Consider the following 247,866-nt stretch of genomic DNA (forward strand, 5'->3'; position numbering starts at 1 on the left):
CTCATTCCTGTGTTGGCTATTCATTTAGAAATTAATCTGCTGTGCAACTTTGGTCAAGTGCCTGGGCCTCTCTGTGCCCTTGTTTATTCCCTCGTCTGAGTGATAAACGATTCAGACTATAATTTCTTATTTTTATTAAACATTTTTTTAAAATTTATTCATTTTTGAGAGAGGGAGACAGGGCGTGAGCAGGGGAGGGGCAGAGAGAGAAGGGAGACACAGAATCCGAAGCAGGCTCCAGGCTCTGAGCTGTCAGCACAGAGCCTGCTGTGGGGCTCAAACTCAGAAACTGTGAGATCATGACCTGAGCTGAAGTCAGATGCTTAACCGACTGAGCCACCCAGGCACCCTGTGACTAGAATTTCTAAGGATTCTTTAGCTTTAACCTTCTGTGAATTTTTAAATGTGTTAACCAATTTACTGCCCTGTTGTGAAGGAGAAGGATTTGGTGCCCTGAGAGTGGATTGCTTTCATGAACTGCACAGAAGACCTAGGAGAATCTAGGTTTTTGATCTGAAAGTCATAAGAGGTGTGAAATGAAAATGAGGTTATTTCTGGAAATTCACAGTTTCCTCCTCTCACAGTTGCTAGTGTTTTCATCAAGGCAGAACGTCTTGACAAAGTACAAGAGCCCTAACTCACCGATTTATTCCGTGTTGTAGTTTAGGCTTTTCACCGGAATGACTAGTGGGCCAGCCTTCCACCAGCTGGATGTTAGGTTTTTACGGAGTAACATTTGTACGGTGGGATTGTCCAAAAAGAGGCCTTTCAGCTGGCAATAAATGTTTTTAGTCAGATACAGGTGCACGGGGTATACATTTATTTGTCTAGGAGTCCTTTGATTAAACAAAACTGTCTGTGTGGCTGGGCTTCCAGAGTAATGCAAGGATCTGAAGTCACTGTCCAGCCTGTCGGTTCTTCTGACAATTCTGACTTTGCTTCCCATTTTCCTGTTAGCATTTAAAGACTTGTGTTACTGGGGCACCTGAGTGGCTCAGTCGATGGAGCGTCTGACTTCGGCTCTGGTCACGATCTCACAGCTCGCGAGTTCGAGCCCAGTGTCGGGCTCTGTACAGACAGCTCAGAGCCTGGAGCCTGCTTCGGATTCTGGGTCTCCCTCTCTCTGTCCCTCCCCCACTCGTACTCTCATCTCTCTCTCTCTCTCTTTCAAAAATAAGCAAAGATTAAAAAAAAAACAAAACAAAAGAAACAACTTGTGTGACTTATTTGACCTGCATTCATTTGAAGCATCTTCCGCGGCCGAAGGTTCCAGCTGCTCGTCTCCTCTGTTTGCCTGCGTGAGTCCCTTGGCCATTTGCCAGCCATTTACAATGGTTTTGCAGGAGTGTTGAAGGTAGCCTGGCTCTCTGCTTGTTTTGAAATACAGTGGCTGGCATTGTAGTCGTTTGTAGAGGATGATCTCCGTGGGAAAGAGAGCCAGGAAATCAAATCAGAGGAGAAGAGTAGGGCCTAGCACGTCTTCACACGGTGATTACAAATCCGCACGTGAGTACTGTGCACAGTGTGTGAATGGCCTCACAACACCCCTACGGGGAAGGTATTATTATTACTGTCGTCGTCATCACCACCACCCCCCCTCCTAATTATAGATGAGGAGACTGAGGGTTAGAGAAGTTGAATAATATTCACAAGCCAGTGTTGATTGCTTTGCGGACTTCCTTAAGCTCACTTCCCCTTGGTGGCTGTACGTGGAAATGATATAAAGACACATGGCCGTGTAGTCCTTCACGCATATGCTCTCGTAGTCTAATATCCCAGATTTTTGTACTAATTTAAATGGCTGTGGGACTGCATGGCCTTTATTAAGTTAATTCACACTCGGGTCTGATGAAATGTCACGGACTCCAGGTGAAGTCTGCCTGGTAGTTAGTAAGAGCCTTGGGTTGGGGGCTGGCGTTTTCCTGGCGTCTCGCCGAAGCGTCCGTCCTCGTGGTGTGTCCAGGCGGGGCGCAGCCTGGCCCACGGGCCCCTAGCCACCGAGCACGTGGCCACGGGTGTCTCTCAGTTACATTTTGTAATTCTGCAGTTGAGAACACTCCATCCCGTTCCTTCCCTTGTCGTGCCCGAAAGCAGCTGGGAAGCCTGAAGTCTTTGTTTCCTTCGGCGCATGCTTAGCAGACCAATAGCGAGAGAAAAGGATTCGCTAGACATTGTTTCTCAGCCTTTCTCGCAAGAAAGGAAGATGGATAGGTGGGTTCAAGTGATGTCAGGTCTCAGTGCCAGTTTGTTTTGATCGTCCAGCACAACGACTCCTTTCCGAACGCTCTGAGTATTTAACAGTGCCGTGACCCAGAACTCTCTGTGCTGCGGCTGACGCAAGCCAAGTTCACCCGCACTCTCCAATGAGCTTTTTTTGCAAGTTTTCCCAATGTTGACCTCACCACATCTTATGAACAGCCTGAGATTCTTATCGGAAGTAGGTAAGGATGTAAGTCATAAATGGATAATTTCCACTGTGCTCTCTGGCCAGCACCTCCTCTGTGCAGGTCTATGCTTCAACTTACGCTAATTTCTTGCCCCCGTCCCCTTTTTTTTTTTTTTTTTGCATGTTGTTTGGTCATTATTTCAGTTTCATGGATGTGCAAATTATCTCTTGAAGCTTTTGAGAGCACCAAATTATATTCATTTTTCAACATAAAAGGCTGCCCCCCACCCCCAGGGTAGAAATACTACAATCTCATTGTGTAAAGAAAAAAGGAAACTGTAAAGGTGGAAAACAGAAAAACCAAAACTGTCCCGTGAGACGATCATCCATAATACTTTGTGTTGCGACATCTCTTTGTTCAAAGTATTTTTTTTAATGTGTCTATGTTTACAATGTGTATAAAATTGGTGTCTTTTAAATGTCATGTAAGTGAATCTATGGTATTAGCATTAAGAAATTCGACCATAGAGGCGCCTGGGTAGCTCAGTCTGTTAAGCATCTGACTCTTGATTTCTGCTCAGGTCATGATCTCATGGTTGGTGAGATCAGTTCGTGAGATCAAGCCCCACGTTGGGCTCTGTGCTGACAGCATGGAGCCTACTTGGAATTCTCCCGCCCCCCGCCCCGCCCCGCCCCTGCAAAATAAATAAAACTTAAAAAAAGGAAATTCCACCATAATTTTATGCTATTAAACTAAGGAAGAGAAGGATTCTTAATATTTTTAAGGCTACAGATCTATATACCCACCAGCCTGGTTCATAATGATGATATGGGAGAAAGTACAGACACTGGGGAGCATAGCACATGGACCGCTGGACAGGGTGGCCGGGAACCTTTGAGCTGGACCGGCATTCTCTGGAGGCCTCTGCTGTGTGAGACATGAACTCTTCTGGGAAGAGAACTGGGCTTTTTCTGTGAGTGTCCAGACAGCAGCTCTTTCCCTATCGAGAACTTGAATTATACAATTTTTTTCTTGCAGTAAATCTGTTTTATAAAAATTACTTTTATTTGAGAGCATTACCATTATTTGCCATGATATTTTTGGGTTTGAGAATAATTTCATAAGGTCAGGACAATCTCATCCTTACAGAGAATAGTAATTATTTTGTGGTTACAGAGTGAGTTTTCATGCTTTGTGGGCAGCTTTTAGGATCTTATAAGGAGAATGCAGAAGGTCTTTTTTTGGGCACACATCGAAGTACCCAGTGTGACTTATATCTGACTTATTTTGTTTCCTAAATCTGACTTTATATGTGGTACAAAGTTCCCCTTCATGATTCATTTTAATATGGAGAGGATCCTACTTGTTTCGATTTCTGTGACTCCCCAAATCAGGACTTTGATTTCTGTAACTCATATTATTTTGTCATCAAATAACAATTGGAAATGCATGCAGCATTTTAATTGTTGAAGGTGGAGGGATTATACCAAGATCATCCCAGAACTCCGTGGCTGAAGAATGGCCCCGTCCAGAATGCTCTCTTCACTTTGGACCGTGTAACTTGCCGTGATAGAGTAGTGCTGTCCTGAACCTCACCATTTGTTGATCTGTACCAATTCCCATGTTTGGTTTGTGATACGTGAGTATATTCAGTGATTGTGCAGTTTTAGAAAATTCCAGAAAGAATTCTCAAGGTAAACGTAATTGCAACTTATTATAGATACAAATGTCAGGTGGCTTCCTGGAGAATGATAAAGGACATTGATGCAATTAGCATTAAAAATAATGAAGGAGTCATCAGATAATAAACAGATAACGAAGTCAAGACACTGAAATTTCAAGTTTTTCCAATGGTGTGGACACTTTTATTTTGTGTTCCCCCCTTTTTGGGCAATAACACTTGTCCTAAAGTTATAGCTTGCTTCCCCTTTTCCTTGCAGTTGCTAAGACAGTTCAGTTGCTAATGAAAATGCCTTCATCTGGGGCACCTGGGTGGCTCAGTCAGTTAACCGTCTGACTTCTGCTCAGGTCATGATCTCACGGTTCATGGGTTCAAGCCCCGTGTTGGACTCTGTGCTGACAGCTCAGAGCCTGGAGCCTGCTTCGAATTCTGTGTCTCCCTCTCTCTGTGCCCCTCTCCCGTTCACTGTCTGTCTCTCTCTATCAAAAATGAATACACGTTAAAAAAAATTAAAGAAAAAAGAAAATGCCTCCGTCTGTTTTTAAGCTGTGTGAGAATGTGCTTTGGAGGCAGGAGTATTTTCTCCCTTCTTCACACACTCTTCTAATAATCTGTATTGATGTGCTAATCTGTCTGTATTTCCAACATCTTATAAGAATGGTCATATTACAGAAATGTTCAGCATTATACCATGGGCGAGGAAAGCTATACCAACCTTCAAGGTTTTTCTTATTAACTGTTGAGAAAAATTGGTGATTGTGTTTGACTTAATGGATTTGGTGCATTTATTTGAACAATACTAGGTTTTGAATGAAGTTTCTTTTTTAAGAAAATAAAATGCATCATAGCCTTGTGTCACCAACGTGCACAGCTGACAGTTTTTTTTAAGATAGTAATTTCAATCTATTTGTTACCAAAGGTCTGATTACAGAGTTCCATAATGGTAGAGATTTATTTAGCTTGGAAAACCTATAGCAGCCTATTCATATATCCTAAGATGGAAACTAGGTCAAGGAAATTTTTTATAATGTAATGTCTAACAAAGAAGAATTAATTAAGGTGGCTATTGGTTTGTTAATCTGCAAGAATGTGTGAGTTTCCGTGTTTCATAGTTCCAATTCCGAGGTGGGATGGATGGGAGCAGAATAATTTTAGTGAACATTCTCTTGAAATGAGAAGGAATTTTTCAGTGTGGCTCCCTAATTACAGCCAGCATGTCAATATCTGAGATGCCTCATAAATTTATATTTGAAAGACTGCCACTGGTCAAACTTTCCTGAAGCCTTTGATTCTCATGAAACAATATTATTTGAACATCTGGGTGGTTTCCCCCAGATTCGTGCAAATCCCACAGGGGAGGAAACAAGCTGTATCCTTGTTCTACAGAGAGAAAACCAGTTTTATAGAGAATTGCCACAAACAGAGTTACGTAGCCCAGTGGCACAGCTAAGAGGTAGAATCTGTTTACACAAGTCATGCTAGGTTTTTTTTCTCTGTCACTAATTTCTACCCCAAAGAGTTAGCTCTTGTATTAGCGATCAGTCTTACGTGGTTGACATGACTAAAAATCCAGGACTCACCGTTTGGGTATTCTGAGCTCTTTTGGCCTATACGTAAGATCTTATAAATAGCATATGGTACAAGTGTCCCATATTGTGTCAAATATTGCCATCCCCATGCCAGTTGTAGCTGGTGATTCATCCCTGATATAGAGCCACCAATCACACTCCAAATATAACCTCAGAAAATTTTGAATCACAGATTTTTTATGAAATCAAAGCAAAGTGAGGCAGGGAATGGGACACAGAGCATTGTGCGTTTGAAACTGAGCCCAGTTGGGTAGAGAACCTGGGATTCCGAGAGCAAGTCCAGTAGCTATGCTGGGCTCCTACATGGAACCCTTTCCAGAAAACCACCTTCTCCCTCTCTTTCAGTGTCTTTATTAATTGTTTATGTTTCCGTTATGGGCTGATCTCCCCCCAGCCCTTATCTTGAGACACATAGTCAACGTAACTAGTCATGTAAAATGATTAACTGGAAATGGTACATGCCTGAGTCCCCTGTTCCCTGTGATGGTTAATTCTGTGTGCCAACTTGGTTCGATCATAGGCACCAGTTGTTTGGTCGAATGCTAGTCCAGATGTTGCTGTAAAGGCATTTTTTAGATGTGAATTTAAAATTAGTTGACTTTAAGTAAAAGAGATTACCCTTTATGGCACAGGTGGGCCCCATCCAATCAGTTGAAGCCCTTAAGAGCAAAGACTGAAGTCTCCCAATGGAAGAAGGAATTCGGCCTCCACACAGTGTCTGGACTTGAGACTGCCACCTCAGATTTTTCCTGGGTTTCCAGCTCAACAGCCGGTCCTACCGATTTAGGACTTGCTAGCCCCCCAGAATAGTGTGAACCAATTCCTTAACATCTCGCCCTCTATTGGTTCTGTTTCTCTGGGGGAACACTGACCGTTACAGCACCCAAGAATTTTCCTCGTGATAGCAAAATACATTTCAGTGGAGTATGTGTTACATACTGGACATTATGCTAGATCTTACTCAAGCTACACAAAAACCCTATGAAGTGAAATTCTTATCCTGTCTTTAGAAATGGAGAAACCAACGCTCAGAGACTCTAAGCAACATGCTAAAGTTTCATACTCAGTTGGTTGGCATCTTGGAAGCCATTTTGAAATTTTAAATCAAGCCTTTTTTTTTTTTTTTTTTTTTTTTTTTTTTTTTTTTAATTCTATCCTCTTTGCACAGAGGAATGGCTGCTGCTTGGCTATGTGTTTGTCAGATAATTTCTTAGATGACTGGGAAAGCAACCTTGCCTTTTCTCCTCCAGGTTAATTGTGGGTAGCAGCCTAGCCACTAGGGCAGTGAGTTTGATGGAATTCAGCACAGCCACCTCACGGGCATTCCATTTAGATCTCACTCCAAACTTGTTGTCGTCCAAGTGGAACTGTCCGTGTAATGTTGGTTCATTTTCCCTTGGGATAGAGCTCAGGTGTGAGAGTTCTGGGTGCCCGTATTCCACCTGACCCAAGAGACACACTTCGATCAGCTTTATAAACCAAGGGTCACTGGCCAGCTCGAGTTCCCGAGGAGGCTCCTTTCAGTTGGGCACAGCTGGTGTCTTCTCTGTAGATAGCTGAATCAGCCAGTGAAGATGTCCCACCTCTGAAACTCTTCACATTCTACTCTGATCCCTTGTAATTCATGTGTTTAATTCTACAGGTAAACCAGTTCCTGGATGTGATAAAAAACCATTGTAGATTCTGTTCATTTAAAAAAAAATTTTTTTTCCCTGTGTTAAAATAGAAATAAGATGAAATTTACCATTTAAAACATTTTTAAGTACACAGTTTGGTAGTACGAAGTACAGTCACAGTGTGTGCAGTCATCGCTGTTATCTATCTCCCGAAGTTTTTCATCATCCCAAACAGAAACTGGGGGCCCATTAAATAATAACTCTCCTTTCTTCCCTCCCTCTACCCCTGGCAACCTCTATTCTACTTTCTGACTACTTTTTGTCTCAATGAATTTGCCTCTTCTAAAATCCTTTATAAGTAAAGTTATATAATATCTGTCTGCGTGTGTCTGGCTTATTTCACTTGGCTTAGTGTTTTCAGGTTTCATTCATGTTGCAGCATGTGTCAGATTTTTTTTTTTTTTACCTGCCCTGGTCCTGCCTCTCTGCCTGGATCAGAATTTTCTTTCTTTTAATTCCCTGCTTTGGATTCTTTGTGGTATATATCTAGAAGGGAACTGCTGGGTCGTATTGTAATTCAATGTTTAACTTTCAGAGGAAGCATGCAACTTTTCCACTGTCATTGTACCATGTTACATTCCCATCAGTAATGCACAGGGTCCCTTCCATTTTCTCCCCACTCTCACCAACACTTGTTTTGTTTGTTTGTTTTTATAGTAGACGTCCTGATGGGTCCGAGATGGTATCTCATTGTGGTTTTGATTTGCATTTCTTTAATGGCTAGTGATGTTGAGTATCTTTTCATATGCTTCTTGACAGTTTGTATATCTTCTTTGGAGAAATGTCTGTTCAAGTCCTTTGCCCATTTTTGAATTGAGCTGTTTCGCTGTTGTTGATGAGTTATAGACGTTCTTTATATATTCTGGATATTAACCCTTAAATCACATATATGCTTTGAAACTATTTTCTTCCATTCTTTGGATTGTCGTTTCACTCTCTTGATGTTGTCCTTTGATGCCCCCAAAGTTTCACATCTTGATGAAGTCAAATGTATCTGTTTTGTTGTTGCTGTTGCCTTTGCATTTGCTGTCATTTGTTCTTTTTTATTCAAAGGATGATCTTACATAACCATCCTCTCCCCAGATTGTAGCTCCATTAGCTTTTTGGACATCTCATCCAAAATGTATCCTAAGCCTCCCTGAAAAACCATGTGCCTTATGAGCCAAAGAGTACAGCATACAGAGCATCATGAGTAGAACATTATTCTGAAGTAAGATTGTCTGGGTTCGAAATCTGTTCAGCCACCCTCTAGATGTGTGATTTGGGACAAATTCATTCATATTTATGTGCCTCGCTTAAATCATCTGTAAATTTGAGTTCTAACAGTACCTAATTTATAGGATTGCTATGAGGATTCAATGAGACAACAACATTAAAATCTAGATAGAATATTGCCTCTCAAATTGCCAGAATCAATGTGTGTTGGCTGTTATTATTATACCTTAGAAAGCAAGTGGATTTAGGTAGAGCTGGTATAAAATAGAACACTACTATATTATTTATAACCTCATTGAGAAACCTGTCAAGAACTATATATTTATTTCCAGATTTTTTTATTGCTCTCTCTTCTATCTTTGACCCTCTGTACAAGATCTAGCTAACTTGCTTAACTTCAATAAAAACTTTGTCTACAGATGTTTGTGTAGAGCTTAAAACTCAATACCCCCAAAAAAATCAGAATGAGCAGGCACAGATCTCCTGACACAGGGGATAATAATTCCTCATGCTGTAAAACTGGGAAAGTTTGGACAGATTTTCCTCTTATGCTTAACTTGATCTTATAGATGTCAGACAATTTTTGGATCACATTTCTTTATCTAGAGAAGGAAAATATAAGATATTTTATTACCACAAGCTAGGATCGAACTCAATTGACACCTGGTTCAGCGAGATAACTAATTATGGTCAGAACACACGATGGCCCGCAATCAACTGCTTCTCAACCAAAATAATTATTTTTACCAGATGTTTTAATGATATTTAATTGGCTTATATCTAGTTACTATGCAAAAGGTCAGCTCAAGGTGTTGCCTAGGGGTTAATTTTGCAACTGATTCATCTTAGAGGGTTCATCAGGAGGTTACATTGCTTAAAATTGATAATGCCGATTTTGAAAAATTTCCAGAAAGAAACTATCATAGCCATGCTCTTTTTGGAAAAAGCGTGAGCAGTCGTTCTTTTCCCCCATTTCCCCATTTTGGATGAGAACAGCCCCAGAGCTGTTTTCTCCACATTTGTTAGCTCATCGTCCATCACAGCTCCTTGGGCTCATCTCTTGTGAAGGTGGGGTGTCTTATTCTTTGGACAAGGATCTTGGTTAGACTCCTCAATTTTTTTTTTTTTATATCAAGACACATAGCTTTTTTTGTTTGTTTTTTCGGAAACAGAGAACATGGGCATTCTAGTCTCGCTCTCAAAAGACTAGTCTCTTAAGAGAGAGACCATCTGCCAGGAGTTTGTGAAAATCACCAATGTAAATTAATATTCATGGAGGTAGATGTCCAAAACAATTAAGTTAATCCCTTACTCTAGATGGACTAAGATTTACTGTGGATAAAACTAGGCTATTTATGGCTGAAGAGCATTATTTTGATCTCTAGTAGAATGGCTTTTGATTTAATTACAACTTCTGTATGAAACTTAACCTGGTATATTTTATGGGCATGTTGAGAGCGCTGTCTACCACATCACTGTATGTGTTTATGAAAATTCAGAGGCGGCATTTATTTAGGTATCTCTGATTTCCGTGAGTAATTCATACATGTTTATATTCTGGATACAGTGGGCCACTGTCTGAATGTGGTCATCTCTCTGTGTAACAGCTTATTAACCAGATAGAAAGGTCTCAGACAAATGGCTAGCCATTTCTAGAGAATGTATAAGACTGTGGGTTGTATGTCTATGTAGTCATTCTTCCTTTATGTGGAGCAGTGGAGGAGCCTATCGATGAAGAGGGTAGCCTCTGAAACTGAACAGCTTTGGTTCAATTCCCAGTGCGTGTATTTCCTGACTTTGTGACCTTGGGTAAGTTAATTTCTCAGTCTTTGTGTGTTTCAATTTCCTTATCTGTAGAAGGGAGATAATAGTAATATCTTTCGCATTGTTTTGTCGTGAGAATTAAATGAGTGTTATACGTAAAGCAATTAGAGCAGTCTGTGATACCTGTAATTTTCCATACATAAGTTTCATATCATTTTTGCTCTCCCACCATTGTTCTCAATTCTTTTTTTGTTTTTATTTTATTTTATGACATTATAAACGCACACACACACATAATTATTATTAGAATAGCACTCCTTCTGGGGACTCTTTGTTGGAGGTATGAGAATCACATCTTAAACTGCAGTAAGTTAAAAAGACTAACAAAATTTCAAGAATGAATCTGCTTCAGGCATAGTAAGATCCAGGAGCTCAAGTGATATCATTGTTTCTCACATTCGATTAATCCTGGTTTATTTTAAATGGAGTCAGAGATCACTGCTTGCCCTTTTAGCCCAGTTATTCCGTCCGATGGATTTATATGAAGGCAAATTGAATTGAAATAGCTTTAATCCACCATCTGTAACCAGAAGTTCCTCATTAAAAACCACCCAAAAGAAAATGAACAAACTAATAAAATCCATTTCTACTAAAGATTTCTTCAGGACATTCAGAACCTTTTGGAATGAGATAGTTTAAAAGTTACTAAATAAAAGATGATACCAGGATCTTCAAATTTGTACTCTTTTAATGAACACTACTTTTCATAGCAAACAAATTTGTTTTGCTAAAATGGGAAGCGTTATTTTGCCTCTGCCATCACAGAGTTTTTCAGCCTCGTGGTTTGAAAATTCCTTAACAACCCAGCCTGTGTTGCCAAAGAGAATACTCCACAGTCAACAGAGTTCAATTATGTAACTGTCAAGTCATGTTTGTAGTTAACAGAAATCTGACTTCTACATCCATGACTTAAAGACATGTAGGCAAGGGCCGAGATTACTACCTTTATCCCGTGTCAGGTCTGATCAGTTAGTAAGGCCTGTCTGTCCCTGTGTTGAGAAGGATTCTGTGGCTCTATTGGGCCAGGTAGGAAAGAGTGCCCTGGGGGATTAGTATGATCTACACTGAATCAGTGAACTATCATGTATCTGTCATCCTTGTTTTATGCTGTCAGTTCTAAAGAGCTACAGATTATATCCTAAGGAGCCACATGGGGTTCTCATATCCCTACATAAGGTAATTCCAAGATGTTCATAGTCTGTCACACGTAAAAATTTAAAGAGTTAGAAATGCTGCAATCTTCTTGATAGAATTATTAGGAATTAGAATTGCCACTGAGAAATTCTACTTTAACCCATCTGTTACTATTAAAATGTGTTTTCTTTACTTCCCTATGTAGCAAACAGTTGAAGAAAAAAAGTGATTGCTTTATCCTAAACAACTCAAAATGAAAAGTCATTAAGTTTCCCAGCTGGTTAGAACTTGACACGTATAGATATTAAAAAGAAGCTTCGGTAGAGGTAAATAATTATCTCTTTTGAAGACAATTATTAAAAACCAATTCATCACTGACTTTCAAAATACTGCTTTCAAAGTTACACTCTAGCCACAGAATACAGATTGAGTGTTCTGATGTAGTTTTTTATTGAACTTTTAAGCTTTATTTTTGAGAGAGAGAGAGACAGGGCGTGAGTGGAGGAGGACAGAGAGAAAGGGAGACACAGAATCTAAAGCAGGCTCCAGGCTCTGAACTGTCAGCACAGAGCCCGATGCGTGGCTCAAACCCACGAGCCGTGAGTTCACGACGTGAGCTGACGTCGGACTCTTAACCGACTGGGCCACCTGGGCGCCCCTCTGATGTAGTTTTAATAAAAATACCAGATAACATAAATGTGGCTATTTCAAAATTTATATTTTAGGTTATATTGCAGATGAATACACTTTGACTTTATAAAAATAGGACCACAAATCCTCAATTTTCAAAGATAATACCACTTAGAAATATTTTCACCTAAATATCCATAAGTAGAATCAAACTTCCTTTTTCCCCAAATATTTGAATATGAAAATTTTATGTTGTGAGTGAACATCCATATACCTAAAATCTAGATTCTGTTATTAATGTTTTCTTATTCTTGCTCTATCTTGCCTATTTATTAATCCTTTCCTCTCTCCATTAATAAATCCACCTGTTGGGTTTTTTTTTTAATGCTTATTTCTTTATTTTGACAGAGAGCATGAGAGTGCACGTGTGTTGGCATGAGTCGTGGAGGGGCAGAAAGGGAGAGAAAGAATCCCATGCAGTCTGCATGCTGTCAGCATGAGCCCGAGTCAGGGCTCGATCTCACCAACCCTGAGATCGTGACCTGAGCCGATATCAGGAGTCAGATGTTTAATCGACCTAACCACCCAGGCGCCCTCACCATTTTGTTTTTGACACATTTTAAGATCAGCTGTAGACATCAGTACATTTCACCCTAAGTTCTTCAGCATGCATATCATAAAGTTTGATATTTGTTTACTGTATTTTCTTTTTTTGTAAAATTTACGTGAAATGAAATGTGTAAATCTTATGTATACCGTTTGATGAATTGTGATAAATGCTTCCATCCATGCAACTTAAACCCTATCAAGATAGAGAACATACCATTACCCCTGGAAGTTTCTCAGTCTTGCACCTCTCCACCCCCGCAGGCACAACCACTGTTTTCACATTTTCCCCCTTGAGTTTCAGTCTTGCCTGTCTTCTATGTAGAATCGCACAGTGTGTATGCTTCTGTGTCAAGTGTCTATCGCTCAACATAATGGTTTTGAGATTCACCCATGCTGTTTTGAGTATTAGTACTTTGTCCTTTCTTAGCTGGGTTCTAGTCCATTATATTAATATACCTCAGTTTGTTGATACATTTTTATTGACGGACATATGGGCTCTTTCCAGTTTCTGGCTATTATAAATAAAGCTGCCGTAAATATTCTTGTACATAAAATGTTTTTTGATGGATGTATGTTTTCAGTTCTCCTGCAGAAATACCTGGGATTGGAAGTTCTGGGTCACAGGGTGGGTATATGGGTTTTAAAAATTTTTTTTCTGTTTATCTCCATGATTCTGAAAAATTGGACAATATTCTTGGGTTTGATAAATCAACTAACTCAAATAAAACAAATATTTCTTGCTCTGTATTTCACAACAGACATCTAATCAGTCTCCTGTCATTAATTTCAAGATATGCCCATGCATTTTGCTGATATCATAAATTAACACATTAATTCCAGTGGCTCTTAATGAAGGCCCAAATAAGACTCTACTCTTCTCTGAGCTTAATGAAGTTATGTCATTCTGAAATGGAGTCATTGTGCCTTTTTTTCAATCAGCAGAAAATAAATGAATATAATTTTCTTAAAATTTCTATGTTTGCAACTATTTCTCTATGGTGTTAAGAGGTGACAAAAGAAATTTCCAGAGATGCACATTAGCAAGAAAATCTTGAAGCATCCAGTCATGCCTTATCCAAGAATGCTGGTGCTTTCATGGGCATGGTTTTATGGTATGATGTTTTTAACCTGTTGTTAAAATGTTTGAAGTATATGTAAAGGTATATGAAGTGTATGTATCAACATGCAGTGTTATATTACTTTCAGGTGTACAATCTAATGCCTTAACAATTCTCTACATTACTCAGTACAATAAGTGTGTTCTTCATGTCCTATTTTACCCACCCTCCCTCCCACCTTACCTCCAGCACGCTGCTAGTTTGTTCTCCGTGTTTAAGAGTCTGGGGTTTTGTTTTTTGTTTTGTTTTTTTCTTTTTTAAAAAATTTCATACGTGAGTGAAATTATATGATATTTGTCTTTATCGGATTTGTTTCACTTAGCATTATATCTCTAGGTCCATTCACGTTGTGGCAAACGTCAAGATCGCATTCTTTTTCTGGCTGAGCAATTTCCACATCTTTTTTATTCATCTACCCATGGACAATCAAGGCTGCTTCCATATTCGGGCTATTGTAACTAATGCTGCCATAAGTATGGGGGTGCATGTATCTTTTTGTATTCGTGTTTTTGTATTCGTTGGGTAAATGCTCAGTAGTGGAATTACTGAATCGTTTGGTAATTCTGTTTTTAATTGTTTTTTTAAGAACCTCTACACTGCTTTCCACAGCGGCTGCACCAGTTTGCATTCCTACCAACAGTGCACGAGGATTCCTTTTTCTCATCATCCCCGCCAATACCTGTACTTTCTTGTCTTTTTGTTTCTTGGCGTGCTGACAGGTGTGAGGTGGTATCTCAGTGTGGTTTTGATTTGCATGTCCCCAACGATGAGTGATGTTGAGCATCTTTTCGTGTGTCTGTTGGCTGTCTGTACGTATTCTTTGGAAAAAATGTCTATTCAGGCCTTCTGCACATTTTTTTATTGGATTACTTGTGAGTTTTTTGGTGTTGAGTCGTGTAAGTTCTTGATATATTTTGGATATTAACCCCTTTTCAGATAATATCGTTTGAAAATATCTCCTACCATTCAGTAGTTTGCCTTTTTGTTTTGTTGATGGTTTCCTTCGGTGCAAAAGCATTTTATTTCTGTGCAGTCCCAATAGTTCATTTTTGCTTTTGTTTCACGTTGCCAAAGGACACGTATCTAGAAAAATGTTGCTCAGGTCAGTGTCAAAGAGATTACTGCTTGTGTTTTCTTTTAGGAGTTTCTATTAGGTTTCAGGTTTCACATTTAGGTCTTGAATACATTTTAAACTTATTTTTGTGTATGCTGTAAGAACGGGGTCAGGTTTCATTCTCTTGCTTGTAGCTGTCCAGTTTTTCCAGCACCATCTGTTGAAGAGACGGTCTTTTCCCCCATTGGATATTCTTGTCTCCTTTGTCATAGATTAATTGACCGCAGGTTTATTTCCGGATTCTCTGCTCTGTTCCATTGATCTGTGTATCCATTTTTGTGCCAGGATGCATGTTGAGTTTTATAAGAAACTGACAGACCTTTTCTATAGTGATTGTACCATTTTGCATTCCAAGCAGTGACACGTGAGAGTTCCAGGGTTTGACAGACCCACCACTAGGGTTATCAGCCTTCTTGCCTTTAGCTATTCTGCCTGGTTTTAGTAGTATTTCCTGGGAGTTTTGATTTAATTCTTCGGATGACTACTGATGTTGAGCACTTTTTCAGGGGCTTATGTTCTGTGCCTATTTTCTCTTCTGAAGTATTTTAAGTCTTTTGCCTACTTGGGGGGTCATTTGAATTGTAGTCAGCGATTATTAAATTATGTCAAACGTGTTTTCTTTGTTACTTAAAACTTTACAGTGTTAATGTGTGAATTATAGTGATCGAGTTTTGAATGTTACACCAGCCTTGCATTCGGGAGAAACCCTACTTGATCATGATATATTGTCTTTTGTGTATACTACTGATGCAGTTTCCTTTTATTTGGGAAAGAAATTTTGTATCTGTTTCACGAAGAAAAATGGCATATAATTTTCTACTTTTGTTGCTTCTTTGTCACAAGTTATCCTGAATAAGTATTGCAGTTTTATTGGCCTCAAAAATGACTTAGGAAGTGTTCTCTTTTCTATATTCTTGAGCATTTTTATGGGATTAGTATTCTTTTTCTTTAAGTGTTTAGCATCAAATTCACCAAGAAAACTATTTGAGCGTGTAAAAAGTTCTTTTTGGTCAAGTTTTTGATAAGAAATAAAAGTTTGTTATTTATATAGGACTTTCAGACGTTTTATTTCCTTTTGTGTCATTTTGTTAAGTTGTACTTTTCAAGATATTTATCCACTTTATCTAAATGGCAAATTTGGGGATTAAAAAATAGATTTATTATTATTGATTTCTACTTAATTCTATGTGGGCGGAGGACACACTCAATATGATTTCATACTTTTTAGAATATTCAAAACTTCATTTATGGTCTATGATATGATGTATTTTGGAGAGTATACTTTGTATTTTTTTTTAATGCTTATTTATTTCTGAGACAGACAGAACACAGTCAGGGGAGGGTCAGAGAGAGAGAGGGAGACACAGAATCCAAAGCAGGCTCCAGGCTCTGAGCTGTCAGCACAGAGCCTGATGTGGGGCTCGAACTCATGAACCATGAGATCATGACCTGAGCTGAAGTCAGATGCTTAACCAACTGAGTCACCCAGGCTCACTTGTATTCTTGAAAAGAATATGTATTCAGCAGTTTGGGGGAGAGTGTTCTATAAATATCAGTTATATCAGGGTGGTCTATGGTGTGTTCAAATCATGCATGCTTTTACTTTTTTTTGTCTATTTCTGTCAAATTTTTCTTTGTATATTTTGAAATTCTGTTACTAGGTACATCTACTTCTATGATTGTCTTCCTGATGAAAGGACCCCACTACATTATCAAACGACTCTTGATCTCTGGTAATACCTTTTTTCTTGAAATATACTTTATCTGATATCAGTACACCTACTCCAGCTTTAAGCTTACTGATTGCATGTATATATAAATACATTTATGTACATGTATATAAATTTATCCCAACATATCTGTATCTTTATGTTTAAACTGTTGTAAACATCATGTAGTTGGTTTTGATTTTTCGATCAATTCTGATCATCTCTATGTTTTAATTAGCATTTGGTCTACTAACTTTCATTTTTTTAAAAATGTTTATTTATTTATTTTGAGAGAGACAGAGCACAAGCAGGGGAGGGGCAGAGAGAGAGGGAAGAGAGAGAATCTCAAGCAGGGTCCACACAGTCAGTGCTCAGAGCCTGATGTGGGGCTTAAACTCTTGAAACTGTGAGATCATGACCTGAGCTGAAATCCACAGTTGGACGCTTAACTCACTGAGCCACACAGGTGCCCGAGTCCATGAACATTTAATGTAATTGTTGATATGGTTGGATTTAGGTCTGTCATTTTATTTGTTTGTCTCCTGTGGGTGGCTTCCCTGTTCCTTCTTTCTCGACTTCTTGTGGATTATTTGAGTATTTCTGAGAAATCCATTTAAATTTATTTTTTGACTTTTCAGCGCTTTTAAAAACACTTTGCTGTGTTAAGGGTTGCTTCAGGAATTATAACGTATACTTTACCTTTTCACAGTCTACTTAGAGTTATTCTTGTACCGCTTATGTAAAATGTAGGAAATTTCAATCCATTCGGTTCCCTTTACTTTCTTACTGTTTATATTTATCATATGTGTTACATATCCATGTGCTATAAACCTCAGAACAAAATGGTTAAAATTTTACTTTAAACTGTCATTAATATTTTAAAGCAATTGGGAGAAATATTGTTTTCATTAAAACCTGTACTTAACCATTTGTGATGTCTTTCATTCCTTCCTGAAGATCTAAGTTTCCATCTGGTATAGTTTCCCTCAGTCTTTGTAATTTCCTCTGGCATTTTGTATGTTGCAGGCCTCCTAGCAACAAATTCTTTTCAGTTTCCATTATCTGACAATATCTTAATTTTGCTTTCATTTTTGAAGGGTGTTTTCTTTGAATATAAGATTTGGGGTTATTGGCTACTTTTTTTTTTCGTTCTAGTACTTTGACAATGTTCTCCTCTCTTTGAACTCTGTGGTTACAGGTGGAAGTCACTGACAGCTCAGATTACTGTTCCCCGTATGTTATGTGTCATTTTTCTCTATTTTAAGGTTTCTATATTTGCTTTTTAGAAGGTTAGCGGGGCACGATTTTCGTTGTATTTATCTTGCTTAGGATCTGCTGAGCTTCTGGTATTTCCAAGTTTGGGAATTGCGCAGCCCTTATATCTTTAAATATATTCTCTGCTGTGTTCTCTCTCTTCTCCTTCTGAGATTCGGATGACCTGTATGCTCGAACTTTTCATGTTTTCCCATAGTTCATTTGAGTCTTTTGTTGTAATTTATAAAATATTTTTTTTCCTCTTGGATAGTTTTTATGTATGTACAGATTCACTGGCTGTTTTTTCCTCTCATCTCATTCAATTTTTCCCATTCTGTACATTTGTAATTTCAGATCTTTTTTTTTTCGTATTTTTAGAATCTCTTTTGATTCGCTTGCTAGTTTCTCTTTCTTTGAATTTCTCCTATCTTTTAATCCATTGCAATTATTTTTGCTTTATGTCCTTGAGCATATGTAAGTAGCTGCTTTACAATTCTTGTCTGGGGGCTCCTGGGTGGCTCAGTCAGTCGAGCATCTGATTCTTGATTTCAACTGAGGTCATGATCCCAGGGTCATGGGAACTGAGCCCTGCATCATGCTCAGCATGGAACCTGCTCAAGATTCTCTCTCTCTCTCTGCCCTTCTCCCCTGCTCCTACTCTCTTTCTCTCCCCCTCTCCCTCTCTCTCAAATAAAAAAATAAAATAAAATTCTCGTCTGCTAATTCTTTATCTGGATCATCTTGGGGGCATTTCCTGCCAATTGTCTTTTGAGAAACTGGTTACTTTTTTCCTGTTTATATATAAGTCACCTAATTTTTGGATTGTATCCTGAACATGGTGAATGTTATATTGTGGAGCCTCTGGTTTTTGTAATATTCCTCCAGAGTTGATTTTCTCTTTTATAAGAGCCTACATCTCAGTTGAGTTCATTTACTTCAGCTGAACTGTTCAGCGCTCGTCCACGTGTGCGTGTTTTAGTTGTCAGCAGGTGTTTGTGGAGCACATCTGCAGAGTCACCTCCCCCTCTCTGGCTGTCTTCTTTCTAGGATTATCCCCTTGCTGTCTGGCAGCTGTGGGCACCCATAATGATGTCTTCTTCTTCAGGCCAGAAAGACTACTTTTTGTTTTTTGCATTCAAAGTGTTGCCCAACCTTCGTGGGACACCGGGGTCTTATTCTCAGGCTAGATGCTTTGGAAAATAGAGAATCAACACAGTGCTATTCCTGTCTTCCCTGGGTCAGCTCCTCTCTGGTTTTGGCCTGCTCTTGATGGATGCCAATGCAATGCCAACGCAAGGCACAATCAATAAATATATATTCAACGAAAGATTGTGGAGCAGGTTATTATAGCATACAATAAGGCAAGAGTACGTCCTGATATGATGTTAAATTGTGCTTGCTGCTCTGCATGAAAAAGCCATTTATTTGTCTATTTATGTTAGATTTTAAACCTTGTCCACTGGTGTAAGTGTTTCTACCTTTTCAGAAAGATTTTATTAGAAGTGATTAAATCCCCCCCCAAAGATTCTTAGAAGGATCCTGTTCACTTTCATAAGACATTGATTTACATGGGACATGTTTTTGGGTATCAGACAATTAACACATTTAGCAGGTTGCACTGTTCATTTGCTCATTAAGTCATTCACTCATATGGGACACCTGGGTGGCTCAGTCGGTTAAGCTTCTGACTCTTGACTTTGGCTCAGGTCCTGATCCCACGGTTCATGGGTTCCAACCCCATATTGGTCTCTGCGCTGGCCGTGCACAGCCTGCTTGGGATTCTCTCTTTCTGCCTCTCTCCAACTGGTGCTCTCTCCCTCTCTCTCAAAATAAATAAACTTAAAAAAATTTATTCACTCATTCAAAAATGTTTTTGAGTCCAGGTCTGTGCCAGACTCTATGGACACAAATATGAACAAGCAAATTCCCAAACTAATAACGATGCCTCCTGACTCCCAACATTCCCTATGGACCATGTCTGTGATTTTGTCTTTCCTCTTGAAGCCAGTTATCTTTTTTTGCCTTAAGCTATTATCCTGTAAAAATCAAATCAAAAAAACCCCCCGTTATTCTATTCTTTGAAGTCATTTATAAAAGTCGTTACCAAACCACAGTGCTCCGTCTTCGAGCACTGTCCTGAATGAATTCGGGTGAATCCACTCACAGTGCCCATCAGCACCTATACTGAGCATCAGGAAACACACACCAGCGCTTTTGATGTAATGTTCAGACATCAGGACTGCTCACTCAGCCACGATGAGTCTTTAGACGACAGCCAGTTGCTATTAATAGAATGAACTCTGGCGGGAAACAACACTCTGGCCAGCCGGTTTTTATGTGCACATGCACATCGAGGGACTAATACTCTCTGCTTGTAGCCTGTGATGGAGTTTTACAGAAGGGAGAATGAAAGACCCTGCTAGTGAGCAGGCTGCAGTCTCTAGCTGTGTTTGCTTGGCACACACATTTAAGACCCATGTATTCCAAGTAGGCCAACCTACATTTCTTTTTTTTTAATTTTTTTTAACATTTATTCATATTTTGAGAGAATGTGAGTGGGGGAGGGGCAGAGAGAGAGGGAGACACAGAATCCGAAGCAGGCTTCAGGCTCTGAAGCACAGAGCCCGATGCGGGGCTCGAACTCACAGACCGTGAGATCCTGACCTGAGCTGAAGTCGGAAGCTTAACCGACTGAGCCACCCAGGTGCCCCCCAACTACATTTCTGTTTGCAAGGGTTGGGTTTTTGCTCTGAAGTGTTGATGGGTCTCCAGTTTTGTAGAGAATGCTCCTAAGAGCATGAACTCTGTGGCACTCCTAGCCTCCTCTGAACACGGGCTAACTCTGTTTCTGAACCAGAAGCTTTCAGGTAAAGAGAGAAGTTCATGGTGAAAAGCCATTGGCATGAATGGAAAGCATCCACCAAGCAGCAGGTGATCACGGGAAACTGACAACATGTAGTGTGCAAAGTGTTTGATATATATATATATCCAGTAAAGGCATCCTTTGTAAAGAACTTCTGCAAACCAATATGGAAAAGGCAGACATATCGCAGGATGAATGTATAAAAGCTTAAGTAGGGTTTTCAAAAAGGAGGCTATCCAAATGGTTAATAAACACGAGGAAAAGCCCTGAATCTCACTGGTTTTTAGGGGAATAGAAAATAAAACCACAATAATATATCATTACGCACACACCAGAAGGGGTAAGATTTTAAAGCCTGACCCTACCAAGTGTCGGTAAGAGTTTGAAACGACGGAACCTCTCATACACGGAATTGTTACGACCACCTTGGAAACCTGCTTCTCAGTAGCTCCTAAACTTGAACATACACCCAGCAGTTCCAGCAGGTAGATTACAGAAATGCAGATAGGTGTGTACCCCAGACAGGTACACGTGTTTGTAGCATCACTGTGCGGAATAGCCCACACTGGAAACAACCCATGCCCGTCAACAGCAGAAGGGGTAACTTAATGGTGGACTTCTCCTAAAATGGAATATTCTACAGCAGTAAGACGGAACTAAATCTTTTCCTCTTCCTCAGCAAACGTACATGCCTTCATCCAGAAACACCAAATCAATAAATAAGTGTCTAGTGAAACTCAGATTAAAATTATCTCACATTGTGATAATCAGTAATCTCTTAAATGATCTGGACTTTCTTGTGCTAACTAATTTCTTTAAAATCTAATAACTTGGACAGGCGTTTGACTTGGTCTGATCCAGCCAAGAAAGTGAATATGGCCTTCTGATTCAATTTCTGTCTCTGTATGTCTGTCTGGTTTTTCTTTCCTTTCCTTCCTTTCTTCCTTTCTTCCTTTCTTTCTTTCTTTCTTTCTTTCTTTCTTTCTTTCTTTCTTTCTTTCCTTTTGTTCTTTCTTTTCCTTCCTTCCTTCCTTCCTTCCTTCCTTCCTTCCTTCCTTCCTTCCTTGTCTGTCTGTCTTATATGTGCTTTTGAGGGACTTCTTGTTTTTTTAATTGAATAGGTAAAGCTTTGTTTTATTGACATGTTGCACTAGACCTGTTGAAGGTGAAACTTTAGGAAAATACATGGGTTAGATTGTGGGTCTAAAGAGCTCATGATCATATATTCCTGGATGGAACAATGATCTTGATGGGTCTTAGGCCATAGGTAATATTCGTAGCTTCCAGTAACCCCTTTGAAGAGGCCTTGACACAGACCAGGGGAAAGGATATATATGTGCCTCAGGATAAATCCAAGGTGGCCATATCACACTGAAGGCTGCAATAGTGTAAGTCTTCTGTGAAGAAGACTTCTTTTTATATAATTAACCATAATATTTTCCCATGGGAACATGTACTCATCTTTTTTTAAAATTTTTAAATTTTTTTTTTATTTTTTGAGAGAGAGAGAGAGAGAGAGAGAGAGAGAGCAAGCAGGGGAGAAGGGAAGACAGAATCCCAAGCAGGCTCTGTGCTGTCAGTGCAGAGCCCAACACAAGGCTCCATCCCATGACTGTGATATCACGACCTGAGCCGAAATCAAGAGTTGGACACTGAACCAACTGAGTCACCAGTCGCCCCAGTTTCCTCATCTTTTTGAACATGCAGTTTAAAATTTTTTTTCATGTTTATTTTTGAGAGAGAGAATGGAGAGAGAGAGAGAGAGAAATAGTGTGAGTGGGGGAGGGACAGAGAGAGAGGAAGACACAGAATCCAAAGCAGGCTCCAGGCCCTGAGCTGTCAGCACAGGGCCGGATGTGGGGCTTGAACTCATGAACTGTGAGATTATGACCCAAACAAAAGTTGGACGCTTAACCAACGGAGCCACCCAGACGTCCCTTGAACATGCAGTTTTGAGTAGAGTAGCTTTCAAGGGACTAACATTATTAATGTATGCAGAACTCTTATAATAATGTGTACAATCCATAGAGATACAAATTTAATTTGCTTAGGAGCAGACAGTTATCCAGTAAGGGGCACATCTCCATCTAGAGCTGCATTGTCTTTAAAATGAAATGTGCAAATTTCATATATTGAAAAAAAAAAAAAAGAAATGTGCATGGCTATCTATTTGACCTTCATAAATACAGCATACTTTTGTAGTGCTTGCTAAAACACAGTCTTCTTTGTGTCCTCCCTCCCTGCCCATTAATCATTAATTGCCTTTATTCTTTCCTTGAATTATTTCTTTTGCTTATATTATTTGTACCTATCAGGGTACCATCATTCATTCATTCAGCTGCTCATTCATTTATTCATAATTTATCAAATATTTATTGAGAGCTTACTCTGTGCCAGTCACAGTGCAAGTTCCTGGAGATGGAATTGTAATTAGGTCACAGTTTCGGGCCTCCATGACCTCCCCATCCTATAAGAGAGGCTAGTAGATAAATACATCTTTGAAATGCAGCGAGCTCAGTGCTCTACAAGGTATCGTGGTAAGAGAAAGGGTTGCTTAGTTCAGCTTCCGAGTCCAGGGAGGTTGGGTTGGATGGAAGAATTAGAAAGAATGGTCTATCTATCTACCATTTGCAGAGGTTAGATACTTGGGTTGAGTCTGGCAAAAGAATGTTGTAGGACGTACTTCACGTAGAGGGAACAATACGTAACTCCAAGTAATTTGTTATGAGCAGATCACAGTTAATGCCAAAAGGGCTAAAGACACATAACAATGGCTAATATGCTTTAACATCAAGTCTCAGAAACTGTTCATAGTATTTTATTTATTTTATTTTTATTTTAAAATAGTCTTTTTTAAATATGAAATTTATTGTCAAATTGGTTTTTAATTCCCTTGCCTTTGGAGATGTGTCAAGTAAGGAATTGCTGCGGCTGAGGTCAGAGAGGTTTTTTCCTGCTTCCTCCTCTAGGGTTTTGATGGTTTCCTGTCTCACATTCAGGTCCTTTATCCATTTCGAGTTTATTTTTGTGAATGGTGTGAGAAAGTGGTCTATTTCAACCTTCTGCATGTTGCTGTCCAGTTCTCCCAGCACCATTTGTTAAAGGGACTGTCTTTTTTCCGGTGGATATTCTTTCCTGCTTTGTCAAAGATGAGTTGGCCATACTTTTGTGGGTCTAATTCTGGGGTTTCTATTCTATTCCATTGGCTATGTGTCTGTTTTTGTGCCAATACCATGCTGTCTTGATGATCACAGCTTTGTAGTAGAGGCTAAAGTCTGGGATTGTGATACCTCCCGCTTTGGTCTTCTTCTTCAATATTACTTTGGCTGTTCGGGGTCTTTTGTGGTTCCATACGTTCTTAGTATTTTATATATAGCAACTGTTTTCACCTTCTCAACAACCTGTATGGTAGTTACTCTTCTCATTTTTTCATAGATGAGGAAATTGAGTCCAAAAGGCTTAAATAATTTGTCCAGTTAACAGTATATGGTAATTGGTGACGCCAGGATTTGAACTCTCAAGTTCTCTGCCACATTGCTTCCTAAATAGGAAATATGAGTTTGGAGAAAGATCTTGGAGGGCCTATCTTAGTCCATTTGGAATCAGTTCTTTATATTATGGAAACCCCTTGGAGAGTTTTAAGGATGGCAGTGGCATGATAAAATGTGCATCAGAAAATTCACTCAGCATCCCTGGGGAGGATAAAAATTAGGGAGAGCAATTTTAGAGGCAGGGAGATCAACTATTTATCTGATCCCTGTTTTATTGCAAAATTAAATGAAGGAGACTTATAAAGGTTATACGAGACACAGTAAGAAAACTAGATTACAAGTAGGGAGATAAAGAGAAAAAAGGATACGGATAGGAAATGGTACCAGCGTTAAGACAGAGGCCGCAAACGTGTGGTACTGTGCTGTATGTTGGTTAGGGATCGACTGCAAGCTTAGTTCTAAGCCACCAGGATGAAGAATTTATTTATTTAGAAGGAGGGAGGGTGAGAGGGAGGAAGAGTAGGGGGAGGGGAAGAGAGAAAGGGAGAGAGAGAATCCCAAGCAGGCTCTACGCTCAGCATGGAGCCCGGTGCAGGGCTGGATCTCCTGACTGTGAGATCCTGACTCGAGCCAAAATCAAGAGTCAGACGCTCAACTGGCTGAACCACCCAGGCGCCCACATGCTACACCTCTTTCTGCTGACTTGGCTTAATATAGTGGTCAAGCCTGGAAGACAGTATTTTATAAACATTATTACCGTTAGCCCGTGTTTGGGTAGATCCCGGGTAGCAGAGAGTTCACAATTCTGTGTCTGAATAAGCTCTGAATGAGCACTTTCTGTGCCCTACCCCATTCCACTGCTTACGCCTGCACTCCTCAACACATATTCTGCTGGGCCGTGAACCGCGGGACAGGGCTGAGAGTAGAGACCCAAAGGCAGGATCAATATTATCATAAGAAAAACATGTCCATCTGTGCTAACACAGAGCCAGCATGTGCAGGCAAGACCAAAAGTTCTACGCCATATAGCACGACCACGTAAATTTCAGTCGGGAAAAACCACTGAAGCAGGTGCAAGCGAATGCCCACCAGAGTCGTAACTCCGTAAAACATCCAGAAGGCTGGGTTTGAGCAGGACGGCCCCCTGGCGTGTCTTCCAAGATTAATCGTTTGTGAAATGCAAGCCAAAGTGACTGTTGCAATGTGCTATGAGGAATTATTTGCTGCAAAAATAGTGGTTCCTCTGAAATTCTTCCTGCTGGCAACTATTGAGACAACAGGGTCAATTTCTTCTTCAGGCCCACCTTGCTCATCATTAGAAACCATAAAGCAATAAGTCTATCTCCTTCAAAAGTGGTATCTGATTATCAGGGAACAAGCGTAAAAGGTCATGGTATACATTTGTCTTGAAAGAAATAGGTCAAAAGAAACATTTTGACTTATGGGAAAGTATTAGCGGAGTTCATGCTGCAGAATGCTGACTCTTCCACTCGCTGAATAATGGGAACTTGAGCAGCAGAAACCAGGGCGTCTACACTGAGAGTGAGTGGCTTTTAAGCCATAATCAGTTCCTGCCTTTGGACTTACCGGACGAGGACAAGGAGATAGGAGATAGCAAAAGTCACAGATGATCTGGCATCCGTCCTTTTGGATGTCTCTGGAGCTGTTACACACACTAGGATAGCCTGAAGTGGGTTGACCCAAGCACACACTTTCTCACCTTGCTTCCATCGTCTCCCTTGTTTTTTGGGTAGATTGACCTGAGAAACCCTGGTCAGCAGTTTTGTAAAGCAAGAAACCTGCATTTTTTTTTTTTTTTTTTTTGGAATCAGCATATGGTTTTGAAAGCATTTCCAAAAGACAAGAAAGAGGAGAATTCTGGAGAAGTTTTTTTTTTTTTAAATGCCGTATTTTACAGCACTCAGGATAGTTAATTGGGAGACTTTTATCAGTCTTTTAAGAAACAGATCATTCCAATGCTGTTAAAACGGATCCAGAGTTAGAGTATTTGGGTCGAACTTCTAAGGCACTGTGTTCATTTCCATGAGGTTGGCATGGCACTGATGGCCAAATATGGCGAAAAACAAAACAACCATAGATTAGTCTCCCATAGGAGTGAAGAAGTGAAAATACACAAAACTCTCACCAATTTAAATACACTCGCTTATAAGAACTACACTTACCAGTATCCAAGTCAGTTTAACAAAGAAACGAAGGAATCGTTTAACAGAATACCCATGAGTAAAATTTTGCACTTAGCACATTAATAGACTAAAAAAGAAAACATAAATAGATGCTGAAAATTAATATATTCAAGCTTCATTTGTGGTAAAAATATTAGTAAACAATGTTAAAAAGTGCTCTTAATATGGTAAGGAATTTCTATCGTAAATCTGTAGCAAACATCATACTAACTGGTCACACAATAGAGACATTAACCTAATATTTTTCTTCTCATTTTTTTAAAGTAAACTCTATACCAAACGCGGGGCTTGAACTCATGTTGCTGAGATCAAGAATCATGTGCTTCACCGACTGAGCCAGCCAGGTGCCCCAATATTAATTTAATATTAAAAAATATGACATAGATGCTTTCTCCCACTGCTGTTTATTCCATGGTGTCATGGAATTTTTAGACGAGAAAATAAGCTTTTAAAAAGGGTACCAGAGAGGAAATTACAAAATCGTCATTGTTTTCAAATGTTAGGTTATCTACCTAGAACCAACTGCAAATACTGTTAGGTGTAATAGTGGAGTATGGTAAAATTACCAGATAAAGGGGAGAAAAAGTTCCAAGTAAATATTTTAATGGAGAACTTATAATATACTAAGACATAAGTAATAAATAAAAACAATAGGCAACGAAAAAACTATGTGGAGAATTAAAATAGGGTTATATGAGAGGAAGTCACTGAGAGGCTAAAGATGGAAGGTTGGGGACAGCTTTATTTAGGAAGTGATGTTTAAACTGATATTTGAATGCCCCCAAAGGATCCAGTCACGAAGAAAAGTACTTCTCACTGACGGAACCGTGAGCCAGTAGATTTGTGTTGATTAAACTGCTAAGGTGGTGGTAATTTGTTGTCAGAAAAAAAAATAGCATTGAGTTGAGAGGCCTGCAGGAGAAATGGGCTCATTAGGTATAGCCAGATTTCTCTATGTTTTAAAAAAAAATTAATATTTACTTATTTTTGAGAAAGAGAGAGAGATGAGCACAAGCAGGAGAGGGCAGAGAGCGAGGGAGACACAGAATCTGAAGCAGCTCTAGCCTCTGAGCTATCAGAGCCCAATGCAGGGCTCGAGCTCATGAACCAAGAGATCATGACCTGAGCCAAAGTTGGACGCATAACTGACCAAGCCACCCAGGCGCCCCCAGGTTTCTGATATAAAAGAGGATGAGGGACACTTGATACAAGATCAAGGTGATGGAGGGAAAGAACAGGTGTATAGTACAGGGGTGTTGGAGGTCAAGGAATTATGGGATGCTGGGTCAGATAAACGAATGGCTTGGGGGGCTTGCCATTCTAGTAGTGCGTGAGGTTAACAGGAGCGTGAGGCATGATGGGGGAAATCCTGAATGTTAGGGAAGTGGGCAGCTAGACGGGAAGTATGGGGCCACTGGGTCATTATTCTCTTCTGTGGTCCCTGGTGGTGTGATAGCAAAGAGGCGAGTAAAGTTCTCTTGGAAACTGTTCTCTTGGTGATGGAACTACTGCTTTTGTCTTTCCGCAGAGGTGGTGTAGGGGGCTGGGAGATAAGTGATCTCACTGGAAGCAGGAGCCTAGGAACTGCCTCTTCCTTGTAGAGAGTGTTAGGTGTGGAGAGACACAACATACTGAAAGACGTAACAGACACTAAATATAATGATGATATAATTGACCTCGGTTTATAACGCAGAGAGAGTGGATCTCTCGGTTATTGACCTTCATTTCCATATCTTCCCATCTTGTAATGCTTCAGTCTACTGCTTAAAATCCTTAACATCATACTTACCGGGGAAACACTGAAAACTTTCCCCCTGAGGTCAAGAGTGACGCAGAGGTGTTTGCTCTCACCAGTTCTATTCAACGTAGTATTGGAGGTTCTTGCCAAAGGATTTATGAAGAAAATATGAAATAAACGACATCTAGATTGAAAAGGAAGAAGTAAAAACATTTATGTTTGTATATAAAGAATCCTAAGGAACACCCCCCCCCCACACACACAAATAATAAACTGTTAGAGCTAATAAAGAAGTTCAGGGGCACCTGGGTGGCACAGTCAGTTAAGCATCCAACTTTGGCTCAGGTCATGGTCTCACAGTTCATGAGTTCGAGCCCTGTGTCGGGCTGTCCACTGTCAGCACAGAGCCTGCTTTGGATCTTCTGCCCGCCCCCTTTCTCTGCCCAGCCCCCATTGGTTCTCTCTCTCTCTCTCTCTCTCTCTCTCTCTCTCTCTCAAAATAAATAAATGAATGAATAAATAAATAAATAAATAAATAAAGTTCAGCAAGTTTGCAATATACAGGATCAACACACAAAACTAAGTTGCATTTCTAAACACTGAACAATGTGATGATAATATTTTAAAATTCCAAATTGTTTGAACATAACTATAAAATACTAAGAGTTGATTTAACAGAAGAAGTGCAAGAAACAATGAAAGCTCTAAAACATTTTTGAAAGAAATTAGATAAGACCTAAATAAATGGAGAGACATCTTGTGTTAATGGGGGGGGAAGACTTAATGTTGTCAAGATGACATACTTATCAAACTGACCTGCGGATTCAGTGCAATCTCTGTCGAAAGTCCAACTGCCCCTTTTGCAGAAATGGACAAGTTGATCCTGAAATTTATATGGAAATGCAAGGAACCCAGAATAGACAAAATAATCTTGCAGAAGAAGAAGAAAATTGGAAGACTCACACTCCTCAATTACAAAACTTACTACAAAGCTATAGTAATCAAGACCGTGTGGAACTGGCATAAGACTAGACATGTAGGTCAATGGACTAGAATTGGAAGTTCAGAAATAAACCCATACATCTATGATCAGTTGATTTTTCGACAAGGGTGTCAAGTTAGTTAAGCGGGGAAAGAATAGTCTTTTCAGCAAATAGTACTGGGACAACCGGATGTCTACATTAAAAAATGAATTTGGATCACCTCACTGTATACAAAAATTAACTCAAAGTGGATAAAAGTCTAAGATTTAAAACTATAAAACTCTTAGAAGAAAACTTTGGTTTAAATCTTGTGACCATGGATTAGGCAATGGTTTCTTAAATATAATACCTAAGGCAAAGCCTCTAAAGGAAAAAAAAACATGTATTAGACTTTATCAAAATTAAAAACTTTTATGAATCAACAGAGAGAACCAAGACAATGAAAAGCCAACTCACAGAGAGAGACAAAATATTTTTGAAAATCACTATCGGATAAGAGTCTAGGATTTGGAATATACAAAGAACTCTTACAACTCAATAATGAAAAGACAAATAATAATTAAAATATGAGCTAAGGATATGAGTGGACATTTCTCCAAAGAAGATATCAAATGGCCAATAATGATAGTAATACTAACAGCAAAAAGACCAAATAAGACTAGTGTTGGAGAGGATGTGGAGAAACTGGAAACCTCATATGTTGCTGGTGGGAATGTAACATGGTGTAGCTGTGGTTGAAAACAGTTTTACAGTTCCTCAAAAATTTAAGCATAGAGTTACCATATAATCTCACAATTCTACTCCTCGGTACGTACCCAAGAGAACTGAAAACACGTTCAAACAAAACCTTGTGTAGGAATGTTCATAGCAGCATTATTCATGATAGTAAAAAAAATGGAAGCAACCCAACTGGTCAGTGGATAATCTCATGAATAGATAAACAAATTGTGGCATATCCATACATTTGAATATTATTCAGCCATACAAAGGAGGGAGGTATTAGAACATGGCATGGATGAACCTTGAGCATATCATGCTAAGTAGAAACAGCCAGACACAAAGATCACACTTCATGTGACTCCATATGTTTGAAAAGTCCAGAACAGGCAAATACATAGAGACAAAGGAAATTAGTGGTTAACAGGGGCTGGAGGGAGGGAGGAATGGGGAGTGACTGTTGATGGGGATGGGGTTTCTTTTCAGGATGATGACAATGTTCTGGAATTAGATAGTGATGATGGTTGTACAGCCTTGTGAATTAAAAATATCACTGAATTGCACATTCTAAAATGGTGAATTTTATGGTGTGTGAATTACATCTCAAAAAAAAATCCTTGGTGAAAACCAGGCTCATTGTCATGGTGGGCCGGAGATCATACTTTCTATGACTTGAATGCATTTCAGCTGTCTTGTAGCAATCCTTAATGCGTGCTAGATGCTGGAGAGTTTCCATCGAGATGGTGGACCAGGAATGCTTTTTGAAAGCCAGAAAGGATCCAGAGGTATCACTTCTGATCATTCCGTCACAAATGCTTTGGGATTTTTATCTATTTTTATTTTTAGAAAATGTTTATTTATTTTGAGATAGAGGGGGAGAGAAAATGAGCAGGGGAGGGGCAGAGAGAGAGGGTGAGAGCACAGAGCCCGACGCGGGGCTCGAGCCCATGAACCGCAAGATCATGACCTGAACTGAAATCAAGAGTTGGACACTTAACCCGACTCAGCCACCCAGATGCCCCTGGATTTTTAAATTCATTATTATTTCTTTTTGGTGCCAGAGACAGCAGAGTTCCCAGGGACTGGTCCATAGTTACATGGGTGTTGAGAGCGAGGACTGAAATATCCATTTTGCTGACATCATCTGTAGCTGAACATGTGTGGCCCTGGAACCAGCAGCCACAGCACCAGCTCCGATTCCCCAATTCCTGATCATGACTGAGACGGTGGCTTCAGTGGAGGGTCATTTTGGAGTGGGTGCCGCTCCTTAAAGATCAGCCTCGCAGCTGCTCACAAAGCCCTTCCAGTTTTTTCTAAGCTCTTGTTTCTCCAAAGGAAATGTCTTTTTTTCCTTAGATGGAATGATTTCTGCTCCTTCAGCTCTAGACTGATGGATGAACATGGTATATGAAGCTCCCACTCACATCCTCCTCCTGTCCTTCCTGGCCGCACACTTTATGTCCCAGCTCCATCAGACTAGGGTCATTTCCCTCACATACCCTGCTTGTGCGTGCCTCTGTGTCTTTGCGCCTGTCGTTACTCCATCCTGGGTCATCTCGATCTTACTTCTCTGCCTACCTATGTTTTGAGCCTCTGGAAGTCTGGAATCATCTCCGGGAAGTCTCTTGAAGTACCCTTCTTCCCCTCCAAGTCTGGCAGGTGCTCTTTCTTCCTACACATTGTCTCCATGACACCCTGTTATATTTGCAACACTCCGCTTGTAAGTGGAGACTATGAGCACCTCGAGGGGCAGAACCTCTTCCTGCTTTTCTTTGTTACCCTCTAACTCGGCAGCCTAGAACGATTCTAGTGTTCATCCATGCTTTCTTTTCTGAATTGAACTTGTGCCTTTTAGCATTCCTACTGATTTTTTGTGTGTGTAACTCTATAGAAGAAGTGAACACCAGCCGGAGAAAGTAAATTAAAATACCTGAATATATACTATATACTATATAGCTTTATATATGTAGTATATAAATTATACTATATATTTAGTGTATATATATATATACATACACTATATATATATATACTATATATAGTATAGTATTCCCTAGAGGACAATTTCAGTGCGCTGAAATGTACATGCACACGATTCATTTTCCGTGCCTTTCAATTCAGTATAATACTAAGTGGTTGTTACCACTTCAAGGCATAGAAGACATATACTATGTGTCTCTCTCTTTTTTTTTGTAAAAATAACTTTTATTTTCTTATTAAAATTTATACATATGAATCACTGAAACCTTTAAAAAATGAGGACAAGGGAGGAGATAAACCATGATTCTACCTACCACTTAAAAAAAACACAAACTATTAAAGTTTATGTGCTGATGCTTCCAGACACTTGTTTCCTTATAAAATTAGAGTTATACAAAATATTTTATTTAAACATGTCATTTAAAACACGTAAGGACCAACTACCCACGTTAACATCAGTTTTGGCAATTCCATGGCATTCCCATGTGGATTACCACCATCTACTTAATTAATCCCCCATTGCTTGACGTTTAATGTTTTCCAATTTTTCCAAAGTACAAGCAGCACCACAGTGGAGAGAATTGTAATTAAATCCTTCCACACAGACATTATTATATTCTAAGGGTAAACTCCTCAAACTGAAATTACTGGGTCAGAGGGCATGATTATTTTAACAACTTGTGCTATCCATTACCAAATTGTCCTTCCAAAATGTCCTATCGTCTACACTCTCATCGTATAAGAGTATTATCTCTCTGGATGTTAGCATTCACTAAAAACATAGAAAAGTATCCGCACAGATTTAAATGACAGAAAGGTTAGTTATCTCTTTGTGAGTCTTTGGCGATATTATCCTTCTGTTAAATATGGTAGCATGTTTCCAGTTTGTAATGTCGTACGTTTGTGTCCTTTCAAAGAATAGATTGCAGATGTATTTGGTTTTTTTCTTCAGTGGTTCCTGTCATTGGTATCCTGCCTGGAAAACGTATCCAAATGTTCTGCGGCCCAAGTTAACCTAACAATTTACCTTTATGTTATCCCTCTTATGCTTTCATTTTTCTTTTACAAATGAAATTTTAACCTACTAATAATTTTTAGAGGGAGAAGTGAGAGGTAAATATGTAACGATTTTAAATGTTTATCCAATTGTCTCAACACAATTATTGAGCAAACCATTTTGTCCCCTCTTATTTGTGTTTTCCTAGTTACAGAGTAACTCAAATTATTTGAAAAATCGCATGGTGCTCTTTAAAAACATGCTCATCTAAACATTAAAGAGTCTTTTTGTGACTGCGGTAAAAATGCAAGTGCTTTATCAGATCGAGTCTCTTTTTTTAAAAAAAATATTTTTATTTTTTTAAAGTATATTTACTAGAGAGAGAGAGAGGGAGTGTGCATGAGCGGGGGAGGGGCAGAGAGAGAGGGAGAGAGAGAGAATCCCAAGCAGGCTTCATGCTGTCAGTGCAGAACCTGACTTGGCACTCCCAAATGCCATGACCTGAGCGGAAAGCAAGAGTCAGTGGCTCAACCAACTGAGCCACCCAGGTGCCCCTAGATCAAGTCTCTTAAAGGACTTTTGGATTCCTTCATAAAATGAGAGGGGTGGTGGCAAAATTATCATTTGCCTGTGAAGCTCCTATCATCTTGTCCTTTCTTCAAACCTAGAATTTCTTGGAAAATTCCAAGACGAAGTCACCTGCATTAAATGGCACTAGAAAAAACGTTTCCTAGTTGTTCCCTAATGGCAAAAGAATATTGAAAGTATTCTACATTTAAAAATTCTCAGGGCACTTGGGTGGCTCAGCTGGTTAAGCCTCAGACTTTGGCTCATGATCGCGTGGTTCTTGGGTTCAAGCCCCATGTTGGGCTCTGTGCTGACAGTTCAGAGCCCGGAGCCTGCTTCAGGTTCTGTGTCTCCCCCTCTCTCTACTCCTTCCCTGCTTCTGCTCTGTCTCTCTCTATCTCTCAAAAATAAATAAATGTTAAAAAATTTAAAAAAGATTCTAGATGGTGTATCTATCGAGTTACCACTTTGGAAAATAAAACATTAACTGATCCTTCCTAAATCATTGATTTTTGTGAAAACTGGTGGAACATGGAGCTGGGTTCACTCAATAACTGATTAGAGTGTTTCTTGTTGTACCTTTATGTACACAAAGGAGCAGAAACATTAAATTATATCTTTCTCAAGGGGAATTGAAGCATTCATTGAATTAATAAGCATATTTAAGTGGTGTTGGAAATTACTTTTGAATAAGAGATGTAGTCAAATGCCTAATGGTTTTAATGGTATTTTGAGGTCTACTACTCACATCTAGGAATTGTCTTTTTTTTTTTTTTAACTTTTAAGCGTTTATTCATTTTTGAGAGAGACAGACAGAGTGCGACAGACACAGGGAGGGGCAGAGAGAGAGAGGAAGACACAGGACCCGAAGCAGGCCCCAGGCTCTGAGCTGTCAGCCCAGAGCCAGAGGTGGGGCTTGAACCCATGAACCGTGAGATCATGACCTGAGCCAAAGTTGGATGCTTAACTGACTGAGCTGCCCAGGCGCTCTATGGAATTTTCTTTTTCAAATAGTGGCAGTGCTGTGAATAAAGGTACATGTGCTATAAAGGAATGTATGAACGAACAGAAAGGAATGAGAAAACGGAATATGTGGTGTGACATAAAAATAGGATAGGGAACCCTCATGCTAGGATGGTTAGACCAGTCCTCAAACTTTCTTGTTCATGAGTCGTCCTGGAATCTCGCAAAGATACATACTCGGATCCAGATTCTGGGCGTAGGCCTGAGAGTCTATGTTTCCGACAAGCTTCAGGTGATGCTAAGGCGCTGGTCCATGGAGCACCCTTTGGGCCGCAATGATATGCAGAAACTTGGGTTCTTTTTAGTTCTGCAATTCTCGGCTTAACTAACAGGAAGAGATTCTTTGTTTACTTGGTAAAGAGATAACTTTGGGTGTAATTTTTCCAAGTCTATTTCTATTTCAACGTGTGAATCATCCACACATCCAGAATCTTGACCCGCAAATAAATTACTTACCACCTGAAGGTAATAAGGAAGGTGATCGCATGTGCTCAGATTTCTCCAGCTGGAAATAGCCAACAGAACTTGGGTAGTGCTGAGCAAGGAAAACGCTGTTACAGCTTACGCGCAGGAGAGTCTCATGCAATCTCGTACACCGGGTGGTAAACGATCGGTATCTGCAGGGAGCCGTCCAGACTCCATAAGAGCTGCTTCTGATTTGCCCAGAGTTTCAGAAACCGTGACCATTTTTTGGTATGTTTTCTAATCAGTGGTAATATTATCAGCATGTGTGAGAGGCGTGTCGGTATGAATGCGCGTGTGTATGAATTGGCAGATAATTTAAGGTTTTTGGAATAAGCGTTATAAGGCAAATGTAGTAAACTAAAGATAATCCCAATTTTGCAGATTTCCACTTGTGGGGAGATTGATGGAAGACACTAAAGGTCTAGGGCCAGACCTGCTCTTTTAACTAACTCTCAGGTCTTAGAGAAATCACTTAAAACCCAGGCTTTAGGTCCTCCTTGAGTAAGTAGTTAGGTGATAGGACCTCAAGGGTCTTTCAAGTCCATAATTTCATAAAAGAGTTTGGTTTAAAACCTCAGATTAGTTTTGAGCCAGAGTGTCAGCTTAAAAAAAACAGCAAACAAAAAAACACTTCTTGATTTCTGAGTCTGACAATTGTTTGTGATAAGAACACAAAAGGAAGCTCCGTTCTTTTGGAAATTGTCAGTGTACTTTTCATTCCCATGTAGTCGACTTGGTTTTTTTCTTCTGGCTTTTTTCATGTTTTTTGTCTTTGTTTTGGCATATTTGTCTTTGTTTTGGCTTGTTTTGGCATTGCAATTTTACCAGAGTGTATCTAAATACAGAATTTTATTTTCCTTTATCCTGACGGTAACTCTTGCTTCTTGTATATGAAGATGCATATTTTCCGTAATTTCAGTTCCGATGTTGTCATCCATTATATTTCTCTCCTTGTTGCTCTATTCCCTTCTCATACAATTCTTATGAAGGCTAAATTAGATCTTATTATGGCCTCGGTCTCTTAACTGATTTCACATTTTCTGTGTCTTCGTCTTTCTCAGAGGCAATCTATAAGGTTGCCCAGCATGTGTTTTCTGTTTCATTCTTTCTTCAGCTGCATCTAATCTGTTTTTTTATTTTTATTAAAATTTTTTTTTTATTTTTGAGAGAGCATCAGTGGGGGAGGGGCAGAGAGAGAGGGGGGGACAGGAAGCAGGCTCTGTGCTGATAGCAACAAGCCCAATGCAGGGTTCGAACTCCTGAACTGGGAGATCGTGACCTGAGCCGCAATCTGATGCTCAACCGACTGAGCCACCCAGGTATCTCTGTAATCTGTTTTTTTTTTTTTTCAATTGAAAATTTTCTCACAAATCTGTTTTAAACTCATCTATGGTTGTAGTTTTTAATTTAATTTCTAAAATTTCTATTTGGTTCTATTCCAGTACCTCTTTCATTTTAAAGACATGTATTATACTAACAATAAATTATCTGAAAAAGAGACAAAGAAAATGATCCTGTTTGCAATAACATTAAAAACAATAAAATACTTAGGAATAAATTTAACCAAGAAAGGGAAGGATCTCGACACTGAAATCCACAAAACACTGATGAAAGAAATTGAACAAGACACGCAAAAAATAGAAAGGTATTCTGGGTTCATGGCTTGGAAGAATTAATATTGTTCAAATGTCCCTGCTGCCCCAAACCATCTATAGACTCAGTGTAATCCCTATCAAGATTCCAGTGGTATTTTTACAGAAGTAGAAAAAACATTTCTGAAACTTCTATGGAATCACAAAAGACCCCAAACAGCCGACGTAGTCCTGACAAAGAAGAACAAAGCTGGATGCCTCACACTTCCTAACCTTTCAGCTGTGTTATAAAGCTGCAGTAATCAAAACAGTATGGTTCTGGCATAAAAGCAGGTACCTGGACCACTGGAACAGAATAGAAAGCCCAGAAATAAACGCTTGCATGCATGGTCAATTCATTCATGACAGCTGGAGTTTGAAGTAGGCTTTTTTTTTAAGTTTATTTTTATTTATTTTGAAAGACAGAGAGCAGAGGATGGGCAGAGAGAGGAGAGAAAATCCTAAGCAGGCTCCGTGCTGTCAGCACAGAGCCCAACGCGGGGTTCGAACCCACGAACAGTGAGTTCACGACCTGAGCCGAAGTCAGGAGTCACGCTTAACCCACCGAGCCACCCAGGTGCCCCGAAATAGGCTTGTAAGAGTAACTAAGGTTAAGCTGCAAAAGTCGGGAATATTTACACCTTACTGCTTTGAAAACAGGATCTCAGAGCTCGCGTATGGAGAAATTTTGAAATGCCTCTGTCTGTCTTCTTCCTCTTTGCTTTTACTTGTCGTAGGGAGCTGTGCGATGCGGCGTGATGAAAATAGAGGGTAGCGATCGGGACAGAGGTGAGGTGACGCAAACATCCAGGTAACTCTGAGCGTCAGGATCGCTGTGGAGAGAAGAGGCATCAGGAGCCCTTCCTCATGACAAGCGGTGAGGAACAGACGAGGTGAAGGTCGTGAAAGTGTGCCACAAGGATGGCTAGCTGCTCCCTGGAGCAATTCTCCCCAGTTGAATCCCCAGTTGTCCACATTGGAGCAATTATCCCCAATTGAATAACTACAAGAAGACAGTTTATAGTCTTTCGAAGCCACCAGGAGAGAGCTGGTGATCGGAGAAAATGCCGCCCAGACAGCACGTAGACTCTACAGTTTTTAGTCACTCTAAAGATACATTCGCAGTGAAATGAAATTGAAATCTAAGAGAAGCAGCTTCCTGAGGAAGAGTAGGAGGATTTTGCCTGTTTCTGTGGAGAAATGAGGAAGACAGGTTTTTCTTTTGACCTCCTACCATAACTGGGAAAACCTTTTATAAACCCAAAGATCCCAACCGTTTGCCAGAGCAGAAAAAAAAAAGTCAATTAAAAATACCAAGTGTTCAGTGGACACTTTGATATCTGTAATGCTCCGAGGTTTCACAGTCTTTCTTTTTTATGTGGTTTAGGGAGCTACCTCTGTGACTGTATTGATTCACTTGTTTAATTCAGTAAGTGTGTATCAATCCCATCCTATGTGCTGAGTGCCGTGCTAGAAGCAGTAGACGAGTGTATGATCAGAAAGAGTTGGGATTAAAAACAGAACAAGATCCGCTCCTATTTTCCTAGAATTCCTAGGGCTCTCTGAGCACCTGGTCACTTTCCCACCTTGAGAAATGGCGGGGGGCGGGGGGAGCTGAAGGATTACTCAGACAAGCATCTCAAATAAATTTGAGGGAGCATTGGGTGTCTAGGGGAGCTATTCGGGAGGTGGAGTGCTAATTTGCTAAAGACAGGATGAAAAGTTACTTCCTTCTGATTTGAAAATATTGGTCACAGAGGTGTTTAAAGTTTCATTACGGAGTTAGTTTCAGTGTTTATTCTTTCTGCCGTGGTCATGTGTGGAGAGAAGGATATGGAAGAAAAGAGGCAATGGTTAAAAACATTTTAAAGCTGATTCAGAGGCTAGAGACATGAGCGAAGTTTGTCCGTTTACTTTGTTTTGTTTTTGACGGTGGGTATGGCAAATAGGCCATGTACTTGAGTTTGAACTTGAGTCTGAACTTGAGTGATGTGTGTCTGAACGCGAGTGATGCCGTTGGTGGTTGCGGTCATGTCGCCAGCATTGGTCCCTGCTGTGTACCAGGTCTCCTGCGGGAATCAAAGACAAAGAGGTCACAGTTCCTGCGCCTCATGGGTGTGATATCTTGCACAATGAGTAAGATGGGGGTGCAAATCAGAGAAGAAGCAAAAGGCTGTAAGAGAGGCACAACGTGCTCTTGGGGTGGTGGGGGTGATAACATCTACCAGTTGGGGGCCATCAGGAAAAGTACCATGGAGGTGGTGGCGTTTGAAATGGACATTATAAGTTACGTCGTATTTTGAGTGGCAGAAGGGGAGCTGTGTCACTTCAGAAGTCCCGCTCTTGAATTTCACATCGCTACTTCCCCATAATTATAAACCCTTTTTGGAGATCAGCTGGTCCTTAGTTTGGCTATCTGGTATATGTTTGGGGGGTGGTTTGGGAAGGTGCCTGGGTGGGGGTAGACATCCTTGAAGGTTTGAGCAGAGCTGTGCAATGACTGTGCATGTGCTTCATTAATTGTAACCTGGAAGCAGTGTGAACTCACTTCAGTTATGAGAGCAGATTGCAGTGGAGAGATGGTCACAGTTGTCAAGATGTAATGAAACCATAGAATGAGCAAAGTCAAGGAGTCAAAGAGTTCTTAGGCTTGGCACCAAAAGATGGTCAGGTTCCTCTTGACACCAAAAGGAAAAAACGATCAGTTGGATCTCATCAAAATTGGAAGCTTTTACTTTGTGGAATATCCTGTTAAAAGGATGAAAAGTCAAACTACAGAATGGGAGAAAAATATTTGCACACCACATGTATGTATATAACAAAGGACCAGGATCTAGAATATAAGGACTCTCAAAACCCAACAGTTAAAAAATAGTTTAAAAAAAATAGTTTAAAAACACATGAACAGAAGAGGATATACAGATGGTAAATAAACACATAAAAAATATTCAGCATCATTAGTCATCAGGGAAGTGCACATTGAACCCACGATGTGATAACACCACACGACTATAAACATGTCTACAGCAAAAAATAGTGACAACACCAGATGCTTTGAGGATGTGGAGAAATTGGATTATTTGTCCATTGCTGATGGGAATGTGAAATGGCACCATCACTCTGGAAAGCAATTTGGTGTGTCTTATAAAACTATATGTGCAATTATCATCCTTCTAAAAGTTTAGTAAAATGGTATTCACAAGAAATGAACAACAGAAAAGTGTTGAGGTCAAATGCCATGCAGAGTTACTATGAGAAAAAAGGCAAGTAAGGGGCAAAACAACATCATCACCAACCATGAAAGCATGCTAGAAAGATAACACGCTCCAAAATATGTCTGTAAGTTTAGATTTTTTTAAAAAATTCAGAGAAATTATCCCAAATAGCCAAAGCAATCTTGAAAAAGAAAACCAAAGCAGGAGGCATCACAACCCCAGACTTCAAGCTATACTACAAAGCTGTAATCATCAAGACAGTATGGTACTGGCACAAGAACAGAAACTCAGATCAATGGAACAGAATAGAGAACCCACAAATGGACCCACAAACATATGGCCAACTAACCTTTGACAAAGCAGGAAATAATATCCAATGGAATAAAGACAGTCTCTTCAGCAAGTGGTGCTGGGAAAACTGGACAGCGACATGCAGAAAAATGAACCTGGACCACTTTCTTACACCATACACAAAAATAAACTCAAAATGGATGAAAGACCTCAATGTAAGACAGGAAGCCATCAAAATCCTCGAGGAGAAAGCGGGCAGAAACCTCTTTGACCTTGGCCACAGCAACTTTTACTCACCGCGTCTCGGGAGGCAAGGGAAACAAAAACAAAGATGAATAGCTGGGACCTCATCAAAATAAAAAGCTTCTGCACAGCGAAGGAAACAATCAGCAAAACTAAAAGGCAACCGACAGAATGGGAGAAGATATTTGCAAATGACATGTCAGATAAAGAGTTAGTATCCAAAATCTATAAAGAACTTCTCAAACTCAACACCCAAAAAACAATCCAGTGAAGAAAAGACATGGGCAAAAGACATGAATAGACACTTCTTCAAAGAAGACATCCAGATGGCCAACCAACACGTGAAAAAATGCTCAACATCACTCATCATCAGGGAAATACAAATCAAAACCACAATGAGATACCACCTTACACCTGTCAGAATTGCTAACGTTAACAACTCAGGCAACAACAGATGTTGGTGAGGATGCAGAGAAAGAGGATCTCTTTTGCGTGGTTGGTGGGAATGCAAGCTGGTGCAGCCACTCTGGAAAACAGTATGGAGGTTCCTCAAAAAACTAAAAATAGAACTACCCTACAACCCAGCAATTGCACTACTAGTCATTTATCCACGGGATACAGGTGTGCTGTTTCGAAGGGACACATGCACCCCCATGTTTATACCCAAAGTGTGGAAAGAGCCCAAATGTCCATCGATGGATGAACGGATAAAAAAGATGTGGTATATATATACACCATGGAGTATTACTCAGCAATCAAAAAGAATGACATCTTGCCATTTGCAACTACATGGGTGGAACTGGAGGGTATTATGCTAAGTGAAATTAGAGAAAGACAAAAATTGTATGACTTCACTCACAGGAGGACTTTAAGATACAAAACAGATGAACATAAGGGAAGGGAAACAAAAATAATATAAAAACAGGGAGGGGGACAAAACAGAAGAGACTCATAAATATGGAGAACAAACTGAGGGTTACTGGAGGGGTTGTGGGAGGGGGGATGGGCTAAATGGGTAAGGGGCACTAAGGAATCTACTCCTGAAATCGTTGCACTATATGTGAACTAACTTGGATGTAAATTTTAAAAAAATTAAAAAATTAAAAAATTTTTTTTTAAAAATCAGAGAAATTAAGAAAATCGTACAAGACATTCAAGAATAACATACGGAAGAATTAGCCAACACAGAAATGAAATGATAGAATTCAAGATTATACTTATAAATAAAAGAAAATAATTTTAGAAATGAAGATTAAACTATAAGGAACAGGAAATACATCAAATAAAGGAGAAAAGATGGAAAAATATTTAAATGTGAAAAGAGATCAAAAGGGGTCAAAAGAAAATTTCAAATATCAATGATCTGCCAAGAAGATCCAATGCATAGATGAGAGGAAGGTAGCAAAGAAATAACACAAATACTAAAATTATAATTGAGAAATTTTGTCAACATAAAAAAAATGGAAAATATCTATTGAAAGAAAGCCTTTGTACCTGAAAATATTGACCTAGAATGGCTAGTATAAACCACATTCCAGTAAAAATTACTGATGTTTAAAGAAAGAGAGGAAACCCTTTGGATATCTGGGTAACATTCGTATATTACCTATACATGAAAGAAAAGGGGATTATCATCAGTCTTTTTGACAGTAATGCTGTGTGCTAGAAGAAACTGGAAGACTGTATCGGAGATGTCCGCAGAGAAAGAAAATGTGAGCCAATGGTTCCATATCTGGAAAAACCGACCTTCAAAAACGTAAAGGACAGTGACGACTGTTGGCCTGCAAGAGTTCAGGGAATATTGCTCCCGTGACCCTTCTTAAGGAATCTGCCGAAGACTGTGTTTCCCTGAGCCCTTCTTCAGACTCTGCTAGACAATGACTTTGGACAAGCACAGCGACTGGAGAGGCATCTACAGAGGACTAGCTGTGAGCACTAAGTAGTTGCTAAATGGTGGCTGGGAGGAAACCACTGTGCTACGTGATGGATGGCTAATCTGACAGTGCAGGTTTAGTGTAACTATAAAAAAATGTAGAGGAAGGGGATGATACATTTGCCAAAACCCCCCCAAAACAAAAACAAACCCAAACGAAACCAACAGCAAAACAACCAGACAACTGAGTAATCATAATCGGTGACGACATTGTTGGTCTTCTGAGACTAATGGCTTAAGAGCCTCACTTCCGTGTTTTTCTCTCTCTTTCTCTCTTCCACCTACAGATACTATCCCAGTTCTCAATTCCAAAAGCTCCTCCAAAGCCCTGTCTTGCATTTCCCACATACCTTCCCGTTCTCTTTTCTGCTGTTAACGCTCGCTTGGCCCCTTTTGACCTGAATCCATCAGTCCATTTTCCGTTTTCACTCCAGCAAGCGAAAGCCTAGGATCTAATTTTTCAAATACAAAATTCTCCAGAGGAGAAGGGAGAGGCCGTCATGTATCATTTATTAGTATTGGGTCATATCTCATAGGAAATGGTGGTGTTAATATGATCAGTATGGCTAATTCTAATAGTAGATTTCCTGGAGTGACATAATCCTGTCCTCTTTTTTTTTTTTAATATATACCTTTTTTCTGGTTAAATTCGTCAAAAATAATAACTGCACAGTTGTCTATATACTTTATTCTATCTATAGAGGCGCTGCTTATACAATCATTATTTAGATCTCTTTCTAGAAAACACATTCTTTAGGTAGACTAACTTGTATTTCTAGACAGAAAAATAGTAAAAGGGTCGCTGGGCAAAGAATTGGCATAAATGCCATATTATTAGGTCATGAGTGCTCTTCTTTCCCGGACTTTATATATAAAAATCTATTTTAGAACCTCTGTTCTAGACCATGCCTGATACCTAATGTTCTTGGTCAGCTAGTATTGTAGCTTTTTTGTGGAGATTTGACTTTGGCATTTGCAACGGCTGAAAGAGGAGGTACATAGGTGGAGAAGTAGAAAATTTTAGTTAATAGGGACGCCAGGGTGGCTTAGCTGGTTAAGCGTCCGACTCTTAATTTTGGCTCAAGTCATGATACCATGGTTTGTGAGTTCGAGCCTCACATCAGGCTCAGCGCTGACAGCTGGATGTACTCGTAACACAGGTAGATCCTGGATTTCTTGGTATGCCTCTGGGAGTCTTGTCAGATGAGGCTAGGTGGAAGATAGAACAGGCATCTAGGTTTACCACTGTCAAGGTTTTCTTTAAGAATCTTCTGGGAGAACAAATGGCTTTTCCTCAAGGAGGAAGCAACAAAGCTCTGGGCTTTTCTAAAGCTGCCCAAGTTTTGTGCACATGAACTTCTGGTGCTTGTCACTCGGCTGGCAGATCCAGGACTTGCCCTTTGAAGAAGTAAGCAAAGGTGTCCCAGATGAAGGCAAAGTTCAAAAGCAGAATGACAGCAAGGACACAGAAGCACCCAGCCTTCTGTGCCACTGAAAAGATGAAGGAAATGTTTGTAGAGTCAGAATGTTCTGGAAATGTGCTTTTTATTATTATTACTAGTAATAACTTGGTAGGAAGATAGATGTACAACGTATGGTGGAAATGATCTCCCCGTCACCCCCACTTTTCGTCAGTGTTGTAATGGTGTTTCATGGTCTTGGATTTTGATGTGCCCCCAACAGTTGTTTATTGTATTCCTTATTTTTCTGATACAGATTCTTTAAACTTAAAAAGACACATTTCTTGGTGGATAATAGACTTGATTGTACACTTGATAGCTGCACTATTATACTGCTCACATTAGTTAACAGAAAGCAACTAGAATGTTTGGTTTATGTGCGAACATCGTCTAAGGATAGGAAAGGAAATTAGTCGAAGTTATAAGATTAGCAAACAGAAAGCATGAGAAAACATTTATTTCTATGAGTTAATTTATTTTTTTAAATTTTATTTTCTTAGAGCATGAGCAGGGGAGAAGGGCAGAGGAAGAGAGAGAGAGAGAGAGAGAGAGAGAAGATCCCAAGTAGGCTCTGCACAGTCAGTGCAGAGCCTGACATGGGGCTTGATATCACAACCCTGGGATCATGACCTGATCCGAAATCAAGAGTTGGACACTCAACCGACTGGGTGTTCCTCACTTCTGTGAATGATTTTAAAAATGAGAATTAAAATAATGCTTATATTAGATACACTAATCCCGAAGTCAGTATTTTTGAACGAATATATTTTTGAATATATCTAAAACTACCAATTAATATCTAATAAATGAGAAAATGAAAAGAATGGTAATATCCACCAAGATGAGAATGTGGTAAAATACACCAGTAAGGGTAGTGTGTTTTCTATTTGATTGCTTGTATTCTCTGATTGTTAAAAATAAGTAGTCACATGGAAAATTCAAATAAGGCAGAACCCTATAAAGGGAAAAATAAAAATGACCCCACATCTCTCCATGCAGAGGAAACCCCTGATGACGTTTTGGTGTGTACCTTTTTGAACAGCTTTCTGTGAAGATAAACACTTTAAATTGCTGTAATAACATCATATGTACTGTTTTGCAACCTGCCACGAAGGCATCATGTTCGATTTAACCAACTATGTACAGGGTGGACTCCTCTTCTCTGCATTTTCTTATGAGTAAACATAAGAAAGACGTTCAAGATGAACGTCCTTGAATATACATTCATCCGCACTTGACCAGGTACATCCTGGAAGAAATGATTATGAGCAGAATGTTTAGCAAAGAATACACTGACTTTAAACTTTGAGCCCCGTGGGCAGAATACACCCCAGAAATAGGAAGTTTACGTGCAAACTTATACAGTAACTGCTGTTCACCGTATTCGCATACGCTTTCCAGTATTTGGTGTTGTTAATATGTATTTTAAAAATTTTGACATTGAGGCATAAAAAAATTTTTTTTAACGTTTTATTTATTTTTGAGACAGGGGAGAGACAGAGCATGAACAGGGGAGGGTCAGAGAGAGGGAGACACAGAATCCGAAACAGCCTCCAGGCTCTGAGCTGTCAGCACAGAGTCCGACCCAGGGCTTGAACTCACAGACCGCGAGATCATGACCTGAGCCGAAGTCGGACGCTTAACTGACTGAGCCACCCAGGTGCCCCTAAAGTGTTCTTTTTTTTTTTTTTTTGAGGCATAAAAATTTAGATCTCATTCTTTTATTACACATTTCTTTGAGTCTCCCTGAAATTCATTACTCATATTCGTTTTGCTTTTGGCATTTTTCTAGTTGTCAGTTGCCTACTGATCCCTCTTACTAATCAATAAGGATGTTCCTTCTTATTTTTTTGAGTTAATGGTATCATGAGGATATTAAATCTTTGCTGGGTATGCTGAAAATATTTTCCGAGCTGATAATTACTTTTCAATTTTGTTTAAAGCATTGATTTTGGTTTTTTTTGTTTGTTTGATTTTTGTTTTTTTTTTTGCGGGGCACCTGGGTGGCTCAGTCGGTTAAGCTTCTGACTTCAGCTCAGGTCATGATCTCGTGGCTCATGAGTTCGAGCCTTGTGTCGGGATCTCTCCTGACAGCTCAGAGCTTGGAGTCTGCTTCACATTCTGTCTCTCTGTCTCTCTGTCTCTCTCTGCCCCTCCCCCACTCACACTCTGTCCCTCTCTCTCAAAAAGAGACATTAAAAAAAACCTTTATAAATCTTTTTTTGCAAAGGTAGATTACAAAAATTAAGCAGTTACGAGTACTTCCTGGATTTTTTGGCATACTTAAAAAAGATCTGCTCCGCCCATATCTAAACAGAGGATAGGAGAGGATGAAGAAAAGGGGATATATGGTCAGGCATTTTGCAACGTCTGAAAGTAGGAAAAAACAGCAATATCAAATCGTAACTGAACACACAAACAACAGCAAAACAAACAAAAATTCTGACCATATCTATTTCAGGAGAATTGAACCAGATAAATTTTGATGCTTTTATTCTATTCTGAGAGGCATGTAATCAATATGTGGAGAGATGCTTTCACTGCTTCAAAAGGTATTAAGTACGAGGTACTGTGCCGGGTTTTGATTCAGAGGAAGAAAAGATCGTGATTCTAAAAAATAAAGTCACTCCTGCCTGCAAAGAGCTCCCAGCTCCCAGGCTGTAGTAGTTGTGTGTGTGCAAGGTCCTGGAGAAGGCCAACATCTTTATTTTCTCTCATCCTACTTCAAAACCATAAGAAAACAATTGGTAAATGCAGAAAATCTTAACTTCTTGGGAAAAAGCCACATTTCTTGTGATTTAAAGAAAACGTATTATATATACAAGAGCCCCAGACTCCCTCTTCTGCATCTACTAGTGGCTGCGTTCTTGTGAGGAGACATCGACGCCTTTGAGACACTGACTGGGCTGTAACAGTTAAACCTGCAATCATGCTTTATGCCAGGAAAATGTTTTCAAAATATCTGCGCTATTTAACCAGCCGGGATGTTTTGTGCGAAATATATGTGAATGCTTCCGTCAGGAGGTAATCGTTCAGTTGAAGTAATGGCTGAAAATATTTGAAAATATTGGGTCATCTTAACTCTGTGTGTGTGTGTGTGTGTGTGTGTGTGTGTGTGTGTGTGTGTTGAATGGGTGTGCATGAATGTGCCACATACTCATGTAACAGTAGAATTTTATATGTAATTATGTTTTTAAGTCAAAGCACTTACTGCATTTGATCTTGTAAGGGAAAATGTAAGACATTAAGGATGGGAACGAAGATCTTTATAATGAGAGCAATGACATTAAATCACATCACGTAAAATTCCTTTTCATGGGATTTGGGAAATTATTTTACCTTTATTATTCAGTCTTCACACAAAGCTCGTGGAATAAGCTCAGTGTTTTCATTTTACATAGTGAAAAAAAAATGTGACTCAGTGCAATTAGGTGCTTGGAGTCCCTAGGTGAGTAAATCGCAGAGATAAGAACAGAACCCAAGTTGATTACTATTGTCCCCACCCTACAGCTGCCCCAACGCCAAGACCTGTTTAACTTGTAAAAGAAGGAATAGCAGGTCACTTCCCAGTTACCTATGTATGAAGCTAACGAGAGCCTGGCTGCTCACCATGGCCCCGCTTGCACAAACTAAGCTCCCTGTTGACTGAGCCTGCCTTGCACAATGTGGGAGGAGCAACAGTGGGCTTTGGAGTCAAATTTAATCTTGGGTCTTAATTCTGGTTCTGCCACTTTCTAGCTATGCATATTTGGACCTAAAGTCTCTGCCTTGTCTTTGTGCCAAGACGCTGGCGGTGACAATGCTTACAGTGAAGATTATGTGAGATCTCTGGCACATACGAGGTGAATTACCCACCTCAAGAGTCACCAACAGGGGGCGCCGGGGTGGCTCCGTCCATTAAGCAGGAACCCTTGATTTCCGTTGGGCTCATGATCTCATGGTTCGTGAGTTCGAGGCCCACATCAGGCTCTGTGCTGGCGGCGTGGAGCCTGCTTGAGATTCTTTCTCTCTCTCTCTCTCTCTCCCTCCCTCCCTCCCTCCCTCCCTCCCTCCCTCTCTGTCTCCCTCCCCCTCTCCCTCTCTCCCTCTCTCTCTCTGCCTTTTCCCCCCATCTCTCAAATAAATAAACTTAAAAAAAAAAAAAAAAGAATCACCCACAGGGACATTCCCCGACTTTCCTGGAATGCCATCAAGGGATACAAAATGATTTGGGGAGTACAAGGTTTATAGGGAATGGGGCCTTGGACATAAGTCAAGAGTTTTGAGCTCTGTGCTAACCCACCTGCAAAAAATTGGTATGGGGCCATAGTTAAATTCGTCTTTTATCTCCGACCCTCATATCCTCTTACGTCTCAAGAGGCGTTCTATTAAGTAGAAAGAAATGGAGAGCCTTGAGAACATGAGAGAAATAGAGGAATTGCGTTGTGGAACCTTTTTACGATGCTCAAAATGGGTTTTCCTAATCCTTTCTTTTTTTTTTTTTTCACCCTTTGTAGCTGATGGCGTCTGTGTCTTTAAATGCTTACTCAACAGAGACACGGAATGTTGCCGCGTGGGGAAGGAATCCGTCTTGATCACTCTGGGATACAGCAGTGCTCTCTTGAAGTTTGAATCTCACGCGGGTAAGTTTTGCGCCTGTCCTGGCTCCCTGGCTTTTCTGAGGCCGAGTCTCCTGACTGGGTGACTTTGCTGTTGCTGATTGGCTGGCTCTGGCGGTGTGTTTCCTGATGTGAGCTGTCATCAACCGAGACCCGGCTTTGAAACCGGTGCTTACCTGACACCGTGGCTAGAGAACAACCAGCCTTTTCGTAGACCATGAGAATGCTGTTATTCTTGGCCCCCCCTTTTGGTCCTCCTCCATCCAGAGCCGCGGGAGAGGCCAGGAAGGATTGTCCCGGTCGTTGTCACTTACTGTTGCTTCTTCTTGAAGAGGAGGTTGTTTGCAGAAATGTGGCGTTTCAAGGGGAGTGCCGTTCAGAATGATTTGACCTTGTTTTTGTCTTTGAATCATCAGCTGAACATTTTTAGACTCCGGACGACAAATGAACAGCGGCAGGGAGGTAGAGTATAACCGGAAGCGTTTTAAGAAGGGACGGAAAGGCCCTCTGGAAGATTGTGAATCTGATCAAGGAAATGAAGGCTATCAGTGCCTCAGGTCTACCTTAGGTGGTCGATGGTCATTTTTTTAACTTGGATATAAATTGATCCTTGGTGTTAATCCAGACAGTGTAAACCATTAGGTTTGGTAAATAGTCTCCTCTGGTTAGCTAAAATATCCTAAGCTCTTTCATAACTACTTGGGATAAAGAAGTTAACCTGGGTTCTTGCTTTGAAATTCCACTCATGCAGGAGTCAGCCAGAGTGAGGAACATATCACGTGTCTGTCCGTCTCCATTCTCTGTTCATCCATCTGTCCATCTTATTTTTATGATGCATTTCAGAGGACATGATAATAACCACCACATCTAAGCCCCTCTGGTTTTCAAGGCCACATGTTACGGGGATTCATCTTCCCAGTGTAGGTCCCTGTGTCTGGGGTGCCTGGTGTAATAATCTGTTTCTTTCCCCTCTCTGTGCCCACATTATCCCTCCCTCCTACAGACAGTCCCGTGGGTCAGTTTGGTTCCCGACCGCGTCTCCACCTTTCCTATCCTCTTCAGTGTGGCCTCTTCTCTACATTTAGCTGTGGAGACTCTGTTCTGCCAGTCTTCGGGTCATTTTCTGGGTTAGTCACTCTGATGTGGGTGTTAACGAGTTGTATCCATGGGACAAGTTAAGCCCAGGATTCTCCTACTCCGCCAGCCTCCCTGGAAGTCTCTAATTAATTTTCAATATTAATCTTGGATACCACAACCTTTTATAATCACTTACTAGTTCTAGTAGTTCTCTTTTAGATTCCTTAGAATTTCCTATGTTAAAAAAAACAACTGTCGTGCTCGCTTCGGCAGCGCTTATACTAAAATTGGAACGATACAGAGAAGATTCGCGTGGCCCCTGTGCAAAGATGACACGCAAATTTGCGAAGCGTTCCATATTTTTAAGGGGCACTAAGGAATCTACCCCTGAAATCCTTGTTGCACTATACACTAACTAAGTTGGATGTAAATTTAAAAAAATTAAAAATAAAATAAAATTAAAAAAACGAAAACAAAAACGAAACTGTCATCTGCAAATAGAGATGACTTTCCCTGTTTTCTGATCTTTATGACTTTTATGTTTTTTTCTTGACTTTTTGAAATTCTTGTGACTTCCAGTACAATGTTGAATAGATCTGGGAAAGCAGTTGTCCTTGACAGTCTCCTGATTGTAAGGAAAGTCCACTTGTCACCATTAAGTATAATGTGTGTGGTCTATCTTTTGTGGGTGCCAGTGATCACATCGGGGAAGTTTACTTCTTTCCCTAGCTTGTTGGAAATTTTTATTATAATTAGGCATTAGATTTTAAGTATTTTTCTGGATCTGTTGAGACTATCATATTGTATAAATGTAGTGAATTACCTGGAATGAAATAGTCTGCATAGAACTGGTATTAATTCTTCATTAAATTTTTGATAGGATTCACCTGCGAAGTGACTGGGGCTTAAGGTTTTAGCAATAGATTGATTTAGTAGATATAGGACACTTCAGATTTTTTCCTTGTGTCGATTTGATGTTTTATATTCTTCCATGGAATTACTGCATTTCATCTGAGATGTCAGATTAAAATTTCTTCATAGTTTACGTGTTATCCTCGTTTTTTATCATTGTTTTTAAAGTTTATTTATGTATTTTGAGAGAGACAGAGACAGCATGAGTGGGACAGGGGCAGAGAGAAAGGGAGAAAGAGAGAATCCCAAGCAGGTTCTGTGTTGCCATTATAGAGCCGGCTGTGGGGCTCGAACCCACGAAGACATGAGGTCAAGACCTGAGCTGAAACCAAGAGTCAGACACTTAACCGAGAAGCCACCTAGGCGCCCCTCCACGTTATCCTCTTCATAATATTTATTATAATTTCTTTTTTCCTGATAATTGGTTATTAATGTCTGATCTTTCTTTTTTTGATCAGCATTGCTAGAGGTTTATCAATTTTATAAGTCTTTTCAACAAATCAGCTATGGGTTGCATTTTTTTTCTCTTTTGCTCACCTCTTTTCTATTTCATCGATTTCTCTTTATAATTTTCTTTGTTTTTTTTAATTCCATGATTTTGCTCTGCCCTTGTGTTTTAACTTCTTACAGTGAAGCTTTAAGTCAGTATTTTGTCCTTTTATTCTTTCCTAATATAATTTCCTGAAGTCGTTAACCTTCCACTAATTCTGGCTTTCCTGATATATAACCAGACTTCCCTATGTTGCATCTTCGTTGTCATCCTGTTCAAATACATTCTGATTTCTCTTCTGATTACTTCTTTGGTCTCTGAGATATTGAGAATTATTTTAATTTTCAGGTACTTGGAAGTTGTGCAGATCTCTTTCCGTCATGGAAGCTGGACATTCTGAGTGTTGTGCTATTGGGTGTCTGGATTCTGCTGACTTCCTTTACGGAGTATTAAGGTTTGTTCGCTCAGATGGATTAGCTAATTTTAGGTCAGCTTGATTCTTCTGAGACTTGCTTTTTAGCTTTGCCTTGGCCGGCTTAGGGAAGTCTTTATTCTAGGTCTAGTTTCGACATGCTCCTAAGGTGTGTCTGATCCTTGGTTTCTGCTGTTACGTCTTAATTGTTCAGCAAGGTCTCTCCACTCTGGCTGGAACTAGAAGCTCTCCCCACCCTGTGTTATCTCTGGGAATTGTTCAGCTTAGAGCTCTCTCATAGTTATTCTTGGCCCACTGTGGTTTTGACCATCTTCTGGGCATCAACCCTACACATATTTTATTTAAGATTTATTCAGCTAGAAACTCAAGAGGAGCCCTATGCAAATATTTTTAGTTTTTTCTTCATATAGAAAGAGCTTGCTTTCGAGTAATCGGCCTTAGAAATTCCAGCAGCTTCAGCCTTTCTGAATACCAATCTCTGTATCTTCAACTCAGCAAGATCTCTCTGTCCTGGTTTGCTTTCCAGACCATGTGCTGCAGTATGGATAATGTCTCTAGACAGAAAACCAGGCTAATTGTAGCAGTGTCCTCATTGGTTTCCCTTCTGGATCACAATTTTGCATTGCCTGTCTGTTCTCTGCTGTCTGACGGCACTGTTTCATATATTTTCCTTGTTTCATGTAGTTTTCTTGTTTCAGTGGAAGGAAAAGTATGGTACCAGTTAATCTGTCATGATTATGAGAGGAGTGTTCCCTGTTTCTTTCAAAAGAAAGAAATTCACACACTCAGAACACTTCACATTTCCTGGGCAGTAGTAATGGGTATTCATGAAAAGCCAGAAGCAATCAACATTTTCATTACTTTAGCATACATTCTAGCTCATTTGTACAATTACCGTACAACCCACAAATCAGAGCCTTCTGTCCTGCAAGCCAAGAGAAATGAGTTTCAACTCACAAAATATTTGCAAACGTTTCCTTCCCTTCAGTGGTAGATCTGCCTTTTTGACTTTGATATATCTGTGACGTATGCCAATGACATATTTCTATGATCTTCCCGAATCTTCCTATGATCTTCAAGGGTACTTTCAAAAGATTGGCCATAGACACAAAGAGGTACAATTACAGACCCTATTACAAAGCCATTTGTTTCTGCCACGAATGGTGAAGGGTAAAATTTTATCTGACTTGCAAGCTAATAAGTTAGTTTGCCACTGTTTCATGAATGCTAACAGAAGGCACAAGACTTCTGGTTCAGAGGTAAGGAGTTAATGACTCCGAGAAAGAGCAGTAGACAGAATGTCAGCATACTGTTAGTTTTCTGAGCCCCGATACCCAGAGGCAGGTGCAGAGGATCCAATGGGTGTCTGAACATGCAATGGTAGCCATTACAGGAGAGGAACAGCAAGCTTGGAGAACCCGCTGTTTTATAGCAAGCAGTAAGCAAGCTAAGCTCTTTGCTCCAGAGGAAGATATTATTTCATACCTGAAGGTTGATTGTTGCGTACACAACCCTGAGAAACAGCCCAGGCAAAGAGTAGTCAAGGCCTTGAACTCTTGGCATACTAAGTAAGACAGGAGTCCCAGAAAGAGGCCTGCAGAGGAAGTACTCCCAACACTTTTTCTCTGTGAGGAGGAGGGAGATTTTCTCATTTATAAACACTCAGAGAATGACAGTCTTGGAAATTTCATTCATAGGTCACATTGAGTTGAACAAATGCATATGTGAACAACCTTTGCAGCAAAGACAGGCACAGACAAGGCAGTTTAGAATGTCTCTTGTAGCTAAAAGAAAATATCAATAGTGAAGGACATCCCACAGGGCACCTCTCTTCACAATTCTACTGAGACAGGCCCCTGGTCTTGGTAAACTAAACACCTGATGTAGAGAAGCAGATGCTTCTGTCATTCAAGGTAGCCCCCAAAGTGTAGACCAACAGCACCAAATGAAAATGAACATGAACCTCTCGGCACTTCTCATTTGTTAGAGGGGACCAGACATCCATTAGGTAGAAATAATTCAAATAGGCTTTGGGCAGAAATAAAAGCAGATATCCAGACAGCAAGAGATGAAAAATAATTTAGAAACAGACCAAGTCAGTACGAAATCACTACGTTAGTACAGTTAGACTCACCCTAGAAGCCAGAGAACATGGGGTTGGACCTGCTCGGCTTATAAAGTGCACGGTTCAAGTAATGCAGCTTGGAAGGTCTGGTGGATAAGTCTGTGTGAGCATCTCAGTGAGACCTCCGTGTTAAAAGTCAAACAAAGAAGCCAAACTTGATAAACATTTTTCGAGGACCGAGCGGAGTTATATCTGCAATAATAAAACATATGTGAGGGCGTCTGGCTTTCCCAACAGCTGGCTCCCAGATGAAGAGAGAAGGCTATGTTTGTGGGTCAGATAGAACATTCTGCGGTTCTAGCTGGATTACACTTGAGTTGGGTGTTTTTTTGTTTTTGTTTTAAGGTATTTTTTGTGTTTTGTTTGTCTTTTTGTTTTTGTTTTTGTTGGGTTTTTTTGATCACAGCTTTTAGAAACTCTTTATTTTCTGTCAAGCTTATTTCCATTTTCTGGCCGAGCAGCTTAAGACCACTCAGTGGTCCTTGCAGCCGCTCAGCAGCCTGAGCAGTGGGCTCTGTGGTCCGGTCCTCCGTGGCAGGCCAAGCGCCCACGTCTTGAGCAGACATCCAGATGGGCGTTGCACTCAGTTGGTTTTTTTTGTTTGTTTTTTTACTTTTAAAAAAATGTTTATTTTTGATAGAGAGAGAGAGGGAGGGAGAAAGAGTCGGGGGAGGGCAGAGAAAGAGGGAGACAGAGGATCTGAAGCAGGCTCTGTGCTGACAGCAGCAAGGAGCCCGATGTGGGGCTCGAACCCATGAAGCATGAGATCATGAGCTAAGCTGCTCAGATGCTGAACTGACTGAGCCACCCAGGCCCCGTGAAAAGCTGTCAGTTTTCATAAAGACAAGTAATTCCTACGTTCGATAATGAGAATCAGGATGTGGCTTATCTCAGGATGCAAATGTTTTAGAATGTTTGCCGTAGTTCACGACTTTCAGGAAGGCAAGGCTTTAAGCAATGGAAAATTGTTCTGTCCTATATAATGGGACATAATGAGGCTAAGGGCACAATGTCATTTTTACTTTTTACACCATACACGTTTGACCTGTCACATAAGACACCGTCTACTTGAGGGAAGATTAAACAGATCATCTTACTGATGAGGAAACTGAGATTCAGAGAAGATCAGTCACTTTCTCAAGGTAATATGACTAATAATTAACCTACCACGGATTGGAATCCCTAGCTTCCTGACTCCAAAGCCCACACTCTCTTCCCACGTTCTTGCACAGCCTCGCCGATGACACCTGGTTAGTTTTAAGAAAGAAGCCAGGGAAACAATGAAAAGAGCTTGTGCCAAAAGAAAAACACAAGGAAAGCCTTTCGTCCAATGTCTTCACACTTGGAACACTTAATCCTCGAGGAAACATACTCGTAAAGCCCACATGGAGTGCGCGTTTCTATGGTATCCGTGTTTCGTGAGGGTACTGTTCAGAGTCGGTACAAAAGTCTGAGCAGTCCTGGGGATTTGATGTTTCAGGGACTCTCAAAATTGAGGCTGCCTTTCATTTTCTGGACAAAAAGTTTTCTTTAAGTCTTTATGTTGTGGCGGGGTAGAAATTTTGAGACGCCAATAGAAAAGGTCTCAGGGTTCCTGGGTGGCTCAGTGGGTTAAGCGTCCCTCCTGGGCTCAGGTCATGATCTCGCGGTTCATGGGTTTGAGTCCAGCGATGGGCTCTGTGTTGACAGCTTGGAGCCTGGAGCCTGCTTCAGATTCTGTGTCTCCCTCTCTCTCTCTTGCCCCTCCCTCACTTGCACTGTCTCCCTTTCTCTCTCTCTCCAAAGTAATTAAAAATATTTTTAAAAATTAAAGAAGAAACAGTCCTAAGAAATTGGGATGAATTTTACTCCCTAGGATATCCAATGACCAAATGTCTTCTATCCACCACCTGTACTGCTTCCCGGCTTCTTCGTGAAAGAAAGTATCTTAAAGAGCCTAGATAGTGATGAGGCCAATAATGGGAGTCGGCTGCCCTGATCCTACACGAAGCCCTCTGTACATGATTTCTAGTCACTTACCAGACAAAGTGGGGGGTGGGGGGGGAGAATCACCTGACCTTTTTCATTACATTCTCTGAGACAGGGATTTGGGGCTCAGTAATGAAATCCAGGTTCAATTTGCTTTTGCCTGATATAGAATACAAACGATCAAGGTTCTCCTTAATCTGTTTACATCCATCACAAAAGCAAGAGGAACATTTCTAAGTAAGGAGCGCATAAGCGGGACCAATTCTGATACAAATTTTTCATCAGTTCAGTGCGTCACTTACATTTCAGGAATGAGCATAATGGCCTTGACCGCCCCCCGCCCCCGCCTTGCTTTAGAACACTGGCTCTAATCTCTCAGTCTCCCTGGTTCTCCAAGAAGGAAAAAATAATTGCTACCAGGAGTTTCAGACTGGACTTGAGAATTTTCCCACGGATGCCTCCTAACCCCTTTGCATTCTGTGGTTTATGTGTCTCTTGACTGCTCTCCTTGAATCCCTGAACCAAACCGATTGCAAATGCAGGTGTTTACGGATTGATGGGCTTCCTCGGTTTAATCTAATAATAGTTTTCAAAATCAGTGAAAGCCCCCGGAGGAGTTACTTGCCTGTCTGATTTTCCTGGCCTGGGAGACTCACAGTTAGAACGGCCGTCTCCTCACTCTGGGTCTGTCGGTGCACGTTATGAAGCGAAAGACCGGAGTCCCCAGCTGTAGGAAGTGGTGGCAAGGGAGGGCCAAGCTGGCTGTCACCCAGAGGGTCCCAGATGGCCCGGGTCCCTGCTGGCAGGGGGGTCTTGATTGTCATTTGTCAGCCTAGGTGTTGACAGTGAGCTGTCGGCTGGTGTCACTGCCCATCAGACACAATTGCTGAATTTTTGAGATGCGCTCGGCTTCTCCGGAGTGAGAGAATGTGGCATTTGAAATGTGAGGCTGCTATTTTAGATTTAGAAGTGAGTCAACAGCTGCCAATTATCTGTAACTTGAGTAAGAGAGAAAAATCCAACTTTATTGGGGAGTTGACCTGTATTGATAATTAGGTGGCATCTCTGGGAAAGAAAGGATCAAATATTCAAATATGTCTGCGTGAGGAATGTTTTTGCCCTTTTTCTCCTTCTTCAGAACTGTGACTCCGTGATCTCCAAGCCTGATTTTGTCACATGTCCCATGACCTCCGGGAATCTCAGAGACCACTGTGAAATCCAGTACATTTAAATTCACCGCGTTTTAGAAGCAGTGGAGATAGTTAGTGACAGATGCCAACGGAGAAAAAATGTTTAATTAAATGGACTTGGGGTAAATTCTGTGAAGCAGTAGTCACTGCTAGTGGAATTGCACTAGGCGTGTGCAAGGTTGACATCCTGTTCAGTCATTTATGCATCTGGCAAATATTTATTGAGAGTCTCTTCCGTGCCAAGCACACATTTATGTGCTGAAGACAGAGTGCCGAATAAATAGAAGTCCTTACAATGATATAGCTGACATTTATCTCAATGTTTATTTGTTTTTGAGAGAGAGACAGAGCACGAGTTGGGGGAGGGACAGAGAGAGAGGGAGACACGGAATCTGTCAGCGGAGAGCCCGACGCAGGGCTCGAACTCACCAACTGCGAGATCATGACCCGAGCCGAAGTCAGACGCTCACCCAGGCGCCCCGTGGCTGACACTTGAAGAGAAGGGCACAGACAATAAATAAATGAAGAATTATAGTGAAGTTGTGTGTGATAAAGGCTGAAAAGAAAAGTAAACCAGGGAAAGAGGCAGAGGAAGGCTGGGGACTAAGCATGTGTACCGTTTGTAGGTAATTTGGGGGGGAAGCCTCATGGATAAGTGACATTTGAGTAGAGGCCTGCCATGCAGGACGGGGAGCCTTGTGCGGATCTGGACAAGGCGGTGGGGGGGGGGTGTCCAGACTGGGGAGCAGAATTACATTGACCGTGAGGCAGGGTGTGTCTGAAGAAAGGCACTAAGAACGGGGGGCCTAGATGAAACGAGGGAGAAGCAGAGGGGCGAGGTCAGAGAACAGAGGCCAGATCAGGTGAGATGTTGGAGGCATGGTGGGGAGCCTGGTTTCATCCCAAGGGAGAATGAGAGCGTCCGGAGGCCTTGAAGGAGGCCCAGCTTTGTTGTGAGCATTATGCCATTTTTATGTCCACTTGCCAAGCGTGTATTCATACTTCCGTTCATTGTGATTCTCACAGCAGCCCTCCTGTGAGGCCGGCATGTTATCACTCTTGGTTTCCACATTTAAGCAAAGACACCGAGGCTCACAGACAGGAAGGAAGGCGCCCAAGTGACGAAAAGAAAATGCAAGGCCTGTGGACCCAGCTTCTAAGCTGCCCTTTTCATTTTTCACTGGTTGACGCTGAACCTAGAAAACTCGTACCTTGAGTTGGGATGCTAACGACAGACACAGCAAAGCCAGCTTGTGTCAACATTTCACTCACGGAGAAAAGGAAATGAAGAAAGACAATGGTGGACCTTCTTCTAGGAGTTTGTGAATCATGGGAAAGCTTTCCCATTTTTTTTTTATTTGAAAAAAATTCCAGTTTACAGAGAAGGTACGTGAACGTGACAGAGAACTTCTGAGTACCCTTTAAGTAGATTCATTAATTTACATATTTTCTCACATTTGATCTCTTAAACCCACACACGCTATCGCTTTATTTCTGATCTATTTGAGTACTTTGGGCTTTACCAGGTATAGCCTGATGCTGTGTCCTTCTGTAGATACCCCATTAGGGAGCACTGAGGTCCCTGCCTCTTGTTGGTAATAGGAATTTCGGGCACCCGCTCAAGTTGTTTTCCCGTTTCTTTACTGTTAACGTTACCGTGCTTTCCCTGTTCGTTGTGACAAATAAGCATTTGGGGCAAAGGTACTTTGAAATTACATAAATAGTCTGCTCCTCCTCAAGTAGCCTGAATTTAGTGTGCATTGATTATCCATTGCTTTGGGAACATGGTTGATTTTTGGATACATTAGTCTCATATCCTGCAGTCCCACCGAGTCACTTAGTTCTTGTAGACTTCTTTTGTAGATTCCTAGGGTTTTCTATATAAGTGATCATGTCATCTGTGATTAGAAACAGTTGTACTTCTTCCTCTCCAATCTGTACGCTTTTTATTTCTTTTTCTTGCTTACTGCACCAGCTAGGACCTCGAGGCCAGTGTTGCATAGAAGTGAGCCTAGACATCCTGACCTTGTTCGTGACCTCAAGGAAGGCATTCAGTTTTCACCATTAGCTGTAGGTATCTTTATAGACATCCTTCGTTGGGTTGAGGAAAGTCCATTCTGTTCCTAATTTGCTAGTCATGTCCATCTTGAATTGTGTTTTGCAAAATGTCTTTCTCGATAGATGAAGAAGAGAGTATCGTTTTTATTTTTAGCCTGTGAATAGGGTGAATTTGATTTTTCGAATGTTAAAACAACCCTGAATTTTTGAGTGAAAGCTCATTGTCATGATGTGTGTTTCTTTTTATAAATTAGATGTGCTGGAATTTCATAAATAGTTTTTGCGTCTGTGTTCTTCAGGTGTTTCTTTGTAGTTTTTAAAAATGTCTTTGGGGGTTTTGGGGGTGGCTCAGGAAGTTGAGCGTCTGACTCTTGATTTCAGCTCAGGTCATGATCTCATGGGTCGTGAGTTCAGGCCCCGCGTTGGGCCCTGTGCTGACAGCGTGGAGCCTGCTTGGGATTCTCTCCCTCCCCACTCTCCCTGCCCCTCCCCTGTTCGTGCTCGATCTCTCTCAAAATAAGTAAATAAACATTTTGGAAAAAATAAATAACATGCCTTTGTCTCGTGTAGGTATCAGGTTAATGCTGGTCTTGTAAAATGGGGGCATGTTCCCCAAACTAGTTTTGTGAGCTCTTTGTGTGGAATTTGACATCGCTTTTTTCTCAGATGTTTGTCAGAAGTAACAACGGAAGCCAAATGCACCTTGAGTTTTCTCTGTAAGAAGATATTTAACTACAAAGGCAATTTATTTAATATATAGAGATCTAGTAAATATATGTACTGTTAACTGAATGAATTTTACTTATTTATGTCTTCCGTGCAATTTTTCCGTTTCATTCAAGTTGTTAAATTACCTGCCATTATGTTCCGCGTAATCATTCTTTGTATTGGTATGATCTCCCTCCTTATATCAATAACAGCTATTTCCCCACCTTGATCAGTCTAGCTAGAGACTTACCAACTTTATTCAGCCTTCCCGTGAAAGAGTTTTTGGTGTCGCTCATTTTTCTCTATTTTGTTCGTTTTCCATCTTCTTGACTCTTTCTCTTGTCTTTATGATTTCCTTCCTTCTGATTACTTTGATTCTCTGATTACTCTTCTCCCTCTACCTTCTTAAGGTAGATGCTTAAAGCATTAACCTAAGTGCTTTCTGTTTTTCTAATAGACACATTGAATGCTACAAATTTTTTTCTACACACTCTTCTCTGTACCTCCCATGCATTTTGGTATGTTGTGTTTTCCTTGCCATGCAGTTCGAAATAATGTGTGTTGTTCTTTGGTCTGTAGTTTTTCCTTTTTGATCCATGGATTATCTGGAAGTAAATTGTTTAATTTCCAAACATTGGGAGACTTACCACATATCTTTCACTGTGCTGGTTGAATTCTTTTATGGTCTGAGAACATGTTTTGTTTCAAGTTTGTTGGAGTTTGTTTTAGGGCCCACAGTATGGTCCATCTTGGGGAATGTTCCATGTGTTTCTGGAAAGAGTATGTGTTATGTTACTGTCAGCTTGGATTTTTCTCTAAATGTCAGGTAGTTCAAGATCTTTAGTGATTCTTGGTCTATCGATTATTGAGAAAGGAGAGTCGTAATTAGCAACGATGGCTGGATTTTCCCTATAGTTGTGTCTGCACCTTTGCTGTAGGAAAGTTGATATTCCACTGAGCATTTGTGCACTGATGCTTCACATAATGACACAAGAAAGCAAAAAGTCAAGACTCCAAGCTTTTAGCAGCTGATTTTCAATTTTGTTCTCTTTTGGGGAAAACTCATATTTGCTTGAACCCAGCTGGCGCCTGGCCCCCTTCCGTGCCTCTCTGCTCTCAGGATTTATTATAGGAACGTACTCTCTGGTCCCCATTTCCTGTGGAACATGCACACAAAATATCTGAAGAGTACTAAAATATTTGTGGATGAAATGACATTAAGTCTTGGATTTGCTTTAAAATGTCCAGCCAAGAAAACACAAGATACATGGCAGTAGAAATGAATGGAGATTGATGAAATCTCAGTCAGCTTTGGATCTTGATGATAGAAAGCTTTATACTACTCTCTGAGAATTTAAAAATCATGATTAAAAAATTTAAAAAATGATACATGGGAAAGTCCGTTAAAATATGATTTGGAAGGGGCGTCTGGGTGGCTCAGTCGGTTAAGCATCCGACTTTGGCTCAGGTCATGATCTCACAGCTCGTGGGTTCGAGCCTCTTGTCAGGCTCTGTGCTGACAGCTCAGAGCCTGGAGCCTGTTTTGGATTCTGTCTCTCCCTCTCTCTCTGCCCCTCCCCCACTCATGCTCTTTCTCTCTCTCTCTCTCAAAAATAGATAAACATTCAAAACAAAAAAAAAAAAGAACGTATTGAGACAGCATGTGTCAGTTTGCCTGTTTTCAGGAACATCAGATCTACTGGGATGTGTAGTCAGAGGCAATCTCTTACATCAGAATGGAGTTAAAAATCCGCTTCTGATAGTTTGAAATTCAGCAGTCATTTCTCTCCTGAAGTTATCTGCAGGCAGTGTTCAGGCCCCGAGACCTGAATCACGGTACTCAACGTCTTTACCAACAAGTAGTGTTGCAGAGTCTAATGTCCCTCTCCAGCAGGAGGAACACAAAGCGTGAGTCAAGGTTTCTCTGTGGAGAGAGCTGAAGATGCCGAAATCTGTTCTGCGATGGTTCGGGGGTAAGGAAACAGTTGCCCACAAGTCGCACATACGGTAATGGTTCCTGTCGTGTGAACAAGAAGCACACGGGTGCTTCCCGGGGTTCCCAGAAGGAGGAGCTGGAACAGCCCTTGGCCTAGAAACACCGACAGCTCTTTGGCCACATCTCAGTCACCCCTTTCCGCTGTGCCCGGTCGAGAAATGGGCTAACCCTTTCTTCTATTGTCCACACCTGTAGATTCCGCCCAGGGTTTAAGGATTCTCTTCACATCAGGCTAAAAATTGTTTCTTTTTTTCTCTCCACCGTGACACCATTGACGTTGGAGGCTGGCTGATGATGTCTCTGTTGGGCTGGGGGGGGCTGTGCTGCACCCTGTTGGGTTAGTCGAGCAGCACCCCCGGCCTCTCCCCACTAGATAATCAACAGCACCGCCGTCCCCAGTTGTGACATTGTCCCCTCTCCAGACATTGCCCAGTGTTCCTTGGGGGAGAAAAATCACCCCTTGTTGAGAACCACCAACCCAGAAGCCTTTTGAGGTTTCTGTGGGTTTGACTGCGGGAAATAAGGAAGATTAAGTTTCAACAAATAAGCTGCTCTCTGTCCTTCTTCTCGTCACTTACCTGACCAAGAGCCAGAGTTTGTGAACTGTGGACCAGGCAGATGCGTTTACCAGATGAGTTACGTTTACCCTCCAGGGTGACTTTGTGTTTTAATTAAACTTGAAGGCACTTACACTAGGTCTCTACTCTCCAGCCCTGTTTCTTTATAGCCGCAGCTACTTTCTAGAGATGCACACATGTGGGCCCCTTCACCTACTTACGGAACCTGTCTGGCTCATGAAGCATTTGAATGTGCCACCTTGTAAGGTGAGGCCATGGTGGAAAAGGCAGGGACTAATATATGTGCTCATCGAGCAGACTTGAGAGCCACTGCGGTGCACATAACACTTTGTCTAAACTAGGGAAGAAAACAAAACCCAAAAACCTCCTTCCTTAAGACAGTCTTTCATCTGCTAGAAAGTAATCATGATTTTGCTAGGGAAAAAAAATACTATTGACTGTCATTGGCTAAAGAATTGTAATAAATTAATCAATCTAAGTATTTCTGATAAATAATCTAGTTCCTGGGTTGTGCAGTGCACATCCTGTGCAACCATACGTGGCAGTCTTGCATAATTAGGTTAAGGAAGGTCTGGATTCCATAGGGAAACCTAGAATTAGGCTTTCCTGGGAATTTCATTAAATAATCGGGGTTTACAGAGGATCTTTGAGACAACAGGGCAGATCATGGAGTGAAGGTAAGATCACTATTATATATATATTTTTTTTTGTGGCTAAAGGAAAATAGCTTCTCTTTATACCAGTCAGATGTTCCGACTGACACCCTATCCTGGACCAATCTTGGGGGTGTGAGGATATCACTCAAGGAGGGCGTGACTGAGAAGGAAGTAACAGCAAAGGTGCCATCAGGAAGAAATAAAGACTTTCCATGGCTGCTAGAACTTTGTGCTCACGCAGAACTGATCCTAAGAGACTGTTCTTTCTGGGCCTGCACACCATTTCTCTGATTAATGATGAACGGTTGTCTAGCCAGGGTTCTCAAGAGAGACGATCCCTACATCTTCATGTTCTTAATTTGACATCAATTTATTGCTATTTTTCTTTCTTTGCTTCATTCACTCTCTGTGTTTATTTATACAATAAATGTTTTTGAGCACCTTCTGTGAGCTTGCACTATCATAGATCCCTGCTCTCGTGGAAAGACCATTTTCCAAAAGTGACTTCAGCCCCAGCAGCCACTTCACAGAACCCCTCTCAATCGAAGATAATTGTAGTTTGTTCAGATTCCACTTCAAAGTTTATTTTTCAGTATTATTGTATCTGGGGCGAGGATGTTATCAATACAGCTGCTGTTAGCATTTTGGCTTCATTATTTTCAGCATTTTCGTTTTGTATCCGTCTCTAAATGGTTGTGATTGTTGTTTATGTGTTATTTCGTACCCTGCTATTTTCATGTCACATTCTGTCGTCAGTATATTTCCATGTTTGTTAGTCGTTATAAGCATCATTGAAAATGCTTAAGTGATATTCCACAAACGAGTTCCTATAAAATACTTATGTGATCCTTTACAGTAGGACATTGAAATTATTTCTATTTTTCAGTATAAATAATAATCTTGCAATTCTAATTAGTAATAGCGACATTTTTCATATTACAAATAAATAAATGTTTTTGGGTCCATAGCTTTGGGATGGTTTCATTCTTCCCAATCCCCAGGCGTTGAACAAATGTGCCAGAGGATATGAAGTTTTCTTTCTTGCTCCTATACATACTGCTGGGTTGCTTTCCAGAACACATGTTCTGGTTTATGATGACTCTAGTGGGGTTTCTGTGTATTGTTTCATTGAAACCTTAACATAATTGGATGTTGTGGGTTTTATTAATTCAGCTGTCCTTTTTTTTTTTAATGTTTATTTTTGAGAGACAGAGCATGAGTGGGGGAGGGGCAGAGAGAGAGGGAGACAGAGGATCCAAAGCGGGCTCTGTGCTGACAGCAGAGAGTCTGACGCGGGGCTCAAACTCACAAACCATGAGATCGTGACCTGAGCCAAAGTCAGATGCTTAACGAACTGAGCCACCCAGGCGCCACTAATTGAACTGTCCTAAAAAATAATACATCCGGGGTGCCCCGGTGGTTCAGTCAGTAGAGCACACAACTCTTGAGCTCAGGGTTGTGAGTTCAAGCCCAGCATTGGGCATAGAGATTATTTAAAAAAAAACCAAACAATTAAAAAATAGTGCGTCAGTAGAATTTGCATTTCACTGCTTTCTGTTGATGCGAAATTGGGGGAGATTTTGTTAGAATCCCAGAATTTGAACTCGGGACACTGGGTGTGATCAGATCTCTGCCTCTGGAAGACCCTCTACTCAGGCAGTGAGACGAGCCGTGCACGGATATTTGCTCTGTTGTCGCTCTCGCGGCCACGAGCTAGGGTTCCCCTGCCATGCTTCCTTCAAGTTAGGCGTGGAGGTGAGACTTGCCTTGGCCAATAGCTGTGTCCTTTCTGTCTGAAGGTTTTACAAGCCCGTGTGGCCACTGTCATTTTCTGGTGTTTTGCACCCACCATCCTGAGGCACTTTCTTGCCTGGGTCCTTGAGTGAGAATAACGTGAAACAGAGACCCCGTGCTGACCGGACGTGGACACAGAGCCTAAATTAGCAGCAGATGCTGTCCCACACCTCTGCGATTTGGAGTGTGAAGAGGCAAACAAGCCTCTTCTGTGTGATTCAGCCACCACAGCCGGTCCACCTGCCTGTGCTGCCGCGACATCGTGCGGCTGCCGCGGGACCAAAGAACACGTAGCAGCTCCAGGAGTCAGATGCTTTCCCAAATAGGGAAAGAGTTTGGTATTTATGTATAATCTACTCAATTCCGAGCAACAAAGTGGGTGACAACATTATGCCATCTGCCAGCTCAAATTATTTTTGTCCTCTCAGATTAAAAATTGTTTTAATATTCAGCAGGGAAATGACTTAATGCAGGTTGGCTTCGGGCAACTTTGTAAAAATTGCTTTTCCTTCATGACAGGCCCGTAAAAGTGAATAATAATAATAATAATAATAATAATAATAATGATAATAATAATAAGTAACATTTATTGATTGTTTCATTATGCTTCAGGGACCGTGGCAACAGAACCCCTTTATTTCCCTTTGCAACACGATGAGGTCAGTGCTGTCATCATCCCTGGTTTACAGATGAAGAAACTGAGGCTCAGGATGATTGTCACTTGTCAGGGTCATTCACGGGTTAGTCACGGGTGTACTAGGATTTGAACCCAGGTCCGTGGGGCTGTGTGCCAGCCCCTACGTGACAGGGGCCACATTGTTGCTTCCCATACTTTTCTCAAAGCCCAACATGGGACACATTTTGGTTCTTCCAGACCCTTGTCCTCCCACCTTTTCCTGTCACCCGCCTTTGCCATATATGTGATCAAAGATTTTATCCCATATGAGAAGTCTGTCCAGCCCATGCTGGGCGGACGGGCACTGCGCAGGCTCGAGACACGAAAGTCAATGAGCTGCTGTTGCTTCCCTCCAGAGGCTTTATACGTTGGAGCAGCTCCCACCAAGAGCAGTAAGGCATGAGCCAGAAAAGTGAGCCACACATGTAGTTTTTAAAAAATATTTTTCCGGGGCGCCTGGGTGGCTCAGTCGGTTAAGCGGCCAACTTCGGCTCAGGTCATGATCTCACGGTCTGTGAGTTCGAGCCCCGCATCGGACTCTGTGCTGACAGCTCAGAGCCCGGAGCCCGTTTCAGATTCTGTGTCTCCCTCTCTCTGACCCTCCCCCGTTCATGCTCTGTCTCTCTCTGTCTCAAAAATAAATAAACATTAAAAAAAATTAAAAAAAATATTTTTCCATATTTTGTTAGAAATAATGATAATGTAAAATTTACAATCTTAACCATTTTTAAGTGCAATTCCGTGGTATTAAGTACACTCATACTATGCCACCATCACCAACATCGGTCTCCAGAACTCTTTCCACTTTTGGAATTGTAAGTGTCCTTCCTAGTAAGCATGTCTTTGAAGCCAAAAGAAACAGGTAAAATTACTTTTAATAATCTGGTTTAACCCAGGAAACCCACACATCGTAACTTAAACACGAAACCAGTGCAGAAAAATTGTTAATGCGATGTTTCATGTTCTTTTTCTCTTGTGCCATGCTTTTTGGAATCTCCTGGATTGCGTTTTACCCTTAGCAGCACATCTGAATTTGGACTGGCCACATGGGAAGGGCTCTGTTGCTGCATGGGGCTAGACCTGTTGTGTCGCTCAGTGGGAAGCACAAAGGCAGAGATTGATCATTTCAAGGTAATAAGGGGAAAGATGGGATAGAACATCCCTGGGGCACTGTGGGAGCACAGCAAAGAGACACCTAGCTCACTCTGGAGCTCTAAGGAGGCTTCTCATATGGGCAAAGAACAGTAAAAGACACGAGATCCACGGCACAGAGACAAGCCATGCAAGGAACTGCCCACACTGGTGAGAAGCCAGTGCGAGGCCGGCGGGAATGAGGCCGACTGGCTTCTAGGGCAGAATGGGGCACAGTCAGGAAGGGCTTTGTATGGAAGCAAAAGAGTGGATTTTGTTTGCATGACCCTGTGCAGCCTTACAGTGTCCTTTCCTACACATGAGGTCATTTGGGAATGGCATCAGCCCTCGAACGAAGTAAGCATTTGTGGCTGATTGCCACAGACTGCTAATTGTCTCCTTCTTCTCTTCTCACCTTCTTCCGTGTTGTCAGAAGTCATATACTGTTAGGGGTGATAATGAGCATAGCTAACGTGCACCTCCCAGCCAGCCTTGCAGATAAAGAGGGGAGCTGGAGTTATTTGATTGGGTTTCTGGGAAATCTCCTTAACAGGGGCTGTTTGCCCCTTATCCATTGCCCCTTTCAGTTTCTTGCTACCTGGGATGTATACATGATTGCTGTGGGGCACCCTGAGGATAGAAAGTATGTTTTTTAAGTTTATTTATTTTAAAGTTTATTTATTTATTTTGAGCGAGTGAGAGAGAGAGTGTGTGCCAGCAGGGAGGGGCAGAGAGAGAGGGAGAGAGAGAATCCCAAACAGGCTCCAAACCATCAGCACAGAGCCTGCTGCGGGCCTCAAACCCATGAACCGTGAGATCGTGACCTGGGCCGAAACCAAGAGTCAGATGCTTAACCGACTGAGCCTCCCAGGCCCCCTGGAAAGTATGTTTGAAACACATCACAGGAGAAGGGTCATGATACTTGCCTATGTATGACTGTGGAATGACTCCACCAGCCCTGAGCTGCCTCGTTCTGGACTTCTTTTATGCGACAGAAAAATAAATCAAAATCACAGTCTCGTTGAAGTCATTATTATTTGGGTTTTTCGCTGTATGCCGATAAACCCAACTCTGAGTCCCACAGGACACACAGCCCATCAATTAACTCTCTAAGTTCATTTTGCAAAGGAGCTTGCCAAGGATCTGAAAACTTCCGTGACCTGGTAAGGATCAGGCAGGAAGCTATAGGGTCAGAGGTAAAACTGAAGCCTGGGGGTTCTGGCTCCAAAGCCTCTTCTTTATCTGTTGTAAGACTTTGTTGTCCAAGGATGTGCTGTCTGTTCCCTCCGGCTCCTGTCGCGGCATGTTTTCGGGGTAGCCGTCCTGCAGAGGATTGGCTAGAGAGTAGCAGGTCACAGCTGGTGACAGCCTGTATTGGTAGCTCATAGGAACCGGTGACTCGTGCGGTGACCACTGTGTTCCAGCTCCTACTTGGGCAGGGGTGTCGTCTGTCTTGACCATCTGGCAGGAGACCCATAAAACGTACGGCTCTCCCTCCTCTTGAGCCTCCTGCCAGAGTTGATTTCTTGCCTTTAATGCTTCCCAGCCGCTTCTGCTGGGTCCTCCTGGCTGTGCAGAGAGGAGGCTCAACCAGGCCCCTCTTGCCCTGCCGGTACAAGATTGTGCAGGCATCTGGCTTGCCCCTCTCCCTTCCCGCTGTTTGCCTCCTGGCTATGTCACTAGTCAATTAGCATCCCCAGCAGAGGGTGGGGATGCTCAAATCTGTCAGTTCTGCAACTTGTTGGCATGTCTGCAGAGAGCTCAGCGGGAGAGGGGGTTGCTGACTCAAGGCTAAAAGTGATTTTCGTATCATCCGCAGAGCTCAGTCATCCGTAAGATCCTTATGACTTGCAAGGTGGCCAAATCAATCAGTGGTTTATTGAGCATCCTCACTGACCTTCAGAACTCCCGTTAGCAAAACCTCCGGTCCCCAGAACTCCCGTTAGCAATCCCTCCGGTCCCAGTGCCCATTGCTGAGCACCTTGTGCCCGCCTCACTGGTTCCAGTGTGGCCAGGTTGTCAGCCTGGCCTTGGGCGGTGACGCCTCCCGGCTGACCCGACACGCCTCACTCTGATTTCTCGGACCTTTTCTGCCAATCTGCCTGCACAGCTGGGCACAGAAGCATGTGTGCTTCTTACCTGTGTATCTAGAGATGGGATGACGAGGGGCTGGCCGGTAAATATTTTAGGTTTCACGGGCCATGTGGTCTTTGTCACAGGTACCCAACTCTGGCGTTGCAGGCACAGAAGCAGCCATAGACAATACGTGAAAGAATGCATGTGGCTATACTCCGATAAAATTTAACTTAGGGACGCTGACGTTTGAATTTCATATCATTTTCATTGGTCACGAAGTATTCTTGTTCTGCTTTTTTAAAAAGATAGGTGAAAATTGGTGCCTGGGTGGCTCGGTTGGCTAAGCATCCGACTCTCGGTTTCAGCTCAGATCGTGGTCTCGCGGTTGGTGAGTTCGAGCCCCGTGTCGAGCTCCACGTCGACAGCTCAGAGTCTGCTCTCTCTCTCTTTGTGCCCCTCTTCTGCTCATGCGCGCTGTCTCTCAAAATAAATAAGGAAACTTTAAAAAGTGAAAAAATATGTGAAAATATAAAAACTATTCTTGGCCTTTGGTCTATACAAAAACATGCCAGAGGCTGGATTTGACCCATGGGTCATAGTTTGCCTACCGGTGATCTAACGGCAGGGTAACATGGTAACTAAAAGGAGGATTTGTAGGGCGCCTGGGTGGCTCCTTTGGTTAAGCATTCGACTTCAGCTCAGGTCATGATCTCGTACTATGTGGGTTCGAGCCCCACGTCGGGCTCTGTGCTGGCAGCTCGGAGACTGGAGCCTGCTTCGGATTCTGTGTCTCCCTCTCTCTCTGCCCCTCCCCTGCTCACTCTCTGTCTCTCAAAAATAAATATATATTAAAAGATTTTTTTTAAGAGCGTGATTTGTTTTGGTGCAAAGCCTGGTGCTGTCGCCAGTCAGCTGTGTAATTTAATTGTGGTTACTTTATCCCCTAAGGCTTGGTTTCCTCATTGCGAAGAGGGGATAATCCCAGTACACGAGATGGTGGGCTGGGCTAGTCTCTGTGGGAGATCCGAGAGTGAAACAGACAGGGCTGCCCTCTCCAGGAGCTGGGAGTCCGGCAAAGAAGGGTCTGCGCGCCCCAGTCCCTGTCACACAACGTGACATTGTGATCATGGCTGTGACAGAGGCACAGCGGGGACCGTCTGTCATCTCCACAGGGGCAGTACAGCTGCTGGAGATTTTGGAATGCTCTGGGTGTTGGCTCCAAGCAAGAACAGACCCACCCACCTGGCACTGCTGCGACAAGGCCCATGCGTGCACCTCTATGAACCCCTGCAGCCCGCCGCACCCCCGTGGCAGTAGGGCCCAGCTCCCCCGTCCCCTCGGCCACCGCCTAGAATCCTAATGGGCTTGGGGACCACCTGTCTGTCCCTAGGTATCGACTCCTTTGACTCAGCCTGTAAAGACAAAAGATAACAAAGTGACTCGTGAATGATTAAAACCTCCATATGGTTGGGATCGCATAGTTTTCTAAATCGTTTTCTTTTAGACAACATCCGTGTCACAGGCATCCTTCTGAGACCATAATGGTAAGTAGTGGTAACGCACTAATTGTCGATCTTCCCTCCAGAAAGGAGTAAACCCCTTACTTAGCAACAGTCCTGCCCCTTTCCATTTGTTTCCTAAAGTTTTCCTGAGTCTACATCACTCATGAGTCCTTTTGTGTCCTGAATCCTGTGCTGTTCTGTTCCATGCACGTATTTTATACCAATCGCAGAACTTTCTCACGCTCTGAGTGCAGTTACCTAAGTTCAAGCTTTTAAAGCAGTGATCTTCTCATTCTTTCCTTTTTGCAAACTCTTTTCTTCTGATATACTTTAAAAAATGCCAGCCGCAGCTCCAGTTACCTTGGGGATTTCTTGTCTCATTTCTGCAGTGCTACGCTTCCTTTCTGCTCTGTCCACTCTTTGATCTGCCTTCTGCTCTGACAGTGGGAAGGATTTTTGAGGTTACTCTGGAATTTTGAAGTGTGAGAGGAACTTCCAAGTTGAGTATGACATGGAAAGCTTGCCTGTGCAGGGCTGCTGTGTAAAACAATTCCACACAGCGCTCTTCATAGCCTCTGTGGATGTTTTGTGCAGTGCACAACCTGTGTGGTGATACTTGGCTACCCTGGCCCAGTAGACCGGACTCCTTGAGGCTGTGATGCACACTTTGGATGGTACTGCCGTACTCGTGAAGAAGGAGGGGGACGAAGAGAAAGAGGGGGAGGGGAGAATAGCAGTACTTTTGTAGGGCGTCTTTTGTGCTGGACACCCTTGTAAGCACTTGACATATATTCACTCATTTAATTCGTAAACAGGTGAATTTTATTCCGGAAGTCGTGCCTGGCTCCCACAGTGTGCCAGCCCCTGTCCTGGACAGAGTGGTTCTTTCTTTCACGCAAGCTGGGTCGCAGTCCAATGCATTTTGATGGAACCGATCAAGAAGTCACCTGTGATACCCATTGGTAGCCCCAAACTCAATGCAAAGATCATTAAAATTGGCATCTGACCCTCCCCCTGTTAACGAGTCCAGCCTCACGTTGAGCATTGCATCACCAGGGGGCCCTTCTGTTCAGCTGTCGTTTTCTCCATAACTCTCTGTCTTGGCCTCTGCACCCTGGAAAACCAGGCCATCTTCCCCACCTGCACTCCCGCTCGGAGACCTCCCTGCCGTGAGCTTTGCTTCCGGCCATTTCCTTCTTCCTCTTCACCTGCTCGCATTCCTCCTCCTACCTTGGCTCGCCTGTCACCTCCTCTAAGCAGCCTTTCCTCCTGGAAGGAATACAGTCTGCCTTCTGGAATCTGTGAAGACAGATCGTCCTGCAACACTTTGTGTGTAAAAGTGCATTGCTTTGTAGTCGTTCTTGTGCGTGTGTGTGTGTGTGTGTGTGTGTGTGTGTGTGTGTAGCCATGTATTCCTCAGGGTGAGAACCTCAGTTCTAACTTTGTTTATAGCCCCTCTACAGCCCCTCATCCTGTGCCTAGCATACCACAGGTGATCAGCGAATGCGTTTGGATAAGGAGGTGCCTCACCACCAGCCCTCTGGCCACCGCGGCTCAGGTTGTTCAGAGGCTTGCAGCCTACCGAGCAAAGCTGGCTTTCTTGGCTCCCTTCCCTTGTGCCGGTGTGATTTCCACGCTGGACCTTCGGTGAAAACACTCAGAAAGGGCCCTCCTCCCCTTGAGTCATTGTGAAACGAAGAGCTCCCCAGCGAAGACAGCCCTTGGGGCCACTTGGATAAAATTCACACCTATGTCCACCCATTTTCCTTCTGTAGAATAAAATAATTTCCAACCCGAGCTAACACTGAGTGCTTCCTGATAATGCGTGTATGTAAATATACACATTTACAAGTGTAAATTGCTTACATACGTAAGCAAGTAGGAACATACTTTTGTATTGTATAAAATATAAATCGGCATATGCACACGTGTGAGTAAATATAAACATACTCAGCCACAACCCCGGGGGATGGGTATTCTTTGCATTCTCATTGTACAAAGGGTGGGATGGAGACACATCTTGAAGGAATCTGTCCACAATCACACGACTAGTGAGCAGAAGAGGCAGGATTGAGAGGAACCACAACTGGATGCCAGACAGGTTAGAGTGAGCCTACACCCTTGGTATCTACAGTGTAGACTTGTAGACTGTACTTCCTGGGATTTGAGTCCTCTGTGGGTGCGTGTACGTGTGTGTGTACCTGTGTGCGGGCGTGTGTACGTGTGTGCCTGCGTGTGTGTACCTGAGTGTGCAAGAGGCTGGAAACAAATTTCAAGCGCAGTATTTCGTAAACTTGATATTCTTTTTTGTTTGCTTCCTTTGCTTTGTATTATTTCGGGATATCCCCCTTCAGCTTTATCAAGGTGTAATGGACATAGAACACTGTGTAAGTTTAAGGAGTACAGTGTGGTGATTTGATACCCTTATCTGTTGCAAAATGATTACCTCAGTAGGGTTCATTCACACCTCCATCACCTCGAAGACCATTTGTTTGTGGTGGTGAGAACATTTAAGGTCTCAGTGTCTTAGCAGCTTTAAGGATGCAATACTATATTGTTTTTATTTTAAGTTTATTTATTTTTGAGACAGAGAGAGACAGAGCATGAACAGGGGAGGGGCACAGAGAGAGGGAGACACAGAATCTGAAACAGGCTCCAGGCTCTGAGCCATCAGCCCAGAGCCCGACGCAGGGCTCAAACTCACGGACCGCGAGATCGCGACCTGAGCCGAATTTGGACGCTTAACCGACTGAGCCACCCAGGCGCCCCTACTGTGTTGTTAATGTAATCACCACACTGTGCATCAGACCGCCAGCCCTGGATCATCTTTATAGCCAGGACTTTGTATCTTTTTTCCACATCTCCCCATTTCCTGCACCCCCAGCCCTGGACAACCGTCATTCTACTCTCTGTTTCTGTGGGTTCAGTCTTTTTAGATTCCACGTGTAAATGATACTATCTCTTACTTGCCTTTCTCTGTCTGGCTTATCTCACTTGGTTTCATGCCCTCAAGTTCTATCCATGTTGTTGCAAATGGCAGAATTTCCTTCTTTCTCGTGGCTGAATAATATCCCATTGAATATATGAACCCTATTTTCTTTATTCATTTATCCATAGACAGACACTTAGGTCGGTTTGGCTACTGTGAATAATACTGCAGTGACCTGGGGGGGTGCAGATATCTCTTCAAGATAGTGATTTGACTTTATTTGGATATATACCCAGAAATGGGTTTGCTGCGTGCTACTTTTTTAATGGTAGTTATTTTTGAGAGAGAGACAGAGGCAGAGCACAAGCAAGGGAGGGCAGAGAGAGAGGGAGACCCAGAATCTGAAGCAGGCTCCAGGCTCGGAGCTGTCAGCACAGAGCCTGACGTGGGGCTCAAATCCATGAGCCGTGAGATCATGACCTGAGCCGAAGTCGGACGCTTAACTGACTGAGCCACCCAGGCATTCCTGCTGGATCCTGTTTTTCATTTTAACCTATTTATAACTCTTTGAGGAACTGCCATACTGTTTCCCATTGTGGCTGCCCCAGTTCACATCCCGACTAAGAATACACAAGTGTTCCTTCTTCACATCCTTACCAACACTTGTTATCTCTGATCTTTTTGATAATAGCCATCCTAACAGGTGTGAGGTGACATCTCATGATGGTTTTCTCCCCCTCATCTTTATTTATTATTTAAGTTCTAGTTAGTTAACATACGGTGCGATACTGGTTTCGGGAGTAGGATTCAGTGATTTATCACACACAGCACCCAGTCCTCATCACAAGTAGCACCCTCCTTAATCCCCATCACCTCTCTAGCCCATCCCCCAAACCCCCTCCCCTCTAGCAACCCCCAGTTTGTTGTCTGTTGTTAAGAGTGTCCTGTGGTTTGTTTCCTTCTCTCCTTTCTCCTATGTTCATCTGTTTATTTCTTAAATTCCACATGCATGCATTTCTATGGTATTTGTCTTTCTCTGACTTATCTCACTTAGCATGATACTTTCTGGCTCCATCCATGTCATTGCAAATGGCAAGATTTCATTCTTTTTGAGGCCTAATTAATATTTCATTGTATGTATATGTTGGTTATTGTTGATAATGCTGCTATAAACATTGGGGTGCATGTACCCATTCAAATCTGTATTTTTATATCCTTTGAGCAACTACCTAATAGTGCAATTGCTGGATTGTGGGGTAGTTCTGTTTTTAGTTTTTTTGAGAAACCTCTATACAGTTCTCCAGAGTGGCTGCACCAGTTTGCATTCCCACCGGCCATGCAAGAGAGTTTCCTTTTCTCCACATTGTCACCAACATTATGGTTTTGATTTATGCTTTTCTGATTAGTGATATTGAGCATCCTTTCATGTACCTGTTGACCATTTGTATGCCTCCTTTGGAAAAATGTCTATTTAGGTCCCTCTGCTCATTTTTTTATTGGCTTTTTTTTTTTTTTTTTTTTTTTGCTATTGAGTTGTGAGATGTGTGTGTGTGTGTGTGTGTGTGTGTGTGTGTCTATCAACCCCTTATCCGATATGTGTTTTGCAAATTTTTTCTTCCATCTTCCTTCATTTTGTTGGTTGTTTCTTTTTCTGTGCAGATTTTTGGTATCATCCCACTCATTTATTTTTACTTTCGTTGCCTTTGCTTTTGGTGTCACATCCAAAAAGTCATTGCAAAGACCATCGTCAAGGAGATTCTCCTTGTTTTCTTTCAGGAGTTTTATGGTTTCATTTCTTACATTGAAGTCTGTAGTCTATTTCACATTACTTCTCAGGAGGCCCAATTGCAAATTTCTACATGTGGTTCGTCGTTTGTCCTATCACCATTTGTTGACAAGATTAGCCCTTACCCGTTGAGTATTCGTGGCTCCCCTGTCAAATGTTAGTTCTCCATATATGTGAGGATTTGTTTGTGGCTCTAAGTTCCATTCCATTGGTGTATGTGTCTGTTTTTATGACAGTACCATACTGTTTTGCTTACTATAGCTTTGTAGTGTTTTTTGAAATCAGGAAGTGTGATGCCTTCAGCTTTTGTTGTTCTTTCTCAAGATTGCTTTGGCTATTCTGGGGTCTTTCATGGTCCTGTACAAATTTTAGGATTGTTTATTCTATTTTGCTGAAAAATGCCAGTGGAATTTTTAGTTATTATTATTATTATTATTATTATTATTATTATTATTATTTTTTGCCATTGGAATTTTGATGGAGATTGCATGAAATCTATAGATGACTTTGGGTGCTATGGACATTTTAACAATATTAGTTCCAAACCATGAACATGGTATATATATATAGATATATAGATATAGATATATAGATATAGATATAGGTATATAGATATATATAGATATAGATATGTTTCCATTTGTTGGTGTTTTTGAGTTTCTTTTATCAAAGTCTTCTTCAATTTTCAGTGGGCAGATCTTTCGCCTCCTCGGTTAAATTTATTCCAAAGTATTTTATTGTTCCTGATGTTATTGTAATGATTTTTCCCCTTTCTTTTTTAGATTCATTGTTAGTATATAAAAATGCAACTTATTTCTGTAGATTAATTTTGTATCCTGCACCTTTCCTGAATTTGTTCATTAGTTCTAATAATGCTTCAGTGAAGTCTTGAGGATTTTCTCTCTATGAGATCATATCATCTGCAGACAAGGAGTTTTACTTTTTCCTTTCTGATTTGAATGTCTTCCCCCCCCCCCCACCCTGTGATTGTTCTGGCTAGGACTTCTCACCCTTAAATAGGAGGGGTGAGAGTAGACACCCTTGTCTTGTTATAGAACTTAGAGGAAAACTTTCAACCTGACCATTGCATGATGACCATTCAGCATGATGTAATCTCTGGTTTTGTTATATACAGTCTTTATTAAGTTGAGATACGTTCCTTCTGTGCTTACTTTGTTGAGAGCTTTTATCAGGAAAGGATGTCGTATTTTATGAAGTGCTTTTTCTCCATCTACGGAGATGATTGAATGACTGTTATCTTTCATTCTGTTCACATGGTGTATCACATTTAGTGATTTGCATATGTTGAGCTATCTTTGTGTCCCAGGGATAAATTATCATGGTGTGTTGTTAAATTTGGCCTGGTAATATTGTGTTGAGACTTTTTGCATTTATGTTTATCGAAGATAATGGCCTGTAGTTTTCTTTTCTTGTAGTGTTCTTATATGGCTTGGTGTCAGGGCAATGCTCGCCTTGTAGAATGAGTTTGGGGGTGTTTCCTCTTTTTTAACTTTTAGAAGAGTTTGAAAGGGATGGCGTTAATTCTTCTTTAAATATTTGGTAGAATTCACTAGAAAAACCATCTGGCCCCGGGCTTTTTTTAGTTGGGAGGGTTTTTTTTTTAGTACTGATTCAATCTCCTTACTCATTATTGGTCTTTTCAGATTTTGAATTCCTCATAATTCACTTTTGGTACTTGGGTTGTTTCTAGGAATTTCTTCTAGGCTGTCCACCTTGTTCGTGTATAAAATCGCCCATAGTAGCCTCTTAATGACCTTTTATATTTTTGTGATATCAGTTTCAATGTCTCCTCTTTCATTTTTGATTGTACTTATTTGAGTCATCTTTTTTCAGCTAATCTAGGTAAAGTTTTGCCAATTTTGTTTGTCTGTTTAAAAACCCAGCTCTTAGACTCTAAAAAACGGAGAACAAACTGAGGGTTGATGGGGGGTGGGTGATGGGTATTGAAGAGGGCATTTTTTGGGATGAGCACTGGGTGTTGTATGGAAACCAATTTGGCAATAAATTTCATAAAAACAATAGAATAAAATAAAATAAATTACAATTCAAATAAATAAATAAATAAATAAGTAAAATAAACACCCAGCTCTTAGTTTCATTGATGTAATTTTTTTTTTCTGTTCTCTATTTCATTCATACTCTGATATTTGCTTTTTTTGTTCTGACATTGGACTTATTTTGTTCTTCCTTGAGGTGTAAAGTCAGGTTGTTTATTTGAGATCTTGTTTTCATTATGTAGCTATCATTAAAGCTTCCTTCTTAGAATTGCTTCTGCTGTATTCAATAGGTTTTAGTATGTTTTATTTCCATTTTTGTATGTATCAATATATTTTATTTCTTCTTTGACTTATTGGTTGTTTAGGAGAGTGTTGTTTCATTTCCATGTATTTGTGACTTTTCCAGCTTTCCGCTTATTTTTTATTAGTTTCCTACTTTTGTGGTCAGAAAAGATACTGGTATGATTTCAGTCTTCTTAAATTTGCCAAGACTTGTTTTGTAACATATCGTATGATCTATCCTGGAGAATGTTCTGTGGGTATTTGGGGAGCATGTATATTCTGCCATTGGATAGGATGTTCTATAGATGTCTATTATGTTCATTTGATCTGAAGTATAGTTTAAATCCAGTGTTTCCCTATTGATTATCTGGGTGGGTATTGAAGTGAGAATTGGAAATTGAAGTCCCCTATTATTAGTTTTTTTTTTTTATCTATTTCTTTATCTATTTCTCCCCTCAGATCTGCTAATATTTGCTTAATATATTTAGGCGCTCCAATGTTGGGTGCATATACATTTATGATTGTTATATCATCTTGATGAATTGATTCCTTTATCATTTTATAATGACTTCCTTTGTTTTTATGGTTTGGGGCTTAAAGTCTACTTTTTCTGCTCTAACTATAGATACCGTGCTCTTCCCCTTCATGGGAGGTCCTTTTATACCCCTTCACTCCGAGCCTGTGTGTTTCCTTAAAGCTGAAATAAGTCTCTTGTAGGCAGCATATAGTTGGGTCGTGTGTGTGTGTGTGCGTGTGTGTGTGTGTGTGTGTGTACATGCATATGCTTATCCAACCAGCCACTCTCTGCCTTTTGATTGAAAATTAACTAGAAATTAATCCATTTATGAAACTAATATTATGCTATATGTTAACTAACTAGAATTTAAATAAAAACTAGAAACAAAAAAAAGAAATCAATCCATTTACATTTAGAGTAATTATTGGCGGGGTAATTGTTGATAGGTAAGGACTTACTAATGTCATCTTATTGATGGTTTTCTGGCTGTTTTGTATTTCCTTGTTCCTTCTCTTAATGTCTTCCTTCGTAAATTGATGATTTTTTTTTTGTAGTGGTATACTTCGATTCCCTTCTCTTTATCTTTTGTGAATCTACTATAGATTTTGGCTTTATAATTACCATGAAGCTTACATAAAACATCTTATGGGGCACCTGGGTGGCTCGGTTGATTAAGCGTCCAACTCTTGAATTCTGCTCAGGTCATGATCTCATGGTTTATGGGATTGAGTCCCACATTGGGCTCTGTACTGACATCTTAGAGCCTGTTTGGCATCCTCTCACTCGCTCTCTCTGCCCCCCATGATCATGTGCATGTGCACATTCTCTCTCTCTCTCTCTCTCTCTCTCTCTCAAAATAAATAAATAAACTTAAAAAAAATCTTATAACAGGCAATTTTACACCAACAATTCAATTGCGCAAAAACTGTGTTCTATAGCCTCCTTTCCCCATGTTTTGGTTTTGATGTCTCAATTTACCTATTTTTATATTGTGTATTCATTAACAAATTGTTATCGCTATAGTTATTTTTTAAATGGTTTGGATGTCATTATATCCTAGCCAAGTTTTTTTATAGTTTTTTAAAATTGTATTTATTTTGAGAGAGAGAGGGAGACAGAGACAATGCGAGTAGGGTAGGGGCAGAGATAGGGTGAGAGAGAGAATCCCAAGCAGTTTCTGCTCTGTCAGCACAGAACCCGAGTCAGGGCTCAATCTCACCAACCATGAGATCATGATCTGAGCTGAAATCAGGGTCGGATGATTAACCGACCGAGCCACCCAAGTGCCCCTGCTATAGGTATTTTTGATATTCTTGTCCTTTAACACTTAAACTAGTAGTAAGTGGTTAACACACTGCCATATTATAGAATGATGGTATTTCTGAATTAGTGTATTGTATATTTTCATATGTTTCCATGTTACTAATTAGTGTTCTTTCAGTTCATCATAAAGAAATCCTTCCAGCATTTCTTATAAGGTAGGTCTAGTGGCAGTGAACTTCCTCAGTTTTTCTCTGTCTGGAAAAGTTTTCCTGTCCTTTATTTCTGAAGCATAACTTTGCTGGATAGGGTATTCTTGGTAGTTTTTTCTTTCAGCACTTTAAATATATCCTCCTACTCTATTCTGGCCCATAAGGTTTCTGCTGAGAAATCTGCTGATATTCTAATTGGGGTTCCCTTGCAAGTTACAAGCTTTTTATTCTTTTCCTGCTTTTAAAATAATCTGTCTTTGGGGTGCCTGGGGGGCTAAGTCAGTTAAGCACCAGACTCTTAGTTTCAGCTCAGGTCTCATGGTTTCATGAATTTGAGCCCCACATCGGGCTCTGTGCTACCAGTGCACAACCTTCTTGGGATTCTCTCTCTCACTCTCTCTCTCTACCCCTACCCTATTCATGCTGTCTCTGCCTTTCTAAAAATAAATAAAATTAAAAAATAAAATTCTCGTTGATTGGTTTGCAGTTTTATTATAATATATTTGGGGAGGATTCTTTCACCTTGAGTTTATTTGGTACTATGGATGTCATCAACTTGGATACCAAGTCTCTCTTCAGAGGAAAGGAGATTTACTCCTTTAAAGAAGGTTTCTGCCATCTTTTCCCTCTCTTTCCTTCTGGACCTCCAGTAATTTGCACGTTTTTTCTTTTTATGGTATCCTATAGGTCACATATGCTGTGTTCACTCTTTGTTTTTTAAATAATAAAACATATAAATTTATGTAGGTACCCTCCATTTATGTATATTATTTTGTTCACTCTTTTTCATTCTTTTTTCTTTGTTCTCCTCTGACTAGACAGTTTCAAAGTTCTGTCTTGTAACTTACAGATTCTTTCCTCTGTTTTGTCCAGTCTGCTGTTGATATTCTCCATTGCATTTTTTTCAACTCATTGTATTCTTTAGCCCCAGAATTTCTATTGGATTCTTTTTTATGATTTCTGCCTCTTTGTTAAACTTCTCATTTTGTTCATGTATTATTTTCCTGATTTCATTGAATTATCTTTCTGTGTTTTCCAATAGCTCATTAAGTTTCTTTAAAACAGCTATTTTGAATTATTTCCTGGGTAAATCATAGTCTAGTCTTTGTCATTGGTTACCAGAAGATTATTGTGACCCTTCAGTGATATCACATGGCCTTGATTTTTCATGTTCCTTGAAATTTGCAGCATAGCTGTCTTCACATTTGAAGAAGTATCACCTACTCCAGTCTTTACTAACTGGGAGAGAAATACCTTCCATCAGTCCTGCTAGGGATTCTGAGGCTGTCTCAGACCTTCTGTGGATATACCTGCTCTACATTTCTTGCTCCCTTATGTGGCAGAATTCTTTTTTTTTTAATTTTTTTTAATGTTTATTTATTTTTGAGACAGAGAGAGACAGAGCATGAATGGGTGAGGGGCAGAGAGAGAGGGAGACACAGAATCAGAAGCAGGCTCCAGGCTCTGAGCCATCAGCCCAGAGCCTGACGCGGGGCTGGAACTCACGAACCGTGAGATCGTGACCTGAGCTGAAGTCGGACGCTCAACCGACTGAGCCACCCAGGCGCCCCGAGAATTCTTAACCCTTAATCTGTTCTTTCAATCTTGCGATGCTCGAGGTCAACTACTGATGGTTTTCCTTTGTTTCCCAAAAGATGATGCTCAAGCTTAAGCGTGTGGTCTCTTCTTGGCCCACGATTGGGGGCTGGCTTTCTACATGCTCACCAGCCACCTGCCGGAGCTTGCTCTCACTGCCACCATCAGGAGCTCACACAGAGAGCTGGCCATAGTGGGGAGGTGTGTGTGAGTGAGGCATGCAGAGCATTGAACATGCCTGTGGGCCATCTGCAGAGATCCATGAGCAAGATGTCTCCAGCAGCTTGTTAGTGAGCTTCTTGATGGAGTCCATAACCCAACTTCGTAGGATTCTTGTCCCTTTAATGCCCTCTGTGAGTCCTGTCTGCCACTCTCCTAGTCTCTTCCCATTCCCAGTCATGCTTCTCATGATTCGGTAGTCTGGATGGGGTGAAAAAGAAGTGAACATCTTTGGCAGCATTCCGCACAGCTGGAGAAGCTGGGAACTTACACACTCTCACTTTCCCCCGTGGTAGAAATCATGGGCAAGAAGATCTCTCCTAGCCTTAAGATCTGCTTTCTTGGAAGAGGAGTGATGTGGGTAAAGTCAAACTGTTCCTCTTACCCCCTCCAGTGTGTCCAAATTCGTATTTTTTTTTTTTTTGCTTTGACAGTGTGTTGACACTTACCCATTGAAAACCTGGATTTCCACAAAAGTGCTCTCGTCCATAGGTGATTATCCAAGATAGTGTTTTCTTGGGGACTCTCAGACCACAGTTGAGAAGGGCTGGAGCTAGTTCATAGGTCCCTGCAGGGTCCATTGCTGGAACCAAGATCTTTGTACCTGGCACCTGACACATGGTGGGGTGAGACTCTGCCTCTGTCTTTTTGTGTACAGGGCTGGATCCCACAGCTCCCATGAAGGTGCTTTAGGCCATGCGTGGATGCCAACTTTTTGCTGGGGTATGGGTTGGGCGGTAGACACAAGGGATGTCTTACTCAGGTCTGATGCTGACATCACTGTAAACTTGGTGTTCTTGTTGCTTTATTGTGATAAGTCATACATTGTGTGATTGATAGTTACCTGGTTTATACAGACAGTTATTGATCAGCTGGAGTATTTTTTAAAAGTTTTGGGCATAATTTTCCCAACCTAGAATAATGGAAAACTAGTCTCCAAAGAAGGGAATTCTGCATTTACACACATAAAAGCCATGACTGTCATGATTTTGTAGTGCTGGGCATAAAAAAAAAAACATTTCTCTGTGTAATCAGTCTCTCTGGCTGCAGCTAAGCCATTTCTCTGTTAGTTATGTCACCTCAGTCTAGTACCTCTGAATTCTGTCTTTGTTCCTTTTGCCCTCCAGTGTAGAACATGCTCTTCAAGAATGTCCTACTCTCCCTCTCTCTCTGCCCCTCCTTCACTCTGGTGTTTTCTCTCTCCCTCTCTCTCTCAAAACAAAAAGAAAAGAAAAAGGAAAAAGAAAAACAAAGTCCTATGTTTTAGAATTCCCCACTTTCTGGAATGCAGATGCTGGTAGGGGCAATAAACATTGGCCTCGCTAATTTGACTCGGAGGAAACTGTGTCTGTATCTCACCTTCATCTGTACAGCAGAGATCATAACACCTCCCGGCAGTGGGGACTGAATTAAACAACACCATGAATGTGAAAATATCAAATGGAGCGTTCATAAATATGTGCTTGCTTTTTAACCGTGGCTGAGACTGGTAGCAGGAAGTATCTCTCTTCTCCACTCCTGATTGCTCTTTTGTGTTTATCTCCCCTCCTGCTCTTTCCCCCAGCCTCCTCCTCTTCACTTTGGTTCCTGGGCAGATGCTACTATGAAGACAGTGCAGCTCCCATCTGCTTTCAGCATATGGGACCAACACTGTTGCTTCCAAAGTCCTTGTATTTGCTGTTCAGAGCCGGGGGAGGGGGAGGGTGGTTATTGTGTGGAAAGTGAGGCAGAAAGTTGCAGACCGATTTAACCGGTCTGTTAAATCTTCATATAGTAACGGTGGAATCAACAGATCGATCTTTTTGTCCGTCCTCCATCCGTGAATCCAGCTCCCAATTTCTTCCACCATGAAAGTGGAGTTTCCACACATATTTATGTAAGAAAATTAAAATCCATACATTTCAAGATCAGGGAGAATATAGAAAGCACAGAGAACTGAGGCCAAGAGGACATTAAAACACCAATCTGCATAGCATAGGACCCACAAATACTACTGCAGACCCATGATTTTGGCTCTCAGCATCCTGGCACCCAAGCAGAAGGGCAAACGTGATCAATTTACAAGATTCTCAATGCCCACAGGGGCAGAGCAGTGGCCAGCAGGCAGACTATATCAAGCAAAGCTCCTTTTGGCATTAGATCTGAAGAAAGTTTCTCAGCGTGGGCCCCTAATCATATGTGGAACATCCTTCAAATGAGAATATCAAGAGTTCTAAGCTCAGTGCTCATTCGAGAGCTGGCGTGTAGTTAAAGCTTCAGCTAAGTCACCCCCTACACACACACACCAAACAAAAACAAAGCAAAAAAACACAACACCTGCTGGCTTTGGCCATGAAAACACTGCCTGTAACCAATATCATTGAGTGTAATCCTCCTGACTTTGGGTCCATGGTATACACCATTCCATGTGAGGAGAGTACAGATGGATGTCGACCAAGGAGCGTTCATTCAACTCGACTATACCCATTGGCTGCTTATCACAGAGGTAGATGCTTGGGCCCGTTTCTCATGGAAGTAGATGGTTGGGCCAGTTTGTGAGGAGAGGGTGATAATGCAGGCCATGCTATGGGCATCCTTGCTGGGCAGGATTGCTCTTCATCTATGGATGTCACACTCCTGAGGTCCCTAGATCATCTCTAGCTGTAGGGGAGGGTTAGGGGAGGTAGATGCCCTGATAGAAACTCATCTTCACCGCTGAAATGACACTCAGGACAGTCAGCAGCCCCACAGTGCTGGGAAGGTGAGTTGTTCAGGAATGATCCGGACCCATCCCTAGAGCTTATCTAAGCGCTGTAGACTTAGAGTTTGAATGTGCTCTCTTGAGCATCTGCACAAAATAGCCAAGTAGAGTCACTGCCAAGAAGATCAACAGCTTCTTCTATAAGCTCGAAATGAAACTAACATGTGATTGAAAAGGCAGCATGGTAAAATTTCGTCTATCATTTTCTGTAGCTTTTCTGACTTCATGATGCTTGGAAATAGAAGGGGGGTTGTTGATATTTTCAGTTGCAGACTTGCTGTCCACTTAATTTTGTAGTGGATCCTGGGGGATATGGGAGCACAGACTCAAATGCCAGCAGGGCCCAGGCCGGGGACAGAAGTGCCCAGAAGAGGGCCGGTTGCAAATATGAGAAGTCCTCCCCCTTGGCCAGCTGGAGATCCGTTTGCATTCAAAACACGACAGCAGCTCCTTCCCTTGTGGTGGTTGTTGCCACGGAGAAATTCAGACCCAGGGATATCCTGATGCACACTTTTAGCCAGAAACTCACATTTCCTGTGAAATTTTTCTGGTTTTTAAGACACAGGATGGCCAAATTTAAAAATGCCTGAGGGCTGGATTTAGCCTGTGCTCAGTCATTTTGTACCCAATGAACCAGCTATATAAATGTGAAAGAGAAAACAACAGAATAGCAAAGAGATTGAGCTACAAAGGCACGTGCATATCCCTGCTTCCAGCCAATTACAGATTCGTGTCATTGAGAAAACCACCGTAGGTGAGTTTTTCTATCTCTCTCTCAAAAAAAAAAAAAAAAGGAAGACAAGAATAATTCATTGTAAGGTAGCACAGCTGTGTAGTATTATTGTTAAATCCATGTTTGAGTGGAAAAGAGCTAGATCTTAAAAAGAGCTGGCTTTGAGATCTTAAAAGCTCGATCTAAAAGTCCCCTATTGGGGCACCTGGGTGGCTCAGTCGGTTGAGCGTCCGACTTCGGCTCAGGTCATGATCTCATGGTCTGTGAGTTCAAGCCCCACATCAGGCTCTGTGCTGACAGCTCGGAGCCTGGAGCCTGCTTCCAATTCTGTGTCTCCCTCTCTCTCTGCCCCTTCCCCACTCATGCTCTGTCTCTCTCTGTCTCTCAAAAATGAATAAACGTTAAAAATTAAAAAATAAATAAATAAAAGTCCCCTATTGTGGGACGCCTGGGGGGCTCAGTTGGTTAAGTGTCTGACTCTCGATTTCAACTTAGGTCACGAGCCCATCATTCATGAGATCAAGCCCCAAGTCGGGCTGTGTGCTGACATGTGGAGCCTGTTTGGGATTCTCTGTCTTCCTCTCTCTCTCTGCCCCACACCTCTCTCTCAAAATAAATAAATAAACTTTTAAAAAAAGTTGTATTGGGGTGCCTGCGTGGCTCAGTCGCTTGAGCGTTGGACTTCGGCTCAGGTCATGATCTCGCGGTTCGTGGGTTCAAGCCCCGCGTCGGGCTCTGTGCTGACAGCTCGGAGCCTGGAGCCTGCTTTGGATTCTGGGTCTGCCTCTCTGTCTATCCCTCCCCCGCTTGTGCTGTCTCTCTCTTTCTCTCTCAAAAATAAATAAACATTAAAAAATTTTTTTAAGTTGTTTTGAAAAAGCAAAAGATGCTCCTTGTCATCTGAAGTGGTCTTTTTATGTGACTTGAAATCTCAAGTCTGTCAGGTACAAAGTACCTTCTTTCCTGTGCCTTGGAACAGGTACAGATGTGCTCAGCTGAGTTTAGGGTCCTTCTGTCTCATCCATTTACAGATAACACATAAAGAGAATCCCAGAGAGATTTTTTTTGTCTACCTATTATGCTAAGTTTTCACTTGGCTAAATGAAGTACCCTGAACATTATGCTCTGACAGTACAGGTTGCTGTTCCAGTTTTTAACATTTTATGTTGGATTTTATTAATGCTTACCCAGAGTTAGTTGTTTGGAGAATGTAGGGAATATGGCATAAGCAACCATAAAAATGTTGATTTTAAGGGGCTCCTGGGTGGCTCAGTCGGTTGAGCATCCAACTTTCGCTCAGGTCATGATCCTGCGTTTGTGGGTTCGAGCCCCGCGTCGGGCTCTGTGCTGACAGCTCAGAGCCTGGAGCCTGTTTCCGATTCTGTGCCTCCCTCTCTCTCGGCCCCTCCCCTGCTCGTGCTCTATCTCTCTCTCAAAAATAAATAAAACATTAAAAATTTTTTAAACGTTGATTAAAGTTGTTAAATGTCATTAAATTTTTTTTAATGTTTTATTTATTTATGAGAGAGAGACAGAGACAGAGAGAGCATGAGCAGGGGAGTGGCCGAGAGAGAGGGCGTTACAGAATCCAAAGCAGTCTCCAGGCTCCGAGCTGTCAGCACAGAGCCCAACGTGTGGCTCGAACCCACAAACGCAAGATCATGACCTGAGCCGAAGTTGGATGCTCAACCGACTGAGCCACCCAGGCGCCCCCTTTTCTTTTTCTTCTTGTCATGATAAGCATACTCTTTAGTCCCCATCACCTGTTTCACCCACCCACCCCACCCACCTCCTGTCTGGTAACCATCTATTTCCAGAACTTTTTTGGGTGTGAAAAGGAATGCAATCAGTAGTTTCTGCAGGATAACCTCCCTTCAGAGCCCCAGAGCCCATCCACTGTATAACGGCGTCTGAGTCTCTTCCTTCAGCCTGCGTGACCCTGCTGTCCAGCCACTCATTCTTTTCCTTTTTAATTTTTTTAACGTTTATTTATTTTTGAGACAGAGAGAGACAGAGCATGAACAGGGGAGGGTCAGAGAGAGAGGGAGACACAGAATCCGAGGCAGGCTCCAGGCTCTGAGCTGTCAGCACAGAGCCCGACGCGGGGCTCGAACTCACGGACCGTGAGATCGTGACCTGAGCCGAAGTCGGACGCTTAACCGACTGAGCCACCCAGGTGCCCCACCAGCAACTCATTCTTAATTAAGGTGGGACACAGAATCCGATGCTCTGCTGGGTGGGATATGGGAATCCAGTGGTAGAAACAGAATGCCAGGAGATGTGAGCAGGGCCAGATACTCTCAGCGAGTGTGGACAGGAATATGGAGCTGGTAAAAACGTGCCACATCAGGGCTGCAACATGATCCAGGACCGGAAGTGTTGACTCAGTCTGCTGCTGGGAGCAAAACCTGGGTTTGGGCTAGCCACAGCTCAAACACTGCAGAAGCCACACAGCTGAATGTGTGTTTTCCATGGCTCACCTTTCCCCAGTTGGCCCCTTGAGGCACACTGATCTTCTCACTTGTACTTCCCATTCCCACTTATTCTGTCATGTTTCCACTTCTCTCTCAGCACTGGTCAGCTGTGCTTTGGTCAGTCCTTACTCTTCTTTCTTCTGCTGACAGACGCCCAGTTTTCCTTTGGGTTCAGACAGGGCTGACTCGAGTCTGGTCAATGGGCACAGACCCCTGGCCAGAACAACGGACTCAGGAATGGGTCTTTAATTGAACAGGGTTCAATGAGGTTCGGTCTGGGGCTTTTGTTGGAATGTTTTAGAAAGATTGGCTCTGCTGGGGTGGTTGCGGTGTCGTTCCGGAGACGCTGGTGGTAATCTTGTTCTGTGATGGGTCATCTCGTCCTCCTGAGCGTGAAGCCTGAAGCGAGAAATAGGGATTAAGAAAGAAAGAGACAGTGATAGAAAGATGGGGAGGCAGAGCTAGGAAACAGAGGGAGAAGTAGAGAGAGGGTGTCTCAGCACTATCCTTTGAGATCCTGGACACAGCCATTCCTGAAAATGGAATTTTAATCCTTGATTTGTCAGTTTTGTGAGCCGGAGCATTTCTCTTTCAGTTCAACTTAGCTGAATTTCCACCACTTGCCAACCAACGAGTTTTCACTGATGTCCTTTGCTTAGAATCTTGGTCCTGCGCGGTGTCAGTCAATTATCCCTCTGTCCAAGGCTGACCCCTGTTCCTTCTGCTTACTGGAGACCACACAGTGCTTAGATTCTGGGCTTTTCCTGTCGGCGGTGGAACACCAGGGCGGGAGGATGAGGATCCCACGGGGATGAGGGACTTGGCTCAACCTTCAAACAAATGAATGAACCTCCCTCCAAACCTACCTTCACAAATGGTGAGGCCATTTTACATGTTTAGGTCAATGCCGATCAGCTCAGTAAGTGTTTAATTGGTTTTTAAGATATGCATGAAAATCGCCTCAGAAACTTGATAGAATGTGTGACCCATTTTTTTTTTTTTTTGCAGAAGTCTCTAAAGATTTATAGATGTAACAAGTATAGAAAATACTCCCGAATGGCTCTCCCCAGTGCCTTGTACTAATGTTTTGGTTGGACAAAAATAGTGTTAGGTAAGTGGTATTTGGATCATGAATTACAGGTTTGGATTGCAAATTGCAAGGCTCGGAGAGAAAAGCAAAGCGAGTCGAACATTCAGTTTCTGAGAGTGCCTCAGTACTTTTGTTTTGAGAGAGGCTGATTTGGCAGTTGCTTTCAAGGAATGCTGACAAGTTCTGTTTTGTTTTTGTTTTTTGGTTTTTTTTTCCCCCAAAAGGAGACAAAAACGGTATGAGAGAGAAATTAGCTGGACGTTTGGTGAAGCCGTCTGTTTGTCTAGTTTTCCCATGCGTACAATAGAAATATCCAGTGTCTTTTTTTAAAATGTTTATTTATTTGGTTTGAGAGAGAGAGAGAGAGAGGGCGAGCGGGGGAGGACTAGAGAGAGAGGCAGAGAATCCCAACAGGCTCCACGCTGTCAACACACAGCCTGACGCAGGGTTCGAACTCACAAGCCGTGAGATCATGACCTGAGTCGAAATCAAGAGTCGGGCGCTTAACCGACTGAGTCACCCAAGCGCCCCAGAAATAGCCAGTATCCTGTAATAGTGCTCTGTCGACCACTCAAGGAATCTACTTTATGTCTAAATCCTTCTGCTACTTTACTAAGAAAACCTGCTTGTATGAGAAGTAAGAAGGGCCGTCCTTCAGTTGAATTTCACTCAGCAGCAGAGTCCCCTGCAAGTATACATGTGGGGGGTATGTTCAGAGAGAAGACCAGCTTGCAGCTGTTGGCCTCCTACCCATACTGCTTGAATGATGCCCCCATGGGTACACCTGTTTGTCCAGCTCTGCCCAGATAGGAGGAACAGTGCAGTCTTCCCTAGCCCATTTCCATCCCGAGAGGGGGGGCACCCAGACCGTGAAGCTAGGGGAAGGAGAATTGAATGGGGTGAGTCGTTGCTTCGTTGTCTCCTTTGTGTACTGACTGCAGGAAAATAGATCGCTTCCTTAGGTGCCCAGCGCGCTGAGCTTGATTTGGCAAACTTGAGCTGATGAGCTAGAGAAAAAAATAAAAGAGGCTGTCGGTAAATGAGTCACGATAGCCCCAAAGCATGTCTGCTACAGTGTTTAGAGTTTGACATATTATTTAAAAAAAAAAAAGAGAAGAAGAAGAAGAAATCCACACCGCGATTATCATATTGTCAGTTGTGTATTTTCTGGTACAATTTTGGGACATGTGGCCAGAACAGGTGATGCAGTCAGACAGGTATTACCCTTTCCTGCAAAGAAAGATGCTTGGTAAATAAACTCTGCATGGAAAGCACTACAGACAGTATCTCTTGTAAATAGCAGCTATTTAAGAGAAGCGAGCAAACAAAAACAGATCCCTTCAATCTGGTCTTTTGGAAGGAACAACAATAAGGAAACGGTGAATCTCCGCAGTCTATTGATCCGCGAGTATGACTGCATGCTGAAATTGAAAAGTAACGGCTTGGTACGAAGAAGCCGAAATCGAGCTCGAGAATCAAAGGAAAATGATGAGAGCCATGGCTGTAGCACGGTTAATATCTACGTGGTAGAGAAAATTGCATCTTTTTGTTTGTGGTGAAAATGACAGAACATGGCGGTTTAAGCCAGAGCGGCTGCCCTCTTCACAAACAGTGTGGATAAGTGTGTCCTTTGAAAGAAGTCCCCTTTTGACTCACGATTCATGCCTTGCCTTGCCGGAGGGACTTGGCTTTTGTTAGGAATAGAGGGCATTTCCTCCTTCCTATATGCCCCGCCCTGTGCTTCGCTTCTGGAATCTACCCAACTGGGACCTCTTTATTCCAGAGCCCTGGCTCTGACCCCTCCCCTCCCACCTTTTCTACCCTGAGCAGCCGGAAGGAGCCAATATGCAAACGTGAACATCCATTTAGACTTAATTATGTTCTAAACAGCGGGCCTTTCTTTTCTCTCCTCTGGGAGCCTTCCTGGCCCTACAGAATGAATGGCATCTTGTAAACAAATGATGCCTGCAGATCAAAAAGCTTTTTCATTAAAAAAAAAAAGAAAAAAAAAAAGGCTCTTCTTGCCAAAATATTCTCCAAAGGCAAAAGTACCTGCTGGATTTAAAGATTCCTTCGCTCCTCTTGGCGAAAGTCCCTCCCCCTAGTTTGGAGAATCAAGGAAGAGAAGTTGCGTCTGGCTGCGTCTCATTTTGGGTCCTCCACTGAGAATTGCCACAGACGGGAGGTTTATGTCTCCCCAAAGTTCATATTTTGAAACTTCATCCTCAAATGTGGTGGTATTTGAAGGTGGGGTCTTTGGGAAGTGGTTATAAAAGAGACCCCAGAGAGGTCCCTTACCACTTTCACCATGTGAGGACACCGCCAGAAGCGAGCAGTCTGCAACACTAGGGCCTGACCATGCGTGGCACCCTGATCTCAGAATTCCAGCCTCCAGACCTGTGAGAGATGGATTTCTGTTGTTCATAAATCACGCACTCTACGGCACTTTGTTAGAGGGGCCTGGATCGTTTAACACAGTGTCCTCCAGAGTCCTTTCTTCCGGACACTGAGGGGAGGGAGAAGTCAACAATTAAATTTCTTGTCCTTTTAAAAGTGTGTTTAAAAAAAATCCTTCAGGTCATGATCTCGCGGTTCATGGGTTCGAGCCCGCGTTGGGAAGCTCGGTGTCTGTGTCTCTGTCTCAGTCTCTGTGTCTCCTTCCCTCTTTGCCCCTCCCCTGCTTGTGCTCTGTCTCTCTATGTCTCTCAAAACTGAACAAATGTTAAAAAAAAATAATTACAACAAATTTTTAAAAAATACTCATACCTCGCATGGAAACACAGACATTTTCTTTATTTGTACATTTCATTTAACCACTTAAAGTAAAGGTAAGGGTGGCTTATAAGGAAAACATTTTCCTGGCAGCCATTGGGACAGAAATCATCATAGGCAGGAGTTAATTGATGCTGCTTCCTGCACTTTCCTGGATGCTTCTTACTTTCTGAATCCCATAAATACATCGTAAACTTGTTACACAAGAGACTCTGAAAGAGTTGTGACTGTAGTGTCTGTAGTGTAATAATATTGGATTTTTCAAATAGCAAACATAATAGAGCTGATAGATACAATTACTGTTTATTTTGGAAGGCCGGTTATGTGTCGCTTGGATACTGCTGTAACCTAAAACTTTGTTGGAACTTCTCTTTTGCCGTCGTCTCCTTTGGAGACGGTTGTCTCCTTTGGAGTCAGTTGGTGAGTGACACAAGACTAGCCGTGTTACTTGATAGTCATAATCTTGTTTGTTAACCAAAAATGATACTTTCCCACGTGTCACGCATCCTGTTTGCTAAATTAGGCACCCTTTATTTTTGGCTGTATTAAGAGCTCGGATTTCCCCCAAAGTATGGAGACGGTTGAGAATATTCAAAAGACTGTGCGTTGAACAAATGAATTTACTGTAGGCTTTGAAAGCCCAAACAGCTTAGATGCCCAGGATTCAAAGAACTCACACATGGGTGACACAAACCACTGCTGGCTGTCTCTGTGAGATCAGAGGCAATTGGACAGGGGCCAAGAGACCAGAGCTGGGTAAATATTATCTAATATCTTCTGGTATTTTTTTTAGTATGTCTGAGAAATTTCATTTCATTTCATTTCATTTCATTTCATTTCATTTCATTTTTTGGTACATTTGAACATTTCAGTAGTCTCAGCAGATTTCAATTATACAATCCACTGTTAGCGACTGTAGTCACCATGTTATACATTAGATCCTCAGACCCTGTGCATCTTGTAGCTAAACATTTATATCCCTTTACCAGCCTCTCCCTTTCCTATTCTGCCCCACAGCTCCTGGCAACCACTTTTCTACTCTCTCTTTCTTTCTAGGAGCTTGACTTTTTACAAGAAGATTCCACGTGTAAGCGATAACATGCTACATTTGTCTTCCTCTGTCTTACTTCATTTAGCATAATGCTGTCAAGTTCTATCCATGTGGTCGCGAATGGCAGGATTTCCTTCTGTCTCATGGCTGAATAATATTTCATTGTGGGGAACAGATATTATATAATATATAATATACATATATATATTAACATAAAGTATTTCTCGCATCTTTATCCATTCATCTGTTGACAGACACTTAAGCCAGTTCCGGGTCTTAGCTACTGTGAATGTCGTTGTAATGAACATGGGAGTACAGACATTGCTGAGATAATGATTTCACTTCCTTTTGGATTATATACCCAGGAGCGGGATTGCTGGATCAGATGGTAGTTCTATTTTAACTTCTTGAGGAATTTCCTTACTGTTTTCCGTGGCGGCTGCACCAGTTTACATTCCCGCCAACAGTGCACGAGGGCTCCCTTCTCTCCACATCCTCACCAACACTTGGTATCTTTTGCTTTTTGATGATTGCCATTCTGACAGGTGGGAGGTGATGTCTCGCTGTGGTTTCGATTTGCGTTACCTGATGATGGGCGATATGAAGCGTCTTTTCATGTGTCTGATGGCCATCTGCATGCCTTTGGAAGAGTGCCTGTTCAATTCCGTTGCCTAGTTTTTAATCAGATTGATTAGGTTTTTTTCCTACTGTGGGGCTCTGTGAGTTCTTTATATATTTTTTAGATATTAACTCCTTATCAGATGTGTGATTTGCCAATATTTTCTCCCATCCTGTAGGTTGCCTTTTCATTTTGTTGGTATTGTCTTTGCGGCACAGAAGCATTTTAGTTTGATGTCATCCCGCTTCTTTATTTTTCCTGTTGTTGCCTTTGCTTTTGGTGTCAAATTCAAAACATCATTGCCAAGACCAATGTTGAAGTGTTTACCCCATTTTCTTCTAGAAGCGTTATGGTTTCAGATCTTACGTTCCACAATTTAATCCATCTTGAGTTGACTATTGGGCATGGTGTAAGGGGTCCAGTGGATATCCAGAGGTGCGTGTGGATGTCCACTCTGCCCAGCATCATTTATTGCAGAGACTGTCCTTTCTCCATTATACCTTCTTCGTTTCTTTGTTGTAATTTGGTTGAGTATATAAACAAGAGTTTATCTCTGGGCTCTTTCTTCTGTTCCATTCATCTGTGTGTTTTTATGACAATGCCATAATGTTTTAATTACTACACCTTTGTAATATAGTTTGAAATCGGAAAGTGTGATGCCTCCAGCCTTGTTCTTCTTTCTCAAGAGTGCTTTGGCTGTTGGGGGTTTTGTGGTTCCATACAAATTTTAGGATTGGTTTTCTGTGAAAAATGCCCTCAGAATTTTGATAGGATGGCACTGAATCAGTAGATTGCTTTGGGTAGTGTGGGACATTTTCATCATATTAATTCTTCCAAACTATGAGCACAGGATATATTTCCCCTTATTTGTGTCATCTGCAACTTTTTTCATCAACGTCTTACAGATTTTAGTATGTAGATGCTGGTGTCACTTCCTTGATCCCGTTTATTCCTAAATATTTTATTCTTTTTGATGCAGGTTTAAATGGGATTGCTTTCTAGTAGTTCGTTGTTGGTGTTTAGAAACACAGCTGATTTTTGTATATTGATATTGTATCCTGCAACTCTACGGAATTCATTGGTTATAACAGTTTTTTTGGTGGAGTCTTTAGAGTTTTCTATTTGTCTGCAGATAGAGACAATTTTGCTTCTCCTTTTCCAATTTGGATGCCTTTTATTTCCTTGTATTGCCTAATTGCTCTGGCTAGGACTTCGAACACTTTGTTAAAAGGGAATGGCGACAGTGGGCATCCTTGTCTCGTTCCCAGTCTTAGAGGAAAAGCTTTCAATGTTTTACTGTTGAGTACGCTGTCAGCTGAAGGACTGTCACGTATGGCTTTTGCTGTGTTGAGGCGTGTTCCCTTTTTATACCCAGTTTGTTGCAAGCTTTTATCTAACAAAGTTTTAAAACATTTTTGAAGTTTCAAAATAGTACCCAATATCTTTTGAAGGGAATAAAATGCAAATATAGAAAATTGTAGTTGAATAGAGTTGGTACTTTTGACCCCCTGTAGAAGTTGACAAGGAAATAATTAGGTCCAAAATTTGAAGGAACATGGTTAGAAATCTTGTTGAAATTAAGATCTCCTGAGTCTGTGAAACTGTTGCCTCTGGGAACAAATCGGAAAAACAAGACCAAAAGGAAACCGTAATTAATGGGCTCTATAGCTTTATGTGTAGTCAAGAGATTCTATATGAAAAGTACTGACCAGAAAAAGCTAACTATTGTTCATGAAAAAGCAGGCTATAGGGAGGCCTGGGTGGCTCAGTTGGTTAAGCATCCGACTCTTGATTTTGGCTCAAGTCATGATCTCAGGGCCATGGGATCGAGCCCTGTGTCCGGCTTCACACTGGGCACGGAGCCTGCTTGAAATTCTCCGTCTCCCTTACCCCGTATCTTCCCCACTCACAGGCGTGTGCGCGCGCACTCTCAAAAAAAAGGAAAAAAGAAAAAAACAGGTTGTAAAGCAGGAGAGTTCAGTACTATTGTAAATAATACTGAGAGAGATAAAAATATATGGAAAAAATTACTGGGAGATTTTATCCCAAAATATTATTAGTGGTTATACCTCAGAATTCTTTTTTCTTCTGGGCTTTCTTTTCTGAATTGTTAAATTTCATATGATCACGTTATTTACAGAGGTTTTTTTTTTTAATTGTAAAAGAAAACAGTCAAAAGGTAAATGTCACGGGGGAACAGAAATACCGATTCATCTGTTGATTGCCCACGTAGGAGGAAATTGTAAAGAATTAGAGTCTCTTTTACTGTAATATAGAGTTAGGATACTTATTTTGTACGGAGGTTCTGTTAACTGGAGTTCTCAAGAATGTCTTATCATCAGAGTCACCAGGGACAGAGTTACAGATACAGGTGCTGGGCTCTGTCATCCCAAAATAGTACGCCAGGGTAGGGACTTGGGGTCCAACTGTAGGGAAATGGCATGTCCATCTGAAACATACATCCATTAACAGTCATGTCAAGAGACTACTTAAAAATGCAGGAAGTTATTCATGTACTTTTTTCTTCTTCTTTTTTTTTTAAATGTTTATTTATTCATTTTCAGAGAGAGAGGGAGAAAGAGAAAATCCCAGGCAGGCTCCACTGTCAGCACAGAGCCTGACATGGGTCTTGATCCCACGAACCGTGAGATCCTGACCTGAGACAATATCAGGTCAGACACTTAACCAATTGAGCCACCCAGGTGCCCTGATAGTATCTTAAATTAAAAGATGTATTTATAAAATAATGGGATGAAATTGTGCAAAGAGGAATTTACACACACACACACACACACACACACACACACACACACCCCAACAGAATATACACCAAAATGTGAATAGTAATTAATAGCTTGCATAATGAGATGATTATTTTTATTTTCTTCATTTGGGTTTGTTGCATTTTGTGAATTTTCTACACTTTTCAAATACTGATTTTGTAATTATGCAAATTTTTTTTGCATTTTTAAACATTATTTTTGAAAAATTTTTAAATTTTAAGTTATTTTAAAAATTTTGTGTTTATTTTTGAGAGAGACTGAGAGTGGGGGAGGGGAAGAGAGAGGGGGGACAGAGGATCCAAAATGGGCCGCCTGCTGACAGCAGAGAGCCTGAGGCAGGACTCGAACTCACAAACCGTGAGATCCTGACCTGAGCTGAAGTCAGACGCTTTACCACCTTAGCCACCCAGGCGCCCCTCAAAGACATTTCTAAGGCAAAAGTCACAAAACTTGACAACCTTGTGGGCTGTGTTAGCTATTAGTGATACCACTTTGGGGATTTTTTTTGAGCCTTCATTTATGTATTCTTTTCCTCAAATAATATTGTATTCACATATCTTCAGTTATTTTCCTTTTTCTCTGTACACCTAGAGAAGTGTGAAAAAGAACCCTGTTGTTACAATAGAATGAGATTATATAGATATACATATGTATATATATCTATTATATGCATATTCTGTATTCACATATATATTTTTTCCTTATCATCAACAATCACCTTCCCCAGAGGACTTACTTAGAATAAACTTGTTTAGCTTTGTAAATGCGGGACCAGGAGGATCCCATGAGCCCAGTCTCTATGTGTTCCATTAAGCTCTCTCATGTGATATTGGTGAATGCAAATATGTGTGACAAGTGTACGTAAGGGTGTCACATCTCAGAGTGGCACCAATAGCCACCTTGCCGTTCCTTATCATGTGTGTGTTTGGGGATGAACATGCCCTTTGAATCTTCTTTTTTTTTTTTAATTTTTTAATGTTTATTTATTTTTCTGATAGGGAGAGACAGAGCGTGAGCAGGGGAGGGGCAGAGAGAGAGAGAGGGAAACAGAGAATCCAAAGCAGGCTCCAGGCTCTGAGCTGTCACCACAGAGCCCGACATGGGGCTCGAACCCATGAACCGTGAGATCATGACCTGAGCTGAAGTTGGGTGCTCAACTGACTGAGCCACCCAGGCGCCCTTTCTTTCTTTCTTTCTTTCTTTCTTTTTTTTTAAGTTTATTTATTTTGAGAGAGAGAGAGAAAGAGAGAGGGCATGAGCCAGGGAGGGCGGAGAGGGAAAGAGAGAGAATCCCAAGCAGGCTCTGTACTGCCAGCGTGGAGCCCGATGCAGGGCTCAAACCCAGGATCTGCGAGATCACGACCTGAGCCGAAATCAAGACTTGGATGAATGCTTGACTGACTGAGCCACCCAGGTGCCGTCTGCCCTTTGAATCCTCTGCTATTTTCCCAGAATTTTGTAAAGAGCGTAGTGGTGAATTCTGTGCCTCCCTCCGTGTAGAAACGGGTCTGCTTTTTGTCCCTGCAGATCTCAGCTCATTTTCAAATACCTTGAAAAGCTGCCGGAATGAGAAAAAGGAGTCCTCGGTGTTCAGCCAGCGGACAGAAGAGGCATCAGCCGTGCAGTATTTCCAGGTCAGGAAAGTTGTTCCGGGTGGAACTGAGTTTCCATGTGATGCGCACCTGCGGATACACCTGAGCGGGCTAGAGGGCTGGCTTGCCTGATCACGATTATCATCGTCACTACCTCCTGCTCTCCTCCCGCTCTCACTCAAGACCTCTGTCCAAGTCCTATTTTTCTCTCCTGGCTCATGAGACTCATTAGGGACATCCCTTTTGGCTCTGGCCTTTCTCTCTCTTATTGCTGTTACTCTTGACCCTCATAGCCTCTGCTCTGAGGAGGGACCCTGGGCACTTACTTGTCTGACCAACATCAAGGCCTGAATCTATCTCGTGAAGCACCTGCTGAAAGTCTGGGGTCCACTTACAGTTCTAGACCTTACAAACAGAGCTAAGAAGGACAGGTCACTGTGTCTTTCAGAGCCTCAGCTTGCCTGTGTATTAGGTTAAGCCTACCTTGACCAGGGTGGCTCTCAGAACCATATGTGCATGAAGGGGACGACTTATGGGTTGTTGACTGTCCCTGTCCTTGTCTTTTCCCCCACAGTTTTATGGCTGCATTTCCCAGCAGCAGAACATGATGCAAGATTTTGTAAGGACAGCCACTTACCACAGAGCCATCCTCCAGAACCACATTGACTTTAGAGACAAGGTAATGCCAGCAGCATGTTATTATCTCAAACCATTTTAAGAAGGCTTGTCAAAAACGAGAATCAAAATTAAGCTTTGGTAGAACCACCGTATGACCCAGCAGTTCCACCCCCTAATTATACATGCCAAAGAATTGAAAGCAGGCATTCAAACAACTGTTTGAACATGAATGTTTATAACAACACGATTCACAATAGCCAGAGTGGAAAGAACCCAAATGCCTATCAGCTGATGAATGGAAAAACAAAATGTGGTATGTCCATACAATGGAATATTGCGGGCATCGTTCATATTTACCTTATCCACAAAAATAATGCAGTGCTGATACGTGCATCAACATGGGTGAACCACAAAACCTGCCGAGTGCAATGAGTGACAGAAGCTCATAAATATGATTCCGTTTACATGAAACATCCAGAATAGGCAAATCAGAAAGGAGGCAGACAGGTGGGAGCCAGGGGCAGAGGAAGGGAGGAGTGGGGAGTGGTGCTTAATGGGTACAACGTTTGTTTTACGGTGATAGAAATGGCTGGAAACTTGAGACAGGTAACAGTTACGTAACATAGGGAATGTGCCGGATGGCACTGAATTTTACAATTTAAAATGAGTAATGGTTCGTTTGACGTTATGTGAGTTTTACCTCAATAAAGAAATTAAGTTTCGAGTGCCAGGAACTCAAGAGACTGAATGACCATCTCTTGGTGCATGGAATGGGTTAGGACCTCTATTCCTACCTAATGAATAGCTCTTACTAAGTCACTGTCCTTCGATTTTTTTTCATAGACTCCACAAGTGCCTGCACGTATTTCCTTCACAAAATGCATCTGAATGATGAATGACTGCTAACACGTTATGAAAGTATTGTCCATTATTATTCTCCTACCTGTTAAATACAAAGCCAGCGTTCAAAATACTATATGGCCCATCTCGGAGGCATGAAGACCGGTCAGTGGAATCAGCAGTCCCAGGATTTAGTTTTACGTTTTCTCCCTAACTAGCTGCGTGATCTCAGACAAAACAGTAAACTTCTCTGAGCGTCGCAATCTATTCTACTGCCACAGTAAATTGTAGACCACAGCCTTTGATATCTGCAGTATTAGCTCCTCCGGAAGGGTATGGTAGAACATTGAAATAATGATCCTAATGACTCATGGCTCCTCGTGTCCATGCCTATTTGCAAAGTCCTATAGCTTTCCCTTTCATCAAGAGATAGTCTAATGTTTTACTTTTATCTCTGTGCTGTTCGTATGATCTGCTTTCACCAAAGATGATGACAGAGGTCACATCATGTGGATTTCAGAGCCTAGGGCTTAAGGAGCCTTGTGGCTCCTGGCCTTACCCCCTTGGAACACTGAGATTACCGTACTCAGTGAAGAAGCCCGGTCTAGCCTACTGGGGGTTGAAAGGTCACATAAGAGGACTGAGGCCCTCCAGTCAACAGCCAGCACCGACTGCCAGTCCTGTGAGTGGGGCCACCTTGGCCTGCTGTCTAGCCACCCCTGCAGCTGAATGCAGAAACGTGAATGCATCCAGGCAAGATCAGCAGAGAAGCTGCCTGGCCCTCCCATGGATTTGAGAGAAATGATAAATTGTGTCCAGTTTAATCCACTAAATTTTGATGTGGCTTCTTCCACAGTACCAGTTGATTAAAACAGAGAGAAAATTCGTGAGGAAGTAGCGATAAATGGGCACCCAGCTCAAAGCTGATCTGCCACTGGCCTTCATTCTTCTGTCGTATTCTGCTACTGAGCCCATCAGAGTTTTTGGTACTTTTTATGTTACATTGGTTATTCCAGAATTTCCATTTGGCTCTTGTTTCATGGTATCTGTTTCTTGCCTGAGGCTTTCTGTCTTACCCATTGGTTTCAGCACTGTTCACGATCGCTGGTTGGCACATCTTTACCATCGTTTCTGTCAGATCATTCTAACATCCGTGTTATTGCTGGGTTGGCTTCAGTTGGTTGCATTTTCCAAGGGAATTGGAACTTCCCTGATTCTTCATATGCCGCAGAATTGTGGATAGTATTCTATGCATTCTGAATATTATGTTAAGAGACTCTAGGTTCTTGCTTAATGCCTAGGGAAAATGTTGTTTGTGTTTTCGTGTTCATTCAGCTTGGTTAGTTTCAGGCTGCGAGTTCCACACCACTAGTTGGCCTTCCGAGGGCTCTGGTTCTCACATCAGTTCGGTTTTTAAAGCCTTTGGCAATGCTGTTTGGGTCTGCGTGTGTGTGTGTCACCCGATGGTCAGTCTGACACCTGGGGAGAGTTCTCAAAGTATTGGTATGCTAATTAAGATCAGATTCCTGCATGTACAGATTGAGGGTGAGCCCAGGAATTTTTTTAAAAATTTTTTTATAAATTAATTTTATTTATTTATTTTGAGAGAGAGAGAGAGCAAGCAGGGTAGGGGCTGTGGGTCGGGGAAGAGAATCCCAAGCAGGCTCCGCACTGTCAATGCAGAGCCCGACGTGGGGCTCAAACTCACGAGGCATGAGTTCATGACCTGAGCCAAAATCATGAGTCAGGTGCTTAACTGACTGAGCCACCCCAGCGCCCAGCCCAGGAATTTATTCAGGGAAAGAAAACTTTATGGAGTTGCTTTGCCAAACTCCTTCCTCTCCCTGATTTCCCGGTGCTTTCTGATTCCCTGGGACCACTTCTCAGTCTCCGGCTGAAAATCTCGCTTATTCGTGCGCTTCCATGACTTTGCCTACGCTGGCCAAGCAGAGAGAAGACAAAGAAAGAAGAAAGGCAGCTGGCGGGGCGTTGGTGGTCTCAGCCTTTGGGAATGACAAAATCGAACGCGGAGGTAGGTTGCCTGCCCTCATCGTTTCGGCTCCTGATGCAGTCACTACCACTAGATCGCTGGGGGCTGGAACACAGAAGAGAGGAAAGGGGAGGGAAAGAAAGGAAGGAGAGGAGAGAGAAGAGGAAAAGAGAAAAGAAGAGGAAGGGAAAACCGGAGCATTTTCATATTCGAGACTGTAGCGTCCTTTCTTGATGTTGGAGCCAGAACTACTAGGTGTCCCCAGGAGCTCTTTGGTCTGCGCCCTGGTGCCTATTTCCGGTGTGTTGAGTTCAGATCATGGAGGATGTGGTTTGGCAGTATTTGAATTCTGGTCTTCCCCAGTCTGCCTGCTACTGTACACATTTCAGAGTCTTCCAAGTACCTGTCCCATGCATTCTGTATTTAGTGGAAGAGACATGGTGCAGTGAATTCTCTCCAACTTACCCAGGACCACTTGCTTCCTAAAAGGCAAAACTGGGTACTCTGATGATTGAGGGTGATAAGACCAGAGATGGCTGTTTGGCCACAGGGTCTCAGATGTCTTGTCATATGTCCTGAGGTGCCCGTCACCCTTGCTTTGCCAGTGGGGTCCTGCCTGGTTAACAGATAGGAAGTAAACATCCCTAACAAAGAGGACCTGATTATGGCAGGTGGACAGGATTAGGGTAGAGGGGGAAAGCTTATTTCTTTTGACTCTCCATCTCGTATTCAAGAGAGTGGGCAAGCAATCTTATTGACCTAAGATAGGGATTTTTTGCTAATTGAAAAAAAAATAATCACCTCTAAACTATTGATTGCTTTGTGGTTTGAAGATGTTTCCTGGAGGTAATACTTTTGCTTAGGAAAACTTCTCTCCCTCTGGAGTTGCTTAGTTTTCATCTATAATCTATTTTCTATTATCTACAATCTATTTTCTGTGTTATGTATAATCTGTTTTTAGTTCTGGGGTTTACGGCTTCTTAAGACCACTCCCCAAACGACTGATCATATGAATAATTTGCATTCTAATCTTCCACAGAATTTCACATGGATTATGTCACTTGACCCTTTCATTTGTGTATCTTTTCATCCACAAAAATGAAGATACTGGCCGGATCATCTTTAAGGTCACTCACAGCTGTAACCTCATTTGATTTTGCAAAATATCCTTTTCCTGCCGGCCTGAAATGGGTTTGTCTGCCAGTGAAATAAAATAGACGTCTATCTGTTGGGGTTTATGAAGGTGAAAATTAATCACATGGTTGATAATTAATTATATCTCTTTTCCCTTCTGAGTTCTGAACCAATTTAGAAATAGACCCAGATGTCAGGTAGAAATAATATCAGCTTTATGGTTAGTAGTGCTGCTTGGAGAACAAGGCTTGAACCTGTGGCCAAATAAGGCCTTCCTATTTCTTTCCCCCACAGACTGAACTTTTCCACCCATTTGTATGCTGGACAGCCAGTCTCCCCAGACAAACCCTGCTATCCCAAAACTACCATAGACAGGGTGGTTTAAACAACAAATATTTATTTGTCATAGTCCTGGAGGCTGGGAAGTCCAAGGTCAGAGGGTTGGTAGAGCCGGTGTCTGGGGAGGAGTCATGCCCTGGCTCATACATAGGTCGTCTTGTTATACCTTCACACGACCCAGAAGAACAGGAAGCGAGTTATTTAATGTCTCTCCGTATAAGGGTCCGAATCCCCTTCACCATGGCTCCGCCCTTGTGACCGCATTCCTTCCCAAAGGCCCCATCTCCAAATACCATCCCACTGGGGATTAGAGTTTCAACATTTGAATTTTAGGGGGACACAGATACTCAGTCCACAGAGCAGGTTCCTTTGATCTTGATTATAATTTTGTGAGATAAAAGCTTACATCACTGCCACTTTAGAGACAAAAGAGCTAAGGCCTGCGGATGCTATTAACTTACCTGATTTTATACAACTAGGAAATGAAAAGGCCAGGATTTGAACCCAGTTAGTCTTACTTTAGAGCACCCCCCCTACCCAGATATGAACCCCGGAAAGGGACTGCTAAAATTGCCAAGGGAGAATTTTGTCTCTCTGAGCTTAAGGACAGCGTGGAAACATTTGGTCACTTAGATATCCCCGTGCATGTAGGAGGCAGCATGGTGCAATGGTTATGGTCGAGTTCCAGACCTGGAAAGCCAAGTTCGAACAGCAGCCTGGTCACTCAGCACGCACCTGCCGTAGGCCTTTATCCTGTTTGCTTTGACGTCTTTGGCTAGTTGGCTGCTACCGGCTCTGGGCTTTAATATCCTTTATCTGTTAGAGTGGCGACTACTTCTTGGAGTCCTTGCTAGGTTAAGATGATACATTGCATATGGAAGGCTCAGTGACCCATGGTAACAACTCAGTACCTGGTAGCAAGTATTATTATTGTCACTGATGGTGTTGGGCATGGTGGTGTGGGTTCTGCCTCTGCTATAGTTTCAAATCTTGATTTCTTTTTTCCCATGCTGCCTCCCCCGTGCACTTTTAATGAAAAGCCTTTCTTGGCCAGAGCACTGCTGGCTGAAGACTCCGTTTGGAATCCATCCAGGAAACTGACCCCTGCTGGAACTCACCCCCTCCCCCTCCTCAGAGTTTCTGTTAATTGCCATCTGGCTATTTTTAGTTTCTTCAAGGGTGTGCAGGGTCCAAGCAGGGAAAGTCCATCCTGCTGAGGGTGTGGGGCTGTGTGAGCCGTAGGGTTTTAATTTGGAAATGTTTTGACACTTCATTTGTCAGGGCACCAGTTGCTGGAACCTTGGGAGAATAAGCGGGAGCCGGGAGCTTATTACTTTGTTTTTTGTTTTTTGTTTTTTTAAATCAGCTTTTTCACACAGGAGAGAATCCCCCGCCGCAACAGCTGCTTGGTGCATTCAAATGTGCAGTTGGTTTAGGCTGAAGGGATTCGGGGATTTGAAAGCTTAAAAAAAAAAACCGTAAATAACAACAACATACATGCAAAAGCAACCCACTCCCGATTGTCAGCTGATACTCTGATTTGCAGAGCCTGAGCTCCTGGCCCCTCCACGGTGACTTTTCTTCACTGTGGGCTTATCATCAGCTTGGTCAAAGGCCCTGGAGTCTGCCTCTCATCCTCCTCAGAAGTTCTCCTCCCACTTTGAAACGCTGCAGAGCCTTGGCTAAGCCCACACACTAATGAGGTCTGACCTTCATCATCGATAGGAAGAAAGCTGCAGCACAGGCCCGCCCAGGAGTCCTGTCTGTATGGGATGAAACAGCTCTTGCCTCCTTATTTTAAAAACAAAACAAAACAAAGGGAGGGGGTGCGCCAGAATAGCTCAGCCAGTTTAAGTGACCGACTTTGGCTCAGGTCATGATCTTGCGGTTGGTGGGTTCGAGCCCCACATCAGACTCTGTGCTGACAGCTCAGAGCCTGGAGCCTGCTTCCAATTCTGTGTCTCCCTCTCTCTCTGCCCCTTGCCCACTCACGCTCTGTCTCTCTCTCAAAAATAAATGCGCATTAAAAAAAATATTTAAAAAAAAAACAACAAAACAAAACCTCTTTAATGAGGTATGGATCAGGTCAAAAAATGATACATATTTGACATGTGCAACTTGTTGATATTGGAGGCATGAGCGTATATCCGGGAAACCATCACCACAGTCTCCGCCATAAACGTATCCATCACATCACTTCCAAAGTTTCATCCTGCTGTTTACTTAATATTCCGTGATAAGAACACTCAACAGCAGATCCATCCCCTTAGCAAATGTTTAAGTATGTGACGCAGCATCATTAGTAGCAAACAGTGCAGCGGACATCCAGGAATTCAGAGTTGAGTTGCTCATCTCACGCAGCTGAAACTTCATACCCTTTGACTAATGCTTTCCTATTTCTACTTCTCCCCAGCCCCTAGCGACCAGCATTTGCTCTCGGCTTCAATGAATTTGACTATTTGAGATGCTTTGATTCAAGGGAAATCGTGTAGCCTTTGTCCTTCTGTGTCTGGCTTATTTGATTGAGCGGAATGCCCTCCAGATTCATCCATGGTGTTGCTCATGGCGGAATCCCCCTTTTAAGGAAGAGTAATTTTCATCGTATGTATATACCACGTTTTCAAAAATCCATTCTTTACGTCTTCCGCTTCTCGCCCCTGGGCATCATCTTTGACCTGGTGACAGCAAAACCCTTGCTCAGTGCTGTGTAGGGAGGCAGGAAGAAAGGAGATCGCTCCTGATTCCTGCTAGGTGCTTGGCATACCTTATCTCCCTTAGTACTTGTGTGCTAACTTGTTAGCTGCCAAGTTCAAAAGCCAGCTCTCCCGACTTGAGGGAAGGAAAGAGAGAAAATAATTTCTTTAAAGGATACGGGGTCATCAGACAGTAGGCGTGGAGGCTCCGTGACCAAGAATAAGTTCCAAAGTCACACTGTACAATTGGTCTCAGAGAGACAGCAGTGCAGCCAGACATGGGCACCATGCCTGCCCAGCCTTCACCCTCTGGTGCCCTTGAGTATTGTCCTTAGAACTCCCCTCTGGTGAGCTGGAATCCGGACGCAGTTGTGACCTCCCCTGAGCGGATTCTCTGGCAGCCCCGAATCTTCACATTCCGAGCTTCGCCTGCAAAACGCATCTTATTGGTGGAACTTCGGGCCTGCCTCTGATTTAGCTTCGAGGGTGCGACAAAGGATCATCAGACGCCTTCAGCTTCCCTGCTGGGAGGCTGGTGCTGCCTCAGAAGTGGGGCGTTGTCCAAACACAGGAAGGGGTTCAGATGCTGAGAGGCATAGGAATGGCAAGTGCCCACCGTACCATGCAGCGAACAACCACCATACCTGTTGTCTAATAGTATAGATAAAGGGACCAGATACATACATTTGACTAACTTGCTTTAGGGTGCACAGCTACTGAGTGGTAGAGTTATAGGCAAACTCAGGTCTCTCTCTCTCTCCCCCTCTCCGAAAGACCTGAGTAATGCATTTGTTTTCCTATGGCTTGGACTTTGGAGGCTGTTTTCATTTCCTAGGGCTGCCTTACAAGCTCGGTAGCTTAGAACAACAGAAATTTATTCTCTCTGTTCTGGAGGCCAGAAGTTCAAAATCAAGGTGTCCCAGGGCCATGTTCCTTCTAAAGGCCCTGAGGGAGGGGGTGGGCTTCCTGGCCCCTTTGTAGTTCCTTGTGGTTGTTGGCAATCTTTGGCGGTCCTTGACTTGTAGACGCATCGTTCCAATCTCTGTCTCCATTGTCTGTGACAATGTCTCTGTGTGTCTCTGTGTGTTAATCTGTCTCTTCCTCTAATGATACCTATTATAATCCAGTATGTTGTTATCGGAACTTAATTCTCTATAAAAACGTTATTTCCAAATAAAGTCACATTCATAGGTTTTGGGTGGACGTGAATTCTGGGAGACACTGTTCAACCCACTCTGGAGGCCAAGATTCATGCTAGATTGTATACCACAGGAACTCGTCCCAGGGATTGATTCTGTGAGGTAGGGGTGAGCAGAAAGATAGAGAAATGGGACTTGGCCTTTTTTTTCTTTCTTTTTTTTTTTTTTTTAAGTTTATTTCTTTTGAGAGAGAGAGAGACTGAGCATGCAAGCACGGGAGGGGCAGAGAGAAAGGGAGAGAGAGAATCCCAAGCAGGCTCTCTGCTGTCAGCACAGAGCCCATAGCGGGACTTGAACCCACAAACCAGGAGATCGTGGCCTGAGCCAAAACCAAGAGTCAGGAGCTTAACTGCCTGAGCTACGCAGGTGCCGTGAAAAATGGACTTTGGTCTTAACTGATCTCTTTGGCCCCTTGAGCCTTAAGGGAGCCTCTGCGTAGATTTCCCTTCGTAGAATGTGAAGGGAATGATTCTACGCAGAATGATTCTCTGCGTAGAATGTGAGTGTGAAGGCAGATGGCGTGTCTGTGCCAGGATTCTCCTGAGCTTGAATAGAAGCCGCTGCCGGAAGACCACAGGGAGAAAGATGCCAGAGCCGGCAGAGGAAACTGCTTTCGTTTGGTATGAGAGCAAAGCACAGCTTTCAGGGAGAGCCAAGGAGACTGAATACACGGTGGTTTCAGACTCTTTTTTAGGGCATTTGGGAATGAGGGAGCGGGGGGCTTCCATGCGCTAGATGGATTTCTAGCCAAGATACCTGTGCTCAGAGCCCATCTCTGCGTCTTTCAAGATGGTGACAAGCGCCCTTACTCTTTCTGAGGTTCATGGTGAATGGAGATGAGACTGACTCAGACCCGGCAGCACAACGGGGTGATGGCACTATAGCAGTCGATCGTCAGGCCTCCGTGGTTTAAGCCACCAGAGCTTACGTCCCAGCCGATCCATTAGGGGCTGGCTGAGGGCCCCGCCTTGTCTTAGGCTCACCCCAGGCCCCAGACTGCAGGAGCGGCCTCCACGTGAAACACGCAGGGAGAGGGAGAGAATGGCAGACCCCGCCCCGAGTTCTTCAATCTTCCAACCGGAAGTGACCCACGGTACTTCTGACCACATCACGTGGGCCGTAGCGAGTCATGGGGTCACTGCTAATTCGAAAGAGCAAGGAGATGCAATCCTACCGCGTGCACATAAGGAGTACCAAAAATAGTTGGTAAATGGCACTAATGACCATCATACCAGATGCTGCTTTTGCAAAATCGTTCAAGAAGGGACAGATTGCTAAGGTGATATTGTCAATGCATCAGCTGTGCGTGAGAGGGAACTAGGGGAAAAAACGGGAGGGTTTGAAGGATTAATATCTCACTGCTGTGGTTTTATTGGTTAACTTACTATTAACTCTGCCTGATGGATTGCCTACCCACTGGATACGAGGCATTTTAGAAAGTTCCTAGGGTTGAATTTCTAAACCTCCCTGTTCCCTCTAAGGCAGTACTTCTGAGGCAGTGCCCAGGATTAGGCAGAACCCTCTGTGCAGCCATCATTTCTAAGGTACATGATTTTGTTTTAGTATCTGCTTTCCAGTATAAGAACATAAGTAGGCAAACAGGATAAAATCAATGAGAAGCAGTTACATAGGACCACACGATCCATGAAAAAGGCAGCTGTAAGTACTCTACTAGAACCTGATCTTGTCTAGCACTGAACCGGGAATTGGGCTCTGATGAGCTTAGAACTTGGACTCCTCTTTTCGCTTAATCTGAGCTGTGGACTCAGTGGTCATGTTGAATTTCGTGTAACTTCCGTCATTTTCCTCACCTAGCTTCCCTAAATCACAGATCCTGAGGCAGAGGCTTACGAGCTTGTACTTTATTAGGGAGGCCGATCTTAGGAAAGCACGTTTAAGGAGGAGGAGAGTGAGGCCGGGAAGGACAGAGAGGGTAAGAGAGCATATTACTGACCTTGCCACAGCTTTATTAAAACTGCTTGGTGTCACATGATATATTCAAAGAGGCCACATGAGGCCCCTTTATCCCCAAGCCATTCATTGAAGGGGAGAAAAGGGGAAAGACTTGTCCCCTGGGTGCCACACTCGGACTGGCCAAGGTTCGCCTCCACAAGGTGTCAACTCCCTTGTGTTTCAAGGGCACACACGTGCCGGTGCTAAGCGGGTGCTCTTGGGCTTGCCTCACGCCTCAAAACCAGCAAGGAAATTGCGGGAACAGGCGTGGAACAAAATACAGGTGGCGTGAGTGGGGAGCGTGTGCTGTTTTGTCCTGCCCATGACCACCATGAGGGCCCGGGGGCGCCCCCGCAGCAGAGCCTTGGGCAGTAGTGGCTGTAGCAGTGGCAGCAGCAATGAAACTCAGCTCCAGCGTTCGCAGATGACCACAAGCAATTTCTAGGGCCACCCTGGCCACACAGCCACGCAACTGTTCCCATTCCGGCACCGCGCAAAACCCGAGCGTGTCGTAAACACCACCCCAGCCAGAGACCTGGGAGGCAGTCTAGACCTTCCCTTTTCCTGTCCAGTCTCCAAATACTTTAGCTCCAAATACTTTAGCTTTTCCAACTCCTGTTCCCCTCTGTCCCCTTGCTCATTCGTAGCTCTCATTCATATCGTCCTTCTGGAATGTTGCAAGTTTCCCACTTAGTTTCCCTACTGGCACCAGAGTGAAAAATACCTTTGGCTTTACGTGGGAGAAAGTCCCCACTCACGTCGGCTAAAACTGTCAGAGGTGGTATAACTCCAAGGTGTTTTAACCCAATTACTCTGAACATCACATCCTTAGTTTAACTGTGTCCAAGAAAGAAGAGGTGTCTTTTCTGTGTGTCTCAGAAGGGAAGAGATACTTGCCAATACCCCCTTGTGGACTTGCCCTCCGGTCTCATTAATAGCATTTTATCACACACCTGAGCCTAAAGCCATCACTGGCAAAAGGAACGGAACCAGCTAGGATTGACATAGGCCACCAGGGTCCCTCCCTGGGAGTGGGGATGGTTTACTAAACGGTGGAGGATAAGTACTCAGTAATATTGAGAATAATTCTCCTGTTGAAATGTCTTATGGTCCTTCTTTACTTGCGGATCAAGTCCAAGCTCTTGGTCTTGTATACAAGACCGTCTGTGATCAGGTGGCTGACAGTTGCTCCAGCTTTGGCTCCTGTCATGTTACTGTCTCAGCTATGTCCCTACTTCTACCCGTAACACACAAATGACGCTCGGAGGACATCTATTGCCTCCTAAATGTGACAGGCTCTAGGTGCTCCCACTACTCTGTCGATTCAGAGAGCACAACTTTGACTCAACTTTCAATGTCCACTGCTCAGTGTACCTCAGGGAAGTCTTTCCAGACTCCTTTATGTAATTCTGTCCTACAATCGTGAAACACAGTATTGCATACAAATAATTAATGTCATACAATAATGCAACACATAATTGTACTTCTTTCTGACATCTGTCTCTCTCTCTGTCCCAGACAATCGTGCTTCATTCATCTCTGCATTCCCAGCGCCTAGCAGTGCTTGGCGCAGTGGGTAATGTGAGGCATTTAGTAGATGTCCGATGAATGATTGAGTGTCTAAAGCTTTAGAGCTAGGTGAGCTTTAATCCGAGACCACTGAGACCACTGGCAGCCTATGAAGGGGGCTGATCATCGGGAGATAAGCAAAGCGTGATCCATATACTCTGTGTTTTCCACAACAACAGGAAAATCATGGGAGAGCTGGTGAAAGGTACTTCTCTTAAAAGATGGGTGATGGATTTATCTACCTTCTGCCAGAAGACCAGGCAAGATGAAACAAAGGTTCCTAAGCATTAAACATGCATTGTTCAAATACAGGCAGCTCTTTGGTCAAAGCCAAGTTTCACTGCACAGCAGATATAGAATTCTATCTTCTGAGGAGCTCCCGCTGCAGGATTCTTATGCCATAATGGAAGTGCTGATTATCTGAACAAAATTGAAGTCTTAGCTGCAAAGGCCATAAAAGGATGTCTTCTGCAGGCCTTGGGATGATTTGGAATTTTCTTCTCTGACCACAAAGAAAGCTGTGCAGGTCCGTCATTCTGTTACCGTCTAGACGCTGTGTAGTCCATCTGTCAGTCAAGAGCTGGGATACTGAAAGAGTCGAGTGAAATCTATGGAGGTAGGCAGTCCATGGCAGGTGGTGATGGAAACAGGCCCAGCACTGCAAGAGCATGGGGCCCACGTCACTTTGGGTGGTTTGGCGGAGGTGTCTCCAGATGTGAGATGACAATGGCGAGAAGAAACATTGGTGGCATTGGCAGTGGACAGGTGGGTTGGACACAGGATTTCGGCGTATAGGACGTACAGAAATTACAGTTGGGATATTCAGTTCAGGATCAGGTATTGATATGCTCAAGCCACGAAAGAAAGAAGGAATTAATAATAACTGGCATAACTCAAGGGGCTGATCGTGGGGTAATCAGGACCCCAGTCTTGGAAGATAATTATAGAATTGCTGGGGTGAAATAAGAAGGCCAAGTGTGACCAATATTACTATAGCCTGAAGAGTGCAAAGAATGACCTAAGTGGGAAGCACCCGGGCTCAGCTCGTTAAGCATCTGACTCTTGGTTTTGGCTCAGGTTGTGACCTCAGTTTGTGGCTTTGAGCCCCACATTGGGCTCCAGGCCGACAGTGCAGAGCCTGCTTGAGAGTGACTCTCTCTCTCTCTCTCTCTCTCTCTCTCTCTCTCTCTGCCCCTCCCCCACTCAAAATCAATAAGTAAACTCAAAAAAAAAAATAATAATAAGTGGAAGATGAAGGGAGCGGCTGAGAGCATAGGGTTTGAGTTAGACGCGTTTGCTTTTTTTATTTCATCTCTGCTATTTATTAAGTCCGTAGCTGTAACTTTATCAGATTCGCAGCCTCTTTACAACATGGAGAAAATAATCGTACTCTCATTATAGAATTGTCATCACAAGTAAATGAGGTAATGCCAACAAAGTTCTTACAGGCATAACAACATAATAAGTATAAAACAAAGGGTACGTATTTACTTTCTTTTTACTCTGTTATTCAAGAGTGATTTTGTTTCACACTTTCATAAAGACCTAGATGTTCCTCATTAATTTTAACCTAGTAAAATCCAAATAAGTGTCTCTGAACCTTCTTGGAGCTGTTTTAGCCCCATCCAAACATTTTGCAGGATTTCTTTGCCCGGGAAAACCACCAGAGCATATAATTAATATCATCTGTATAAACAGAAGGATGACCCTATCTGTTTAATATTTTTCGAATTTACTTTATTTATAAATACATTCTTAGAATTCTTGGCCACTGTTACATGGACCAATTGTTGACTTTTCCCCATGAGTCCTGGCAGGGAGTTCACACCATTTTCTTGTGTTCCCTGATAGGAGCCCCAAATTCACCATCTTCACTTACTGCCTGTGTGGCCGGGGGCGGCTGAGGATTTATTCTCTCTCTAGAGAAGCATTGTACACAAGAGCTAACTGGATCATAGTGTGATATAATATGGCAATGTAAAAAAATAAAATAAAGTCCTTCTTTGAAAGTTGCTTACGATCACTAGATTGGAGAGGTTGTGTTATGCCGGTAGAAGATGCTTTTTAAGGAGGTAGTATTTTCTGGATCATGAACTGGTTCCCTCTTTGTGGCAGTAAGACACATTTTCTTTCTCTTTTTAAAGAGAGAGAGAGAGAGCAAGTGTGAGTAGAAGAGAGGGACAGAGGGAGGGAGAGAATCTCAAGCAGGTTCCGTTCCCAGCATGGAGCCTGATGTGGGGCTCGATCCCACAACCCTGGGATCATGACCTGAGCCAAAATCAAGAGTCACATGCTCAACTGACTGAGCCACCCAGGCTCCCCAGAGACACATTTTCCTTATTCAGTTTGTTCAACAGAGATGTAGTGAATGTCTCCACTATGTGCCAGACCGTATGCTTTTATCAGGGATTCGGTCGTGGGTGAGGAACAGGTGGAAGTCTCTCCCTTAACCAAGTGTATAGTCCAGGGGAGCAGATGTTAATCAAATAATCACTCATTGAATGGGAAATTATAACCAGGAGGAGTGTTACAAAGGAAGGGTATACAACAGGAGGACTTAGCTTGGGAAGGGAACAGAGATTAGGGATGTCTTCTCTCACGGAGAGCCATTTGGAATCTGAAGGGTGAGTTGTTGTGTCAGCCAAAGGTTCTGCAGGAGAGAGTTTACACACTCGACAGGGTGTTTTGGGAGAGTTAAATCACAAGACTGTGTACCAAGATGTGGGCGGAGTTAAGAGAACCAACACAGGATGCTGAAGCAACCTGGCACTAGCCAGAGAGACTTGTTACCACATGTGGGCTGCAATGGGCGCTTCCTGGAAAGTGGATGGGACGGTCATAGCCGTAAAGATGGAAACCCACCGAAAATTGTGGCTTTGGGTGGAGGGGACAACCAGTCTCCGGAGAGCCAGGAAGGAAGAAGCCAGGAGAATAACTCACCTGACCTTGCTGTCCCCACCCCCTCTGACTTTCTGTTGTATTTTCTCTTGACTGCTCCCAAATGGGGTCCAGGGGCAAGGAAGCCATTGATGCCGTCCACGTAGGTGAGACTTGTGACAAAAAGCAGGTGGAGGAATGTGGAGCACAGACCTGGAGTAACAAATAGAAAAGATCTAGCTTAATGAGCATTGACTAGGTAAAAACAAAAACATTACCATAGGCTGATACCATAGAGTATGCAGTGGGGAGCACCCCAAAGGGAGCAGCATTTACTAAGGCCCTATGGCAGAAAGGAACATGGAACCTTCCAAGAGGCCTGGGTCAGGGCAGAAGGCTGCCTCAGATAGTCACAAGGGTGACCCAAGAGACATGTTGGGATCACAGTCAAGGAGGAAGGATGGAGATCACAAAAAGAAACAGTATAGAGTCAGGTCTGTGAGATGGCTTGGAGACCAAGAAGCAGAAGGTTAGGTTGAGTGAAAAAATTCAGCATGTAAGTGCTGAATAAGGCAAGGGCATCCTGGGCTTAGCCTCTGGCTGCTAGCTTTGCATGCAAGGACACTCCCAGAGTTGAAATGGCTGGGGAACATCATAAGCTTTTTCCAGAAATATTTCAAGGTGATGTTGGAATTAGAAGACTGCCCTAATGTGTCATCGCATTTGGTCATTTAGCCAACAAATATTTATTAACGATTTTTGCTTTCATGTTGTGCTGGGTGCTGAGAGATAAATGATGTGCTTCTTATCTTTGGGGAACTCATAGGCTTGGCAGGGAAGGCAAACATGTAAAGAAATATTTGCGGTATCATCGGGGCACCTGGCTGGCTCAGTAGGTAGAGCATGTGACTCTTGATCTCAGGGCTGTGAGTTCGAGCCCTGCATTGGACATAGAGATTACTTAAAACCTTCAAAGAAAAAAAATACAGTAAAACGTTGGTTTGCGAGCATAGTTCGTTCCAGAAACGTACATGTAATCCTAAGTACTTGTGTATCAAAGCGAATTTCTCCATAATAATGGGAACTCAGATGATTTGTTCCACAACCCAAAAATATTCATATAAAAATGATTACAGTATTGCAATATACAAAATAATAACGAAAATACAAGATATCAAGAAAAAAGCAAATTAACCTACATTTACCTTTGAAAACCTTTGTGGCTGGTGTGAGGGAAACGAGAGAGAGGAGAGTTATTGAGTAGGACGAGTTTCACTAACGAATGTCGACTACAGTGCAGTCTTAAAAACTCTTGTCAGGGGCGCCTGGGTGGCTCAGTCCGTTGAGCATCTGACTTCAGCTCAGGTCATGATCTCACGGTCTGTGAGTTCAAGCCCCACATTGGGCTCTGTGCTGACAGCTCAGAGCCTAGAGCCTGCTTCAGATTCTGTGTCTCCCTCTCTCTCTGCCTCTGCCCTGCTTGTGTTCTGTCTCTCTCTCTCTCTCAAAAATAAATAAAAACATTAAAAAATTAAAAAAAAAAAAACTCTTGTCCTATACTCTATGTAATGTAACTGGCAATAAGGCAGCAGAGGAAAGGGTCTATAATCTGCTGGCAGCCTGACCTAGAATGAAGCAAAGCATTCCTAACCTTACTCTTGTACGGAAAACCAGAGGAACATCCATGGGTGCTTTGAAGTGACAAAAAATACACTACTGCCAGTGGGGGGCACCTTCCAATGTTCTGAAAAATTACCGATCTCTGCCAAACACCGCAGCCTGAGACTGAACATCCAAGCATGGGGGATGATTACCCACAATCCCACAGTGAAAGAGAGAAAGAGAGAGAGAACCATTGGCTCAGTTGTGATCGCGTGACGTTCGGCATCACGGACGACTCATATTGCAAGACATGGCTCGTTTATCAAGTTAAAATTCATTAGAAATGTCTGCTCGTCTTGCGGAACATTTGCAGAACAAGTTACTCGCACTCCAAGGTTTTACTGTATATGCAGTGTCCTGTGGTAAGCTCTTCTGGAGAGCCATGTACCAGGCAGCCTAGACTGGGGACGTCAGAGAACATGTCCCAGAGATGTGGTATCTGTGCTTGGTCGTCACTTCCCCAGGGGGAAAAATGAGAAGAATTTCACCCAGCAGAAAAGTATTGTTTCAGTGTGTGCCAACCACTAAAGCAAACAGTCCCTAAATCTCAGTGGTTTCACGTAAGGAAATTTCTTTCTTATGGCACGTCCAGGGTGTTCTGAGTGGCTCTTCCCAAAGTGGTGACCCAGGGCGTCAGGCTGTTTTCACCTCCAGCAGGTGGTTTCCAGCATGATTCCATAAGAAGCAGAGGGTGTGGGGAAGGAAGGCAAGGTACACCTTCAGCCACCTCCCCACAGAAGGGACACTCGTCACTTCCCCTCATGCTCCATTGAGCTAAGTGGTCCCGTGGCCCTATGGAGATACAGGGGAGCAGAGATTGTCGTCCAGGCTCTGAGAGAGCATGAACGTCTGGCAGGCTCTCGGCTCCCTCTGCCACAGGGGATCACACATGAGGGAGCCTAGAATCAGGAAAAGGCCTGCAGTTGGCAAGCCGGGGGGTGGGGGTGGGGGGAGGAAGAAAGAAGAGAATTACAGAAAAAGAGACCAGGAAAGCCAGTCATTGCCGGATGGCTGAGGCCCAAGGACAGCACATCGAGGAGATGGGGACTTTCCACTTAGCTGCGTGGCACCATTGGGGGTGTCTGATATGCCCAGATTTTCATCTCTTCACAGCACACCCCTTTTTTCTCATCTTTTACTACACAGAGAGAAGGCCACGATGGTGGGGAGGGTTGAGCATTGCCCAACTCTGCCGCTTACCGGCCATGTTACCTTGAGCTGGAAGTAGTCTGTCCACGCCTCGTTTCCTCATCAATAAAATGGGGACAAACTGTGAACTCCCCTTTCCAGGGAGACATTGCAATCAAATAGTGTGAGGAGAACATCCTTGGGAAACTGTGGATGGCTTTGGAGGTACAAGGGGATTTTATTGCCTCTGCCCAACGTGGGGGGATATTTTTTTCCCTAGGGCAAGAAAGGATAACTTAATATCTGCCAAGGTCCTCACACGTGCCCAGTCCTGTGGTGGCCTACCAGTGCTAGAATAAAAACTGGGACCAATGTAATCTTCTGTGAGGGCAAGAAAATATGATTGGAGGTAGCTTCAAGGCTTCCTGAAGTGCCATGTAGGAAAGCGTATAACAGAGTTATCTGTGTTAGTGGCCTCTCTCCTCTCGGATTTGGAAACCCCAGCTGGAAAGGGTAGTATATTTCCATTACAGCCTAAATATTTGCTTTGACCTTTCGTTTTTTCACCAGAGGATTTATTCTAAGCCCTCCAGAGCTTTGTTTGCAACATTGCAAGGCTTACGTAGACAAGGCAAAATGTTCCTTCCTCTCCCCACCCTCTCCCATCAGCTCCAGACTGAAAATTCCCTTATTAACTTTTTACATATATACACAAGTGGGAAGCAGATGGCATTATCTGGATAATGCTAAGAAAAGATCAGATTCTTTTCCAAGGCCTATGCACTGTTTTGAAATAACCAAATGAATAAGGTTATTTGGGCCTGAAAAGAGGTATTGAAATAAGGTAGCTGGGAAATTGCCTTCATTTGGGATTTTTCATCAGATAGGGTCTGGGTCTATTAAAGCGTACCAAATGGACTAATCTGGGCAAAGTTTGAACCACATCCATCAGGCTCCCTCCCATCTCTGACCTTTTTCTCTTTTCTTTCCATCACCTATCTCCTTCCTCTCTTTTGCGGCAAACATTTCTTTGGTTTTTAATCTGCAAGGGTCAAGAGAGCTGAAAAACGCTGTGCCAAGATGTGCTTCACAGCTCCCTAATAAAAGAGACAAAGAACACCACTCACAGGTTTTCAGGGCACCTGTCACCAGAGCAAACAGGTGCAATTCTCATTGTGTCTTCATTTTGCATCCATGTTTTGGACTGGGTGTAGACTGTGAAGTTTTATATTTTTATTGAATAAGGCTCCAGAAAGATTCTTCTGGATCTGGTGTATCTATTTGGGGGGGGGGGGGGTGCTGTGAATTGTACTCCCCACCCTAATGGCCGCATTCGCTAAAGAGTGGTCACAGGTGTTCTTGCAACAGAGCAGGGCCATGTGAAGATGATGTATTTCCTAGGGAGGACGAGGGGAGGGGAATGTTGGTATTTCTAAAAGTGTAGACAGCCTGACAGCAAATTCCAGAGCCTGGGTGACATTTTAAATTGGTAATGCTCCTAATTACCCAAACCCTAGGAAACCATATGGAATACAGCCACAGTTCTAGCATTAATATGAGTGAGCACTGTGAACCCGTTACTAACGGCATGCTCTCTTAGAATAATGGCACAGTATCTGTGTCAGCACAGTGTGATACTGCGGTTAAAACACACACAGACACGCACACACACACCCTCTTGATATTTCCTATTTTGGGGGGAAATTTTCCTGCTATCAAAGTAAAAAAAAAAAGAGAGAGAGATCTTTTCTAAATTTCCTACGAAAAGTAATACTTGGTTTCCTCGCCTAACATTGCCTATCGGCGTCGCCGTGTGAAAATGACAGATTTATGAGGATGGACGTAAGTAAGCAGGTTTTACGGAACACGCGCTTGGAAGGCGGATGTACCCAGATGCGAGTCTTCACTCCCCTCTCTGCTGCTAGATGAACTGGGGCCTGTTGGTCCGTGTCCGAATTTCAGTGTGGTCGTCTCCAAAGTAGTCCTAGTAATGCTGTTTACTCAGACATTTATTATCAGGATTTAGAGCCAATCAAAACGTCTTGCTCAAAGCCAGTGCTGAAAGACGCTGAGTTAAGAGTCACTGATGTGGCAGGAGCAGTCACCTGAAATCCCAGTGATCAGATTGAAATTTGGGCCTTGGCCGCAGACATGTTTGGGGAGGAGGCCCAATACATATCACGTACCTCCTGCCTCTCAAATGTTGGGCCCTTGTGCTAGCGAAAGGTGATTGTCTTGATTTAAGTCCAAGGTCTGAACCCAGAGAATAGAAAAAAAGCTTCTGAGAATTCTATCTGTCCACTGCCTTAATACCCTCCTACCCTCCATGTGTAAACCTCCCCAACTGTGGGGTGGGGGGCCTGCAAAAAAGAAAAAAAAGCAAGCACAAACCCCACTTTTGGATTTTTGAAGACTTTATCTTCAGTTATTTCTGAATATATACATATATGAATATGTAATAAATTTATATATAAAAATTTTACATATATAAAATAAAACACAGAAGGTATAAAAACATATAAAATGATCGGTGACACTTTTCGTTTTGTTCCTGCTAACAGATTTGATAGGCGAGCTTATTCATGACGCTTTACTTTTCTTGGCCCTGGACGTCCTAACAGCGATCTGTGTTACAAAGACACCATGGTAGGGGAGCCTGGGTGGCTCAGTCAGTTCAGCGTCTGACTTCAGCTCAGGTCATGGTCTCACAGTCCATGAGTTCGAGCCCCGCGTTGGACTCTGCTGACAGCTCAGAGCCTGGAGCCTGGTTCAGATTCTGTGTCTCCCTCTCTCTCTCTCTGCCCCTCCCCTGCTCATGCTCTGTCTCTCTCTGTCTCAAAAATAAATTAAAAACAAAAAACAGAGACACCATAGTAATAAGAGCAGTGATTTGAAAAACACCAATTACCTGCCAGGTGCTCTGTAGATACTTCATGTTACTTCATCCCTCCAACAAACCTTAAAAAGTGGATATTATTATCCCATTAAACATCTGAGAAAATGGAGTCTCACGGAGATCCCTAACTTGACTAAGGTGAGACCATTTGTAAACAGCAAAGCTGGGGCGTTAAGCCTGAAGACAATTGCTCAAAGCCATGGTGGAGCCAACATACCTGTGCATTTTCTCACCCCTCTGTTGTCTTCGCTCTTTCTTCCAGATTGTCCTAGATGTTGGCTGTGGATCAGGAATACTATCATTTTTTGCCGTGCAGGCTGGAGCTAGGAGAGTGTATGCTGTCGAAGCCAGTTCTGTCGCACAGTACGCGGAGGTAAGTGGTTGTATTTTTACAGCGTCTCCTAACTAGGTCTTCAGTAAACGTCAGGGGACTAAGTGATGGAATCTTCCAGGTGGGTCATTGAGAAGCATTTTTTTTTTTTTTGCCAGTCTGATTATTTTGTTCCTGTTGGCATTTTACTGCTGAGAGAAGCCAGACGTCACTGGAGTAACTGACATGAAAACAAGTTTTTAAAAAATTTCATGACATTGAAAATAGAACAAAACTTTCTTCTTCCCCATCCACTGGGTGGCAGGTGGGCCAGAGGGGGAAATGAATGTCTTTTTATCTTTAATGACCTACCAAGGTGAGGAGTCAGACTTTCTGGAGCGAGATTTATCTTGTTCTTAAGTGCTGTACTGACCAACTGTACCACTCACCTTATTTTTTTAAATTTTTTTTTTTTAACATTCTAGATCCCTAATTTTTTTAAATGTTTTTGGGAGAGAGAGAGACAGAGCGTGAGAGGGAGAGGGACAGAGAGAGAGGAGACAGGGAATCCCAAGCTGGCTCCAAGCTGTCAGCACAGAGCCCAACGTGGGGCTCGAACTCACAAACCGCAAGATCATGACCTAAGCCGAAGTCAGATGCTTAACCAACTGAGCCACCCAGGCGCCCCTGCACCACTCACTTTAAATTTTAGTTTAGCTTTAAAGGGCTGTTGCTACATGGTTGTATTTGGAGCATAGACAGATGTCTGTGTTTCAAGGAGCTTTTTCAGATTTCAGGCATAGGTTGGAGGATAGATTCTTTGTTTTGAATATGGTATTCTGTTATCATGATTAAATATGTACAAATATTAGAGAATAAGTCAAAGGCAAAAGTCAGGTCATAATGGCTTTCAGTAATAGTTGGTTGGATATAATAATAACCTGACTGAGCTGCAGAGATTGGATGGGTGTGTGCGCATGCGTGAATGCGGTACTGTGCTTGTCATTCACACCTGGACGAGGCCTGAATTTTAATGAGGGTTAGGAGGACAGAGAAGGAAGTTTGGCTGTTCCTTCTAATGAATATCGTGAAATGTTTCCCCAACCCGGGACAACTGGTAACGCAGAGCCGTGGTTGGTTTTGGATCGAGTGAACAAAGAAGAATCAGAGACAGGCCGGTATGGCGTGTGTGGAAGGAAAGATTGCCAAAGCCTGCTGGCTGGAATGTTGTTTTCCTTTCCAACAAGTCTTGATAAAATATTTTTGGTCATTTCCTTCTTCACCAGTTCTTAAAAGTTGTTTTTGTTGAATATTGGATACGCGCAAAAGAATATTTGTAAGATGTGTAAGTATAAAGGATAATGATGCAATGGACATGTGCCCTCTACTTCTTTTAAGAAATAGGCCATTAGGGTTTCCATTCAAGGTCCATATGGCTCCTCCTGATTGCTTTTCCTTTCTTCTCTAGACACAGGTAACCACAGTCTTGAATTTTTGTTTCTCATTCCCTTGTTATGTATAGGTTTACCTTATATATTTCTTTTTTTTTTAATTTTTTTAATGTTTTATTTATTTATTTATTTATTTTTATTTTTATTTTTTTTTTCAACGTTTTTTATTTATTTTTGGGACAGAGAGAGACAGAGCATGAACGGGGGAGGGGCAGAGAGAGAGGGAGACACAGAATCGGAAACAGGCTCCAGGCTCCGAGCCATCAGCCCAGAGCCTGACGCGGGGCTCGAACTCACGGACCGCGAGATCGTGACCTGGCTGAAGTCGGACGCTTAACCGACTGCGCCATCCAGGCGCCCCATGTTTTATTTTATTTTTGAGAGAGAGAGAGAGAGAGAGAGCGAGCACAAGCTGGGGAGGGGCAGAGAGAGAAGGAGACACAGAATCTGAAGCAGGCTCCAGGCTCTGAGCTGTCAGCACAGAGCCTGACGTGGGGCTCGAACTCACTAGCTGTGAGATTATGACCTGAACTGAAGTTGGGTGTTCAACCGACTGAACTACCCAGGCGCCCCTACCCCTCTTTCTATCCCTAAAAACAAACCCTGTTTCATAAATAGAATCATAATGTATGCATTCTTGTATCATTTGTTTTTTTCGTCCAACATCATGTTCCTGATGACCATTCTGTGGATGTACACAACTATTGTTTCTTTATCTTCAGTGTTGGATACTGTTCTATTGTATGAAATGCCTCAAGTTGCTAGTTTACTCTTCTGTTGGCAGACTTTGGATGGCCTCCGTTATACAAGTGTTGTTAGGAATATTCTTGCACAACACCCGCCCGCCGCTGCGCCTTTGATAGAGCTTCTCGGTATAGACCCAGCAGTAGAATTGTTGGGTCACAGGACACGCATGCCTTCAACTCTGCTCTGTAATGACCAGGTGTTTCCCACAGTGGTTCTTCCACCTTTCCCTCCCTCCAGCAGTAAACGACAGTGCCATTGTTCCACAGCTTCGTCAGCAGTTGATATTGTCAGGCTTTGGAATTTTTGCCCATCTGGTTTTTATGACATGCTGTTTGCATTTGCATTTGCATTTGCATTTTCCACTTATTAATGACTTTGAGCACCTGGGCAGAGCGTTTTGGCCGTTTGTGCCTTCTCTTCTGTGGAATAGCTGTTCAAGGGCTCTTTTGGACAAGTTTTACTTTGAATTATCTTTTTAATTCTAATTCATCTGTAGGAATGCTTTCTGTACTCTCGGTATTAATCCTATTCCATTATATGTGTGAAAAATAGCTTTGTCCAGTTGATCTCACCTTTTTCTTTACGATGCTAGTAGATTTAAATATGGAATCCTAAATAAAGGAGAAGAGGAGAATAGAAGCTTATGAAGAGAGAACCCTATAGTTAAAGATGCCTCCGCTTAGATTTTCATACATCTTACAGGGTATTCCTAAGGATAAGGAAGTGAGCCTAGAACTTTATCTCAGGTGTTGCTCAATCATTTAATCATATATTCATTCAAGTGCATCCCACAGTTGTGTTTTTTGGGAATATAGGAGTAGCAGTACCGATTAAGGTCAGTCTTCAGAGAGGTTCTATTCTTGTATTATTTTTTTTTTAATATTTATTTTTGGGAGAGCGCAAGTGGGGGAGGGGCAGACAGAGGGGGACAGAGGATACTAAGTGGGCTCTACGCTGACCGACTGACAGCAGCGAGCCTGATGTGGGGCTCAAACTCACAAATTGCGAGATCATGACCTAAGCCAAAGTCGGGCGCTCAGCTGACTAAGCCACCCAGGTGCCCCCAGAGAGGGTCTCTTCTGATAACAGAATGATCCTGTGGTCTCTCATTTCAGACACCACTCCCCCCACCCCCCCAAAAAAGTGGCATAAATAATTCAGAGATTTTCTTTTTCTCATACAGTTTGTTTTCACATATGTTTACATATATTTTATTTTTTTAAGTTTATTTTTTTCATTTTCGAGAAAGCGAGCATGAGCAGGGGAGGGGGAGAGAGAGAGGGAGAGAGAGAGAATCCTAAGCAGATTCCGCGGTGTCAGCATGGAGCCTGAAGCGGGGCTCAAACTCATGAACCGTGAGACCATGACCTGAGCTGAGATCAGGAGTCTGACGCTTAACAGTGCCCCTCACGTATATTTTAACTTGATTTGAGGAATAGTCATGATTTTTAAAACCTTGAGAACGTAATACCCTTGGCTGTAGTATTTTAAGAGAAGAGAGGAAGGAATTATCTAGAGATACTCTTGCATTCCCTATCCATAGTCGCTCTCCAACCCCAGCATAAACCCTCAGTAATCACCAGTGCACCGTAAGAGGGGCCGTTCTAGAATTGTCTTTGAGATTGGTTTCTCCAAGAGAATCTTCATCCTGATTACACATATCAGCGGAACTGTTGCCTTCTCATGGAGTGGCGCTCCCCTCACGGCCACTGTTACCCAGAGTGTGGCTGTTGTGTAATTATGAGGGTATCTAGCAAGGAGCTAATACACAGGAGAAGAAAAGAGAAAGAATTAAAACTTTTTGCACTATTTAAAACTTTTTGCACTATTTAAAACTTGGAATAATTTCAAACTTGCAGGTACGTTGTAAAAATAAAAATAGTTCAAAGGCTGCCCAAATTCTCTTTACACTTTACCCCCCTTGCTTTATCGTTTAGTCTGGTTTCCGTCTCATCCCTCCCCCAAATGTATATACACGTGTATGTAAATATTTACATATATGTCGATAGAGATAAAGGAGGAAGACACACACACACACACACACACACACACACACACACACGCACACACACGCACACACACTTTTTACTATGGGTCAGCGATATATATTATGACCCTTTATCCTTAAACATTTCAGTGTGTGTTTCCTAAGAATGAGGCTATTCTCTGAAATAACCAAAGAAGAGCTTAATTTAAGGGTGAAAAAAGAAGCTGTACAACGACTTGTCCATTGAGTCTTTCGATGTCACTGATCCAAAGGTTTTAGAGAAGCCGCAGCATGAGCGGAGAGATGGTCATCGTGGGTGTTGGGGCTAGGAGAGTCTATACCGAGCTGCCTTTTTGCTTGCCTATTATTTCCAAAGAGACTTGATTTTTAAAGCTTGAATTCCAAAAACCGTAGTTTTATTTTATCTTTGTTTTTGGCTTCTGTAGAGGATTTTTGTGTTTCTGTAATCTTTCTTTTCTGTATATAGTTGGGGCAGGTTGGGGGCGGGGGTAGCTTTTCAGATGCCAGAGAGGCTGCGCAGAGTCCTTGAAATCCTTGCTGCCAGGTCTCTTTGGCCCCGGAGACGTACCCTGCATGTGGCCCCAAGGACAGGCTAGTCACAATGCATTCAGGGCCAAAGGTGATTAGAACCTTCTCAAAGGGTGGATTTAATGCCAGTCTGGTCCCTCCTGATGAAGGCTATGGTCCCCACCGTGCCTCTGGCTGCTGCCGTGGGTGTCGTGAGATGCCCCCGTGGGCCAGGCCTTTTCACCCTTGTGGAGGGCGACCTGTACCAGCTCTTGATTTCTGCTTCTTACACTGACAATCATCTGTACAATTTGTGGGTGGCAGATTGCAAGTGTGAACAGCACACAAAAGATTTTCACTGTAAGCACAGGCTTTTATAGCGGCTCAGCACACAGTGCATGGGGCTCCTTTCGACCTTTTCATTATTTGGTAATTGAACCAGCAGACATTTAATTCTTTCCTCTGGAGTCTTCATTAAATTGCTCGGAAAAGATAAAATTGCAACAAGAAAGAAAAATGAACAAATTTAACTACCATCGCCTGGGCCTGGATTCTTCTTCTCACGCTAGGCTTCTGGGCTTTAAGTAAACAGAATATTTTCAAGTTGCACTGGATTCAATTTCAGTTGCTTTCAGTGGCTCACACGGATTGTGTCCGGGCTGACCCTCAGACGGCAGGATGGTGTGAATGACTCCTTGTTTGGAGGGCATGTACACAGAGTCAGTTTTTGCGGGATAGTCATGAACTTACCCAAGTGCAGCCATGTGCTCTCATCCTGGGCCCCTTCTGACATTTCTGGGTCAGTAATAAGAGATCGTCCTTGTCCAAGAAACAGGGCAGGACTAAAGGTCTCCCCTGGGTTCCCAGCCTGTCCACCTCAAAATGGCAGCTGTGTCTTTCTCTCTTTTTGCTTTCTTATGTACAAAACATAGAGCTGAAGCTCCAGGATCATATAGACCAAATGGCAAAGAAAAAGGCATTAATCAAACGTACACACATACACAGTCAAGAAAGGGGGTATTCCTTAATTTCAGTTGCACGCAAACACAGGTCATTTCTCTCCATCTAATTCCTTGGGGGGCCAGGGGAATACAAGACTATGAGGGTAAGCAATGGTGAATAGATTGATGCGTTATAACCAGTTTAATCTTGAAACAGAGCTCTCTGGCACTGAGACTTAACAATATTCATAATCATTGTTGGGCCACTTAATAATTAGACTTTACTGGTACACAGTTCCTCTGTCTGCCTCATTAGGATGACTTTGAAGGAGTCAGACCAGGTACTTCCAGATGATGGAGAGGCAGAAGTAAAGGCAGGTGGAATTGGAGCCATTGAGATACTGCCTTTCTAGACCTGCCCGATTCGTAATCTACGGCTGTTCTGTGCCTCATGGGAGCCACGAGACACATGTGACTGTTTGTATTTAAATATAGGTTAATTTTTAAGAATGAAATACCTTAGTCACACTAGCTGCATTTCAAGTGCTCGACAGTCACAAGTGGCTGATGGCTATTGTATTGGACAGGGCAGGCAGGGAACATGTCCATCATCGCAGAAAGTTCTAGTGGGAAGCACCGATGGAGAGGACACAAGTGACCAGACTTCACTTGGCTGGCATCGGATGGCCAGGCTGGTGTCTGTGTTCATGGCCAGGCATTGGGAGCCTTGGCCGGATTGGACTGGCTTGATGTTAGGTGAGGCGCCCTCCCCAGTCCCTCATGCTGTGGGCATTGTTTATTTTTCTCTGATTTATGTGTGAGATCTGTCACAGAACAGGTTCCCTAGGAAACAGACTCTGGTGCAGAGATCTGCATGGAGGAAGTTTATCACGGAGGGCTCTCAGGAACCTGATGTGTGGAGAAATGAAGGAGGCAGGGTGGTACTATGCAAGGAGGCGTTAAGCTGCATTACGGTCGGAATAAAGTGAACGTCCACTTGCACGGGAGTTCCTGAGCTGGGGCTGCCTATGGGAGTTGAATCACCTTGAGGCAAGGGCTTTCCATCCCACACCTTTTTGGTGTGCACTCCCTTGGGAAGGGCTGTGGCTTTGGGTCAGATGGCTGTGTGGGTGGAGGGAATTTGGTAAGACAAGACCCAGCTGAGAACCATCGTTGCCAGTGTTCCAGCAGCTGGGGGAATGAGTCCCATGGTCCCAAAGCAAAGATCTGTAACATATGCCAGAGCAGGTACTACAAGATCAAGATTCCAGATCCTAACTTGGGACTATAGAGAGGAAGCTGGGGGAGGATGGAGATGAAGATGTAATAGCAAAGCCAGGAGGTGATGGAACAAGCGCGACGATACTAAAAGCTTAGATGAGGCCACAGGGCACTTTGTCACATGTGCTTTAGGTGCGAGCAAAGATTGTCTAGAAATGGATTACACCACCTGACGCGATGCGCCTTCTACTGTCGGAAGCCATGTGAAGACACAGCATACATCTAGGACACGATCTCTCCCCTCAAGTGGCTTACAATCCAGGTGGATTTCAAACAAGTGAAATTCTTGACACAAGACAGCGAGAACATGTGAACGGCAGGGATGAGAAGCTCCTGGGCCAGCAACGGCTCCCGTCGCCTGGGCGGGTCAGGGAGGCTGGTGGAGGAGAGATGGGATTTGAATTGAATCCTAAAGGGTGAAAGACACGAAATGCCGTCTTTTCAAGCTTCGCCTCTTACTGCCGACAAGGAGATTTCTGAAGGCCCTTTGGTTCTTACTCGATTCCTTATCTTACGTGTGTTGGTAATCTCTTCACAAAATACTTCGAAGGCCAATTCTTGAACACTTGAAAGAGCATATACTTTGAAGTTTTCTGAGTTTATCCTGATTTCAACTCTTTGAGCTAGCTTTTTTCTCCAGTATTTTTAGTGTCTCCTACAGCTTACTTCTACTTCCTTCTCATTCTCCACAGACAAAATGCCTGAGTCATGAAGTTCCATCCAGCCCATCAACACTTTTTATTTTTGCACTGACAATGAAATTAAAAGGTGGCAGCAAGGAATCTGTTAAGGAAACGATAATAAGCATTTTTGCGTAGCTGAACTTTTAGAATTTAGGATGCATTTCTACATCTACAAACATGTAGTTCTTCCAGAAGAATCCGTGAAGGGCTTGGGGCAGGTAATATCATCCCCTTATCATAGATAATGCAGTGCCTTGGACATGGTAGGTCTTCACTTGATCTTAGCCAAAAGGCCGAGAAGTGATGGCCGTGGTAGGTCTTGAAGATGGGACACAGCCTGTGAACATCCAGGGGCTCATGGTTCCCTTGGAGATGAAGAGGTTAATGGGTTGGCTAGAAGCTGGACCACCTACCCTTCAGATAGTTCTTCCAAGATACAGGAGAAAACCCATCTTTTTCTTGTAAGGAACTGATTGTGAAGCACTTAAACGGGCAGACAGGTCTGCCATGTAGGAGGGAAACCTTCCTCCATTGGCCGTATCAGCTAGGAACACACTTGGGACAAGAGCAGCATAAAGAAATCCATGGGGAACGCCACCTCATTTGCCACAAAACCCTACCCAGGAAATAAGAACCCTTCTTACAGCTGGATTGGTGATCGAGGCAAGGCTACATGAGAGAAAGTATCTTTGCCTCTTCGTCTCATTCAGCACTCAGTTCCTTATAACGTAGGCTCTAAACACCTTTGCCGCATTAGAATTGATGATTCTGGAATCACCCAGGGTGGGGTTGTATCCTTGATCCACAGCCTAATGGCCGTGTGACCTCGGCAGGTATTAGTTTCTTCTTGCTGCTGTAACGAATTAACAGAAGCTTAATGGCTTAAAACAACACATATGCATTGCCTTGCAGTTCTGAGCATCAGAAATACAAAGTGGATCTTGTGGGGCTAAAATCAAGGTGTCACAGAACCGTGTTCTTTCTGGAGGCCCTAGCAGAGAGTCCATCCTTTGCCTTTTCCAGCCTTTGGAGGCTGCCCACATTCCTTGCCTACAGGCTGCATCATTCTGACTTTGTTGTTGTTGTTTGTTTGTTTTGGGAGTTTTTATTTTGTTTTAAACGTTTATTTATCTTGAGAGAGGGAGAGTACACATGCATGCATGTGAGCAGGGGACGGACAGGGACAGACGGAGAGACAGAATCCCAAGCAGGCTCCATGCTGTCAGCACACAGCCCGAGGCAGGGCTCGATCTAACGAATTGTGAGATGGTGACCTGAGCAGAAATCAAGAGTCCGATGCTTATCTGGCTGAGCCCCCCAGGCTCTCTCTGAACTTTGCTCTTCACTATCATCTTCTTCTCTCCCTCTTACCTCCCTCATGAAAAGATCTTTGTGTTTATATGGGGCCCACTAAGACAATCCACTATGCTCTCCCCGTCTTAAGATCCTTAATTTCATCACATCTGCGAGGTCCCTTGGCCATGTATGGTAACACACTCAAAAATTTGGGGGGAGCAGGATATATACTTTTGTTTGTGGGGGGGTGTTATTCTGCCTACTATAATAAGTTAGTTTGCCTTTCTCTACCTCATTTTCTTCACCTATAAAATTTTAAATAATAATAGTCCCTTGTGAAGATACAAAAATCACATGAGAAAATCGATATAGAAATTAGCGCAGTGCCTGACATTCTCTTGCTATTGTTATCCTTGTCACTATTCCTTGTGGCTATTAACGATGCTGTTATGGGGCCTCATTTCACCCCTGTCTCTGTACAAGTCAACCCAACAGAGATCATGGAAGGGTGATCCCCAGGCAACAATGGGAGGCATGGGGCAGAGCACGTTTTCTAACGGTGTGTGTTTAAATTGCATTTTGCAATTTCCTTTAGCACCCCTTTCTAAAACCCAAACAGTTGCAAGAGGCAGAGCCTCTGTACTTATGCCCTGCCCTTCTCAGCAATTCTGCAGACTGGCCAGAGCCGTGTGTCAAGCCGCTCTGTAACATCCGGGTCTCGGGAGAAATTCAGAGCTGTTTCTAAATCCTTTCCCGGGTAGACACTGTGCTTGCTGACCCAAATCTCCTAAATTGTCAGATGGCCTCGGGTTTGGTGACTGTTGAGAGGAAACAAACCACTTGGGCATCAGGGAATAAACAACACAGTGGCTCTCAGATGAAGGTAGATCAGCATGTCCGGCAGGACTTCTCTAACACAGATTGCTGGGCCCCACCCCCACAGGTTCCCATTCGGTAGGTACAGGGGTGTGGACCGAGAACTCACATTTCTTCTAAGTTCTGCTGTTGCTCATGCTTGGTCAGGGGACCACACTTTGAGAATTACTGGGATTGTATGACATCAGAGACGAAACAGCCCCCAGAAAGGGTTTCCCACAATGTCTGAGTTGGGCAAGTAAGGGAGCTGGATGGGAACAGTGGGAGGAGCCTTCCTGCCCCAAGCTCCCTACAGTGACAGGAACACCCCCTTCTTTTCGCGATGGATAGATTTTATCACATCCAATTTAGTAAATAGCCAGAAAGGCTGGAAGCCAGAATGTATTGTGCACATCACTGGGACATGGTTAAAAGCAACAGAATTGACTTGTCATTTTTTTGTTTGACTTTTGGAAAGTTTGCTTTTATTTTTAACCTCAATTTCCTTTCTTTCCCAGTTGTATTGAGAAATGATTAACAGATGTCACTAAGTTTCAGGTATACAGCACGATAGTTTGACTTAGGTATTTTGTGAAATGATTACCACAATAGGTTTAGTTAACATCTATCATCTCATACAGATAAAATACAAAGAAGAGAAGAAATTTTTCCTTACCATGAAAACTCTTAGGATCTACTTTCTTAACAACTTTCTCAGACATCATACAACGGTGTTAGCTACAGTCAGTACGTTATATATTGTATCTGCAATACTTACTTCAAAAGTAAAAGATTGTACCCTTGAACCATTTACCTCCATTCCCCGCCCCCACCTCTGGTAACCACAAATCTGATCTCTTTTTCTATGAGTTTGGTAGAATTTGGGGGTTTTGTTGTATCATGTTTGTTTTTTTAAGACTACATATAAGTAAGATCATACATACAGTATTTGTTTTTCTCTAACTTATTTCACTTAGCATAATCTCTTCAAGGAACATTAATCTTGTCGTAAATGGTAGGGATTCCCTCATTCTTTAGGGTTGAATAATAATCCATTGTATACATATACCACAACTCCTTTATCCATTCATCCATTGATGGACACTTAGATTATTTCCATGCCTTGGCTATTGGAAATAATGCTGCTATGAACATGGGAATACAGATATCTTTTCAAGTTAGCGTTTTCATTCCCTTTATACCCCCTCTCTTTCTGTTGTTGTTGTTTGAGGTATAATTGAGGTCTGGAGGCAAAAAAAAAAAAAAAAACACTTTGAAATTGATGTCCAGGTTCCTCAATTTACAGATTTACAGAGGAGGGGCTGGAGAAGGTAAGAGGCTCGCCCAAATCCGTAGCTGTCTGTCCTCTGTGGTGGAAAGGTGTCCTCATTTCAACACGGGACTGTCAGTCATCTCGATCTTTAAACCGTAATTCAATAAATCAAACAACTCTTTGGCTCACTTTGCAGCATCTGAAATATTCTTTCCTCAAGCCTCAGTCTTAATTCATGGCCACTCAGCTCATTGTTCCTCCCTTTACCCCCTAGCAGCCCCCAGTGTTCACGGCTGTCTGTTGTTGGCCAATTTGAGGGAAGCAGCAGAAAAAACGCCTGTGGACCTAGAGCATTTTCCTGCAAGGCACCCACACATTTTAGGGGGAGTTGCGATTAGGGCACATGTTTTCTTGGCAGGCAGAGCAGGGAAGGTAAGACAGACTGTAATTTAAATTTGGCCAAATAAGTAAGGCATCCCTTTGAGCTCTCCCGGGGAATGAAACTGAAAAGCATCAGATGGTTGATTACTTATCATCGCTAAAAAGGTTTTGATGTCTTAGAGCTCCCTTCAGCCCTAACAGTGAACCCGTTTCACACTCACACCCTCCCCATGGCAACGCCTCCCCCCTCCCTCCTCCCAACCCCGCCCTAACTGTACTTTTCCCAGCCAGCTCCCGGCAGCTGGAGAGTTTCACCCTGTGCCAGGTGCCACAAGAGAAACACACACACACACACACATACACACACACACACACACACACGATCAATGTTGGCTGTGTGACACTCTTGGAAGCCAGACCAGCATCTGAAGAGCAGAATATTCAGTCAAATCAACAGGTTGGTTTTCCCGCACAATGCTAAGTAATCACCATGACTCCTTCTGTTCCACAGAATTGATGAATCCTCATTCGCTCCGGGCTGATGGTTTGGCCGTCATGCAGCCTCAGATTGGTGTCCAGCCTTGCTCTTTTCATCCACCGTAGCTTAGGAAATGATAACTGGTTTTGCCACCTGGGTAACTTTTTAATGATCTGAAAGACCACAAGGAGCCAGCATTTCTTTTGTGCAGTTCCTCATTCAACAACCTAATAGCTATCTGAAAAGAGCTTTCTTGAAAAGAAGAAAAGTCTGTTCCTTTTGGGCAGAGGCAATGGTACCTCACGATTCTCTGATTAAACTATCACACTGAGCGTATTATGGGACATCCGACTTGCTTGAGACGGACTTACCGCTGAGGTTTCTTGGTATTTGCACTGATGCTTTTCCGCCAGCCAGCCGTGAAATGACAGATGAGTGTCCCTAAACTTGCGTGTGAATGGTAAGTCAAGTGCCCAAGAAGCTGCTGGGGCCCAGCCGCCCCCTGGAGCCACCCTGGAGGGGGAAACGTGTTTTTCTTTAGGGTTACCTTCTGTGCCCATGAACTTGAATCAGGAGTGAAACCAAGGTCGGCACCACAGCGGGGTGCGATACTGGAAAGAAAGCTCACTCCACGGTCTGTCCTCTGGCTCCAGTGGACAAGTAGCCTTTGCTGGCAGGTCCCAAACTTAGAACTGGAAGCAGGAAAATGGTTTTCTCTCCTCCCTAACCTCTTTTCGGGATATAACATTGGAAACCTCAACACCTCTGTAAGGTTGTCTTTAAAAAAGCAACTAACTGCTTAGGTTTGGAGTGACCAGCGCTCCAGGCAGGAACCTGGTCATTACTGCGTGTAATGTGTCTGCAGCATCCTGTTTGTGTCTCGTGATTGGCATACTTTTTCAGCTTTCCTGTGATGTATGCAGATTGATTTGTTTTGAAAACTATGGATGTGCTACTGTGCTAACATACCACGTATGTTATAAATGATTCCAAAGTTAAAATGATGAGATACCCACTAAACACGTACCAACGGCCAAAATTTAGAAGACTGATGATAAAGGAGCCGAGTGGCTCAGTCGGATGCGTGTCCCAACTCTCGGTTTCAGCTCAGGTCATGATCTCAGTTTGTGAGTTCGAGCCCCACCTTGGGCCCTACGCTGACAGTGCAGAGCCTGCTTAGGATTCTCTCTCTCTCCCTGACTCTCTGCCCCTCCCTCACTCTCCGTGTCTATCAAAACACATAAATAAACTTAAAAATTTTACAAGCCTGGGGCACCTGGGTGGCTCAGTCAGTTAAGCATCCGACTTGAGCTCAGGTCATGATCTTGCGATCCGTGAGTTCGAGCACCGTGCAGGGCTCTGTGCTGACAGCTCAGAGCCTGGAGCCTGCTTCAGATTCTCTCTCTCTCTCTCTCTCTCTCTCTCTCTCTCTCTCTGCCCTTTCCCCACTCACACCCTGCCTCTCTCTCTCTCTGAAAAATAAACATTTAAAATTTTTTTTTAATTTTTAAAGACTGACAATAAACCAGCGGGACCCACATTCACCTTGTGTGAGAATGTAACATGGGATAGGGACTTTCAAAAACCATCAGGTGAATTCTGTTTAGGTTAAACATGCACTGTCCCTAGCATCCAGCTGTTTTATCCCTTGGCATTTACCTAGGAGAAATGAAAATATATGTTTGCACAAATATTTGTACACAAATGTCCATCAGTAGATGAAAAGACAAACCAATTGGTGGTATATTCAAACAATGGAATACTATTAAGCAACGTAAATGAATAAGCTACTTTTCCATATAACAGTATGGACAAATCTCAAAAATATTATGCCAAGAAGACAGATACAAGAAAGCATATTCACCTATTTATGTGAAAGTCTAGAAAAGGTAAAGCTAATCAGTGACAGCAGATCAGTGGTAAGTGGGCGAAGCAGGGTCAGGATTGACTGTAAGGAAGCGGGAAGGCAATTTGGCGGTGATGGGTATTTTCCGTATCTTGATGGCGGTGGTATTTACATGGGTATACATATTTATTAAAACACATTAAACTGCACACTTAAGATAAGTGCGTTATATATGAATTATTCAACAAATATTCAGTAAACATACTGTTTAAAACCAAAGGTAAACTTCTATTCACTTTAGTACTAGAAATCTTAGCCCATGCAATCATATGTATAAGAACCAGAAATAAAATTATTGAAAAGGAGGAAAGATAAAAATCCGCATGGCTTTTAAATGCATAATATTTCGCTATTGGCACACAAGAACCTATAGAGGTAATATGATTTAAAATATTGATATAGAGGCAGCTGGGTAGTTCCGTCAGTTAAGTATCTGATTTTTGATTGTGGCTTAGATCATGATCTCATGGTTCCTGCTATGAAGCTCCTCCTGGCACAGAGCCTGCTTGGGATTCTCTCTGTCACCCTCTCTCTGCCCCTGCCCCGTGTGTGCACTCTCTCCCTCTCTCAAAATAAACTTGGAAAAAACTATGTAGTATTTGCTAATAATGTGATTTAAAGGTCTGGTTCTTTGTTAAACTTATCTTGATGCTTTTTGTGAAGGCTATGGGGTAGAAAACATACAAAAATGTGTAAATTCAAATGGAAGGAAGGCAAAATGAATTGAGCAAAGTAAATCCCAATGATTCATTTTCAGCCCATCTACCATTATGCAATGTATTTGAAATTCAATTAATACATTTCTCTTTTCTCTGATGTCAATCAGAGACAGCAGAGAGCCTGATGCGGGGCTCAAACTCACAAACTGTGAGATCATCACCTGAGTGAAGCTGGACTCTTAACTAACTGAGCCACCCAGGTGCCCCCCCGCCAAGTCTTTAAAATTTTCCAGCCATGAGACTTTTTATCATTTTCAGAAACAAAATCGTGTAACAATGAAATATTCCCAAACAACCATTTTCAAGATGTTCTTTCCGTAGCACGAGTTTCTTTTCAAAAATAGCTCCTCCTCCTTTTATTACTCAAAGTCATCTTTATTTCAGAAGGGCGACTTACGTTTTATTTTTTCAAAAATGTCTGCTAGTAAAATAATTCTGACCACTACTTGTCATCACGGAAAATTTCAGCAAATGACAACTCTTGTCTTTAACAAGAAAACTCCATGCCTCGTCTATAAGTAGAGCGACTCTTCTCTGTACTTTGCTGTGAAATAACCGGGGTAGGCTTATTGCTGGAAAGATTTTCAGGGATAGCCCCATGTTCTCACAAAGTACTACAAACAGTCTGCTATCTCACAAAGGCCTTTTTCTAAATATATATGAAATCCCATAGCCCCATGTGGACTTCTTCCTACAAAGATTTGTCTCTAAGAACTTGCTGATGTGTGATGCCTGTTAGTGGATATTAATATTTGCTGTTCTTATTAATTATTATCAGTGTTTACATCAGTCATCCTGGTACTACCTACGGTTTGAGACCATGTTTTGTTTTGTTTTGTTTTGTTATTTGATTATATGGTTTTGATTTTTGAGAAATGCTCCAGAAAGAAAAACAATCATACACACACACACACACACACACACACACACACACACACACACACACAAAGAGAGAGGCTCTGGAAAATGGGGAGAGGTTAGGTTTGCTAGAACCAGCCTGGCATGGTATCCATAAGAACTGTAGAAATGGGCATCCAACAAAATTGATATTTGGGCTGCTGTAGCACTTAGTTAATAGAAGTCTGTCTATATATATCTATTTATAGATATAGAGAGAGATATAGATCAGTCAGGCTAGTGAAGGGTTTTGAACGAGGCTCTGCTAAACTAACAGAAGACTAACTTCTCAGGGTAACAGCAACAGAAGGTTTATTTTTTTGCTCATGTACATGTTCATGGTTATGGCTTTTTTTATTGACTGAAGCAAGTGACATGACCAAGGCTAATGTGAATGGGGCAAAAATGTATGATTTTACCAAGGAGAAGGGAAGAAAATTTTCATGGACAATGTGAAAACAGCTTGGTTTCTTCATCTTCAAAAATCAGTCTGATTTTGGAAAACCTATTGCTTGGGTCACAGAAGGATAACTCACATTGGCTTAAGAGAAAAGAGAATTTATTTATTGGCTCATATAATCAGGCAGTCCAGAGGGCTTCTGAGTAATACCATCCGGCCTCCAGAGAGTAGCTAGTGACCCAGATAAGTTTCATCCTCTCTCTCTCTCCCTCTCTCTTTCTCCTCCACCCACTCCTTCCCCACTAGAGCTCTGCTTCTTTCTATGTGGGATTCATTCTCCTACTGTAGACAGTCCGTCTTCGTGTGGACGGGAAAGACCACTGGCACGCAGGGGGCCCCTGAATAATACCCTTTCAGACCCATGACTCAGGAAACAAGTAATCTTCTCCAGGTCTACACTGAAAAAACATCTTAGTGAAGTATTTTGATCAGTCTAGCCACCTGTTCTTCTGACCCTCATTCCCAGAGGGATGGAGTTCTGTGATCGCCTGGACCCGGTTCATATGCCAACTTCTGTGGCTGGGGCAGAGGAGGAGGCTGGCTGCACCTGGCAACCTTACAGCATCACACCATCAGAAGAGGAGAGTAAGAATTTCCCAGACAGACCTGGTCCTGCGCAGGTGAAATCAACCGAGGGCCCGCACACATAACCGCCTTGCTCTCTCTAAAGAAGATAAAGCTTGTGCAAGTCTTTTGTAAACTGTAAAGCATTGTCCAAATGCTAATTGCTATTATTATTCCTTTTGAGTTGAGTTTTAAAAAAAAGCCCCATTATTTACTGGGGTAAATTAATGCCCGTGGCTGGCCAGCGTCGTTCCACCCACTTACTTAGGTGAAGGTAGAGTTGCTGTAAACAGGCAGGGGGTTCCCTGTGGATTGAGCACATCGGTGACAACCCGTTTCGTATTAAACCCAGAAGTGACGCTTGTTATTTGGGAATGAGGGTGTACCTGCAAGACATCTGTTTGGTGACAATGTTGAAGAGTTCTGCAGTGTGCATTTTCTGAGTGCTCCTGGTCCCTGGCGTGGTGCTCGGGAATATTCTGGAAGAACAAGACACAACCCCTCTCTTGGAGTCACATTTCACCCCAGCCACGTCCCGATAGCTCCGAATATGCAGATTGTGTCGAGGAAGGATCAGGACAAATTGACTGAATTTTTCACTTTTCCTCCTGATGCCTTGACAGCCTGTTTCTCATGCTTACTGGATGATGCTTAATTTAATTCATGTGCCCCAGGCAGCATGCTCTGTGTTGCAGCTGGTGCACAGTTCGTTTGAAAGGGCTTTCTCGGCACGGCCAAAGGCAGGAAGCACACTGCCGTGATACCTTGATGAATGGGTCCCTTGAGAAAGAGGCGCCTTTATAATGAAGTCACAAAAGAAATCTTCATAAATCCTTGGAAGCCCAGCAGCGCGTATGTGCGAGTGCAACCAGCATACTTCCTCAACAACCCTGTTGAAGGTAAAGAAGGCCAATACTAAGCAGAATTAAAAAAAAAAATCTGCTGTGTCCCCCGCCCCAGGCACCATTCCTATAGTCATCTCCGCGCGCACACACACACACACACACACACACTGCATCCATGTCTGTTGTGAACACTGTTCCTGCCTCCAGGACCCAGGGCCCTCTGCTTTTCCAATCAAAACAGGGAAGAAGAAATAATTGTCACTGTCCCATGTTGACAGATCCCTCGGGTTACTCTCGGGCTAATGAATTTCACCCTCTAGAGCTGCGTTGCATGTTGGGCCTTGAACTGTAACTTGGGTAGATGACAGCTTCTGAGGAGAGGAGTGTGGGTGTCTGAAATCACACTTAACCTGATGGAGTCTCTGTAGGGGACTCACTAGGGGGCCCATCGCTTTGTGAGCCTCCTACTTTCCAGATCCTTCCTTGGCTGGGGCCTTTATCCCAGCTGGCATCCGGAAAGACCCAGTCTCCATCTTGACTCCATTCCAGGAAGCAGAGCCACTTTGGAGGTAGTGAGGATTCACAGACTAATGTCCTTCTTTCCTTTCCCTTGACCCCCCCCCCCCCCCCCCCCCGTATAGAAGTTGGCTAAGGCTGTTGTAACCAAGCAGAACAGACTGGGTGGTTTACACAGTAGGAATTTATTTTTTCACAGTGCTGGAAGCTAGGTGTCCAAGATTTAGGTGGCCACAAGGTTGGCTTCTTCTAAGGTCTGTCTCCTTGGCTTGTAGATAGCTTTCTTTTCTTTCTGTCTTAACATGGTCTTTTTTCTGGGTGTGTCTTCATCCTCATCTTTTCTTTAAGGACATCCTGAACTTGTCATATTGGGCTAAGCTCACTCTGATGACTTCATTGTACTTTACCTCTTTAAAGACTACATCTCCAAATATAGCACATTCTGAGGTACTGGGGATAAGGACTACAACATATGAATGTGGGGCAGACACAATTAGCCCATAACAACTCATCTTCCTCCCCTTATTCTGACTCCTGGCCTGGCCTCTTCTCCTCTCTTAACTGATGAATCCAGGGCAGGTTCGGCCGACCCAAGTCCCCAGTGGCCAGATGTGTGGAGCCGGAGAGAAGAACTAAATGGTTTCCCCCAAAAAAGCCAAGAGTCAAAACCAAGAAGCCCTTGAAAAGGAGTAAGAAGATCGGCAGGCTTGAGGTGGTCATCAGAAGCTGGGGTTTAGATCTGAGGAGTCAGGCAGCCAGCGAGGACACAAAGGAGGAATGGTAAATCAAAATGGCGGCAAGACGGCACTCTGGGTCAACACCAGAGTTAACACAGCCTAGCCCAAGGCTGCTTTCTACAAGTCTCTGGCACAGGGATCTGACATAGATTAGGCATTCACCCACCCTTACATGATTTATTCAAAATCCAGGCTTTCTCTTCCTTGCTTTGCCGTTTCTAGTTCATGATTCTGTGACATTATACACATTGCTCTCTCTGCTCGAAATCCCCTTCTGCCCCAGTGTTGACCTGGCAGCTCCCCCATGACCTTTTCCTAACCTGCCACCTCTGATGTAAAGCCTCCCCAACTCAGTACATCTTTAGCTCTTTGGAGATCCAACTAGGTTATCAAGTCTCACAAGAATAGAGACATACCTGTGCACTTTTTGAGTCCCCACAGATGTAAGATATCAGCAAATGCCTATCCAGTAAATGTTTTGAATTAGGCCGGTCAAAATCTGTCTTTGAACTCACTTGGTTTATATGTCCCTTCATGTGTCTCTCATTCTTCCTTATATGTAGGGAAGCATATGTTTAGCTCAGTGCCTTAAGTAGTGTAGGCACAAATGGTTAAAAATGTAGACTTTGCTGCCAGACTGCTTGGGTTGAGCTCTGACCCCAGTGGTTTTTTGTTTTGTTTTGTTTTGTTTGGTGACTGTACTAGTTTGCTAAACCAGCCGTAACCAAGTACCCTAAACTGGGTGAACTTGAACACAATTCATTGCCTCCTAGTTCTGGAGGCTTAGAAGCTAGAGATCGAGGTGTGGCCGGGTTCATCCCTTCCAGGAACTGTGGCGGAGATTCTATGGCGTCCTCTCTGCAAGTGTCTGGTGCTTTGCTGGTATCCCTTGGCTTCTGCGACATCGCCCCGACCTCTACCTTCATCTTCACATGGGCGTGCACGTGCACGCATGCCCAAGCTTCCTCCTCTTGGGGAGAAAAGAAGGCCTGTCGCACCGGATTCGGGGCCCACTCTACTCCAGTAGGACTCCAGCCTCTGTCGAACTCAACACTCTGATGAAGTGACGACATCTGCAATGACTCCATTTCCAAACAAGGTCACATTTTGAGGTACCAGAGATTGCCGCTTCAACATAGCGATGGGGTGGGGGAAGCACATTCAACCTGTAACAGCGACTCCTGGCAGATTACCTAGTGTCAGTCTCTGCGTTAGTCAAATGGAATCATCACATAGCCCACCTTCTAGGGACGCGTGATTAAATGAATTAACGTACGTAAAGCACTTCAGACAGAGCAAGCCACCAGGAAGCCCTGCCTCAGCATTAGCTAGGATCCTGGGGCCGTGTGTACGGTTACCTCCTTCACGAACCAGCTGTGTGGAGGCAGATTCGCTGGGTCATTTTTATACACTGACGATGGTATAGCATCATAAACTGTGCAACATACAGCAGATCCCTGTATGCCTGGTAGACAGTCTCTGAGCTGAACTGACCAAACCGAATGGAAGGCAGGGACAATGCGGGTGATCGCAGGGCTGGAATTCAACGTCCACGTACATTTGTCAGATAGTCCCTTTGGCAGATTACACGTTATCGTGCCATTCGCGTAGTGGGGTCCCAAAAGATTGGCCTGGGAAGACTTTGAAACCCCTCTTCTTTCTTGGTTTCTTCTTGAGATTTCCTGCTTGCTTCGAGAGGCTTAGGGAATTTGGTTTTACACATACAAATGCTGTTCTGTCTCCAGGTGGAGAGAGCTCACGCTGCCTGAGCCGCTTACCTTTGGTTATTGGCGTAATTGAATGCCGCAGTTCTGGGGTTCTCTACTCAGTTGTGATATTATCACTGCGAGGCAGGAGAAAGAAGGGAAGAACAATGTGATATTTCTTCCTCAGAGGCCTGGGTGGGCCATCTGGCAATCTTTAAATCTAGGTGCCAGATTGAATAACATGCTTTGGGTGACTTTTTAAATGTATTATTCAAGGGAGATGTTGTTTTAACCTCTGTGCTGCACACCGCTTCCTAGCTGATGGAAATCTTTTCTCTCCTTTGCTTGAGAATTATGTGGAACACAGCCCAGCAGAGACTAATAAATCAGCACGAGAATTCCTCAGCTGGTCTGAAGAGCAGCTAATGATGGCAACGGTGGCTCAATTTTTCTGCACAAAGCAAGGACAGGGAAACAAGGCACAGCTGTCGTGCAGCAGATATATGAGGCACAGTCTGGATCCTGACCAATGGATCTTCCTCTTCTTCCAGCCAAAGTGGGGGTCATCTCCACGCGGGCATGAAAGATGTCTGCATGGGGGACAGTGAGTCCCGCTTGTAGCCTTGATTGGGTTGCACCCTGGTTTCTTGAAATCGACAAGTCGCGTCACTTTTCTGGGTCTCTGTTTCCTCTTAGGTACCATGAGGTTGTTGAACCGTGACTGATCTTTGAGGTTCCCTTATGTGCTTTTCCTTTCTGCCTTGTGGTCCATAAACCAACAGAGCCCTGGTCTTCTATGTCCGGGCTAAATGGTCGCAATTGCTATAGTTTCTGACAACCCACGCTTTAACTGCTCTCTTGGAGTTCAGTGTCAATAGCGTGTGATAATTGCGTGATACTGTGATGATGTATCATCTTGTTTCTGGCACAGAACTCCTCGGAAGCCCTGGAATTTCTAGGTGTTGAGAGCTATAAAGTTGTCTTTTGTTATGTTAATGAGATGCTTTTAGGACCGCACCTAAGGAGAGGGGCTGGTTGCCCGGGGAGCCAACCAAGTTGTTAGAAGAGGAGAAATTTCATTCTCACCCCTGACCTTGGGGGAGGGAACAGGGATTGGAGATTGAGTTTGCTTGCCAATGACCGATGATGCAATCAGCCACGCCTGAGTAATGAAGCCCCTGTAAAAACCCAAAAGAACAGGGTTCTGAGCGCTTTCAGATTGGTGAACACGTGGACACTGGAGAGAGTAGTTTGCCTAGAGAGCCCGGAAGTTCGTTACCCTTTCCTCAGACCTTGCCCCGTGCATCTCTCCCAACTGGCTCTTCCTGCCTTACCTCCTTTTATAATAAACCAGCGACCTAGTAAGTAAAATGGGTGCGTGGGTGCCGTGAGCTGCTAGCAAAGTAAACGAACTAGAGGAGGGGGTCGTGGGAACCTCCTACCTGTAGCCTGTGGGTCAGAAGTACGGGTCACAGCCTGGGCTTGCCACTGGCATGTGGAGGGAGTGGGGCAGTTGTGTAGGTTTCAACCCTTAGCCTGTGGAATCTGGTGCTGTCTCCAAGCGGTGGCAGAATCATCACCCTGTTGGCACCTGAGAATTGCTGGGTGCTCTGTGGGAAGCCCCTCCACACACACTCATCAGAATTGGGTCCTAGAACCCAAAAGTAATCTGCGTCTAAATTGCTTCGTCTCAAACTGAACGCGAGCCTGGAGTGAAATCCTGAGCCTGTTTGGTAAGTGAATCCTATGAAACAAGGGACACACGAGGTCAACTCTGTTTCTTAATACTGAGAAGCTGTCTGAGTGGCTCTGCCTGTAAGTCGAGACTCTCCTTGGCCATCACGCGTGAACGTAAAAGGAAAACTGTTTTCCTAACTCCTGATACTTTGCACACCTAACGTGTGGGGGTTTGTTCCCTACGCCAACCGATTTCCCAACTCTCTGGACAGCATCTGGGGTCAAGTAATTTAATTCAATTCTGACACCAATTACCTGGAGTCAGTGTCAGATTCCATGGGTTCAAGGACTCAGTCCCCCAAGGCTGCCCGGGTTTTGATAGTTTTCTAGAACAGGTCAAAAACTTAGGGAAACATCTACTTACATTTGTATCCGTTTGTCGTAAAGGATGTTATGAAGAGTGCAGATGGGCGGCCAAATGAAGGGTCCCAAGCTTAGGAGCTCCCGTCCCTGTGAAGTAGGGATGCTTCTTCCCAGTACACGGATGCATTCACTAACACGGAAGCTCTCCGAACCCATCGTTGAGGGATTTTCATGGAGACTTCATCATGTGGGCATGATCATTGATTAACTCCATCTCCAGCCCCTCTCCCCTCCCCGGAGGATAGAGGGGAGACTGAAAGTCCCAAGCTTCCAATCAGTGCTCTGTCTTTCTGGTAAGCAGCCCCCATCCGGAAGCTATCCAGGAAGCCCCCCAGGACCCCTCTCGTGAGAACAAAAATTTCTGCTCTCACCCAGGAAATTCCAAGGGATTTAGGAGCTCTGTGTCAGCAACTGTGGGGCAGGGACCAAATATGTACCCTTCTTATTATATCACACTGTCTTTGTAAAGGCTCAGCGTTAAACTGAGATTGAGAGGACGAAATACAAAAAGTGAAAACCATCCCCGGACCTCACCTTTAACTCAGGGCTTCTTAGCAGGCGGACTGAGGTCATCGATAAATGACAGAAACAGATGAAGGGTCTTCTGGAAGTATATCAGCAGGTCACTTGCTGAAGGAGCTTGCTGAAACACTTTGAGGGGTGACAAATTAAAGCATCCACTGGCCGGGGAAAGTTTAACTGAGGCAATGGATGGTTCGGGACTGTCTCAGAAGAAAGATGTTTTGTAAGCGTAGAGCGATCTGGGTCACCGCGCTCAAATGGTGACTGGATATTTATCTGAAGCAAGAAGGGACAGGCTGTGGAAGGTGTTCCGAAATGGAACAATTCCTGTGACAAGGAAACAGAAGGAGGGACACACGGACCAAGGATCAGATTCTGAGAGTCTGTGATTTGGAAAAGGAAAAATAGATATTTTTTTTCAGCCCTGATTTCTTAGTAGAGGCCCCAATGTGTTTTTCTATAAATCCTTAATTACATTTCATTCCATAACGGAGTTTTGCATAAGGTAACAGTTTTCTTTAGATCATAAATATCCCTGGTGATTCATAATACTCCTGGCTTGACCTTTCAGAAATGTGTTTTGTTTTTTTGTCTTTTGTTTTTTCATGAGCCGCTTTCTTAGACTGAATACTCTTTTTCTTAAGAAGGACCTAGAGGGGCGCCTGGGTGGCTCAGTGGGTTAAGCAACTGACATCAGCTCAAGTCGTGATCTCCCAGTTTAGGGGTTCAAGCCCCGCGTCAGGCTCTGTGCTGACAGGTCAGAGCCTGGAGCCCGCTTCAGATTTTGTGTGTGTCTCTCTCTCTGTCCCTGCCCCACTCACACTCTGTCTCTCTCTCCAAAATGAAAAACTAAAACATAAAAAAAAAAAAAAAATTGAAGAAGGACCTACAGAAAAGGAAATTCAGAATGCCTTTGCTGCATTTTTTTGTGACATGCATTTTATCAGCCCTCACTACAGAGGAGCGATTGTACTTACCTGCTGTCTCCTCCAGGCTCCGAGGAGTGAGCTGCACATCAGGCTGTTCGTATATCCAAGTCACCGGTGGCTCTTAAAGCCAAGGATAGGCTAATTATCTGAATATCACGTTTGATGAGAAGCCATTTGCAAAGATGAAACATTGGAGGTCTGGTAAAACCTGAGACAGTTTTTATGGGCTCGTAACATTTGGTGGAAATTAAAATCCAAATGACCTTCATTCCTTCGTATTTGTCAAAATATTGTTTGGTCTCAATTATTCTTTAGACAGATAGATTTGTTTTCAACGAAGCTCCCCACTTTTCTTTGGCCTGTAAGTAGTTTGTTTGTATTATTTTTATCCCATCAGCTACATCAAGCATGTAATCTGTTGGTCATGTATATAAATGGAAGGCCCTAACTTCAAATAGTCCCTTGGTGCAAATTTTAAAATCCCTTTTTCTATTAAAAACTTCAGTCCAGGGGTGCCTGGGTGGCTCAGTCATAACCGTCCAACTTCGGCTCTGGTCATGATCTCGTGGTTTGTGAGTTCAAGCCCCGCGTCAGTCTCTGTGCTGACAGATCAGAGCCTGGAGCCTGCTTGGGATTCTGTGTCTCCCTCTCTCTCTCTGCCCCTCCCCACTCATGCTCTGTCTCTCAATAATAAATAAACGTTAAAAAAAATTAAAAACAAAAAACTTCAATCCAGTCAAGAAGTTATTTCATGACCAGTTGCTACAAAAAACCAGAGTGCTCTTGATAGACTTAAATCAATTTGAGTTTTGGTCTTCTTATCTATAGAGAGGAGATAATAAAGCCCCTCCCACAGAATTGTGGAATAGACATAATAAATAAAACGCAAAGGTGGGGGGTAAAGATCCCATACTATCGTTGATTTTACCAAAAGCAAAGCCACCAAAATATAACTATGTGAATATATAATCACATAATGTAACTGGACGTACATAGAATCCCATAACTTTGTACTGTTGGTGTGTCTGCCCAGAGGAAAGAAATGAAAAGTTAGCTCATGTTTATATACTAATATTTAGCGTTCCTCTAAGGCCCATAATTATGCTGGAGGCTCACAGACCTCTACATCCTGAAGACTGCTTATGGATGGAAACAATTCCTTAGTGGGGAAATGTACTCATGCATATAAGAGGAGGTGTAGATAGAGGAGGAGCGTCTCCACTCTTCTGCATCAGCCCCCCTCTCCTGCACGCTCCCTCAGGGCCCACATGGAACCCAAGTTTAGGTAGCAAAACAGTAAAAATTGATTGAAGTCCTTGAACCCCATGGTTCTGTTATGACCGTCATGGTTGAGAGGTCCCTTGGGCTGAACAAGACCTCCACTGTTTATCTGTTGGTTCACCTGCGTGTAACAGAAAACCCAAGGGAACCTTGGCTTACACACCCAAGAGATTTTTTTTCTTCCATGCAAAAGATGGGATGGGCGTTGGGGAGGGCACTGTTGTGATGAGCCTTGGGTATAGTTTGTAAGGGATGAATCACTGGGTTCTACTCCTGAAACCAACACTACCCTGTATGTTAACTAAAATGAAAAAAAAAAAAAAAAAAAAAAAGTCTGATGAGGTAGCTTAAGGCAAGGTAGCAGCTCCAAAGGATTTGTAGAGACCTAGACCCCTTGCCTCTCTCTGCTACATATTCCTGGTAGAGCTTATCACCTAAAGGTCACATCAACGCCAGGTCGGCTGCTGGAACTTCAGCCAACAAATCTGTGTGTAGGTAATAAGTTGGCAAAGGGAGGGCTCAAAAATGGCTTTCCTTTGGTTTCTTCCCCCCTTTTAGGGAGACCTGCTGGAGGTCCCTCTCAACACTTCATGTTTATACCTCCTAGACCGGAACTTAGTCAGTTAGCCATGCTTGGCTGCTAGAGAGGCTGGAAAGTAGAGTCTTTTAAGTTAGTACATTGTTGCCTCTGGTAACACAGGCATTACATTAATTAGATAAAAAGCAAAAATGGATATTGGATAGGCAGTGAGCAGTTGCCACACAAAGTGTAAGTTACTTGGGCCTTTCTGGGGAAAGAGTAGACAGTGAAACCCTACAGTCAAGGGGAGTTCTCCTGACAGCCTGATTAACTGTCTACATCCCTACTCCACTTCACCTAGCCTGGCTCACCCAACACAGGAAAAGAGGGAATAATAGCTAGCATGTATTGTGCATCTGCTCTTTGCCAAATGATGCATAATCACTTTATAGGCATTACTCATTAAGTCTCATAGCAACCCATGAAGTCAGCACTAATGTTACCCCTAGTTCTACATGTAGGGAAACTGAGGCTCGAGATCAGTTAATGTGACCGAGTTTGCTAGAAAGCAGATAGGCAGAGACTTGACCTCAAGCCTGTGGTCTCTTAACTATTGCAGTATACTTCATCACCCACAAAAGGAAGGAAAAAGGAGCAGGAAGAAAGTCAGGAAGAGGGGACAGAATAAATGCAGTCCCAGAACTAATGTGAAAAATGGTACGTTCCAATAAGATCATTTTTTTAAAAATCTGTATGACTTTCACACAGATATAAAATGAACATGTGTCACATATTTCCCTTAGCTTACGAATGGGTAAGCTAGTAAGATGTTAAGCCTGTTGAAAGGGGAATTCGGAGAACCACATGTGTATAGGTGGATGAGGAATACTGAAAAGGATTTAGAAATAGACACAAGACCAGTCTGTCCACAGGGCGATAATCAATTACATTCCACCAGACACAACTCCTTTCTGTTTTTGACGATAAGAGAATTGCCTGCATTATCATCGGTTTGACTTACAGAGTTGTAAAATAGCTCTGAGACACTGAAAGGCAAACATAACCTATAAGGAAGGTTATGCCGGGCGGGGCACTCCATAACCTTTGTGTCAATGTTAAAGTCTCCTAATTTGAAAAACTTGTCCTGACATACCTAAATCACCCTCTTCTGTTACCGGAGATGCCAGCATTTAGAGAGGACTAGAGACTATTGGCCAAATTTCTCTTACCCACGTACCCTCCATTTGCCCGCTGCCAGAGATTAGGAAAGGCAAAGAGTGATGTCTCCTGTTTGAACTGCCCCAGTGTGTTGGTAATAACTTTCCAAGCCAAGATGAAACATTGAATCCAAGGCTGCCATATCACCCTTGGTGAGGTAATTAACAACTACTTACCAGATGCCTTTGATGTACAGACCCTCTGCTAGATGAGCAAAACAGACCTGTACCTGCTGTCAGATATTTATAGCCTACAAGGGAAAACACTTTCCAGTAGAGGGTAAGCAAACTGGCTAACAGGATGTATGGTAGTGCACCACCCCCCCAACACATCCACAGATGACTCTGAATTGCTTCTGTAGACGTTACATATTTCTTAGTGCTTACTTTATAATTTGGTCAAAGTATCCTTTCCAAGCCTAGACAGCTTGTCTGCCTCCTTGATGCTCTTCTTCCGCAGTTATTGAGCTTTCTGGAACATCATCAGAGGGAAACAACTAAGTGTCTTAAAGTCACCAGTGTACCTTTTTTTTTTTTTAATTGGCGTCCAAACTCCAAGGTTGGCAACACTGCCTTCATAAAAGCTTTATGTGACTTCTGCGCCCTTCGGAGATTCTACAGTTGTATGGGGGTGGATACGTTCCCGCTCAGCACAGAGATGTTCCTGGACTCCTCAGGCTCTGCCCTTATGTCATCTGAAAGAGAAACAAAGAGAAAAACAAGTTCCTGTCTTTGTCTCTCTCCCCGCCACCTTCCTTCTGTGTCTGTCTCCCTCCTTGGTCATTCTCTGTCTTTCTCACTTTGTGTGTTGGCCTCATTTGCCTGCCAACCAGTTCTTGTTTGCAAAGGTTTTTTGCACTCACATCCCTGGCTGGTTCCTCCCAGGGGCCCATTTACTCTTTCCTGGGGGCAGATTTCAGAGGGCCCTGTTTTCTGCACACTGATAATTGGGCACCAGTGGCTCAAGGCAGGGGGGGGGGGTCTTATGCTGTGCTCAGTGTATACCTTGATTATAGGCAGAAGGGAGGGAAAGGGACAAGGGAGAGAGACAGCGACCGTGGGTACTCCCTCCTAGACTCTTCTTAGAGACCAGCCAGGCCACAGTGCTGCTGTCTCTGGTAAACGTTACGAACTGAACTGGTTTAAACACGTGGGTAAATAGAATTGCTCTCTTCCAAGTCTCTCCCCTGTGACATGTTCTTGGGTTGAACACTAACCCCATAGGACTCTGTTTTCTGATTGGTAAAATGATGGAATCAGAAGTGGTAGTTGGCAAAGAACTTTAGCTTAAGTATTCAAGAGAATACTTAAGTAAACTTGAAGTCATTGAATTTTTAACAGGAAGGTTAATAGTGCTTTTTTAAATGTTTGAGCAGATGTTCAGAATTGCCCATTTGAAGGACGGGGTTCTGAAAGGAGAGAATAAGAGAAAGACTAATTAGGGATCCTGCTGTTTGCAGGACTGCTCATTGACTCTGTGTGTGTGTGTGTGTGTGTGTGTGTGTGTGTGTGTGTGTGTGTGTGTTTTTAATTTAAATTAAAGTAATACCTGTTCACAAGGAATCAAGCTGTATAGGAAGGCCTTAAGAAAAAAAGGAAACTTCTCCCATCCACCCTACTAATGCCTGCTCATTTTTCACAATGTTAACTACTCTTGAGTGGTTCTGGGTTCATTCGTTCATTCATTATTTTAATGTTTATTTATTTTTGAGAGGAGTGTGAGTGGGGGAGGGACAGAGAGAGAGGGGGACAGAGGATCCAAAGCAGGCTCTGTACTGACAGCAGAGAGCCCCATGTGGGGCTCGATCTCACAAATCGTGAGATCATGGCCTGAGCCAAAGTCGGACACTTAACCGACTGAGCCACCCAAGCACCCCATTTGTGCTTGAGTTGATTACCATAATAACCTTATGTCATAATACTCATACTTCTCTCTCCTGAATCATCTGCTTTGAAGATAGTGTTGACTCTCCCTGTATAATTGAAGAGGAAATTTCCTCCTTCTGGTACAACTCCCAATTTTCTTCTTCTTCTTCTTCTTTTTTTTTTTAATTTCTATATTGTCAAGATTTAGAATGCTCCACTAAGTCTTTAATGTTTGTTTGTAGGTTGCTTCTGAAAATTTGCAAAAAAAAATGAAGTTATCAACACCCTCATATTCCTCCTTCCTCTTTTGTTAATTATATACTGTGAAGGTGTAATATATTTCTCATTGAAATATAACCAAATTCTTGCTATTTTTTACTATTTGTTCCATAATTAAATGGACTCATTTCTAACCATGAGTCTTATTATAGCTTCGTATGGCCAAATTCTTTATTTAATTCATCTCTCAATTATGTGAATTTCTTTTTTTCTTTCTGACAAAGCATTTTTGAAGGGCTTATGTGTGCTACATAGTCTGAGTTCTTTCATGTTGGAAATGTGAATAGCACTTTCTGGATTTAATATTCTTTTGGTCATAATTTTTTTTTCTTCTAAATTTTGTGGAAATTTTTTTTTAACATTTATTGTTGAGAGACAGAGACAGACAGAGCATGAGCATGGGAGGGACAGAGAGAGGGGGAGACATGGAATCTGAAACAGGCTCCAGGATCTGAGCTGTCAGCACAGAGCCCCACATGGGCCTCAAACTCACAAACCACGAGATCATGACCAGAGCCAAAGTCAGATGCTTAACTGACTGAGCCACCCAGGTGCCCCTGTAGAAATTTCTTAAAATGAACGTGACTCGAGAGGAATCTAATGCCATCCTGATTTTCTTTCCCTTTTAAGGTGATTTATTTTTCTGCCTGAGTGCCCAAGGAATTGATTCTTTTTTCTTTAAATCCAAAGTCTTGAGCAGAATGTATTTCCATGGTACTATTACTGTATGAAATTTTCCTATGGCCAGTGTATATTTTTCCTGTTAAAAGAATTGGGTTTTATTTCAGGGAGATTTTGTTCTATTTTTCAGTGATTTTTTTGCATTCTATTTTCCTATACTTCTGAGACATAATTTCCTTTATTGCTGCTTTGTTTTCATCTGTCTTCCATGTCTATTAGCTTCTTTCTGATGGCAAAATCAGTTTGTCTTACTTAATCTGCATTCAGGATGATTACCTCGAGCTTCTCTATTGATAGCCTGATTTTAAATTTATTATTATAAAATATTTTATGCATACAAAAGGAGAGATGAGCATAAATATAAGGTATGAAGAGTACTAACCAAATGAGCCCATATATCCGCACAACCCAGTGTAAGAACTAGACGAATCTTAACCATGTATTAAAATTCCTTGGGGTGCCTGGGTGGCTCAGTCGGTTAAGCATCCGACTTCGGCTCAGGTCACGATCTCGCGGTCCATGAGTTCGAGCCCCGCGTCGGGCTCTGGGCTGATGTCTCGGAGCCTGCTTCCAATTCTGTGTCTCCCTCTCTCTCTGCCCCTCCCCCGTTCATGCTCTGTCTCTCTCTGTCTCAAAAATAAATAAACGTTAAATAAATAAATAAATAAATAAATAAAAATAAAATTCCTATTTGCCTTGCCCTGATTCCATGCCCTCCCCTCCCTTCAGTCTCAAAAGTTAATAACATCTTGAGTCTTGTGCTTAGCATAAAAAGCTTAAAAATATGATTTAGTATATCCTAATCAACATAGTTTACTTTTGAATACATTCAACCTTTTTTAATAAAAGAAATCATTCTTCAGCAACCTGATTTTCCCCCTAAAATTCAGTTTGTGAAATTAATTTATGTTTAACACGTGTACCTCTGGTTCTCTCTGACTGTGGAAGAGTATTCCTCATATGGATATACCGCTATTTACTCATTTGTTTCCCTATCAGTAGTTACTTCTGGCTCATTGTAACTTTTTATAATTTACATATTTATAATTACAATTTATAATTTACAAATTATAATGAAATTATAATTTACATCCTATAATTACCAGTATTATAATTAAATCTTTAGTACAGCTTATCTTTTTTTTTAACATTAATTTATTTTTGAGAAAGAGAGCATGCGGGAGTGGGGAGGGGCAGAGAGAGAGAGAGACACACACAGAATCTGAAGCAGGCTCCAGGCTCTGAGCCGTCAGCACAGAGCCTGACGCGGGGCTCAAACTCACGAACCCATGAGATCATGACCTGAGCCAAGTCGAACCCTTTACTCACAGCCACCCAGACACTTCTAGTACAGCTTATCTTGAATATACATTCAAATATTCCTCTGGAGTGTGTATTTTTAGCTGGTGATATTTCTGAGTTGGACAGTGAGTACCTCTTTCAGCTTTTTTGATGCCAAATGTTTTTCCAAAACGGTTATAAGTAATTGGAATGTAATATATTTTCTTCCTGCATATTAGTTAAGTATTATTCCCTTATTATGTTGCTTTGCTTCTTGGTTGTTTCTTTGGACCCCAAATGTCTCATTTAATCTCCGCTCTTTTGCCTTATCATCTTGTCTTTAAAATCGTGTTCGGGGGCGCCTGGGTGGCTCAGTCGGTTAAGCGTCCGACTTCGGCTCAGGTCACGATCTCGCGGTCAGTGAGTTCAAGCCCCGCGTCGGGCTCTGGGCTGATGGCTCAGAGCCTGGAGCCTGCTTCCGATTCTGTGTCTCCCTCTCTCTCTGCCCCTCCCCCATTCATGCTCTGTCTCTCTCTGTCTCAAAAATAAATAAAATGTTAAAAAATAAAAATAAAAAAAATAAAATAAAATCGTGTTCGATTTAATCCCTATTCTCTTTGATTGATACATTTCTCTTACTTTCTCATTTGATTTGATCCTTAAGGTGACATGAAGGGATCGGTGCTATTATATTCTCATTTTCTTTTAATTTTTTTTTAAGCTTATTCATTTTTCAGAGACAGTGAGACAAAGCATGAGTGGGGGAGGGGCAGAGAGAGAGGGAGACACAGAATCCGAAGCAGGCTCCAGGCTCTGAGCCATCAGCACAGAGCCCGATGCGAGGCTCGAACTCACGAATGGTGAGATCATGACCTGAGCCAAAGCCGGCTGCTCAACCGACTCAGCCACCCAGGCGCTCCTATTCTCATTTTACATGTGAATGAAAGGACTTCCAAGAAACTATGTGTCTTGGCCAAAGTCTTAGAGCTACTAAGTGGAGAATCTGACAGTAGCACCCAAGTCTTTCACCTCCAAAACACTTGATTTTTCCACCTCTTTGAGATAGGATACAATTCAATACTGTATGGTATTGTGTGGTATAGCTTCTAAGACTAACTAAGCTTCCGAACTGCACAGGCATAAATAAACAACACCTTTTAATGCCTGTAGCTCAATGAAAAACCTCCCAAGCGAGATAAGAACTTCACCAAGTGAAATTATTACCATGATCTATCTTGGAAATCGCTGTGATACTAAAAGGGTGAATTCTACTGCTGCCACTACCTAAAGTGTGTGCGTGTGTATGTGTGTGTGTGTGTGCATGTGTGGGCACAATTTAAGCAGCCGATACAAGTGACAGAACTATTGAAGGGTTTTTGAAACCCAGTGTAATTGCAAGGAAACAAGATCCAAACAAAGATGTAATGTGGGTTTGCTCGTACCTTGATGGTGTCCGGAGAGTAGAGCCCTTATTGGAACCTCCCTCTATTCTGAACTCTCAGAGAAGGACCAGGTCCCATAGGGAAAATCTGTGCAGCAGTGAACATGGTGGATGATGGAGCCTTCCTCTGGATTAGTAGCCTTCTCCAGCTCTTGGGGAGATGCATTAAAGTTCCTTTTTCCTGTAAAGGATAGTGCTACAAAGTTTCGGCTTTAGAAGAAGGGTGTGTGAGAAGACAGGCTAACACAAGATTTTCTGTACTGAGAGTGTTGTAAACCAAAGGTGAAGGAAAACAGCAACATTGACTCAAAGACTAATATCCAGAATTAGCTATTCTCTCGTCTTAGAGCTATTATTGGTTGGATTTGTGTCCTGTTTTCAAATACCTTTGTCAACAAATTGTATTCAGATTTAGAATTACCAAATAAACTATTTTCATTGTTTCCTCATTATTGATCTGCAGGAGATAAATAAATGTCCAGTGTGAAAAAAGAACTGCAAAGCATCCAAATAAGTTTGGGTGTCTTTGATTTAACCAAGCCAAACAGTTTTCTTTCCTGCAAAATTCTTCAAAGCAATTGATATTGCTAAGGATATCTCTGATTTTGTAAGAGGGATATATATTATAAAGAAGTTCCAAAGTTATTTGATCATGAAGCTCTTATGTTCGTGGACTCCAGGAATATATTTGGGGGGAAATTGGGCTTTCTTCTAATCATAAAATGTTAGAACTAGAAGGAGCCTTAGATCAACTCGTTTTAAATTTTAATTTTGCAAGGAGGGAAACCAGAATTTATGGGCTTTAGTGACTTGCCCGAGATCACACAGCTCTTTGGTAGTAAAGGTAGGGCTAGAATTCATATCTTCAGATTCCTGATCTAGTGTTCTTTGAATTGAATGAAATTAAATGAAGTCACATGATACAGTGACCTACCGGCAGGCCTTTTTTCCTACTTCATAATGCTGTATTCCCTTCTTTACCAGTGAGAATAATGAGACTCAAACTTATTTCCTATGAATCCCAAATTGCGCTTTTGACAGCTCATAAAATCCTCCCTCCAAAGCCTTATTATATCTCAGATGTTCCTAAGGGGTCAATGGTCCAGGATTATTCTCTGTAAATTCTCCATAGAGAATAATATCATGCTCACTTGGATATCCTATCACATTGGTCTCTCTAGCAAAACTTAGAAAGCTCCCCTTCTAGCATTCTGACCCAAGTTGACGAGGCAGTTTTATACACTACCTTGTGCAAAGTCTCATACCCCATAGGCAGAATTTAGAAAGGGCTTAAAATCCAGAAGTGGAATCCCTTTGTGGCAGGCAGAGGGGCAGTGTGTATCAGAAACCTTTAAAATTGCCATGTTCTTCTCACCAAACTCCACACCCAAAAAAACAAATAATCCAGTGAAGAAATGGGCAGAAAACATGAATAGACACTTCTCTAAAGAAGACATCCGGATGGCCAACAGGCGCATGAAAAGATGCTCAACGTCACTCCTCATCAGGGAAATACAAATCAAAACACACTGAGATACCACCTCACCCCAGTCAGAGTGGCTAAAATGAACAAGTCAGGAGACTATAGATGCTGGAGAGGATGTGGAGAAACGGGAACCCTCTTGCACTGCTGGTGGGAATGAACACTGGTGCAGCCTCTCTGGAAAACAGTGTGAAGCTTCCTCAGAAAATTAAAAATAGACCTACCCTATGACCCAGCAATAGCACTGCTAGGAATTTACCCAAGGGATACAGGAGTGCTGATGCATAGGGGCACTTGTACCCCAATGTTTATAGCAGCACTCTCAACAATAGCCAAATTATGGAAAGAGCCTAAATGTCCATCAACTGATGAATGGATAAAGAAACTGTGGTTTATATACACAATGGAATACTACGTGGCAATGGGAAAGAATGAAATATGGCCTTTTGTAGCAACGTGCATGGAACTGGAGAGTGTGAGGCTAAGTGAAATAAGTCATACAGAGAAAGACAGATACCATATGTTTTCACTCTTATGTGGATCCTGAGAAAGTTAACAGAAACCCATGGGGGAGGGTAAGGAATAAAAAAAAAAAGACGTTAGAGAGGGAGAGATCCAAAACATAAGAGACTCTTAAAAACTGAGAACAAACTGAGGGTTGATGGGGGGGAGGGGAGGAGGGTGGGTGATGGGCATTGAGGAGGGCACCTGTTGGGATGAGCACTGGGTGTTGTATGGAAACCAATTTGACAATAAATTTCATATTAAAATAATAATAATAATAATAATAATAATAATAATAATAATAATATGAAATTGCCGTGTTCTTTAAATGCGCCAGAAGCAGTGGGAAGTATTTGTTATTATTTGTTATTATTTGTTCAAACGCTGTTATAACGATGAAAAATGTGCCGTAACCTCAATGTCTGATAACTTGGAGTTGGTTAAATGAATCAGAGTATTTTTTGAAATACTATACAACCAGTAGAAATGGTGTTGTAGAAAACTTCATGGAATGGTGTTTAAAACAGAACTTCCTGACAGGTAGGCCAGGACGGATATAGTGATGCCCTTTGTCCCCATGGGAGCTAGTCAGGTTCTAGTGCAACCTGAGCCCTCAGCTCAAATATCTCAAGGTGCCAAACAAAATATTTTACATTTTCATAAACAGAGAGACACTCACATGTCTGCTGAGGGATATACTTTGCCTACATCTGGATATGACAATACAAACAGTCTTTATTTTCATGTTTTTGCTCACCTGCGTTTCTCTTTTTTAATGCATAGTACTCTTTAACAAAAATAATGTGACAGTAATAATTTTAAAACTTACACAGCCTTTAATATACTTTATCTTGTTTTATCCTCAAGCCGGCCTGTGAGATAGGCACTACTATTATTCTTTTTACTATATAAATGCTATTTTTAAATTCCATATTTGAAGCTATTAAGAACCGAACAAGTTGATGCAGGCAGAAAGGAAAAGGTGGAAATGAGATATTTCTGAAAGGTAGACATAAGAGAACACAGTTACTAATTGTCTGTGGGAAGCAGCTAGGCCCCCAGGATGTTGAAGATTATTGTATTCGTGAACAAAAGAGAATCAAGGAAATACAAGATTATATAGAAGTTTTAAGAAAGTCTAGAGGAAACCGAGAAGAGCAGGGCACCAAAAGCCTTAACCTTTAGGCTTTGTCTCTACAGGGAAAAATCCCATGAGCCCCATGACCTAGACTTCCACATGTATCATCCATGATAAAATGGAATTCCAAGAGTCCTTGTATGGACAAATGTCGACAGTGGGTGACACATTCATAGTTTTCTTCATTGTTTTTCCAGATCAGAGATTAATTTATTCCATCTTTAAAAAAAAAAAAGTTTAAGTAGGGGTGCCTGGGTGGCTCAGGCAGTTGAATGTCCAACTTCAGCTCAGGTCATGATCTCACGGGTTCGTGAGTTCGAGCCCCGCGTCGGGCTGTGTGTTGACAGCTCAGAGCCTGGAGCCTGCTTTGGATTCTGTGTCTCCCTCTCTCGTTGCTCCTTACCCGCTCATGCTCTGTCTCTATCTCCTTGAAAAATAAATAAACATTAAAAAAAAAAGTTTAAGTAGAAAAGACTTTTAATAAGTTCACGGGGCATGTGTTGGTAAGCAGCACCCTAGAAGGACTGTCTCGAGGTAAAGGTTACCCTAGCTATGTGACGAAGTAATCAGAAATGGAACAAATGTAATGGAATCATGACGAACACATGGTGTGCCACACTCATGACAAAGAAAGGGATCAAGTTGTGAAAATACAAAATGGAAGTTGTGCATAAACACAACGAGCAAAGATCTAAGAGTCTCAGAGAGCCACAACTCCAAAAGGAATGTGCTGTCTACATTTATGCTCGTGCATATAAGATGTTTATTAGGAAATGTATTTTTCAGGCAGTAGAAAGACATAAATGTAATAATGCAAGTTCTTTGACATATTTGGCATTAAGAAGAAATACATTAGAAATATAATAAATACAGATCTCTTCAAGATCCCACTTTGAAGAGAACTCAAAGTTATTAAACAGAATACAGAAGACATCAAAGAAAAATGAGTACATAACTGTAAAATGTGCTTCTGCAGAAAGGGCAAGAATGTGCTCTTACTTATTTTTGGAATCCAAAGGCCAAAGGATAATTTAATGAGCGTCAGGATCATTAATTTGTGCAAGATTCTTGTAAAGAGCTCTTTGGCATCTTTACTGAAGGCAGAATGATGGAAAATAAGCTGAAACCATGAACAAAAAAACAATTCCCTCAAAAGTACAGGCGCATATGAATATACACATACACAGACAACACCCCCACACACCTTCATGCACACACACACCATGTACATGTGTGTAAAGAGTCCGGAGAGGGGTATACATCAAACTCTCCATAGTTAGTATTTGCATGTGGCACAATTACAGGTGTCTTTATTTGTGTCATATCTGTGTCTTCTCACAGTAAACACGAACTATTTGTACATTAAGAAAAACAAGTTTGTTTTTATTCAAGGGTTTATAGAAACAAACATGTCTCTTCCCTCTCATCCCTATCACGGTATCAACCCTTAATCTGTAGACCTTCTTTTTTTTTTTTTTTTTTTTTTTTTTTTTTTTTTTTTTTTTTTTTTTTGTAAGACCCTGTATAACATCAGTACTGGCACCTAGCACCCTGTCTTGTCTTTTTCAGATGCTGGTGAAAAATAACCACCTTTCAGACAAGATCATTGTTTTGCCAGGGAAAATCGAAGACATCTCTCTTCCCGAAGCCATCGATGTGATTGTGTCCGAACCGATGGGGTACATGCTGTTTAATGAAAGGATGTTGGAGAGTTACCTTCATTCCAAAAAGTGGCTAAAAGCAAATGGTGAGTTGGCCAATTCCCGATTCAGAAGATAAGCTAACTCTTCCGTAAAACTTTACCATCCTCTCCCCCGCCCCATATTTAATTTTGGGCAGAAAGGAGGGGAGGGCATTTCTATGATAGCAGTTTTTAAATTTTTCTCATCTTAATCTTCCATAAGAAATCAGCTAGTCCCCAGCCATAAAGCCACAGAGGGTAGTGTGCTACACAGTATTAAATAGGGGTAGAGAGGACCAGTTCCGAGCTATGTATTTGTGTCCTGTTTCTATCACTTTCTTCATTAAGGAACTTGGCCGGACACTTGACCTTTTGACTTTGGTTTTGTCATCTGTATATTAAAAATAATCTCTAAAAAAAACTTTCTATGGGCGCCTGGGTGGCTCAGTCAGTTGGGCGTCCGTCTTCGGCTCAGGTCATGATCTCACAGGTTCATAAATTCAAGCCCTGCGTTGGGCTCTGTGCTGACAGCTCAGAGCCTGGAGCCTGCTTTGGATTCTGTGACTCCCACTCTCTCTTCCCTCCCCGGCTTGTACTCTGTCTCTCTTTCCCTGTGATCAGTACTGAGATGATAATATAAAATCCCGCATTCTTTTTGTGCTTACCAGGTATCTACATGTGCTAAGCAATGTGCATAAATTCATTTATGAGGATCTTACCAAGTGTGAAGGTTGGAGGTTTTTAATTTATTTGAAAGGTCAGCGCTGAGGTTCTTGGTGATTTTACGGTCCTCCCCCATGGGGTGTTTGGCAACGTCTGGAGACCTTTCGGTTTGTCAACAACTCGGGGAGGGGAGCTACCGGCATCTGGTAGGACAGGCCAGGTGGGTTGCTCAATGTCCTTCAGAGTATAGGACCGCCTACCCCCCCATAAAGAGCTCTCCGGCCCCAAACATCAGCAGTACCAAGACTGAGACCGGCCCCCATTTATGAAGAGAAAATGGAAGCTCCGTGGGAGCAAACAACATGACAAGGACACCCTCTACTGAATGACAGAGCCGGGGTTCGAACTCAGGTCGGTCTGACCCTGAAGCCCACACTCAGGACTCCTGCATGTGCCCTAACTTTCCTCTCTGCTGGAGAGAGTAGAGACGCTTCCACAGAATGTCTTTTTTCAAATAGAGCATGGGAAGTGACCAGCCAGTTTTAAAAGTGGCTGTTACACTTTAAAAGTGGCCCGTTACACTTCGAGCACCTTACCGATGCCGTGGTTCCCTGCCTTGACATCCAGTGAAGACAAAATAGTGACAGCCACCAGCACGGTTCTTACTCCCAGTTAGGCAGTACATGCATTCCAAGTGTATGCATGTTTTGTTTTTTTTTTAATCTTTTTGTAATGTTTATTTTTTGAGAGAGAGAGGGAGACAGAGCACGAGTGGGGGAAGGCCAGAGAGAGAGGGAGACACAGAATCCAAAGCAAGCTCCAGGCTCCGAGCTGTCAGCACAGAGCCCGACGCGGGGCTCGAACTCACAAACCGTGAGATCATGCCCTGAGCTGGTCAGACGCTTAACCGACTGAGCCACCCAGGTGCCCCCAATTGTTATGTTAAGTTAAAGCCTGAGGCTCCTCTATAATTTCCTGCGTGGTTCAAAATGTAGGGACTCTGAGATAGGCACTTAAAAAAGAAACTCCTGCAAAAATAAATGAGTAAAAGGGTAAAGTATACCTGATGTCACAAACTTCATTAACATGCTTGTTGTGTAAACAGCCCAGGAAGGTCTCATAAGCCTGATGTTTACGTGACAAAACTGAATTGTGGAAATGCATGTAAAGGAGCAGGCTGCTTGGATTTCTTACTCAGTGCCCTTCAGAAAGAATTCTTACATTTTTTTTTTCTGGATTTCTTTTCACATGGCTGAGTACTTGCCACTGGGGAGATTGTGAACATGGTAAATTCACCTGCATCTGTTGAGTCCCTCCAGGCCAAGTATCTAGACCTAATATCGGGGTATTTTTCCCCCCAGATATTTGTAATGGATATGACTAGGCTGTATATCTTCAACTAGACAAGTAAACGTGAATACCGACTTGATCTTCCTTTTAACCCATATGTTCCTGAAGGAAGATTGGTTTTTTCCTAATTATTTCTATTCTCCGTGAAAATAAGGCATAACTTACAACATCAAATAATGTTAAAAAGACTTCTAATAGATAGGAACCCTCTGCCTCACCTCTTCCTGTCCTCACATTTCCCCCACCGAAGGCTATTCCTTTCAGCCACATCCGCTCTTTCTTCCATGATGTACCTATATATTTCGACATAAAAGTATATTTCGATGTAAAAGTGTATATATTGCTATTTTTGTCACTCTCTGGTTGAGAAGTTCACTCCCCTTGCTTCCCTTCCCCCACCCCCATCTTCTCAATATATTTATACAGGTCCTGAATCCCTTTTCCAAACCCTTGAGGCCAGATGTGTTTCAGAATTCAGAATCTGGAGGACTCGGGACTGGTAATACGGTCATATTACCATGGATTACTTAAATCTCCAGTGGGGCCTGAGGCAAGGCTCCATAATGAAACATGTTACATTTCTGCCACAAAACATGGGAATGTGGCTACCAAGTGTGGTAAATGAAGGCTGTAAATAAACTCACGTAGGCTCAGGTCAGGGTTTGCTGTCAGATGATGTTGCTGCAAACGTACGAAGCTCGGTTGCTTCACAGAGCTTTTTTTTGGATTTCACAATTTAATATAAAGAAATATAGACCGAGATCATCATTTGGCGAGATCGGTAATGGACGTTTATATTATGATGACAACGCAAATATCGTTCCGCGCTGAGTCAAGGGGTATAGTGGGTGCATTTTTATTTTCTCATGACATCTTCTGTTTTTCTTGGAGTTATTTTTTCATTAGCTTGGGTTTTTTTTTTATAAGCTCATGGCTAATTGTTTCCATGCTCCAAGAGGTCAGACAGATCCTCTCAATATGCGGTCTGTGGAGGCCTTCCTTCCGTGGCTCCTCTGTCTTTCCTACACGGGACATGCTTGTTCCCAGTCCTCTTGCGTGCTTTCCATCATTATTCTTCTGTCTTCTTTCTTGGGGTACACCGTCATTTCAGCAAAGAGTGTCCTCTAACAGCTTTTGGAGAAAAGGTATTTGAGAAGTTATTTTTCATTAACCCCTTGGATTATCATTTTGCAGGGTAGGGAATGTGAACTTGGGCACAATTTTTACTCAGTATTTTATATTTTATTTATTTTTGAGACAGAGAGAGAGAGAGAGACAGAGCACAAGTGGGAGAGAGGCAGAGAGAGAGGGAGACACAGAATCTGAAGCAGGCTCCAGGCTCTGAGCTGTCAGCACAGAGCCCCGCGTGGGGCTTGAACTCACAAACCGTGAGTCGGACGCTTGACCGACTTAGCCACCCAGGTGCCCCTTTACTCAGTATTTTGAAGACATCTCTTTTTGGTTTCTGGTTTCCAATACTGCTACTCAGAGCTCCCGTAGCCTTCTGACTCCTGATCCTTTAGAGGGACATAGTTTTCCCCCCTGGATGCTTTTAGTATCTTGCTTTCTCTCTAGCCTTTCTAGCTTTTTCAGTTCTCGTATTGGTCATGGAGTGAAGATGTTTAATCAGAAGACTCGTTTTCCTCAACTCTAAGGATTGTTCTTATATTTTTACCTTTGATGATCTCTCCCCCTCCATTGTATATCTTTGAAATTCCCGTTAGGCTCAAGGCTCAGAGCATCTCTAAAGCTTCCCGGGTTTATACAAGTAGGGATACATATTGCTTTTCTAAGGTTGTTTAACCTCCTTTTGTCTTGAAATTGAAAACCCACTAAGAAGTCATTATTGTTTTGACACCAGTGCATGAGATTTAGGTGGAGACATGTGGATGATGTAACAATGGAGGTTTTTCTCTGGCCACCTCTGAAAATACCCTAAATAAAACAATCTGTTCTATTTTCACAGACGTTGACAGGAGCGTAGTTAAAATATGGGCCATTGACTGAAGATGAGACTCCATATCGGGATTTTTCCCTTCTACTTATTAGCTCTGTGATTGTGGCTGAGTCGCTTAAATTTCCCTGTTCCTTGCTTTTCTCATTTATAAAATGGGCCTAATAATAGAGCCGACTTTCTATTGTTAGGAGAATTAAATGAACTAATACTTGGAAAACCCATAAAAAAAAATTCATGGCAGAGTTGACATAATCTAGCAATTTTAGGCATTATTTTTGTGACCGTATCTCCAATTTCTAAGACGATCCTCACTTCTGAAATGGGGTTAGTCGCTCATCTTTCTTTGGTGCGCAGTTTCCTAAGTGACTGTGAAAAAGGGTCTCCCTAAAAATGACAAGAATAATAATGCTGATCACTGTGTCTGCCTGTCCAGAAAGGCCCGACTTCAGGCATGCATTCTAGGTGTTTGCCCACGAAAGAATCTGCCTTTCCCAAGGTGGCTGTACGTATCAGGAACAAAACACGTGAGTGGGTGTCCCAGCAAGGAGGGTGGTGAACCTCCAGAGAAGCCGAGCTTCTAGAAACACTTAAAAAGATAATCAGCACGATTATACAGGGACAAAGGCTGAGAATGGAAATAATAATGTGATGGAACGATGGGAACGTAAATTATTTTCAAAGCTGTTTTTACAACAGTAAGATTTTTAAAGTGAAGGAAGGGCACGGAATTCGCAGCACAGGACGTATAGGGAGGAAAAAGCCAAAAGCAGAGAAGGCAGTAGGCCAGGTTCGATGTCTCACCTAATTCCCCAGAAGCTTTGATTGCAGCATAGCTTTGTGACTTGCATTAGTATTCCCTTCTTATATTTCCTCCAGTCTTCTGCCTAATTTTTTTTTTATCCTGGCTTCGAGGCAAGATTAGTTTTCAGCCTCTTGTGTAATAACTGAAATAGAATGAAAGAATATGTTGGTCAAGTGGCAGGTGGGTGTACCCTTCTCTCAGAAGGCTGTGGAAGTCAACGTCTGGGTCTTTTGTCTTTTGCTCTTTAGGAATGATGTTCCCGACCTTCAGCGACATCCACTTGGCCCCCTTTTCTGACGAACAGCTCTACATGGAACACTACTCCAGAGCCAACTTTTGGTAATGTTCTGTTCTCTCTTCCATTCCTTTTCCCTTAGAGTAAGCCAGAGTTTGGCATTTTGGGTTACCCAGTTGGCGGGGGGGGGGGGGGGGATTGGGAGGCAAGGAGAGGGGTGCTGTGCATGCATAGGATGTTTAACAGCACCCTTGGCCTCTACCTACTAGTTGCCAGGAATGCCTTTCCCCCCGTTGTGAAGCCAAAAATGTCTGTCCAGACATTGCCAGATGTCCCTGGCAGGGGAAGCGGGGCACAGAATCATCCCCTGTTGAGAATCACTGGAGTAGACAAACCAGGGAGCTGCTTACGCACTGTCACCCATCCAGAAGACCACCTGTTGCTGGAATGACAGCATCTTCCCCCTGCCTGCTGGCCGTTTCTCCCCACTGAACACCATCCACTCCTTGGGCTCAGAGCTATGGCTTCCGTTGGAACGCACCTCGCGGTCAGAGGGCGTGGGAATCAGTACCTCTTGATGCACATGAGTCGATCAAAACTTTTTTCTGGAGTTTTCGCACTAGTTGGCTATTGGCTTTTGGACGGTTCGTTTTCTCTCTTGAGACCTGGTTTCTTCGCTTGTAAAACGAGAACCAAGACAAAGCCGCTGCCGGTTCTAAACCGCCGTTCTTGCTGGCATTCTTTTTTGAGAACTGGTTTTTACAAGGAGAATGATGATATCGGACCCACGGGAGGGAGAAACAGAACAGATACCCTCCGAGTGGGAATGCTGGGTGTGTAGGAGGACAGGCATGTACTGGCATATGGAAGCGGATGGATGCTAAAATTTAAGCTTTGAGTTCCAGCTGATGTACGCAGAGCCTTCCAACACAGAGATATATCCACAGTTGATTTCCGGGTTTTTGTTTTTTTTTTTTTTTCTCTTTGCAATCCTCTCTCTTGATGAAGAAGCAGCAGATAGGAGGCACTTTGGTTTCCCAGGTTACCAGCTCTTTGAGGAGTAGGGTCAACGGGCTGAAATTCTTCCTTTCTCTCTGATTTTTTTTTCTTGCAAAATAGGCTTTCCTAGCACAGACTTGCACTTCATGGTTTTGGCTCAATCTGTACCTTTGAAGCTCCAAGCCACATACTTCCCAATGGGGGTGAGTGGCTTCTTGGAGCATGGCGGGGAAGACCCTAATTATGATCATTGTTCTTTGGGCTCCTGCCGACCCTCAATGTTTATATTTTAAATATAAGCCTCCTGAGTGGGTGAAGAGGTTGGAGAGGCAGGAATTTCAGGTAACAGAAGAGACCAGACTCCTGCCCCCGGTGGGGCCGCGGGGTAGCGCGTTGTCCGGGTAGCCTCGTGTGCCTTCCCACCTATTACCACCTGCCGCCAGCTTAGCTCCCTGCGAATGAATGGTAATGATCACAGCGGATTGGCCAGGCTCACCAGCAGCATACAAACATACTGCTATTTATTCCATCTAAAAAGAAAAAAAAGAACCTTTTTTCTGTCTCACTTCCCCAGTTAGCCACCACCCATCTCTCTGAGTCCCTCTGCAGCCAGATTCCTCAAAAAGCGGCGTCTCTCCTTCCAGTCTCCAACTCTTTCCTTCAGTTTCTCTCTGAAGACGTTCCTCCATGGCCACTCTTACCAAGCTCGCCGGTCTGCTGACCTCCACGTGGCTACATCCAGTGATCAGACCTCACCTGTCAGCTTATTTAACCCACGCCAGCATTTGAGCAGCGTTTGAAACGCCCAAAACCGCCTTTTTATTTCTCTCCTGCCTCACTGGTCGCTTTCTCAACCAGTCCTCCTCTGGTTCTTACCTGTCTCCTTCACCTGCTGACATTGGAGTGCCCCAGGACACAGTCTTGGACCTCTTCTTCGTCCACAGTTACTGTCTTGGCAAACTCACCCATTCCCGTAGCTTCGGATAGCATCTGTACACTCCTGATTCCCAAGTGTATCTCCTGAGCTCAGACATTCCTTGAAACTCCATATTGTTATAGCCAGCTGCCCCCTGCGCATCTCCCCTTACGGAGATGTACCATCCAAACTCAACTCGTCTCCCCCACTTCCCCTCAAAATCTGCACCGGTCATGGTCTTTCCGTCTCAGCCGATGATAACGTTGTCCTCCCAATCATTCAGACCCCAAACCTTGAAGGCTTCTCTTTCTTTGTCACCATATCTAAACCATTGAGAAATTCTGTTGGTTCTACTTTTGAATTATACCCAGGATCCTGTCCAGTCTCAACTATATTCACTCTTCCCCTTTGTTCCCAACACTGTCCTCTCTCATCTCCATTACTGTGACAGCTTCTTAACCTGTCTATTCCCAGCATTTCCAAAGCCTTCTGGTAAATTCTGTCCAGTCAGGTTCCTCATTTCCCAGGACCACGTTCATTCAGCTCCCACCACACAGGCTTCCTTGCTGATTTTCAGACACATCCAACCACCTTGGAGCCCTTGCATTTGCTTATCCTCTTATGTGGAATACTTTTCCCCCACTATTCACGTGGCTAATTCCTGCACCTCCATAAAGTCTGTCAAAATGTCAGCTATCCTGGGCATCCTATAAAATGGCGGCCACAGCACTCCCTATCCCACTCTTCCTGCTTTGTTTTTCCTGTTTTTCCTCTAGCACTTATCACCTCCAAAAAGAACTATAATTCCTTTATTTGTTATTGTTTACTGTCTCCATCCTTCCTGATAAAATGTAAGCCCTGCAGAAGACCAAATTCTGTCATTTTTCACTCTTGTATCCCAAACACCCTACATTTCAAGTGCCTGTCACATGGTAGGTCCTGAATAAATATTTTTGAATGAGTAAAAACTCCAGTAATCTCAAGTGAGTGTGCAAATAATTACTATTAAATTTTAGTTCTCTCTTCAATTTCTCTATTAAAAAAAATAATACCATGAATATCATTTTACAGCTTTTTTACTGTTTAAAATTTTATTTTTTATTTAGTTTTGATTTAAGGACCTTGTTGACTTGTTCTCAAATTTTCTCAATATTCTCTTGCTGCAGAGTATTTCTTTTGTTACTATATCATAATTTATCAACTCAAGCTATCCAATGTTGGCTATTAAATTATTATTATTTTTTAATCTTTATTTTTGAGAGAGAGAGAGAGAGAGAGAGCAAGCAGGGGAGGGGCAGAAAGAAGAGAGGGGACAGAGGATCCGAAGCAGGCTCTGCATGGAGAGCAGCGATCCCAATGCGGACTTCAAACTCATGAACCGTGAGATCATGACCTGAGCTGAAGTCAGATGCTTAAGCAACTGAGCCACCCAGGTGCCCCTGGATATTAAACTATTTTAATTGCTAATTTAATCCTATAAACTTTATAAGAAACAACACTAAGGGGGCTGTCTGCATGGCTCAGTCGGTTGAGTGTCCCAACTCTTGATTTCAGCTTGGGTCCTGATCTCACAGTTGGTGGGATCAAGTCTCATGTCAGGCTCCATGCTAAGCCTGGAGCTTTCTTGAAATTCTCTCTCTCTGTCTCTCTCTGCCCCTCTCACCACTTACAAATTCTCTCTCTCTCTCTCTCTCAAACAAAAACAAAAAAGCAACACTAAGGTATTATTTCTATATTCTACAAGAATATAGAATTTTATAGAATTCTGTATCTTAAATTCTATAAGAAACAATACTATAGTGAACATCCTTTTATAGAAATCTTGGTTTGCATTCTGATTATTTCCTTACAATAAATTGCTAGAAGCAGAATTACTGGACCAAAAGGTGTGAAGAAGGATCTTTAAAAAAATTATTCTTATATATTGCCAAATTGCCCTGTAGAAAAAGTTTTACCAATTAACACTTCCACCAGGGGTATATGAGAATGTCTGCTGAGTCTTGCCCATACGGGCTATGTTTTTTTAAATGCCAATTTGATTTGAAAAAAAAAATGGTGGCCAGTTTATTTTTAATCTGTATGTCTTTGATAGCTAGTGCATTTGAACGGTTTTATTTTTAGTCAACAAACACGAAAAAAATGTTTAAAAAAATATCTAGTTAACAAAATTCCCAGCTTTCACTCTCCTTCTAATTCCCCTCCCTCTATGAAGAGGTTTCTGCATTAGGGTGACTTGGATGAGGCCCTCTGTTTGCACTTGTGCAGGGAAATGGGTGGTGAAAGGGTGTGCAGTTGCCATTACAAGAGGTATAAAAGTGAGGGGCACCGGGGTGGCTCCGTCGGTTGAGCGCTCGACTTAGGCTCAGGTCATGATCTCATGGTTCGTGAGTTTGAGCCCCACGTTGGGCTCAGTGCTGACAGCTCAGCGCCTGGAGCCTGCTTGGGATTCTGTGTCTCCCTCCCCCTCTGTCCCTCCCCCACTCACTGGTGCACACACACGCGCTCTCTTTCTCTCTCTCTCTCAAAAATAAATAAAAACATTTTAAAATTTTTTTTAAAAATTAAAAAACGAGAGGGATGACCATGAAAGTGCTGGCTGAGAGGAGGAAAAGCAATGAAAAAAGTGATTTAGATATATTCTGGGGAAGGGAGCTGAGAAACTGAGGAATAGCAGGCCGAATAAATAAGATCATCAGGTGTAATCAGTGATCGGTCCTCACCTGACTTTCTCATCAATCAGTACTTGGCACCATTGAGTCTTCACTTCTGGAGCCTAAGTCTGGTTTTCCTCCTTCATTATTGGCCCCAACTTGGTCTCCTTGTTGATTCTTCCTTATGACCCAAGTCTTCAGGGTTGGATTGATTCCAAGTTGGCTCTTACCGTCTTCTCCTTTCGGTCTCTATTCCCCTCCGTACTGATCTCATTCCATCTCCTGGCTGTAAATACGGTCTTTATGCTGTAGTGGGAACTCCAGCCCACACCTCTCCCTGGAACCATAGACTTTAAGTGTCCAGCTGGCTAGTGACAAGTCTGTGTGGATGTCTCTTGGGCATCTTAAATTTAACACGTCCAAAGGCAAGCTGCTGACCCTTGTCACCACCCCCCTGCTCACCACTGCAAAACAAAAAGACAACAAGCCAAACAAAACACCCTGCTTCTGATATAGCCTTGCAATAGCCTTCCAACTTGCTTCCTCTTCTTCCTTGATGACACATAATTCAGGTCATAGTCTTCCTCAGCTCAGAACCTCCAGTGGCTTCCCACCTTCTGCACTGTAAAAGCCAAACTTCTCCCTGTGGTTGATAAGACCCTCCAGGATCTAGTGCCACCCTGCTCCCCTTGTGATGTGGTTTCTTACCACTCCTTTCTTATCCTCTGGGTCTTCAGTGACTGCTCCCCTTGCCTCTCCATGGACATACCAGGCTTGCCGCCACCTCACTGGCCTCTGCCAGAAATGCAGATGGCCCCATGGCTTGCTCTCATCTTCTTCAGGTCTTAGCTCACACGCCATCTTCCCAGGAGACCTGCTCTTAATTATAAATTACAATCTCTTCCCTCCTGGAAGCCCGTATCTCACTTCTCACTTCGTTTTCCCCCACTTCACTTATTATCATCTGCTGTATTATATGTTTTTACTTATTTATTTAATGTATTGTCTGCATGTTCCATAATAGTGGCTATTTGTTTCGCGCTGTTCCGCATCATCTAATCTAGCTAGTAGTTGTTCAGTATTCATTTATTAACTGGAAGATAAATGCATTGGCGTAAGAATTCCTTACATATTAAGGGTATTAAGACTTTGTTGTATTTTCTTCAGAATTTTTAATTTGCCTTGTAACCATCTTTGTGATGGTTTTCACCACAGAAGAAGTTAAAATATTTTTGGATAGCTAGATCTACCAGTGTATTCTTTGGTAGTTTCTTTCTCTTCCTTTATTTGGAAAAGGGCTTCCCCACCGTAAGATTAGTATTAACTTCTATTTCTTTCATGTTTTCACTTTTTCCATTTAACATGTTTTAATTTTTATGTTTAACTCTAAAATTCATTGTAGTTTAAGTATGTGGTAAGCATAGAATTTTATCCTTTCTAAATAACCAATTATGAGGCTCTCTCAGTAGACAAGCGTACTACATTCTGATGTTAGTAGCAGTCACCTACAAAATTAACAACTTCCTTATTTGATCAAGACTTCTTGCCCCTTATTAATTAAGATTCTAGAAACTACCTCCTGAGAATAATCTCAGTCATAAAGAATCATCATCCCCAGCTGTAAAACTTCTTTATGTGATGTTACTACTGATATTATTTAAAATAATTGGTTCAGGGGCTTAATTTTTTTTTTATTTTCATGTTTATTTCTTCTTGAGAGAGAAGAGAGAGCACAAACAGGGGAGGCACAGAGAGATACAGAGACACAGAATCCAAAGCAGGCTCCAGGCTCTGAGTTGTCAGTGCAGAGCCCGACGCAGGGCTCGATGCAGGGCTCAAACTCACGAGCTGTGAGAGCATGACCTGAGCCCAAGTCAGACACTTAACTGACTGAGCCACCCAGGTGCCCCTGTCAACTTCTAACTGTAAAACCTTACCAAGTTAATTTAATCTATCTGAGACACAGTATCGTTATTCATAAATTAAAGGTAATAATACTCCCTACCTGGGGATGGGGGCCTTTCAGAGATGGGCCCTCTACTTGTACTTTGCTATTTTGATAGCCCTTTCTTCACAGGCCGATGTGAGGGTTCTGCAAGATTCTGAAGGTCTCCCAGTTGTATATTCGGGGACTCAGAAAATAACCACAGGGTGGGTAGGAGCCCACTGGGTCTCTGTGAGATGGACTTGGCCCAAAGGTTGGAGAACATTTACCATGTGTGCGGTGGTGGTCCTTCAGCGTCATTCATTAAGAGGCTGGGCCTCTACGGCAGTCATGGACCAGTGGTCTCTAGACCCATAAGCCGTATCTGGAAATTGGACCTGGAAATTGGGTGAGGGACCTCATCTCTCTATTGTGGCAGCCGACACCATCCTGCTTACCAGCTGGCAGATGTGTTGTTGTCATTGTTGTTACATAATTTGAACACTATCCTAATTAACTCTATATCTGTCTGACATCTCTGGGAACACAATGGTCTGTTCACCACCACCACAGGTCAGGGTACCCTCACTGTCACTGTAGCCTTGCTTCCCAACACTGTAATTATGTCCTTCTTGACTATGACAGGTAATTACCGCTTCCTTGATTCTGACCTCTGAAGTTCCCTCCAAATTGTGCTCACTAGGAACACAGTGTAATGGCAGCAACAGCTTTTTTAATCTGCCGAGGACAGCCACCCTAAGCTTCCCAAAGATGCCATTGCTCTCTTACTTGTTGATCCCCTATTACCTTTGTGAAAGGAGGGTGTCCTGGGTCTTTCCTGAGAATGTAGTCGGGGGAAATGTTCTTGGGTCTTACTTGGTAGATCTTTCTAGCCTTTCTGAGCCTTCTGACTCCTTCCTTAATACTATGCTGCAGAAGTTCTGGAATCACCACTTCATTGACTGCAGGCCATCATGATGACCAAGCTTCAAAGTGACATCCCAGCAGACTGTTAGGTCTGGTATTTTGTTAGAACACTGAATCCTATGAGTGCCCACGTCAATGAAATTGTGTCCTATCCTGACTTGCATTCTACCCTTTCTACTTCAAGATCCTTAAAATTCACTTCTATACGTATTTCCCTGGCTCTTGGCAGGAAATATTAGTCAGCTTGTATATTGTCTTCAGTATGTAAGTTAGACTCTTCCAGAATAGGAATTGACTTACTGTTCAGGCTGTGCTTGAGTTATCAACCTGACAGCCATGAGGGACCATTAGCCTGAAGGCAGCTGGCAATAGTGAAACTGATCTTGAGGAGAACAGAATTATCTTGCAAGGCACAGGCTTCAGGAAATGGGGTTGTGCAGCCTTCAGGAAGCTACTGCTTGGACAAGAAGGTTAAGAATTCTGCTTCTGTTCATCTGAAGCATTCAGGGAGAGTTGGGAAGATGTTTTCAGGATTCTGCCCCTTGTTCACTCAACTCTCCCAGTCCCAGGCCTCGGGGTCCTACTCTTTGCCAGCCAGGGTGCTAGCTATGATACATAAGACCTATCAAGGTCGCATTCCCAATCTCCTTTGCAGCTCTTCTGCTGTTGCTGGTTTACTATCTTGAACTCAGCTTGGGTTCCCCAAGGAACTCAGTGTTAGGTAGAGTTGATAAGCTACAACTTCATTAAAGAATGTAATCCCAGCAAAACAAGAATGAGAAGTACGAGAGATTCGGAGAAGGAGGGAGAGCTAATGCAGAAGCACATTACTCATCTGACCACCACATGGTATCAAACACCAAGAGACTGCTTGATCCCTCAGGGCCATCTCCAGAGGCTGAATGAACTACATCTCCAGACAGTGTATACAGAGGATTGGGGAGATTTGTCCACTGCCTGTTATCTCCCCTTTGGTCAACTGTTCACCCCTCAACATTAACTAGCCTATACCTTTGGGTTGTGAATGTGTGAACACCAGATGGGTCTCATGGCATCCATGCCCCAGAGTCAAGAGGAATACCCTCAGGTGGAAGTGGAAGGATGCACAGTGCCGGCCTGAGGTGACGCACCGTTGGGCTGTGCCCACATGGGGCCAAATGAGCTCGTACCTTGGCACGACAGGTCAGAATACATGGCTGAGGATTTCAGAGAACGGGTAAGACTGAGAGGATCTGAGGTGGCACTGAAATGGTGGTACACCACTTAAGGAACCAAAAGATACGTCTCAGTTTCCTTTCCAGGGTATTGTGAGCAGGTGGTATGCATCCATCATGGTGGACAAGGGCAGTGCCAGTTGAGTGATAGCAGGATGCCGGTGGTGGATGTCCTGTAGTCGTTTGTACTTATGAAAATCAGAAGTCTGTGCTTGCAAAGGATGAGGGAAGACAAATGCGGGAAATCTTCCACGGGCCCTGAGTGCTCTCTTCTCGCACCTGTCTACTCTGAGTCTACAAAATGCCTTATTGACCATGGCGCTGAGACTGCTAAATGTCTTATTGACCACAGTGCTGCTGAGAAACACATTATTTTTAAGGAAATCCATTCATCTGAATGGACAAACTGCTCAATTCCACTGAGAAGGTATTGGATGGTTTGTTCCCAGGCTAATTCTGCCTCCAAACAGAAATTTCTACTGAAGGTTCTTTTGGCTTAGCAAGAGTTTCGTGCCTTCTGGTCTTTCCCAAAAATATATTTGGCCTTGATAGTCACCGGTACCCAGAAACACCATGTGGACCAAATGAGAACATTTCAAATTGGAATATGATGTAACCGAATTTTTGTGGGAAGCCAAGTATATGGCACCACATACCACAGAGAGGGAACTTTTGAAGGAACACTGCCATGACCAGTGTAATCGTGTTTCAATTCCCATGTGCCCGTGTCCTTGTTCCATTTATGCCTTCACGGTTGCTTCACTGTAATCTCCTTTCAGCCACTGGTATTTCTTCTTGATATCCCCTCTGCTTCTCTGTGTATAGCTACAGTTCTGGCACCCACCTGGCTTTTGTGCACAGAAGAAGCCTCAGTTTCTACATTCATCTTTTATGTAACTTAGGTCAAACTCCTAGCTCTTCCACAGTATCCATCCCTTTGGCTACCCACATTGAGACCTTATTTTCTTTCTTTAACCATGTAGTGTCTCTTTCAGTGTTGCAGACACAGTACAAGTGTCCCAAGTGGAAGGAGTTCAAGTGCAATGCCAAGGTCCAAGCCAGGCTCGGGAAACTAACAGGGAGGTTTGGAGTAATGGAATAGATGACCCCAGTGTGGTCGAGGATGAGGCTGAATACACACTCTCCCTATGGGCAAAGTGCCTTTGTGAAGGAATCTGATCTTTAAAATGGTGAATTCCTCTTTCCATGCATTCACTACAGTTCCAGCAAGCAAGTTATGGGCTTGGAAGAAACTAAAATTTGTGATGGGAATAGGAGCATTTTAGACGTTGCGCACTTCACACTAGAGGGGAAGCCATTTTTAAAGTCATGGAGAGTGTTCGGGACTGCAGCTAGAAGGGCAGGTGCACGAGCCTTGGGGGTGTCTGTTACAAATAGAGCGGTGAATCCTTCATGCCGCATCTCAACAAAAACTCTTCAGTGTTTACAAACGGGCTTTTGTTCAGAGAAGAAGCTTGAACTTCCGTATTCATCTTTTTCGTAACCTAGCTCTTCCAGGATTTCTACTGTTGAGCCCATAGACAACAAATGCACATTTAGGAACTCATAGCTCCATACCCACGTCTCCTTTGCAGCTGTTGGAGGAAAACTCTTAGACTTGACCCTCACTGGCTCAGATGCCCAACCCTGGGATCATTGCCAAGACCAGGGCAATAAGATGCTCTGGTTGACTGGGACTGAACCACATGAGGCGAGGGCAGACATAAGACACCACCCAAGTCCCAAGGACTGAGTGTGAGGGAGGGATGCCTTCCAGAAGAAAATCTGGTGCTGTTACCAGAAGAAGAGCAACTGTTTGCTGCTTAGAACGAACAAGAGATGTCCACCTAATTGTCTTGATGGACCCACTCTTCCTCCTGATACAGGCTTCCATAGGTCCAATTGTTAGGCAAACCAGTAATGTCTACACTTATACCTGCACACCTAGGGATGCCCCTTGGATTCCTTTATGGAATCACAGGCTTGCCCTGACTTCTTACGAAAGATGCACAGTCTGAAGCTTGGTTTCTTTTAAGGACTGTGCATTTATTTCCCGCTCTTTTTTTTTTTATAGCAAAAAAAAAAAAAATAACCCATATTTTAAAAAATGTAAAGAGTATATACATATATCGCATATCAAATATAAGCCACATTACTTTGCTGGAGTTTAAACCCCAAAGACCAAAGACATCATGGGCCAAGCATCTTTATAGATACCACTTTACACAGTGGTATGTCTGCATTCTACAGATGGAGGAAATTGTCGCAGTTGGTATATATAAGAGATGTATAAGAAACTAAGAAGATATAATTTGTTCCTAGACATGCATCCTTTTCCTGTGAGCCATCCCCACAAGGCCACCCCAGCCACCCTCTCATTCTGCATCCACAGTACCACGAGCCCCATGTGTGTCTTTGGTGACGTTCTTCGATCCCTGTGTTTGTTTTCTAGTTCGTAGGGTTTATACATCTCTCCTCACATTGGCATAACCTTGGTTTGTAGGGTTTATATATCTCTCATCAGGTTGGCATAACCTTGGTTGTCACTGTTGGTAAAGTATATAGTACATTTAGACACAAAAAAGTTGCTTAATTGTCGGGGTGCCTGGGTGGCTCAGTCAGCTGGGTGTCTGACTTCGGCTCAGGTCATGATCTCACGGTCCGCGAGTTTGAGCCCCGCGTCGGGCTCTGTGCTGACAGCTCGGAGCCTGGAGCCTGCTTCAGATTCTGTGTCTCCCTCTCTCTCCACCCCTCCTCCTTCTCTCTCTCAAAATTAAACATTAAAAATTTTTTTAAAAAGAGTTGCTTAATTCTCAACAGCAGAATAGGGTCTTTCCTTCCTTTCCTTCCTTTTTTCCCTTTCTTTTCTTTCTTGTTTGTTTTTTTTCCAAGGGAAGGAAGCTCCTCAGTGGAGGTGAAGATGTAAAGATATTTTTTAAAGCAAAATGTGCGAGCTGTGCTGTGAGAGCGCATGTTCATATCGTCAAAGAGAGCGCTCACGTCACAGAAGCTCCCCTCTGTGAATGCAAGAGGCCGGTGCTGACTCCTCTAAGAGAACAAAGGCGGTACCACTTTCCTTCCAAGACAGATCCAGGAGGCTGGTGGGGAGAGATGTGTGGACGAGGAGGAAGGACAAAAACCAAGATGAACTGGTGAAGACCCAAGAACAAAGGAGGCCAGAGAGGTAGCTTCGCCCTCATGGCTCTCCAAGCTGAGCTCTGCGTGTAGAACCTGGAGAAGTTCATGTCCGCATAAACGGGTTGCCTCTTTCTCTGTGCTCTGGGTCTGTTTAGGCCTAGCTAATAGGACTGTTATTTTCCTTCTGGGCTCTCTTGGCAGGACTTTCCAGATGTTGCATGTATTATGGTGGAGAGGGAGGGGAAGGGAGTTGGAACTGGGAAGTCAGGAGAAGAAAACACACGTGGTCTCCGCCTTATGGGCTCATAAAGAGGCCATAAGTTAACTTGGAAAATAAAACCCACAGATGATGAAAACAATGGAAATTATCCCCAGCTTCCAAGTCAACAGACTCGTTTCCTGATTCATCCCCCCACATTGTCACTTAGGAGACCCAGAGAGATGCCAGCTCCCATCTGCTTTAATTATTTTGTGATGCATTTCAGAAGAAGATTTGAGATTTCTAAGAATCAGAAAGATGGTCTGGCCGGAAAGTTTTTAAAACCCAGGCGGTGGGCTGTTGGCCCACCGCAGTGCACACCCCAGGAGTGGTACCTCCGTGTACCACAATGATCATGGCTGTTGGGCTTTCACTGGCACCACACAAGGCAAAGGCACAGACTTGGTCCCTCTGAGGCTGGTTACAAGGGATAGAGAGCAGTTTGCAGCCTCAGGCACTGCCGGGTGGAAAGCTGCCTTTGTCCTTGGGGATTGTCCTTCCCCTACTTGGTGAGGATTGTAGAACCGGTAACTTAGGAGTAGTCAACCCCGGTTGCACATGAGAATCACCTGTTGAGCTTTGGAAACAGGCAGTAGGTTTACACCCTGGATCAAATGAATCGCAGTTGGAGGGATGCAGTCCAGGCGTCAGCTTTTTAAAAGCCTCCCAGGGATTCTAAAGGATGGACTTGAGTCCTTCTGGGCTTTCTGGGAAACTCTGTCCCACCTCCGTCCCTTTCCTTTCTTTCCCCCTCTCCCTCACTTTCCTTCTCCCCTTCCTTCCCTCTAATGAAAACTTTGTGACAGTGACTTATTTATTTCCCCCTAAAACACCTTCACTCTCCTTCTAAACACTGCAGTGTTTCCAGAATTTTCTAGACTTACAGGAGCCTTGTGTTCAATATACACATTCGTATTTTGGCTGCATTGTGGGCCAGCCTGTCCGTGCCCCTTGTTGGAAGGAGAAGATTAAGAAACACGTAATGCAACTGAACAATCTTGGGGTAATGATCTTCCATTTGTCCGTTTTCTTCATTGGCACCTGTGCCCATGCATAGGCCTGTTACGGACACCCAGTTTTCCGTTCATTCCCTCAAGATAGATAGATGAAAGCTAGCTACGTAACTGTTAATCCTAATAATATACCAGCCCTGTGCTAAGTATATATACACTGATGAATAAGAAAATACTTTTACTTTTAAATGGGCTAAACTTAAATATCGTATTGTAACACAAGATTTAATTTTTTTTTATTTTTTATTGTTTTAAATGTTTATTTTTGAGAGAAAGAGAGAGATACAGAGCATGAATAGGGGAGGGACAGAGAGAGGGAGACACAGAACCCGAAGTAGGCTCCAGGCTCCAAGCTGTCAGCACAGAGCCCGACCTGGGGCTTGAACTCAGCTCAGAGCCTGACACGGGCTCGAACTCACGAACTGTGAGATCATGACCTGAGCCGATGGACACTTAACCGGCTGAGCCACCCAGGCGCCCCTTAAAATGTTTTCAATGGGACCATTTGAGCTGAGTCTCAAAGACTGGGTAGGAATGAACAGGGCAAAAGAGGGGAAGGGGATTTCGAGGCAGAGGCGAAACCGAGCAGAGGCTGAGAGCTAAGAAATGGCTCATGCCCCTCAGGATCCACCTGCAATTCAGTGGTGTTGCTTTTCACTTGTCGGATAAGAACTGGCTGAGAGAGCATCCCAAGCAGACTCCGCGCCATCAGCCCAGAGCCCAGCTCAGGGCTGGAACCCACGAACCATCAGATCATGACCTGAGCTGAGGTCAAGAGTCAGAGGCATAACTCACTGAGCCACCCAGGCGCCCCCCCGCCCCGCCCCACCCCACCACCGGCCAAATAAAGCTACTCTTAATTGACACCCTAGATCTCTCCTCTCAAGAGTTTAGACCACTAGCCAAGCTGACCCAGAGCTCCTGCTGGGTCCCAGGTGTGGTCTGAGGCATGGTCCTTCTCTTACGTGAAGGTAAGACAGCCAGGGGTGTGCAGGTAAACACTTTGCCTCTGGCTCTCAGAAGGAAGAAAGCACAATGTGTCGAGTTTGTCCTTGTCGCCAGCCACAGATTTGAGAAGAACTGTGTGCAGTGTGCTGAGACAAGCAGGTTCCAGGCTCCCCACCAGGCACGGCCCTCGCTCACTTGGGACTCTCCCGCCGTCGGCCACCCCGGCAAGCGCCATTGGGAAGTTGCAGGCCTGAGGCTACAGCAGAATAGAAAAGAGAAATCTGTTTCCTGAAACAGGGGCTTTAGGGAGCTCAAGTCATGCTCTGGGTTGGATAATGAGGGGGCCAAGGAACTGTGTTTCAGGACTTGGGCAGTAGGTGCTAGAGTAGGCAGCCACTTTGGGGCCCGAGGTCAGAGGTGGGAGCCCAGAGCTTCTAAACATCCTCCTAAAAATCCTCAATAATCTTCCACAAATAATGTCCTTCACCTCAACCACCTCCCCCTTCTGTCTTTTCCCGCCGCAGGTCACGTACAGGTCTTCATGTTCGCTGGAGAAGATTCCTTCCTCTGTTTGTCCCCCTAGACCAGTTTCCCTTCCCATGTTCGCACACGTGCCCCAGGCTGCCTCTGAGGACCTGGGAGGTGGCCTCCCAGGACGTCACAGCTGTAAGGGGCTCGGGGACTCTGCGGAGGGGCAAGATGCACGGCGATTCTCTGTGTTCCCTCTTTCAGGCACCAGCAGTGTTTCTATGGGGTCAACCTGTCCAGTCTCCAGGGGGCCGCGGTGGACGAGTATTTCAGGCAGCCGATAGTGGTAAGTGTGCTTCATTCCAGGCTTTCCCCCCATGTGTTCGTCTATCGATCCGCTCGCTCGCCCGCTCGCTCACGCACCTGGGAGGCACCGTGTTGCCAGGCTCTGTGAAGCCGGCACAGAAGAGAAAAAAGAGCTCCTCGGAGCCCTGGGTTTTCGAGTGCTCCAGCTCTCATTTCCAATCAATGACGAAAACTCTCAGGGAATGATGCTGTCGGAGGCAAGGAGATTTTCTGACCGCCTTTCAATAAGTCACTTCTAATTCTCCCACTGCCCTGACTCACCCCGTGTACACACACAGCCCTGGTACCTGTTCAATAATTCATATCTTCCCATTGATTCTGGTGGCCTCAGGCATAGAGGAGGAAGCTCTGTAAAATAAATAGCTTAGATCAGGAGCTTTGCTGTCGAACACGTTGGGGTTTCAGTCGTGGCCCCATCCAACTGTGCGACCTTGGACAACAATAAGTTTGCATTAACCCAAACTGGCTTAATTACTGGGCTTCCAAAACCGCAAAGCCTGAAGCAAGGGACCTGTTGCAGGGGTTCAGACAATGTCACCCGAGTCTGATTTTTCCATCCTTGTAATTTGTCTCCATTGCCTCTGATTTCACCCTATTCTCAGTCAGGATCTCCCCTTGTGGTAGCAAGATGGCTTCAGGGACTCCAGCCTCAGACTCTTACAACTCTTTTAAGTCCCACAGGAGGACCTGCCTTTTTCCAGTAACTTGAGCCAGAGCCCCAGGATTAGTTTGGGTAGAGCCTGACCGCCCTCCCTTGGGTCGTGCTCCTGCATCTGAAACTATATTCAGGGGAAAAGTGATCACTGATTGGCCAAGCTAGGGTCACAGGCCACACCCGGAGCAGAGGTAGACTAAGTTTTTCTGGAACTTCCTGGAATGTGCAGAAGTGGTAAAATCTGGATGATTTTCAGATACACCAAACAGCTGCTCCTTAGCACTCAGGAAAGCATGAAGCACTTAGTGCTTGGCGTGTAGAAAACGTGAAATAATTGTTAGCTACTCTGACTGACAGTCATTCTCATTAAGCTCATGCCTTCTAAATCCTAACTCTTGTTGACTTAACACTTCAAGAGGAAAGCCACTTTACAGGCTTGCTTGGGTTCGGTTTATCCTGACCGAAAGATAATGCCTCTGCTTCCTTTCCCCCAAGGACACGTTTGACGTTAGGATTTTGATGGCTCGGACGGTCAAATACACGGTAAACTTCATGGATGCAGAAGAAGCAGATCTGCACAGGTTTGTAAATATCAGCATCACTCCTGGTCTTTAAAGCCTCTTCTCAGCCTTTCTCAGCCCCAGAACCTCAGTGCAGGGTTTTGCCGCTCACACAGGGGCGAGATCTCGGGTGTGAGTCACACACAGGGGTGGTATATCAATACTCGTTCCATTTTATTGCAAAACATGGATAATGCTGCTTCTTTCGTGTGTTGTTTTAAGAGCTGAATGAGAAAAACTAAGTAGTAATGGCTTAAACTTCTGCAACCACTCAGTGTTCTGAGCCCTTCACCTCCAATGACTCATTTCGTCCTCATGACAGTGCTCTACAGATGGAACTACTGTTACCTCCATTTTAATGGTGACAGATGTGAGGCAGAGTGGAACACGGGGTTTCAAAAGATCACAGAATTAGTATGTTAAAAAAATTTTTTTCAGCAGCAGGCAAACGTTTATTAATGTATAAGATTAGAAAGAATAGTAGTAGAGAGGGGACATTCAAAAGTGAATGCTCCCAACTTTCTTAATGTTTATTTATTTTTGAGAGAGAGAGAGAGCGAGAGAGAGAGCACGTACACAAGTGGGGGAGGGGCAGAGAGAGACAGCGACACAGAATCCGAAGTAGGCTCCAGGCTCCGAGCCATCAGCACAGAGCCCGATGCAGGGCACGAACTTATAAACCGTGAAATCATGACCTGAGCTGAAGTCAGATGCTCAACCAACTGAGTCACCCAGGTGCCCCATGAGTATATTGGACCTGGGATTTGAACCATTCAGAAGGCTCCAGAGTCTGGGCTGTTTGACCCCTCACTCAGGCCAGTGCCCACATTAATGTCAAGAAGAGTACAGCCTACTTTACATTAGGTGCTGGGCTAAGTGTTTCACAGGCCCTGGCTCCTTTTCAAAGAGGACACTCAGTAAATGTTAGCTTTTCCCTCCTCCCTCCACTTGAAGGGACTCTGTAATGGGAACTCACTCCTCAGATGGTGCTCTGAATCCCCTTTGGGTGATTTTTCACTGGTATTTTGCCTTTTTCTCTCTGGAAGGAGATCTCTATGCACATTTTTTTCTGGGTACGAAATTTAAGACCCAGCCAAGTTGTCATCTTTCCTGGACCCCTGAGGAAGCAAGGGCCAGACTCGAGCAGGTGCAGCTGGCCAACGCAAACCATCATCTGTCTGGAGATCACAACGGACGAAGGGTGCTGTGTCTAATCAGCGCAGGCTAGAACCTGCAGCACTAACAAAAAGAAACCTTGAAACAGAACAGATGGTTTAACTGACTGTGCCCCCAGGTGCCCCAAGAGACTCTTAACTATAGAGAACACACTGACGGCTGCTGGAGGGGAGGTGCATGGGGGGGATGGGCTAAATGGGGGATGGGCATTAAGGAGGGCCCTTGTGATGAGCCCTGGGTGTTCTGTGTAGGTGATAAATCACTAAATTCTGTTCCTGAAGCCAGACTACACTGTATGTTAACTAGCTTGAATTTAAATAAAATCTTGGAAAGAAAGAAAAAAGAAGCCTCGGTGGCTTATAACACAGGAGTCTCTCTCCCCGACCCTGTTTATCTATTGTGCCCAGCTTTCACTCTGTACAGCATCACCCACCCTGGTGCACCAGCCTCTGTCTGGAACAGTCCTCCTCACTGAGGAAAGAGAACGATCGTGGCGAAGTCTGTACTGGTAATAAGAGCTTCTGCCTGGAAATGACACAGATCACTTCTGTTCACATTTAATTGGCCAAAGTAAATCACGTGGCCGGGCCTGAGCCTGGGTGAGAAGATAATTGCGACACTACCCTATGCCCAGCTCAAGAGAACTGGCATTTGGGAACAACTCCAGTAAGTACCACAGGCCCAGACAAAATGGACTTCTATTGACTTTATCTGCTGTTCCGGGCCCCCTCCTGAGTCCCAGGGAATTTTTTGAAAACTACATCTGTGTTGACTTCCCAGAGATGTCACCTGTCATTCAGTTTATTTGTGTGTTGATTCAGCAAACGTTTATGGAGATCCTACCCTGTGCCAGATAGAGTGCTGGGGCTTGCACAGGTGCAAAAGGTAATTTTTAAAAGTCTACCCTTGGGGTGCCTGCGTGGCTCAGTCGATTATACATCTGGCTCTTGATTTCAGCTTGGGTCACGATCCCAGGGTAGTGGGACCGAGCCCCACATCAGGCTCCACACTGAGCACGGAGTCTGTTTAGGATTCTCTCTCTCTCTCTCTCTCTAAAAAAGAAAAAACAATAAATACATAAATTAATTAACAAAAATTTTTAAAAAAATTAAAAAAATAGGGGCGCCTGGGTGGCTCAGTCGGTTAAACGTCCAACTTCAGCTCAGGTCATGATATCACAGTTCGTGGGTTCAGGCCCCACATCAGGCTCTGTGCTGACAGCTCGGAGCCTGGAGCCTGCTTCGGATTCTGTGTCTCTCCATCTCTCAGCCCCTCCCCTGCCCATGCTCTGTGTCTCTCTGTCTCTCAATAATAAACGTTAAAAAAAATTTTTTTAATTAAATTTAATTTTTAAAAAGTCTACCCTTGAAGAGTTCATAGTCTATTTAGGGGAATGCAAAAAAACAGGAGGAAATAATGGCCATGCAATGTCAAAAATTCAGTGTGATCGGTACAATGGAAAACTCTAGAAATGCTCTGCCACAGGGTGAAAGAAGTTAGGGCTTTGGGGGGCACCATAAATGCAAATAAGGTACCACCTCCCTTGAAAATCTTTAGAGCACTCTCTAAAACATGTCTCCCCTTAGCGGTGGACGAATAATACCATCTTGTAGCTGTGTAACACTTTTATAGTTTGCAAAGCCCTCCCGTACACATTTTTCCCCATTTGAGCACACGAGGACCTTGCAAAGGGAAGTAGGAGAGAGCCTTCATCGCCCATCAATGGATGAGGCGACTGAGGCTCAGGGAATTTAAGTGACTTGTCAAGTAAGCACCTAGATTTTGTTGCACCTTCCCCACTGTTCTTCCTGTTCCTGCTCATCATGCATTTGGTATAAACCATGGCCGCCTCGGCGTGATGCTTGCCGTAGCCTGGTGGGAAACTCGTGCAGAGTTTTGTCAAGACGCAGAATTCTCCCATGTGTGGCATCACCCAGGCATTAATCACACACTGAGAGAATCTTGCTGCCAAGACAACTGTGCTTAAGAGGGAAGGAAAATATTCCGTGATTTTCCCCAATCCCACAAATGCGTCTAGTGTGCCTGTCAACAACAACAAAATAATTCCAAATGTTTCTACGCTCTCTCCTTTTTCTTTCCTTGCAGAGTAGAAATCCCCTTTGTGTTTCAGATGACACAGTCTGGCCTCATCCACGGCCTGGCGTTCTGGTTTGACGTGGCCTTTGTTGGATCTGTGTAAGTGTCACCCCTTCCTTGACTACTCTGTCCTACGCCATCCTCTGTGTTGTGTAGTCGTGGCTTGAAAGTGTTTTGAAGTTGATTTCAACAGTAATACTTGTTTCTCTAGGTTCCGAGAAAGGAAGGCACTTTTAGATTTTAGGGCGAAGTCAAAATGAGACAATTTTCCATGGTGTCCTCTCAGCTTTGGCTAACGTAGTGTAAAACCTCTTGAGCCAACTGGATTGAGACTTAAAGGGATGGGAAAGGGTCTGTGCTTCATCAGCCCTCTTGGTCTATTCCAGAATAGAGGGTGGGAAGGACCCCCAGCCCCTGCCTTGGCTTCCAGCATGTTATCCTGGTTAGAGAACCTCCTGTACCTGAGTGATACCTGGAATCCTACCTTCCCTGACTCTGTTCACGCCCTCAGCCTCACAGAAGATGCTAGAGAGTCCTTCCTCAATGATCAGGCAGGCATATACCACTAATGCTAATTGCAACATGAGGTCGTTTCATCGTGTCTTCCTTGCCCTTCCTGAAGAACTTGGAAAGCTTCAGAGGAAAGAGGAGAAAGACCACCTACAAGTTGACTGTCCGTGTTTGGTCTTCCTCGTAAGGGCTGTGCCATTACCGTACCCCCAAACGTCTACTCTCCTCCTGACTCCCCTACTCTCTTGCCAGGCTTTCTCGTGCTCTCTGACTGGTGAACCCAGTAGCTCTGGGTCACATGACCAGGTGAAAGGAAAGCTTTTGCATTACACTCCTCTCTTCTCCTTGTAAAAACATCCAGGCTTATCAAGACATCTGCGGAGAACAGAAGTGCCCGTGGGGGTGGGGATGCTCAGGGAGCTTGTGGGGGTGGGGATGCTCCGGGGAGGAGGGGACCCCCAGCAGCCTCATCTGGGCTGACAATCAGAGAAAAAGAAAATGCTGTACAAGTCGTCCCTACACCGCAGAAGCATATTTGTTCAAGGAATCCATACATTGGTTTCTCAGACTTTCCCCCAGTGAATCTGTTCCTGCAGAGCTAAGGGAGAGAAGCTTGAAGTGGCCTGCTCCAAGGGGACAGTTCCTATGAAGTGAAATGCTTTATCCTATAAAGCTTTAGACAGCTTGCATCCTGCTCCCGCATGTGCCTGAGTATATTTTGATAGAAGAGTGGTTTATATTACTTAGCGGTGAAATTTTGTAAAATGCACCCCCCACCCCCCCCACCCCCCTCGCTGCAACATCTTCAAGTCAAAATAGACCCTGTAGGGGTCAGCTGTGTGTTCCACGCACACCTTATTCCATCCAAAACAGCGACACGTTTGGGTGAGTCACCAGGACAGGTGACCTTGGTGTTTGGAGGCACAGCCAGGTATTCTCGCATCTTCGTATGAAATGAAGAACGCCCATGTAAACACTGTCACACACACATACATGTGTGGGACGTCTGAACTGGAAGGACAGCAGAGACCATCTGCCCCAGGGCTTTTCTTGCTTCCAGAAGCCCTCTCAGGTTCCCTGAACAGGTTGGCATGAGATGGTAGGAGGCCAGACTCCAGACTTGTTATCTTGAGAGACACTTTTCAGACAACTCAGTTCCCAACTTAACTCTATTCCTTGTTGGGCTTCTAACGAACTTTGATTCAGAAAGACAGATTGAAGGGCACCCGAATGGTGCAGTCTGTTGAGGGGCCGACTCTTGATCTCGGCTCAGGTCAGGATCTCACGGTTTGTGGGTTCGAGCCCCACGTCTTCCATCACTGCAGACCCTGCTTGGGATTCTCTCTCCCTATCTCTCTCTCTGCCCCTCCCCTGCTCATGTTTGTTCTCTCTGTCTCTCTCTTCCTCTCTCTCTCTCTCTGTCTCTCTGTCTCTCTCTCTCAAAATAAATAAACTTAACAAAAAAGACAGATTGACAGAATGGCCAAATCCACAGGTTTGAAGCCTGGCTCTCCAACTGTCTTCTGTGTGATGCTGGGCATGTCCTTTAACCTCCCTGTGCTGACTTTATCGAGTTACTGTATAGACTTAGTGAGGGAATATATATAAAGCTCTTGGGACATTGCCATGGCAATGACCTAAACTGAGCTACCCTTACCTTAAAAGGATTCCATGAGTTGAAAACTCTGCAAACCAACTATCAACCTAAGTCCCCAGTGCAATCCATGCAATATGGCCCCAGAACGTAACTGACTTTTAACTCTTCTCCCGTCCCACAGGGTAACTGTTTGGCTGTCGACAGCCCCAACTGAGCCTCTGACTCATTGGTATCAGGTGCGGTGCCTTCTCCACACTCCCCTCTTTGCCAAAGAAGGAGAGACCCTCTCAGGGAAAGTGCTGTTTGTAGCCAACAGACGGTAAGCTGGGAAGTAGACTACTGACTACTGGGCACGGGGGTGCGAGAGGTGGGAGCGTTTTCAGCACCTCGAAATGGGCAGCAGGCTTTACAAAAGCCCAGCTCACTCTGCTACCAAGACAGCAAACATCTTCCTTGCGATGAGGGCCACAGGGATGGGGAGCTTGGGGTGACTCAAGGGCAGTGGGGGTTCTCCACCTGACCACGGAGGTGGTCGGAGTGCTTGCCAAACGCTTGAATTATCAAGTGCTTGAAATCCCACATCAACTCCTGACCTTCCTTGCATCCAGCCACACGCCCTCAAATTTAGTACAATACCATCGATTTGTTCCCCAGGGGACAGGCACAGCAGGGCGATGTGTGGTGTGGGCACAGCAGGACTGGCTGTGTCCCTCTGGTAATGGATTTCACGAGGCCTCTCCTCTGCAGTGATGACTTTGATTTATCTCATTTTTAAGATGCTCTATTTTCTTTCACCTTGTTGGAGTTTCTCCAGAGTGAATCAGGGGAGAAAGGAATAGCGGAGCAGTTCAAGGACTCTCAAGATATTAAGGGTACTCAGAGATCATCTCACTCAACTTCCTTCTCTCCCTACCTCCCACCTCTTCTCGGACCTGCACTTGAACACTCCTGTGATGGAGAGCTCATCCCCTTACAAATCAACCCTTCCATTTTTTTTTAATGTTTATTTATTTTTGAGAGAGAGACAGAGCATGAGCAGAGGAGGGGCAGAGAGAGAGGGAGACGCAGAATCCCAAGCAGGCTCTAGACTCCGAGCTGTCAGCACAGAGCCCCGTGTGAGGCTCGAACTCACGAACCGTGAGATCAGGACCTGAGCTGAGGTTGGACACTTAACCAGCTGAGCCGCCAGGTGCCCCAACCCTTCCATTTTCAAAGTCTATATTTCTTTCATTACAAAAACCTAACACGCTCACATATAAATTCAAAACTACAAAAGTGTCTGGAGTCCACACTCGCTGCCACCCCTCACCCACTCTCCAGATGGGACCCCTTGGTCCATATGCTTCCAGGTGATTTTTCTGTGCATGTACTAATAACATCATTGTGGGGTTTTTATTGTTGTTTTACAAGAAGATTCAACTAGCCGTCTCCCACTTAAGTTTTCACTTAGCATTAAGTCCTGAATCTGTGCACATAGATCTGCTTTTTTATTTTAATCGATGCATAATAGTGGAGGGCATAGGTGTATTGCATGTCTTTTTAAAAATCACTGACAGAGGGGCATCTCCATGGCTCAGTTGGGTAAGCATCTGACTCTTGGTTTCAGCTCAGGTCATGATCTCATCGTTCGTGGGTTTGAGCCCCTCACTGGGCTCTGTGCTGACAGCACGGAGCCTGCTTCGGATTCTCTCCCTCTTTCTTTCTCTCCTCCTCCCCTGCTCGCTCATGCTGCCTCTCTCTCTCAAAATAAATAAATAAACTTAAAAAAAACATTTTTTTAAAAAACTGCTGATGGGTTGATACTTGGGTTGCTTCCCACGTTTCCCCCTTTTTTTGGCCACTGTGAAAAACTCTGCCCTAAATACCCTTGAACATAAAGCTTGCACAGGGACAAGAATATTTCTACATGAGATCCCTAGAAATGGAGATGTTAGATCAAAGGGTATATACCTGTGACACTCTGATAAATACTACCTTTTGTGTATTTTATGTATTTGTACCTTTATGTGCAACCTCAATGGTTGCACCAATGTCCACTCACGGTGATGGACGGCCATGGACGGCCAGGCTCATTTCTGCACTTCTTTCCCTACACTGCCTGTGATTGGTCTCTGTGGCTTTTGCCAGTAGTGATGTGTGTGCACATGTGAGGGAAGGGAGAAAGAGAACGTTAAGCAGGCTTCTCACCCAGCCCAGAGCCTGATGCAGGGCTTGACCACACACGCAGGTCTAGGATCGTGACTTGAGCCAAAGTCAAGAGTCAGACGCTCAACTACCCAGGTGCCCCTACAAATACAATTTTTATTTTATTTTATTTATTTTATTTTATTTTATTTTATTTTATTTTATTTTATTTTATTTTATTTTATTTTAATGTTTTTTATTTTTGAGAAAGACAGAGACAGAATGTGGGTGGGTTAGGGGCAGAGAGAGGGAGACACAGAATCCGAAGCAGGCTCCAGCTCCGAGCTGTCAGCGCAGAGCCCGACACGGGGCCTGAACTCAGGAAGTGTGAGATCATGACCTGAGCCGAAGCCGGTCGCTCAACTGACTGAACCACCCAGGCACCCCTCCAAATATAATTTTTAAAAGTTGCATCTGGTTGTTTTGGTTTATATTTGTTTAATTACTAATAGGGGTAAATAACTTTTCATATGGTCTTTGGTTATTGATGTCTTGTACTTCAAACATCTCTGATCATTAAAAAATCATTCTTGCTGTTGATCCTACAAGTACTTCCTAGTAAGTCTACTCATTGACCTTACTTTCACTTCTGAGTCTGTTCCAGGCTCCAAATGGCAGTTGTTGAAATATTTGGAGAGCTCTACCAAAATCCTGCCAGTCTTCCTGGCTGGCTATAGGCTAACATCCTGTAAGAGTGATTTTTAAATTGTTGGAGGTTCTAAGCCCGCCCCTCTGGAGAGTTGGTGGGACTTTTCTGGAAAGTAATTTACAAGAAGGGAGTTCCTGTGGCGGGAGAGACATGACCATCTTTGGGCGGTCTGTTTTCCTCGACTCCCATTCTCTCTCCTTCTGTGCCGCTGCAGAGTCATCCTGCTTCCTGCCAACATGGCTCCTCTTCTGCTTGTTTCTGTGGTTCTACCATATTGCAGTTTTAGGCACGTCTTGCCCGCCCCAGTGCCTGCACAAGACATTACACACTTAAGGAATAAAGCTTTTGCATTTCAGAAAATGCTCCTCATCCTCAGCTTGGGTGTTTTGGGGAGCACTCTCTGAGATGCGCCCCCCTCTGGGCTCTCTTGCTTCTCTTGGCACTTCTGTGCTTTTTCCCATGTGCCTTACAGCCAATGCCAAGTGCTTCTGTAGCCCTTATACATGAGGTAGAGACTGCAGATTCTATCTTTCTCCCAGTTTTACAGAAAATGAGGTCCCTGCAGTGTCTTTCTCTTCTGCTTGTTTAGGGGATGGTTTCCAGGAGGCAAAGTTGGGAAATGCTGATTTATTCCGCGTTCATCCTGGAAGTCACCACTTTCTTCCTCAATCCTCATAAACCATCTATTTAATGACGAGTTCTAAAGAAAAAAAATTACTAAGGAGCAGTAGCCAACATCAGCTTGGAGTTGGGACTTGCCTTTTCTTCTTAACATTCTTTTGCTTTCAGATATATATATTTGAAAGTATCTTAGGGTATCATTAGGTGGGTGGATTTAAATCATCTTATTTTCCTATTACTTTTTTCTTTCTTTTAAACAAAACCTTTTTTTTAATGTTTATTTATTTTTGAGGAAAGAGACAGAGCAGAAGCAGGGGAGGGGCAGAGAGAGGGGGAGACACAGAATCTGAAGCAGGCTTCAGGCTCTGAGCTGTCAGCACAGAGCCCGATGCGGGGTTTGAACTCATGAACCATGAGAACATGACCTGAGCTGAAGTCCGACATTCAACTGACTGAGCCACCCAGGCGCCCCTCCATTATTTTTTTCTAACATATCTTGGGTTTCATCCTTCTCAGTCATATTTTTTGACCCTCCTCTCCTTTATTCCCCCGATGGGTAAGAAAGAAGCAAACCATTTACCTCATACACCTGTGTCATGACTCGCGGGTTCCTCCAGCCTTCCATACCTTTCTTAAAGCACCAATGTTGTATCACTGTTATTTGCCTATATGTGAACTTCCCAAAAAGAAGGCCCGAGTCTCATTCTATGGTGTATCCCTCCTGACTTAATTCATTTCAGAGATTCGGCAGTGATGTGGAAGGACCACCTGAATGAAGAAGTCATGTCAGGATCCTCCTTTTAGTACGAATTTAGTCTGGCTCAGTTGAAAGAAGACGCTAAGAGATTATGGACACATGATACTTAGCAGCAGGAAGAAAGGGAGGAAGGCGGAAGGAAGATTTTTTTTTTAATATATTAAAAAAGATTTTTTTTAACGTGTATTCATTTCCTGAGAGAGACAGAGCACGAGCAGGGGATGGGCAGAGAGAGAGGGAGACACAGAATCCAAAGCAGTTTCCAGGCTCAGAGTTGTCAGCACGGAGCCCGACGTAGGGCTTGAATTCATGAACCGCAAGATCGTGACCTGAGCTGAAGTCGGAGGCTTAACCGACTGAACCACCCAGGTGCCCCTTTAATATTTTTTAAATGTGATTTTTTAAAGTTTATTTATTATGAGAGAGAAAGCATTAGTGGGAGTGGAACAGAGAGAGAGGAGGGAGAGAGAATCCCAAGCAGTCTTCACATCATCAGTGCCAAGCATGATGCAGGGCTTGAACCCACAAACTCTGAGGTCATGACCTGAGACATGACCAGGCTTTGGCAAATGTTAAAGGAGAGAACATAGTATAGTCATCAGCACACAGTAGGTCCACAGAAAATCTTAGTTCCGTTTTTTCCCGCCTTCTTCTCTTCCTTACTCTCATTTTTGCTTTAAAATTATTACTTTCTTTGGCATTTTCTCCAAACTCAGCACTTCCTTAATGTCAGTGCTTTGATGTTCTTTTCAGTCAGGTGCTGCTGGTTTGTCCTGCCTTTGGATAGGATCTCCCCCTTCCTTATTGTCAAATATTCTTTTAAACTCTGGCCTCCCGGGAGAACTGCCCCCCCCCGCCCCCGGGGTAAGCCACACTGGCGTGACAATGGCTGCCCTTTTCTTCCCAGCCAGGACCCCTTGGGATCGTATTGTTAGCGTTTTATTTTCCACATACTTCCATCATTCTTCGGCTGTCATTCATATTATTGCTGTGGACAGTAAAACAGAACTTATGTTTTTTATGAACTTTATGAAATGTATACCCCTCAAGTGCACAGAAGCTGGTGTCCATGAAGTTTTCTGATCGTGTGCACCTCGGAGTAAAGACATTTTGTATATGCGTCCCCCGATTATAGACTAGCATTTATCTTATAATTCTGTGAATGTACTACAGTAATAATAGAAAGTATAAAGTGGAGTGCTCGATATAGAGATATATATACTATATACTATTTATATACTATTTATATATATACACACACATGCATAGACATGTCTCTGTGTATATACACACATAGAAACTTACATGGTGTGTACGTCATAGGACACAAAATTAGAAATAAAAAGAATGAATGGAAAAAAACAAATATACGTAGGCTGACTTGGGGTCTAGCTCAGCCACTCACCCTGGGCCAAGATTTTTTGGAATATACTTTAAAATTTGGGGATCCCTATGAAGGTCTGCAGTACTCAGGTCTGCCAGGGAATTTGGTTTTCAGAGCGTTCCTTGTGTTATGAAACTGGAAGGAATGCTGACCAAAGAGTTAAAGGTTTGGCAGCTCCAAGTGGCGCTCCCAAAGGTCATCTCTAAACTGCTCTGTTTTGCGCTCAACTTTCCTCAGACCAAATATCTACGGGTCTGGACAGCTGCATCGGCAGGAGCTCTGGGGCGAAACTCTTGTCGATGATCGGGAACAGTGAGGCATTAGCATGCGCGGGCTCAGCTTTAAGGGATGTTTCTTTGTCCTTTGTTACTCAGATTCTTCTGGCTCTGACCAATGTCTCCACCGCCCAGTTGGTATTTACTCAGTGATGTTGTACCACATTGTCTGCGGTGTAATCAGATTCTCACTGAACCGTCCTGCCTTAGCAAAACCCGAGAAAGTAGGTGAGCATAATAGAGAATGAATCCAGCACTTTCCTAGTGACTTCACTAGTGTTCAGTATGTGTTAGGTGAACACGTGTATTCGTTTCCCAGGGCTGAAAATTTTAAAAATCGGGGCACCTGGGTGGCTCAGTCAGTTGAGCATCAGACTCTCGATTTCAGGTCAGGTCACGATCTCGCAATCATGATATCGAGCCCCACAGTGGACTCTGCACTGGTCATGGAGCCTGCTTAAGAGTCTCTCTTTCCCTCTTCCTCTGCCCTTTTCTCTCTATCAAAAAAGAAAGAATTAAAAATCGGAGCTAAGTATTTTCTTCCACCCCCCCGTGTACCCTCTTGGGGCACACTCAAACCCCTCTGAAGAACGCTGGTCCAGGGTCCATTCTACTGAGGTTCTCATTCCTTCCTTCGCCTATCGGTAAACCCTCAGTGACTTGAGTCATTTTTTTTCTTTTTTTTACTTTTTTTTTTTAATTTAAACTTTAGTTAACATACAGTGCAATATTGGTTTCCAGAGTAGAATTCGGTGATTCATCGCTTACATACAACACGCAGTGCTCATCACAAGTACCTTCCCTAATGCCCGTCACCCATCTAGCCCAGCCCCCCCCCCACCTCCCTCCATCAACCCTCAGTTTGTTCTCTATTGTTAAGTCTCTTACGCTTCCAATATCTGTTATTCCAAAAGGAATGTTGGTATGAGAAACAATGATATTTTTTATGTTTTTTTGGTTTTTTTTTAAATTTATTTAGTGTTATTTTTAAATATAATTTATTGTCAAAGTGGCTACCACACAGTGTGTAAAGTGTGCTCTTGGTTTTTGGGGTAGATGGTTTTGCACTCAATTCTTGAACTAAAGGATGTCCCCTCTTAGGTCATTTGTTCCATCTCTGTAGATTTAAAAAAATTTTTTTAATGTTTATTCATTTTTTGAGAGAGAGAAGGAGACAGAGTGCCAGCAGGGGAGGGGTAGAGAGAGAGGAAGACACAGCATCCGAAGCAGGTGCCAGGCTCTGAGCCATCAGCGCAGAGCCCAGTGTGGGGCTCAAACCCATGAACTGTGAGATCATGACCTGAGGGGAGATCAAGAGACAGACACTTGACCCACTGAGCCACCCAAGCGCCTTCCTATGTAGCATTCTGGAAAGAGCCTTGCTGAACAACACCCTAGAGCAGGAACTTCCTGTCTGTTCTTCCAGACCCCACCTGGAACCTTTCAGTTCTCTGTTGTGTCATATGCGCATCCATGGACACACACATTTGCTCAGACCTCGGGGTACTCTGTTTCTGCATTAAGTCTTACGTTCATTGCTTTAAATATTGTTAAGAAGGCATCTCTCATTTGGGAAAATAAGTAAGTGTGTCCCTCCCTGATTTCTCAGCCTTTTTATGATTCCAGCAAGGGCCGCCCTTATTCCTAAGGAGCTCACTGTCTCAGTATCTCGCTTTCCTTGTGTCTCCCTTCAAGTATCACAAACGCAGTGAACTCCTCCTCGATGTATCATGAAGGGAACATTTTATAACGAAATAATTCGGAGTCAGTTACATGAGTTGAAATACAATCAAAAGACATTGATTTTTTGTTTTTTAATCTATGCCCATCTTTCCCTCTTACTTTGTTTGGCCCCGATAAAAATCTGGAACTTGAGGTACAGGCTTCACAGGATGTGACATTATACATCAGCCTGCCCAGGCCACTATTGGTGACAACAGGGTGAGAGGCATTTGTAACACTCAGTAATTTCTGGAATTTGACACAGAAGCCAGAGACCATCAAGGAAATTCCAGTTAAAGTAATCAATGATATGTTAACCCCAGGCATTTAAAATATTAAGGATTGGAAGATATGTAATGAAATTAGCACTTTTATACTTTGTAGGTGAGGAAGTAGTTTAGTCCACTTTCTGGAAGATGTTTTAGCAATAGGTGCTGGGAACCTTAAATATTTATGTGCTTTAGCCTGGCGAGTCTAACACTGAGAATTATTCCAGGCAAATAATCGCCAATAGGACATAAAGATGTACTACGAGAATGTCCTCTGCTGCAGAATATCTGTCGTCAAATTAGGCTTTTGTTACTAAACGCAATAATATGTTATAACATGTTTGTAATACGTTATAAAAATGTAAATATTTGATCATGGGGCATCATTAATTATCCTGTGTAATGCCCGTTAGTGCCACTGAAAAATGTGTTGTCAAGAATTATAGGATAAATGCTTGTTTATGTTAAATCAAACTAGGAGATATGAAGGAATATTTAAGATCATTGTATTAAAAATTCACATTTATGAAAACCATAGAAGGAAAAATACACAGGAAAATACTCTATAGTGTTAGCTGGAAGATTCTTTGTCTAGTGACATCATGAATTCTTTTATTTAATTTCTCTTTTTCCTTATTTTTCAGTTATTCTACAGTGAATAGGTAGCACTTTATAATCCAAAGAAATACATTTGTTGTTGAATACATACGACTAATAAAAATCCCACAAACATAGGTCCTTCAGATTAGCCATCAAAGATATGTCATATGACTTGTTCTTATCAGCCAATTCCCACTGGAATTATATGAGCCTTCATCTGGGGCCTCTGAAAATCAGTCACATTTATTGACTGTTTTATGTCAGTTTAAGACTTTAACATGTCCAGTCTCTGCACGAGTAAGATTATTTTGGTTACTTCGGTGGGTGACCCATAAAGTGCCTCTATTAATTAAAGCCATTTCTGTCCTTGGCTGTTGATGAAACCAGAAATACCATTAACTTTGTAATTTTTAGCTCAAGAGATTACAACTGCCAAACTCTTCTAACAAATAAACAAGGCCTTCTGTTGCCTCTGCTAACGTTGGTAGCATCCCCATAAACACACACGACCGTAGACGAGATGCCAACCCCACACTCTTAAAACCCTCGTGAAGTAAGTAGGTATGTGTACAAGGTGCCTTCAGTGTGTGTGAAGAGGTGACCGGCCTCGTAAAATGATGGAGTTGTTTTGTTTTTTTGTTTTGTTTTCTGCCATACAGACAGAGCTATGACATTCATATCGTGGCGCTGGTAAACCAGACAGGCTTCAGATCTGGGAACATCCTCGATCTAAAGAATCCTTTCTTTAGGTAAGAAATGCTCTCAGCCGTGTCCCAGCCATGTGTATAAAATCTCAGTGGACCATATGACCGGGTAAAGAGGTTCAGAATAATTCCACCTTTCCTAAGAGGAGAAGAGGCATCTACCCTTCCTCCTTAAGGAGACTTAGATCCTATGATGGAGTTGAGTGTTCTAGTTCCATTAAATGGAATTCAATATGTAACAACCTGATCTTGAAACCACAAAGAGTCCTACAAAGTGAATTCTCGTTCCAGCTGAGCTATAATGAGCTGCGTGACCTTGGGCAAAGTCACTTCCTTCTGGTATTTGGTTTTCTCATCTGCATGATGTGGAGTTTAAATATGGGCTCCTCTGACCTTCATTCACTAACAGATGGTTTTGTGCCGCATTTATTCCACTACACCTGAAACATGAAGTCCATTTAAAGTAAGTTTGTGAGATATTTTTGAGATCACGTAAGTCAGGACAAACCCCTCTTTAGAAGCCATGCAGGTTTTGTCTGATGTAAAAACTTGCCACAGTGAGAGGGCTATGACGGATGTTTCTGGAAGAACCCCTCGTCTCTTACACCTCATCCATATGAGCCCATTAAAAATCCACACGTGGGGGGCGCCTGGGTGACTCAGTCGGTGAAGCGTCCGACTTCAGCTCAGGTCATGATCTCATGGTTCGTGAGTTCAAGCCCCACATCGGGCTCTGTGCTGACACTTCAGAGCCTGGAGCCTGCTTCTGATTCGGTGTCTCCCTCTCTCTCTGCCCCTCCCCTGCTCACGCTCTGTCTCTCTCTCACAAAATGAATAAGCATTTAAAAATTTTTTTTAATCCACACATGAAATCCACCCCAGAATTAAAACCACTGGGCACTGTCACTCTTGACTTCCCTACCAAAAAAACAAAAAAAAAGACTTTTCCTTCATACTATAAAGTCTCCCAAGGCTTTGTATTCAAAGCATCATGTCTCTGTAGTATTGAAAAGCATAAAGAGAAGAATAAACACGGGAAACCAAACCAAAAGTTCTTCGGCAGAGATGAGAAAATGAAATCGTGACCTTGAAGCACGGGAGGCCAAACATAGGCAAGGCTTCTCTTGTTTATGCTGTGTGTGAGTTGCCACGCATCGTATGAATCTTAAACTGATAGCCATTTAGGGATATGGGTGCCGTCTTTAACTTTGAGGGAAAAGGGGAGTTCTCCCTCCCATCCCTGTACAAAATCCTGTCACTAAAGTCGAGGGCACAGATTGTGGCCTCAGAGCATGCAGACTATTCACTAGCACAATTTGACCTGCCTAGGCCTCAGTCTTCTCCTCTGTGAAATGGGATTAACAACACATGCCTCACTGGGAGATTGCAGGGATGCCCATCACATGTCCAAGCACTAAGCAGTTCCTGTTACTGGTGGTCAGTAATCGCCAGTTTGCTGTCTTTCTCCCTTTTCTTACTGGTCTCTGTGCTCCTCCTCTCTCAGTACGTAAATAGATGATGGTCTTGCACTTCATTCCAAAGAGAACCATTTGGATTTGGGGATAGAAAGTGAATTTTTTTAGGGTTTTAGAAAACCCCCCTTTTGAGTGCAAGAACCATGCGAACCAGTAACTTGAGTCCTGCTTCCACTTTGTCTTAGGACAAGATTCTAAGCAGGACACAGACAGGGCCTGGGCCTTGGCCAGCCCCTGCTTTGCATGAAGACACAAACACAGTGGCCATAAGGTCACAGGGAGGACCGGTCAAGGTTGAGCGACTCGCAAGATGGCCACAGCACCGTCAGAACAGACACACTGTGGGGTGAGGGTGTGGGGGCAGCGGATGCCTTTCCTTTTCCCTTCTCTCAGTACCAAGTCTGACTGATGTATTTAATTAATTAATTAATTAAGCAGATAAGGCTGCTTAAAAATGTGACTCCCCTGGACACTTCACATCTTATTTACACTTCTTCACCAACCTTTTCCTAATGTCTAGCACAATCGTGACGATGGGTGCTAAACAACCGAATCTTTGAAGGGCACTTCGCATCGGGTGCATGAACAGTTAAATGTTCAGCTGTGGTGATACCCTTCTTCGGGTCCCCCACAGTCACAGCACCTGAGAAGCAGCACAGGAGCATGTGTGTGCGTGCATGTGTGTGTGTGTGTGTGTGTGTTGGGGAAGTGGCATTACCCAGAGAAATTATTGGTGACTTAGAGGTAATTATTGGTAATTTCTTTATCAAAATGAGTAACTTTCCATTTTTTTATTCTACCCATTTTTAGGGCACGATAGATTTACACACAGGAACAAAAAATTCATTTTTGGGTTTGGGCTGATACCTGGTACCATCTAAAAACATCTAATGGGGCATGCCAAAAACATCTAAGGATCGACAGGTTAATTACTGAAACCTTGAATAGCCACCATTAAATGTGATGTGCAGGTTTCTGTCTTTCCTTAGGCAGGCTAGGGAGACTTTGATTTTCGCTATTATTTTAAAGTAATTTGAAAATAAAAGAAGGGCTAACAAATGTTGCTAAAAGTGAGCAAAGGGACAGAACTGCTTCATCGGCAAGGGAAAGCTCTCCAGTAACCCGGCAGAGTCTCCAAGGACTGTGAGGCCAGTCCTTCATCACTCGGGTCCCACACAGTCTGTCCCCAGATCTGGCTGGCGGGGCGACCAGGCAGTGTCTGCCTCCAGGAAGCTTGTGTTGTAGTAGGAGGGAGGGCAGGGCCTTAAACAGCTAACTGCATAATTATGTCATCATACTTGCAATGCGTGATGAGTTGGAGGGGTAGAGGGTGCCAAGAGAGCATTGATGGGGAGACCTAGAGCAGAATGAATCCATAAAACACACCACTGGTACCCCTCACCCAGCAATAGCTGGAGAACCCTTCGTACATGGTGGCAAAGTTTATTTATTTTGAGAGAGAGAGAAAGAGAGACACAGAGAGAGAGAGAGAACAAGCTGAGGAAGGGCAGAGAGAGGGAGAGACAGAATCCCAAGCAGGTTCCGCCCCATCAGCGCGGAGCCCTATGTAAGGCTCGAACTCACACACTGCGAGATCATGACCTGAGCAGAGCCCAGGAATCAGACACTTAACCGACTGTGCCACCCAAGTGCCCCAAACGTGCCCACCTCCAAGAAGCCTTCCAAGGCCAAGGCTGGCTTAGATGTCCCTCCCAGAGCGCTCAGCTCTCTGCAGACACCACTTTGGGGGCATGTGTCTCAATTACTGGGTTTTTTGTCCGCAACCCCTCCTACCTTGAGCACAGCATCTTGCCTTCTGCTGTTTGTAACATGGTGTTGACACAGCAGGTGCTGGGTGAACGTCTGATGGGTGGGTGGATGAACATGGCCCCATGGCGCTCCTGAATGGCCCCAGAGTTTCTAACCATGGGGCTCTGGAGCCAAAACCATGTCTTATTTCGTGCTACCGCCATAAGCCAGGGCTCTGTCCCCTTCACAGCCTCTCCCAAACCACGTGGTCCTTCTCTCCTCCTCCCAAACACAGATTCCTTCAGTTTCCCCAACTGCACTATCACTTTCCTTCTTGCTTTTCTCCATTGAATTTATTAAGTAATTATCATGCACCAGGAGATGTTCTCATTGCTAGGGTATAACAGAGAATGATGGGGGTATGAATTCCCTGGTCTCATGGTTCCTGAAAGTCTCAAGGATTGGTGGGTCTCCTGAAAGACATCCAGGAAGTAAACAAGTGAGATAATCTCAAATACCGGTAGTTTTCCCCAAAAAAGAATAGAGTAATAGCTACCTGATCTCAACACTCAGGATAAACCTATGGTAATCCAGGCGGTGTATGCTGAAAAATGACCCATGTAGGTGAATGGAATGAATAGAGGTCAGAAACGGACTCGCACATATACAGCCAATGTGATTTTTGACGTAGTTGCAAAAGCAATTACACGGAGAGGTGATGGTCTTCCAGAAGTGGCACAGGAATGATTGGATATCAATATGCAATAAAATTAGTGGCCTTCAACCCATATCTCACACCGTCTAAAAAAATTACCTCAAAAGAGATCATGGACTGAACCATAACATCTAAAAAATATGAAACTTGGAGAATAAAACATAGAAGGAAACCTTCATGATCTTGGGTTAGACAGACGTGTCTTACATATGACACAGTTCCTAAAAAGGGAAAAATGATAAATTGTCCTTTATCAAAATGAAAAACCTATCTTTGAAAGACGATGAAAAGATGCGTTATAAACTAGGTGAAGATATTTGGAAATCACTTATCTGGGGGAAAAAATCATATGCCGAATATAAAAAGAATGTATGCTAAATACTCTCAAAAAAGCCTAGTAATGGGAAAACATTTTTGGTAAGGGCCAAAGATGTGAGCGGACCCTCCATCAAAAAAAAGATATAATCGCCAAGAAGCACATGAGAAGATGTTCAGCATCATTAGTCAACAGAGAACTGACAACTAGAACCATCGTGGCAGTTCCATTAGATACATACACCTATTCGAACGGCTAAAATAAAAATTCTGACAATACCAAATGCCGGTGAAGATCTGGACTGAGAATTCTCCCTCATGGTTGGTAGGAATACAAAATGGTACAGACAATTTAGAGAATGGTTTGACACTTCCTTAGATGGTTAAAAAAAATCCGCTTACCACATGACCCAGCCATCTCACTGCAAGGTATTTATACGAGAGAGATGAAAACTCTATCTGAATGTTTATGGCAATTTTATTTGTAATCACCAAACTGGAAACGAGAATGCCTTGCAAGTGGAGAATGAATAAACTATGATCCGTGATTTTCAGTAAGGACAAGGAAAGACCTCCTGATACGTACAATAATACAGATGAGTCTCAAATAAATTGAGCTACAGAAAGTGAAAGCAATCAGACTGCGAAGGCTACATAATATATGATTCCATTTCTATGACATTCTGGAAAAAGCAACACTCCAGATACAGAGAACAGCTCTGAGCTGGCCTTGGGGAAGGTTTGGCTGTAAAGAGATATGGCAACACTTGGGGGCGATGGAACTTTCTAGATCTCGATTATAGCACTGGTAGTACATGTATGTATGCGTTTGTCAAAGTTTGCAGAACTACAGTAAAAGGGGTGAATTTTACTGTATGTAAATTTTTTCTCAATTACATGAAAACTTACCAAAAAAAAAACAAAAACAAAAACAACCCACCAACGTTACATAAAGGGATAGCAGAAAACAAATAGAACATTCTGCTAGACAGTGGCAAGGCCAGGGACGGGAGATGGGTGGTGTTTACACTGAGTAGTCTGGAAGGCCTCTCGGAAGAGGTGGCGACGAGTGGTGACTTAAGGTCAGGAAGGGAGTGGCGTGGACAGGTGTGCGAGCTGAGCCACCATCGACAAGAGCCCAGGAAAGGGCAAAGGCCTGTGGCGAAACAAGCCTGTTGAAACAGCAAGAAGAGAGAGAAATAAGTCGGTGCTTAGCCTTTGCTGTCAACCTATAAAAAAAGAAAAAGTTCTTCCAGTGAACAAAAATCTGGATCATCATCTCAGATCTGAATTTAGGCTATGCATAATCAAACTTACTAAATATAGTGGGTAAATATAGATCTAAGGCTGCCCATAATAAAAACTCCAGGAAGGGCATGGGAGTGGAAAGGAGGAGGGGCGGGGGACCAGGAGGGAGGGAGGGGACAGGAACACAAAACTAGCTTTCCTGTGCCTTTGGATGGAGGTGGGACTGACTTACTCTGTATCATAGAAATCACCTTCTCTGTTTTAGGTTTGCTTAGAAGATAGTCCCAAGCCAGTCACTAAGTCAAATGAAGGCCTGAGAAGCCCCTCGCCATCCAGGTTCAGATTTCACGTTCCAAATGTGCACTCTGCATTTTACAAGGATGATTAGGTTTATTTAAATTCTTTTTTTTTTTTTTTTCTTTTTGCCCCCTAACTCTAAAATGTGCCTCCTAGTTTTATTGACAAGTCTGTTTCTTGGTGCTTCTCAGACTGGCTCTTTACAGCTTTCTGCATGTGAGCTGAACAAATATTTTTTTTGTTTTCAATGTGTGATTTCTCTGTATCATTATCTCAGTAAAGCCAACAGCATTGCTTTCGTTTTTGACGTATTTAAAAATGGGAATTTAACAAACCCCTACCTCATGTTTATATGAATGCATATGTATGACATAACCTAAGAGCATGTGAGGAGTGATCTTCGATTGACCATTTTAAGCTGTTCTCGCCAATATTTTCAGCACATCAGCAGCTCATCTCCAGCTCAGCCACGCGTGAAAGAATTTCTGCCTTATTCATGTAGTGGAATAATACGATGTCAGGAATGCGCTTCATCGGCAATATCTGATGACTCTGTGTGCAGTTAAGAAAATAAAGATGGAATCTTTGTCAGCTCTCTTAGGTTTGCAATAAAAACGTACAGTGCGAGATACCATGGAGGCCTCTCCTTTACTTGAAGACTTTGTTATATGTCACGTGTCAAATGGTGATAAAAAGATGATCTTTGCGAAGAGCAGGTTCTCCCCTGACCCCGACAGCTCTTATAAAAATGGATGTCACGTCAGCACACGAGCTAATGGAGCCCCCGGCAGCCCGCTCACTGTGGAGGGGCAGGGAGCTGGAATGAACTGGAAGTACCCGTATCCTCCCCAGCCAGCCAGTCACCCACGGCTGCGAGCCTTCCACCCGGCCGCTTTGGCTCCTTCTGGCCGCTCTGTTTCTAACAGTCTTGCCCTTCTATCCAGCCCAACAGTCTTCCTCACATCACTGTGGGGCTCCCTTCCACTGCCCCTTCCCCAGCATGTGTCACTGCCCACCTTCCACGCTCACAAAAAGGATGCTTTCCCACCCAACACCTTTCCTGTCCCTCCCTTGGTCTAACCCTTTCTTGCAGCTCTGTGTGACCCTGGACCCTAAACACACACACACACACACACACACACCTTTCTCTTCTATTAACCAACTTCTTTGTGGGTTGGAGTGAGTCTGATTCACTTTTTAATTTCCTGCGATGCCTAAGGGCACACCCATGCATCAAAGGTGCTCAATACATGTACATTGATTAGGTACATAAATTTATCCTGAAGTTGAGAGTCATTGTAATTGTGGAGTCAGGCCCGACGACCTTGTAATTGCCTTTCAAGCAGAATAGGCAGAAACCGGTAAACCCTCCATCACAGAAAGCACTAAATTGCTGGTGCCACCTGTCCCACCCACACCCAGGGCAGGCATCCCTGACTGACCCCAGCACTCTTCCCCGCCCAACCAGACAGGCCCTCACAGTCCTTCTCAGCCCACACTCTAGGAAGATATTATCAGTCTCTGCAAGAGGGCACAAGAGCTAAAAACCATGACTTTTAAGGATGCAGAAAAATGGATAGTATTTCCCAATCTTTCAATGATCCCAAAGATAGGTAGTCTGTATGAATTTGTAATTTTCCTGAAGCACAAATTTGATACAGATACACAAAATATATACAGTATGCAGTATATATATAACTGTCGGTGTGGGCGAGTGCCTTTAGTCATTTAGAGAATGCATCTTTCTATAATCAATAACTCTCCTGATGTATTCCTTAAATTTTTTTTTCATCCTTGGGGTGCCTGGGTCCGTTAAGCTTCGAACTTCAGGTCACGATCTCATGGTTCGCGAGTTCAAGCCTGGCATCAGGCTCTGTACTGATGGCTCAGAGCCTGGAGTTTGCTTCAGATTCCGTGTCTCCCTCTCTCTCTACCACCCCTCCCCCACTCATGCTCACTCACTCTCTCAAAAATACACATTAAATTTTTTTTTAAAACATTAAAAATTTTGTTCATTCTTTTTACCTTATATCCGGAAATGTAAATAAGTTCTTAGTTTTGCTTTTTAAAAAATGATGTAATGTAGGGTAGAGTTTATTTTAGTGGGAAAATTTAGTAACTTTACTACTTATTCCTGTCCTCCGATCTATAGGGTTATTAAGATTCAAAGGAGATTGCTTAAGTGTCAATGTATTGTGTCCTGTGGGGAAATCACATTGCCATAGTGTCTGCAGCTTTGAAAGTGATCTCAAAGTGTGTCTGCTGTGAATATCAAGAGTAGATTGCGGATCTGGGGAAATCTTGGAAATCTCAGTCTTTCCTGACGCCATCCCATCATAGTTAAGATAAGGCCAGAACCACGTTGTTGGCAGGAACTGGTGTCAGGATCTGCTCGGAGATAGCCCACAGCCAGCACACCTGTGGGACCTGGAAGTCACACTACTTGAGGAACTCCAGGACATATACCAGGAAGTCAACTTGGATGCCATCAACACAGCGCTCTGACTGAAAACACCCTGCACAATAAGTGAATCATAGCTCCTTACAAGAAGTCCAGAGGGAGAGTGGACTCAAGAACCGATGACAGTATCTCGGTGATTTCGTCAAAGACTGAGGCTCTTCCTTCTTCCTAGGCCAGCCCCCCTCAAAGGCACAAGGACGCGAAGCAAGTTACAGGAGTCACGTCCAGACACAAGGACATCCAGAGTCACGAAAGAGACGATCGCTTCTGGCATCTCCTCTCAAAATAATGATTATGATAGTTAACACAACACTTAGTACATAGCAGATACTTTTCTAAGTGCTTGACAGATATTAACTAAATTTTGTCCTTATCACAACCCCATTAAGTGTGTATTATCCTTAACCCCATTTAACAGATGAGGAAATGGCAGTAAATAAGGTGAAGTAACTTTCCTAGTGACGTACAGCTAGTAACTTCAGTCCACTTCAGGGACCGTGCCCTTAACCCCAAAGTTATCTCTACTAAGAAAGCCTTTCCAAAAGCAACCCAGAGCCTTGCTTTCATGCTTGATTGGCCAGAACCGAGTCACATGGCCATCTCTAAACCAATCACCAAAGAGAGTCATGAGATTACTGCAAGGAGAGAGAAGCCAATGAAGCTTTATCACTGAGCTGGAGATAGGCTCATCTTTCCCAAGGGACAGAACCTGAAAAAAAGTAGAATGCTAGTCCCAAAGAGAGGAGATGGACATAAATCAAGGAACTGGCATTTCCTGCTCTCAGGTACTGCCTAAAAACAGCCCAGCTTGACTAATTCCATTTCTTCTGCCTTGATAAAGCAAAAAGAGTGGGTTACCGTCGTTAGCCACACGTGTATCTCGACCTCCTCTCTTGCTTGTAAGCACTCTAAAAATAACGCATCTTACAAATCTGCCTATTCCCCACAAGGCCTGGCCATAGGGCCTTGCACATAGAAAGTGTTCAAGAAATGTTTGTTCATTGTAATTGGATTTTCATTCTCAAGTCTACTTAATTGAAGAGGTCAACAGTTGGCCATGCTCAAGGCAGGCAGATAATGCATTTTCACATTGATCTAACAATCAAATGAATTCTGAGAAGCTTCCCTTGCCATGCAAAATAGCATAAAATCACACATTAACATAGGTCAGTGCAAAAGCCCAAATTATTAAATTGTTAGTGTCTTGCACTCAGCACCCTTGGAGGTAACATTAATGTCACACTTTTATTATGACTTGACATTTCCACTATATTTCAAGGAACACATCAGAGAATCGTAAGAGAGCAGGCTACATAATTTGCACAGCCCTATGCAAACAGAAGATGCAGACACCGGTCTGGGTAGATAAGTTAATCTCCCATTTCGTGGGCCTCTTGCTCTGACCTTCAGTCGATAGGTGACCCCCAAGAGATTGTAACTTCCCAGGATTGGGAGTGGGTGAGAAGGTCACATGGAGTTGCCCACTGAACTTACTGTGATCAAATCAGCCCACAGCAGAGACTAGCATTGCCTTGCCCTACCCCAAGAAGCAGCAGGATGTGTGCCTGACGTTGACCCTACCTGTACCTGGGCAGGGCAGAATGTAGCAGAACTTGGGCCACCCCCACCTGGTTGCTGCAGTAATCAGCGGCAGGAGCAGAGACATGGGAGGCCAGGCAGAGCCTGAAGTTTGGTGGGTGGATGAGCTCTCATCCCAGAGGGGCAGTAGGGAGATGGGACCACCTGTGAGATAAGGCTTCAAGCCCCGGGTGCAGGCTCCAGGGTTCCAGCATATTTCACTTACAAAACACCAATTCAAAGATAAAAGTATTTGTGGATTTCAAGATGATGGCCACAGGGCATTAAGCCCCACACCCTTCTGAGCACAGAACCCCATGAGCCTGCACTGATCACACACCCTGGCCACAGAGGTCAGGTGTGGTACCTTGTTTCAATGGAACATCCATGCGTGGAGAAGGTAGACACAATTTTAAGACATGCTATTATACAAAACCTTCTTGAATGGATGAACTTATCTAATGGAATGGGCGAAGAAGTTGGGCAGTGAAGAGGGTAATTCCTCCCTGTACGACATGTCCCTTTCTGTAGCTCCTTTCCTAAATGTATGCCATGGACACTTGGGACTTTATCCTGCAGATAGGCAACGGGGAGCCTATTTTCCTTTTTTTGATTGGAGGAGTAACATAATCGATGGATCTCTGGTGACTGTGTGGAGTAGGAATTCAGGGAAGAAGAGACACTGGGCATACAAATCAACTAAACTCTAGAAGGACTATTAATGAAAATGACATTATTAGCACAGGAGCTAAAGGTCTGGGCTCTTTAGTTAGAGCTACCTGGGTTTAAATCCTGGTTGTCCTTCCTAGCTAGACGTGGGCCAGTCACACACCTTCCCAGCTTCACTTTCTGTATCTGTTGAAGTAATAGCGGGAGGATTCTTTGTGAGAGTTGAAAGAAATGATTGTATATGAGGGACATGACAGTGCCTGGGTCATTACATGTAGCTCTTAGTATATTATCACAGGAAATGGATTCTTGCTAGTTTCTCGTAGTCTCACATTTATACACTTTCTAAAAGCTCTGTGCTGTCACTTACAAGAAGGAAACGCCCACATGCCTGACCACCGCCATCAGCGAGACTCTCTCCCCTCCGCAACCCATAATTCCTTGGGGCAGAAGGAGTTGCTTTTCCTTCTCCTACTTCGTAATCTTCTGCTCTACCTTTGGGCAGCGGCCTCAAGGTCTAGCTCTCCAATATGGCATAGCATCCTTTCTACAGAAGGAACTCGTGGCAGGGTCCCTCATTTACGAAAGGAATTTAGAAAAACCCACCTTGTGTTAATAGCCTAATTTTAAACACATCATCTCGCTAAAGAAATCACCTCATTCATGTATCCATCCTTCCATTTATTCACCCTCTCTTGCCCCACATCACAAAGGATGATGATTTAAGGAAGAAAGAAGAGTACATTACTTAGATATGTAAGGTATATTGTCCCCATTAAAAACATACTCCATCATTGTTATAATAATGTCATCAGTAAAATAATTTATGGACATCCCACTTACCTGTAACTGACCAGGATCCAAGTTATGTGGGGGACACAACAAAAGCACTTACACCTCACAAGCACCAGAGGCTCCTGGCACAGTTTCCCAGGTGTTAAGAAATACCTAGAAATCAGGGTGAAAGAATAGGTTCGTGAACACAAAAACTCTAGGGCCATAGTCTCTCAAACATGGAGCCACTGCGAGTTTCAGAATCAGGCACACTAGGTTTGCTCGTATGTGGATTAAAGTGCCACCTACCACTATTTCCAGTGCTCTGCTTCCAGACATATAAGAGGATCACATTTCCTAGGACCCTTCAAGTTAGGACGGCCTTGTGATTTCCTATGACTTCTACAATGTGAGCAGAAGTGATGCACGTCACCTCCATGTGGAAGCATTTAAGAGATGGTGTGAGATTCTCCAGGCCTGTTCCTCCTCCTTCCTCAGTAATTGTGGAAGCCACTGCACATAAAGCTGCCTTCAGCCTGAGTCCCTGACTACCTCAGAACTCCCCTGTCAACCTATATTATACATGTAGTTTGAGCAAAAACAAACCTTTGTTGTCTTAAACCACTGAGCGTTGGGAGCATTTCTTATCACGGTGTTATTTAGCCCATCCAATCCAATACAGCATCATTCCGGGCTCAGAGGATACACAAATAAACAAGATAGGCTAAGTCTCCCTTGCACATGGTGGCAGGAGGGATACATGTAGCAGACACACAAGTAAAGAAATACGTAGAACATTGCAATATGCAGAGTGCCGTGAAGAATATAATGGCAGGGAAGGGAATGTGGAGGGCCGTGGAGGTTGCTACTTGGGCACCAGTGCTCAGAGGAACCTCACCAAAGTGCTGGGTGCTGAGCTGGGGAAGAGGAAGCCACCTCAAGATTTGGAGGAACAAATTCAGACATTTCACAGCAATTCGGAAATTCGGAGCTGAGGGGGATAGGACCGAATCCCCATCTACTGGCTCACTCTGGTTGCTTTTGATAAGCAGAGTGTATGTAAGAATGGAAACAGGAAAATCCAGATGCAGTAAAACAAATGAGAGAGGGGGTGTTGGGGTAGGTTGACCGTGACCAGGTTCAGGATCTGGTGTGGAGATGGTAGTAATAGAACTTGCTGGTAGACAAGGCGCCTGGGTGGTTCAGTCGGTTAAGGATCTGACTTCAGCTCAGGTCATGATCTCACAGCTCGTGGGTTTGAGCCCCGCGCCGGGCTCTGTGCTGATGGCTCAGAACCTGGAGTCTGCTTCGGATTCTGTGTCTCCCTCTCTCTTTGCCCCTCCCCTGCTTGTGCTCTGTCTCTGTCTCTCTCAAAAATAAATATTAAAAAAAAAATTTAAGAACTTGCTGGTAGTTTGGCTGTAGTAGGAGAGGAAAAAGAGAATCAAGATCAACTCCTTGGTTTTTGGTCTGAGCCGCTGGTTTCTATTTACGAAGATGGAAAAGGTGGGGAGCAGGTCTGGGAGAGAAAATCAAGAGTTCTGTTGTGAGTTTGTGGGGTTGGAGGTGGCCACTTGATGGCGAAGTGGAGTTATCGAGCAGGTGGTTAGATGTGTGCATGTGGACTCGGGAGGAGAGAGTCTGGAGATAGGGGCTGGAGAGTCATGGAGCGTTAGGGGTGGTAATTCAAGCACTGGCTTGGCTGTGGTCCCTTGGAAGGTAGCATGGATAGGAGAAGAGAACCAAGAGCTGGGAACTCTAACATGTAAAACTTAGAAAAGGAAGCGTCATCAGGAGAGACTGAGCAGTTGGCCCAGTGAAGTCAAAGGGCTGGAGTGACATGGAACAAAAGAACTTGTTTCAAAGAGGAGAGAGGAGCACTTTATGTCCAATATGGCTGGCAGGTCAAATATTATGGAAATGGAGATTTGGCAATTGGAACAAGTAACAAGGAACAACTTGCTTTGTGGGAGTAAAGAGGGAAGAATGACGAAGCAGAGAAAGTAGAACTAGACAGCTCTCCCCCAGAGTTTGGATGTGCAGAATGGCAAAAAAATGGGGTGAGAGCTGAGTCCCTGTATCCAGATCTGCCTTGACAACATGCGTAATCTCATGTCCTCCAACTCTGGTTAGACTTGAGCCCCATCTTGAGCTTTACAGACTACGTGTGGGCTGGAATCTTTTCCTGAATCTTCGCCTCACGTCTGGGAACACATAACTGTCTGCCAGACTACCCTGAGCACAACTTTCTGCCTCCCAAAATCTCCACTTAAAGTAAGACTAAACCACATGCCCTGGAGAGATATGGACGAAAGGAGAAAGAAAAAAGTGTCATCTTTTCTTTGCAAAACCGGAACAGTTCCCCGTACATGAGAGCAGTCATTGACAATGCTATGACGTCCCCCAAAAGGCATTGACCATCAAGAAGGTGAGTAGCGATGGTAAGAAAGTCGGAGACCTCACGTGAGCAGCAATTAAAAGCAAGATGACAGATGGTCACAATGCTGGGAACTCTTTTAATTTTTGAATTGTCAATATAGTCTCATGGTTCCAAACTCAAAATGTATGATGGAGGTGCAGTGATGTCTCCTTCCGACCCCTGTCCCTCAGCCTTCCGTTCACGTCTCCAAAGTCAACTAATGTAAGTTTCTCATCCTTCTTTCCACACACACCTGCAAATACACAGGCATCCTTTCCTTTCTCCGTCTTTTGACGCAAGTGCTATTATGCCCTGCGTACTCTTCTGCATCTACAAAGCCAGAAATTTGACAACATGGAAGGAAGTGGATTTTTACAGTTTCACCTAACAGCTACTGAATTCATGCTAAATATTTTTTGGGAAAGTTTTTTATTAGGTAGTAGGCATGATACGTGGAGTCTAAATTGAGTTCTCATATGTCTGGGAGCATCTGTTGAATGGGGTGAACCTGTGAGGAGGGGGAAGGTTCCCAGGAGAACAAAAATAGGAAATGTGACATTTGTGCCTAAGCATTCCGATGCCAGTTCCCAGAGACTGTCACGGAACCTAGTCATCACTGATGTGATGTGCCTGCTCGCCATAATCCCATCCCTTCCAGCACTTCTGGGAAGGCTCTGCCCTCCTGCCAGCACACCCACGGGGTGCCTTGGCCAGCTCTCTCTGAAGTCCGTCAGCTGCCAAGATCACCACCTGTCCCCTGTCAAAATTGGCCTTGAATTGCAAATGTCTCCCTCCTGGCTGACCATCCTTGGATGCCTCCATCAGGGTTTATTGTATAACCAGGTCCCATGTTCCTCGTCTGATGTCCCACCAGCAGCTGCCGTGTCTGAGCCCTTCTCCTAGCAGGGAGCCTGTGCCTCTTGAATGCGAACCAATTCTAATACTTGAAAAAAAAATCGGGCCCAGTTTTTAAAATTATCATCTGATATGCAAAGCAAAGTGAAGCTCATTTTCAAATGATTCCCAGCTGTCATAATAGCTTCGTGCCTGGATGGCTCAGTCATCGCAGAAGCAAGGAGGGCAATTTGATTTCATATTTGACCTGATAACAGGAATTGTGATTGGAAATCAACTTGAGATGCTTAGAACAGCTACTTATAATCACATCAATTAACATTGGTACGTTGCTTTCCTGTGTATAAAGCACTTTTATGTACACTGTCATAATATGTTAGGGGTGATGGTGGCTTTAAGGAGAGAACAAAATGGAATGATTTTACTGCCTGAGCTTAGAAACAGGAAGGAAACAGACAGGCTCTCACAAAAGGAAATAGCAGAAGCAGACCATGGTGCTAAAGCACAAAATACGCATTACCTGTGCCGAACCCAGGGAGGCAAGAATGAAGACATTGCCAATTCAAGAGAGACACTCCATGGGAGGAGGGTCAAGCCAGACTGAAGTCCTGTAACGAAGTGTTCAAGACTGAGGGCTGTTGGACACCTGTCTGGCCAGAGAAGGTTGTTTGTTCTTTCATTTATCACATCGGTAATACATAGCTTTGATTAAAATATCACGATGGCAGATAAACCAGAAAATAAGTAGGACATTTAGGCTTCTCTGTCTAGCCTGTCTTATGGCCACGTTCCTGGAGAGAGATGCCTGATACCCATTCCCATCAACACCCCCCCCCATTTTGCTGCTGCTTCCCCGATTTCCTGGAAAAGCACTTACCAGCTCCCGGTCCAACCTGGTTCCTCTTCCAGTGGTTTGGGAATAAGTATTTTCCTAGCTGTTGATGACTCAGTAATGGACTTCATTGATGATAACTACACTTCCAGGAGAACTGGTAGCCATAGTTATCTCTCTTTTCAGAGGCTGAAATGCACAATATGTCCATACAAATGGCGGAAGAATTCTGCTTGATTCATGTCATGGCAATGAATGCCAAGCAAAACCATGATTCACCACATCTGGTGATTTTGATCTGCCAATTCTGCATAAATATTTTCTTTACGGTACTTTCCACAAAGAGTCTCACGGAACTGGCTCGAACACATCTTTGGGTTTCTACTCTCCACCCTCACTGCCTTTGCCTATCAGAGTCCCTTGCATACAGCAGGTGATCGATAGATCTTTACCGAATGAGAGTCTTCTTAGTTGCCGTGTGATGAGCCTCCACTGTTGAACGGACTCAGTAGGCTTTGTTTTTGTGTATATCCCTCCTGGATGAAGCCACTGTCCTGATGAGCAAAAGTGGGAGCTGACTTGAGGGTTGATTCTCCCCACCTTGGGGGTAAACATAAGGGCACGAGTGAGGGTTAGTGTCATGACTAGAATGTGACAAGTCTGGGGTGTGTGTGTGTGTGTGTGTGTGTGTGTGTGTAGGCATTAGTACTTTATCCCTGGTCTACAGGAATTTTCCAACATGAGACTTTTCTTGCCAGAAGCTAACACGACTTCTTTCACCTCTGACGTTTCCCTCCTCAAGACTCCCCTCCCTCCAGAATTCTCATCCATCTTATTGCAGTTGTACCCAAATGCCTCCAGTAAAAATTGACCTTAATTCTTGGAGAAAACTAGATTCAGGCCGTCGTGGGCAGGACACAAGACGGAGGTGAGCTCTCCAAAATGCAGACCACAAAACAAGAGTAGGAAAGCTGTCAATGAGATCAGGACTGGCCTAGCATTACTGGTATACAGTTGAGGGTTTGTTGTTTTTTTTTTCTCTTTTCTTTTTTATGGACAGTTCTAATAGTGCTTGTAGGCTGTAATTATCCCAAGTCCTACCCTGGTCCAGAAATGAGGACAGGAGCAAGGATGGGACACAGGAGGCAGGAGAGGAGAATGAGTGCAAAGGGAAGTTAAATTAGAGGGAGAAAGAGAGGGGAACTGTAAGTGGAATCAGTGGAAATGGCAAGGTTTTATCAATAGCCCTTTTCCTAGATGGAAGTGTATCCATTTGTATTTCTGTCTACCGGGGCACCTGGGTGGCTCAGTCGGTTAAGCATCCGACTCCAGCTCAAGTCATGGTCTCATGGGTCGTGAGTTCAAGCCCTGCATCAGGCTCTGTGCTGACAGTTCAGAGCCTGGAGCCTGCTTCCGATTCTGTGTCTCCTTTCTCTCTGCCCTTTCCTTGCTCTCTCTCTCTCTCTCTCTCTCTCTCAAAAATAAACAAACATTAAAAAAATTATATTTCTATCTACTATCCGTCCACCCATGCACTCTTCCATCCATCCACCCTGCCTTTTTCTGAAAGAATTTACATTGATTTCCAAGGATAAGTTGTATGTGATGATATAATATAAACTATAACTGGATAGAATAACACAGAAATACTAGGATGGGGACAAAATGGAGCCGAGAGTCGGGCTGACCCCACACGCTCGCTGGATTGGATCTCTGTGCTTCTCTAAGGGATGGCCTGTGGCAAAGAGAGGCAGTGACACCCAGACCCAGAGGGAGCATCTTGCTAAACCCAGGGCTCTGGCCTGTGGCATGTGTCTTCCTCTTCAGATCTGTCTCTCTGGTCGTGTATGGCTTGGACTCAGCACACCCAGTTGGGTTCCATGGGGTGAACCCTGCAGAACGAGTGGCAGGGAGAAAACAGAGCTACCTATGAGTGACTGTTAGTGTTGTGGATGCTAAACCCCAAATGCAAATACCACTTGACTTGCAGAAGGCACGCTAACACAAAGAACCTGCCCGACTAAAGAAAATACGTTGTCGGAAGTTATAAAACAACATTAGTTTTTTCGGAGCTCATAAAATACCGAATTTTAAAGTCTTTTTTTTTTTTTTTGAGTTAAGGGGAAAAAAAAAGGATTTAAAATCATATTGACAGGGCCTATGAGATTCTTTTCTTATCTGACATCTCCCTCTACTGACCGTACGGTCTCTGTCTTTCCCCTCGCAACCCAGCAGGGACGTCCTTTGAAAGCGAGGTGCCTTTGAGTCTTTGCTCACAGATTGGAGGGGACCAGGGGGAAGATCATAGGTTCCGCTTGGGACTTGGGGAACTGGGCCATCCGAGTGAAGTCAGCAATAGAATGCATGTCTGGAGCTCAGAAGAGAAGCCTCAGACAATGAGAGGAGCAGCAGATTGTTCTGGAGGAGAGGATGAAAGTTAAGAGGAGGAGAAAGAGACGCCCTCACCTTGAACCTCTCACACATCAAGGTCAGGCAGATGAGTAGGAGCAAAACGGCATAAATTCACTTGTTCATTCCTCTGAAGGCTTTTTGTTGTTGTTGTTGTTTATGGCACTTCCTACACAGGGCCATCCATCTCTGGCTTGTATCATCTCAGTGTTGGGAAACTCACTCCCTCATTGTCGAGAATTGTTTCACAATGTTTATCGTTAGAAAGCTACCACTTACGATGAGCTGGAATCTGTTCCCCCATGTTTCCATCATTTTTATCATTCTGTGTGATCCAGACTCTCACCTCACAGTTTACCCAACAGATGCTTCCCCCCGAGAATCCCCTGAGAGAAGGCTGGCTAAATGGGTAATTTACCGAATTTGAAGTCTATTCCCTCCCACTCCTCACTATCCTCCCTTGAAAGCTGTGTCTTATTCCCCTTCCTTCTCAACCTCCAGCCTATCAAACGATTCAGGGAGGCTTTCTAGGAAGTAAGTGCTTCGTGGGCATGATCTCTTTAGACATGGTGTCGATCGAGTGAGCTAGACCTCACCATTATCCCCATTTACAGATGAGGAAACGGAGGCTCAAGGAGATTTGTAACTTGCACAAAGCCGCGTGGCAAGTGTGTGGATGAGCCCTGCTTGGAATCCGCATCTGTCCGTTATCAAAGCTTGGGCACTTAAATCAACGTGATTCTACCTGTTTTGTCCGTAGACAACATGGGGCATAGGGAAAAAAAAAAAAAAAACCCGCATTGGTGTCCACTGGGCTGGACCGAATTGTGATAACACCTACTTGAAAATTGGTAATTTGGGGGTCACGGGGCTTATAGTTGAAACAAGTAAGACTTAGTCTCTGGAGCCACATCTCTTCCCTGTTGACCCTACTGACTCTTCCTTATCCCAGCGCCAGCATCCGGAAGCGCTTCTCCTTCAGATTTAATTCCTTCTGCTTAGCCGTTCCCACAGTGACCTCGATCTGACTCCACCTACAGCACCGCCCTTTCTCCAGCCCTCTCCGGGAAGTGCTCCAACCTTATGGGGCCCCTGCTGGGAGGTGCACTGGGGCCACAGCTCCCATCGTTCTGGTCCGGATTCCCCCAGGGGTCGACAGACTCCTGCCGGCTATATACTGGGCCTCACTGGCTTCCCACTAACCGCTCTGTAACCTTAGGTGAGTTACTTAACTCCTCTGAGCCTCGTGTTTCTTATTGTTAAAAGGGAAGAAGCATCTGACGGTAGGTTGTAAGTGTAATTGAGAACGTAAGTTAAATATTTAATACAGCGCGTGCCCCACATCACAGCTACTCCAAAGTCGTCGCTGTTCTGAGCCTGGTGGGGAAATTGAAAAATCTGTAATTATCATTTCTACCTGGATGAACGATTAGAAGAAAGAAAGGCAGCATATGGAGAGCAAAGTCACGGGTGTGAGAAAGCAAATAGAATGCAATTTCATGGAAGCCACAGAAAGAGTGTTCGCCTCACTTCCTATTCCGATCTTTCCTAGGACAAGGAGATGCACAGGACTCCCAAGCCTTGTTTCTGTAGAGCAGTGGAGACAGAGGGCAGGGAAACAGAGCAAGGTCTTAAGAAAGGCAATTACTGATGACTATCAGGTGTGGTGGCAGGAAGAGAAGGGGGGGGGGCAGCAGTCCAAGGCCAGTGGGTTATATCAAGCAGGTGATTGATGAGTCCCCCCTGAGTCAAAGGCCGAGGGAGTTTCGGAGTGAGGCAGTGAGTGAACGAATGAATGAGTGAGTGAAGATGCCTGGGGTCTCGTTAAATAATTTTGAAACTGTTGACATGGTTAGGTCTGTCGCCTTTATGCCTTTTTGGTAATGGTGAGAGCAGAATGGGGAGGATAATACAATATCTTCAGCCACTCCCCCTGCCCTGCCCACTTTTTAACCCAGAACATTAGGTAAAAATTCTTTCACCTGCTACCATCCGTGGCTCCCTAAACTGACCAGCTTTTTCTGAGGTGCCCTCCAGTTGCGTGAGATCCGAAATAAGGTGCCCGTCAGAGAAGACTCGGGAATATTAGTTTGTGGGTGGGTGGAAACTGGTCATCAAGCATTCAGAGATGTGTAAATGTGGGTCTCTAAACTTAAATCCATTCAGGAGGGTCTCCCGAGACTCTTTTGCTCACATCGACCGAGGCTGGATGAAAACCTATTTATTTGTTCCCCTCAGCTCATTCCCTAGAACCAGAGCCCCCCTCCTTGAATGCTGTTGGCTGGCAGAAATAGTCTAAGCTTTGCAGGGGTGGGTGGTGAGTATCCAACTGGCCAATGACTACAGATCAGGGCTTTTTACACGTTAATGTGCATGAGAATCCCCCCCCCCCACCGGGGATCTTGCCAAAATGAGGTTTCCGCCTAAATTAATGGGGATGGGGGTGGGGGCGGGGGTGCTGAGAGTCTATTTTTAACAAGCTTCCAGGCAGTACTGGTGCTTATGTTCTGAGGACCAGCATGAAGGACCATATTTTGAGAAGCAGGACTATAATGTACCTGATACACCCCCCTTTGTGACGTTCTGTGGGACCCTAACACACTCTCGGTGGCAGTTCAGCTCTAGAACTGCCTTCCTCCCCTTCCCAACCACCACCACCACCACCAACAACAACCCCTGCCAGAAAAGTGCAATAAATAAAAATTCAGTTGATTACAATTCCATATTCACCGCTTAGAGGTAGCTTTTCTCTGTTTGCTTTGGGAGGAAAATGTCTTTTCTTCCTTTTTGGAACCCAGAATTCTTGATTTTTTTTTTTCATCTTACCGGTTTGGCACAAACCTACTTGTGTTGATTTGGTATTTCCTCTGTGGATAAACTTCCTGGCTTTGGAAAAAGCCTCCTTCTTTTATGAGGCACTTTTAACCTGCAGGATTTCCATTTAGCTTAATTGGCATATTTATGTATTGAGATGGGTACCTAGAGGGCTTGGGCCACAGCACTTTTGTATAAATCGAAAAAAAATGAAATGAGCTCTTCTCACAGTTGTGTGCCCCTCAGTCATGGAGTGCGGTAAAAGGCTCATCATTTACAGGCTGCAAAAGCTCAGAAGATCAATAAGCAGAATGCAACCCGGAGTCATTTAGAAAAGCAAACCTCAGGATTTTCAAAGCCCAATTATTTCAGGAGCTTGGCCATTGCTAATTTCCTGTTAAATCCTTCCTGGGCCTTCATTCCCTCGCCATGCGAAGGAATGGCCTTCGAAACTCCTGAGGAATCATCCTCCTGAGATGAAGCCAGAGAACCTTCTCCTGAGGGTCGGACCGTTTGTAAACTCTGAGGAGCTGTCTGTGCCTGGCCGGCCCCTTGTGATCACAAGCCCGGCCGTCGACTGTCACTTGTCAGGTCACTTCGGAAGCCTCGCATGCTTTGAAGGCAAGTGTGGGAATTGATTCTTATTGGTGTAATATACCTATGGTTAATGGCTTATGGATTTTTATATAGTCTGGCCCCACTAGGCATGTCTGTGAAGTCTCTATTAAGGTTGACAGAGGAGAGAGAAGGTCAAAGGACCTAGGAGGACACATGCATGGCTTTCTTCCAAGGCTGACGAGAAACAACTCCTTCGTGAAAATTCCAATGAACTCCTGAAAATTTGAGAGAGAGGAACCATTTAATGGATATCGGAGGAGTTTGGCTTCTGAGCACAAGAATGAGAGTTTCACAAGAGGGCCAGGTGATGTCAGGAACACAGAAGTCCTGCTTAATGAGTTCATGAAAACAGATAGAAGTGAACCAGCTACCCTTGGAGGTCTTAGCTTCTGCCAAGATGTCTATAGGGAGTTGAGTGGTGGTCCCGGACACTGTGAAGGTGATCTTATTTGGAAAAGGGGTCTTTGCAGATGTAATTAAGTTAAGGATCTCTAGCTGAGACCATCCTGGATTAGCTGAGTGGGCCCTAAATCCACTAACAATTGTCCTTATAAGAAGAGGAGAAGACACCAAGGGTTCCCCCCTTGTGAAGCCCTTGTGAGGCCCTGTGAAGACGAAGGCAGAGATTGAGGGATGCATTGCAAGCCAACGAGCCCCAAAGGTCACTGAAAGTCACCAGAAACTAGGCGAGAGGTGCTGAATGGAGCCAATCCTGCCAACAGCTTACTTTTGGACTTCTGCCCTCCGGAACTGTACAAGAATGCCTCTCTGTTGCTTTAAGCCACCACGTCTGTGGCAGTTTGTTTCAGGAGGCCCCAAGAAACTAATGACCAACTATGACCCAGGCTGCGGGCTCTGTCCTCCACAACAACCCTGGAGAAACTCAAGAACCAAGAGGAAACGTGGATTCTAGAAACTAGTGATAAAAGATGTGAGCTGCCCCTGAGGAAGGAGACCAAAGGTTGTCTTGCATGGGGATAAGACAGGTGGGTGTGGCAGCCAAAAGGATGGTGACAAGACAACCTGGAGGTGAGCCTCTGCACTCGCCTCTCCTCCGGGTTCTTGGAGAAAGCACTGACTGACCTATCCCATCTCCTCTGGCAACATGGGGCGGGGACACGGGCAGGGGTGGATGGGGAATGAAAGGAGGCATGGGAATAAGCAGCTGGGAACATCCACTCTGCTCCTCCTCCTGAATCCCAGGGAGGGGACTCCCTGCCCCCGTGCTGCTTCCCCTAAGTTTTCAAAGAGGCATTCCTGACTGAGGAGTTGCCCTGTAAGATGGCGGCCAGTGGCAAACCCCAGCGGTGGTTCTGTGGTGCCCGGAGCTCCGCCATGGTGCTCTCTCCTCTAACTCAGGTGAACTCACACACACGAGCCCCTCGGATTCCATTCCAAGCAGCATTTCTGGAACAAGAATTTAAAATGAACGCGGGCCCCCTGGGTGGCTCAGTCAGTTAAGCATCTAACTTCGGCTCAGGTCGTGATCTCACCGTTCGTGGGTTCAAGCCCCGCCTCGGGCTCTGTGCTGACAGCTCGGAGCCTGGAGCCTGCTTCGGATCCTGTGTCTCCCTTTCTCTGCCCTTCCTCTGCTCACACTTTGTCTCTCTCTCTCTCAAAAATAAATATTTAAAACGTTAAAAAAAATGAACACAAAAAAATGCCTGTGGTAAGGGGCGATAGATACATGAGAAAACAAGAAATGAAAAAAAAAGTGGAAACTATGATATTTAAAATACAAATATAATAGATGGAATAAAAGGGCAGATACAGGGGCGCCTGGGTGGCGCAGTCGGTTAAGCGTCCGACTTCAGCCAGGTCACGATCTCGCGGTCCGTGAGATCGAGCCCCGCGTCAGGCTCTGGGCTGATGGCTCGGAGCCTGGAGCCTGTTTCCGATTCTGTGTCTCCCTCTCTCTCTGCCCCTCCCCCGTTCATGCTCTGTCTCTCTCTGTCCCAAAAAAAATAAAAAATAAAAAAAAAGTTGAAAAAAAAAAAGGGCAGATACAGCTAAAGAATGAAACAGTGGATTCGATCAGTTTGTAACAAATACAGACGGTGGGATGATAACCTCAGTGTACAAGCAACCTGTACGAATTGAAAGCAGAACCCCTGAACACTCCAGTTTTTTTTTTTAAGGTTTTTTTTTTTAACGTTTATTTATTTTTTTGAGACAGAGAGAGACAGAGCATGAACAGGGGAGGGTCAGAGAGAGGGAGACACAGAATCTGAAACAGGCTCCAGACTCTGAGCTGTCAGCACAGAGCCCGACACAGGGCTCGAACTCACGGACCGCGATATCATGACCTGAGCCGAAGTCAGCGGCTTAACCGACTGAGCCACCCAGGCGCCCCAGAACACTCCAGTTTTTAAGCATGCAAAGGAAAGGAGCAAAAATTCCTGACAGAAACAGAAGGAAAAAAAAAAGGCCAATCAACATGAAAAAAATCCAAGCTTACTAGAAATAAAATACATAGAAGATAAAGCAGTAAAATACTGTTTTAATCCCAAATTGTAAAAAGTGTAAAGCAATTACAATGATCAATTTTCACTGTCTTTGATGAGTGTTTAGAGTTTTTTTTTTTTTTTTTGAGAGAGAGAGAAAGAGAGAGAATGAGTGGGGGAGGGGCAGAGAGAGGGAGAGGGAAAGAATCCCAAGCAGGCTCTGTGTTGTCATAGCGGGGCCCGATGCGAGCCTTGAACCTATGAACCGTGAGATCATGACCTGAGCCAAAATCAAAAGTTGGACGCTAAATCAACTGAGCCACCCAGGTGCCCCAATGAGTGTTTAAATAGAAGAATTACAGGCAGAATCATGGGCTTCATTGGTGATACAGATCTTCGAGTCCTACCTGAAGCTGGGGCTTGGGAGGAAGTTGGAGAAGAGCATGACCACACTGGGTGCTGGAGGTGAGGCCAGGCATGCGGGCAGGTTGGGTAGTGAGGTAGGCATGCTCTGCTCTTAGACGGCTCACAGCTTCTCTGGAGAACATCTTTAAAACCGGAATCAAGATCCTTCTGGCCTACTTACAATCCGAGATCTATATGAAGATGCGAGCAAAGGCTTAGGACGGTCTTTGACTTCTGACCCCTGCTCTGTCAGGGGAAATTTGCTCCCCCTGTTGTCTGTTCTGACCCTCCAAGGCAAAGTCCTGTTCTGGGGCTTCCTGTGACCTGTTCACTTCGTTCAGGCTTTGCTCAACTACACAACGAGCGGTTGCCTTCTGGCCGCCATATTGCATGGTGAAGCCAGCTTGAGGCGGGGGTCAGCCCTGGCCCAGGGTGGTGAGGCAAAGGAAGGAAGATGTCTGCATTCCTGGTGCCAGAGAGTTGCCTTGTCTGCCTACTCTGGGTCTTTGTTTTTTTGTTGTTTTTTGTTTTTTGGGGTTGTTTTGTTGGTTTTTTTTTTTTTTGTTTGTAATTCCAGGATGGTGAAGAGTGTTATATTAGTTTTAGGTGTGCAATACAGTGACTCAACAATTCTATACACTACTCAGTGTTCATCATGATTAGTATACTCTTCATCCCCTTCACCTATTTCATCCATCCCCCCTACCCACTTCCCCTCTGGGAACTACTAGTTTGTTCTTTGTATTTTAGTTTACAGTCTAGTTTTTTGTCTGTCTTTTTTTTTTCTTTGTTCATTGGTTTTGTTTCTTCCATTCCACATAGGAGTTAAATCATATGGTATTTGTCTTTCCCTGACTTATTTCACTTAGTATTATATTCTGTAGATCTATCCATGCTCTTGCAAATGGCAAGATTTCATTCTTGTGTATGGCTGAGTAATATTCCATTGTGTAAGAGTGTGTGTGTGTGTGTGTGTGTGTGTCCCACATCTTCTTTATCCATTCATCTTTCAGTGGACACTTGTGTTGCTTTCATAATTTGGCTATTGTAAATAATGCTGCAGTAAACATAGGGGTTCATATATCTTTTAGAATTAGTGTTTTCATATTCTTTGAGTAACTACCTAGTTGTGAAATTGCTGGATCATATGGTAACTCTGTGTGTAATTTTTAGAGGAATGTCCATGCTGCTTTCCATACAGTGACTGCACCAGTTTGCATTCCCACCAACAGTGCATGAGGGCTCCTTTTTCTCCACATCCTCACCAACACTTGTTGTTTCTTGTGTTTTGATTTTAGCTATTCTGACTATGTGAGGTAATAGCTCCCTGTGGTTTTGATTTGCATATTCCTGATGATTAGTGATGTTGAGTGTCTTTTCTTGTGTCTGTTGGCCTTCTGTATGTCTTCTTTGGAGAAATGTCTGTTCGTGTCTTCTGCCCATTTTTAATTGGCTGTTTTTTGTTGAGCTGTTCTTAGTTGAGTTGTATCAGTTCTTTATACATTTAGAATACTAACCCTTTATTGGATATGTCATTTGCAAATATCTTTCTCCCATTCAGTAAGTTGTCTTTTGATTGTTTCCTTTGCTGTGAAGAAGGCTTTTTGTTTTGATATACCCTCAATAGTTGTTTTTTGTTTGCTTACTTGCTTGCTTTTGTTTCCCTTGCCTCAGGAGACATATCCAGAAAGATGTTGCTATGGCTGATATCAGGGGGATTACTGCCTATGCTCTCTTCTGGGATTTTTATGATTTCAGGTATCACACTTAGTTCCTTAATCTGTTTTGAGTTTAGTTTTGTACATGATGTAAGAAAGTGGTCCAGTTTCATTCTTTTGCGTATAGCTGTCCAGTTTACCTGACACCATTGTTGTATAGACTGTCTTTTTCCCATTGCCATAAAATTTTTTTAACATTTATTCATTTTTAAGAGACAGAGCATGAGTGGGGGAGGGCAGAGAGAGAGGGAGACACAGAATCTGAAGCAGGCTCCAGGCTCGGAGCTATCAGCACAGAGCCTGACGGGGGGCTTGAACCCACGAACTGTGAGATCATGACCTGAGCCAAAGTTGTACACTTGACCAACTGAGCCACCCAGGCACCCTGCATATTCTTTTCTGTTTAATGTTTATTTTTTGAGAGAGAGAGAGAGTAGGAGAGGGGCAGAGAGAGAGGGAAACACAAAATCTGAAGCAGGCTCCAGGCTCTAAGGTGTCAGCACAGAGCCAGATGCAGGGCTCAAACCCACAAACTATGAGATCATGACCTGAGAGGAAGTTGGACACTTAACCAACTGAGCCACCCAGGTGCCCCTCCCATTGCATAGTCTTGCCTCCTTTGTCAAAGATTAATGAACCATATAATCATGGGTTTATTTCTGGGCTCTCTATTCTGTTCTATTGATCAATGTATCTGTCTTTGTGCCAGAACCATACTATTTTGATTACTACAGCTTTGTAGTATATTTTGAAATCTGGGATTGTGATACTTGCCATTTTGTTGTCTTTCAAGATTTCTTTGGTTATTCAGGGTCTTTTGTGGTTCTCTTCAAATTTTAGGTTCTGTAAAAAATTTCTGATTCTGTAAAAAATACTGTTGGTATTTTGATAGAGATCGCATTGAATCTGTAGACTGCTTTGTGTAGTATGGACATTTTAACAATATTTTTTCTTCCAGTCCATTAGCATGGAATGTCTTTCATTTGTTTGTGTCATCTTCCATTTCTTTCATCAATGTTTTCAGAGCACAGTGCAGTGTTTTTCAGTTTCTTTCACCAATGTTTTCACCTCCTTGGTTCAATTTATTCCTAGGTGTTTTATTATTTGGGGGGCACTTGTAAATGGGATTGTTTTCTTAATTTCTGTCTCTGCTACTTTATTACTAGCATATAGAAATGCTACAGATTTCTGTATATTGGTTTTTGTATCCTACAGCCTTACTGAATTTATTTATCAGGTCTGGACCTTTTTTTAATATCAAAAGATACACCCCTCCTCAGTTTAAGTCACTCAGATCAGGTCTCTGATTAATAGCAGTCAAATACAATTAAACGTTTAGTAAAGTTTTTGAGCTTAGTTAGCTCTTTTCACTAGCACATGTGCCATAAATTTCTGTTAGGTTGCAGGCATTTGGGTGACATCCATTTCCTGAAATACTGTGAAACCTACATTAATCATCAAGTCGTTTATTTTCTGGTTTAAATGTTTCAAATCCAGTTGTTCTGTGGCAGCCCTGGAGCAGGTGGGTGATGACGCGTGGAGAGGTCGTATCCAAGTAATACACAGGAGTGAGCAGATGTGGGCAGTTAAAATGGAAAGAACATCTGTAAAATACATTTCCTCTAGTTTTCCAAGTGTAACTCAACCTCCCCCTAATGACTCTTAGTGGCCTCCAAACTTATGTGAAGGGAACTGGTAAAAGATGAGCCTAACGCCAGTGGCCAAATGTGTTGGTTACCTAAACGGAAGACGTAAGGCAAGTGGTGCTGAGGAGGGGGGGCATGTGTGATGTGCCTTCTGTGATACGAGGAAGACTCTTGCTTCCTCTCAGACATCTCAGTCTGGTGCCTAGACTTCCTTCCATGGATTTTTGTCACTTTACTTAGATCCTCGTTGAGAAGAGACTAGAAGGAAAAGGATCGAATTGCTAATAGCCAGGGGGAATAAGTTCATTATTAGAACACACTCCAGAGGTCTGAGGAATTTGGAAAGGACTGTACTTCTAATCAAAAAGCTGCAGCTCTGAAATTTACGGTTACTAATCTAATGTGTGCCTCTTGACATCATCAATACACCGTTAACCAGATCTTTTCCATTGGTAGGTCCTCCCCACTCCCACCTCTTAGTTGTTAGGAATGTTTACAGAATCAAGTTCATTAATGTAGTTTGTATTTAAAGCTTCCTTACCACTTGGCCTAGCAGGATCTCTTAGGCCTCAGAGATTCCTCTCTTGTCTTTGGGGACATTGTCTGAGAAAATAAGATGTTTTCTTTCCATATTCCTTTTACCTAGCAAGATCTCCCTGGATATGGTCAAGTTGTATATTACAGTGTAGCATTCTTACAGATTGATTCTGAATATAGCACAGACCCAGACCCTCTCTTCTGCAAATTTTACCCCAGTTTTCCTAATGCTGAGTTATCAATATTCTTATATGAAGGCAGCATAAAAATACACGTAGAGCTTGTGAAATTCTGTTAGATGTCTTTGGTTATTATTTAGGTATAAATATCACTGGGGACAAAAGGGGCTTTATTGGCAATACAAACCTCAGTGTAATTCCCGAAACAGACTCAATAGAAACTTAGAAGGAAGAACACGAGTGGCCTCAGTGCCTGGAAAGATGAAGCCAAAATTACCAAGGAGGAGAGGAAAGTCTGGGAGGAGTGAAGGAGGTGACTGGGCCCACCAGAGAGGCTGGCATAAGAGTGACAAGGGTGACGGTATGGTGGCACTCTGGCACTTGGCCGCTTTATGTCATCTTGTTTCTCAACTCACTTGAAATATAAAATGGGTCCCAATGATCCATCAAGGTCATTTGTAAGTGAGATGTTAAGGCCTTAAGAAGAGTTCATCTCTGGTCTCATTTCTATGCTGTTGGGTATGTAGAAAAATTATTTTCTACTGAAAAAGTATGCGAGGGCAATTCTCCTACAGCTCAAATCTTCTGAGTCTAAAAGAAGGCAACGAGAATTGCATAAGCGAGTAGGCCATGATGAGTGAGATGGACTTGGATGAAAAGACTTCCTAGGGGCAGTTAGTGGGAAGAGGGAGGGAAGAATGAAATGGAACTAAACAGATGTACATTTTCATTACTGAAGATTCAGCACAAAAGCAAAGGACAAAGAACAGGCCGGATGCTCCTGAAGAAGAAGAACAAGATGGCTGAATGCGCTCTATCATCTATCAAGAGGAATTATTGTTCTGTAGATACAAGATAGTGAGGTGCTTGTGTGGGATAGATGAGCAGACGGGCACAAAGTAGAAAAGCCAGACATAGATTCATACATAAATTAACACTTAATTTATAACTAAGGAGCCACTGAAAAGTCATAGAAGAAGAATGTCTTTTTTAAATAAATGGTGCTGGTAACAATTCAATGTCCTTAAGTGAGAAAAGGAGGAGGGAGAGAAGGAAGGAAGGAGAGAAGGAGAGGTCTTGATTTTTACTTCAAACCATACACAAGAACCAGCTCTAGGGGATGAAATCTCTAAATGTGAAAGGCAAAACAAATCTTTTGTGAGATAATGTAGTGGAATATCTTCACAATCTGACAGTATGAAAATATTAAACAGAACACAGAAAGCTCTATTGTGGGAATATATTAATACATTGGACTGTATTGAAATTAAAACTTTGGTTCATCAAAAGATACCGTTAAAGCCTGAAAATGTTGGCTGGTCCAAAGGTAGTGAGTTATCTCAATTGATTGTTCACAGTCAGTTAAAGACTGAAAATGCAAACCATAGAATGGGAAAAGATATGTGCAACACATTATTCAGAGTAAATGAAGAATTCCTACAGGCAATGAAACAACTCGGTAGAAAACATGAGCAAAAGACTTAAGCACTTAACAAGTGAGGGATCCAAATAAAAATGCACTCACCTGTTCTAATACAGGGGCCACATAAATCAAAGCCACCATGAGCTGTCACTACACATTCTCTAGACTGACTAAATTTAAAAAATCTAGGGGCACCTGGATTTCTTGATTTCAGCTCAGGTAATGATCTCTTGGTTGTAAGACTGAGCTCCGTGTTGGGCTCTGTGCTGCCCCCATGGAGCCTGCTTGGGAGTCTCTCTCTCCCCCTCTCTGCCTTTCCCCCATGTGCGTACATCCTCTCTCTTTTAAGCAAACTTAAAAAAAAATAAAAATAAAAGTCTAACATTGTCAAATGTGGCAAGAGCACAGAGCAATGAATGAGATTTCACATGCTTTGTTGATGGGAATATAAATATGCATTTCCACATTGGAAAATAGTTTGACAGTATTCAGTAAAGCTTTAAATATGCCTCCTCTTGATCCAACAATGTCACTTCTAGATATAAATTCTAGAAGATGTCTGCATAATCACATTGGGAGACATGTAGAAGACTATCCAGAACAACATTATTCATAACGGCAAAACTAGAAACAAATGACCATCAAAGTAACATTGATAAGTTGTGAAATTTTTATGCAGTGGTTTTCCATATAGCAACAAAAATCAAACAACAGGTGTTGGCAAGGATGTGGTGAAAAGGGAACCCTCTGGCACTGCTGGTGGGAATGCAAACTGGCGTGGCTACTCTGGAAAACAGTCTGGATGTTCCTCAAAAGGTTAAAAATAGAATTGCTCAATGATCCAGCAATCACACTATTAGGTATTTACCCAAAGAATACAAAAATACTAACTCAAAGGGATACACGCACCGTAATGTTTATTGCAGCATTATCTCCAATTGCCAAATTTTGGCGGTAGCCCAAGTGTTCCTTGACTGATGAATGGATATGTGTATGTATATATATGCATATACAATGGAATATTACTCAGCCTTCAAAAAGAATGAAATCTTGCCATTTGCAACAACATGGATGGAGCTGGAGAGTATTGTGCCAAGAAAAATAAGTCAGAGAAAAAGAAATACCATATGGTTTCACTCCTATGTGGAATTTAAGAAACAAAGAATCAAAGAGGAAGAAGAGAGAGGCAAACCAAGAAACAGACTCTTCACTGTATGGAACAAACTGATGGGTTACCAGAAGCGAGGTGGCGGCGGGGGGGGGGGATGGTTGGGGCATGAGATACACAGTGGGGATTAAGCAGTGCACTTGTTGTGCTGAGCACTGTGTGTTGTGTGCAAGTGTTGAATCCCTATATTGTACACCTGAAACTAATGTAAAACTATATGTTAACTGACTGGGAAACAAAAACTTAAAAAAAATAATAAGCCACAATGACAAACAACTGTATGAATAAATCCTTTTTTTTTAATGTTGGGCAAAGGAAAGTAGACACAAAATGAATGTTGTCTTAGTCCATTCAGGCTGCTGTAACAAAAGACCGCAGACTGGGAGGCTTATGAACAACAAGAATTCATTCCCCACAGTCTGGAAGCTGGCAGTGCAAGGTCAGGGTGCCCACACTGCAGGGTCTGTCATACGTCCCTCCTGGGCAACAACGATTGGGTCGAGTCATTGTGCGTGGAATAGATATGTGATTTGCACATAACTTGTATTTCGTACACAATATTCAATTTACGTCAATTCTTCTCTACTCTGCAGGAGGAGACATGACTAAAAATGTTTAGAGGAGCATTATTTAGAATAGCACAAAGTGTTCAGAGGTGCACACTTACATGGGCAAAGTGTAGACAAGCCAGGAAGGGATGAGCACAGAGGGGAGGGCCTGACGTGCACTAACTCCGCTCTTGCCTCGCCTGGGAGAGAAATCAAATCTAAGGGAATCGCATTCCCTAACAATGCTCCATCGTTACCTTCTAGAATGGTAGCATCTCCAGATTGGAAGGAACCTTAAAGATCACAAAGCAAAATAGCCCTTTGATTTTTTTTTATTTCAGTTTTTATTATATTTCAAGACTGGTGAGAGATTTCAATAGAGGGTACCTTTATTGTACCAAGTAGAGAATATTTTAAAACCTACTGCTGTTTATCATTACATTAGTTCATAAGAGGTGGCATTGTATCCTTACAAAGTCAAGCAAAGCAAGAAGCAAAGAGTATAAGAATAAATAATAGTCCTTTTTTTTTTTTTTTTTTTAATTTTTTTTTTTTCAACGTTTATTTTATTTTTGGGACAGAGAGAGACAGAGCATGAACGGGGGAGGGACAGAGAGAGAGGGAGACACAGAATCGGAAACAGGCTCCAGGCTCCGAGCCATCAGCCCAGAGCCCGACGCGGGGCTCGAACTCAGGGACCGTGAGATCGTGACCTGGCTGAAGTCGGAAGCTTAACCGACTGCGCCACCCAGGCGCCCCAATAATAGTCCTTTAAATGGAATAAGTTAATAAGATTAATGATGCATGTTGCCCGTATCTTTCTAGGGACTTGGTAAAAATTTTATACTGGATTGCCACCCATACCTAGATTAGCATATGGTGAACCTCCTCTACCACTCATCTAATACTCAAACCTTCTTCCCCCAATCCCTGGAAAGCGTAGCTACAGCCTATCCATGATTGAAGACTTTGGTGAATGAGAACTCACTCCTTCCTAATAACATGTCTTCATCTCTGAACATCTGTGACTATTTGAATATTCTTCTGTTTGTTGAACCGAATTCCAGCTCTTTCTCTTTCCTTTATTGATCCTAGACCAGCAACTGCACATACGACCAGACTGCACAGTCTCTTATTGTCAGCCTCAAGATTTGAGTAGCATACTTTATCCCCTATGACTCCTGCTCCCCCTTATCCTTAGACATCCCCAGGTCTTTTGTACATAGTTCCTATGCATATCCCAAGTCGTCAGTATACTTGTCATTCTGCTTATAGTGTTTCAAATTTGTCTGTATTTTTTAAAACATGGTGTTCCAAACCAATTGCAAGTTTCCCAGGAGTCTGCCTCACCCAGAGCAGAGTAAACACATCTTATTCTAGATGTTAGGCCTTATTCAATGCAGCCTAAAATCGCCCCAATTGACCTTCTGTTTCTTGTTAACCCATTTGTTGAAAACGAGTTGATATGCCAGTGTGGGTCTAAAAACTGGCTGATCATAAAAAGAAGCCTAGGGTAACCTATCTTAAAATTTGGAAGATTTGAGAATGGCCAGTTATTTATTTTTAAATGCTTTGAACTCACCTAATTTGTGCTTAGCCTACATCTCTTCACTTGTCAGAAAATATACCACCATTAGTGTGGTCTTCCAACGTCTTTCAGGGGATTCACATTTGGTTTTAGTATGGAAGTCCAGGGTAGTGCTCAGGAAAAAGAGAGTGAAGTTACCCAGCGGCCATTTGTGCTTGGGGACTGCGCACTGGCTCCACCTACTGGCCCCAGGGGCTCTTACAGCTTGTCCAGGCAGCCAGCTCTCCTCTGTCACTGAGACTCAGCTTCCCAGTCTGGGATTTGCAGAACTTACTTTTTCTCTTCTTAGAAAATTAAAACGCTGTGGATTTTTCACGCAGAGTCTCCTGTTACTCATGTTACCCCATTAGGCTACAAAAGTACCACCAGGAGCAGTTCAATATCTCAGGAAACTCCTCCTGTATTTACCTGGGCCAACACACACACACACACACACACACACACACACACACACACACACATACAAAGGTAAAATGATTAAATATCCTCATCTATCTTGGCTTGATGAGAAAGTAAGACAATTTACAAAGCAATTAAATTATCAATAATAAAGTAACAACTTGCATTTGTGTGTGTGTGTGTGTGTGTGTACATATATATTATCCCAGCCTCTAATAATTTGCAATATATGTGTATCTCCATATATATGTGTGTGTGTGTATATATATATATATATATATATATATATTCAATTTCAATTTCGTATGTAAAAGAAATTCACTCAGTAGAAAATCACAAGCCTTTTACAGACAGAGAGTATGAAATATGGGATTTCTTTCTTCATATTTCAAAAAAAGAGGAGAAAAACATGTGCTTTCATTAAATATTTTCTAGCCTATTTAACAAGGCAAAAATATACTTGCATTACATAAACTCTTCATTTTATGTAATAGGAATATGGTATTTATGTTTGTATCACTTAGAGTTACCAAAGCTCATCCTTTCTTTTATTCCTTTAACTCGTAAGAAGTCACCTTCTGCACCCCTCGACTCCATTGACATCACCCTGCGGAACCCCCTCAGGGTGTTTTTGGACTTTCAGAGCCAAGAAAACAGAATGGTAGGGGAAGGACTGAATGGTGGAAATGCCAAAGTTCTTTGTATTCCCCTTCTATTCCAAACTGGTCCATTCCTTTAACAAATACCATGCATCTGCAAATAGTGAGCATGTGCTGTGCACCCAGCCCTACTGTAGGCTCTAGAGAGATCCTTGTGACAAAGACATCCCTTCCCTCATGTAGCTTGCATTTTAGCGTGGGAAACGGACAGAGTAAATACAAAAGAAGTAATTTCAGGGAAGGAGCAGAACTAGGAGGAAAATAAAGCGGGGTAGAGGATAGAGACTAATGAGGGGTACTTGAGGTAGAATGCTATAGAGATTGTACAGCTGCCAGATGTTCTGTTATTCTGATGATTGGGATTTGCTGGCTTTCATCAATTACTACGTCCTGCCTCTTCCTCCTCCACCTCTGGAGGGAGAAGAAAGGCAGGGAAAAGCAGAGGACTGAGTGTCATTTCTGGGACAGAGGGCGACTGATCTTTTCTCTGGCTAAAGAAATAAGGGGGGGGGCGGTTAGCAAGGAGGTCCCCAGAAGTGACTCTGGCTGGAACTGCTAAAGGAGAGAATAAACCCCAGGGAGAGAAGATGGTAAAGAAATCTTAGAGCTTCCGAAGTGTGACAAGAAGGGATGAGGAGAGGAAGAACCGTAGGGCAGGGTGAGAGCAGGGAGGGTGAGGAGGCAAAAGGAGTGTGGGATCTCGTACTGAACCATTCCTTCTTGAACTTGAGGCTGGCTGGCTTGAGTGACCTTTTGCTCCCTTCGGTTGTCAAAAGTGCGATAGACCCATTAAAGGGACGTTGAACCAAGGATTATTCATGTAGGGTCATGGAATCTCCAAGAGGTCCCTGGATGGAATTGAAGAGGTTCACGGACTGGCAAAAAAAAAAAAAAAAAAAAAAAAAAAAAGGAAAGAAAAAAAAAGGAAAGGAAAGGAAGGAAAAAAAGAAAAAAGAAAATCCATCTTTATTTTCACTAAATTCTGACTAAAATTAGGCAGTTTCATCAGACACGATGGCAGGCTACAAACATCACATTACAGGTGTGGCGGATATCTTGAGGTATCATTTTGGCTCATTACAATTTCGGAAGTACACTGAATAGGACGCCTGCCCTGGGATCTTATTCTTCAGTGCATCAAGAAGCACATTTTCTCAAATATCCTGATAGCTGCATTTCAATATAATTGGTTTCCTTCATAATCCTCTGCCTTCTGTTTTATGCATTTAAAAGCAGGATGCTGAGAAGGAGTTCAGAAGCCTCAGCGCCCTGCCAAAGGGGGTAATAACCCCTGTATTCAACTCTGTTGAGAGCTCGTTGGGGAAGATCCCAGTCTTCAGGGCGGTCCACGCCAGAGGGGCCCGCAGAATTGCTTGAGAACACACAGGACTACATTCACCCCTTCGCTCTGGGGCTCCAGGCCGTCGACTTTAGGAGAGAGTAATAATGATCACCACTCTTCTGTCTAGCTTGCTGAGAGTGCTGGGGAGGAAGTCGTCCTGTGGGTCTGGGTTCTGGCGGGCGGTTCAGGGGGAAGAGCGCCATCTGGTGGCAAATGCCCTTCCTGGGCCACACACGTGTGTTCGTCTTGAGGTTAGGAACGTTCCCGCAAACCGCAGGGGCATTTCCAACCGTCAGGGCTTAGCTCTACCCTGTTTGCCTTGCATCTGTCCAGTCTTGCCAGTTCCCGGCCTAACAGACGCAGTGCATGAGAATCCTCGAGCAAGGTTCGGCAGAATCACATTTTTATGTCTCCTCTTTAGAAATGTCCAGGCGGGGGGGGGGGGGGGGGGGGGGGGGGGTGATCGGCACTATTTGAATTCCAATTCTCACTCGCAAGGCTTCGATAATGGGGAAGGTCTCTCTCCCATCAAAAAAAAAAGAAAAGAAAAGAAAAAAAGCATTTTCATTTGTGATAGTGCCTGGAGCATTTCGAATGCAAGGTACAAGGAGGTGGGAGGGAGGCAGGCAGGGGAAGTCCGTTTCTGCCTGACCGGAGGCTTCAGGTGACGTCGACCTTCGTGGACTCTGGCTTGCTGACGTATTGACCCTGGATTTCCCTCCCCGGTTTGGTCAACCTGTCCTTAAATCATCCGCTGTGATGCTGGCACCACACCTGTATGCTGCTACTTCTCCCCACCTCCCTGAGCACTTGTCCTGACTTCCCCTCCTCCGTCCCGGGTCCTAGCCTCCATCCTTCCCGCTGCGGTTATCAGGACAGCTTCCTAACTGGTCTCTCTTCATCTGTGTGGTCCCTCTTAGTTCATTCCCCACAGGACAGATCAGGTGATCCGGCAAAGACGCAAGTCCCATCATCCACTGCTCTGCTCCAAATCCTTCTCACTCCGAGTAAAAATATAAGGCCTCACACTACCCTACGGCGTCCTATAATCAGGTTTGCAGACAACTCTCTGATCTCATCTCCTATTACACTCACTGTCATCAACAACGCTGGCCTCCTGGTAGTTCCCCAAACAAATGCATGATGCTTCTGCCTCAGGACATTTGCACCTGCTGTTCCCGCTGCCTAAAACTGGGTACCTCCAGGTACCAACAAGGCTCCTTCTCTCACTTCTCTCACAGGATCAGAGACCCATACGCTTGCTTTATTTAATATTCCTGCATAGTATTTCTCACTTTTATTATCTTCCTCCTCCTGCTAGAACATGATTTCCATGAGAGCAGTGACTATTATCTCTTCAGTTGATTGTAGCATCCCCTCTGTCTACCAAGTGCCAGCCACAGAGCAGAGAATCCGACGTCTGTTGGATTAAAGGCTCCTATTTCCTGCCAGCAGGAAATCACACTCTCCATTGTGGATGGACCTTGTTTCACTGCCGGCCACGAGATCTGTCCCCTGCCGCCAGCCCCAGACTCACCCAAAGCAAAACTCCGAAAAGCAGAGTGGCCCAAATCTACCTCTCATGTCAATCATGAAAACCAATCTTGGGATACAAGGATCACCCAATTACAAGTTTTGACTGTGAATACCCGGGAACAGTAAGAGAATGCAAATTGACGATGCTTATATAGGAAGGTTGCGTTTTAGTTCCTCCTCGGGAGCTTTTTGAAAATGCCAATGCCAGGGGCAGGGCAACCAACCTGCGTGGCTCAGTTGGTTAAGCCTCCGACTTTGGTTAATGCATCAGGCTCTGTGCTGACAGCTCAGAGCCTGGAGCCTGCTTCGGATTCTGTGTCTCCCCCTCTCTCTCTGCCCCCTCACCAAAATAAACATTTTTTTTAAAAATGCCAAAGGTTAGACGCCTCCGCTAAGGGGTTCTGATCCCATTAGTCTGAGCTGGGGGGTGGGAGGGGGGGATGGCCAGGCTTTGGTAGTTTTAAAAAGCTACCAGGTGACTGTAATGTACAGCCAGGGCTGAGAAACACTGGTTCAGTCCTTTCTGAGCAAGCACAGCCATGCATTACTGTTCTTGTTTCTCACGGGTCCATGTCGGTGGGGGAGGGGGGGCGCGCAGGTGTTTTGGTTGCCATGTTACAGGAGATCCAAGAGAATGACTGGGCAGGGCTGGCCAGGAAGTGTAAGAGCTAGGATCTGAATCCAGTTCTGGCCCCGAGTCCAGGACTCTTTCCCACGAGAGGAGAGCAAAAGTCACCTCTACGGGAGACTGAATAGCCACACATAACGACCTCTACTTCTCCTCGGTAGGCTACTTCCAATTACATTTCCTTGTCTTCTCCTTTTGTGCCCAGCACCCAGCACATTCTAGGCCCTCCACAAGATGAGTGAGCGAATAAATGAATGGGAAAATGAATGAATGAGTAAATGGATGAATGAATTAATGCATGAATGAATGAATCAATGGAGAAATGAATGAATGAGTAAATGAATGAATGAATGGAGCCATTGTGTCCTTGACCCATTTGCTGTATTGTTCTCAGCAAATTCATCGTCAGTTTGAGTGTGCCTGTCCTGCTTTGATGGGTACGCTTCTGGGTAAAGTTAGACCCAGGCTGCTTTTACTCCAGTAACATCGGAGCTCACATCCTACCCTGGTCAGGGGACCTCTCTTTCCTTTCCTTTTCTCCAGAACATTTCTGCAGCTGACATGAAGGAATTGAATTTGTGTCTGCTCAGAAATCCCAAACCAGCAGGCTTGTCATAAGTGGGTCTCAGTGGAATAATTCTCTTTCCCAGCAAGTCAAAGTGGGAAGAAGGATCCTAATTAAGATGTTGTCATTTAAGATGTTGTCACCAATTTCTTTCCAGATGAACCTAATGGTGCCCCCCACACTGAAAAACACCCATCACCTCCAGTCAATGATGTTATAGTCATGTGACCAAGCGTGTGACCGGAGCCTGTGGTCCCAGGGTTTCCCGGCTTCGGCACTATTGACGTTTGGGGCTGGATAATTAATTCTTTGTTGTGGGGGCTGTCCTGTGCACTGTAGGATTGTGGTAGGCATCCCTGGCTGCCAGATGCCAGGAACACACTCTCCCCATGAGGCTAATTTTGTGTCAACTTGGCTGGGGCACGGTGCCCAGCTCTCTTGTCAAACATTATTCTGGGTGTTTTTGTGAGCGTGGTTGGAGGTGAGATTGCCATTTAAATCAGTAGATTTTGAGGAAAGCAGATTGCCCTCTACAATGTGGACGGGCCTCATCCAATCAATTGGTTAATCAATCCAATCATTGGTTAATGCATCAGGCTCTGTGCTGACAGCTCGAAAACCTGAGTAGAATGAAAGACTGACATCCCCCAAGGCAAGAACGATTTCTGCCAGGAAACAGCCTTTGCCCTTGAACTGCAGTATCCACCCCCCCACCCCCCCACCCCCCCGCCCCAGGTCAGCAGCCTGATGGCCCTTTGACTTGAACTAACAATTTTGAACTTACCAGCTCCCGAAATTGTGTGAGCCAATTCTTTAAAATCAGTCTCTCTGGACTCTTAAATACAGAGAACAAACTGAGGGTGGATGGGGGCAGGGCAGGGAAGGGGAGAAATATGTGATGGGCATTGAGGAGGACACTTGCTGGGATGAGCACTGGGTGTTGTATGTAAGCGATGAATCATGGGAATCTACCCCCAAAACCAAGAGCACACTGTATATGCTGCATGTTAGCCAACTTGACAATAAATTATATTCAGAAATTTTTTTAACATTTTTATTTATTTTTGAGAGACAGAGCGCGAGCAGGGGAGGGACAGAGAGAGGGAGACACAGAATCCAAAGCAGGCTCCAGGCTCCGAGATGCCAGCACAGAGCCCGACTCGGGGCTCGAACCCATAAACCTTGAGAGCATGACCTGAGCCGAAGTTGGACGCTTAACCGACTGAGCCACCCAGGTGCGCCAAAAATTTTTTTCTTTTTTTTTAAATTTATTATTATTTTTTTAATTTACATTCAAGTTAGTTATCATACAGTGCAACAATGATTCCAGGAGTAGATTCCTTAGTGCCCCTTACCCATTTAGCCCGTCCCCTCTCCCGCAACCCCCTTCAGTAACCCTCTGTTCTCCATATTTAAGAGTCTCTAATGTTTTGTCCCCCTCCCTGTTTTTATATTATTTTTGCTTCCCTTCCCTTATGTTCATCTGTTTTGTATCTTAAAGTCCTCATATGAGTGAAGTCTTATGATATTTGTCTTTCTCTGACTGACTGATTTTGCTTAACATAATACCCTCTAGTTCCAAATGGCAAGATTTCATTCTTTTTGATTGCCGAGTAATACTCCATTGTGTATATGTATACCACATCTTCTTTATCCATTCATCCATCGATGGACATTTGGGCTCTTTCCCTACTTTGGCTATTATTGATAGTGCTGCTATAAACATGGGGGCACATGTGTCCCTTAAAAACAGCACATCTGTATCCCTTGGATAAATACCTACTAGTGCAATAGCTGGGTTGTAGGGTAGTTGTATTTTTAATTTTTTGAGGAACCTCCATAATGTTTTCCAGAGCGGCTGCACCAGTTTGCATTCCCACCAACAATGCAAAAGAGATCCTCTTTCTCTGCATCCTCACCAACATCTGTTGTTGCCTGAGTTGTTAACGTTAGCCATTCTGACAGGGGTGAGGTGGTATCTCATTGTGGTTTTGATTTGTATTTCCCTGATGCTGAGTGATGCTGAGCATTTTTTCACGTGTCGGTTGGCCATCTGGATGTCTTCTTTGGATAAGTGTCTATTCACGTCTTTTGCCCATTTCTTCACTGGATTTTTTGTTTTTTGGGTGTTGAGTTTGAGAAGTTCTTTATAGATTTTGGATACTAACCCTTTATCTGACATGTCATTTGCAAATATCTTCTCCCATTCTGTCGGTTGCCTTTTAGTTTTGCTGATTGTTTCCTTTGCTGTGCAGAAGCTTTTTATTTTGGTGAGGTCCCAGTTGTTCATCTTTGCTTTTGTTTCCCTTGCCTCCAGAGACATGTTGAGTAAGAAGTTTCTGTGGCCGGGGCGCCTGGGTGGCTTGGTCGGTTAAGCGTCCGACTTCGGCTCAGGTCATGATCTCACGGTCCGTGAGTTCGAGCCCCGCGTCAGGCTCTGTGCTGACAGCTCAGAGCCTGGAGCCTGCTTCCGATTCTGTGTCTCCCTCTCTCTCTGACCCTCCCCCATTCATGCTCTGTCTCTCTCTGTCTCAAAAATAAATAAACGTTAAAAAAAAAATTAAAAAAGAAAAAAGTTTCTGTGGCCAAGGTCAAAGAGGTTTCTGCCTGCTTTCTCCTCAAAGATTTTGATGGCTTCCTGTCTTACATTGATGTCTTTCATCCATTTTGAGTTTATTTTTGTGTATGGTGTAAGAAAGTGGTCCAGGTTCATTTTTCTGCATGTCACTGTCCAGTTTTCCCAGCACCACTTGCTGAAGAGACTGTCTTTATTCCATTGGATATTCTTTCCTGCTTTATCAAAAATTAGTTGGCCATATGTTTGTGAGTCCATTTCTGGGTTCTCTCTTCTGTTCCATTGATCTGAGTTTCTGATCTTGTGCCAGTACCATACTGTCTTGATGATTACAGCTTTGTAATACAGCTTGAAGTCCATGTGCCAAAAATTTTTTTAACTTACCATATGATTTAGCAAAAACTAAAAAATAAATAAAAATAAAATCAGTCTCTCTGCATATGCATACACAGCTCTTACTGATTCTGTTTCTCTGGACAACTCTAATACAGCCCCAGTAGTAACAACTGAAAATGTCTCCAGGCATTGCCAAGTGACCCCCGGGGGCAGGGGTTGGGGGGCGGATGAGGCTGGCATTCTCTCACAGCTTAGTTTCTGGAGAGGCTGACCTGGATAGAATAGTCTAGAACCTAGTGGAAGCTGAACTATCTTCAAGGATGTGTTCTCTCTGTAGAATTTGGTTGGAGTTCTCAGTAATCTCTGGAATATCCTAAGTTGAAACTAATCAGCCCTTGCCTTGAGTCCTCGAATTCTCTCTTCTAGAAAAACTATATTCTACCTGCCTGAATTTTACTTCAAAAAGAAAAATAAAAGGAAATCACCTTTGAATCCAGTCCTTACAAATGGTCTCATTTATAGGGCTCTCTCTCCGTTACTTTATATTAAAAAATGCAGTATTGCTTGGAGAAGGTGAGCTGTTTACTAGCTCTATTAATGTGTACTGTGGGTGCTAAATAGAGGCACCTGAAAGAATTTGTTTTACAAAAAGGCAATTATATATATATAATAATTATATATTATATATATATAATAATTATATATATATGTGTGTGTGTGTGTGTGTGTGTGTGTGTATATATATATAATTATTTCTTAAAGTTGTAAACTTCAATGTTGCAAGTCCTTTCTGAATACAGTATTGGGTGACTTCAAATGTGCCTCTCTTGATGACAAGGGCACTCCCACCAAAAACGAATAGGGAGACTTTACTGATAAAATGTGAGAGTAAGAGCAAACGATATTCCACATTTGCATGTTATTTTAAAAAATGTTCAATGTTTGTTTTTGAGAGAGAGAGACAGAACCTGAAGGGGGGAGGGACAGAGAGAGAGGGAGACACAGAATCTGAAGCAGGGTCCAGGCTCTGAGCTGTCAGCACAGAGCCTGACGTGGAGCTTGAACTTGGGAATGGTGAGATCGTGACCTGAGCTGAAGTCAGGTGCTTAACCCATGGAGCCAGCCAGGCGCCCCTGCGTATTATTTTAAATGTGGCTCTAAATATGTCCATGTTACTAAATAAATGAAATAGTCCCAGGAGATATCTGGCTAGTGCCCCTGTGTCCATAAACGTTTACTAACAAGCTGGCTTGGGGGGCACTTCCGGGGGCGCTAACACTGACAGAGGAAGGCGCAGTGAGTACTGAATACTCAGGCGTTGGTAGCACTTGCTAAGACAGAAGGACCAGAGATTGAACATCCCCCTCCTCCTTCTCCCCCCTCCCCCTCTGCTCTTCTCCTTTGCTTTTTCTTCCCAGCCTCGTGTTCTGCTTCACTCTCTGGCTTCATCTATTCTCTTTGCTTTGATCTCCTTCCTCTGTCCTTATTCCTCTCAGGCATATACCTTTCAAAGATTTCCATCCCCTTGGGCATATATCCTCTCTTTTTGTTCACAGATCAAATTCTGACGGAGGGAAGAGAAAGATCCAGAAGTGGGTGGAAAGCCAATTCTGAGAAGTCACCATGGAATGTCAGTGGGGAGGAGCCTCTCCCGACGCACAGGGTCTGCAAAAAGTCGTGCGGTTCCAACCACAAATTCGGCAGAATATCACCCACAGCCCCCCACCCATGTGAACCTCAAAACGGGACTTCCACTGCCTAATTTCAACAGAGCAAACAGGAGAAAAAACGAAAAGTAAAGGTTATGTCTTAGTTATTCCTTCCACTGCAGGTGCGAATTTGCTGCAAGAATCAGCCTTATTTCTTTTTAAATCAGATTGATTTTCCTACACTCCCATTCACCAGAGGGAGTGAATGTTTTCAGCTGGTTTAGAAAGTCCTCCCTTGTTCATGGATCAGGGAGTCCTCCAAGGCTCTTAGCTGCCTGTAAAATTGAGGAAGGGGTCCTGTAATGTTTTAGTTCATCATGGCTGCCAAGGAAACGCCCATTCGCCAAGCCCCATGACCTTGAAGGGCAGGCCCTTTGGCTCCGCCTCCCCCCACTTTCCGAGAGTCCCACCTTCCCTGACTCCACCTCCACCCCCTTCCGATCCCAGCCCTCCCAACCCCTGCAGCAGTTCCCCTCCACTTAGGCTCCATTCTTCCAGGATCTCCTCTTTTTTATTTTTTTATTTTTCTTCTCTTCCTTACCCTCCCCTCCCCTTCCCTCCTCTCCTCTTCTCCTTTTCTCCTTTCCCTTCCCTTTTCTTTCCTTTCTTTCTCTTTCCTTCTTTCCTTCTTTCTTTCCTCCTTCCTTCCTTCCTTCCTTCCTTCCTTCCTTCCTCCCTTCCTTCCTTCCTTCCTTCCTTTGTCTGTCCTGCCGAGGAACATGGGGTGAGGACAGGACAAACGCCTCTCGATCTTTCAGTCCTAGCTATGAGAATGAGGCCACATTCATGCCCTAGTAACTTATTCTCCAATGCTTCTATTCTCTGATTTTCAGACTTTGGTGAGTTTTCTCAAAAGCTCCTGCTTGAAATATTTGAGCCAACGGTGAGGTTGTACTAACCTTATTTATTTGTTTTGTTGGTGTCAGTTATTCTTAGGTAATGTTCCTGATTCGCATTATTTCTTCATTATTTTTTCTTTCGTTCCCATGAAAAAGGCAGGGTAACTAAATGAGCGAGTCTGGAATTGGGTCGTGTGTTCCAGTACTCTCCCTTGAGCGTGTTCAGAAGTATTATCACCCTTTTTCCCGGTCCTTGCCTAATATGTGTAATTTATAGGTATTTTAAAATTAGTCTTACGAATACTCATGTTCTCACATGTATTCAAAAGATGGCATGTGGGGCCAGGCCAACATTTCTCAGAGTTTAACCGCAGTGTCATTAAAGGGCTAGAGTCACTTGTCCCTTGTAAGGCAAGAGTCTGGAAGACCAAGCTTGCAACTCTTCCTTTATAAGAGCTCTTAAAATCTGTTCCTTCTTTTCACCCCCTGCCCTCGGCACATCGGTCTGGACCCGTGTCACTCTGTGCTCAGGGGACTGAAATGATCCTCAGTTATTCCTGCCGGTGGCCTGTCCATATCTGCCACCGTCACTTCTTCGCTGAGCACCGTCCACCCCCCCTCCCCCGCCAGCAGATGCATCTTTGAGGGTTTCTGCCGATGCTACCTCACTACAGCCGCCATCTCCAGAAGCAACCCTCAACCCGTAACTGGTGGGAACTTACGTGTGTCAACACCCCAGCTCCTGCACCCCTTGGGTGTGTGTTCTACACTGGCTCCCAGAGTTCCCCAACAAGGTTAATCTCCAGTTACCCGCAATGGTAGATAGCTTCAGAGTGAACACTTTGTCGGCAGCCTTCTTTTCCTTCTCTCCCCCAGTTCCATACTGGTATTTCCTGGCACTGCTTCCAAAATCAGTCCTTTTCCCTTGGATTTTTGTTTTAGGGTTGACTTCTGGAGGAATTCAGTTCCAAGACACTGCCTGCCATGCCGCTAAAGCGTTTTGGCACAGTCTTGTTACATTGAGCGTTCTTAAAAAGGTCAAAGAGATTTGGGGCATCTGGGTGGCTCAGTCGGTGGAGCATTTCACTCTTGGTTTCAGCTCTCATCGTGATCTCACAGTTTTGGGAGCTTAAGCCCTGCATCAGGCTCTGTGCTGACAGCTTGGAGCCTGCTTGGGATTCTCTCTTTCCCTGTCTCTCTGCCCCTTCCCCATTGTGCTGTCTCTGTCTGTCTCAAACTAAATAAATAAACTTAAAAAAATAAAGTTCGAAGAGAGTAGCAAAAACAAACCAACTTTGCAAACATCACTATCTCCCCTCAGAAATTATGGTCAACCTCCAGTGAATGGAACAAATGGTTCTTAGTCTATGACCTGGGACTCTGTATAACACAGCCTTTTTCTACCTACGGTAATTTTATTTCCTGGAACCCCCACTCCACATGGAGATTGCAACCGTTTGTGTCTACTCACCCTTTCCTAGGGGACACAGTGTTTGTCTTGACCCCGAGAATTTGCTGGGGGCACAATTCCCACCACCTCAACGCTCCCCCACCCATTTCGGTATATCTAAGGGTACCACCCATTACAACCCGCATCCTCTTTGTGGACCTTTTTTCTGCTAAACTCACCACGACTTTGGCACTTTGTTGACTCCTATCCTGGCCTCCCACCTGGATGGTGAGCCCTGCCTGGGGAAGATGAACTTCACCTCTTTTAGACCTATAGTGCAGCCCCATAAACACTAGACAAGGAGGCAAAATCCAGACTCTACCATTTATTAATGGAGTAACTGTGGTCAACATAGATATCACCTCTCAACTCCTGTGTTTCTATTTGTGACATAGGTGTGATCTAATCCCCACCACATGTGGTTGTCGTGATAATTTGAGTGGCATAATAAATCATAGAAATACTCTAGAAATTAACAAGTGGTATCCAGAAGTTAGTCGTGACGACACGACTGGTAGAAAACTCCCCCTACGGCTGTAAAGTGGGAATGATACGGTGGCATAAGACCAGGGGCTCCCTGGAGAGCAAGAATGTGACGCTCAGGAAAAATCAGGAAAATACACATCCTTACACGGAGTTTGCCAGAACCCGTTCTTGGGCCACAGAATCAGATGATCATAGCTACTTCACAATATGCATTAATTCTACAAAGTTTACTGTTTCTTTTGAATGCTTATTTCTTTTTGAGAGAGACAGAGACAGAGCACAAGTGGGGGAGGGGCAGAGAGAGAGGGAGACCCAGACTCCGAAGCAGGCTCCGGGCTCCGAGCTGTCAGCACAGAGCCCGACGCAAGGCTCAAACTCGTGAACCATGAGGTCATGACCTGAGGCGAAGTCAGACACTCAATGAACGGAGCCACCCAGGCGCCCCAACGAAGTTTATTGTTTGAGGTCAGATCCTTTTCTCCACTGCTCAGAACACTAAGATGGTTCCTCTTTTCGCTCCAAGTAAAACCCGAAGTCTTCAATCTGGCCTAAAAATCCATTTATGCTTTGCCAAGCACTCCTACTCACCTTGTGTCCTGCTAGTTTCTTCCCTTAGCCGACACCAGGGACACAGGCCTCCTCCCTCTTCCTCAAGGACACCAGTCATGTGTGATGATGGATGACTCCCGCCTTGTATCCCCTGTTCTAGCTCTTTCCTCTGCCTGGAAGGCTCCTCCCCCAGAGATGTTGGGCCAACTCCCAAGTCTTCTCTGAAATCTCTCCTTCTCAATGACGTCACTCTGACCACCCCATTTACGATTGTAATCTGTCCGCCCAACCTGGCTCTCCCATTACCTGGCTTTATTCTTTTCACTGTGGTACCCGTAACATCTCCTCCAGTGCACTTAGCTCTCATTTGTTACTGTTGGATGTTTATTGGCAGGGAGTCTTACTTTTGTTGGTTAATATGTCCCTAGTGCCTAACACAGTGCCCAGGACATAGCAGCCACTGAATAAAGATGGTTGCTGGATTTGTTGACATAAGTTCTTACTGTGTGCCAGTGAAGAAAGTGACCATGATCCCTACTCTTAGGGGTTTCTAGTTCAGCAGTGGCACTTATTTAACAGATGCTATTGACAACCAAATACATGCCAAGCAATCTTGGAAGCAAGTCCTGGAAATATGACAGCAAACAAGACAATTTCCCAGCTCTCGTATGGCAAATTTATCTGAAATGGTACAATGATGGGGTTAAGCGTCTGACTTTGGCTCAGGTCATGATCTTGTGGGTTCGTGACTTCGAGCCCCATGTCGGGCTCTGTGCTGACAGCTCAGAGCCTGGAGCCTGCTTCAGATTCTGTGTCTCCCTCTCTCTCTGCCCTTTCCCTGCTCATGCTTGCTGTCTCTCTCTCTCCCTTTCTCTCTCTTTCAAATATAAACGATAAAAAACTTTTTTTAAAGAAATGGTACAATGATGTTTAAAAAAAACAGATATTGGAGCGCCTGGGTAGCTCAGTTGGTTAAGCGTCCAGCTTTTGGTTTCCACTCAGGTCATGATCTTTTGGTTCATGAGTTCGAGCCCCGCATTGGGCTCCACTCTAATAGCGTGGAGCCTGCTTGGGATTCTCTCTCTCTTCCTTTCTCTTTGCCCTTTCCATGCTCACTCTCTCTCTCTCAAAATAAATAAATAAACTTTAAAAATTAAAAAAAAAAAAAACATATCAAGGGGTGCCTGGGCGGCTCAGTCGGTTAAGCGTCCGACTTCAGCTCAGGTCATGATCTCACAGTCCATGAGTTCGAGCCCTGCCTCAGGCTCTGTGCTGACAGCTCAGAGCCTGGAGCCTGCTTTGGATTCTGTGTCTCCCTCTCTGTCTGCCCCTCCCCTGCTCATGCTCTGTCTCTCTGTCTCAAAAATAAATAAAAACATTAAAAAATAAAAATAAAAAAGTAAAAAAAAAAACATATTAAAATAGGTAAAGTTCTTGGCCACCAAATTTAAAATTCTAGATTGTTATTTTAGTGTCCCTGTCTTACAGACAGGCACCAAGGGCACCCCGCCTTACATATACCAAATCTTAACAAAGATGTATCAAAGCAAACACCGAATTGTGTAGCTCCCCAAGACTGAACTTCTACTTTCAATACTAGGATGTATTTTGATTCAATAGTTTGTATAATTTATTGTCGATGGTGGCTTTTTTGAGGGCCTATTGCTTTGGGTTGTTCAATACTAGATCATATGTTGAAGAATATATAACAGAAATTAAATCTTGCCCACCCAAATATAAGAAGGGCAGAGGATTAGTCTTCTTTTTTTTTTTAATGTTTTTTTTAACATTTATTTATTTTTGAGACAGAGAGAGACAGAGCATGAACGGGGGAGGGGCAGAGAGAGAGGGAGCCACAGAATCAGAAGCAGGCTCCAGGCTCTGAGCCATCAGCCCAGAGCCTGACGCGGGGCTCGAACTCAGGGACCGCGAGATCGTGACCTGAGCTGAAGTCGGACGCTCAACTGACTGAGCCACCCAGGCACCCCAAGTCTTCTAAACCCCTAGTGATGATTCCGGTTTTCATCCTGGTCTTGCCACGGAACTAGTCATGTGACTTCGGCAGGCCGAGAGCACACGCTCCCATCCCCCCACGAGTCAGAACCTGCTGCAAGAGGTGAGAGGTATGGTGGGCTGAGAGCCTCCAGCCCTCACCCCTTCTGGGTCCACCACGGTATTCAAGCCAAGGCCACAGTCTCCCAGGGTGGCTGCAAGCCAGGCACAGAGCAATGGCCAAGGCGCACCATCCACATTCCTGTCCCAACTGGGTCTCTTCCGAGGAGACACTCCAGCCTGGCCGAAAACCTTCTGGACCTTTCAGTGGGTCTCTTCCCATCAATCCTGCCTTCCTGCGTTGCAGTCGGAGGCGCTCCCACTTAACCGTGTTTCCACTTTCATTTACATTTCCTGCGTACATCCCTTACATTTCTAACTCTGTCTTTGCTTTGCACTTCCCAGAAAGCTTGAAATAACACAAAAGGTACCAGCAGTGATTCCAGAAAGCTGGCAATCAGATGGGGTTTTGAGACTGGCTTATTCACCATGGCTGGCGAGGAGGATCACAATCCAAGTGGTATGTGAGGCACGGCTAGTCCTTGGCATCAGACGGTTGGTTGCTCGGTTACAAAAAAATAAAAATAAAAATAAAAAAAATCACCGCGGGTGACCGGGGGACATCTGGCGGAGGGGAATTGCCAGCACAGTGGCCCAGGCATTTTGAAAGTCAAAGGGGGGTCCGGTGTATTTAAGGAGAGTGAAGTTGGAGGGTTCCCTGCCGAGTGATAATGAGAAACTGGAAGCAGGTGAATAAGGACCACCGGGAGAGCCAGAGGCCTCCATGGTAACTTACAAAGGTGGTACCATGCAGAGCTTGCAGAGGTGACCCACGCCTTTCTAATTAAGAGCTAGACTTCCCTTGTGCAGGAAGATACTGCAGATGCCTCTCCCTGCAAGGCAACACCCGCTCCCCCCTCAGCTGCCCCTCCTGGCTGGCAGGCCAATAACTGCAGTTACCTCCCAGCATAACCGAGCCGGGGACAGGCTGGGCCTGGTTACAGAGAAAATAGAGTATGCCCCCGAAGACCTGCGAGGATTGGCCAGCATATACCATCAGGGGCAAAGGAGGAGCCGGGGGGTGGGGGGGATTGTGAGGGTGTTTGACCAAGGGGTTAGAAGGTGAAAGTGAACAGGCAGGGAGACGTTGACTTGGAGTCACTTTCTTGGGACATGGGATTTAACACCCCGGCGAGGACCCCGGGGAAGGGGGCGAACACACTGCTATGTGGCTTTCTAAAGCCTGGAGAGCAAAGGTGAGACGCCTGAGTTGCCGTGGCAGATGGCAAAATAGGATGGAAAAAAATAGATGGAAAATAGGATCAGAAGCAGTTCGCATTCGTTGGAATGAACAACAATATTCATTTACAGTTCTGTACCAGGGCCATGTTAGCTCGCCCACCTCCTGTCTTAATATAGTCCGGAGAGATCTGGACCATCTGGACAACCTGAAGAACTTCACATTGATCCGTCACATCGATAAGATGAAGACACGGCTAGTGGGCTGGAGACCTTGGTAAGAAACACGTGTGCCGGAAGCTGGAAGACAAACTCTGTAAAGATTCAGGGACAAACCACTTCAGTAAAGCTTTCGGGAATCCTAAAAGGTAGGGCTGAAAAGAAGGAGGTACACATTTTTAAGGCCAGGGGTATGTCAGGCAGTCCCCTCCACAGTAAAGGCATTTTGCTACATCCTGCGTTCCCTATTATGAAATAAAAAGTACAATGCCACCTCTTGCACATGTAGGGATCCTGTCCCAGTGCGTACCCCGGAGGACATGGAAGGATGCCAGCCCTAAGTGGGGTCTGGATCGGGAAAGAACTGCACAGCAAGTCCAGGCTGTAGTGAAGGCAGATTTCCCACTTAGACCAGAACATCTGGCAGACCCTGTGGTGTGGAGGTGCAGTGGTGAGAAAAAAAATGCAGCGTAGAATTCATAGTAACCCGATTAGGAAGATCCCACCACAGGACCTTGGTGTTCTGGCCCGGGATCATGCCATGTGTAATGAAGAGCTCCTGGCATGTTCCTGAGCCCTAACAGAGATAGAATACTTGACTATAGCATGGCATTGACCATCCGTCCAGATCTATTCATTAAGAGCCGAGTTCTGTCTTGCCTGTCAATTCACAAGGCCAGATGGGCCCGGCCATGTAAGACAGAAATGATGCATCAGGAACTGGGCCCGAGTAAGACCAGAGGACACAAGTTAGCTGCATGATCAGGGAGCACAGACCTCCGTATCACCCACATGATGGTACCAGCTCCCTTCCCCAAGCTCTCATCCATGATCTGATAATAATGTGCCATACAGACAGCTGGAGGAGCAGGAGAAAGCCCAAGCATGGATTACAGATGACTGGGCTCAGTTTGTGGGGGAGAAACTGAAACCCGACAACAGCATTACATTCTCATACGGGCCGAAAGACAGTGGAGAGGGAAAATCTTTTTAGAGGGCAGGCGGTGCTCCTTGTCATCCACTTCATGGAGAAGGAAAGTGGCCCAAAATGAGAACATATAGAGATTCCTAATCATTGGACAGTGGCCCAACCAGCTGGTCAGAGCCTGGAGGGAAAAGGATGATGGGAAATAAAAACCATCCACAGGGTAAAGGCGTGTGGATGAGACATACGGGAATGGACAGAAGATGTGAACATTTCATGTTAATACCAGTCAAAAGGCATCCGCCCTGAACATTGGACGACTAGGTTGACAAGATGACTCAACCAGTTGACATCAGTTCTCAGCCCTGGGTACTCTAGAACTGGCATGATGGGTACATGAGTGGCGTGGTCATAATGTCAGCGATAGAGGCTACACACGGGCCCAACGGCATAACTTCCACTTACCAACGCCAACCTAATTACTTCCTCTGAATGTCGAAACTGCCAGCCACAGAACCAGTGTTGAGCCCCTGACATGGCTTTATTTCCCAAAGAGACCAACAGCTACCATCCACCCACAGTTGATGACACTGGGCTCCTTTCAATCCGGAATGACCAGCAGTTTCTCTCCCTAGGAACGGAGTCCTATTCCAAGTATGGGCTGGCCTTTCCTGCCCACGGAGCCTCTGTCAGCATCACCGTCTAAAAGCTTATGAAGTGCTTGATCGATAGGCATAGAACCCTACACAACAGTATGTGAGCGGGGGATACAATTTAAGTCAAAAAAGGTCATGTGATCCACAGGTCATATTCCACGCTGTACCATCCAGAGGCAGTCAGCCTGATAGAGTATTGCAATGGCCTGCTGACAGGGCAGCTGGAACACCCCCTAAGAGGCCATCATCTACAAACATGGGGAGCTCTCTTCCAGAATGTAGAATAAGTCCAAACCCAAGATCCCTATATGATGTTGTAAGAAGAATGCAGGGGTCTAGGAACTAAGGGGTAGACGCAAGGATGGCCCCACTTCTCCTTCTCAATGAAACTTGGGGCGATTTGTGCTTCCTGCCCCCCAAGACTTTGAGCTCTGTAGGGTTAGCGGTCCTTGTCCCCGGAGAGAATGCGTTTTTGCCAGGGGACAGAGCAAGAGTTCCACTGAGCTGTGGATGCCAGCTGGATATAATGGATTCCTTGTGTCCAGGACCAATGGTGAGAAAAGGAGTCACCATCCCGGCAGGGGCTATTACTTCTGATCATCAGGTGGAGGGGCTAGCTGACGGCCTCCAGAGGCCGCAGCATCAGGCTCCAGCACAGCATTCATGTTGAGGCCATTCTGTCCCTGGGCTGCCCAAACAACGACTGAGCACAGAGAGGGTAGTGGAGCTGGGCCATGCCTACACATTTCGGTCTCCTTTAATGGGCAGGCTTGGCTCAGGAGCCCCGTGTTGGCCTGGACTTCCTCAGAGCTCCACTACAGTCCGAACGTCGTCCACCACATCCTCTCCCTTCCGTGTCTCCCTTCACAGGTATCAGGTCAGCACCATGGTCTCAGCCTCCTCCCACTCATTGCTCGCTCTTCTCTCTCTTCTCGCCCCTCATCGGCTTGTCTGCCAATACGTTTCTTGGCCTCCTAATTCTATCTTGGCATCTGCGTCCTGGAGATTTCAAGCAGACGCAATGGGTTGAGGCTAGTTGGTTCATTTTTTTTTTTTTCCTTTCTTTTCAAGGGAGGAGGAAATCGGGGTGGCTAGAAGGAGGGCATCACGGTAACGCCTGATGTGTACTTCCTATTGTTTTTAAATTTTTTTTTTTTAACGTTTATTTATTTTTGAGACAGAGAGAGACAGAGCATGAACGGGGGAGGGTCAGAGAGAGAGGGAGACACAGAATCTGAAACAGGCTCCAGGCTCTGAGCTGTCAGCACAGAGCCCGACGCGGGACTTGAACTCACGGACCACGAGATCATGACCTGAGCCGAAGTCGGACGCTTAACCGACTGAGCCACCCAGGTGCCCCATTAAAAGTTAAATGAGATTAATGGGAAAATGTAGAATTACTAATATGCTTGGTTATCAAGTCTTTATTGCTCACAAATCCAGGAAATCGGACGTTAAAACCAGTCACTGCTTTCCAAAGGGAACACCTCTTATCGAGCCTATAAAGAAAATTTAAACAAAAGTTAAACAAAAACTTAAAAACGTGTGAAGTGTTCTCATTCTAGCTAAAACCTGAAACTGGTCCCCATCGCTTGAGGAGTTTTGGTTTATAAAACCATAGTGCATTGTAGGTGTTCTACATATAAATGGTAACTCGTGGGCTTTATGTGATATTAATTAGTTTTGGTTTTTATGTCTCCATCACCTGCTGACAGGATCTTTCATTAAAAGTGATACTTTATACTACAGTCAGATAAACTTTTATTTTGGTCATGTCTTTTTCATGCTGCCCTTAAGCGTGTAACCAAAGAAAGTAAATTAGGACAAAATCGGTTTTCTGCTTCTAAGATAGCAACCAGGACATTAGGAGTGCACGATTAATGTTTGGACTATATTAGTGTACTTTTAAGCAAATCTATGGTATTGAAAAACATAATCTACTCTACTCAGAAGCAGTGCTTTTTTACTAAAGGAAAATGTGTTGGCAACTGTTCCGTTTCCATGGATTTGTGATTCTAATAGGCCCTGAAAATAAAACTCAATCTTTGCCAAAATCTCACTTATGCTTTATATCAATAACATGCCCTTTATCCCTGCTTACACATTTGGGAAGCAGAGAAACAACACCAATTAGTTAAAAATCCATTAATTAGAACTCTAAAGAACTGATTTTAGGAAAGGGGAGATGTGTGGGAGCTAACACCTAACACTTTATTTTTATGAAAAAGAGAAAAAATTGCACAAAATCATGAGGAATTGAAAAAAAAAAAGCAAACATCTTTCAGAATACATTTAACAGTAGATATTTCAAATTTAAGCCATTTTCAACATATAATAATATTAAATAACTAATGGCGACCTCAAGCAGCAAGGAGGATACAGTTATGTCCAAGACATTCTACTTCCAGAAACAAATGTATTATACATTTAATTCTTTAATTCTGGTGATGCAAAAGGAAGGACCAGAAGATTAAAGGGTTTAATCCTCAGTTAACTAGGAAATCAAATCAACAACTAGAAATCCATTCTTTAAACGAGTGGCTCTTAATTTAGCTACATGGTAGCCCGATCTGGGGAATTTTCAAAATCCTCAATGCCTAGGTCCTACTTCGGACTAATTAAATCAGCATTACTGGTTTGTTTTGTTTTGCTTTTTTGACTCCACAGGTGATTCTGATGTGTGGCCAAGATTGAGATCCACCACCTTGAATACTACAATTATTTTAATTTTTAGCTTACTACAGTTATTTTAAGTTTTAAACCAGATTAGTTTAAATTGTAGATTAAATCTCTACTGCTGGATGGAAGCATATTTGCCAAGTGACCTTTAATTTTACTAGAGTACTGGAAAAATAATTACATCCAAATGCCATGATTAACATTATGTTTGATGGTCTTCCAGTCCTGAGGGTGGCCGTGTAACCCAGTTCCGGGCTCTGAAATAGAAGGTAAATGCTGCTCGTTTTTTTTCCTTCTGGGATAGAAAGGCAGAGTCCTATTTGGGTGGAAAAGTAGATTTCATCCCTTTCCCCATTCTCCTAGTCCTAAACTCTAATATATATCCTGAAACTGAGTACATCTGGCTTCAGAAAGCAACAGTGAAATAAGTCAGAGAAAAACAAATATGGTATGCTTTCACTTTTGTGTGGAATCTAAAAAATCCAAGGTCATAGAAACAGAGAACAGATTGGTGGTTGCCAGAGTAGGGGAGGGGGCACTCAGGGGGAGAATGGCTGAGGGTGAACAAAGGACGGGGGTGGAGGGAGAAAATAAATAAAAGCAACAAGTGAGAACATTAGAAGTCAACACACTAAGGGTGGTGGAGCCCAGAAATTGAAAGAGCTTGGGTCTTTGATGACACTTGTATCACTGAACTAGAAAACTACCTTTAGAATTTTTGTTGTGAAGAAAATTACCGCTTAAGCCACTATTAGCGGAAATTTCCATTCCTTGCCCCCAAGAGCATTTCTAATGGATACAGCTTGGTTCTCTCTCTGTGTCTTTCTCCTAGATCAAGGTATGAATCACTCAACATTTACTACTGGCTAATAACTTTACAGTTATTTCTTGAGTCATGTAAGCAACCTCAAAAGATAAATACTACTTTTCTCATTTTATGTAAGCAGAAACCGAGGCCCGTACAAATTAACTGTCTTGTCCATGGCCCTATGGACCTTGGATTCTAAGCCAGATTCATTTGATTCCAGTACCAAGCATCTTAATTACAGTGCTATAAAACCTCTTAGATGTGTACAAGTCTGATGGTTCTGATTAAGTTACATGCTCTATCATTTAACAAGAGCATTTTATGCTTGTAGGAATACACATATTCTTAATGCTCGACATTTAGATTATTAGATATTTGAAGAATTAATGGGCTTAATTTGGTTCATTGCAAGGTTATAGACAAGCTTTTTTGTTGTTGTTGTTGCTGTTCTGCAAAGACAGGAGACGCTTTAGACTCATTCCAAACAAAATTGACTCAAGTCAATTCATTTTTTGGTAGCACAAAGGACTTGATAAATAGCATTATTAGTAATAATCTAGGACTTTGGTATGTGATCATTATTTTTCCTCCCTAGTGAAAATACAAATGAATAGTAAGTAGGGTTTTGATGTCTATGTTTAAGGTATTTACATGGACGTGTTTGAGAGGATATGCGGTGCCACTGTCTGTGGCCTTACAAAGAAAAATGTATCCGTTCCAGGTATTGTGTGGTAGGGTGTATCTCTGCTTTTGAGCATTTACTAGAGAACCAATGGATTAGGGAAAGCAGTCCAGGGGCAGTCGTGTTGAGTTTGGAGTCAGGCTCACCCGATCAACTTTACTGTGTTTCCCCTTGTTTCCGTAAAATGAAGGGAGAGGCCTTACTGCAGTTGTTCTTATGAGACTTAAGTGAGCTGAAATGCAAACACAGTTATAATACTTAGGGCAAACAGTAAGTACTTCCTAAACAGCTATGTGCTGAGTAGTGGGATGTGTGCGTGAATAATGACAGTCCTGCCCTCAGGAAGTCTAGAAAATTACCAGTCTTAAGCCTAATGCCTTAAGGGACAAGAGATGGTGTCGTTTGCAAGACAGTAAAATCTGACGCTTCACACACTTGGAATCATGTCCTAATTCCTCAACTTTCCGGGTCGTCAAAAGGTGTGTTATGTCCCAAACCCCAGAACCTGTTAAAGGGACTTTATTTGGGAAAAGAAGATCTTTGCCGTATCACTTAAGTCAGGACCTTCGGATGAGATCGTCCTGTATTATCTCAAAGGGTCTTAAATCCAATGACAAGTATCATAACCAAATATGTGGTGTTAGTTTCTCCAGCTGAAAAGTGGGGATAATATCCTAACAATACTCTCATTTCCTAGAGTGGAAAATGGGATAATGCAGCCTGGAGACACGAGGAGGCGTTAAAAATGACATTTAATGAGCGCTTACCAGGTTCATTCACTGTGCTAAGCGCTATGTATGATTTATTGATCTCTATTTTATCGAGCTGGTAACAAACATTCAGAGACATAGAGTAATTTGCCAAAGCCACAAAGCGAAAAAACCCGGGATTAAAATTCAAACCGACTTCCGAGAACACCCTTTTATCCTTCAGGCTAGACTACCAGAGAGGGTGCAAATGAAAGCACTCTTAAAAAAAAAAAAAATCAATTATTTTGGTATCAGCTCAGTCGCCACCCCAGGACTCCGTTTCAACAGACGCGTGGGCGAGAAGCTGCCTTCCTTTCTCGGGCCTGGGAACGACAGGGTTAACGACGTCACTTTCAGGCGCCGGCGATACGCGATCGCCCTACGGAGCCTGTCAAGGGCCAATACCCGCGCACGGCGCAGCCGTGGCGCCTCCAGAGGAAGTGCTGGAAGCGGACCAATAGAAATGCCGAATTTCCGTTTTCCTGGCTAAGGCCTCTCCTTTAACCCCAGCTCCGTTGCGCTAGAAGGAAAAGGCGGGCCTGGGGGCGGGGCAAGTCGAGGAAGCGGAAGCGGCGCCGCGGAGCGTGGCCCCCGCCCGCCTCGGCCCCACGTGTGCGGTGAGTACGGCGGCCTCGGCGGCCGCCCCTGGAGGGGTTCGTTCGCCCCCTTCCCCGAGCTGCAGGGGGTGGGTCTGTCCGAGCCGCCAGAGGGTAGAGGTGCTCGCGCCTGTCACCCGCTGGATAGTCTTCTGTGGCCTTTTCTGTTCTGGGAGAGTCGGGGGAGACGGGAGACTGGCGACCGGGGCGGGTTCACGACTTGTCTTCCTCTTACTTTGCCCTGAGAGGGCTGCTGGGTTGGCCCGAGCTTCCTTCCCTCTAGGATCCCGGCCCGTGCCCGTGGCGGTCAGCCTTTCTGTCGTGTGTGGCAAACATCCACTCGACCCTGTGCACGCTGGGGGCCGAGGGTACAGGCTGAACGTAGTTGCACGTTATCAGCGCTAGGAAGGAAACGAGCTTGGTGCCGTGGTGGAGGATAGGGGAGTCTGAAGGGGTCTCTAAGCTGATACCTGAAGCGTAAGAGGCAACTCTGAAATCTGGAAGCCCAGGGAAAACTACTTTAAGCAGAGGCAGTAACTTGGGCTAAGTCCCTGCGGTGGCAGCTAGAGAAAGGGGACCAATGTGAGCTCGGAGTGCAGCGATACAAGATAAAGTCAGAGGGGTAGCGTGGCCGCGGTTCTGTAAGGCTTTAAAGGCCGTGATGAGTGGTTGAGATTCGATTTCTATACAGTGGGGAAACCCGTTTCTGTTCTCATTTGCAGAAAACATTGGAGGCTTGTAAGGAAGACACCTGGTTGACCCAGGTTCTCTTTAGGAATTGTCTACAATTTCGATTATTATTGAGTATGTCATTGAAAAGTATTGGTGTTTTCCATTAGGTGGGTGGTAGTGGAGGTGGAAGTTGACGAGTTGGAAGTATTTTTAAAGGCGGTGTCAAAAGAATTTATGGAAGGATTGAACATAGCAAACCAGGGAGAGCAAAATGTCAA

The 247,866-nt window shown here is 43.4% G+C and overlaps 1 protein-coding gene and 1 non-coding gene across 2 annotated transcripts; both read left to right on the forward strand.

Annotated features, from left to right (window-relative positions):
- Positions 1–3,982: 3,982 nt before the first annotated feature.
- On the forward strand, positions 3,983–190,403 carry LOC102953168 (histone-arginine methyltransferase CARM1-like). Its single transcript, XM_015542955.2, has 13 exons — positions 3,983–4,026; positions 16,639–16,710; positions 48,238–48,363; positions 96,318–96,424; positions 96,957–97,061; positions 117,543–117,653; positions 154,653–154,830; positions 159,785–159,875; positions 174,493–174,574; positions 175,745–175,830; positions 179,092–179,181; positions 181,371–181,508; positions 190,310–190,403. The coding sequence occupies exons 2-13, from the start codon at positions 16,653–16,655 to the stop codon at positions 190,401–190,403; spliced, it is 1,266 nt and encodes a 421-aa protein (XP_015398441.2). The 5' UTR covers positions 3,983–4,026; positions 16,639–16,652.
- On the forward strand, positions 49,674–49,780 carry LOC122233370. The gene has a single exon (XR_006210919.1). It is a non-coding gene; the product is annotated as a U6 spliceosomal RNA (small nuclear RNA).
- Positions 190,404–247,866: the final 57,463 nt, after the last annotated feature.

The sequence above is a fragment of the Panthera tigris genome, chromosome D4 (genome assembly GCF_018350195.1).
Source record: "Panthera tigris isolate Pti1 chromosome D4, P.tigris_Pti1_mat1.1, whole genome shotgun sequence".
In the NCBI taxonomy this organism is placed as follows: Eukaryota; Metazoa; Chordata; class Mammalia; order Carnivora; family Felidae; genus Panthera; species Panthera tigris.

Coding starts and splice junctions, on each gene's coding strand:
- LOC102953168 (XM_015542955.2), top strand. CDS start 16,653: ATGATTGTCTTCCTGATGAAAGGACCCCACTACATTATCAAACGACTC. Junction 97,062..117,542: donor ACATTGACTTTAGAGACAAG/GTAATGCCAGCA, acceptor TCTTTCTTCCAG/ATTGTCCTAGATGTTGGCTG. Junction 175,831..179,091: donor GAAGAAGCAGATCTGCACAG/GTTTGTAAATAT, acceptor CTTTCCTTGCAG/AGTAGAAATCCCCTTTGTGT.